This window comes from Diceros bicornis, chromosome 7, assembly GCF_020826845.1.
Source record: "Diceros bicornis minor isolate mBicDic1 chromosome 7, mDicBic1.mat.cur, whole genome shotgun sequence".
NCBI classification, from domain to species: Eukaryota; Metazoa; Chordata; class Mammalia; order Perissodactyla; family Rhinocerotidae; genus Diceros; species Diceros bicornis.
Genome location: NC_080746.1, coordinates 87,803,174 through 88,073,277, shown reverse-complemented (window position 1 = coordinate 88,073,277; position 270,104 = coordinate 87,803,174). Strand labels below are relative to the sequence as shown.

Sequence of the window (270,104 nt, the reverse complement as noted above, 5' to 3'; positions counted from 1 at the left end):
CAATATATTAAATATTAAAACTGCATTAAAGAAAATAGCACTTTCAAAACTGCAATTAAATTGTTTAAAGAGAACACAATTCCCACTGGATGAAAGATATATATATAGCAACATTATGCTGTAAACATGCTTTTGAAAATATGCAATGTGTTGTTCACATTTAATTCATATAATTATACGCCATTATATGAAGAAGAATGTTTAATTGAAACAAGCAACAAATATTTACTTAGTACAAAGTTTATTCACATGTATAAAAAGTGTCTGTAATAGGAAATCCATTAAAACCACAACATAATCAAGGCTGTAGGAAAAACATGCATTTAAAAAAATGGGTTACTTCTTCCAGATAATGAAAATACTGATATGTTGGTACTAGATTGCCTTAAACTCTTTAAACTGTTAGAGAAACACTTTAAACAACAAAACAACGTTGGAGGAAACACACAATACAGAAGTTTGAAGGCATCAATATACGTCATACATGTTCCAAAGTGCCACATAGGCAGGATCTACAAAAGAATCTAGCTTTTAAAAAAAAAAATTACAGAAATTTTAGTCATTCCTCTAATAGTAGAAATGCCATACACAACATTTCATATGAAACTAATAGCTAATAAAAATTTAATTCACATTCAATTAGAACAAAAATAATATGAATAATATGAAATTGAGCTTTTAAACAGCACTAACAAACCTTTTCTCATTAAAAAATTATTTTGTACATTTAGGAAAAGTATACACACACAAAAATTATCTGAGAAATAGAAAAAATTGATTAGAATTTTATAGGCAGAGGGGAAACCAAAGACACAGAGGACACTGTTGCTCCAGTTTTCAATTGTTCTGAGTTGTCACACTCTCTGTGAATTCACTCAGAGGCCACGTTATTAACAGATGCAAAACTTTGACACAACCAGAGCTGGTGCTCTCTTTAATTTTCTTCATTTTGAAAAGAGAATATTCTGTGTAGAATCATCTATCCTATGAAGGTATAACCTTATAAATGTTTTCATCTTTTTCTAGTCCAATTCCCTTTTTATACTCACATTCCATTCATTTCCTGATTGTAATAGAGGAGAAAACTGATCTAATTAAACATAAAACATTGTGTCAAAACAGATCTAATGGTTAACACTAATCAGTTGCCTGGGGAAGAAGCACCAAAAAAACAGATCAATCAAACAAAAAGATTCACCACCAAAAGTACAACAGGAATAGAAAAGGGTGAACGAAAGCGAAATATATGGCACTAACTTTACATTGAGATATTTTCCTTTCAATCGTTATAAGCATTTGTCAATTATGTTTCTACCCCATTTTCCTTTTTATATGTAAAATGTCATGAGCTCAACACTGGAAGCTCTACAAATACCAGTGATTTCACAATCTTGATGAATTCTAGATTCGCTCTAGTTAGAGCAACCGTTTTATACGACAAATCGACGCTGCTGCTGGGGGAGGGGTGGGGGAGGGGTGGTGGAGGCGCTGAAGGTGGCTCTGTGGTTAGACTCTGTGAGTCAACGGGGTAAACAAGGTCATGGAATATTTCAAATTATGGTTCAATAAAAGATACATCATATCTTATATTTCCATTCATCCTAAGAGATACATATGCATGTGAGAATACATACACATTTATGTATATATCACAAGTGCTCATAAATTTCTTATACAGACAGAATTAAGTAATAAGATCCTTGGATTTTGTCATTTGAGACAGTCTAAATGTATAGGTATGGGATGGGCCTAGAAAAGTGTGCTTGCTCATTTTAAACCTAGCTCTCACCAATGTGTTAGATTTTGGGCAAGTTATCCTTCTCTGCCTTAGTCTGATCGTTATGAAGTGGGCAAAGTAGAGTTTGCCTCTGACCTTTTAAAGAGGATTAAAATAAGTGCAAAGTGCAAAGTTACATGAGAAAAAGTGCTCTGTAAAGCCAAGATACGACTAATAGTAAATTTTTATAAGTAATATAGGTGGCTTCAAAAAGACCCCTTTCCTAATTATATCTAAATGTTGCTAAACGATTTCTTTGCAATAAACAACCGAAGAGACTCTGCAAATCTGAAAGGATGACGTCTTTGGCCGTCTGTAATGATTAAGGTCTTGCTTTTACAAGCCTTAAGATCATGCTGTCTTAAAGGAGAGATATGCACTCACACACACACTGTAATATGATTTATACTTTCTAAACATTTAATTTGGAAGGAATTATCAAATGCATGTAGGTTTTAGTTGCACCTCTGTAAAAATTCTAAAGCAAAATACAATTTTATAAATGGTCTTAAATAATAGGAAAATGCAATGCCTGGCAAAAACATAAAGAACAGAATTTTCTCAGGAGTATGTTATTTCTTGAGCTGCAAAGAGAAAACAAATTCACATGTACATACACACCCACCCACTTAAGCTAGCACACACATGCACACTCCAGAGGTTGATAGCTAACACGCTACTACATTCTTAAGGAGACTGGTCATACACACGATTAGAAGAGACAAGTATAGGTTAAAATGATTACCTATGGTGTTTTGTGTCTAGACATTAAGAGATACAAGGGGTTGCTGGTAACTTTAATCAGTATTATTTTAATAGCAGAAAAGTAAATTACTTTTTCTAGGTTCTCAAACTATTATTTATAAACTTCAACAAATTTTCAAGATAAATAATTATATATAGTTATATATATAGATAACTTAGCAATTAAAATGGGTGCGTCTTTTTACCAGTAACACGGGCAACTTTACCAAGTCCTAGTCACTCCTAGATCTGAGGCTTCTTTATTTGATCGTATAACAACCCTTGAAAATCCTTGCTATTGCAACACTGTACCGTCTGAAGAACTAACTCTCTAGCAAATGGTTGTTTTTTTTTTTTTAAAAAAGGAAACTACTGACCCCACTCCCCATAATGAAACATGACTAATGGCAAGAGTTAACAACCAAAAGCAGCAAAATATGATGAATGTTACTCAATAATTAAAATGTAAAACCAAGTGATTATATTAAGGACATCAATTTATATTGAAAATCAAATTCTGTGAAGTATTTCCAACCAAAAAGAAATCCTAATAAAGAATGGGTCCAATATTATGACTTGGGATAATCTAATGATTAGAAATTCTCACTTTTTTATATTCAACACAAGAAATCTACAACATTTATCTGTACAAAGGATACAGACAGTTCACCAGTTCTAGCTGTGACATCATAACACAGATTTTCTGAACCATTAAAATAAACAAAAAAAGTACTCTTTTCTTAACTGCAAGGATATGGAGTCAAAGTTTCTTATCAAGCTGATAATGATCAAGTTCAGGTTCAAGATGCCGACAGGACTTCTGCGGTGTGGTACAGGGGCTTATTCCTCCTTTACTCCCTGCAGTTTGTCATAACGGGCTGAACTGACATGGCTTTATTGGTTTAGGGAGAATGAATCATTTAAATAACATGAATCTCCTATACCACCAAGACAGCAAGGCGGCTCAGTGAGATGGGAGCGACATAGACTTTTTAAACACCCTAAATCCTTTCGTTGGCCCAGGATATGGTGGCGGTGGTGAAACATTATGTTTTCTGGTCAGTGCCATTGCCTGTTCATAAGAAGGTAACCCTGTGTCCTCCACTGAAGGTGGTGATGGACACAAGACAGCTTCCTCAGGTCTTCTGAAAATGATGGAGGGAGCGTGCCTGCCCCTTCTCATACAGGTGGCTGAAGAACTAGACAAAGAGACAGCATTTAAGTCTAGGAAACACAGCATTTTTAGGTTAAGATGTCAATATTAAAAAATCCAACTGACTATTTTGATAAAAGTTGAACCCAATTTACTAATATAACAATAGTTGTATTTAACCCACTAACTCTGAAAGAGTTAGTGATGTAGTGGAAAGATCAAGAGCTTTGAAGTCAGACATGGGTATGAAACCACATCGCATCATTTCATAGCTGTGTGACCAAAGGCAGGTTACCTAACTCAGTTCCCTTCTCTGTAAAATGGGGATAATAAATAGCTACCTCAGCAGAGGTGCTTTGTGTGGACTGAGGAAGATGTTGGATGTAAAGCATCTAAGCAGTGTCTGGCACACTATATCAAGGACTTAAAACATGCCGATTCCCCTTTTTTCCCACTCCTGAATTAAAACTTCCTCAAAGTGTGATGTGAAATCAAATCCAGGCTTTGCTGTAAGCAGCACAACTCAAGCCAAGGAAACTGAAGCCACAGAGACGATCCCAGCAGCAGATGCCTGTTTCTCTCCTCTGTCCTCCTGCAGTCCTGCTGCCTGGTCCTGCCCTCCTAACTACCTCTACCAGCTCACTCTTCTCCACAAGTCTAACCTGCTGTCTGCTTTCCACTGAATCAACTTCTAACTCCTGTGCCTCCTTTTCAAAGCCTCCCTTATTTTGGCCTTGCCTTATTTTCTATAGCTCTCTGCTCTTTCCCAGGTAGACTCTTTATACTCCTCCATATATGCAATGAATTCTCTGTCCCATCTCTGCTTTCTCTGATGTTGTTCCCTTTCTCAGATTATTGTCTTTTCCCTACTCCATTGATCTGAGCCCAACAATTTTTTTTTTAATATGGCCTAGTTCAAATCCCACATTTTCACAAAACTTTGTCAGCTACACCAGCCAATAGAAACTGAAATCAACACAAGCTTGGTGTTTTGAACCTACATTTTCCCTTCTCACTTGCAAATGAAAAATTATAATTTAAACATTAGTAAATCAATCTGTTTAGACTGTGAGGTTGACTGTCTATGAAGTACCTATGCATAAAATAACCTCTGATAGTTATGGCTAATAAGATAATTAAAATTCATAGGTAATCCCCAACCTCTAGTCATCATTTACAATATTCTTCCCAACAACAGAAAGTTTAGCAGACTCAAAATACTGTAAACTTTTCCAAACTAAATCAGTCAATTTGCCCCTTCGAACATCTTTTCCCTTGGAGGTAATAATGAAATCTGAAATTGGAGTAAAGGAGACAGGAAAATTGCAGAGAGAGAAGAAAAGAAAAAGATCTGTGTAAATCTAGGAACTAGATAATCAGCCCTTAGATAGTCGAGAGATGACGAGAGCATCCTATGTGTACTTAGTGGGCTTGATGCAATTTCTCCTCTTCAGAAATCTGGAATATATTCCCGGCAGGTGTCTTGACATGAGTACAGCCATGTTTGGCCGTTGCATGAACCTACAGCCACCAACACACAAAGAAATATAAAGCGGCTTTCTGTGTGGTGGGAACTGGACCTTCTCCCCCAGAGACAGTTGCAATTTGTAAGATGACAAGACTCTTTGGGCGTCATAGCCTGGGATGGACTGGCCATCTGTGCTGGGCTAGGACGATAACCAAGGAGCTCAATGAACATACACAACTAATAACCATTTGTGCATGAGAACACCAAATGCTTACTCTGGAGATTACTCATACTATATAAGCTGCTGGAAACTGAGGCCTAATGAGAGTTTCACCTGTTGGGGGGGACGCCTTGCCCAGGACCTCTTTCGATTGGCACTCCCACCTAGCCGTGTCAGTTCAAAGGACTCTCCTCGGTGTAATGGTGTGGATGTTGTAAGTACCCGATGCGATGTTTCTCTCTCGATCGATCTGATGTTTCTCTTTTTCGATCGATCTGATGTTGTTTCCTCTTTTTATTGACATATTTGGATGTTATAAGTACCTAGTCTGATGTTTCTTTGTATATAGCTACTTCTTGTATTCTCCATGTCTATTTGCTAACTTTCGCCTTTACCCTTCCCTATATAATAAAGTGTGCACTCAGTCCATTCGTTTGGGTTGGAAAGTTCCTTTTTACGTCTCCAATCGAATCCACTGAACCTCTTACAACAGCAGGCTAGTCACTTGCCACTTTCGCTAACTTGTGACGAAAAGTTCTATTTGTTTATAGGGAACAGGAGAGACAGATGTTTTATTTGAACAAATAAATTTTTCCATGTTGACTTTCAAAATTTAAGATATAAAAACCACATAATAATGACATCAAAAGTCATTAAATATCTACACAGTGATTTCTTACATACATCTTAAATGACTGACATCTCAACATCTCAAATAAACTGACATCACATTATGCCTATTTTCCTCCATAAAATATAGAAACTAAGAAACGAAAAGATCTTGTTTCTCATTTCTTGGCATGTTTTTACAGAGGAATGAAACAAACTTTTCTGACAATGATCTTATTTTTCACTCTTTTCTTTCTCAAATATTCCCTCCCCTCCCCCTTCTTCCAGACTTGCAAAATATAGAAAGAGAACAAACAACTCTGCTGGAAGAATTTCTTGGGACAATAGATGAAAAGTACTTTCGTAAGTATTTAAAAGTTAATCCCAACATAAAAGCATGTCTAGTAAACCTAGTTTGAAACGTCCCCTAAAACTCAGCAGGCTGCTGTGAGGATCAAAGTGAGACAACAGATGTAAAATGATCTGTGAACTGCACAGCACTTACTGTACTGACATTAACATACTAATCCTACTTTTAAAATAAGAGATATCCAGAGTTTTTAAATTTTACAATACTATACACAGAAAACATGCATAATAATGGTAACTCTTGGCTCCCCGTGTCTTTGAATTCTGCTTCTACCCTCATGCAGGGAAGAAGCTAGAAGGTTTCAGAGAAAAAGGCCATAAGGTAAGAAAATGTAGTGATGCAGAAAAGTAGAAAAATCAGAAGAAGAGAGAAGAATATGTCAAGCATGAGGACACCGAACAATGGCTGTGCTATCACAGACTTCAAGTGAAATTATTAAACACGAGGGCATACATGAACTTTTTTTGAAAAACATTATGAATGTGGTGGAAAAGAAGGAAAGATAAAAGGCAGGAAGAGTCTCCAAAGACAAATTTTGCCTATTTCTTCATTAACCTGTGAGTTTGCAGGACTCCCTCAGCTGGTGGAGAAAAACACACCAAATAAAATCTTAGTCAAAAGTCCTAGAAAATGGCAAGACCTTCCTATCTGTTAAATAAGAGAAATTAATAGAAGTGTCTCAGCTTAAAAGATAGTGGCTTAAGAAAAATTAAACAAATTCTTCCTTCTTTTCTCTCACTTCTCAAATTTTTACAGGATTTACAGAGGTCTCTGACAAACTCCTTAGTCCACGCCCATAGGCCCCGTTAATGCCTCAGGGAGCTGTCCAGGATTCCAGCTTGGGGGCAGAATTACAATTTATGTTGCCCCATCCTTTGCCCTCCCGCTGGCATGTCTTCTCTCCGCGCTCTACTGTAGGCATCCCTCACAGCTCCGTGCTTGGCCTTCCGTCCTCATCACACTCAGAGAACCTGCCTACTCTCACGGCTGCAGCTTTTATCCTCCAACAGATGAATCCTAATTCCACCTCTGTCGCCCTAAACTCTTACCTTAACAATAAAGAAAACATTTTTATTGTGGTAAAATATATACAACATAAAATTTGCCATTTTAACCACTTTAAATTGTACGATTCAGCAGTATTAATTACATTCACAATGTTGTGCAACCATTACCACCATCTATTTCCATAAACTTTTCATCACCTGGTCAACCATCATGAGCTTATTCACAGAATGTTAAACTGTGAATAGGGATATATAAGCACCCATTTCAAATAGCCTGTTTAGCACCTGGTGCTTTTTTAGAATAAGGTTATTTCTACACTTACTCATCTATACTTACTGAGAAGATAATATACATGGAAGATAATAACTTTTTATATTCATGAAGATGTTGAGGTTCTATTATGCAAACAATTCTGGCCTTTATGAATCTTTATCTTTGCTATTTTCCTCAAGTGGCAACCATTTTAGTTTATTCATTTTTACTTAAAGTATCAATAAAAATAGCTAAATTTGAAGGCTAGTTACACTGTTTCTATTTGGGTAGCCACATAGCCAGATCTGTTAATACTGTGACTCAGAGTAACTCAGGGACTTCCTGCCTCTGGAAATAATGTGGGGACATTACTATCTGCCTCTTGCTTAAGAAGGAAATATTGAAAAATCAAGCTGACATTTGTGAATCTTCTTGCTTTCTTTTGTAGGACCTTAGAAATAGCATCAATAAGTTGTTTATGTAAGTGTTAAATTAGGCAACCAAACACCTTTCAGAGACAGGGGACATTGGGGAGACATGACAACTAAACGCCACGTGGTATGGTGACTGGATCCTGCAGCAGAAAAAGGGCACTAATGGGAAAACTGATGAATCTAAATAAAGTCTGGAATTTAGTTAATAGTAACGTACCAATGTCAGTTTTTTAGTTTTACAAATGTACCAGGGTAATGTAAGATATCAGTGAGGGAAATGTGGTGAAGGATACACAGGAACTCTCTGAGCTGTCCACGCAACCGTCCTGTATATCCACGATTGTTCCAAAACAAAATGTTTTTTTAAAAAATAGGCATCCTAAAATAACAGTATAGAACGTATAATAGTGAATTAAGTATTTTTACTGGTACTTACCCTGGATGTCGTTGCCTGTTACACTTAGTGATACAAAGATAGTAACCAAGTAGTCCAAAAATAACCAAAAATACTCCAGCAGCAATTAATCCAGTCAGAAGGCCCATAACATCGATTTTCTCTCTGTTACCATCTTAAGAGACATTATTAAAATAACATCAATATAAACATCTATGAAAAGTACCATCTATGATTTCAATAAATTTAACACTGGGTCTAAGCACATTATAAAGCACCTAATAATTAATATTGATTTATTTTAGAAGTCTTTGTGCTAGAGACATGACCTGAAACATTTTTAAATAACATTTCCTAAAAGCCCTAAGTAAGGTTTCATTTATTTCAAATGGGTCGTAACAAATGGGCAATATTCAAGACTCAGTGGGGTAAACATATTCTTTGTTCAACCAGACACACTTGGTATTAACTGCGGAGACAAAGGTATGGAGGAGCTGCGTGGCGCTGCCTCCCCACAGCTGGGCCCTACCCATGGGAATGCAAGTCCACGTGACGAAAGACAGGTAGAGACGCTCACTACAGATAAAATAAAGGATCTCCACTCTCTAAAAGCTGCTTAATTCTACCTAACAATCTTAATTACCGAGTAGCATAAGTATTCCATTCCCTTGTGATGGTAAAAAAAAAATAAATAAATAGTTCACCACTTGCACAAACGGAGCCCTCCTTCTATTCTTTTTTTTTTCAATTTTGTTTTTGTGAGGAAGATCAGCCCTGAGCTAACATCCGTGCTAATCCTCCTCTTTTTGCTGAGGAAGACCGGCTCTGAGCTAACATCTATTGCCAATCCTCCTCCTTCTTTTGTTCCCCAAAGCCCCAGTAGATAGTTGTATGTCGTAGCTACACATCCTTCTAGTTGCTGTATGTGGGACGTGGCCTCAGCATGGCCGGAGAAGCGGTGCGTCGGTGCGCGCCCGGGGTCCGAACCAGGGCTGCCAGTAGCGGAGCGCGCGCACTTAACCGCTAAGCCCTGGGGCCGGCCCCCTCCTTCTATTCTGTACAAGTCTTGACTTAGCTGAACTGTTCAAAACAGCTTTAAGCCTATTATCTCATTTCCCCAGTATCTCACCAAACTTGATTTTCAGTGTGTAAATAGATGAATGTGGCCTTCTCTGTCTTAGATAGCCCAGCGTGTAATTGAGAAATCTTCCTCAGATTTACAAGGTATGTATATTGAGCAACAACGAAACACAAACAATGAAACTAAAAATGTATTATAAAAGAGAAAGAGTGGGAAAAACATTAAATTTGATCAATTCTTGCCTTACCTGATTTTGTGTTTAGTCCTTTAATCGAATATTCCTGCCAAAATGTCATCTAAGAAAAAGGTAAAATTTCCAAGTTTATTTAATTTCTTTATTATCGTTTCATTTGGTCCCAATGACCTAGACTAGGGGTGGTAAATTCTTGGCATGTGCCCTGGGTAGGGTACCAGTTCACTCAAGGTGGAGGGTGTGAGTCACTCTAATTAAAGCACTGCCACCCACCACTCTTTCTCCCACCTCTGGAACTGGTCAGAGGATTAGTGCCAGTGCCAGCTCTCTATTGTGCCCCAATGTTCTCCTTTCACCTGCCCAGAGCCCCCAGTCAGGCATCAGGGATACTCGCATTAGAGTCGGTGAAAGTACCAAAGGTGCAAGTTGAGGCAGTGGACTCATTATCGTGGTTGAAAAGGAGTCTGAAGTTTCTTGCACTGGGTGGGCCCTCAGTTTGCTAGGAGATTCTTTTTTTGTGTGTGAGGAAGATCAGCCCTGAGCTAACATCCATGCCAAGCCTCCTCTTTTTGCTGAGGAAGACAGGCCCTGGGCTAACATCCGTGCCCATCTTCCTCCACTTTATATGGGATGCTGCCACAGCATGGCCTGACAAGTGGTGCATCGGCGCATGCCTGGGATCCAAACCCCGGCCGCCAGCAGCGGAGCGCGCGCACTTAACCGCTATGCCATGGGGCTGGCCCTGCTATGGGATTCTATTGAGAGGTATTTATCAATTTGGAAAGACATCCCTGAGACTGTTTACATTCAGTGTTACTTGAGAGAATGGAAGTGGATTTTAAGGGACCTTGATAAAAGTAGAAAAAGAGTTTGTGAAACAATACATCTATAGACAGCTAATCTTCGACAAAGGAGCCAAGAACATACAACGGAGAAGGAATGTCTCTTCAGTAAATGGTGTTGGGAAAACTGTACAGCCAACGCAAAAAAAATGAAAGTAGAACATTATCTTACACCACACACAAAAATTAACTCAAAATGGATTGAAGGGGCCAGCCCGGTGGCGCAAGCGGTTGGGTGCACACGCGTTCCTGTGGGGCGGGCCGGGGTTCTCTGGTTCGGATCCTGGGCGTGCACAAACGCACCACTTGTCAAGCCATGCTGTGGCAGCGTCCCATATAAAGTGGAGGAAGATGGGCATGGATGTTAGCCCAGGGCCAGTCTTCCTCAGCAAAAAGAGGAGGATTGGCAGATGTTAGCTCAGGGCCGATCTTCCTCACCAAAAAAAAAAAAAAATGGATTGAAGACTTGAATGTAAGACATGAAACCATAAAACTCCTGGAAGAAAATGTAGGCAGTACACTCTTTGGCATTGGTCCTAGCAGCATTTTTTCGAATACCTTATCTACTCAGGCATGGGAAACAAAAGAAAAAATAAACAAATGGGACTACATCAGACTAAAGAGCATCTACAAAGCAAAGGAAACCATAAACAAAATGAAAAGACAACCCACCAACTGGGAGAAAATATTTGCAAATCATATATCCAACAAGGGGTCAATTTCCAAAATATATAAAGAACTCATACAACTCAACAACAAAAAAACAAACAACTCAATCAAAAAATGGGCAGAGGGGCCAGCCTGGCGGTGTAGTGGTTACGTTTGAGCACTCTGCTTTGGTGGCCTGGGGTTCGCAGGTTCAGATCCCGGGCGTGGACCTACACACTGTGTATCAAGCCATGTTGTGGCAGGCGTCCCACATATAAAGTAGAGGAAGATGGGCACAGATGTTAGCCCAAGGCCAATCTTCCTCAACAAAAACAGGAGGATTGGCAATGGATGTTAGCTCAGGGCTAATCTTCCTCACCAAAAAAAAAAAAAAAAAAACAGGCTATTTGGGTAGCCACATAGCCAGATCTGTTAATACTGTGACTCAGAGTAACTCAGGGACTTCCTGCCTCTGGAAATAATGTGGGGACATTACTATCTGCCTCTTGCTTAAGAAGGAAATATTGAAAAATCAAGCTGACATTTGTGAATCTTCTTGACATTGGTTTTAAAGGAATCTTTTCGGATGACATGCCTACCCAGACTAGGGAAACTAAAGAAAAAATAAACAAGTGGGACTTTATCAGACTAAAGAGCTTTTATAAGACAAATGAAACCAGAATCAAGATGAACAAACAACCAACCAGCTGGGAGAGAATATTTGCAAAACATACATCTGACAAGGGGTTGATCTCCATAATATATAAAGAACTCACACAATTGAACAACAAAAAAACAAACAACCCGATCAAAAAATGGGCAGAGGAAATGAACAGACACTTCTCCAAGGAAGATATACAGATGGCCAATGGACACATGAAAAGACCTTCAACCTCACTAATTATTAGGGAAATGCAAATCAAAACTACAATGAGATATCACTTTACACTGGTCAGAATGGCTATAATTACCAAGACAAAAAATAACAAATGTTGGAGAGGATGTGGAGAAAAGGGAACCCTCAGACATTACTGGTGGGAATGCAAATTGGTGCAGCCACTATGGAAAACAGTATGGAAATTTCTCAAAAAATTAAAAATAGAAATACCATATGATCCATACTGGGTATTTATCCAAAGAACTTGAAATCAACAATTCAAAGAGACTTATGCACCTCTATGTTCATTGCAGCATTATTCACAATAGCCAAGAAGTGGAAGTAACCCAAGTGTCCATCAACTGATGAATGGATAAAGAAGATGTGGTATATATACACAATAGAATACTACTCAGCCATAAAAAAGACAAAATCATCCCATTTGCAACAATATGGATGGACCTTGAGGGTATTATGTTAAGCAAAATAAGCCAGAGAGAGAAAGACAAACACTGCATGATTTCACTCATATGTGGAAGATAAACAAACACATGGATAAAGAGAACAGATTAGTGGTTACCTGAGGGGAAGGGGGATGGGAGTGGGCAAAAGGGGTAAAGGGGAACATAGATAGGGTGATGGATAAATATGAGACTATTGGTGGAGAGCACAGCGCAGTCTATAAAGAAACTGATAAATAATAATATACACCTGAAATTACAGAATGTTATAAAGTATTATGACCTCCATAAAATAATTGGAAAAAAAAAATGGGTTTGTGAACAACAGAATAAAATCTCAAGAGCACAACTAAAAAGTACAGATTCTGTTTTCTTCTCCAACACATGTGGCTGATATTAGCAGGGAATGGGAGGCTGGGCACAGTTTGGAAGAAAAAAGAACTAAGTTCCACTAACACCTGCATTTGAAGGACACCTAGATAGGTTCTTATCGACCAAAGAGTAAAATGGGACTGTTGAGGAAGGAATAACGAGCTGGGGGTATTTAATCTACAAAAGCAAAGAATTTGGGTCACTTAATATTCTTCAAGAATATGTCAAATTACAACAGGGACAATGCTGTCTGTTTTTTACCTTTTCAAGATGAACAGACAGGATTTAATTATATTTTAAGAGAGAACTTCTAAAAGTTTTTCTCTTAAGTTACACAGATAGACCAAACAACTCCTGAATGCAAGGACCACATATTTCGTATCCTCAGTCTCCAGCAGAGAACTTGGCACATAGCAGATTGTCAACAAATACTTGAAATATAAACCTGGAAATCAAAAAAGGTCAGGTCACTGATAGGAGATATTGCTCTGAGTCTTGAATGATTGAAGCCTGAGTCAGAGAGGTAACTCAAATAATACCCTGAAGTTTAATTCACTCTGTTCATGATTGTTCTTGAATATAATAAACATTAAACTCACAAAATCACAACATAATTGACAATTTGCTAATTACTATAAGCCCAGTTAATTAAGTACAAAGCCAAATCTAAATAGGTTAATTAGCATTTTAAGGAAGTAGAAAGAGATAACAGATATACAATCCTGATTTTTATTTAAAGCATAAATAAGTGTCATTTCCTTAAGGATAATTTAATAAATTTTCAGCCAAGTAACATCATCAACCAAATTACCGTTTTATCTTCATCCACAAAAATCTCTCTGGCTTCCTCATAATTACAAAGTTCTTCTTTGCACTCTCTCTCCAGGTCCCCGGGAGTGAAGAGTTCCAAATCAAATCTATTATACAGGAGGTGTCTACGTATGAAAAAGTTTGCTTCTTCTTTTGATGTAAAGACTAATAAAGAAATGGAAAGATTTCAAAGATCAATAAAAAATAAGGCAGAAAATTCCTGTTTTAACTGTGGAAAAAGTGAATAGTTCTCTTGATGTGGTTAAATTACATCAAAGTTTCTTGTATGATTTTAAAATCTGACAAAAAGAAATAGCACCAGTAAAAATAATTTCAGCTAAATATGAAATACAAGTATTAGCATAACTCCAAAAATACTTGAGTTGATTATTATGTCCAAAATTATTAGCATAAATGAAATTATTTAAATATTTTTCCCTCTGGACAATTATTTTTCCAACAAATGACAAGTCAGACTATTCTATTTCTAAAAGGTTGCTTCCCTATGATCCTGACTGAGAAAAATCAGTCTGGTGTAATGGACACTGTTGGACTAAGTGAGAAGACAGAGTCTTGGTTGCGATTTGGCTCAGCTATCTACTGTGAATAGGGATAAGTCACTTATATCTCTGGGGTGCCATTTCCTCATTTGTAAAACTGGGAAATAAACCAAATAATCACTAAGATCTCTTTATGTTTTAAAATTATAAATTAATGCATTCACATTAAAATTGTTATATCAAGTTTACACTAAAACATAAAATTCTAAACTTCTAAGTTAATAAAATTGTAAGTCAATTATAAGATTAATTAAAAGACATTCAGCCCCTCCCAAAGGAGTAGCTCCCTCCACCCATCCCCCAAATATGTTCCACAGTTCTTTACAAGATGCCCTCTGCATGTGCTGGGAAGGTAAACGGTAAACACAACAGAGTAAAGCACGGGTTGACACAAAAGCAAAATATCCCACTGTGGCACTATTTCCAAAACCTGCAAACTTAAAACTCCTTCTGGAGGCACACAAACAAAGCTTAAGTGATCTTGCTCCAACCAGATCACATTACCGAGACTGGAATTCAGAAACTCTCTGAGAATTACATCAAAATGCTTAAAAGAATTAAGTGTTGGTATTTCTCACTGCTAACCATTCCTAAAGGAACACTGTATTAAAGTGGGCAACTGAAAGGCAGCCCAAGGCTGACAGAGAGCAGGGCCTGGAAGACTAATCTTGATACTGTCTTGTGAGTGACAGTCATGGCTTATCCAAGATATTTTTTCTACTAATCAATCACCTTTCCAAACAGGTCTGAATCTTAGAGAGCTGTTTTGTCCAACACAGTAGCCACGAGCTACAGATGGCTATTGAGCACTTGAAATGTGGCTGGTCTGAACTGACATGTGCTGTAAGCATAAAAAATACACACAGGAATTCAAAGACTTAGTTAAAAAAAAAAAAAAGAATACGAACTATCTCAATGTTTTATATTGCTTATATTTGGAAATGATATTTTGGATATATTGGGTCAAATTAAATAATTATCAAAATTAACTTCACTTGTTTTTACTTCTTTTACTGTAGCTATTTAAAAATTTCAAATTATTTTTGTGGTTCCCATGATGTTTCTATTGGCCAGTGCTCTTCTATAAATAACATAGATGGGCTATTTGAACCACAGAATAGGATAACTGGTGATGGTTGTTTTAAGAAATATTTTAAAAGATCAGTGTGATGGAATATTTCTGTTCTTTCTTCTTCCTGTCTTCTTGTAGATTTTAGGCTACCACCAAATGGTGACAGAATGAACGTTCTTCCGAGTCTCCATCATCTCTCATGGGATTCTGGCAGTGGCTCTCTGAGGGGTCTCCTTGCTCCTCCAAGTCTGTGTTGAACATCCCGTTGTAGCTACACTGGCTTCCAGCTCGCCTGGCTCTCTCCTTCCTTTGCTCGTGCTGTTTCCTCTGAATAGAACTTTCTTCTTTCCATTGCTCTCAGCTCCTTTAGCATTTTGCTCAATGTTACCCTATACCTTCTATACTTCGTTTTTCCCCATGGCACTTGTCACCACCTGGTGTTCTATGTTTTACATACCTATTTGCTGCGACTGTTCCCCTCACTAGAAGGAAAGTTCCTTTAAAGTAGGGATCTTGGTGCCTAGCACATAAGCAGTGCTCAAAAAATTACTTACTAAAAGAATGAATGAACTCAACTTTCCTGGAGTGGGAAGAAACTCTTGGACCTAAATTCTACCAGTTGAAGCAATTCATAGGTATAGTCTGATGTTACTCAGTTTGGCATAGGTTTAAAATACTAAACCAGTGATGAAGCAACTCACAGCCTGCCTAACTTAGCTATACTTTCTAATTTCAGAATGGAGAATTAGAAATTCGCCTCTGTATTGCTACTTTTCAGATACACCCAGATCTTTATATTTTATTGCCTAAAAAAGCAGTGCCAAATTTCTCATTGTCGGTCTTCTGTTCAAGTAGGTTATCTGAGTTATGAACATACCCTCCGCCCTCCAAATGGGACTCAATACAGCTACTTTCAACTTGGAAAGAAAATGAAAAAGGGAATCATGAACATTTTTATTATGCCTGAAATGATATTTATGCCAATAAAAGTTCTCCCCCCTGTACTAAATGTGCCTCCCAGGGGCTGCTGTTTGCCACTTTCCCTGAAAGCTCCCATTCTGTGGTTGACCTTAGACTTAACCTTTAGTGCCTCATCACTCTTCCCTGCCTCCCTTATCATCTCAGGAGAAATACTCTCCTCTGTTATTTGGGTCCTAAGTAACCCTGAATTTGCTTATAATTGAAAGAAGCCAACTTCCTTGGCCCTGGAGCATCCTGAACTCCCAGCCAGAGTCCCTGTGTTCCCTCCGGCCAACGCTGGAGGATACGCTGGCCTTTCCACTTATGTTATCTGCCTCCTCGGTTTCTCTTCCCATCTCCATTTCTCCTGTCTTAGACCACTCTAAGAGGTTGTTTGTGCATTTCACTATTTCAAACCCATCCCCGCCACCCCCTGATATTCCATTCTCATCCTCTCTCCTGTTTCCCCATGTTTTCTAAATAAATTGCTTTTGGGGCATTTGAACTCCACCCCTGGGCTTTATCAGAATGTAGCTGAAGGTCCCTTATTTTCCTAGTTACTTTTCACATCTCCATTTACTGTACCTCATTTGCAGACAGAGAGCATTGGCTTCTGTGCCACACAACTTTCCCAAGATAATCACCAGAACTCACTCTTTCCTCTGCTCTCGAGCTCTGCTTCTACCTCTGTCATAGAGTTTACAGAGATCATGTTTATACCCTGCCTCCCCCACCAAATGAAGAGGTCCTCCAGGGCAGGGATCACAGGCTTTCATTTCTACATCTCCAGTACCTAGCATAGGGCCTGGCACATAGTATGTGTTAATAAAGTGGTTAATAACTGAACAAATTGGCTTTTTAAATATATAGGATCCCTTATTTACATTTCCCACACGTATCTCCAGCCTTCTGCACTCAAGTATGATCTCTAAATTCCTTCCTCCGTTTGTGATATCCTTGAGAGTGTCTTTTATGCCTGTGTCATGTGAATGAATGAATACACTCACAAGCATTCCTGGGATCAGCATCTAGTCCCACTGTGTATGGACTATCAACCTTGTATATGAGTGGACTTACATATATGGTACAACTTGAGAGGTACCAAGAAGGATCTCCTTCCAAAATCTCTCCTTATTCCACTAGTTAGCCTATGCAATTGCCTGGAATTCTGCCATCAGGGTTTGATTCTTTTGGGTTAATATATTGCCCTATCTTAAAATACACACTCTCTCCTAGAAGGTTTAACACACTAGGCTGTATTAACCATTAATAAGTCATCCAGGAGTATGAATGTAACACATCCTTCCCAATGAAAATGAGCTGAGAGTGGGATCCGATGAGAAGGAATAAGGGACAGGAACAGGTGGGAAGCAGATCCACAGTACCAGAGTGGGGTGGGTAGGGAAACACAGTGACTAGGCAGGGAGAAGGATGCTGAGAGCCAAAGCCAATTTTTTCTTTTCTTTTCAGGTTTTTCTAGGTTAGGCTTTTAATATGTGGCAGGAACCAGTCTGTTTATGACCTGGAACCCACAAGGTGTGAAATTCTAGGTTAGCAAGCTGCAAACCTAATCTTCTCACAATCTGACTTTATCCAGATAACCAGACATTTTAAACTCAAAAAGGACCTCCGAGATCATTCCACTCCTCACCCCCATCATTTTACAGATGAAGAAATTCAAGCTGAAATGGCTTAAGTACCTCCCCAGGGTCTCATAACAAGTCCAGACTAGTTCCTGGGCTCCCTGTCCAACACTCCAGGAAGAACAAGTAATTATGCTCCTTATAACTGCCACATAACCTCATCTAGAAAATCGGCAACAACTGACTTTCAGAAGTTGCAAGAGGTTTCCCATTCGGTTAACCACAAATCAGGTCTTAAATACATATTTATCAAAAGTAACTCACAGAAATAAATTTGTATAAATTGTAGGTAACATAACAAACCACAACATTACCAAATAAACCACAAGTTAAACTAAAGATTATTTTAGCGTTTCTATGACCGAGGGTGGGTTTCCTGGACCGGGCCCCCTCACCGTCCTCTCCCGAATGCCGAGGAAATGCGGCGGCCCCCGGGGGCAGCTGGCTGAGCAGAACCACGAGCGCAAACATCGTTGGGAGCCGTCAAACTAAAACAAAATAACAAAACGCGTCAAAAAAGGCCTGGCTCAGCACTTCGAGGTCCCGGGGGAGCCGGTCACCGGCGGTGGTCGTGGAGCCCCACGCGGACAGCGGCCCGCGCGCCGGCCCGACCCGACCACGGCCCAGGGCACCTGGCGAGCCCCGGCTTCGCGTTCGGGTCGGACCCGGTCCCGGGGCGGCCCTGCCGAGCGAGCCGCTCCCCACGGCCGCACCTGCAGCTCCGGCGCACATCCCAGGGCCCCGGCTCCCCCGCCCCGGCCCCGGAGCCCACGTCCCGGCCCCGGACCCGCCGTCCCGGCGCCGGACCCCTAGTCCCAGGGCTCTAGACTCCCCATCCCGGCCCCGGACCCGCCGTCCCGGCCCCGGAGCCCACGTCCCGGCCCCGGACCCGCCGTCCCGGCGCCGGACCCCTAGTCCCAGGGCCCCAGACTCCCCATCCCGGCCCCGGACCCGCCGTCCCGGCCCCGGAGCCCACGTCCCGGCCCCGGACCCGCCGTCCCGGCGCCGGACCCCTAGTCCCAGGGCTCTAGACTCCCCATCCCGGCCCCGGACCCGCCGTCCCGGCCCCGGAGCCCACGTCCCGGCCCCGGACCCGCCGTCCCGGCCCCGGACCCCTAGTCCCAGGGCCCCAGACTCCCCATCCCGGCCCCGGAGCCCCGGTCTCGGCCCCGGACCCCCCGCCCCGGCCCGGGACGCCCGGGTCCCGGCCCCGCAGCTCCCGCCCCGGACTGATCCCGGGCTCGCTGTGCGCAGGCGCCGTGGGCCGCGCCCTGCGGGGGGGCGCCGGCCTCGGCCGGGGCCACTGGGGCCGGAGGGGGCGCGGGGACGACGGCACCTGGCCGCGCTCCCCAGGCCGGCCGCCTACCTGGGCGTCTCGTCCCGTCTTCTCGCGGCCGCGCTCAGCTCTGGGCCCGGCCCCGCCTCGGCGCGCGGCGGCGGATTTGGATTCGCGTCCCGACCCGGCGTCCCTGCGAACCGGGGCGTGTCCAGGTCTCCGCGAGCACACCGCCCCCGGCGTCCGGGCGTCTGCGGGGTGCCGCGGGCCCGGGGTCTGTCTGCGGGGTGCCGCGGGCCTGCGGTCTGTCGGTGGTCACCCTGGGTAGGCGGCCCTCGAAGGGTGGTCCCAGGGCGAGAACAAAATAGTCTTCAGAGAAAATATACTTATTAGTAATTTTAAATGTGAAGTGACCTTAAAATTAATTGATTAGTTGGTTCTCCAATTGTGGTCCGCCAGGTCTGGGACGTCCCCAAGATTCTTTCAAGGGGTCTCCGAGGTCAAAACTATTTCCATTACAGTAATAAGAAACAATCTGCCTTTTTCACTTTCATTTTCTCTTGAATGTATAGTGGAACTTTCCAGAGGCCATTTGACGTGTAATGATGTCACCACTCTGCTAACTTGTAGAATGCCTACATGTCTATTCTTGCGTTTTCTAGTATTTTCTGTGGTAGTAAGTGTAGGTATCAATATGTACATTTTTATAGAGATTAATAAAATTTTTGGGGCCAGCCCAGTGGCACAAGTGGTTAAGTGCGTGCGCGCCGCTGCGGCGGCCGGTTCCCCCATTCGGATCCCCGGCTTGCACCAACGCACCGCTTGTCAAGTCATGCTTTGCTGGTGTCCCATATAAAGTGGAGGAAGATGGGCACGGATGTTAGCCCAGGGCCAGTCTTCCTCAGCAAAAAGAGGAGGATTGGCAGATGTTAGCTCAGGGCCAATCTTCCTCAAAAAAAAAAAATAATAATAATAAAATAAAATTTTTTCTCAGTACTTCTATACTTTTATTAGTTGTCTTTGGTCATATCTACCAGGATATATATAACCTCATTATTTTCAAATAAATAGTTATCTTGAAATCTTGAACTTTTCTTTGCATCTTTGTGGACAAACAAGAAAAATTATTACTTTGTTGTCTTGATTTGAAATAATATTTTGAAAATTTCTCAATTTTAAAATGTAATATGATGAATATCATTAGATATAATTCACAATAAGAAGTAAAAAACTATCTGAGGCCCTTGATAATATTATAGAATGTAAAGAGTGATCCAAGAGTGAGAATTGCTGCCTCAAGCAGTGAAGGCAGCAGGTGGACACAGCACCTGTCCTACGTGATGTTCACATCCATCCTTGTCAAAATAACGTGCTTAATAATTCTTTGGAACATTATTTAAGGTTCCATGCTTTGGCCAAAGTGGCTTGGCAGTTGCTGGAAGCCAGAGGAAACGTTTTTTCCCCCTTTCTAATCTTTGATTAATTCCATTTCTGCCAAATTCTTTTTTTCTCCCCTTAAAGGCTATTGCCTGTTTTATTCTAGTTATTTAGAATCAACTGAATTCTGAAGAATTCAATTGCAGAAATTTTGTTTTCATTGATTCCTTCCAGACAGTGCTTTTTCTTTTCCCATCTCCCAATCTCTTCCTCCTCTATTTCCATTTGTTCACCTTGTTTTCTAACCTGTTTCTGTGATAGACCCTTCTCTTTCTCTTCAATCCTTCTATTGTTCTTAAGCAGTTGGGATCAGACTGTGAAGGGACCAGAAATGATTTCTTGTGATTGACATTCTAGAACAGGAAACATCTTCATTAGAACACCCATTCTTCTATTTGTTCATTAATTTAGTCAAACAACATCACTAAACCCTGAGGATAGAGAGATAAACACCACAGTCTCTATTTTGGAGGAGAATTTAATCTAAGATCTAGATCTAAGAACGTGGCCCTATAAAGTTCTTATCGAGGGCAAGAACTGACTTATTCATCTTTACATCCTCCACAGTACCCAGCAGAGCACCTTTTGTGTTGTTCATGTTCAATACATTTTTTTGGGTGGAAGCAATTTATTTTCAGGTAGGAAAGGTGCTTCACACTATATTGGGAGAGGCAAGTGGTCAGCTGCCTCATGCTGTGGAATAAGCAGATATGAACTTTGATGACATCCACTCACATATCTGGATATTTAGACCAAAACAAATGAGGCTTTGTGCTCACATCAAATATCAGAATTTATAGTCTGAGAGGGGAGTCGATACAGAAATGGTGTTTTTCAAAGGTGAATTACATCGCCGCATGTTTCCCTGTAATATTGGATCCTGTAGAATGTTATAGTATTTGGCAGTATGCGCACAAACTTAAAGCTCTGTGGAGCTGCAAGATATATTGAGATTAGATAGTAAAGAGAGAAAAGAGAATGACCAGTAACAGCACTGTCCAAGATTGCTGATTTTTTCTGTTATTTACTTGCTACATTCATTTTCTTATTTTGCAGAGTTTGCTTTTTAAAGTCACACTATTCTTATGCCTTTCTTCCAAAGCATTTTAAGTGCTTTTATTCTAGCCGTCTGTGGAGTTGGGCCACATATTATGATTCTCATTTTACAAAGAGGGATACTGAAGCATGAAGAAGTAAAGGGTCTTAAATAGTCGTTGACCAAGTAGTAGCCCAGCTCTTGATCTTTCCACTGGTTTTCTGAGTTATGACCAAGCAACAGAGGGCAGTAGGTAAAGAATTATTTAATTTCAAAAGAAATAAGAAAAAAAAATCAAAGCAATGAGATTAATGGACTTGGATTAATGTGATAATGCATCTCTGAGTTGAGCACACACCCACCCACTTACCTGTGTGAACTCAAGAATGAAATGGAAACTCGCTCTGCTGTATAGGCGCAAGGATTGACTCAAGCACTGTGACAGAAAATGTTAAGGTTGCAACCATGAAGCTCTGCAATGTAAGGTCATATCCACATCCTTGAAGACACACTGATGACTGTGTCATTAGACTACTCGGAACAGGAGATGCAACTTTCCTGAACTTGTTTCTGTGACAGTTTAGCCTTGACATTTCAACATCAATTGTTTGCTGTTTTAATTTATCCCAGTAAAATCCTTAGGTGGAAAATGAAACACTCCTACTGTTCAAGGTTGATTATACATCTGTATGTAAGTATTTTCAGATTCAACAAATAGGCAAAGGGGATACCAAGATTTTATTGTAAACATTTGCTTAAAGCCCTCTAAAGGAACTTTTGACTAGAGCTCATATTTAATTCTATCATTTAAGAACAATGATTGTTGGGGGCCGGCCCGTGGCGTAGCGGTTAAGTGCGCGAGCCTCGATGCTGGTGGCCCGGGTTCGGATCCTGGGCGCAAACCGATGCACTGCTTGTCCAGCCATGCTGTGGCCATGTCCCACATAAAGTGGAGGAAGATGGGCACAGATGTTAGCTCAGGACCAGTCTTCCTCAGCAAAAAAAAAAAGAGGATTGGCATGGATGTTAGCTCAGGGCTGATCATCCTCATAAAAAAAAAAAACCACAAAACAATGATTGTTAATAACAACATTAAACAACATCAAGAACAGTGTGAGAGGTCATCTGGATTCATGGTCATCTGGTTTCGTAAGAACTACGTCATGCTTAAAAACAGTAATCCATAGAGACCTTATAGGACACGTAGGAACTTGAATCAGTGTGGTTCTGAGCTGCCCTCAGGGGCCTGTGACAGGGACTTGTGTCACAGTTGGTCACAAAACTCTCACTCTTTGTTCCGACCTTAGCATTTTTACAACTATAATTAATTCTGTCACTCATCAGACCGATTTTATCATTATAATCTTACTCTGATTGCCGCACAATTTTTTTTTTTGCCGCTTTTTTGGTAAACCCATTTCAGGTTATCATGATGTTCTGAGTAAACACAGATTTTTTTTCATACACAGGTTTGTTTGGCATCAATTGCAAAACGATACTTTCCATGCACAATGTGTGAAAAGAGAGTGTAAAAAAATCATGCATTTTTAGCTATACAATTGACAGCATTTAAGAGTCATTCATTTATTCTCTATCAAAGAAGGGTAATAATGTAGAGTTGATGTTGCTGGTACTGATTAAAGACACACATTATCTGGAAGAACTGATAGGAAATCTACCCAGGATCCTGTCTATCCTTCTTTGGTGAAGGATGCTCCTTTGTTATTTTATGTGCCACCTTGGCTTGAAGCTCTCAAATGAGAGTTCTCAGTAACTGAGTTTTGACATATAAAATCTGGGTTTTTAAGTATTGTTTCTTTTACTGATGTACACTAATGGCTTTAGTAAAGTTTATGGCTCTCCTCACCCACCCTCAACACTGCCTCTCTGACAGCTCCTTGAGAGCCAGGAACCAAATTCACCAATCTTTGTACTTTGCTTGGCACATAATGGGATTTCCTGACTGCTGAATGAGTGCAAGAATGAATAAATTCTAGTCCTAAGTCTACTTCTCTCTAGCTAGATAACTTTGAACAAGTCACTTCTCTAAACTCTCTCTGCTTCTTTTGAGACATTGAGGGTTTGGTCTAGAGGAACTCTAAAATCCCTTCCTGTGCTAAAATTCTATGGTTCTTTGACCATCTTTAATAATAGAAGTGTGAAGAGGGCTCTGTTTAAGTAATTTTATAATTATTCTTCCCTGTTCTGGATAGTCTTGGATTACTTGCTTTTATATAATTTATATCATTTAAAAGTAAGTCAATCATATAAAAATATAAATTTTAGAATTAGCCTGTGTATACTAATTATGTATTTTATAATTTGTTCACCTATAATTATACAAAATGGGAAAGTAATATAATTTTCTATGTGGAAGAAGAGATATTAAAACATTTTTAGATTTACTTTCATTGGCTTCTCTACTCTGATAACTTGATTTACACTTTTCATTCTTGTGTTATCATGTGACATTGCTGCAAAATCTTTTTTCTCTTATTGAGACTCCTATTTTGTTTCTTTCTGGCTTTGCTGTCTTTTCCTTGGATTTATATTGAATTTATATATATATATATTTTGTATTTCTATTACCATCTTCCGTTTCAGCTCTCCCACTGCCTCAATATTTTTTTCATTTTCTCTTTTATCTTCAGAATTTAGAATTTAAAAATATGAGGCACATTGATCTGTCTTTCCTCTTTAAGGAGAACAATGTCTTCTCTTTCTTTTGAGGCATGTATTGTGCCTACCATGAGATTATCTATACAGTGTTGGACATTCAATATATACTGGATGAATTAAATTAATTATTAAGAATTTATTAGTTTTTAAAACAAACAAAAAACCAAGCTCATAGATACAGAGTAGAGATTGGTGGGGGGTGGGGTGGGAGAAATGGGTGAAGGGGGTCAAAAGGTACAAACTTCCAGTTATAAAATAAATAAGTCATGGGGATGTAATGTACAGCATGGTGACTATAGTTAATAATACTGTATTGCATATTTGAAAGTTGCTAAGAGAGTAGATCTTAAAAATTCTCATCACAAGAAAAAAAATTTTTGGTAACTAGGTATGGTAATGGATGTTAACTAGACTTATTGTGGTGATCGTTTTGCAATATATACAAACATCAAATCATTATGTTGTACACCTGAAACTAATATAATGTTGCATGTCATTTAAACCTCAATAAAAGAATTTATTAGTTTTTACATCGTATGTTTTTTTTTCTTGGTGAGGAAGAGCCGCCCTGAGCTAACATCTGTTGCCAATCTTCCTCTTTTTGCTGAGGAAGACTAGCCGTGAGCTAACATCTGTGCCCACCTTCCTCTATTTTGTATATGGGATGCCGCCACAGCGTGGCTTGAGGAGAGGTGCGTAGGTCCGCTCCCAGGATCCGAACCTGCGAACCCTGGGCTGCCAAAGCAGAGTGCATGAACTTAACCACTATGCCACTAGGCTGGCCCCTGTCATATGTTTTTATTGTTCTGTTTTAGTTCATGTGTTCCCTTTTTCCCATTTCTAATTCTTTTTCATTTTTCTTTCATTCCATCTTATTTCTTCTCAGTTGTTATTTTGGAAAATTTTGTTTTTCTCATAATTTTCAACTCTTTCTCATTTTCTTTCCCTGTCTAAGGAATTTCTGTAATTTTCTTAGGTTGAACCATATGAAATTGCCATCACTGTAAATAAAAAATGCTTGAATATCAGCAATTGCATATAGTTCAGCCTAATAGTTTTCCTCCTGCCTAGCACAGCACTTGGCAGATGCTCAATTAATATTTGTTGAATGAATTAATACATAAATCCTCATTTTCTTTGGTTTCTCTGAGGGCCTAGGTAACATTAGGCAGAGAGCTCTTTACCAATTGTGGATTCAGAAGTCTTTAATCATCAATAATCTTACCAGATTTGCTCGTTACTTGATTTTATTAGTTCTTTTCATCAAAATGTTAAAGATAAACCTGGTTACCCTCATCAGAGTTATTATATACACATTTGCATGAATGTTAGTAAACATAAATTTATGGAGCATGCATCCTTTTTTGACCATTTGTGTACATATATGTGATCAGCATCTCAAAAAGATAAAATAAGTTAAAAGAGAAGTAAGAGAAATCGAAAGGAAGGTTAGGGTTCTTAAAATACATTATTATTTCAGTCTCATTAGCAGTAACATGAAATATCTTTATTCCCAAAACATTCACCTCTGATATTCCACTACCCTCAATGGGCCTTTGAGATTTTATGCACACTGAAGTAACAGCTGAACCTTGGAGAGGAGACTATTAATTGAGGAAACATTTTAGTTTCTTGAGTTGTTGATGATGATTAGAATTGCTGACCCTGTTCATGAAGATTGTTAGTTCAAGATGCTTTTAATACTTTAGTATGTTAACTCATAAACCTGTTTATTCCATCAACTATCTTTGTTTAATGCATTGACAAACAGGTGCAGAAATTTATCTAAGGAAATTTAGTAAATGAATCAGAGGGAGCACTAAAACTAGATTTTCTGGTTTCTACCCAATAGGATTTCTACTTCACCCCATTGGCATTAGAGTCCTACTTAATCATTCAGTAACTGCACTTTTGATTCACGCCCTGTGAATCATGAGTTTGTTTTGTTCTCTTTTAGTCATGAAAAGGTGAAGTTCAAGATCTGACACTGACGTGTAGCATCAATCTCTCGTGCAATGAAAGGTATATTTTTTCTTTCTTTTTTTAAAAATAAATTTCCAATTATTTAATAGCAAAGCAATATGTACCGTTTGTAAAATATCCAAGTAATATAAAAGTTAATTTGTAAAAAGACATCTTTTCCAAAAGAAAACTCTTAAAATAAGTTTCCATGCAGCCCAATCCTTTTTTAGTGAACTCAGAAGAAATGTTGAAATGCTTATATCATAGGAAATTTTGTTGTATTAAGTGACGATTCCTTGGACACAATTAATATTGCAAATATTTTCTTTGCAGAATCTGTTGTAATGTGTAATGTTTTAAAAATGTGTTTTTAAGAAATTGCCTCTCTCACATCTTACTCCAAAATACACTTCAGATGGTTTTGAGAATAAAATGAAAAATGATACTATAAAAGAATTAGAAGAAAATACAGGTGGATAATATCTTCTCCTAGAAAGAAGGACTCTCTAATAATATAAAAAGCAAAGGAAAAATGATAAAGGGAAAGGTTGATATATTTGACCTCAAAAAATTTAAACATTTTTAGACATTATAAGTTAAAAGTTAAAGTTAAAAGGCAAATGACAAACTGGGAAAAATATTTGAAACATATATGACAGATAAGAAGTTAAGATCTTTACCCCTTAAAGTACTGTAACAAATCAACAAGAAAAAAGATCAATTGAAAAAACAGAAAAAACACATGAACAGACAACTCAGAAAGAAGAAATACAAATAGCCAATAAATAAACCTTAGAAAACATTCAGTTTCACTAATAATCAAAGAGATGAAAAGTAAAATGAGATTCACATTTTGCTCCTTACATTCAGTCCTGAGAAGCGTGTGGTGAAAGGGCATCTCTGTTCTCCACCCGAATAACCTTTGAGAAGGCAATTTAGCAACTCAGTAAGTGTGGAGATTCTGTTCTTAAACATTAGGAGAGGTTATGGCCTCATCCATTTTCACCAGCCTAACTATTGCACTTTCGCCTTGCTGATTTGTAAAGATAGTATCTCATGAGTCATTCTCTAACTGCAGATCTGATGTCTCCTCAGTTATTTCTGTATTTTACCTATTTATCAATTTCTAGGTATACTACTAATAAGCTCAATAAAGTTCTAGTTTATTCATACAAGTTTTTAAAAATTAACAAGTTGACTTTGACAAAGTGAACTGGTCCCCTGTCCCCATGACTTTTCAAAAAGTTAAGACATACTTTTATTATTTTTTATTATGAAAGCAATACTTATGTTTATTGTAGAAAAATTTAGGGGATAAGGACAAAGGAAAAAAATGCCTAATTCCACCTCCAAGTGTACCCCTGGAGTACGTCATTCCAGGCCTTTTTCTAGACTTAAATATGTGTGTGTATTATACACGTCATCAAATTAACCTGCAGAAAGGGTTATACATGTATATGCTACCTACATATAATGAGAAATGACAAGCAAGACCATAATTTACCGTTGTCAACAATGGATGCTCATGTTTTAAAAAATGGTTTAAAATAGCTTCCTGTTTTAATTAGCTTTTTTTTTTTTTTACATACTCAATGGATATTTATGGTTCTTCCTTCTTCAGTTCCGTATTAGTATTTTTTTCTGGATTGTATTTTAGCCAAATGTAATTCCAAGATTATTGGAACTGTTTTGTTTTAGTTGGGCCTAGTCTATTCTTGTAATTTCCTCAGAGCAATAAAGTAACATTTATCTATGGTTTGTTCTGCATGAGAATTGTTATCACAATAATTTGTAGAAGTTACTGGAATCATTGCACCTTTGCATTTAAGGCCATATTAAATATTTTTCCCTTTAAAAAAATCACTTTTTAAATGATATCTCTTTAGGCACTCTAGGGGATACAAAGATGAATAGTAATACAAATAACATTTTTTTAATTGAGACGAAATTCACATAGCATAAAATTCATAATTTTAACCTTTTTAAAATGTACAATTCAGTAGGTTTTAGTATAATCATAATATTGTGCAACCATCACTACTAATTCTAGAACATTTTTATCACTCCAAAAAGAAGCCCCGTACCCCTTAATCAATCACTCCACATTCCCCTTCCCCTGCCCGCCGGGCAACCACTAATCTACTTCTATCTCTATGGATTTGCCTGTTCTGAACATTTCATATAAATGGAATCATACAATATGTGTGGTCTTTTGTGACTGACTTCTTTCACTTAGCATAATGTTTTCAAGGTTCATCCATGTTGTAGCATATGTCAACACTTCATTCCTTTTTATGGCTGAATAATATTCTATTGTGTGGATATATCACATTTTGTTTATTCATCAGCTGATAGAAGTTTGTGCTGCTTCCAATTTTTGGCTGTTATGAACAATGCTGCTATGAACATTCATGTACAAGTTTAGGTGTGAACATATGTTTCCAGTTCTCTTGGGTTTACACCTAGGAGTGGAATTAAGTCATATGGTAACTCTATGTTTACGTTTTTGAGAAACATGTAACATTTCTGAAGGCTTAATATGTATGTGGCACTTAGCTAAGCACTCGACTTACTTACATTTTCTCATTGAATCCTCGCAATTTTCTGTAGCAGGTCCATTTCACAGATGAGGGCACCGCAACTCGAAGACATTAAGCAACTTGCTCAAGCGCTCACAGCAGTTGGGACAGATCCAGGATTTGAACTAAGGCAGTCTGGCTCCAGAATCTGAACTCTTTACGACTCTTATTGCCTTCAGACACATATAGTTCAAAAAGGGCAGAAGACAGCACACAAGTAACAAAATAAGGCGAAATGAAGTAAAAAGTATAAGAGCCATGGAACGTGCTTTGAGAATTGGAGGTGGTGCTGGAATCAGGAAAGGCTTTCTGGAAGAGGGAACATTTGAAGTGAACCTTAATTTATGGGAACACATTCAAGAAGAGGAGCTGGGGTGAAGGCCAACTAGGTGAAAGGACTATTACAGGGATGGCAAGTTAGTTTCACCTCAGGCGCTGATCCAGTCCGTTGATAGTGGGTGTCTGCAGCACTGTGTTGAGATGTTGTATCCCAGCTCAGTGGGAAAGAGTGTGATGATTAATTAGCCATATCTGCTATGGGCAGGGGAGGGGAGATTGGAAGCACTCATGACAAGGATTTTCATCACTGGACTATTATGACACGGAGATGAGAAATTATGAGTCATGTTTTGGGAAACAATGACTATATGATTTTGACAGATCATAGGGTATGTGTAGGAAAGTGGAGGCTAGAAGAAGATTGGAAATATGTGATGAGGCCATGTTACAGCGTGTCTTAAATGACAGACTGAAGAGTTTGTATTAATTCAGTAGATAGTTAGGAGTCCTTCAAGACTTTTGAAGAAGGGAATAGTGTCATGGGAACCCTACTATAAGATCAATCTGGCAGTGGCATACAGAATGAATTGACCTGGAGAAAGATTAGAAACAGGGAGACCATTTAGGGGGATATTAAAAAATTTAGCAGGGGTGGGGCGGGCCCTGTGGCGTAGAGGTTAAGTGCACGCTCCGCTGCTGGCGGCCCGGGTTCGGATCCCAGGCCGGCACTGACACACCGCTTGTCAGGCCATGCTGTGGTGGCGTCCCACATAAAGTGGAGGAAGATGGGCATGGATGTTAGCTCAGGGCCAGTCTTCCTCAGCAAAAAGAGGAAGATTGGCATGGATGTTAGCTCAGGGCTGATCTTCCTCACATACACACACACAAAATTTAGTGGGTAGTGACAAATTAAATTCCATGTTAAAACATGGGAGCTACTTGGGCTGGGCCCAGTGGCATAGCGGTAAAGTGCAAGCGCTTTGCTTCAGCGGCCCAGGTTCACAGGTTCAGATCCCAGGTGTGGACCTACACATGTCTCGTCAAGCCATGCTGTGGTGGTGTCCCACATACAAAATAGAGGAAGATTGGCTCAGATATTAGCTCAGGGACAATCTTCCTCAAGCAAAAAGAGGAAGATTGGCAACAGATGTTAGCTCAGGGGCAATCTTCCTCATTAAAAAAAAAAAATTATAGTGTAGTTGTGGGGAAATGAACAGGCTAATACTCAGCTGATGATACATTAGTTCAACTTTTCTGGAGGGCAATTTGGCAACATGCATAAAAAGCCTTAAAAAATAGTCCATTCTTTTTAATCTAGTACCTAGCAACTTATGCCAAGGAAGTAATCTTGAACATATGCAAAGATGTAGTGCCAAAGATGTCATTGCGTTGACATTTTGAAAAACAAATGTAGCCCAGACACTGGCTGTGTGGTTTCTCTTCTTGTCACCAGCCCACCTGAGTCAGGACTCGGCATTTAATTCACCATGGAGAACTCACTGCATGAAAGGCATTTAGTTAGCAATGTTGAATTTACTAAAGATTATGTAGGGAAGATAAAAGAGAGGCTTTTTTAAAAAATTGAAAAACACTTAGCAAACTTGATAAATTCCCCTTAGAAATTTCTGCTCTCTCCACAGTGCTGAGCAGGGGTCCTCGTCTCTCTGACCCTTCCTCACACAGCATTTAGCCCTGTTCCCCTCCTCTTCTCTCTTTTACTGCTGTCGGGGGAAGAGGGCTAATCTCCCTCTGCCCTTTCCCTTAAGGTTCTTCTGGCTGGCCAAATAATCAACAAGACAGGTTAGCAGGAGAAAATAATACCAAGTTTAATAACATGTATACATGGGAGAAAGCAGGGACACTGCGTTTCTCAACACAATAGCAGAAACTCTCGTCTTAAATATCATTTTTAGCCAATGACAAAGGAGGATTTTGGGGGTGGGGGGAGTCAATTACAGGAGATTATCACTAAAGCACAGTAAACAAGAGTAAGGTTTATTATACAGCCCCAAGGCCTTATCTTCCACATTGATAAGTTACTAGAAATGAGCTCACCCCCCCTCTCTTCTCCAAACAGAGAGGGAGATACCTTTACAAATGGAGATTTCCCTTATAAATGTAAATGATTGTCTGGCAACTCCTGCAGGGCCATCCAAAGAATGTGGCCAGAGAGACAGGACTCCGGATAAGATGGGCTTGTTGGTGCCTTTTCTATTGTAACCTCTATCCTAAATTATCTTTTATAGCAGTCATGATAATAACCCCTTCCTAAAACAGATTTTTTTTGGTTTTAAATTCTTTAGGCAGTTTGGGAGGGGAAACAAATATTTTTCCTGAGCTCTCTGAGTCCTTATTGTCTTCAGCTCGAAATAATCCGCATACTAGAGTGGTGCTTCCTGGGGCAGCTTGCCCTGAGCACCATCACTGCTCAGAGTTGCTTTTCTTCTTGGCTTTGGGAATCAAAGTCTATTCTGAGCAGGGCTCTTTTTTGAGAAATTGGTTTCTATTAGAAAAAAAATTGTTGTAAATATTTGTGGAGGATGTAAAAATTACAAGTTACACAAAACATTGGGAACACATATATTCCAAAAATAAAAGAGGAGGGATTTGTTAAATAAACTATAGTACAATCTGTTACTACCCAACACTCATTGAGTACTCTTTGGAAACATTTCCTCCTTGGTGGTTGTGCTCATTTCTGTGGTTTTACATATTACTTATGTGCTGACAACTCCCAGATTTATACCTCTAGCATAAATCTTTTCTCTGTCTTCCAGACACATATTATCTATCTAAGTACATAAATATATCTGTATTTGATATCTCCACTTGATTTCTCAGAGATAGCTCAAACTTACCATGTTAAACCTGGTCCTCCCCAACCCTGATCTCCCCAAACTAGGAAAATGGCAGTACCATTTGAAAAGTTACTAAAGTCAGAAACTTAGTAGAATCCTTGATTCTTTCCTTCTTTCCCACCCCATATTCAATTCATTAGCAAGTCCATTTAGTACTGCCTCCAAAATATAGTCGTCAACCCCTTTTCATATCCATGCTACCCCCATTACAGAAGGAATTCCTATGCACAGAGCACCTGCTGTGTCAAGGCACAGAGACCTAAGAGGGTTATATCACCTGAGGAAACTCCAGGTGCATGACGGTAGTAGGCGCACATGGTTTTAAGGAGACAAGGCTGAAACAGAGGTCCCTGAGGAGGTGGGAGAGGATGGGATTCAGAGCAAGGGCAACAGGTTTGGGTGAGGAGCTAATCAGGGACCTGGAGGAAACACTCAGATCATCTGTTTTTAGAAATATTAGTAAAGAAAAAATCACACCAACACAAGTCACAGTCTTTTAATAAGCAAACAGTTGTTACAAAACTTTTTCCATCCCATCTGGAAAAATAGGTCTTGCTTAGTGTATGATATCAAAGGTGTTACTGTTAAAAGCAGTTATTAGAAAAGGGAAAATAATACAAACGTAAATGTTCACTTTTGGTTATGGGTGAATTTGTTTAATCTCAACGTCAGAACTAGCTCTATGTTGGCAGGTTTTTTTTTTTTTTTTTTGGATTGCTCTTTCAGCCATTTCTTTTTGTTTACAGTTTGTGTTCAGTGCACATCAACCCCACTACATGAGAGGTCACTATGAATCAAAGCACAAACACACAAACAAATATACAATCCAAAACAGATGTGCAGCATTCAGGCATGAGACAAAAGGGAATGCTCATTCACACACAGTAGCTTGAGATCTGTTGGATGTTGTTCCAGTGTAGGTTTCTAAAGATGGGAAAAAAGATGTTGGTTATCAGGACTATTGTGGCCATATTAGATACAGGAACACCTAAGCATCAGTGTGTGACCACGCAAACGAAAGACTTTAGGGAGTGTCTATTTTTAAAAATGTTTCTGTGTACCACGGCAGTTGTGAAAAGATTTACTTTCCAGAATCAAGCCCACTTTAGGCTTAGGACCAGATTCTAACTTTCTAAAAATGTTGACTGATGAAGTGTTCCAAATGTGGCTATTCTGACTCATATTTTTTTTAAAAAAGTATTTACAGAAAGAGTATAAAAATTTTTCTGAATTTAATGCTAGTTAGCTTCGTCTCAACTTCCCACATACTTGATTTACAGTTTTGGCTCCTTCATATATTTGCCTTTTTAATTTCAAGATTTGTCAATTTTACCTTCAAAACAGACCACTTTTTAAATTGTAAAAAGTATTCAACACATGCAGTAATAAAAAGTGTTTTGAGGGGCTGGCCCAGTGGTGCAGTGGTTAAGTGCTCACGCTCCGCTTCAGCGGTCCAGGGTTTGCAGGTTCGGATCCCGGGCGCGCACTGATGCACCACTTGTCAGGCCATGCTGTGGCGGCGTCCCATATAAAGTAGAGGAAGACGGGCACAGATGTTAGCCCAGAGTCAATCTTCCTCAGCAGAAAAAAGAAGAGGATTGGCATCGGATGTTAGCTCAGGGCTGATGTTCCTCAAGAAAAAAAAAAAAAGTGTTTTGAAATTAGTTGAGGTCAATGTACTTCTACTGTTTGGAATCAGTTTAGCTAAATGAATCTGGAGCTCTTATTGAATAGGAATAGGTGATAAGCATATAAGCAAAATTTACTCATTATGCTTGGATTTAGGATGGATTCCAATCCATCATTACTCTGGCACGTGCCAATTACTACATAAAAAGTCAAATGCAACGTCAAATCTGAAGCCTTAGAGTCAAGAGTTCAGTTCTCAAGAGAACAGTGATGGCTTAACAATGTAAAACTTGATCTGGAGTCCATCAGTATTAAATCAGTGCTGCTGAGGCAATGCTTTGAGGATTTACAATAACACCTGGAAGTTCCTTCTAATGTACGTATAAACAGAATCACGGAAACTGTTTATATTACCTGTTTTATGGCCTTATAGATTTTTTTTTTATAATTTTATTTATTTATTTTTTCCCCCAAAGCCCCAGTACATAGTTGTATGTCATAGCTGCACAACCTTCTAGTTGCTGTATGTGGGACACGGCCTCAGCATGGCTGGAGAAGCAGTGCGCCGGTGCGCACCCGGGATCTGAACCCGGGCCACCCGTAGCAGAGCCTGCGCACTTAACCGCTAAGCCACAGGGCCGGCCCATATGGCCTTATAGATTTAATGAACCAAATGAAAACTAAATCTCTGTTCCATATCCCGTCTTTTATCTCTAGATAAGATAAAATCTATTCTTATTTTCAAGGTGGAGTTTTATGTGTCCATATTTCTTAAGCCACATTTGAGAAAATCATCTCTTACATAATTTTGGAGGTTGTCTCTCTTCATCTTGTACATGAAAGTTCAGCAGATTTAATATTGGCATTCACCATTTAGTCAAACCCTTCACATGTTCTTTAAACCAATCCAATTTGGGATGCTCACATCTTCTGTCAATAAATTAAGGTGTGGAATTAGCAGATTCGATGAAGACCTGTTTTTTCCTTGCCACACAGACGTCTAGACGCCATTGGATTGGATTTAGAAGATAGGGAAGAATAGATGTTTCTTGGCCTGAGTCTTAACAGTAGAGACGTAGAAGGGAGAGCGAGCTCACCAAGAGACTGGCTGCTGACGGCCGAGCTCGTCGCTGGCCTTGGTGGTGGCATCAGCTGGGTTGGGGGCGGCTGAGGTGCCCTGGGAGGAGTTACTTGAAAGTGTCGCGACAGTTGTTTGAATTGAGTAATCTGCGTGTGTGGAGCGGCGCCGGAAGTTGAGCCCAGCACCGTGGCTGTGCCCAGGTCCCCGCAAGGCGCAGCGGCTCTTGCCGGATGCCGGGCGCGTGGAGAACCGCTGGTTCGGGCGGGCAGGCAAGGTCTGTGCTGGCAGATTTTAACTTTGGAGGAAGGCCCAAAACATACCTGCTCTCTTTTCTCTTTCTTTTTTTATGTTAAAAATTTTGAAATTAAGATATAATTCATGTACCATAAAATTTACCCTTTTAACATGTGCAAGTCAATGTTTTTAGTATCTTCACAAGGTTATGAAACCATTACAACTACTTAATTCCAGAACATTCACCACCCCACAAATAAGTCCCATACTCATTAGCACTTACTCCCTATTCCTCTCTCTCTAGCCCCTGAGAATCACTAATCTACTTTCTGTCTCTATGGATTTGCCCATTCTGGACACTTCATATAAATGAAATCATGTAATATGTAGCCCTCTGTGACAGTCTTCTTTCACTTAGTGTAATGTTTTCAAGGTTCATCCATGTTGTAGCATATATTGGTACCTCATCTCTTGATATGGCCAAATAATATTCCACTGTGTGGATATACCACATTTTATCTATCCATTCATCACTTGATGGGCATATCGGGTGTTTCCACTTTTTGACTATTATGAATCATTATTCATTCAATGTTATAGTGCAATGAACAGTTTACAAGTTTTGTGTGAACATATGTTTTCACTTCTCTTGGGTACAGAGACGTGGACCTGCTGGGTCATATGATAATTCTGTGTTTAACTTTTTGTGGAACTGCCAAACTGTTTTCCACAGTGGCTTCACCATTTTACATTCCCACTAGCAATGGATTCCAATTTTTTCACATCCTTGCCAATGCTTGTTATTGTCTGTGTTTTTTTATTACAGTCATCCTAGTGGGTAGCTTTCCTTTCTGCTCTCTGAAGTCCTATTTCACTTGCTGGTTGAAACCTGATATTTCACTTATCATTCTTTATTTTAAATAATCTGAGGATGATTGAAACTGACAGCCTACATGGTGTTTTAAAAATCAGGAAATTTCTAGCAACTTTGAAATATTTAGAACTTCTGGTAATATTGGGCAACAATTGGTTGGAGCTGAGGAGAGGCCCTCCAATCTTCATCACCTTCTACTGTGTTACACTTGGGCTGCTTTCTACATTGATCTTTTTTCCCTGGCTCCGTAGATAATTGAGTTTGCAGCTCCTGGTTAAAGCCACTTGGCATAAATTAGTTGTGAATATGGATTCAGAGCAAAATATGAGGTACTCCATATAGAAATAGATTTAGAAATAAATCTAAGGAGGTACATAAACTTTACGGGGAAAATTACAAAACTTTACTGAAAGAAATCAAGGAAGACCTAAATAACTGAAGAGAAATAACGTGTTCAAGGACAGAAAGAATCAATTCTTCCTAGTATAATCTAGTTCAGTGCAATACAATAAAAATTCCAACAGGCTTATTCATGGAAACTTGACAAAATAATTCTAAAATTGATTTGGAAAAGCAAAAGGCCAAGAATAACCAAGACACTCCTGAGGAAGCATATGGTGGAGGGAGAGCTGCCCCACCAGAGTATCATGACTTACAAAGCTACAGTGATTAAGATGGTGTGCTTTTAGACAAATAGATCAATGGACAGAATACAGAGGCCAGCAATAGAAATATGGAAACTTTATGACTTAATATATGAATAGACATGGCATTGCAAATCACAAGGATAAAAGGACTCTTTCATAAATAGTACTGGGACAATTTGTTATCCATATGGGAAAAAAATTCAGTCCTCATATGATATATGAAAATAAATTTTAGGCTGTTTAAAGACATATTTAAAAAGCAAAATTTTTTTTTTTTTGTGAGGAAGATCAGCCCTGAGCTAACATCCATGCTAATCCTCCTCCTTTTGCTGAGGAAGACCAGCTCTGAGCTAACATCTATTGCCAATCCTCCTCCTTTTTTTTTTTCCCCCCAAAGCCCCAGTAGATAGTTGTATGTCATAGTTGGACATCCTTCCAGTTGCTGTATGTGGGACATGGCCTCAGCATGGCTGGAGAAGCAGTGCGTCGGTGCGCGCCCGGGATCCGAACCCCGGGGCTGCCAGTAGCGGAGCGTGCGCACTTAACCGCTAAGCTATGGGGCCAGCCCCCCTAAAAAGCAAAATTTTTAAACTCAGAAACAAATATAGAAGAATATCTATACAACATCAAGGAAGGGAAAGATTACTTAAGCAAGACACAAAAACATCCTTAGAGAAGAATATTAATAAGTGAAATAAAATAATTTTTTCAGCAAAAGGCATAATGAAAAAAGTTGAAAAGATAATTTACAAATGAGAAGAAATATTTTCAAAACAGATAATTGACAAACAATTGGTATTCAGAATATATTTTTAAAAACTTCTTACAAATCAACGACAAAGACAAACAACCCAATAAAAAATGTGCAGAGGAGAAATCAGAAAGGCCAATAAATATATAACATGCTCAATATTATTATTAATCAGAGAAATGTAAAATAAAACTTCTGTTTGATTGGAAGAAATAAAGAAATCTGACACTTCCAAGTGTTAGCAAGGATATAGACCAATGGGAACTCATAATCACTGCTAGGTGGAGTGAAATTGGTAAAAATAACTCCAGAAAACAATTTGGCATTATCTCAAATTTAAAGATGGCCATACCTGACCACTCAGTGATTCCATTCCTGGAGTCCTCTTGCCCCCATGCCAAAGAGTACAGCTACAAGAATATTCCTGGCAGTATTGTTTGTAATAACCAAAAAATTGGGTTGGCTATCAACAGAAGAATGGATAAATACATTTTGGTGATTCATCTAATGGCATGCATTGCAGCCCTGAAAATAAATATGTAAAACAATATAACAATTTTTAGTTGAGTGAAAAAAGAAATTTGTAGGAATATATGTATGTTTATGCCAATTACATAAAGTTTGAAAGCATGCACAAACTAAACAATGTATTGATTAGGGGTACATTCACATGTAGCAAAACTATTAAGAAAAGCAAAGAAATGGTAGAAAATAAAGAAATGATGGGAGACTGGCTAGTCACTTTTGAGCCTGGGAGAGAAGATGCAATCAAGGAGGGATAAGAAGAGGTGGTGGGTACAGCTGGGCATGTGTGTCTGTGTGTGTATCACACGTACTGTTAATGTAGGAAATAACAAAATAAAATCTCAGAGGCATTTTCATGAAGAAGGGTGGTGGGGAGAGAAACGAGTTAATTGGGAACCTGGGTTTGTGTAAGAGTGTGAAATGGTGAAGGGGGATTGAAGAAAGACTAGACTTGACAGTTTTGTCCAAGGTTGGCCTTTTCCAAATTAGGGGGTTCTATTTCTTTTCCCCTGAACCTCACAAAAAGAAAATTGGGAAAAGGTACATATTTTCTTTTATGATTTTGCATAAGAGATTACTATCCCTTAGAGCATAGGAACCGAAAACATTACATACACTGACAATGTGGAAAGCTTAATAAAGGAATTTCCTTTTTCCCCCTTTATATGGCTGGATGAGTTTGAAGAGCACTGGATTCAGAGTCAGACCCAAGTTTCTGGTTTTGCTCTGTCCTTAATTAGTTGTGTGACCTTGGGTAACTAATTTAGTCTCACTGAATCTCAGTTTCCTTAACCAGATGATTTCTAAGGCTTAGTGTTAAGTTCAGTCATTCTATGAGTTAGAGCCTCTCAACCAAAAAGAAAGCAGTCATGTTCATTCATCATTTTAATAAAGATATATTCTATTAATTTGGAAAAGCAGAAGAGAGTATTAATTTTCCTCCCACAGTCTTAATGAAGAAATAAAGAAACTAATTTTCCATTACCATTCAAGGGGCAACCCACTCCTTTACAGATTTTGAAATTAATGTAACAGATTCAACCAACTGAACAGTCCACGTACCTTCCCTTCTCCAATCCCAGGCCCTAAAGCTGTACTTTATATAAACAAAGTTTAAAAAGTTAACTAAAAATTAATGCAGTTTTAATACTTAAGTTTGTATATAATAGTGTAATTAGAGCAAAATACATGCAGTTTCCAGTGTCTCTGAATCTCTATCATTTATTGACTGTTATCTACATCTGAGGCACAGCACAAACTATGATCTTTACCAATTACAGTTTTTCTAATTAAAATAACTTGTATCTACTGTATAATGCATTCTGTTCCTAAGGTGTTCAGTGTAGTTAGCAGATATTAAATCATTTATCTTTACAACATATTGGTGAAGCTAGTAGGAGCAAGTATTGTTCTCAGAATTTAGAGGAGACTATTAAAAGTCAAGGATTAGGTCATCAACATATAGTAATTTTTTGTCATGAACATTAAGACTAGAACTCTCTCTCTCTCTCTCTATATATATATATTCCTCCCCCATCCACTTCTTATTGAGGGGCAATTCTCTATTGTGTGCAACCCTAGTGGGATGCAGGGGCCTGCCTTCCATTACTGAAACCAAAGAGGGGTGATCTTCACCCTCCCCGGCCTGGGGCAGCCAGAGTAAGGGCACCATCTGTAGGCTCCAGGATTCAGACACTCCAGCTCAGGGCCTTGAGTCTCAAGGGAGTAGCACACAGATGCAGAAACATTAGGCATTACCTGTAATAGCAAAGGCAGCAAGAATCCACAGTAGTGTTGAGTATCTGATGCCAGTCCCGTGCTGCGGTGTGACCTCTTCCAGGCACCCTGACCAGACAGTTCCTCTGGTGTTGTCTGGGTTGTGGCTCCTGCTGTTCAGGCTTCCTTTGCTTCTGTCCGTTTTCTGGATCTCCTCCTCCAGGCTTCTCATCGATTTTGTGAGCTGCCCAATACCCTTCCAATAAATTTCATTTCTGCTTATGTTAGCCAGAGTTGATTTCAACTGCTTGCACACAAGAACACAGATTTCCTTAATCTTACTTCTGTTGAAGGCACCATATTTCAATCACTGAATTGTCCTATATGCTTATGATGGTTAAGTTTTTCATTAAATTAAAAAATTTCTCTACCACAAGGGGTTGATCTCCATAATATATAAAGAACTCACACAATTGAACAACAAAAAAACAAACAACCCGATCAAAAAATGGGCAGAGGAAATGAACAGACACTTCTCCAAGGAAGATATACAGATGGCCAATAGGCACATGAAAAGATGCTCAACATCACTAATCATCAGGGAAATGCAAATCAAAACAACACTAAGATACCACCTCACGCCCGTTAGAATGGCTATAATCACCAAGACAAAAAACAACAAATGTTGGAGAGGATGTGGAGAAACAGGAATCCTCATACACAGCTGGCGGGAAAGCAAATTGGTGCAGCCTCTATGGAAAACGGTATGGAGATTCCTCAAAGAATTAAAAATAGAGATGCCCTATGATCCAGCCATCCCACTACTGGGAATCTATCCAACGCACCTGAAATCAACAATCCAAAGAGGCTTATGCACCCCTATGTTCATTGCAGCATTATTCACCATAGCCAAGAAGTGGAAGCAACCTAAGTGTCCCTCGATTGACGATTGGATTAAGAAAATGTGGTATATATATACAATGGAATACTACTCAGCCATAAAAAAAGACAAAATTGTCCCATTTGCAACAACATGGATGGGCCTGGAGCGTATTATGTTAAGTGAAATAAGCCAGAAAGAGAAAGACAAACACTGTATGATCTCACTCATATGTGGAATATAAACCAACACATGGACAGAGAAAACTGGACTGTGGTTACCCGGGAAGTGGGGGTGGGGGGTGGGCACAAGGGGTGAAGGGAGTCATATATGGGGTGATGGACAAACAAAAATGTACAACCCAAAATTTCACAATGTTAGAAACCATTAAAATATCAATAAAAAAAAAAAATTTCTCTACCACATTATTTCAAGTCTAGCTGCAAAATCATAAGCCTGTGTGTATGGCCTTTAGGATAATGTCAAACACATATTTTTACTGGACCTAATCAATAAAGTTAAAATGGAATTACAGATTGAAAATATTTCCATTATATCAAGCAAGGAAAAACAAGATACAAAACAGTATGTATAAAATATTCTCAATTTTATAAACATATATGTAAATAAAGTACTAGAAAGAAACACAATGAAAATTTTAATAGATGTAATATCTAGCTAGTAGGATTATAGGTTAGATTTCTTCTTTGTGCTTTGACATTTAGAAAATTAATGCATATTATTTCATAACTAAGAAAAACCCATAATAACTTAAAATTCTGTTTTTCATAGAAGTTTACTGTTAAAAGAAAATTTTCCACAATTTACTGATCAAGTAGAATTTTTTAGCAATTCACAAATTGGGCAGCATCCAATATAGCAGATAGAAAGGAGCTCTGAAGAGCTGTACAAGGTAAGAGATTTATGTATATCAAAGGGATCAGGAACATGGAAGTCATTATGGGTGTTTGCTGATTGGTTAGAGCAGGGTTACTTTCCTTACTTGGAGCAAAGGGCCATCTTGGAGCCGGGGCAGGTAAACTGTGCTGAGCAGGCAAACACTGATTGATTAACCTCGGCAGGCCTACCTCTTCTGGGAAAGCCGAGCACAGAAAATTAAGTTCTGGTTTGCTGACATGGGGTTTAGCGTGGGAAACTCCATCTTGGGCCTGATATGGTGACTTTAACATTACAAAAGTAGAAAAAATAGTTCTCATTTTACAAACATAGAAAGAAAAGTAGTCATCACTTGTCTTCAAGAATTATCAATCCATGGCCTTTCTTGTTTCAAATGATATGTGCCCTACTCCCACTTATGCTAAATTATCAACTGAGAAAATTTTTTTCATTTAATTGATTATTCCTTCTTTTGCATATGTTATTGTCTCTTTTAGGAATTCTCATTCAAAATCTCTTTCTTCTGTGCATTTAAATCTTATTCTCATATTTTTCTTTTCTTTATCCTTTATCTCTTTATTTTGGTTAAATTTCTAAGGTTGCCTCCTGCTTTACTAATTCTGCTTCCAATGTACTGCCTTCGGTGCAATTTTAAATTCAATAATCATGTTTTAAACTCAATCTTTTCTATTCTCAAATTGTTTCATTTTTAGGAATGCTTATTTTGTTCTTATGAATGCGATTTATTCTTGGATCTTATTGAGAAAAAAAATCAGAAAATTTTCCAAACTTTTCTCTTGTTTTTGTAGTGAATTTATTTTAGAGAGAGCCATTCCTCTGATTATTCTAGGTCAGGGGTGGCCAAAATGCCTGTTTTTGCAAATAAAGGTTTATTGTAATACAGCCACGCCCCTTCATTTACATAGTGTTTATGGCTGCTCTTGCACTATAAAGGCTACAGTAGCTGCTTTCTTGCTTCAATGCAACTCTGTCTAGTTGCCATACACTGTATGGCCTGCAAAACCTAGGATATTTACTATCTGATCCTTTACAGGAAATTTTGTTGACCCCTTTTCTAGGTGGTTTCTTACTTTTGAATTTCAGAATGTTTTCACAGGTCCAGAGATTTTTCTTTATTTGCATATCAACAAGGATTATGAACAAGGGTTTCATACCAGAATCAAATGGGGGCTTTTTGAAATTTTCCCTATGTGGGGGCCTGCATCAGACCAAATCAGAATTCTCTGTTGTGCTAGCCTTCTTCCTCATACTACGCTGGCTCCACTGTTCATACTATCTGGATGACACCCTGACCATTCTGCCTCTATGGCCAGCTCTGTGATTTGCACCTGGGGGCCTAACTGCCTGGAAAAGTCCACTTGGAAGACGTACTTTTCCCTGTTTCTCCTCTACATTCACACAAACTGATAGGAATCGAAGTGTTATTTTCAGCTGTTTGGTTTGACATAAATAGTTACCATCAGTAACTGAAATAACTTGCATTTTTAACCTTTAACTGGTTTCCTGCTTGCAGCATAGACTACACATATTAGTAATAAATAAGTGGCAAGCAATAGGATATATTGGAGCATATGAGGAAGCCATTTGGTGTAAAACTAATTTGGCCTGACCTTATTTTTCCAAAGGGGCCTGTGGTCTTTGAACTTGCATTGTATATCTGCTTTAAGATTTTACCATGTCCCAAAGACAAGAACAAATGCCCTTAAGATAAGGATGCAACTTCCCCCACAGTGGCATTTCCTTAAGGATAAGCATTTCTCCCTAGGCTAGGCTTGGATTGCTGTGCCCATCCTGTGACCACCCAACTTGAGACAACAGACCTGCTACCTGCTGTGCCCATCCAAGACAGCAGACCTGATATCTGCTGGGCCCATCAATCACTGTGCCAGCAGCGCAATCTCATGACTATTAGAAAAGGGACATCACAATCATATGTGATATATGCTCTTTGACGGTATATAACTGCTCTGTACACCCCACTTCTTTGGTGCCCTTCCTTCTTTGGGGAAGGAAGGCCCCAGGCTATATGGTCCTCAAATTTCACTCATAATAAACTCACCCAAATATTGATTTATAGATTCATTATGGATTATTTGTGTTGACATTAGGAAGTTTATACAGGGCAATGTGAATTAAGCACACATTGGGTTATTGGGTTATTGTCTTGGGTCAGATTAGTTGACTACTTCATAACAAGAAAAGAGGACTTTCCAAACACGAGTCTTAGACCCTGACTAGGCCAGAAAATGAACCACAGACTTGGAATCAGTATTAACTTATTTGCCTTGGGAAAATATTTGAATTTTCTGGCCTTCTGATTCTTCGAGCATCAGAATTGTAGTTGGAATTGAGAATTTTCTTTCCTTCTGGCTCTAAAATTCTTTAGTGTTGTACTTGTACAGTCCTAGAACCTGTAATAGTGGTCAGCTCCAGTAAGTCTCTGCGGAGGAGCCCTTGGTGGCTTGGAGGGCTGGTCAGGAGCAGGGGAAAAGGCAGAAAGCTGTAGAAATTAACTGAAAAATAATACTGTACTTTTCCCAAGACTGGTCCAGGTCTCTCTTGCTAGGTCTTGAGAAATTATTTTTAACTGACATAGTAAAGACGTTTCAAGCCACATTTGGCCAGAACACAAATTTGTGTTAAATAAATTTGATCTGAAGAATTTTCTTTAGAAAATTACCTCAAGTTGGCCTGGTGTTTTTTATTTTTATTTACCTTAGATCCACATTTTGGATACAGTTTCTTACACTTGATTTGACTTACTGAACTCTATGAAGAAAGGGGCCCAGCAAGGATTTTAGTGTATTTTATAGCAGTATGAGTTTTAAGAGCTCTTTCGTCCTTTTCCTACTTATGTGGAACTCCTATTAACGTCAGAGGGATTTACTGTGATTGAAATGAAGGGAGTCTGTGTCCTTACAAAGTTTGTAAGTAGTCTTTAGGTATATAAATGGTATTACATATTTATGAACATCATATAAAAGTTTAAACAGCATTAACATGAACAAAATAAAATAAGATGTTGAAGATATGTCTATATTAGCAGTTGAAGAGAATTGGAGGGAAATCGAATTAATTATCTGGGTAACTGCCTCGTTTCTTCACTTTAAGGCTGGGACAGAGTCTTGGGAGAAGCGCACTACTCAGATTGAGTAATGGAAGTGCCTTCTTTCAGAAAAAAGATTATGTATGTTTGAGTTAGTATATTAAGGTTGCAAGGATAGAACTACTTTCTTTCTGATGAAAATTTTTTTTTCTGTTCTCCTAAGGTGGCTTATCTCTGCATCCATTCCTTTATCCTGTGGTTCGAGTCAGGGAAAAACAGGTAGGTGTTTTACCTATATTCTACAACTAATTTTGGAGGAATAAGGGAGTAGAGGTTGAACAGAGATGAACACTCTATTACATGCTTTAGCACTGCCTAGGGTCTCTTTTTTATCTCAATGTAAATGCTCAGTGAGGAAAATCCCTGCTTCACTCATCAAAGGCATTCAACACAGACAGGACTTAAGTAAACCTTTGTTTTGAGGTTATAGACTAAATCTTTAACCACAGTATGAAAGAAAGAAGAGGGAATAAAATGTGGAAGGCTCAGAGCAACCCATCCATACTATTTCGGTGAAAATGGCCTACTGAACAGAGGAATAATTCAGTATTTGAAGCCCTAGGCAAAAGGTAACTCCCATATGGGCAATTGGCTGTTAATGTGAAAATGGAGCTCGTCAAATTCCCTGATCCTCTCTGGAACTGTTTTAAGCAGTTCTAGTTAGTAAAGAAAACTCATGACCATGAAGAGAAGGGACACTAGAAATGATATCTTCAATTTGACAATAATACTGTATCTAGTGAATTACCCACAAAACGGTCACATGCTGGACTTTTAGGTCATACTTGAATTAAAGAGAGTCAGTCATAATTAGATGTCTAATCTTTAAATATAAAGAAAAATCTATAGCATTATGTCACATTATAATGTCTAGGATAATCAATTAATGGACAGTATTTCAGGCCTGGCAACATGACATAGCTGTAATTTGATGGCAACATACAAAGTTCAATCTCTAGTTCTTAAGTTAAAGGTGTAAAAATTCAGTTTTATCTGTTCCCTCATGAAATTTGATTTGACTAAAGAATTGAATCATATGAGCCAAATTAATAAGTGTTTCATTAATATTCAATAAGAGGTTCATGTGCTTTAGTGTACTGTTTTATTGGTGAAACAAATTAGGATCAGAAGTTTTTATGGTAAACAGAATTTCAGCAAAAAGTGATTTTCTGAGATAGCCAGGTAGAAGAGTAGTTGTTATAGCAGTAGTTATTAGTGAGTGGGTCACAAATTTTAGTGTAATAATCACTAGGAATTGCTTGTTAGAACAATCTTTATAAAGTAGAGTTTTTCTTAGGAAGAATTCTGTATATATTTAGGCCATCAACTAATTATTGATGCTTGTAACTTGCTTTTATATTTTGGTATACAACTTTCTCCTTGATCTGCTATCACTTCTTTATAGAAGTACATAATCCTAGCATAATGGTGTCATATCATACTAGCCAATATTATCACAATTGGTGATTTTTTGTTGTTGTGAAGAAGATTAGCCCTGAGCTAACATCCATTGCCAATCCTCCTCTTTTTGCTGAGGACGATTGGCCCTGGGATAACATCTGTGCCCATCTTCCTATACTTTATGTGGGATGCCGCCACAGCATGGCTTGGCAAGCAGTGCGTTGGTCCGCGCCTGGGATCCGAACCTGTGAACTCTGGACTGCCGAAGCAGAGCATGCTAACTAAACTGCTCCGCCACTGGGCCAGCCCCCACAATTGGTGATATTAATGAAGATTCTGAGAGATATCAAGCTGGTGACAAACTTTTTGAGTCATTAAACAAGATTAAATTATGGTTGATGTGTTCTGATATTAAGCACATTTTGCTGTGTTTGATAATTGGTTTTGCATTTATGGAAGTAACTCTTTATAAACAGAATATTGAATTAATTAGACATTCCATATAGCAATCATACTAGAGAAAGAGAGAGAGAAAGAACAATAAATGCTAGTATAGTAGGCAATCATCCATGAACTGTGATATTTGGGAGGCATGTCTAGTGGAAAATATCTTTCTAGTGTGATGTTACTGTGGCTCAAATTTGGCCATCAGAGATATTAGTTAACACATGATTAATAGATATTGAGTGTTTACTATGTAGCCAGTGCTTTACACTCATTATCTCAATTGATTCTCATAATGATTCCAAAAGGTAGGTAATGTTATTATCTCTGCTTGAAAGATAATCAGTTTAAGGCCCTCTTCTCTACACTCTTTCTGTGTAGATCTAATCTATTCCCAAGAATTAAACACTTTCTTTATGCTGTTGAATCCCAAATTTATATCTCCAGCTGAGACCCTTCTCTGAGCCTCTGACTCATAGTTCCAATTGCCCTCTTGACCTTTCCATGTGGATGTCTCACAGATATCTTAAACTTAATATATGCAAAAACAGAAGCATTGATTTTTGTAGCAGATGCTTTTGGTTGCCTCTTCAACTACATTTCTTCCTTCTTTCTTATTAGCAGAGTCTTGATTTTGTTCGGTCTTCCACAGCCCTCCTCACCGTGTGGCTCAGGGGAATATAACCCTGTCCCCAGCTCTAGGGGTAGATCTTGATTGATCTAAGCCAATCATGATTATCCCATTCCTTTCATCGTAATTGGCTTAAGATAGGCGTGTAACTGCGTGTGAGCCAAAGAGAGATGTCTGCTGGGAGGCTTCTGGGAAAGATTTTTCCCCTTCTAAGTAGTTACTAGACAATATTGTTTTCCATAGTGGCTGCACCAGTTTGCACTCCCACCAGCAGTGTATGAGAGTTCCCTTCTCTCCACATCCTCTCCAACACATGTTGTTTCCTGTCTTGTTAATTATAGCCATTCTGACGGGCGTGAGGTGATATGTCATTGTAGTTTTGATTTGCATTTCCCAGATAGTTAGTGATTTTGAACATCTTTTCATGTGTCTGTTGGCTATCTGTATATCTTCTTTGGAGAAATGTCTGTTCAGGTCTTTTGCCCATTTTTTAATTGGGTTGGTAGTTTTTTTGTTGTTGAGATGCATGAGTTCTTTATATATTTTGGAGATTAAGCCCTTATCAGAAGTATGGTTTGCAAATATCTTCTCCCAATTGTTAGGTTGTCTTTTCGTTTTGTTGATGGTTTCCTTTGCTGTGCAGAAGCTTTTTAGTTTGATGTAGTCCCATTTGTTTATTTTTTCTATTGTTTGTCTTGCCCGGTCGGACGTGGTGTTTGAAAAGATGTTGCTAAGAGCGATGTCGAAGAGCGTACTGCCTATGTTTTCTTCTAGAAGTTTCACAGTTTCAGGTCTTACATTCAAGTCTTTAATCCATTTGGAGTTAATTTTTGTGTATGGTGTAAGGTAAGGGTCTACTTTCATTTTTTTGCATGTGGCTATCCAGTTTTCCCAACACCATTTGTTGAAGAGACTTTCTTTTCCCCATTGTATGTTCTTGGCTCCTTTGTCAAAGATTACCTGTCCATAGATGTGTGGGTTTATTTCTGGGCTTTTGATTCTATTCCATTGATCTGTGTGTCTGTTTTTGTGCCAGTACCATGCTGTTTTGGTTACTATAGCTTTGTAGTATATTTTGAAATCAGGGAGTGTGATACCTCCAGCTTTGTTCTTTTTTCTCAGGATTCCTTTAGCTATTCGGGGTCTTTTGTTGTTCCATATAAATTTTAGGATTCTTTGTTCTATTTCTGTGAAAAATGTTGTTGGAACTTTGATAGGGATTGCATTGAATCTATAGATGGCTTTAGGAAGTATGGACATCTTAACTATGTTAATTCTTCCAATCCAAGAGCACGGAATATCTTTCCATTTCTTTGTATCTTCTTCAATTTCTTTCAGAAATGTTTTATAGTTTTCAGTGTACAGATCTTTCACCTCTTTAGTTAAGTTTATTCCTAGGTATTTTATTCCTTTTGTTGCAATTGTAAATGGGATGGTATTCTTAATTTCTCTTTCTGCTACTTCGTTGTTAGTATACAGAAATGCAACTGATTTTTGTATGTTGGTTTTGTATCCTGCAACTTTACCATATTCGTTTATTACTTCTAAAAGTTTTCTGGTGGATTCTTTAGGGTTTTCTATATATAAAATCATGTCATCTGCAAATAGTGACAGTTTCACTTCTTCCTTTCCAATTTGGATCCCTTTTATTTCTTTCTCTTGCCTGATTGCTCTGGCTAGGACTTCCAGTACTATGTTAAATAGGAGTGGTGACAGTGGGCATCCTTGTCTGGTTCCTGTTCTTAGAGAGATAGCTTTCAGTTTTTCACCATTGAGGATGATATTAGCTGTGGGTTTGTCATATATGGTCTTTATTATGTTGAGGTACTTTCCTTCTATACCCATTTTATTCAGAGTTTTTATCATAAATGGATGTTGTCTCTTGTCAAATGCTTTCTCTGCATCTATTGAGATGATCATGTGATTTTTATTCTTCATTTTATTAATGTGGTGTATTACGTTGATTGATTTGCGAATGTTAAACCATCCCTGCATACCTGGAATAAATCCCACTTGATCATGGTGTATAATCTTTTTAACATGTTGTTGTATGCGATTTGCTAGTATTTTGTTGAGGATTTTTGCATCGATGTTCATCAGTGATATTGGCCTGTAATTTTCTTTTTTTGTGTTGTCCTTGTCTGGTTTTGGTATCAGGGTAATGTCAGCTTCGTAGAATGAGTTAGGGAGCTTCCCCCCCTCCTCAATTTTTTGGAAGAGTTTGAGAAGGATAGGTATTAAGTCTTCTTTGAATGTTTGGTAGAATTCACCAGGGAAGCCGTCTGGTCCTGGACTTTTATTTTTGGGGAGTTTTGTGATTACTGTTTCGGTCTCCTTACTGGTGATTGGTCTATTCAAATTCTCTACTTCTTCTTGATCCAGTTTTTGAAGGTTGTATGATTCTAAGAATTTATCCATTTCTTCCAGATTGTCGAATTGGTTGGCATATAGCTTTTCATAGTATTCTCTTACAATCTTTTGTATTTCTGAGGTGTCTGTTGTAACCTCTCCTCTTTCATTTCTGCTTTTACTTATTTGTGCCTTCTCTCTTTTTTTCTTGGTGAGTCTAGCTAAAGGTTTGTCAATTTTGTTGATCTTTTCAAAGAACCAGCTCTTGGTTTTATTAATTTTTACTATTTTATTTTGGTCCCTATTTCATTTATTTCTGCTCTGACTTTTATTATTTCCCTTCTTCTACTGATTTTGGGCTTTGTTTGTTCTTCTTTTTCCAGTTCCTTTAGGTGCATTGCTAGATTGTTTATTTGAGATTTTTCTTGTTTGTTGAGATAGGCCTGTATTGCTATAAACTTCCCTCTTAGAACCGCTTTTGCTGTATCCCATAAATTCTGGCATGTCGTATTTTCATTTTCATTTGTCTCCAGGTATTTTTTTTTTTTTTAAAGATTTTATTTATTCATTTTTCCCCCCAAAGCCCCAGTAGATAGTTGCATGTCATAGGTTCACATCCTTCTAGTTGCTGTACGTGGGACTCGGCCTCGGGTTGGACGGAGAAGTGGTGGCTCGGGGCGCGCCCGGGATCCGAACCCGGGCTGCCAGCATCAGAGCGCGCGCACTTAACCGTCAAGCCACGGAGCCGGCCCTCCAGGTATTTTTTGATTTCTTCTTTGATTTCTTCGTTAACCCAGTCGTTGACAGTAGCATTTTGTTTAATCTCCACATATTTGTGGCTTTTCTGATTTTCTTCCTATAGTTGATTTCTAGTTTCATACCGTTGTGGTCAGAAAAAATGCTTGGCATTATTTCAATCTTCTTAAATTTATGGAGACTTGTTTTGTGGCCTAATATGTGATCAATCCTGGAGAATGTTCCATGTGCATTTGAAAAGAACGTGTATTCTTCGGTTTTTGGATGGAATGCTCTGTATATATCTACTAGGTCCATCTGTTCTAGTGTGTCGTTTAAGGCCAATGTTTCCTTATTGATCTTCTGTTTGGATGATCTATCCGTTGGTGTAAGTGGTGTGTTAAAGTCCCCTACTATTATTGTGTTACTGTCTATTTCTGTTTTTATGTCTGTTAATAATTGCTTTATATATTTAGGTGCACCTACATTGGGTGCGTAGATATTTACAAGTGTTATATCCTCTTGTTGGATTGTTCCCTTGATCATTATGTAATGCCCTTGTCTCTTTTTACAGTTTTTGTTTTAAAGTCTATTTTGTGTGATATGAGTACTGCTACCCCTGCTTTCTTTTCATTGCCATTTGCGTGGAGTATCTTTTTCCATCCCTTCACTTTCAGTTTGTGAGTGTCTTTAGGTCTGAAGTGTGTCTCTTGTATGCAGCATATATATGGGTCTTGTTTTTTTATCCAGTCAGCCACCCTATGCCTTTTAACTGGAGCATTTAGTCCATTGACATTTAAAGTAGCTATTGATAAGTATGTACTTACTGCCATTTTTTAACTTTTTTTTTTTTTTTCTCAGTGTTTTAGTAGTCCTTCTCTGTTCCTTTCTTCTTCTATACAGAAGTGATGGTCACTTTAGTTTGACCTCTGCCTGAAAGCTGTACTCTTTAACTCCCCTCCTCCCTCCTTTTATGTTTTTGATATCATATCTAATCTCTTTTTTGTGCATTTGTATCCATTATGTTCTTATCATGGAAATTGATAATTTTTCCTATTTGTGGTCTTCTCTTTTCCCCTTAAATCAGTCCCTTTAACATTTCTTGTAGCACTGGTTTCTTGGTGACAAACTCCTTAAATTTTTGCTTGTCTGGGAAATTTTTGATCTCTCCTTCCATTTTGAATGATAACCTTGCTGGGCAGAGTATTCTTGGCTGTAAGTTTTTTCCTTTTAGCACTTTAAATATATCGTGCCACTCTCTTCTAACCTGTAAGGTTTCTGCTGAGAAGTCAGCTGATAGCCTTATGGGATTTCCTTTGTATGTAACTTGACTTTCTCTTGCGGCTTTTAGGATTCTCTCTTTATCTTTAATTCTGGACATTTTGATTATGATGTGTCTTGGTGTGGGCCTCTTTGGGTTTATCTTGTTTGGGGCTCTCTGTGCTTCCTGTACTTGGATGTCTGTTTCTTTCCTTAGGTGAGGGAAGTTTTCATCTATTATTTCTTGAAATAGATTCTCTGCCCCCTTGTCTCGCTCTTCTCCTTCCGGGACACCTATAACACGGATGTTAGTGTGCTTGATGTTGTCCCAGAGGTCCCTTAGACTGTCCTCACTCTTTTTAATTTTTTTCTCTTTTACCTGTTCACCTTGGGTAATTTCTTCTAGTCTTTCGTCCAGCTCACAGATCCGTTCTTCTGTATCCTCTACTCTGCTTTTGAGTCCCTCTAATGAATTTTTCATTTCCAGTATTGTATTCTTCATTTCTGATTGGTTCTTTTTTATATCTTCCATTTCTTTGTTGACATTCTCACTGAGTTCATCTATTCTTCTCCCCAGATCAGTGAGCATCCTTAACACTCTTAGTTTGAACTCTCTGTCGGGTAGGTTGCTCATTTCTGTTTCACTTAGTTCCTTTTCTGGGGTTTTGTCCTGTTCCCTTACTTGGAATGTATTCTTTTGCCTCCTCATTTTGCCTCTTTCCTTGTGCTTGTGTCTACGTATTAGGTAGGTCAGCTACGTCTCCTGCTCTTGGATAGGTGACCTTATGTAAGTGATGCCTTAGGAGGCTTCCAGTGTGCTTCCCTCAGTTCCCAATGTTCCAGGGGTGACCCTTATGTGGGCTATGTGTGTCCTTCTGTTGTGGCCTGTTTGCTCTCCCTGTAGGCACCCAGGGAGGCCGAGTTATGCTCCTGGCCAGCTGTTGTAATGCTCAGCTGCTTGTAGTTGTTGTCGGCCCTTCAGTCTCTTTAGCAGGTGTGGGGAGCCCTAGCACAGTTGGCTGCAAGTTCTAATACCACATTTGTGTTGCAGTGTTTCTTTTAAGTGGGTAGGCCCCCAGCATGGCAGGTTGTTAGGCTCAGGGCCTTACAATTGCTGTAAGCCTCTAGCCTATTAGGTCTCTTGTCAGCTGTCTGAGATTTGCAGCTGGGTGGGGCTGGCCTCAGGCACGGGAGCACCCAATTGTTTCAGGCTTTGGAAGGTGAGGCAAACCTCCTGTGTGGGTCTTTGAGAAGCACAAGTCTTCTGCAGCTGACAAGCCCTGCCGCCCACAGGTCCACACACACAGTCAACACAGTCCTGCCCCGTGTGAGCGCCCCAACCTCCCCAAGCAGACCCAGTCTCTCCACGGCGGGAGCCCCACACACTCCGCCACCGCCCCACACTCTCCACCCGCTCCTTGTGCACACCCTGCCCCGCTCAAGTGGGCTCAGTTGCCAGGCTGCAGAGAATTCAGTCACCAATCTATGCAGGCCCACAAGTTGCCTGAGGGCTTGTTGTTGGGTGGGGCCAGTCTCTAGGGTGGGCTGCCTGCCCTGGCTGAGCTGGATTAAATTGGTGCTCTAGTGGGTGGGGCAGACCCTGGGCTAGCAGGCCCCAGGGAGAACTCCAATGGCTTCTGTGTCAGCACGTCCACACCATGCCACAACAGTGGCTGCCGCCAATGTCCCAGTCCCTGGAGAGGTCTCACCCCTCACCGAGATGCACTCAGGGCCTATTAGGTGAGTCTCTTGTCACCAAAGCACTGTGCACCTTTCTTTCTGGTGATATTAGGATGCTTTCTGAAACGGGTGAGTTTGCGCGCGGGCGCTTTAAGAGTCAGTTTTAGTTTCTTTGTGAACTGGGTTTTCTGGGGGTACTCCCCAATGTTTTAGTAGCAGGCAGAGTCAGGTATTATGCCACTCCTCTCGATTGTGCTGGGTCCACAAAATGCCCACAGCGGGGGCGCTCCCCGGCTCAGGGCCCCGCGCCTCCAGGGAGGGCTGCCTACCTGTGGGCTGCTCCCAAGCGGCTGTGAAGCTGGCGGCTTGTGAAGGTGGCGTTTTTCCTCTCCAGAAGGGAGTCTCTGCCTCTTCCACCTCAGTTAGGATTTTCTGTTGTTGCATGAGTTCCTCTTATCCAGTTTTCAGTTCTGTCTCAGCGGTAATTTTTCCACGAGTAGTTGTAAATTGGCTGTGTCCACGGGAGGAGGTGAGTTCCGAGTCTGCTTACACCGCCATCTTGACTCCGCCTCCTGCAAATTTTCTAATATGAATAACTTTTGAGTTTTTCTCCTATAGTGGTGTATATTTAAAATAAGGTTAAATAAAATCAACAAATCATAAGCTCACAATAACCTGTCCCATAGCATATGTAATACGTATAATATCTTCCAGATAATGTTTTGTAGTTGATTAATTCATCAACCTGATATTGACACCTAAAATTTAATAGCTAATTGACATGTTGCATTCTTATATATGTCAAAGTGAAAGCCAGAGTGAAAACCCAATATATCCAGCAAATTTTAGAGAGATTTCTACCACAATTTGTGGCACTACCAACTATTACATGAAATTCTTTGAGTTATATGCAACTTTGACTTTAAATTTAAGTATATATCGATAAACATTTATGTAATGTATATTATGTGCCAAGCACTGTGCTGAGGCCTCAGATACAAAGATGAATAATATGTAATCCCTTCCCATAAGCATGAAAACATATAACCGCAATGAAATGTGATAAGAGCTATAACTGTAATAAGTTATAACCACTTGTTTTCACTATAGTGTTTACTTCGTAGGCTGTAGAAATTTGTTCATTTAGTTTGTGCATATACCATTATTCTTCGATGTAGATATTATCTCCTGTTATTCTCCTAGGGAGTCATTGTCTTTACTCGTGACAAATTCTAAGTAGTTCCAGGCCTATTAATACAGGATGTGCAAACTGTGGTTACAGAGAACCCAGTCTTCGAGACATGTAAATATGCTCACTCCCTTTACTACATCAAGTAAAAATGACATACTTTTACTCTCTGACAACTACGGTTAAGGTTAGATTAAGACATTCTGAGGCCTTAATCTAGTGTAGTGTAAAAATTATTCCACATTATCATAAAGACTCACATTCTATTCATAACAAAGAACACAGACGTTGTAGTGATGAAAGCTTTTACTTTGCGTATATGCTAAGTTAGATTAATTGAGAGGGAGAAATGAGGACAGAGAGCTAAATGGGGAAAAAATGAGAATGAAGAACAAAGAGGAAGAACTTCCCATCAACTGGGGTTGGCCTTAGATAGCAGACAGCCACCTAAAGTATAGCTCACTCATTCATTAATTCATTCAATCAATTAATACTTATTGAGTTTTTAAAAATAATAGTCATGAGGGGCTGGCCTGGTGGTGTAGTGGTTAAGTTCACGTGCTCTGCTTCAGTGGCCTGGGGTTCACAGTTTCAGATCCCAGGCTTGGACCCATGCACTGCTTGGCAAGCCATGCTGTGGCGGTGTCCCATATAAAGTGGAGGAAGATGGGCACGGATGTTAGCTCAGGGCCAATCTTCCTCAGCAAAAAAAGAGGAGGATTGGCAACAGATGTTAGTTCAGGGCTAATCTTCCTCAAAATAATAATAATAATTTTAATAATCACGATAATAATAATAGTAACAGTCATCACTTACTGAATGCTTACTACCTACCAGGCACAGTACTATGCACTTCATGAACCTCATCTATCATATTTATATCTTAGAGGTAGGTACTATCATTATCCCCATTTTACTTATGTGGATTTTGAGGCATAGAGAGATTGAATGCCTTGCTCAAGGTCATCAGCTAGTAAATGGCAGAGTCAGGATTTGTATTAAGCCATTTGCTCATAACCACTATGTGGCATCTACTGTGCTAGCCTTTAAAAGATTTAAAAGTAAATATGACCTGAGTCCCTGTCCTCAAGGAGTTCACAGTCTATTAGAAGAAAGTAGAAATAATTGCAGTGCAGTGTGATAAATACTACAATAAAGATATGTGGAATACAGTGATTGTACCAAAGAGGGAATGATCAATTTTGCTGAGATGGGAATGGAGGGTTGATGTAATTTCAAAGAGGAGGCCTGTGAGCTGGAATTTAAAGAGAATGAGAAGGTGTAGACAGGCAGAGTGACTGTAAAGGTAGAGGGAGCAGCATGCACAAAAGCTATGGGAACTCGAGATTGGGGTGAGGTCCTGGGGAGGGAGAGCCCGGAAAGAAGGACTACAACGATACGCCAGGCAAGTGGAAGAAGTGTATGGAATTCTAAATTTCAATATGTTTATTAATTTTTAGATAGGGGATGTCCCTGTTAGCAACTTATCCAAAGACAAAATAGCCAATCCATTAAATAGAATTCACTATAAAATGTAACAACTTTTTTTTTTTTTTTGTGAGGAAGATCAGCCCTGTGCTAACATCTGCCAATCCTCCTCTTTTAGCTGAGGAAGACTGGCCTGGTGCTAACATCCGTGCCCACCTTCCTCCACTTTATATGGGATGCCGCCATAGCGTGGCTTGCCAAGCTGTGCGTCAGTGCGCACCCGGGGTTGCTAACCGGTGAACCCCAGGCCGCCGCAGCGGAGCACGCGCACTTAACCGCTTGTGCCACTGGGCCGGCCCCTAAAATGTAACAACTTTTAATAAAAATTTTAAAAATTAAAGGACTTACTGAACCATTATTCTCACTTTGGGAATATCACTTGTAGGCCATTGTACACGTGGATATTTTAAAAAACATAATTTCCATCTTATTGTGCTGTACTAAAATACCTTTTACCTTTTAGGTATTTTTACATAGATATCTGGACCAGGTAGTTTCTATCTGGCTACTAGAATAAAAATTCTAGTGTTCAGAAAGGAAAAAGCAAGGTAGGTAACATATCTTACAGAATGAAGTCTTAAGGCTTCTGTCTGTGGGGTACATGAGAGAAAATCTCTACTTGGGGAAGGGTGCCTAGCTTAAAATGAGTCCTCACTTAGGTCCTCGAGATTTTATAGGCCATTCCATAAGGAATCCTGGGCTAGAGGTGGGTGAATAGAGCAAAGCCCTCTTTTAGGATTTTTCCCTTTTAGTCTTGAGATGCTTCCTTTCACCTCTTCCCCACATAACTGACTAATATCCTGAATTAGATCCCTGACAGATACAGAGGGTGGGGAGCATGGTTTCTAGTATGAGCTCATTAACTAATCATATGATAATTATGTAATTAAGTAATTATGGTAGTCAAATGATAAATAAAAATTCTATACAATAACAATGTTATGATTACAATAAAAACGGGTTTGTTCTCTTACAATAATTTCCCTATTATTTTTTGTGTAATCTTCAAAATATCATTTTAGTGCACTGTAATTTACTCATTCTTTTGTCTTGATATTTAGGTTATTTCCAACTTCATTCTATTATAGATAATGCCGTGATAAGTATCTTTGCATACATATTTTTTCCTTGTGTTATTTCCTTAGTACAAATTCCCAGGACTGAGAGAAAAAAAGAACATTTTCATAGCTTTTCTTGTGTGTTACCATACTGCTTTCTGAAAAGGTTGTACCATTTATAAAGGCACCAAAAGCATGAGTGACCCATTTAATCACATATCTCACTGGCATTGGGTATTACAATTCAACAACAAAAAAAATTGGTAATACAATCGTAGCAAAATAGTAGCTCAAGTTTACTTTCACTTGCAATTCTTTGAGGAACTACAAGGATGGTCATTTCATGGGTTCTCTTATTGTGTGTAAAAGAAAATTTCAACTATGGCTTAAGGCAATACTACATAGTTATCACTTGCAAGAATAAGGCTTTAGAGTTTATCAAGTTTTGTTAAATACTTCAACAATTAAAAAAAAATTCCATGAATTTAAATGATCAATTACATCATGCTAAAGTTTTTCTCTGGTCCTTCTCAGAATTCAAAGATATACTTAAAATTTTAATCAGTGTACCCATTGCTGGGTTCTGTCTTTTTCATTTGAGATTACTTACATTTTAATGCATCGAAACAGTATACTTATTTTTTAAAGGTTACTAAGGGTTTGAATTTATTGATATATTATGTAGTTTTCTAAATACCCAATTATTTCAGAATGATTACTTCAAAATTTTCATTACTATAAATAGCACTGCTATGAATACCTTTGTATAAATTGTTATTCTCCTTCTCCTGTCTCCATTTGATTATTCCCCTTGGAATGTCACCTCAAAAGTGGGATTACTGGGTCCAAAAGGATATGCTTAGTTTTATTGCTCTTGTTAACATAATAAAGAGGTTATTTTTAAGTGATTAACTAAAGTCTTGTTTTAAAATAGGCACTTCAACTGAAACCAAGGTGTTTTCCGTTGAACTAGATGTATTTATAACAAATATTTTAGAAAAGAAGAAATGGCAAAAATATTTCTGAAAATTATTTTAAATGTCTCTTCTAGGAATGTTATACTTTATATTCACCAATCATTGGGAAACTTACATAGAATCAGAGGTCCTCAAATTCAACTCCTTAACCTCTCTACAATCTTAGTTTTCTAATGTGCGAAAAGTATGTAATAGTAGGGTTGTTGTGGAGACTAAAATAATACTTTTAAAACACTTAGTTCATCATCTGACACATAGTAAATTATCAGTAAATATTAATAATTATTAGAGTATAGCTGTTATAATTAGCACATACCAAATTGAAAGGTCCTATTCCATTGGTTCATTTATTTGGCATTTGTATGCCAGGCATTGTGCTATAAGCTGGCAGGCAAAAGTGAAGGAAACTAGTCTCTGCCTTCATGGAGCTATGTTCTAGGATACAGACAATAAACAAATATACCATGTTAGTTGGTGGTTGTGTGACAGAGAATAAAGCAAGGTGGGGGAGAGTAGAGTATGTGCATGGGTGTTACTATTTTATAAGGGTAGTCAGGGAAGGTCTCCCTAACATGGTGACATTTGGGCAAAGACCTGAAAGAAGGGAGGGAGTAAAAAAGAGAGACTTTTACTTGGAAATATGGTTAAAATTTTGAAGACAGGGACCATTTCTTTTAGATTTTGGTAGCACAGCAGGAACTATGCAGAAGCCCTGAAATATATTGTATTCTATATTAGTTAGGCGCTAGAACAGGTGTGATTTTCAGTCTGATTAGAGCTACCGTTTTTCTCTATATTATTTCACTTTAAAAAAATAATCAAGGGCCAGCCCGCTCACTTAGCTGTTAAGTACACACGCTCTGTTGCTGGCAGCACTGTTGGGATCTCGGGCGCACACCAACGCACCGCTTCTCGGGCCATGCTGACGCCGTGTCCCACATACAGCAACTAGAAGGATGTGCAGCTGTGACATACAACTATCTACTGGGGCTTTGGGGGGAAAATAAATAAATAAAATCTTTAAAAAAAAATCAACATTTAATTTTTGCATGGATAACACTTCCACATGATTCAAACATAAAAATCTATAAAAAGGCATTCAGCGAGGTCTCCCGCCCTCTCCTGTCCCCATCTGCACAGTAACACGTTAGCTTTTTCTTCATCCTTCCAAAGATTTTTGTAAACATGGATAGGTAAACCAATACATGTTTTACTTAAACTAGGAAACACATGGAACATCCAAAGCTCCCATTGTAAAAAAAAAAAAAAATCAATCCCATTTTGCCCCAGCGGCTCAAGACTCCCTGCCAGGCTCCGAGGGCCCTCAAGGCTTGGAACCCGGAAGTGCCCTTGGGCGGGAAGAGATGAACCGGAAGCGCTGCAGGGGGAGGGAGAGGCGCCGGGCTGAGGTGCCTCGTGCAGTCGTCGGCTTGCTGCTGGGCTGTGGAGAAGGCGGCCTGCTGTTTTCGTCCACGGCCCACTTAAGGGTTTGGGCTGCGTCTCTAGCTGCCTGAGCTACCTCGTCCTCCCTCTGGCTGCCCCGGGTCGCCTGGCCTGGTGTCCCGACTGCTGCGCGGGCGGCGTCTAGCACCTTCCACCCAGCCGACGAGGGCGCGGCGTCTCCTGAAGCGGGTCGAGGCCGCCGGTTAGTGCCGCGGGTCTTCCTGCGCGTCGTGGGCAAGCGCGGCCGCGTCCCGTGCAGGTGCTCTAGGTTTGTGTTTTGTTTTTAACCTCGGTTTGCGTTGTGAATAAACGGAGAAACGGTGGTCTTTCCCGTGAAGAGCTTCCAGCGAGCTCGGTGCTCAGAGTGCAGCAGCTCGAGCAGTTCCCGAGTCTCCACGAGCCGATGCCGGGGAGGCCTCTGCCGTCCTCCCCGCTCTTGTGTCATTTGTCCCCCGAGGCGCCCCGCGCGAGCAGACTGCAGTGGGTTCCCCGCGCGACGACTCCGAGTCGCATGTTTACACCGCCCTGTCGACGTCCTCGTCCTCTTTGACTGCTCTCGGGAACCTCCGGGGCCGCCCCGAGGCCTCTGTGGGACCATGGTCGGCGGCCCGCGTGGAAGGAGAATGCGAAGGTCCCGCTAGTCTTCCGCGTGGCGCACGAGATCCCTTAGCTCCTCTTGCTGCCTTGCCTCGGTTGTGAGGAACGCTGGCCGGCTTGGTTTCTGCCGCGAAGGAGACCCGTGTGAGGTGTCCCCTGACAAGCCGCAGGTGCCGCGCGCGTGGGGCTGATCCCGCGGCGCCTCGCAGTTTCCCTCCCCGGCCGTTTCTTTAGCCAGTCTGAGTGGTGATGAGAACCCTCCCTGGTTTCAGGGTTGGCTTGAAGTGGTTATCAAATTTTTAAAAATTGTATTCCCCACGAGACGAGTTACAAAGTGTGCTGCTCTACTTGAGAGAATGTCTAGACTTACGCTGCCGCGCCCCGCAGCATCGGGAAGGAAGCCGACGTCGGAGGTTGTGTCACGGTGCCACCGGGTGGCAGCATAGTGTATGCAGTGTGTTCAGCTTGGCTGTAGTTCGCAGCTGCTGGGGCTGTGGTCGTGTGGTTCTGACGTGTATCTGCGTGAATGCCCGTCACGTGCCAGGCGCTGGCCTGAGTGCTTTCCGTACATCGTCTCTCCTGACCCTAAAAAGCGAGTCCGACCCCTCGTGACGTGGGCGTTCCCACTGTTCTCCGCGCCCCCTGTGAGGGCGCTGTGGGAAAGAGCCCGTGATGCGAGGCTGCGAGCGGCGCAGCCGCGCGTGCTGGAGCCGGAGTTGAAACGCAGGTGCCTAACTGCTGCGTCGTGCGAATCCCATTCAAGTTATGGTCAATTTGACCAAATAGTGAAGAACCAGCAGTTGAGATGAGGAATCTGTGGATATTCTAAAGAAGTGAGAACTGAACATCAGTTTTATATAATGTGCCTCAAGGGAGTTGAGGGTGCATGGTTTCTAAAAGGCCGTATTTCCTAAATCGTGTTCCAAGAAACACTAGTCCTGTGAGATGCTTCCATAACAAAAGGTTCCTGTGGCCAGAAATGCTGTTGGAGATTCATTACAGGCTCTAAAAAGTCTTGCAGTAAGGGAACCTGTTTAACTCAATTTTTTGGAACTCGTAGCATTCTTAAATTTTTTTGACTACAGTCCACATTAAGAAATGCATCTTACATGCAGGCCAGTATAAACATATGTACACATGCCTGAAATAAAGTACACGTGAGGCAATACTTAGCTTTTCTATGAGCAGTGTACTGTTGTTCTGTTTTATTTTTTTCTAGTCTAGCCTTTCATTTAAAAAAAATTCTGGTCAAGATCCGTTACATTGATTTCTTGACCCACATTTCTTGATCCATTACATTGGTTTCTTGACCCAAATGGATCACAATCTAAAGTTCTACTGCACTGGACCATGGGGTCCCATTTTTTTGCAAAGTGCTTATTAATGGAACACCCTGTGGGAAACATTTGTGTGAGGGCTATAGTTGAAGGCAACGATTGACGTAATGGTAAATACCTTTGTTGAAGATACTGTTCTTCTAATCAGTCCTGGTAATAGGTGAGTGAACACAGTGTTTCTTATTGGCTGATTAGTCTTTATAATAATTTAGGCCACTAGCAAGGTGAGAACATAGAACAATTTTATAGATTAGAATTTCCCAAAATACATTCTTTGGAACACTGTTCCACAGAATATTAGTTTGCATTATGAATTATCAAAAAGAAGTGTTCCATGGTCAAGATAAACTTGGGAAATTTGGGTTAAAGTTAAACAGGTTCTAACTATGCTGATGATACTGTTACTGTCTAAGATGGGGAATTAGTATGCAGCATTTCCCAAATTTATTTGACCATGGAACCTATTTTTAGAGATATATCTTGTGGACCTTGTGTCTTTTAGAATACACTTTGGGGGCCGGCCCATGGCATAGCCGTTAAGTGTGTGTGCTCCGCTGCTGGTGGCCCAGGTTCAGATTCTGGGCGCGCACCGACACACGGCTTGTCAGGCCGTGCTGTGGCGGAGACCCATATAAAGTGCAGGAAGATGGGCACGGATGTTAGCTCAGGGCCGGTCTTCCTCAGCAAAAAGAGGACTGGCATGGATGTTAGCTCAAGGCTGATCTTCCTCACACACACACACACTAAATAAATAAATATTAAAAAAAAAAGAATACACTTTGGGAAATGATCATGCAGATAACTAGGGCAAAAATGTTTTTGTTGTACATATTTTAGGTGAAAATTTTTATTGTAAATTCACATAATTTTCATAATTCATTTATTCCGTTTGCTAGTATTGACATGACATGAAGTGTGTCAGGAAGCCATTCAGCTTTCTTAGTTTACTTATGACCCATGGAAACTTTCTGTTAATAATAAGAAAAGCCTTTATGAAATTCTCTGGCGCTGAGAGTAATTTCATATAAACCTAAAATTTTATTTTCAATTTAAGTCCAATGAGCAGTAAATTTCCAGCTATATTGGAATCAGCCTTTATTAAGACATTTTTGCAATTTATTCTTGTTTCAAATTTGGAGAATTTTGGAGTTTAGTTAAAAGTTTTAAGTGTTTTAAGAAATGTTTGAAGGATTTTCCTACATTTTATTTATTGGGTAGCCAAAATCAGTGTTCATGTACTGGATCCAAAGATCTCTGCTGTGTTGCTTTAGATTAATTGAATTTATAGTACCTTTAATAGTTGATTTCATGTTTGGTTCCATAATGATCCTTATGGAGAGAATTTCCAATTCTTGTTTCCTTCACACACCTCAGACCATCTTTAAGTTTGAGTATTTCTAAAATTCGTTTATGAAATCCCTATTTCTTTTCTTAAAACAAGGACAAGTTGGGCAAAGATTTTACAGTGAATAGAGAGTATTTTACTCATAGTGTAGTGTAAAGTATTTTCTTTCAAGAAACTCAAAATGTTTTAATAATTGTACATAATTTATAGTAATTTAATAAAATATTTATCAAGTGTTCCCAAAGTGCGTTTCCCACTAGAGGTTAATAAACCTTCTGCAAACATGAAACAGTTAATGAAAAAATAACATTATTAATGGCATAATTATAAACTGATGTAATAAAGTACAAAATTATGTGGAATAGGCAATAAGAATGGGGTGATATAAACAATAAGGTGCTAATCATATGATACAGGCAACAAGTACAGTTGAGAAAAGGTACAGTTGATATGAGCTGGATTCATAAGAAAGCTTCCTGGAGGAGATGGAATTTGATCTGATTTTTAATATGTTTAAACATAAAAGATAGAGGAAGGCATTCTATATGAGAGAACAGAATGCTGAAGGTATTAATTGGTTCAAGCTTCTTAACGTGGATGAAAAACCCCCTAAGACCTGCCTGTTCATTAAGCTTCATCTCATCTCCCAGCCTTACGTACTAGACTCTGATCTCCTTGAATGGTTTCTAGTTCCTCATGTAAAATGATGTTTTGTCCATTTGTGCCTTTGCTTAGGTTGTTTTTCCCCTCTAAAATACTCTTACCTAATTTTTCACTTTGCTGACTTGTTAACTTTTAAGATTTTTAAGTCTCAGCCCAGAAATCATCTCCCACAGGAAGTCTCTGACCTTCTTGAGCCTTTCTTGACTTTCTCTTGCTGTATTAGAAGCTCCTTCTTTCTGCTCCCATAATACTCTCTAGGGATTTCTACTACTGCACATGACCACGTTGTATTATAATTATCTTTATATATCTGTATCTCTCTACCAGAGTTCCTTGAGGACAAGGGCTCTTATGTTTTTTTTTAATCATTACATTTTGAATATAGAAGGGGCTCAACAAATGTTTGTTGAACGAATGTTTTTTTTTCTGTTTCCTTTGTTTACATTAATGTTTTCAGCCTTTAGGATTTTCCTTAGTTCTGGAATTTTGAAATTCATTTAACCAGATCCGGTTTACACTTGATTTTCTAATGTCCTGTTTCTTTCTGGAACCTCAGCAATCTTTGTATCTTGGCCCTTTCTTTTTCTTCACTCTACTTTCTGAGAAAGAAAGGAGTGTTGTTCCCCTTTTCTCCTGAGTCTAATCATTCATTGATATATTTCCCCTCTACTCAACTCCCAGACCTCACTCCTTCAATTATCCCCTCTCTTTTTGTATTTATTCAGTGATCTTTACTGGCTTTTTCCATCAAGTGTAAAATGTTCGAGTTTCTCTGCTGTCCCTTCCTGTTCTTGATTACTTATGATCTTAAACTACTGCCTTATATCTCACTTCACATCTCATTTGTGAAAACTGCTCAGTGACCTCCTACTTTCCGAATCAGTTTGTGTCAGTAAGAACTATCCTATCCTTCAGCCAAATTTGATCTCCCTTTGCTCAGGGTCTATCTCAAAATCTTCTTTGTGAACTATTTCTTTTTTTGGTGAGGAAGATTAGCCCTGTGCTAACGTCTGTTGCCAATCTTCCTATTTTTGCTGAGGACGATTGGCCCTGGTCTAACATCCATGCCCATCTTCCTCTACTTTATATGTGAGACACCTGCCACAGCGTGGCTTGATAAGCAGTGCGTAAGTCCGAGCCTGGGATCCAAATCTGTGAACCTCTGGGCCACCGAAGTGGAGCACACAAACTTAACCACTATGCCACCGGCCAGCCCCAGTGAACTATTTCTTGAATTCTTCAGTAGCCTAAAATCTCTTCTCCGTAAGTTAATTAAATCAGAATTTTACTGCTAGAAGTAACGGTAGACACCATCTATTCCAATTTGCTTTTGTACTTATAACTGGTTTGGTAATGAGACAGGATATTTACAAATTAATGATCAAATAAAAATTTAAACTTAGTTTAGTATCCTTATTTTATATGTGAAGTAAATGAGGCTCAGGCATTGTGTACTTTGAACTCTTTGAACACTTAGAGCGCCCTTTCTTCTCTGTCATGTCTTTTATGTCATGCCTAGTGTTAATCATGTCTGAGATTACACTTATTTGAATAAATGCTTTATCTACCTTTCTAGGCTTTGAAAGTAAAGACTATTAACTCAAATTTGTATTACTTGCAGTTTCTTGAACAAAGAGATGTATTGAATTCTATTACTTTTATTATTTATTGTCTCTATATAAGAAGTCTAATTTTAAAAATCTACATGTGGATACTTTTGCATTTTCCTTCATTATATAATTGTTCTTCTCTAGGTCTTTTCTAGCATTGTGATATCTTTCTTAACGTTTATCTTTCACGGTTACAGAATACACTTTGCTTGCTTGCTACCTTGTTTACCTCCTGGTTTCCAAGTATCTTCCCTTTTCCAAAGGATATGAGTAATCTATTCAATTCAGTGCAACATGCAATGCAACAAATATTGATTGAGTGCCTGACTTTTGTAAATTATTCTATTAGGCAGTGTGAGGATACAAAAGTAAGACTTTGGCCACTAGTGAAGGAACTTACAATATATGGCTAACACAACCATTGCTAATACAAGATAGAATGTGAGTGCAAATGTAATCAGTTCCGGTTTGGCAGTGAGCTATATGGAACATAAAAGACCCTTTGGTTCTTCACTTTTAGAGGGGATACACTCTAGGAAATGTAATATTTACAATACTATTATATTATAAAGGATCTTGATGGAATTAAGGAGGTTTCCCAATGAATCTTGTAGCAGTACAAGATCAGATAATTAAATAGTGTTTATATATTTTTAGATCATGTTTTGGTAATTTTTTCTCAGTCTTTTTCAATCTACACATATACCACCTTGTGTAGAATTAATGAATACAGTTTTGCACATAAGAGTTCACTTTTTGTGACAAATGTCATCCACATTTTACATTTAAATATTATGTTAATAATTACTTATGAAGGAGATGTGCTTATAACACTGATTTAGCATTCAGTTCAAGTCATAAGAGTATTCCTGACAATAAAAGGCAATATGATGAGACCAACTTATGGCCTATTTAAGAAAAAAAAAGAAACTTGAAGTTATAGCTCTTTAACAAAGAATTTTTGGGAAAAACGCTTTCAGTTTTAGCTACTGAAAAAATCAGATTGTTTTTTATATTTGAAAAGCTATTGTTGATGATTTTGTTTATACTCTTTGAATGTTTTAGCTAATGTCAAAGCCTACCAGTTGTTATTATGTGAAATGATAGTATGAAATTGATGCTGTTATAGTATAACAATAAGGACGTGACTCATGTATTTTATGTACACGTGCATTCAACTGTAGTGACAAATGGCTCCATGCTGTGTGATTAAATGCATATTAGCGTTTGCCCTAGGCATTTGATTATTACCATCTTTACTTCATTACATTACCACACTGTATGGCCATATAATTTATAAGATAATACACATCACTTTGTTGCTGATAGGAATTATTCTGTTTTATGGATGGTGTCCTTTAATTTTGCCTTTCATGGATTATAAAATTGGTTAATATCTGCTGAAGTGAATCACTGGAGAAGCAAATAAAGACGTTGGCCTCAGGTCACAGTGTCATTTGTGATACTGGCAAAATCTTACAGGCTCATTTATCCCTGCACATGATTGATAACAGCATGGGTTAAATGGAGAAAGCTTTGCTTCTATTAAAGGATCATCATGAATGAAGACCTCCCACTTAAAAGTCAGGCATGATGAGAAGACAAGAGACTATCTACAGGTCAAATTAAATAACTTAAATAATTTAAGTAGAATGACAGCTTAATTTGTCCATTTTGTGTTATTACTCTGACCCTTATCAGGATTATAGGTTAACTTACTTTCCTCTGTAGAGTATTTAAGATGTAATTTTTAATAAATACTTTCAAAGATGTAAAAACCTTTAGAGCTCTTAAATTGTGGTAAAATGTAGATTTTTATTATGTGCTTTTGAAAAAGCTCTTTTTTAAAAAAACTGCAATACTTGTAAAATATAGAATAAGTAATATGGTGAATACTGAGGTAATGCTTTAAGCATTTTATAATATTATATTGGCTTTATTTTTTAAAATGTATTTTTATAATGAAACATTTATTATAAATATATGTAAATATAATACATTTATTGTATTATAAATAATATAAATATTTGTAAATATTATAAATAATACACTTATTATAAATGACTATGAATAAATGAACTATTTACAAGAGTTTGTTAGTAACACTTTGAAGCCAAATGTTAAAAATAAAGATAGAGTCAGCATTTTTTTTTTTTTTTTTTGGTGAGGTGATCAGCCCTGTGCTAACATCTGCCAATCCTCCTCTTTTTTTTTTTGCTGAGGAAGACCGGCTCTGGGCTAACGTCCATGCCCATCTTCCTTCACTTTATATGGGACGCCGCCACAGCATGGCTTGCCAAGCGGTGCATTGGTGTGTGCCCGGGATCTGAACTGGGGAACCCCGGGGCCATCGCAGCAGAGCACGTGCACTTAACCACTTGCACCACTGGGCCAGCCCTCAAGTCAGCATTTTTTAATGACTACTTTCCTATATAGAATCGCTGTTTGAGTTTAACTGTTCGAATAGGGGAAGGCATGCATTTTTTGAGATTTCTATATTAAAAGCGGTATTGAAATGTGAGAGCATTTTGATCTCTTTAGAGTAAAATATGGATAAAACCTCAAGTTAGATATTATTTGTCTCCTTTCAGTGACCAAAAACGCATGTTTTGTAAATATAAGCATCCTTATTTCTTGTTCTCTGGTATTGATCCCTTGCCATACGCCAGGACATTTTGCATTACCTCGTTCAATCCTCACACCCTGTGAAATAAGTGTCATCACCCCTGTTATGTAGATGAGGAAATTGAAACCCAGAGAAGTCACACAGCTAGGAGCCAGAATTTGAATTCACATCTGTTTTGTATTCTTATAGGAATCTACAAAAATATATGTGCTATTTTCAAAAGCACATATTAAAAATCTATATTTTACCACAAAACTTCAAAACCTAGTGCATTTCTCAGTTTATCAAGCAGTCTATAATAACATTGTAAAAACTTTTTGGACTGTGATCCACAGTAAGAAATACATTTTCCATCATGATCCAGACACATACATGCATTTACATGTACGTATAATTAAAACAAAAGTTTTATGAAGCTTACCACATGTGAGGATTGCTAATATATTCTAATCTGTTCTGTTCTGTTCTCTTTCATGATAAGAAATGTTGCTTGCAAGTAAACTGATTTCGTGTTTCACTAAGTGTTCTCAATTGAAGTGATTCTGTAAAACATATACAATAAAGTTTTTTCCTCCATTTTAGGAGTTATATATACTCTTTATGGAAAGCAGAATGATCATACTTTGATCACTGAAAGAAAACTGCAGTTAACATTTTGATTTATTCCCTTTCAGTGTTTTTTCTGATGGTATTTATATTGATATAGCTTTAACCATGATGCTTATGTAATTTTAAATCCCAATTTTTTAAATTTAGTATTTACTTTTATCGGTTATGTGTGCACGTAATGTAAAGAATTAAATTGTTTTTACAAGATTTGTTCAGAAAAACAATAATCTCCCCTGCCATTTCCTCCTCTCCAGAGCAACTACTTTAAACTATTTTAACTGATTCTTTATTTTTATTTCTTTATTTTTTTGTGAGGAAGATTGGCCCTGGGCTAACATCTGTGCCCATCTTCCTCTACTTTATATGGGACTCCGCCACAGCATGGGATCCAAACCTGCAACCCCCAGGCGGCCGAAGCAGAGTGTGCGAACTTAACTGCTACACCACCGGGCTGGCCCCTTAACTGATTCTTGAGACATTCACTTCCACATCTCTAAATAATATGCTTATCGTTGCTATTTCTTGATTTTCCAGTTTTAGGCAGTATCTAATGACTTTCCATAATGGAAGATGAGGATTTAACTTTTTTTCATCTTTTGCACTTACCTCTCCCCATTCATATACTATCCATCCTCCTCATATAGGTATATCATAATCTTGATTATATCAGTATTTGGAGTTATATTGTTATGACTGCATAGATGCTGTTCACAGCTGAACCATTGCAGTATGTTGTGATTATTTTTCCTTTCCTGTACAACATTCCCCCGTCATTGTCTTGTTTTCCCCCACTGCTTACTTTTTAATGTATTCATTACTAATTCAACCTCAGACTTTTCTTGGTTATATAAAACTCTTATTAGTGGTTTAAAAACAGTTGGTAATCTGTTAATTTCATCCCATGGAGGAACTTTCTCCCAGACCCTACTAAACCACTCTAGTCTGGACTGGTTGCTCTCTAGGTTTGCTGTACAAGTGCAGCATTCCAGGAGTTCCTTTCTTCTCTCTCTCTTGTATAGGCTCCCTTGTTTCCTGGATCCCACACCTTCCTCTTTCTTGGAGGAATCCTTAAGGAGCTTCTTGAGAAAGGATGCATGGAAGGTAAATTGTTTTGGACACTGCATGTCTAAAAATATCTTTTTACCTTCACATTTGACATGGCTGGTGAAATTCCAGTTTGGTAGTAATTTTCCCTTAAGTTTGAAGGGTTAGCTTCTTTATTCTAGCTTTCATTCTAGGTGTTGAAAACTCTAATGTTAAATTATTCATTCTTTGTATGGAAAAAAATTTTTTTTCCTTTCTGGAATCTTTTAGGATCTTTCCATTTTTTCCAATGTTCTGTTATTTAACCATGATGTGTCTTGGTGCTGGCACTTAATGAGCTCTTTGCAAACTAATATTTTTTATTCTGGGAAAGTTGATTTTGAAATTTTTTGATGATTTATTCTCTAGTTTCTCTCTTTCCTTTTTCTAGGCTTCTAGGGTACAGTTATTGGCCCTTCTGAGTTAATCCTCTAATTGTCTAATCCTTTATTCTTCAGTTCTATATTTCTTTGTCTTTTTGCTCTTCTTTCAGTTTTGTCTTCCGATGCTTGTATTGAATTTTTCATTTCTACTATTTTAATTTTTTTAACTGTATTTATTTATTTTGTGAGAAAGATCAGCCCTGAGCTAACATCTATTGCCAATCCCCCTCTTTTTGCTGGGGAAGATCAGCCCTGGGCTAATATCTATGCCCATCTTCGGCTACTTTATATGGGACACCACCACAGCATGACACGTAGTGCGTCGGTCTGTGCTTGGGATCCGAACCTGCAAACCCTGGGCCGCCAAAGTGGAGTGTGGAGACTTAACTGCTGCGCCACCGGGCCAGCCCCTATTATCTTAATTTTTAAAAGAATTTTTCTTTCTGTGACTTTTCCTTTTTTGGTAGCATCTTTCTTTTTTTTCATACATGCAATATGTACTCTTATCTTTTAATAAGTATTAATGATGTTTCTTTTGAAAGAGTTCTCTCTGCTTAATCTTTGCTTCCTCTAAATTGCTTTTGTAATTTTTCTGTTTGTTTTTGTCCCCGTCTTTGAAATTAAATACTTTCCCTCAAAAGTCTATTTGTCTTTAGCTTTCTGCTCTGTATTTAAGAAGGGGGCACCAAAAAGTGGATTGGAAGCTCTAGATGTATGGGTAGGGCTTATTGACTATGGTCTTCATGTTAGGGTAGTCTGACTAGAACATTTTGTGAGGAAACTCCTGGTGTCACATTACTTATGTCTTTTCTCTTGGCCCAGTCAAATTCCCTCAAAAACACTGCTTCAAGCGCTATCTGGCTGTCAGCAGCTACGGGAGCCCTGTGGAGGAAGAAGGCTGGTGGGGCAGGGGTGTCTCAACATTTGGTTATAAACTTTTCAATATAGTAGCCACTCCCCCCCCATCTGTGCCTGTTATCTCCTATTCTAGAGACTTTCTGTTTTATCATCTTCAGAACAACTTCTAATCTTCTGCCCAGGGGAGGGAAGGGTAGTCATCTGGCTAACCAGAAAGAGAGTGGGAACCTGTGGGTCTAACCTCTCCTTAAATAGACTTTCAAGCAGTCATCCTGTTTGTGGCCTCACTTTTACCTTCACCTTTAGAGGTCCCTGGTATCACCAGACCCTTTGTTTGCAGGGGCTGGGAAGAGGGACCAGGGAAGGGGTGTGGGGAAGAGGAGGCCAGTGATGTAAATCAAATTGCTTCTCAGTTTTCCTTATTTTTGTTTTGTTTTCTCAGGTCTTTGTTTTCTCAGGTCTTATAAATATAACTGCTCCTCTATCTGCCTGCCAAAAACCACATTTTTGTTGTTTTTGTCTCATCTCTCATTCTCGTTGTCCAAGGCTTGTACGTTAAATCACCCACTGTCATTTTAGTGGGGCTGAACTGAATACCTGTATTCAACCCACTATCTCTAACTGGAAGACTCTTGAGTTCTGTTTTTGATGTTTGTTTTTAACAAAACATTGTAACATGAATATTTCCTGTTATTGTAAACTACACAAACACGATTTTGAGAGGCAATATAATGTCGTGATTAAGAGTGCAAGGCTGGAGCCAAATTACGAGGTTTATGTCCTGGTTCCACATTTTATTGTGTAACCTTGGGCAAGTTACTTAATCTCTTTATGCCTCAGTTTTTTCATTTCTGAAATGGAAATGCTAATAGTAAATATCTCATAAAGTTGTTTGGAGAGCTAAATAAGAGTGTTAAGAGAGTGTCTTGCATAAGTGCTCAACAAATATTAGCTTTTTTTTGTGTGTGTGAGGAGGACCAGCCCTGAGCTAACATCCAATGCCAATCCTCCTCTTTTTTGCTGAAGAAGACTGGCCCTGGGCTAACATCCATGCCCATCTTCCTCTGCTTTATACGTGGGACGCTGCCACAGCATGGGTTAATGAGCGGTGCATCGGTGCACGCCCAGGATCCAAACCGGCGAACCCCGGGCCGCGGCAGCAGAGCGCTCGCACTTAACTGTTTGTGCCACCGGGCCAGCCCCAACAAATATTAGCTATTATTAGTCTCATTTTAAGTGGCTGTATATATTTCATCAGGTGGTGATAACTTAATTGACTGTTTTCTTATTACTGGACATTTAGGTTGTTTCCAATTTTTCTTTCTTGTTTTTATTAATAAATATTTAGTAGTAAACAACTGTTAAAATGAAAATTTTTCTGCATTTAGGATTTTTTTCTTTTGAATAGATTCATAGAAGTGGATGTCTGTATAGTTTATGACTCTTAGGACATTCTAAATTGTTTTCAAAGGATTGTTTCCACTTCATTTCTGCCATAACTGTTTGAATGCCTGTTTCACCAACCCTTTACTAGTACTAAATACCAGCACTAGTACCTTTGTTAATATGATAGGTAAAAATATGTCATTTTAATATACAATTTTTAGATTACTAGTGTGGCACTCCCTTTTAATCTAAAGAAAAAAAGCAGTCAATTCTATCTTATATTTTTAGCTCATTTAGAGATGTGTGGTAAGCTATTATGGAAAGCTGTTTTTATTGACCCACATACGTTCTTCGTCTTTCTTAATAACAGTACCTGGCATTTCCCTAAATAGTCCTCCTCACCTTCTCAGGCACGTAACGTTTGTGAGATTAACCTGGATTGACTTCACCTCCAGCTCCAAAGGTTGAGCTTGTTGAACTGTGCTTGCTTCAATCCCGAGCTCAGTAATTGGCTCAGGGATGGAAAGGTAACCCAGGCAGCCCCATATTTAGGTAACCTTAGGACTTTTATTGGGACACAGACTCTCTTTTTCTTGCTGGAAGAAGGAACAAGGCAGTGTGTAGCCTTGGTAGCTTCTTGCAGCCATTTTGGCATTATAAAATTATAGCCTACTGAGAATGTAGCCAGTATCAGCGTAGCATAGGCAAAAGTTGAACGAATAGCAATCCAGGTGCTTGGCACATAGCTTGCCTGAAGCCAAACCTAGTTCTAGACTTTTAAATCAGACAAGCCAATAAATTTCCTTTTCTTTTCGCTCATAGTTTTGTCTAGTCCTTTAAATCAGCATTTGGTAAATTAAAGAAACAAAAAAACCCTTTCCTAGAGAGGATCTAAATCTAAATTTCCTAATATTTAAAAAATATTCAGTCACCAGGTAAGTATCGCATGCTCAGGTTAATTTGTGTCAGTGGTTCTCACACTTTAGTGGACTTGTTAAAACAGGGTTGTTGGACCCCACCCTTTGTTCTTGATTCAGTAGATCTGAGTTAGGCCCTAGAATTTGCATTTCTAATAAGTCTTTAGGTGTTGCTTGTTTTGTTGGTTCAGGGACCACATTTTGAGAACCACTGATTTATTTCATGCTTTTGTTGTTCGTTTAACACTTTTGATTATTAAATTTAACAGGTAAGTAATATGATTTTTTATTCTTAACGTGAAGATACTATTCCCAAATTTTGCAGATGTTTGGCTAATGATTTTGAACTTCAAGCATTTAAGTGTTATATGTAGCAAGAAACAAATGCCAGGTCACTAAATAAAAGCACTTTAAAGTGTATTTCTGATAAGTGAATAACATTTTGACATTGAATTCCCAAATAGAAGGAGCTTTCTGATGGAAATAATTTAGCTTTCTTTAGTAATAAAAATTACAAAAAAAATGTAGCAAGCTTCTTAAAGAAGTCATTACATTAAATCTCTTTTGGGATATGTTGGGATATAAGTAATAAATAAGTTGTTTCTCTGTATGGAGAAATAGAACTTTCTGATAAAATATTAATAATACTTAAAACATTACCATTATTATGTGTAATATTTTTTAAAGTCTCAATAGTATAGAAAATGAAATAAGACATAGTTGTAGATTTTTCTGTATTCTCTCCATAATTATTTATTAATTTAACTGATTGGGGTTGTTAATCCATCTGAAAATATGTTTCAGGCCTTCAGCAGTCCTGAACTTGCAAAGTATGAGCCTGTCTTTTTGGGTTAAACTTGAAATTTATTGTCAGATTAGGAAACTGAGTTTCATAAAAGTTAGTCTTTTTCCCCCACGGTTTCACACTTGACAAAACAGTCAAGTTTTTACTTAAGTCTAGGCCTCTGACTTTAAGTTCAGTGATCTTTTTTAATCATACCATGTAGGAAGTAATACTGTACAAACTTCAAGGAAGAAATTTCAGCTTTGTAGTATATTTTGAAATCAGGGAGTGTGATACCTCCAGCTTTGTTCTTTTTTCTCAGGATTCCTTTACCCATTCGGGGTCTTTTGTTGTTCCATATAAATTCTAGGATTCTTTGTTCTATTTCTGAGAAAAATGTTGTTGGAACTTTGATAGGGATTGCGTTGAATCTATAGATGGCTTTAGGAAGTATGGACATCTTAACTATGTTAATTCTTCCAATCCAAGAGCACGGAATATCTTTCCATATCTTTGTGTCTTCTTCAATTTCTTCCAGCAATGTTTTATAATTTTCCATGTACAGCTCTTTCACCTCTTTGGTTAAGTTTATTCCTAGGTATTTTATTCTTTTTGTTGCAATTGTAAATGGGATGGTATTCTTAATTTCTCTCTCTGCTACTTTGTTGTTAGTGTAAAGAAATGCAACTGATTTTTGTATGTTGATTTTGTATCCTGCAACTTTACCATATTCATTTATTATTTCTAAAAGTTTTCTGGTGGATTCTTTAGGGTTTTCTATATATAAAATCATGTCATCTGCAGATAGTGACAGTTTCACTTCTTCCTTTCCAATTTGGATCCCTTTTATTTCTTTCTCTTGCCTGATTGCTCTGGCTAGGACTTCCAGTACTATGTTAAATAGGAGTGGTGACAGTGGACATCCTTGTCTGGTTCCTGTTCTTAGAGGGATAGCTTTCAGTTTTTCACCATTGAGGATGATATTAGCTGTGGGTTTCTCATATACGGTCTTTGTTATGTTGAGATACTTTCCTTCTATACCCATTTTATTCAGAGTTTTTATCAAGGAAGAAATTTAAGGATCAAAGGAAAAATGTAGGTGAAATTGCTTTGTATTATGTAAGAAGTCATATGAAAATCAGCTACTCTAATTGCCAGTTAATTTATTGAGTGCTTACTTTGTGCCTTTTAAATGCTATGGGGGAGTAAATGAAAGAAGTATAGAACAATTCTTGCCTTTAAGATACATCCCATTTGGGGCCAGCTCCAGTGGCCTAGTGGTTAAGTTTGGCATGCTCCACTTCGGTGGCCTGGGTTTGGCTCCTGGGCGCAGACCTACACCACTCACCTGTCAGTGGCCATGCTGTGGCAGCGGCTCACATACAAAAGAAGAGGAAGATTGGCAACAAATGTTAGCTCAGGGTGAATCTTCCTCAGCAAAAAAATGCAGAAAAACAAAAAAACCAAGAAACATCCCATTTGGAGAGGCAGATTGAACACACATAGAATAACTGGTCAATTATTGTTAAACTTTGTAGTGCTGAATTTAAGTGCTCAATAGGAAGTTAGACACTGAAAGAGTCATAGTGGTTTAGAATGGTCAGCAAAAGATTAATGGAGAAAAGGGGCCTTCGATTGGGCATAAAAGATGGATAGAATTTAGATAGGGAGGGAGTAGAAAAATTATTCTAGGTACAGAGTGGGGAATGATCATGGATTAGGTAGGGAACAGTAAGGAAACTATAATAGAGGACATCTTAGTCCTCTATTGGGACCTCTATTGGGTGCAGAAGAGGATTAAAATGGAAAAGGAGAATGAAACTAGAAAGTGGGGATCCTTAAAAATCAGGCAGATAGATTTGGTCTTGATTTGTATACAAGAGGAGCCCTCTTGAATTTGGAGATTGATGAGATTTAAGTGGTGTTTTGCAAAATAATTCTGGAGGAAATATGCAGGATAGATTGAAGTGGGGGAGAAGATTAAATAAAGGGATAACAGGAAAAGGTGATTATAATTCACGTCTGAGGTAATGAGAGTCTGACTAGGTTGATAGCAGTAGGAGTAGTGATGCAGAATGAATCTGAGGGCCATTAGAAGGAAGAACAGGCAGGTCCATTTAGAGGTTAGATTTAGGGGATGAAGGGGAGTGAAAGAGAGTGAGGGGGGACAGAGAGAGGGAGAGAGAAAGAAAAAGACAGATCAAAGATTTTGTGAATGTTCATTGGAGGTTTAAATAAAATATGTGATACTGCTGATAGAAATGAAGTTTAAAAGATTTTAGGGAGAAGAAAAATGCAAATTTTGATTTGTTGAATCTGAGGTGGAAACATGCAAGTGAGTACTTTTGAGATGACTGAAGATGCATTGGGAATTGTTCACATGGCAGTCATAAGACAGAACTTTGGAGCTGGAAGTAAATTTAGAGATAAAGTAAGAAAGTAGATCCAGAAAGGTCAAGCGATTTGTCTGCAGTCGCATGACTACTGATTAACAGATTTGTTAATATCAACTGATTCCCAATCTGTTGCTCTTAGAATGATTATTTATGTGCCTATAGGAGAGGTCACTAAGTGCCTTCAAGGACTAGGAAAGGGAGGTAAGTTCATTTAATATTCAACAAATATTTATTTAATCTCTGATGTTACTCTATCAGGCCCTGTCCTAGGTGCTGAAGACAGCATGGCCAAGACAGATGAGGTTGTGCTCTCACAAAGCTTATTTTGTAAAAGAGGAGACACAGTAAACGAAGTTAATAGATAATTAACAGATAATTTTGGGTAATGGTAAGTGCTGTGAAGAAAGTAAAACAGGATGGTGTGCTGAAGAGTGATGGGATGTGGTGCATGCTGAAGAGGTAATATTTGAGCTGAGACCTGAAAAACATGGAGGAAGTTCTGTATAATATGGAGATAGAGTATTCCAAACAGAAGCAACAGCAAGTATGTAGGCATTAAAGCTGGAGTAAATTTTGTATGTTTTGAACTGAAAACTGATTTGTTCAGTCCCTATTATGTGCCAGACAGAATTCTAGGCTCTGGGGGATACCACAGTGACTAAAACAGCAGCACTAGCTCCCAAAGCTGAGTGGCAAATCATCTAGATTTGCACTATGTGGTAGACATTGCTGTTGGTAAGTTGATTTATTTTATGTAAATGATGAACAATGTTAACATTATCATTTTGCTTATGTTATTTTTTCCACATAGTCTTTGCCTGACAATATTTAAGGCCTAGCACAAATATTATCTTTACTATAACACTTTGCTTAAGCTGTATGGATAGAATTAATTGTTTTCTTTTCTGTATTTTCATAGGTACTTTGTATATGCCTCTATTTTAGTACCATCACACTGTTCGTTTCCATGTCTGTCTCTCCAACCAGGTTGTGAGCTCATATCCTGAGAAACTTGTGCAGTGCTGTGCATATGCTAGGAACGTAATTAAAGTTTCTTTAATCAACTACTCTGTGTAATTCATCATGTATCCTTTTGAGGACTAACATTGTTTAAGGTGTTGTTCTATGTTCTGCAGAGTTTATAAAATTGAATAGGAGATGGGTTTTGAAATCTTGTGTGAGGCTTCTGGTTAAACATGATGGATTGACCACATACGTTTATTTTTCTTACTCTCATTAAAATGCAGAAAAATAGTATTAACTTACAGGGACAAGACAGGAATATACCTTGGGCATAAAAAGGGCGATCCGTTGAAAATCTGTGTATAGAGTACTTGAACCTTCTCAGGTCTCCTTCCCCACAGGAGATGGGAAATTTATGCTCTGAAAAACTTGAACCATGGCAGTTCTAGTCAGGAGTATGCCAGACACAGTGGAGGACAGAGATGAGCCATGGGACTACAAATGAAAATTGAGCAAAAATCTACCCACTGAATTGTGGAACCCTTCCCTCCTATCTGTCGCATTTCTGTCAGATTGTATACTGCCAGATAAACTCCTTTACCCTCTTCTCTTGCACTCCAACACAGAGAATGGAGAGTTTTTCTCTGGAGAAAATGAAAGGCCTGAGAGAAAAGATGTCTATGAATTGATGCTGGGGAAGTGGTCCCCTAATGAGAAGACTACCTTGCCACCTGATCACCCAGTAGTGGAGCCTTTTAGTCAATAAGCCGTCCCTTCAGAGCTTCCATTCAGCTTTTTAGTATAATATTTCATTTTTTAAAATAATAGCTTTATTGAGATATAGTTCACATACCATACAATTCATTCATTCAAAGTATACAACTCAGTGGTTTTTAATATATTCATAGAATTCTGCAACCATCACCACCATCAATTTTAGAATATTTTCATCCCCTGAAAAAGAAACCCCAAGCTTATTAGCAGTCACTCCTTATTCCCCTCCAATCTCCCCAACCCCCCTCCTAAGCAACCACCAATTTGCTTTCTGTTCTCTATGGATTTGTCTATTTTGGACATTTTATATAAATGGAATCATACAATATGTGGCTCTTTGTGACCGGCTTCCTTCACTTAGTATAATGTTTTCAAGGTTCATCCATGTTGTAGCATGTATCAGTATTTCATTCCTTTTTATTGCTAACATCCATTTAATGTATATACCACATTTTATTTATCCATTCATCGCTTGATGGGGATTTGGATTGTTTCCACTTTTTAGCTATTATGAATAATGCTCCCATGAACATTCACATACAGTGTTCTCTTGAGTACCTAGGAGTGGAATTGCTGGATCATATGGTAACTCTATGTTTAACCCTTTAAGGAACTGCTAGACTGTTTTCTTGTTATTCATAATAAGCCCCTTTCAACCACACCTGAGTTTATGTTAATACAGTGACTTTTGGAAAGCCCCTAAGAAAGGGGGCTGGTTGCCAGGGGAACCAACCACATGATTAGAGGGTTGGAACTTTCAGGCCACCTCCTCCCATCAGACCTCCTGGGAGGGGAGAGGGGCTAGAGATTGACTTGATTACTAATGGCTAATGATTTAATCAATCATGACTACATAATGAAGCCTCCATAAAAATCCCTGAACTACAGGGGCTCGGAGAGCTTTTGGGTTGGTGAACAAGAATGCATGTATGTGCTGAGAGGGGCGGCACACTCTATACTCTAGAGATAAAAGTGCTTGTGCTCGGGATCCTTCTGGGTCTCTCCCTATGTATATTTTTTCATCTGGCTGTTCATTCTTATCTTTTAATATCCTTTGTAATAAATTGGTACTCTAGTAAGTAAACTGTTTTCCTGAATTCTGTGAGCTGCTCTAGCAAATTAATTGAACCTGAGGAAGGGGTCATGGAAACCACTGATTTGTAGCCAGTTGGTCGCAAGTACAAGTGACAACCTGGACTTGTAATTGGCATCTGAAGTGGTGGGTGGTGGGGGCCTTCTTGTAGGTCTGAACCCTTAACCTGTGGGATCTGATGCTATCTCCAGGTAGATAGTGTCAGAATTGAGTTAAATTGGATACCCAGCTGGTGTTATAGAAATGCTTGGTGTGGGGAAAACCCCCAGGCATTTGGTGCCAGAAGTGTCGTTAGAGTATTCTGTGTAGGGTAAAGGAAAACTATAGAGTTTTTCTTTATAGTCTCCATTCTGCTCCCTGGGAGTGTTCCTCGAGTTCACTGTTTTCCTCTTAGCTCTACGTCTGGATTCTTGGCCCAGCTCTTTGAAAAGCTCTTCATTTTCCATAAGAAATGGTCTCTGCATCTGACTAGATGTTTCAGTCTTGTTTCCTATCTGTAGAACTTGGTGGCCCAGAGGACTCTTCATTTGGAACTGTCTCAGTTCTTTTTAGTCAAGTCTGGCAGTGCTCCTCCCAGTACCACTGGGAAAAAAAAGAAACAAAACAAAAAACCTGCATAAAAACCACAAAACTTTCTGAGTTTCCTATGATTTTTTTCTGCAAAGCCACATCCATAATTCCTTTTAAGCCAGACTTCTCTCTACTTAGGACATATCAGGCTGCTTTGAGATAATGCCCTTGAGAGTCTTAAATAGTAAGATTGCTTTGCGTTTTTCTGAGGCATTACAGAGTCTTTACACCCATACCCTTGGCTTTATGTTTATTTTGAGCTATTTCTTACTGTGAGACTTCCTGTTGTTTAGAGAGACTAGAAATGTGAAATGGTTTTATTTTGCAATCCAGCACATCCTGGGCCATTCATATTTCCTGAAAATTTGACTTAATAAACCTGAACAATTTATTCTTTAATTCATCTCACTTCACATACCTTGCATATTCAGCTAAAGAAAAAAAAAAAAGCCAGTTTACACTTCCAACATTCTGCCTGGGAATCTCCTTAGATCCACATTTTAATTAGGTACATTTTTTTATCTTCCAAGGTACTGCAGACAACTCTCTGGCCAGTTATTTTGTGCCATCTTTCCAGACTAATAACAGTTTCCATAGTCTCCCTGCCACTCTTCCAGCCTCTGTTTACCATGTAGTCCCAAAGCCGGTACTACATATTTTAGATTTTTGTATGACATCATTCCATTTCCAATATTGATTTCTGTATTAGTTACCTGTTACTGAACAGCAGATCACCCAAAATTTAGTGGCTTCAAACAACAATAATTTATTATTTCTCACAATTTTGTGGATAGGCTGGAATGTTTATCTACTGGTTTCATGTAGGCTGTTTTATACAAGTTTCTTCAGTTGGTAGATTTGCTTCGGGCTGAGCTCGGCTGGAAAAACTGGAACTCCTGGGTTTCTTTCTTCACATGGTATTTCATCTCAGACTTCTTCACAGCATAGTGATCTCTGGGGAGCATTCCAAGAGTTCAAAGGCAGAAACTGCAAGACTTCTTGAAGCCTAAACTCTGGAATTCATACATTGTCAGTTCTACCCCATTCTATTGATCAAAGCAAGTTATAAAGCTAGCCTAGTTTCAGAAGGGTGAAGAAATATATTCCATTTCTGGATGGGAGGAACAAGAAAGTCATATTGCAGAGAGGCATGGATACTGAATAGGAGAAATTTGTGGCTGTTAAACAATATATAACAATATATAAATACAAGATGAGAGAGGTTCTTATGTTTATAAAACAAAAAGAGGATGTTAAGAAAAAAACACAATCATATAACATGAAAGAACCCTTGGACATTAAAAACATGAAAAATTTCAGCGGAATGATTGGAAGATAAAGGGAAGGAGATCTCTCAGAAAGTGGAACACAAGTACAGTAAGATGAAAAATAGGAGGGAAAAGAAAATTGGAAAATCAGTATACGTAATTCATTATCCTACTGAAAGGAGTTCCAGAAAGAGAAAACAGAGAAGATGTGGATGATATTATTAAAGAAATAGTATGGGAAAACTTTCCCACAACTAAGACCAAACTATCAATTGAGTATGAGGTTGGAATAATTTTCAGACATTTCTACATTTAAAAAATTTACCTCCCATTCACCTTTCTGTGGAAAGTTATTGGGGGTTACTCTTTATTAAAACGAGGAAAAATCAAAAAAGAAGAAGGCATATGAGCCAGGAAACAACAGTTCCAACACAAGAAAATGTCAGTGGAAAACTATAGCACAATGATGGTGCATCCACTAACCAGGCCATGTTGGAGCAGCAGAATGGAAAGATGTGGGTGAGTGATGACTAAAATCATTTGATGTGTTTGAAAATCTAGAAAAATTATTGTTATATGACTGACATTTTTTGGAGCATTTGGAAAAAATAAGTGGCAGGTACAAAGCAAAATAAGAAATGGAGGGGCTGGCCCGGTGGCACAAGCGGTTAAGTGCGTGCGCTTCGCTGCGGCGGCCCGGGGTTTGCCGGTTTGGATCCTGGGCACGTGCCGATGCACCGCTTGGCAAGCCATGCTGTGGCAGCGTCCCATATAAAGTGGAGGAATATGGGCACCGATGTTAGCCCAGGGCCAGTCTTCTTCAGCAAAAAAAGAGGAGGATTGGCAGATGTTAGCACAGGGCTGATCTTCCTCATTAAAAAAAAAAAAAAGAACAAAGGAAATGGAAAAAAAAATCTCAACAATTATTAAAATTTGAGGATAACCCAAAAGGACATATCATAATATTTTACTTGGCTTGGCAATAAAACTATATAAGTTTTAATAATTGAAACCAGCAGGTCTCAAAGTTTTGAGAGCTTTTTATACTTTTAAAAATTGTTAAAGACCCTTAAAGAGCTTTTGTTTATATGGGATATATCTTTTGATATTTTCTATATGAGATGAGAAATTAAAACTGAGAAAATTTAACTATATTTATGTATTCAAATAAAAATAACAAATCTATGAAATCTTAACATTAAATAACGTTTTTATAAAAAAATAACATTTTCCTAACCAAAAGACTTTAGTGATAAAATGGCATTGTTTTCTATTTCCAAATCTTCATAGCTGGCTTAAAAAGAGACAACTGGATTCTCATATCTGCTTCTGCATTCAGTCTGTTGCAATATTATATTATGTAGCTTATGGAAAACTCCCCTGTTACTAATGAGAAAATGAAAATGAAGAAGGCAAATAACACTGTAGTATTATTATGAAAATATTTTTAACCTTGCAGACCCCTTGAAAAAATCTTCCCTCACTTTGAGAACCACTGATGTAAACTGACTGTTGAGCCAATGAAAAATTGTGCTGTTAAGTATATTGGGAAGATGGAAGGAGGGAAAGTGGTGGTGATTATGGGTGATGTAAGTGACCTAAATTAATTACTATAACAGGATGTAAAAAGTACAGTAAAAATGTATATATCAAGAAATAGAATTACATTATTTAGAATATAAATGTAAATGTTAGAAGAAACAGACAAAGTAATTGAAAGTAGCTGACTCTGGCAAGTGGGAATGGGGAAACGTAAGCCAGGTAATTGTTATTTTCCATTGTGTGCTTATCAGCTCTGTTTTTTTTTTAATCAAATGCAAATATTACTTTGGTTAAAATAAAAAATTAACAAAACAAAGAAAATTAAATAAGACATGACTCTGCCCTTGGGGTCATCTACTGTAAGAGTTGTCTTGTACACCAATAACTACTGGTAAACATGTAGATATACATGGTTATAACAGACACACAAATGTATAGTAGTACATTGAATTAGTTAGAATTCTTTTGGCAGCAGATAATATAAAATCTGACTGAAACTAGCTTAAACAAGAAGGGCATTTATTTTACATTTTAGAAGTGCAGAGGTTGGGTGGAATCCTGGTAAGGTATAACTGGTGCCTGAACAGTGTTGTCAAGGACCAGGGTTCTTTCCTTATCACTATGCCATCCTCACTGCCCTCAAGCTGATTTCACTTGTGGTCAAAGATAGTTTCAGCAATTCCAGGTGTTAAAACAATATCCAGTACAAGAAAGGGCTTATTTCCTTCTGGGACTCTTTCTTAGGAGCAAGGAAAACTTTCTCAGAAGCCTCCCTTCAGAATACACTTCCCTTCAGATCTCTTTGGCCAGGATTGAGTTGCTTGCCCATTTATAAATCAATCATTGGCAAGGGTAATGGTATCACCATAATTGGTTTAGTTTAATCTTCCATGGTAAAGAAGATGTTAGGGAATTAGCTACAGTGACTCCAGACATAAGATGTATTTTAAGATAGTTTACATATTATTATGGTTGCTCGGGAAAAGGAAAGGACCAGTCTAGTTAGTGAGGCCAAAATGACTTCTTGGAGAAAGAGATATTTTAGAGGATTTTGCAAGGATGATAACATTTTGACAGTTCAAAATGGGAGTAGGGATATATACTGAAAAAAGTAATTGCCAGGTGATGGGGGTGTCTGGTAGATTGCATAAATGGACACAATTTCTGCCCTCTCTATGTTCATACCCTTTGTAATGTGGCTTTGCATCTCCCTACAATGAGAGGTGGAGTGTATTTTTCCACCTCTTGAATCTGGGCTGGCTTTGTGATATGCTTTGTCCAATAGAATGTGACAGAAGTGATGTTATACCATCTCTGAGCTTGGGCCTCAAGAAGCCTTGCGTGCTCTGCTTTTCCTCTTGGAACTTGATCCTGCCACTATGTAAACTGACTTAGGCTACCTTAATATATGAGGAGAGGTATGTGACCCAGAGGTACTGGTACCCCAGCTGACAATGTATTCCCAGAAGCAGAGTCATCTGACAGGCAGCTGATCACAAACCCATTGATAAGCTTAGCAGAGAACAGGGAAACCACCCAGCTGAGTCCAGCCCGAATTGCCAATCCTCAGAGTCCTGAACTAAATAAATGTTTTGTTTTGTTTCCTTTTTTTAATTGAAATATAATTGATGTAACATTATATATGTTAAATTAACATTTAATTGTCATATAACATATGACATATAACATTATGTACAACATGATTCAATATTTGTATGTATTGCAAAATGATCACCATACATAGTTACAATTTTTTTTTCTTGTGATGAGAACTTTTTTACTCTCTTAGCAACTTTCAAATATACAATACAGTATTATTAACTGTAGTCACCATGCTGCACGTTACGTCCCAGGACTGACTTTATAAGTGGAAGTTTGTACCTTTTGTTCAATCTTCACCTGTTTCACCCACCCCTGCCTCCCATGTCTGGCAACCACCAATCTGTTGTCTATATCTATGAGTTTGGTGGGTTTTTTTTTTTCTTCTTAGATTCTACCTGTTGGTTAGATCATGTGGTATTTGTCTTTGTCTGACTTATTTCAGTTAGTTTAATGCCCTCAAGATCCATCCACGTTGTCATAAATGGCAAAATTTCCTTCTTTTTTATGGCTGAATGATACTCCATTGTATATATATATACACACCACATTTTCTTTATCTGTTCATATATTGATGGACACTTAGGTTGCTTCCATGTCTTGGCTGTTGTATATAATGCTACAACGAGCATGGAGGTGCATATATCTTTTCAAGTTAGTGTTTTTGTTTTCTTCAGATAAATACCCAAAAGAGGAATTGCTGGATCATATGGTAGTTCTATTTTTAATTTTTTGAGGAACCTCCGTACTGTTTTTGATAATGGCTGCACCAGTTGACATTCCCACCAACAGTGCACAAGGGGTCCCTTTTCTCCACATTTGTCATTTCTTGTCTTTTTGGTTATACCCATCCTAACAGGTGTGAGGTGATATCTCATTGTGGTTTTGATTTGCATTTCCCTGATGATTAGTGATGTTGAGCACCTGTTCATGTACCTGTTGGCCACCTGTATGTCTTCTTTGGAGAAAATGTCTAATCAGAGCCTCTGTCCATTTTTTAATCAGATTGGTTTTTCACTAGTGACTTGTATGAGTTCTTTATATATTTGGGATATTAACTCATTATCCAATATATGGTTTGCAGATATTTTCTCCCATTTGGTAGGTTGCCTTTTCATTCTGTTGATGATTCCTTTTTTTTTTTTTTTTAGTTTGATGTAGTCCCACTTGTTTATTTTTGCTTTTGGTGTCAAATCCAAAAAATCATTGCCAAGACTGATGTCAAGGAGCTTACTGCCTGTTGTTTTTTTCCCTCCCCAAAGCCCCAGTACATGGTTGTATATCCTAGTTGTAAGTCATTCTAGTTCTTCTATGTGAACCACTGCCACAGCATGGCAACTGATAGGTGGTGTGGTTCTGTGATCAGGAAGTGAACCCAGGCTGCCAAAGTGGTGAGCACTGAACTTTAACCATTAGGACATCAGGGCTGGCTCTTACTGCTTTTTTCTTCTAGGAGTTTCATGGTTTCAGGTCTTACATTCAAGTCTGTAATCCATTTTGAGTTAATTTTTGTGTGTGGTGTAAGATAGTGGTCCAGTTTCCTTCTTTTGCATGTGGCTGTTTGGTTTTCCCAATAGCATTTAATGAAGAGACTGTCCTTTCCCTGTTGTATATTCTTGGTTCCTTTGTCATAAATTAATTGACCATGTACATGCGAGTTTATTTCTGGGCTTTCTGTTCTGTTCCATTGATCAGTGTCTGTTTTTATGCCACTACCATACAGTTTTGATTACTATAGCTTTGTAATATAGTTTGAAATCAGGAAGCGTGATACCTCTAGCTTTTGTTCTTCTGCCTCAAGATTGCTTTGGCTATTTTGGGTGTTTTGTGATTCTGTACAAGTTTTAGGATTGTTTGTTCTATTTCTGTGAAAAATGCCATTGGAATTTTGATAGGGATTGCATTGAATCTGTAGATTGCTTTGGATAGTATGAACATTTTATCAATATTAATTCTTCCAATCCATGAGCATGGAATATCTTTCCATTTATTTGTGTTTTCTTCAGTTTCTTTCATTAATGTCTTATAGTTTTCGGTGCATGGGTCTTTCACCTCCTTGGTTAAATTTATTCCTAGGTATTTTATTCTCTTTGATGCAGTTGAAAATGGGATTGTTTTCTTAATTTCTCTTTGTGATAGTTGGTTATTAGTGTATAGAAATGCAACAAATTTTTGTATGTTGATTTTATATCCTACAAATTTACTGAATTCGTTTATTCTAACAGTTTTTTGGTGGAGTTTTTAGGGTTTTCTATATGTAATATCATGTAATCTGCAAATAGTGACAGTTTTACTTCCTTTCTTATTTGGATGCCTTTTATTTCTTTTTCTTTCCTAAATGCTCTGGCTAGGACTTCCAAGACTATGCTAAATAAAAGTGGTGAGAGTAGGCATCTTTGTCTTGTTCCTGATCTTAGAGTAAACGCTTTCAGCTTCTCACCATTGAGTATGATGTTAGCTCTGAGCTTGTCATATATGGCCTTTATTATGTTGAGGTACTTGTGTTTTTTAATGTTGTTATTTTAAGTCATTATGTTTGAGGGGGGTTCTTACACTGATAAAAAATTTATATCTTCAACCTTATACTGCCAAACTGTTTTCCAAAGTGGTTTTACCAATTCACATACTGACAGTGTCTGGGAATTCTTATTGCTTCACTTCTTCACCAATAGCTGGTAATGTCAAACTTAAAAATTTTTGCCAGTCTGGTGAGAGTATGTTGTGGAATCTTGGAGTTTTAATTTCCGTATTCCTGACTACTAATGAGACTGATCACCTTTTCCTGTGTGTATTGGCTATTTGGATATCTTCTTTTATAAGTACCTGTTTAAATATCTTGCACACTTTTCTATTGATTTATCTGTCATTTTCTTTTTATTATATTTAAAATATATTCTGTGATATTAGTCCTTTTTTGGTTATATGTGTTCAAAATAACTTTTCCCACTTTGTGATTTATCTTTTTACTTTCTTTATGATGAACCGAAGTCCTTAATTTTAATAATCAATGTTATTAGTCTTTTGCTTCATTGTTAGTGCTTTTTGTGTCTTGTTTAAAAAGTCCTTCATTAGTCTAAGAGCAACTAATATATTCTATATTATCTTCCAACAGCATTATACTTTTGCCTTTAAAATTTGGTTTTCTAATCTACTTGGGATTATCTTTGTGTATGATGTGAAGTAGGGGTCAAATTTCATTTTTTTCCTAAAATATATACACAATCATCCCAGAACTATTTATTGAAAATGAATAGTCCTTTCCTTTCTGATATGTTATATACATATACATACATACACACACACACATTCATAGATCTGGGTTCTCTGTTTTGTTTCATAGGTCTCTTTGGCTTTCCCTGCATCATTATCATACTGTCTTAATTGCTTTAGTGTTATAAGTCTTCATAATGATGGAACAAATCTTCATACTTTGTTCTTTTTCAAGAGTATCTGGGCTATTCTTGGTCATTTGCATTTACATTTACATATTAATTTTAAGATCATCTTATTAAGTTTCACAAGAACTGTTGGGATTTTGAGTGAGATTCTGCTGTGTTGAGTTTGTCAATTTGGGGGTAATTGACTTCTTTTCAATGTCAAGGCTTCCAGTCTATGAATGTGGTATATCTCTTCTTTTATTTAGGTGTTATTTAATCAAGTTTTATATTTTTCTACCTAAAGGATCTTGCACATGTTTTATTAGATTTATTGTTAAATATTTCATTTATTTGATGTTATTGCAAATGTTATTTTAAATTTTATTTCCAAGCTTTTTTCTTAGTGTACGAGAATACAGTTGATTATTGTATATTGTTTTTGTTTACTTGTACTTCACTAAATCCTGTTATTAATTCTAATACTTTATTTGTAGTTTTTTTTTTTTTGAGGAAGATTGGCCCTGAGCTAACATCTGTTGCCAATCTTCCTCCTTTTTTCCTTTTTTCTCCCCTAAGCCCCAGTAGATCGTTGTATGTCATAGTTGTACATCCTTCTAGTTGCTCTATGTGGGATGCCGCCTCAGCATGGCTAGATGAGTGGTGAGTAGGTCTGCACCCAGGATCCAAACTGGTGAACCCCGGGCCGCCAAAGTGGAGTGTGCAAACTTAACTGCTACGCCACTGGGCCGGCCCCACTTTATCTGTATTCTCAATTATTTCGTTAGTGAATGACAGTTTTATTTCTTGCTTTTCAGTCTGTATACCTTTTATTTCTTTGCTTGCCTTATTGTGCTACCTTTAATAAAATTAGTGATAATTGAAGTTCTTATTACTGATCTCAGGGAAAATGCTTTCAGCTTTTCACTGTTAAGTATGATGTTGCTGAAGCATTTTTCTAGATTCTGCTGATCAAATTAAGGAAGTTCCCTTCTACTAATTGTTTTCTGAGAGTTTTTTAGAAATACCATGAGTAGTTGTTGTGTATTTTCAGATGCTTTTTCTTTATCTATGATCATGTAATTTTTTTCTTTTAACATCCTAATATAGAGAATTACATTAATTGATTTTATAATGTTAAACAAACCTTACATTTCTGTAATAAACCCAACTTGGTTATGATATATTATTTTTATCCATTGTTAGATTCAGTATGCTATTATTTTGTTTAGAATTTCGATCTACTTTCATGAGCTATATTGCCCTGTAATTTTTCATTCTCATATTTTCTTTGATTCCTTGTTTTGGTAATATCTATATTTTTTAAGTCTTTTGACATTTAATTGTATTCTTGTAAGGTTTTTCAGGTTTTTTTCTGTCACTTTACCGTGATATCTGTAGATATGGCTTTTTTAAATCCATTTTGGATTCACTGTGATTTTTTTTCTATATATAAAAATAGAATTTATGTGAATTAAATGTACACACACATAACACTATATATATTAAAAGGATAACTATAGATTCACGGAAGCATTAGAGGTGGTCTGTAAAGGTTGGGAGGGGGAATTGAATTAAAAAACAAGTACAAGAAAGAATAAAACAATATTCAAGTATGGAGCCTTGCATGGACCGAAGATGTTTGTAAGCCATGAACTAAGTACAATTCCACATGAGATTAAAACAAAAAAGTGACCCCTTTCTCTTCAGTTTCTCAATACAACCCAGTGCTTCTTTCTTTTCAGTCAGAATTAAATAAATGCAGCATTTTTGGATTCACTGGGATTCTTGATCTGAAGCTTGGTGTTTTCTTTAGTTCTGGAAAATCCTCAGCTATTATCTCTTCAGAATATAGTTTGTCTCTTTATTTCTCTCTTCTTCTTTTCGGAACTGTATTGTAGCCTTGCACTTTATATTCCATCTTTCTTAACCTTTCTTCTGTACTTTCCATTTTTGTATTTCCTTGCTGCATCCTTGATATTGTACCTGATCTGTTTTCTAGTACACTATTTCTCTTTTCAGCTATGTCCAATCTTCTGTCAAACATATTGATTGAGTTATCAATTGTCAATTATATATTTTTCATATATAGAGATTCTACTGGGGTCTTTAAAAAATCTGCTATTTGCAGATAGTTTCAGCCTTGACTTTATTTCTTTAGACATAGTAAGCATAGTTGTTTTAAAGTCTGTTTGTGATAATGCCAAAATCTACAGTTGTGTGTGTCTCTATTTCTATTGTCTATTTTTTCTGCTTGTTCTCATAATACAGGGTTTTCTTTCATGCCTGGTTATTGTTGTATGCTGCTTATTGTCCTTGAAAAATTATTTATGAAGATTCCTTGATTACCTATAATAAAGTTATATTCCTCTAGAAAGAATTTTCATTTGCTTCTGCCAGGTTCTTATGGGCACTACCAGTCTGGAAGCATTTTAAATCATATGAATAGGTTGAGGTTTATTTCACCATCCTATGAAGCAACTCTTGTTAACAGATTCATTTGAAATTAAGTTGTTTGGGCCGGCCCCGTGGCTTAGCGTTTAAGTGAGCGCGCTCCGCTGCTGGCGGCCCGGTTTGGATCCCAGGTGAGCACCGACGCACCACTTCTCCGGCCATCCTGAGGCCGCATCCCACATACAGCAACTAGAAGGATGTGCAACTATGACATACAACTATCTACTGGGGCTTTGGGGGAAAAATAAAAATAAATAAAATTAAAAGAAAAAAAAAAGAAATTAAGTTGTTTACAACTTTCTGGGATGAGACTTTTTAAATATATTTTATTTCCATGCCTCCCCCTCCCTTTTCTTCTCCTTTATGCTCCTGTATCTGCTCAGCACCATGGCAGCTCTCCTATTGAAGGTGGGTTATTTTTGCTTTAACCTTACCTGAGAGTTTGTGTCTTCTGAATTCTACTTAATACAGTGGGTCTCTTATTAGACTTCTTACTTTGGCAGCCCCTAGGTTTGAATTCCATATCTCTTAAACTAGAAGCCATTAAAAGCTGTTACTTGATTTTACTCAATTTGGCAAATGCATACAGGGTAAAGATGGTTTTCTGTACTCAGTTTATTTCTTGGTGCTTGGTCTTTTTTGGAATTTAGAATTTGGCTTCATAATTTTTTATTATCTTGTCAGGTCTTTGATACTTTTAAGAAGATTAAAAAATATTTTATTGTTAGTTGTTTTTAGTTGGAGGGTTGGTCAAAATAACTAAGCCCATCATTTTCAAGAATGGAAGTTTCTCTTTTACAAAGTTTCTTGCATATACACTTGTGATGGTTAATTTTATGTGTCATGTTGGCTAAGCCACAGCACTTGGTTAGATATTTGATTAAACACCTGTCTAAATATTGCTGTGAAGGTGATTTTTAGATGAGATCAACATTTAAATCAGTAGACTTTGAGTAAAGCAGATCACTCAAGTTGCAATATCAACTTTTCCCTGGGTCTCCAGCCTGCTGGCCTGCCCTGAAGATTTGAAGATTTCAGACTTGCCAGACCCCACAATCACATGAGCCAATTCCTTAAAATAAATTTCTCTCTCTCTCTATGTATATATATATATACATGCTATTGGTTCTGCTTCTCTGGAGACTGGTTAGTAATATAATACCTATCAGAATGGCTAAAATAAAAAAATAGTGACAACATCAAGTGCTGGTGGGGATTTGGGGAAACTGGATCACTCATACATTGCCAGTGGGAATGTAAAATGGTATAGCCACTCTGGAAAATAGTTTGGCTGTTTCTTTTACAACTGAAAATTGACTCAGTATTCATTCAGCCAAGCAATTACGCTCTTGGACATTTATCCCTAAGAAATGAAAACTCAGGGCCGGCCCCGTGGCTTGGCGGTTAAGTGCGCACGCTCCGCTGCTGGCGGCCCGGGTTCGGATCCCGGGCGAGCACCGACGCGCCGCTTCTCCGGCCATGCTGAGGCCGTGTCCCACATACAGCAACTAGAATGGATGTACAACTACGACATACAACTGTCTACTGGGGCTTTGGGGGAAAAATAAATAAATAAAATTAAAAAAAAAAAAAAAGACATGAAAACTCATGTTCACGTAGAAACTTTTATATGAATGTTCGTAGCAGCTTTATTTGTAAGAGCCAAAAGCTGAAAACCACTCAGTTGTCGTTCAATGAGTACATGGTTAAACAGACCATAGTACATCCACACTGTGGAATATTACTCAGAAAGAAACGAACTATTGATACACACAACTTGAATGAACCTCAAGGTAATTATTACGAGTGAAAAAAATCCAGTCTCAATGGATTACATGATGTATGAATCCATTTATATAACACTCTTGAAATAAAAAAATTATAGAGATAGAGAACAGATTAGTATAGTAGGTATGGAGACAGAGAAGCTGCATGAGGGACCATGTGTTGATGGTACAGTTCTGTATCTTGATTGTAGTGGTAGTTACAGGAAGCTATTCATATAATAAACTTGCACAGAATTATACACGCACATAGACATACACAAATGAGTGCATGTATAAGGGTAGAATCTGTATCTCTGTGGATTGTACCAATGTCAGATACAGTTTTTATATTGTACTGTTATTATACGAGATGTTAACATTGGGAGAGGCTGCGTGAATGGTGCATAGGAATCCCTGTACATTTCTTTGCAACTACTGTGAGTTGATAATGAAATGATAAGTTGACAACAAAAAATTCTTGCAGCCTGACTTACACATTTTCTGGGATGAGAAAGATACTTAAGTGCCTTGGTTTTTAATAAAAGGCGGTTACCCCAGTCCTCCCCTTCCAACTTTGTTGGGTTTAAAGATTGCGTTGCTATTAATTGGTATTCACACCGTACTTACAGAACGCTTTATATCAAGGCAAAGTTGAAGCACAGTGTCTGTCTCAGCCTTGCTGTGAAGCAATTGGTGAAAGGCCAAGCTGTGCCTGCGACATCAGGAACTCGGCCTTTAGGAGACGGATGTTTGGGGGCAGAAAATTTAGTCCCTGAGGGTACTAAGGTTAACAGAGAAAGCCTTAGCTACAGAGAAACAGAATGAGATCATTGTTGCTAAGTGTTTTGTGTATCAAGATCAGAATAGAAGTGATAAAAACCGTTATTCAGTGTTAAACCTGGAGGATTATGGGATACAGGTTGTTATATTTCTATGGTAACTGTGCTTAGATAAATGCTAAATGATAAACTTAGATAAATGATATTTTTTCAGTTAAAACCTTTTTATGTTACAGGAAATAAATGTTAATATGGAGAACGATTTTAAGACTGAGTCATCATCATCTACCTTTGCTCTCCAGAGTTCTTCAGAGACATTGTTTTCTATTCAGCTGTTAGATTTCAAAACAAGTTTACTGGAAGCATTAGAAGAATTACGTATGAGAAGGGTAAGCTCTTTTTCACAATGCTTTTTTTAAGCAGACAACTTGATTTTGTCCGGTTTTTTGTTTTAAGGAAAAAAAAAAGACCTAACAAAATTACCTCTTACTTAGAAAGAAGAAATACAGTCCAAGTAATGAAGTAAAAGAGAAAAGGACAGATTTAATCGACATCAGGGAATGGGAAAGAAGAAGAATTTATAAACTAAAGCAAAAAATAAAAGGTTTTCAGATTGTTAAATATTTGATAAGTCAGGTGGTATTTATTGAGTGTCTTGGAATGCATAGATAGCACTATAGTTACACGCTATGACTGATAAACAAGAACTGCTCTTCAGGAGATTACATTTTTGTTAAGGTTATGAGATAGGTGCCTATGAAATGATTAAATAATTAAATGCTGCAATACATGATTAAGTGACAAAATAAATGTATGTAGTAAGTATTCTGAGTTCAAAGAATGAAATATCCTTTTTTTTTTTAAGTGATAACTGAGATTTTTAAAAGGAGATATCTAATATAAAATTGTAAAAGGTGTTTGGTTTCAGCAGATCTGTATTGTGCAAAACCCTTTAAAAGCATTTCATTTCTGAGACTTTGTGGGTCTAAATTTAAAGAGTATGTTGTCAGCTTCCTAGAAGATAGATTGGAGTTGGTAAGATTCTGGAGAGAAAAAAATAAACTGTAAAACTATTATAATAATGATCTAGGGATGAGGTCACTAGGACTTATATGTAACTGTGAAGATAGAAGAGACAGAAAAGAGAATCAATAGAATTTGGTGACTTCCTGAAAATAGGCTATAAGTGAGAGAAAAAGAAATCTGAAACTACACTTTTATTATATGAACCTTGTTCTAAGATTTAAAAATATTGAAATTTGTTGTCATAGTAAGAAAATTTAATTACCACAATGTTCAACCTAGATAAAGCTACTTATTATCAGTATAACAAGTCTATTTAACAAAGAAGAAATCCTGCTAAAAAGGATATCTTGGATAAGCATTAAAAAGAACTATTTTTGTAAAATTAGTTTAAAATGGTCTTTTCTAAATAAAGCTACTTTGGGTAACTATTTACAACTTTATATTGTTTTATTATGTTTCAAACATTATATTTTGGTCTGTTTAAATTTCCAACTTGAAAAATAAGCTTCCTTTAAAAATCTTTTGGAAAATTTCAGGGTAGCAACAGGAACAGTGTTTTTAATAATTAAATGCAGGAGTATATACTACTTTTAATAACATTCTTCATTGAAAGGAGAACTTAATTCTTAAAAAGGGGAAGAAATTCCTTCCTTTTATTGGAAAAAGACATTTATTGATTTTCACGTTTATCATAATGGTGACACTTTATCCATATTGCTGGATTTTAATTTTTTTTGTATGTTTTATTAGGAAAATTTCAAAAATACATAATAGTTGAAAAAATTTCATAGTAAACACCCATATACCCACTACGGTAGGCAGAATAACAATACTCTATGATGTCCACGTCCTAATCCTCAGAACCTGTGAATATATTACATTACATGGCAAAAGGGACTTTGCAGATGTGATAAAGGTATAAATTTTGAGGTGGAGGCATTATGCTGGGTTATTCATGTGGGCCCAATGTATTCACAAGGGTTCTTGTAAGAGGGAAGCAGTATAATCAGAATCAGAGAAAAAGATATGATGACAGAAGTAGGGGACATGGTCATAGAGATTTGAAGATGTTATGCTGTTGGCTTTGAAGATGGAGGTAGGAAGCCACAGGTCAGAGAATGCAGGTGTAAGCTGGAAGAGGCAAGGAATTCTCCCTTAGAGAGTTCAGAAGGTGTACGGCCCAGCCAAGACCTTGATTTTAGCCTAGTAAGAACATTTCAGACTTCTTTTTTTTTTTTTTTTTTTTGTGAGGAAGATCAGCCCTGAGCTAACATCCATGCCAATCCTCCTCTTTTTGCTGAGGAAGACTGGCTCTGAGCTAACATCTATTGCCAATCCTCCTCCTTTTTTTCCCCCCAAAGCCCCAGTAGATAGTTGTATGTCGTAGTTGCACATCCTTCAGTTGCTGTATGTGGGACGCGGCCTCAGCATGTCCGGAGAAGCAGTGCGTCGGTGGGCGCCCGGGATCCGAACCTGGACCGCCAGTAGCGGAGTGCGCGCACTTAACCGCTAAGCCACAGGGCCGGCCCCATTTCAGACTTCTGACCTCCAAAACTATAATAGGATAAATTTGAGTTGTTTTAAGCCAATAAATTTATTACAGCAGCAATGGGAACCTAATACACCCACCACCCAGATTCTATGCTTGATCTCAATATATCCCTGTAACATATTTACTACATATCAACATATAGGTCTTACTTTTTTGATGCATTTCAGTGTAAGTTTGAAATTAATATACTTCAGTATGCATATCATTAACTAGAGTTCAATATTTCTTTATGTATTTTTCTTTTAATGTAAAATTTATATACAATAAAGTGTGTAGTTCTTAAGTGCACCGTTTCCTGAGTTTTGACAAATGCATACAACTGTGTAACCCAAACCCTTGTCAAGATGTAGAACATTACTGTCACCCTCAGAAAGTTCCTTCATGTCCTTTCTCACTTATTCCTCGTCTCTGTCCATCCAGAGGCAACCATTGGTCTAAGTTTTTTAACCATAGATTAGTTTGTCTCTTCTAGAAATTCATGTAAATGGAATCTTATATTCTTTTGTGTAAGTGTTCTTTCACTCAGCATAATATTTTTGAGGTTCATTCATGTTGTGTACATACAATAGTTTGTTCCTTTTTATCGTTGGGTGGTATTCTGTTGTATAAATGTAACACAGTTTGTTCTTCTTGTTAAACCTGTTGATGGACACCTGAGTGGTTTCCAGTTGTTGGCTATTATGAATGAACATTTTTGTACAAAATGTTGTGCAGGCATATATAACACAGCTAAGCAAGAACAGATCTTATTCGGGAACTATGAGATATTGATTACCTCACGTGCCCTCCCTGATCTCCCTAATCTTCACTGAAAATTTTTTATATTTCCCTATAGTAGAGTCTGAAGACAGATTTTTATTTAGCATTTAAAAAAGAAAAAGATCCAATCAAAACTAATAATAATTATATTTAATTTGTAAAGCTAAAAAAGGTAGAACTAAAATACTTAACTACAATTATTGATAAGTCTGGATGGGATTGATTCTTAGGTCCTTGTATTGTTCAGGAGGTAAAGATGTTGACTGACTATAGACTTTGTTTAGTTACATAGGCATATTAAAATTTCCAGGGTAATCAGTAAATGAATAGAAATAGGGTTTGTGTCTTCCCAAATGGTAAAGAGCAAATATGTAATTATGATAAATTATCTTGGATTTGATGTTGCAAATAGCCTTAAAAAAAAGAGTGATTTTAGGTCTCAGTTGTCTCCTAAGCTTTATTCTGGTAAAAAATGTTGAAGCCATCTTCTATGTATTACAGAAACTGGCCCAGCTGATCTACATTTCTCTAAATAGTTTTGATACTGAAAGGTCTGCTAATGGTAAACTCAAGGCTTGCTTGCTTGCTTGGTTTTTTGACAGAAAATGTCTTTATTTTGCCTTGGAATTGTAGATTGACATTTATGTTCTGTCAGTATTTTTTTTAAGAGATTTTATTGAATTCTTTTGTTGCTATTGAGAAGTTTGATGTTAATTTAATTGTTCCTCTGTAGGTAATCCATCATTTCTGTCTATTTGCTCTTAAGATCTTCTCTTTATCTTTAATGGTCTCCAGTTTTTTGTTGTTGTTTGTTTTTCTTTTTTTTTTGGGGTAAGATTAGCCCCTAGCTAACGTCTGTTGCCAGTCCTCCTCTTTTTGCTGAGGAAGATTGGCCCTGAGCTAACATCTGCCCATCTTCCTCTGTTTTATATGTGGGATGCCTGCTGCAGCATGGCTCAATAAGCAGTACATAGGGCCACGCCCGGGATCTGAACCTGCGAACCCTGGGCTGCCGAAGCAGAGCACGTGAACTCACCCACTATGCCACTGGGCTGGCCCCAGTGGTCTCAAGTTTTAATGAGTCTAGGTGTGAATTTATTTATATTTCTTTTTTTTTTTTAGTTTTTATTTATTTACTTTTCCCCCAAAGCCCCAGTAGATAGTTGTATGTCATAGCTGCACATCCTTCTAGTTGGTGTATGTGGGATGCGGCCTCAGCATGGCCAGACAAGCAGTGCGTTGGTGCGCGCCCGGGATCCGAACCCAGGCCGCCAGTAGCGGAGTGCGAGCACTTAACTGCTAAGCCATGGGGCCAGCCCTATTTATATTTCTTGGGACTCATTTTGCTTTTTGAATCTTAGGAAAATTATCAGCTGTGATCTTTTTGAGCATTGCCTCCCTGTTTCCTCTATTATCTTCTGGAACTCCCATTAAATAGCATCTTGGACCATGTCATTCTACCTTTTATGACTCTTAACTCTTTTATATTTTCCGTCTATTTGCCTCTCTTTATTGCGTTCTGTATAATTCATTTTGTTGTTTCCTAATTGTCTCTTCAGATGTTTTTACCTGCCATCTAACCTTGCTTTGAGTTTTTAATTTCAGTGATTACATTTTTCATTTATAGAGGTTCCTTCAAAGGATCTGCTATGGTCTGAATATTTGTGTCCCCCCCAGATTCATATGTTGAAACCTAATGTCCAAGGTGATGGTGTTAGGAGATGTGGCCTTGCAGAGGTGATGAGGTCGTGAGGGCAGAGTTCTCGTGAGTGGGATCAGTGCCCCTATAAAAGAGGCCCAGCAGAGCTCCCCAGTCCCTTCTACCATGTAATTATACACTGGGAAGCAGCTCTCACCAGACACAGAACTTGACTGTGTGGCCACCTTGATCTCAGACTTCCAGTCTCCAGAACTGTGAGAAATAGATTTCTATTGCTTATAAACCACCAGTGTGGTATTTTGTTATAGCAGCCCAAACAGACTAAGACAGGATCCAAAAATTTAATGCAATGCCGATCAAAACCCAATGGAATGTTTTTCAGAATTTGGCAGAATGATTCTAAAGTTATAAGAAAAATGTATGAATATATAAATATATCAAATCATTACGTTGTACACCTTAAACTAATACAATGTTATATGTCCATTATATCTCAATAAAACTGGAAAAATAAAAAGAAATGTATGAGTATAGACAAGAAAATTTGCAAAGAATGAAGTGCTGCTTGCTCTATCAGATATTAAAACATGCTCTAATGCTTTAATAATTAAAAATGTGACACTGTTGCAGGAATAAATAGATCAGTAAAGGAATAAATCAGTCCAATGGAGGAAAGGAAGGACAGTCAATAATTTTGGACACAAAAATAAAATTTAAAAGAAAAAACCTAAATGCAAAGAAAAAAATGTATACAAATACTAGAAAATATAAGAAATAATTCTTATAGTCTTGGGAGTAGAGATTATCTTTCCTAAAGGAAAAGATGGCAAGATACGGTGATATACAAATTACTACATTGTATGGGATAAAAGCCGCCATAAACAACGTTAAAAAACAAGTGACCGAGAGAAAATATTTGCAACATGCAAAATGGAAAATAGGATCAATAACCTTATTTACAAAATATTTCTACAAAAGACAGTCCAATAGGGGATGGCCTTGTGGTGTAGTGGTTAAGTTCGCATGCTCTGCTTCAGCAGCCCGGGGTTGGTAGGTTCGGATCCCAGGTGCGGACCTACATATGTTGCAGCGTCCCACATATTAAAAAAAAAAAAATAGAGGAAGAGTGCTCAGGGCCAATCTTCCTCAAGCAAAAAGAGGAGGATTGGCAGTGGATGTTAGCTCAGGGCCAATCTTCCTAACCAAAAAAAAAAAAAAGACAACCCAATAGAAAAATGAAAAGAAAGAATACAAATAATCATAAAATATACAAAAATATGCTTTACTTTCTTAATAATAAAATAAATGCAAATTATTGGAAAAATATTAAAAATATGAATAACTCTCAGTGTTGGCAAGATTTTTCAGGAATGAGTACTATTATATCCTTTCCTTATTGATATAAATTAGTACAGATGATAAATAGAATATGAGTTTTATCTGTCTAAATTAAAAACGTAGAATTTCCTGATCATTCAGTATGAACAGTTTACATTTTTATCTAGGATAATTTCTTGTGTGGGCTTAATTGCGCAAAGATTTTTCTATAATATTTACTATATTGTTATAATGGGAAAAACTGTAAACAATCTAAATGTCTATCAACAAGCAGTAAGTAAGTGATACTGTCAGATTAATGGCTTCCAGTAAACCATACTTCTCAGTATTCATGCCCTTAAGTAGATTACTCCCACATTAACTTAGCCTTGGTCATGGCCATGTGGCAATGGGACGTTAGCAAAAGTGTCCAAGCAGAGGCTTGATGAATACTTGCACATGAGGGCTTGTTCTCTTGGCATATACCCTCTTGGAAGCCAGCTGCCATGCCATAAAACTCAGAATAGATTATTTAATGATGAGAAGCTATGTAGGGAGAGACACTGGAGTGAGAGAACATCGTGGACATTCCAGCCCCAGCCAAGCTACCAGGTGAAAGTATCTGCATGAGCAACCTGATGCGTAGCATGTGAAGCAGAACGGCCCAGCTGAGCCCAGTCAATATACAGAATTGTGAGACCTAATAAATTGTTATTTTATATCACTAAGTTTTGGTGTGGTTTGATATGCAGCATTAGGTGACTTAATCAGGCATATGGAGTATTATGTAGCTCTTAAAAAGAATAACGTAGATACATTTGTACTAACATGGGAGATGTACATGGTACATGGTAGCATGGCACCATAATAATGGGGCCCTGCAAGCTGAAAACATGCAAGACCATCTTAATAGTCAATGGTAAAAGTTATGATTGTTCTGTGACTTAAAAATATTTGTGAAAACATTACATACTCTCTTCTGTTATAAATGTAAAGGGAAAATGAAAAAATATTTAGTACACTATAATTTAAAACATTAGACACATTGAGAATTAAAATGTTTTATTTCTTTGTAAAAAAAACTTATCAAGAGAGTTTGAACAGTGCTTGTCTTATTCTTGTGTAACTCACAATATGGAGTGAGCATCATTTCTCTGCCTTTGCAAATTATAATACAGGCATACCTCGGAGATATTGCAGGTTCAGGTCCAGACCACCACAATAGAGTTAATATCACAATAAAGCGAGTCACATCAATTTTTTGGTTTTCTGGTTCATATAAAAGTTATGTTTACGCTATACTGTAGTCTGTTAAGTGTGCATTAGTATTATGTCTAAAGAAACAATGTACGTAACTTAATTAGAAAATACTTGATTGCTGAAAAATGCTAACCATCATCTGAGCCTTCAGTGAGTCAATCTTTTTGCTGGTGGAGGGTCTTGCCTCGATATTGATGGCTGCTGACTGATCAGAGTGGTGGTTGCTGAAGGTTGAGGTGGCTATGGCAATTTCTTAAATTAAGATAAAAATGAATTCTGCCACATAGATTAACTCTTAGTTTCATGAACAATTTCTCTGTAGCAGGCAATGCTGTTTGATAGCATTTTACCTACAGTAGAACTTCTTTCAAAACTGGAGTCATGGGCCGGCCCCCTGGCTTAGCGGTTAAGTGTACGCGCTCTGCTACTGGCGGCCTAGGTTCAGATCCCGGGCGCGCACCGACGCACCGCTTCTCCGGCCATGCTGAGGCTGCGTCCCACATACAGCAACTAGAAGGATGTGCAACTATGACATACAAGTATCTACTGGGGCTTTGGGGAGAAAAAGGAGGAGGATTGGCAATAGATGTTAGCTCAGGGCCGGTCTTCCTCAGCAAAAAGAGGAGGATTAGCATGGACGTTAGCTCAGGGCTGATCTTCCTCACAAAAAAAAACAAAACAAAAAACTGGAGTCAGTCCTCTTAAGCCCTGCTGCTGCTTTATCAACTAAGTTTATGTAATGTTCTAAATCCTTTGTTGTCATTTCAACAACCTTCATAGCATTTTCATCAGGAGTAGATTCCATCTCAAAAAACCACTGTCTTTGCTCATCCATTAAGAAGCAACTCCTCATCCCTTAAAGTTTTATTAGGAAATTGCAGCAATTCAGTCATATCTTCAGGCTCCACTTCTAGTTCTAGTTCTCTTGCTATTTTCATCACATCTACAGTTGCTTCCTTCACTGAAGTCTTGAATCTCTCAAAGTTATCCCTGAGGGTTGGAATCAACTTTTTCCAAACTCCTGTTAGTGTTGATATTTTGACTTTTCACATGAATCACAAATGTTCTTTTTTTTCTTTTTAAGATTTTATTTATTTATTTATTTAAGATTTTATTTATTTGTTTGTTTGTTTATTTATTTATTTATTTAATTATTTTCCCCCCAAAGCCCCAGCATTATTCACTATAGCCAAGAAGTGGAAACAACCTTAGCGCCCCTTGATTGATGATTGGATAAAGAAGATGTGGTATATATATACAATGGAATACTACTCAGTCATGAAAAAAGACAAAATCATCCCATTTGCAACAACATGGATAGACCTGGAGGTTATTATGTTAAGTGAAATAAGCAAGACAGAGAAAGACAAACACCGTATGATTTCATGCATATGTGGAAGATTAACACACAGACAGAGAGAACAGTTTGGTGGTTACCAGGGGGAAGGGGGTTGGGGGGTGGGCACAAAGGGTGAAGGGGCACATTTATATGGTGACTGACAAATAATAATGTACAACTAAAAGTTCACAATGTTATAAACTATTATGACGTCAATTTAAAAAAAAGCATATAAAAAGTGAAATCTTCCATAATCCCATCTCTTGGAAATGAACACTGTTTAAATTTGGAGTATATTCTTCCAGATCTACTTCTGGCAGATGGCAACATATAAATTACTGCAGATTGGTGGGTGGGTCAAGTCAACAACTAGAGATTTATTTTTGCAATGTTTTACTTAAATTACATTGCAACAAGTAAAATAAATAGTATGGTATTTTGCCAAAAAAAAAAATATATATATACTTTCTCCCAGTTGGTGGGTTGTCTTTTTGTTTTGTTCCTGGTTTCCTTTGCCTTACAGAAGCTCTTTACTCTGATGAAGTCCCACTTGTTTATTTTTTCCTTTGTTTCCCTTGACCAAGTAGACATAGTATTCAAAAAGATCCTTCTAAGACCCATGTCTAAGAGTATACTGCCTATATTTTCTTCTGGGAGTTTTATGGTTTCACGACTTACCTTCAAGTCTTTGATCCGTTTTGAGTTAATTTTTGTGTATGGCAAAAGAAGATGGTCTACTTTCATCCTTTTGCCTGTGGCTGCCCAGTTTTCCCAGCACCACTTACTGAAGAGACTTTCTCCATAGTATGTTCTTAGCTTCTTTGTTGAAGATTAGCTGTCCATAGATGTGTGGTTTTATTTCTGGGCTTTCATTTCTGTGCCATGGATCTGTGTGTCTGTTTTTGTACCAGTACCATGCTGTTTTGATTACCATAGCTTTGTAGTATATTTTGAAGTCAGGGATTGTGGTGCCTCCAGCTTTGTTCTTTTTTCTCAGGACTGCTTTAGCAATTTGGGGTCTTTTGTTGCCCCATATGAATTTTAGGATTCTTTGTTCTATTTCCGTGAAGAATGTCATTGGCATTCTGATTGGGATTGCATTGAATTTGTAGGTTGCTTTAGGTAGTATGGACATTTTAACTACATTTATTCTTCCAATCCACGTGCATGGAATATCTTTCCATTTCTTTATGTCATCATTGATTTCTTTCAATAACCTCATAGTTTTCACTGTATGGGTCTTTCACCTCCTTGGTTAAAATATTCCTAGATATTTTATTCTTTTTATTGAGATTGTAAATGGGAATGTCTTCTTGAATTCTCTTTCTGTTAGTTTGTTATTAAAGTATAGAAATGCAACTTATTTTTGCAAGTTGATTTTGTACCCTGGAACTTTGCTGTGGTTGTTATTTCTAATAGTTTTCCTGTGGATTCTTTAGGGTTTTCTATATATAAAATCATATCATCTGCAAAGAGCGTGAGTTTCACTTCTTCGTTGCCTATTTGGATTCCTTCTATTCCTTTTTCTTGCCTAATTGCTGTGGCCAAAACCTCCAGGCTATGTTGAATAGCAGTGGCGAGAGTGAGCAGCCTTGTCTTGTTTCTGTTCTCAGAGGAATGGCTTCCAGTTTTTCCCTGTTGAGTATGATGTTGGCTGTGGGTTTATCATATATGGCCTTTATTAATTTGAGGTACTTTCCTTCTATACCCATTTTATTGAGAGTTTTTATCATAAATGTATGTTGTATCTTGTCAAATGCCTTCTCTGCATCTATTAAGATGGTCATGTGGTTTTATTCCTCATTTTGTTAATGTGGTGTATCACATTGATTGATTTGCGGATGTTGAAGCATCCCTGCCTCCCTGGTACAAATCCCACTTGATCATGGTTTATGATCTTTTAAATGTATTGCTGTATTCGGTTTGCCAATACTTTGTTGAGGATTTGTGCATCTGTGTTCATCAGCGATATTGGCGTGTAATTTTCCTTCGTGTTGTCCTTGTCTTGCTTTGGGACCTGGGTGATGTTGGCTTCACAGAATGTGTTAGGAAGTGCTCCGTTTTCCTCAATTTTTTGGAATAGCCTGAGAAGGACAAGTATCAAATCTTCTTTGAATGTTTGGTAGAATTCTCCAGAGAAGCCATCTGGTCCTGGACTTTTATTTTTGGTGAGGTTTTTGATTACTGTTTCAATCTCTTTACTTGTGATTGGTCTATTCAGAGTCTCTTTTTCTTCTTGATTCAGTTTTGGGAGGTTGTATGAGTCTAAGAATTTATCCATTTCTTCTAGATTGTCCAATTTGTTGGCATATAGTTTTTCATAGTATTCTCTTTATAATCCTTTGTATTTCTGTGGTATCCATTGTAATTTCTCCTCTTTCATTTCTCATTTTATTTGAGCCTTCTCTCTTTCTTTCTTAGTGAGTCTGGCTAAGGGTTTGTCAATTTTCTTTATCTTCTCAAAGAACCAGCTCTTTGTTTCATTGATCCTTTCCACTGTTTTTTTTTTTTTTGGTTTCAATTTCATTTATTTCTGCTCTAATTTTTATTATTTCTCTCCTTCTGCTGACTTTGGGCTTTGTTTGTTCTTCTTTTTCTAATTCTTTTAGGTGCAGGTTAAGGTTGGTTATTTGGGATTTTTCTTGTTTGTTAAGGTGGGCCTGTGTTGCTATGAGTTTCCCTCTCAGGACCCCTTGAGCTGCATCCCGTATGAGTTGGTATGGTGTATTTTCATTTTCATTTGTTTCCAGATATTTTTTTATTTCTCCTTTAATTTCTTTAATGATCCATTGGTTGTTCAGCAGCATGTTGTTTAGTCTCCACATCTTTGTCACTATCCCTGCTTTTTTCTTACAGTTGCTTTCTAGTTTCATAGCATTATGGTCAGAAAAGATGCCTGATATGATTTCAATCTTCCTAAATTTATTGAGGCTTGCCTTTTTTCCCAGCATATGGTCTGTCTTTGAGATTGTTCCATGTGCGCTTGAGAAGAATGTGTAATCTGCTGTGTTTTGATGGAGTGCTCTATAAGTATCTGTTAAGTCCATCCTGTCTAGTTTTTCATGTAAGTCCATTATTTTCATATTGACTTTCTGTCTGGATGGTCTATCCATTGATTTAAATGGGCTGTTAAGGTCCCCTACTATTATTGTGTTGTTGCTAATATCTCATTTTAGGTTTGTTAATAGTTGCTTTATGTACTTTGGTGCTCCTGTGTTGGGTGCATATATATTTTTAAGTGACAAGTGAGAAGACTTCTTGGTAGAGTGTCCCTTTTGTCATTATATATTGCCCCTCTTTGTCTCTCATTACCTGTTTTATCTCGATGTCTACTTTGTCTGATTTAAGTATGGCAACACCTGCTTTCTTTTGTTTGCCATTAGCTTGGAGTATTATCTTCCATCCTTGCACTCTGAGCCTGTGTTTGTCTTTAGAGCTGAGATGTGTTTCCTGGAGGGAGCATATTGTTGGATCTTGTTTTTTAATCCATACTGCCACTCTGTGTATTTTAATTGGAGAATTCAATGCATTTACATTTAGAGTGATGATTGATATATGAGGGTTTAATGTTGCTATTTTGTTACTCATTTTCCAGTTCTTTTGCATTTGCTTTGTTTCTCATCCTGTGTGTTTCGCACTACCAATTCAGTTTGGTAGTTCTGTCTGATGGTTTTCTTAGCTTTCTCTTTATTTATGTGTCTCTGTTCTGTTTGTTTAGTGGTTACCATGAGGTTTGTATAAAAAAATCTCATAGTTGAGAGAATCTACTTTCTGATGGCCTCTTATTACCTTAGACAAAGCCGATTCCATCCCTGTCCTCTTTTCATTCTACCTTGTTGTCACAATTTATTCCATCTTGTATTGTCAGTTGGTGTTTAAAGTGATGAGGTTATATTCATTTTTGGTGTTTTCCTTCCCTTAATCTTTGATGTTATAATTAAGTGTTTGCTAATGTATTATGATAGAGAGCTGCAATTTTTCTGATTTTGTCTATCTGTTTCTCTCCTTGCTCAAAGCTTTGTATTCCCTTTCTTTTTTTTTTCAGGTATGATAGCCTTCTTGAGCATTTCTTGTAGTGGGGGTCTTGTGGCAGTGAACTCCCTTAGCTTTTGTTTATCTGGGATAGTTATTATTTCTCCATCATATCTGAAAGGTATTTTCTCTGCATAGAGTATTTCTGGGTGAAAATTTTTGTCTTCCAGAATTTTAGTATATCATTCCATTCTCTCCTAGCCTGTAGAGTTTCTGCCAAGAAATAGCCTGAGAGGCTGATTGGGATTCCTTTGTACGTTATTTTTTTTGTCTAGGTGCCCTTAATGTCTTTTCTTTGTCATTGACTTTTGCCAGCTTTATTATTATATGCCTTGGAGAGGGTCTTTTTATGTTGATATATTTAGGAGTTCTGTTGACTTCATTCACTTGTATTTCCAGCTCCTTCTCCAGGTTTGGGAAGTTCTCAGCTATTATTTCTTTGAACAAGCTCTCTGTTCCTTTTTCCCTTTCTTCTCCCTCTGGAATACCTATAATCTTTATGTTGAATTTCCAGTTGAGTCAGATATTTCTTGGAGAATTTCTTCATTTCTTTTTAGTCTTAGTTCTCTCTCTTCCTCCATCTGGAGCATTTCTGCATTCCTATCCTCAATAATGCTAATTCTTTCTTCCATATTGTCAACTCTTTTCTTTAGATCGTCTAGATTTTTCTTTATCTCCTCCATTGTGTTTTTCTTCTTCAACATTTCTGATTGGTTTTCCTTTATAGTTTCAATCTTTGTGAAGAAGTTCCTGATTTCATTGAATTGTCTGTCTGTGTTTTCTTGTAATTCGTTGAGCTTTTCTATGATAGCTATTTTGAATTCTCTGTCGTTTAGGTTATAAATTTCTGTGCCTTCAGGGTTGATTTCTGGTTGCTTGTCATTTTCCTTCTGTCCTGGAGATTTAATATATTTCTGCATACTGCTTGATGGCATGGGCTTATTTTTCCTCATTCTGAAAATATCTGGTCACAGCTTCCACCTGCTGCCACTAGGTAGAGGTCAAGAGCTGTGTATTCTGAGCCCACTGTGATCAGACACTTTGGCTGACCAGTTTGCTGGGGCGCCAGGCGGTGGAGAGGGGCTCTTTCTTTCGCCTGCCCACTCCCAGGGGCTTCTCGAGCTTCCCTCACTATCTGTTCTTCTGGGGTGCTAGCTTGGTGAAGGCACCCCTGCAACACTTAAGTCTCCTCCATATAGGAATTTCCCACAGGCTTTGAGAGAGGTTGGAGAGCGATGGTTTTCCTGAGGATGGTTGCCTCTCCCCCCTCTGTCTCTGAGAGCCATGCAGTCTCGGACGGGAGGGGCTCTTTCTTTCACCTGCTCGATCCCGGGGGCTTCTTGCGCTTCCCTCACTATCTGCTCTCCTATGGTGCTAGCTTGATGCAGGCACCCCTGGAACAGTTAAGTCCCCTCTAAGTATGGGAATTTCCCACAGGCTGTGTGAGAACTTGGAGAGTGACGGTTCTCCCGCAGAGGGCTGCGCCCCCCCACCCCCCAGAGCCATGTGGACCCGGTCCCAGGGTCGCTGTCATTTGGGAAGGAGAGGAGTTCTGCTTACCTCCTTCAGTTTCCTCCAGCGGTTCCAGCACCTCCACCTTCAGACGTATGGCTGTCTGGGTCTCTCAGAGGTCTTTTCTGTTGTGTGAATGTCTTCTGTTGGTATATGAATGTTGTTTTTGTTGTATCTTAATGGGGAGTGTCTACAGGGAAAGCTCACTCCACTATGATGCTGACGTCACTCCTGGGAGAAAATATTTACAAATCATATATCTAACAAGGGGTTAATCTCCAAAATATATAAAGAACTCATACAACTCAACAACACAAAAGCAACCTAATCAAAAAATGGGCAGAGGATATGAACAGACATTTTTCCAGAGAAGATATACAGATGGCCAACAGGCACATGAAAAGATGTTCAACATCACTAATCATTACGGAAATGCAAATCAAAACTACAATGAGATATCACCTTACACCTATTAGAATGGCTATAATCACCAAGTCAAAAAACCACAAATGTTCAAGAGGGTGTGTAGAAAAGGGAACCCTCATACACTGCTGGTGGGAATGCAAACTGGTGCAGCTACTATGGAAAACAGTATGGAGATTTCTCAAAAAATTAAAAATAGAAATAGCATACGACCCAGCTATTCCACTACTTGGTATTTATCCAAATAACTTGAAATCAACAATTCAAAGAGATTTATGCACCCCTGTGTTCATTGCAGCATTATTCACAATAGCCAAGACATGGAAGCAACCCAAGTGCCCATCAACTGATGAATGGATAAAGAAGATGTGGTATGTGTGTATATATATATACACACATACATACATATATACACACACACAGTGGAATACTACTCAGCCATAAAAACAGTCAAAATCGTCCCATTTGCAACAGCATGGATGGACCTTGAGGGTATTATGTTAAGCAAAATAAGCCAGACAGAGAAAGACAAACACCATATGATCTCACTCATATGCGGAAGATAAACACATGGACAGAGAGCAGATTAGTGATTACCAGAGGGGAAGGGGATCGTAGGGTGGGCATAGTGGATGAAGGGGCATTTATATATGGTGACCGTCAAATAATACGTACAACTGAAATTTCCCAATGTTGTACGCTATTATGACCTCAATTAAAAAAAATGTTTTTATAGCCACAGAAAGCAATTCTGGATGGATATATGTGAAACCATTAATCATGGTTACTTCAGAAGAGTAAAGTTCTTTGTACAGTCATACATCCCTTAACAATGAGGATACATTCTAAGAAATATGTCATGAGGTGATTTCGTTGTGCCAACATCATAGAGTGTACTTACAAACCTAGATGGTGCAGCTTACTACACACCTAGGCTATATGGTACTAATCTTATGGGACCACCGTCGTGTATGCTGTCCACTGTTGGCCAAAACGTTACGCAGTGCATGACTATCGTGTTCTTGCACCTTTTCTATAAATTTGATGTTGTTTTACAATTAAAAATAAAGTATCAGGCATGCCAAGAAATACTATATGATCAACACCAATGTAAGAGCCATACAATAAAAATAAAACTATATGTGATTTGGATATTGGTGTTTAAACAGAAAAAGGAATTTAATATTATGATTAATACATTGAAGAAATTAGATAGAAAATTGCGAATAAGGAGGAAGAGATGGAGAATTTTACCAGAGAATTGAAATCTATAAAAAAAGAATCAAATGGAAGTTGCAATTCTGGAAGTGAAATATATACAGTATCTAAAATGAAGAATTCAGTAGAGTAAACAGCTGCTTAGACCCAGCAGAAGACAGGATTAGAGAAGTGGATGACAGTAGAAAGTATCCAAATGATAAAACACCACTCACAGATTCAGGAAGCTCTGCAAAACTGAAGTAGGATGAATACACAGAAAACTACACCCGGATACATCATAGAAGGACTACTGAAAAACCCAATGGAAAATCTTAAAAGCAGCTGGAAGTAGAAAAAGATCCATTATTTTCAAAGGAGCAGTAATACAATTGATAGTGGACTTCTCAGTAAGAATTATGTAGCCCAGAAGACAATGGAATGACACAAAGTGCTAAAAGAATAACTACCAACCTAGAATTATATTCCCCAAAAGTATTCTCAAAAACAAAGATGTGAATCTTAAATAAATTTTTCTGAATGAAAGAAGCCAGATCCAAGAGGTGCTACGTATTATACAATGCATTTATATGACATTCTGGAAGAGACAAAACTATAGGGATGGGAAAAAAATCAGTAATTGCCAGATGGAGTGCATATGAGAATTGTTGGGAATGAGGGACCTTTCTATGTGGTATAGTGGTGGTGGAAACATTACTCCATGCTTATGTCAAAACCTATAAAACTGTACACCACAAACAGTGAACTGTACTCTATGCAAACTTTATAAAAATTCAACCAGAATCTGGGGAGAATTCCAGGATGGAATGCAGGCTGTGAAAATGTATAACTGTTTCACCAATGTATGACATCACTTCAGTGAAAGGAGTGGGTGGGAAAAGAAGCTGACTTAAGTAACTTTGTACAACAGTATTTTGACTAGGTACTGTAAGGGTAAAGACAAAAAGAAAGGTACATAAGTACTGTCTCTAACTGGTAAATTTGTTTCTCATGGGAGTAGGACTGAAACTATTTTACAGGTGTGCTAGGGTTGAACAAATAAGCAAATTGTAGATAATGAGAGCTGGGTAGAATTTTTTTCTCTGTTGAAGGAAGAAGTTATAAATAAGCAAAGGTGGAAGGCTAGAATGAGCTCTGTGGTACTAATTAGAGTTGGAGATATCAGTGTGAACTCATGATTTGATTATATATAGATAGAAAAATACAGAAGTATAGACATATGTATATACATGGGTTAGTATACATACACATATTTTCTAACTCTGCTGAAAAGGCCTAGAAGTAGTGAAACCCTAGCAGCAGCAACCATATACAATGCCCAGATCTTGGTTCTAAATATCATTGTGTAATAAAAGGAATCAGGACTCTTTGGAGAAATGGCTTATTCTAGGACATCTTGTGGTGCTGGAAAGTAAGGAAGTAGTTAAAAAAACATGTCAAAAGGATGAAGAAGCCAACCTGAAAGAGCTCCCTATGGACAAAGCTGGAACAATTTGAGCAACAAAATAAATGATAGTATTCGATTATAACCCAAAGAATATTAAAATGAACATCCATTATTCCCTACTGATATAAATAAATGGTTGAATAAATAAATAATTAGGAGAGAGAGGACAGATCTTCGTTACAGAAGATTCTAATTAATAAATTTAGGAGGAAGCAGAGAAATAGGAAATCACCCTTAGAACATCACAGTAATAATTGCTGCAGGCAAGATCCACTGCTAAATGCTAGAATTAGTGGATGTAACTTTAAGGAGAAACAGAATAGTTGCATAGTCACACAGTATCTTTCTCAAATTATTTAGTAAGTTACTGTGGTGATATTATACATGTTCAGGAATTGTTTGATACTCCTCCCTCTAGGAAGTGGAGCTTAATTTCCCTCACCTTGATTGTAGGCTAAGTTCTAACGACTAGATGATATAGAAGGAAAAATAGTTACATTTACTGTGGAGAAACCTGGCAGGTACCACCTTAACTAAGTGATACAAGTTAATGTCCCCAGAAACAATTCATGTGGTATCATTGATTGATGTGAATATCAAATACTCATAATGTCATGAGAAGGGAACTTTACCTCTATGGTATTCTTTGCCCAAATGTAATCTAATCATGAGAAAATATCAGACAAACCCCATATGTGGGACATTCTACAAGATATCTCAACAATCCTTATCAAAAGTGTCAAGGTCATGAAAAACGAGAAAAGACTGAGAAACTATCACAGATTGGAGGAGTCTAAGGAGACCTGATGGCTAAATGTAACATGGTGTCCCTGGTTGGATCCTGGAACAGATATTGCTGGAAAACTAGTGAAATCTGAAAAAACTCTGTATAATTAATAGTATTGTAACAATGTTATTTTCTTGGCTTTGATAAATGTACCCTAGCTACGTAAGATTTTAACGTTAGGGAAGCTGGGTAAAGAGCATACATGAACTCGACTATCTTTGCAAGTCTTCTGTCAACCTAAAATTATTTCAAAATAAAAAGTTTGTAAAAAAAATTAGGACTTTGAAACAATGAAAACTCAAGAAATATTGTAGTACAAATTAATATTCCTTTTTTTTTTTAGGAGATATTAAGCAAGCAACACTATATTTGGTCATTCACTTAACATTTCCTGAGCACTTATTATACCAGATTTTAGAGATTATAATACCATGTTATTAAGGAGTGCACAATATACTCTGAGAGTATGGGTAAGGAAATGCCTAAGTTTACTAGGGAGAGTGAGGGAAGCTTTGTGGAAGGAATAACTTGTGCAGAGACGTTATGGATGAGTAGGAATTTTGGATCAGTCTTTCTAAGGGTTTATCAATTGTGTTCGTCTTTTTAAGGAATTAAATTTTGACTTTGCTGATTCTCTCTATTGCATATTTGTTTTTTTAATTAATGTCTGCTCTTATTTTATTTCCTTATTTTGTGTAATTTGCTCTTCTTTTTATTTTAAAATTTTGGAGATGAATATTTAGTTAATGAATTTTAACTTTTTTCTCTTCTAATCTAAAGCATTTAAAGCTATAAACTTCTCTCTCAGCATGGCTTTAGCTGGATCCCACAAATTTTTATATATTTTATCTTCATTATCATTCAATTCAAATTATTTTCTAATTTTCATTGTAATTTCTTCTTTGATCCACAGTTATTTAGAAGTGTACTACTTCTTTTACAGATATTTGGGAATTTTCTTTTACTTTTTGTTAACTTAAAAAAATTGATTTCTAGCATAATTCTATATCAGATAATATGCTCTATATAATTTCAATCACTTAATATTTGTAGAGCTTTGCCCTCTAGCCAAGCATATAATCAATTTTGGTAAGTATTCCAACATAGATGAACTTGAAAAAATGTGTTCTGTATTTCTTGGGTGCAGTGTTCTATGAATTTGGTCAACTTTGTCAATCATGTTCCTATCTTCCATATCATTATTGATTTTTTGTTTATGTTTTCCTTCTTTTTCTGTCCATGTTTCAGTCTGGTTATTTTCTTCTGTCCTATCAGTTCACTAATCTTCTCTTCAGTTTATCTAATCTGCAGATAAGGTCAATCTATTGAGTTCTTAATTTCACTTCTTGTATTTTTCAGTTCTAAAATTTCCATTTGGTTCTTCTTTTATAATTTTCAATCCTCTGCTGAAATTCATTTTGTCATATTTCTTGAGCGTATTAGTTTCATATATTTTAAAGTCTATCTGTAAACTCCAATATCTGGACCTCTTGTGATCCATTTCTATTGTCTCCTTTTCTCTCTTGTTTTTTGGTCGTTTCACCTTATCTCCTGAGATGTAGGGTGAATTTTGATTGAATGACTGACATAGTGCATGAAAAATTGCAAAGAAAATTTGAGGCTTTGGAGAATGTTATCTTCCTCTGGAGAGATTCACCTTTGCTTCTGTAAATTAGGATGGGGCAGATCATTTTACCCATCAGAGACTGAGCTGACTGGAGGCTGAGTTTCCATCTTTGTGAGGGCTAGTTTATTTTCACTCTGTACTCCAAGAGTTTAGCTCTTTGGGCTTCCAACTAAAATCCTAGGATATTTGCCAGAATCCCTCCTCCTTGGTGGGTCCTGAACACTAAGTCAGTCCACACAAGACTGCTAGTGGATCTGCCTGTTTCTCAGCCTCTAGGGAAATGGCAAATGGTGATTGTTAGGATCATCTGTCTGTACTTCCTTCTCTCTCTGACCTTGGAGATGTATTCTAAATGACCAGTCTTTTTGCAGGATGGTGAAATTGTAGAATTTTAGAGGTGGAAGTGACCTAGGATAGCTCTAGTTCAACCTAAAACCCAGAGACTTTAAGGGACTAGTACTCTGACCTCTCTATTCCTTGTCTGATGCTTTTCTATTAATATATATAATAGATTAACTGGAATGCATAATGCAGTCAACATAAAATTGGGCCATATTGCAAAGAGGTAGATAGTAAAGAAGCAAAACACAATAGACAATAAATTAAAGTCAAAGAAAGAATTTACTTTACTGAACTGTCTTTCAGTACTTAGCTATGCTGTAATTAACAGAATTACTCATTTTTTCCCTTATGGATGTAAATTGGTAATGATAATATTTGGAAAAAAAATAGAATGTTTTAAATTAATAATGATCTACAAGTAAACAGACTGAATCAACAAAAAAGTTTATATTGAATCCATAATGTGTGCTTTTTGAAGTTAGACACCATTTCTCGCTAATTGCCTTATCGGATAGATCTACAGAATGGCTGATGAGTAGGGATGAACAATAGCAGAGGGGTCACAAATTCAGCTTCCTTCAGGATTCAGGTAGTTGACATGTGATGTGAATAGAGTGGAAATTGTGTTGAACTGGAGAGCCTTTAGTTCAACCTATATCTGCCATTTAGCTCCAAAAAATTGTTGCCGTATAGAAAAATGGGCCCTATACTATCAGCTCATCCAATTATTGCAGAAAAACTAAAAATCCAGACTTTAATATGAAATCATTAGATTCTAAAAATTGGAAGTAGGTTGAAAGTTTTTAAACAAAATATATTTCTAAGTCAAATCTTCTATACAATGGGGATAAAAGACCTCCAGCACAGAACTTTCAAACTTTTAAAATATGCATTCATTTGATAACCTTTGAAAAACCACTACTCAATCTTGTCCTAAGAAAATTTAAAATTTAATAGTCAGAACATACCATGCAAATTAATTAGTATACTCTCATGTAGTATATATTATATATCATAATAGAATTATGAAGAAAGAATTATGGGAATTCAGAGAAAGGACACATTAAACTTATTAAATATCTAAACAGTAAGTCCTGGAATTTTAAATTAGCAATAAATAAAAGCCAATGGAAATTTGGGTATCCTAAAGTAGCAATGATTTGCTAAGGAAATTGTGAAGGAAAACTGGGTAATTAATGGTATAATATTTGGTAAATGACATTAAGCAACATTTCATTGCCCCATAAAATTAGTTATGCCATGAGTGGAATCATACCCCTTTGTAATTATAATGATTTATAGAATATATATTTTTATACTGCATGGAAAATTGATATAGTGGGTGTTATCTACATTGCCAAAATGTAACATCATGTAATATGCTTCTCGTATATTAGGATTTTAATTTAACTTCATGCTTTCTATTAAAAATTATTTATCTTTTTATTGTTATTTTTTATTTTTATCTTTCATTCCTTCTTCAAGAAGCTTTCACAAGTTATTAATAAAAATTCTTATTAAATTGTCAATGAAAAAAATAAATTTGGTAAGAATCCCATCTGTAACTTCAATAAAGTACCAAGAATGTAGAACCTTAAAGTGTTTATTTTTTATTAGCTGCCTTAGGACTACAAGGATTTAAGTGTTTTTACAAAAACAATAAAAGAGGAGTAATTTGATGGTTTATTTACTCTTTATAACCTTTAGAAAGTGTCATGGTTTTTTTAAAGTGCTTGCTTCAGGCTGTAGTTTTACAAGATGGGCTCTGTGATGGTCAGGCCTCTTCAATTCTTGACCCTGAATAGATTTAGGGACATAGTACATAGAGCAGGCACATGTCCAAGCAGCCAAAACTGTAACTGGGTATTTTTATTCTCCTTTTCAAACTCATAATCCACCTCCTATGAAATTTCCCCGTTCAGTTTCTCATGTTGTCTGATAAAATACTAATTACTCTTTCAGATAGTTTCTTGGTTTGATTAGCTACAAAGTATTCAAGATAAATAGCTCTAATATGCATGGGGTAGCCTAAAAGTTCATATTTTTAAAAATCTCTTTCCTAATTAGTATTTAAACTATTGTTTTCATGTAAGTCAACTTAATCTAATACATAGATTTTTGAATGGTTTTCTAACTTTTGTGGGATATAAAAATTAAATTCTGAAGTTTTTGAAGGAAAAGAGTATATCATAACAATCCATACTGTCCTACAGCACCCCCAGTCTCTTAAAGGTAATATAATGGCATGTTTAGGAGATTCTGCAGACAGATGATCTAGGTTCAAATACTGGTTCTGCTGTTTACCTGCTATGTGACTTTAGGCAAGTTACTTATCCTCTTGCTAACCCAGTGTCCTCATCTATAAAAGGGCGATAATGAGAGTCTTTACTTCATAAAATTATACCCATGATTAAATTAATCAGTACATAAAAATTCTCAGATCAATATCTAAATCAGAGTAAGATCTCAGAACCCACTCTAGCCACTAAAAGAGAAGTGTATAACCAGGCCCACGTGAAGAAAGCAGTATCTTGCACATTTTCAATCCACTTGCTTTAGGAAGATATGCATATTATATGTACCCCCCCCAACAAATGTGTATACGCTTATTTCCTTTTTCAGTTTGTTTTGACTGTAGGTATGTATTACCCAAGAGCTTCTGATCTCTCCTCACTTTATTTATCACATAGCATAACCTGTTGGTATACATTCCCTCCCTTATTCCGTGTTGGAGGAACCCTGATTGTGTCTTAGGGTCCACTTCTCACCAGTGTGAGTCAGGTGAATCCTGACTGTCTTAACCACTCATGAAGGTCCAGTGCACTCCCCTGGCCAATGACTGGTTTAGGAGTGGGCATGTGACTTAGTTATGGCCAGTGAGATATTAGAAGATGTGTGTTGGGAAGCTTCTGGGAAAAGTTTTGTTACCCTTTAATTAAGAGATTATACTTTTTCTACTGCAGGGTAATGTCCTTTCTGTCCTTAATGCCTGCAATTAAAGTAGCAGAGGGGTGAAAAGCCTAAGGAAAATCACTTGGATAATGGCAAAATGGAAAGATGAGCAAAATCATAGTCCTTGATGATACTGTTGAGCCACTGAAAATCAATCCTGGAAGCACTCTGCCTTTAGACCCATTATCATGTGAGATGATAAGTCTTATAAGCCATTGTGAGTCAGGGCTTGATGTTGCTACTTAGTGCTGAAAGCGTTTTAAATGAGACAACTTTTGTGAAAGCCTATCTTTGAACACCATAGCATAAGTGTGTGTGTGTGTGTGTAATAAAGCAAGGAATATGTAAGAGAGTCATAAGGAAAGTATTTCATAACAAACATATTTTATCTGTTAATATCTACTCTTTGATTTCTCCCAATCATTTTGTTATGAAAATTGTCAAACATACAGCAAAACTGAAAGAATTTGACAGTGAACACTCAGACACCATTAATATTTTAGTATACTTGCTTTATCACATATCTATCCATCTATTTATCCCTTCAACTTCATTTTTGTTTTTTTCAGAGTAAATTGCAGGCATCAGTGCACTTCCTCCTAAATACTTCAGAATGCATATTATTAAGCAGAGTTGAATATATCTTTACAGCTTTCATTCTTTATAGTAAAATTTACATACAATGAAAGGCAGAATCTTAACTGTACCTTTGATGAGTTTTTTTTTAATTTTTTTTTTTAATTTTATTTTTTTTGGGAGGAAGATCAGCCCTGAGCTAACATCCATGCTAATCCTCCTCTTTTTGCTGAGGAAGACCGCCTCTGAGCTAACATCTATTACCAATCTCTCCTCCTTTGGGCTTAGCGGTTGAGTGCGCGTGCTCTGCTGCTGGCGGCCCGGGTTCAGATCCCGGGCGCGCACTGATACACCGCTTCTCCGGCCATACTGGGGCCGCATCCCACATGCAGCGGCTGGAAGGATGTGCAGCTATGACATACAACTATCTACTGGGGCTTTGGGGGGGGTGGAAATAAATAAATAAATCTTTAAAAAAAAAAAAACTTGTGAGAGATATTGGTCTCAGTTTTCTTTTTTTTGTACTGCCTTTGTCTGGTTTTGGCGTCACAGTAAACAGGCCTCATAAAATGGGTTAGGATGTGCTCCTTCCTCTTCTATTTTTCTAGAAGGGACTTGTAGAAGTGATTTTTTTTTTTGTGGTGACATTGTTTTATAACATTATATAAATTTCATCAAAAACATCATTCAATTTCGATTTCTGTGTAGATTACATCACGTTCACCACCCAACCTAATTACAATCCATCACCACACACGTGCCTAATCACCCCTGGTAACCACCAATCCACTCTCTGTCTCTATGTGTTTGTTGTTGTTAGAAGTGATGTTAATTCTTCTTTAAATATTTGATAGACTTCTCTAGTGAAACCGTCTTGGCCTGGAAATTTCTTTTTGAGGAGCTTTTTAATTAATGGTCATAGAGCTATTTAGATTATACATATTACCTTGGTTAAGGTTTGGTAGTTTGTGGTTTTTTGAAGAATTGGTCCGTTTCTGTAAGTTGTCAAATTTATGAGCATACACTTGTTTGTAGCATTCCCTTATTAACATTTTAATGGCTGCAGTATCTTTGTACATGGTTTCTTTTAGCTCTTTGAGCATATTTAACGTTGTTGATGTGAAGTCTTTGGCTAGCAAGTCCATGGTCTGCGCTTGCTCAGGGAGAGTTCCTATTAGCTTTTTTCCCTGTGTATGGATCACGCTTTCCTGTTTCTTGGCATGCCTTGTAATTTTTTCGTTGAGAACTGGACATGGACATTTTGAATATGTGGCGAGTCTGGAAATCAGATTCCTCCCCCTCCCCAGGGTGGCTGCTTGTTGTCATCATTGTTTGTTTGTTTAGTGACTTTTCTGAAATCATTTTGTAAAATCTGCAGTTTTTGTTATATGTGGTCACTGAAGTCACTGTGCTTTTAGCTTAGTGATCAGCTAGTGCTTTGTTTGACAGAGATTTACTTAAATACCTGGAACGTAAAGAAAAAACAAACTCCCAGTCTTTGCAGAAGGGCTCTCTGTATGTGGTGGGGCCCACCTTCAGCACTCTTCCAGGCAGTTTTCAAGTCTGCCTGTAGAATTTTTCAACACAAGCTTCACATTTCTCTAGTGATACCTTGTGTTTATGGTGTGGGCTAATTCAGGAGTTTTACATTATTTTAAACAAAATCAGAGGGTTTTTCTAAATAACTGCTTTGTGCTTGGCCCTGGGCCTCCCCACTTGACTTAGATCTTCCCTTTATGCTGTTTCCCACAGAGAGTCTGCCTTTGCGGCTCTCTCAGCTGTATCTCCCTGTCCTTGTTACTTGACGCTTGTTGGTCAGGTGGTGGTGGCAGGTGGGGGAATAGGGACATTCTCTGGTGTTCTTATTAAAGCCTCTGTCTTAGGTGAACCTGGGTCTCAGGGTGAGGTCTTCACAAGAGTTCCCATCCCTCCTTCCTTTTTAATGCTGGGCCAGCGTGTATTCCTGCTCCTCCCCAACAACAGAGCTGTTGTTTTATTTTCCTGGCCTCTCCTCCCAGCTGCAGTGGGTTTCCACAGATGCTCTCTTGCTATGGTTTTTATTGCCCTCCCCCTGTAGACTAAGGCTTTTGTTCCTTAGGGGGATCAGAAGGACAGGTCTTTCTAGGTAGAGGTTTTCAGTGGCTGTTGGTTCCCTTTCCCAGTTGCAGAGGGTTTCTGCGAGTGTGCTTAGATAAGAGTTTTTGTTGCCCTTTCTCCTGCAGATCAAGGTTCTTGGTCTGTAGGGGAAATAGGGAAGATGGCTTGTGACTGCTCTTCTCCTCCCCAGCCAGCACCACAGGGGAAGGCTTTCTCAGATTCTTCCCATCCTTCCCTGTAAGCACCTGGTGGGTACTTGAAGGAAGAGCCTGATAGGAGGTATATTTCTGGGGCCCCCAAGGGATTCACGTTCTTACCCTAGCCCATGTGCTGCGTGTAGCAATTTATTAAGGACTTTTAGCTGAGTTTTCTTATCAGTATTCAGTGGCTTATGTCGCAGGTAAGCGAATGCTGCGGTTCTGTTCTCCCTGCAAGCACCTTTCTCTGTCCAGATTTTGCATTACTTGATTGATTTGGGACCTCAGTTCTCTAATGGGTTTGTCTGTTTAATTTGCAATTTGTCCATCTTTTTTCTTGTTGTAAGGGTGGGAGGATGCTCTTTTTATCTCTCTAGAAGGAGCTCTGAAACTGGAAGTTTTAAGGGTGGGAGGATGCTCTTTTTATCTCTCTAGAAGGAGCTCTGAAACTGAAAGTTTTAAAGTCCTAATTTTCCTACCATTTTTCTTCTTTTTATTGATTTAGGAAGCAGAAACTCAATATGAAGAGCAGATTGGTAAAATTATTGTGGAGACACAAGAGCTTAAATGGCAAAATGTGAGTATCTTTTCCCTCAGATTAGCATTTTTAGCATCTATTTAAAAATGTATTCTAATTCTTAATTGCAGAGTTAATTTTTAAATTTCTTAAACATATTCTGGGGGATTGTGCATCATTTTAAATGAAGTCTCAAGAAAATTCCAACTAAAACTGTTAATAACATTTGGGCTTTCAGAAAACAGAATTTTTTTTTCAGGCTTTCTGGTAAGAAAATAGCTAAGGGTGACACTGAGAATAACTCTGAAAACTACTATGAACTATTTCATATCTGAGAAACATATTGTGTGTTATAGAGGAACCAAAATATTTTTTAAGAAGTGAAACCTCAGAATAGTACCATATTTTCCCAGGCTGTTGTTACATGCTGTAACCAAATATTAAAAAATAGGATCAGATCTGATTCTCTCTCTAGCCTCATCTATATACAAGCATTTTTGGTGGTGCTTTTTTCATGCCTTTCCACTAAAATAATCTTAACAGCTAAAAATTGAAAGCTTAATTACGTTGGCCCCTCTTCTCACTACTTGGCAATATTGAAACAGGAACTTGGAGATAACATATCAGAATCAGAACTAAAGTGACAGAGGAAAGACCAAACTAGAAACAATGGGAATTTTGAGGCCAGAAAGACCCACAAGGTCATGTAGAATATGGAAGTAAAACTAGAGTTGGATTGTCTGAGGCACAGGTCTGAAACAGAGACCTGTCTCTGGAGAGAAAAAACAGATAAACACCAAGTACAAATTGAAACTCCAAGCACATTTCCAAATGTAAAGTCATATCTTGTTTTTGGATAGAGAGAGTCAACAGTATAAAGTTATCAGAATCCTCGAGTTAATCAGTAAGTTTAATACAGTCCAATTTAAAATACCAAGAGCATGTTTGCCATACTTAAGCTGGTTTCTAAGGTTTATGTGGAAATAAACATACAGGAGTGGCTGGGAAATTTTTGAAAAAGAAATTTGGTGTAGTGTACGTGAATAGATAGGTATTCCTTAGAACATAATATTATGAGTCCAGAAGTAGATCCAAATACATAACATAATTTAGTGAATGATAAAGGTGGCATTTAAAATCAATAGGGAAAAATAGATTATTCAAGAAATGGTATTAGAACTGAGTTCCAGCTGAAGCAAAATAAAGCCAGATTCCTACCTTTACAAACTTGTAGAAAAATAGGATCTTTCATGTATTCTTGTTGGCAGTGTAAATTAGAAGTGTCTTGTTGAATTCCCCAAAATATCACCATACAACTTGTTAATAAAACAAATCTATGTTTATTAGAACTCATTGCAAGAAGTGAGAACACTACCTTGACAGGGTCTTAGTGTCTCAAAAGGGACAAGTCAGAATTGGAATATATAGAAGGTTATGGGGTCTAGGCTCAAGTGGCTTCAGGAAGATGTTTTTTTCCCATTTTTTTTATTGTGGTAAAATACACATAACATAAAATTTACCATCTTAACCATTTTTAGGTGTACAGTTCAGTGGTGTTAAATATGTTCATAATGTTCTTCTGCCATCACCACTATCCAGATGACTCTCTTTATCTTGTATAACTGAAACTCTATACCCATTCATTAAACAGTAACCCCCCATTACCTGCCTTCTCTCCAGCCCCTGGCAAACACCATTCTATTCTCTGTATGATTTTGACTACTCTGTGTTCCACATATAAGTAAAATCATACAGTCTTTGTCCTTTTGTGACTGGCTTATTTCACTCAGCATAATATCCTCAAGGTTTATCCATTTTGTAGCATATGTCAGAATTTCCTTCCTTTTAAAGGTTGAGTAATAATCGTTTGTATGCTTATACCACATTTTGCTTATCCATTCATTCATAGATTAACACTTGAGTTGCTTCCATGTTTTAGCTATTGTGAATAATGCTGCTGTGAACATGGGTATACACATATTTGTTTGAGCCCCTGCTTTAATTTCTTTTCAGTATATATCCTGAAGTAGAATTGCTGGATCATATGGTAATTCTATTTTGAATGTTTTGAGGAACCTCCATACTGTTTTCCACAGTGGCTGTATCATTTTACATTTTCACCAAAAGTGCACAAGAATTCTCATTCCTACACATCCTCACCAACACTTATTTTCTGTTTTTTTTTGATAGTAGCCATCCCGATGGTTGTGAGGTGTTATCTCATTATAGTTTTGATTTGCATTTCCTTAATGATTAGTGATGTTGAGCATATTTTCATGTGCTTATTGACCATTTGTATATAGTCTTTGGAGAAATATCTGTTCAAGTCTTTTGCCCATTTTGAATCGAGTTGTTTGGTTTTTTTGTTGTTAAGTTTTAGGAGTTCTCTGTATATTCTGAATATTAATATCTTATTAGATATACGATTTGCAAATCCTTTCTCCTGTGAGTTGCCTTTTTACTTTGTTGATAGTGTCTTTTGATGCATAAAATTCTTAATTTTAATGAAGTCCAATTTGTCTATTTTTTCTTTTGTTGCTTGTACCTTTGGTGTCATATCCAAGAAATCATTGCCAAATTCAATGTTGTGAAGATTTAACCCTGTGTTTTCTTCTAGGAGTTTTATAGTTTTAGGTCTTACATTTAGGTGTTTGATCCATTTTGAGTTAATTTTTGTAGATGATGAGGGTAAGGGTCCAGTTTGATTCTTTTGCATGCGTATATTCAGTTTTCCCAGCGCCACTAGTTGAAAAGACTGTCCTTTCCGGATTGAATGATCTTGGTACCCTTGTCAAAAATAATTTGACCATGTATGTGAAAGTTTCTTTCTGGGCTCTCTATTCTATTCCATTGGTCCATGTGTCTGTCTTTATGCCAGTACAACACTGTTTTGATTATTAGAGCTTTCTAGAAAGTTTTGAAATTAGGAAGTGTGAGTCTCCCAGCTTTGTTTTTCTTTTTTGAGATTGTTTGGCTATTTGGAGTTCCTTGAGATTCCATATGAATTTTAGGATGAATTTTTCCATTTCTGCAAAAATGTTACTGGGATTTTGATAGGGTCTGCACTGAATCTGTAGCTAACTTTGAGTAGTATTGACATCTTAGTATAAAGTTTTCTAATCTATGAGCATAGGATGTGTTTCTACTTATTTATGTCTTTTTAAATTTCTTTCAGCAGCATTTTCTAGTTTTCATTGTACAAGTCTTTCATTTCCTTGGTTAAGTTAGTTACTAAGTATTTTATTCTTTTTGGTGCTGTTGTAAATGTAATTGTTTACTTAATTTTGTTTTCAGATTGTTCCTTTTTAATGTATAGAAATGCAAGTTATTTTTGTGTGACTTTGTATACTGCTACTTTGCTGAACTCATTAGTTCTAACAACTTTTTTGTGGAATCTTTAAGGTTTTCTACATATAAGATCATATCATCTGCAAACAGAGATAATTTTATTTCTTTCTTTCCAATTTGGACATCTTTTATTTCTTTTTCTTGCCTAATTGCTCTGGCTAGGACTTCCAGTACTATATTGAATAGAAGTTGTGAAAGTGGGCATCCTTGCCTTGTTCCTGATCTTAGAGGAAAAGCTTTCAATCTTTCGCTATTGAATATGATGTTTGCTGTGGGTTTTTCATATATGGCTTTTATTATGTTGAGGTAGTTTCCTTCTGTTCCTAGTTTGTTGAGTCTTTTTATCATGAAAGAGTTTTGAGTTTTGTCAGATGCTTTTTTTGTAGCAATTGAGATGATCATATTTTTTTTCCCTTCATTCTGTTAATATAGTGTAATCACATTGATAATTTTTGTAGTTGAACCATCTTTTTATCTCAGCGATAAATCCCACTTGGTCATGGTGCATGATCCTTTTAATATGCTGCTGAATTTGATTGCTAGTATTTTGATGAGGATTTTTGCATCAGTATTCATCAGGGGTATTGGTGTGTAGTATTCTTCTCTTGACATGTCTTTGTCTGGCTTTGGTATCAAGGTAATACTGGCTTCCAAGCATGAGTTAGGGAATGTTCCCTCCTATTCAAATTTTTGGAAAAGTTTGAGAAGGTTTGCTGTTAGTTCTTCTTTAAACATTTGGTAGAATTCATCAGTGAAGACTTCGGGTCTGGGGATTTTCTTTGTTGGGAGATTTTTGCTTACTGATTCAAACTCCTTACTAGTTATAGGTCTAGTCAGATTTTCTATTTCTTCGTAATTTGGTCTTGGTAGGTTTTGAGTTTCTAGGAATTATCCATCTCATTTAGGTTATCCAATTTGTTGGTGTACAATTGTTGTCATAGTACTCTCATAATCCTTATTAATTCTGCTGAATCAGTAGTTATGTCCCCACTTTCATTTCAGATTTTAGTAATTTGAGTCTTCTTTTTTTTCTTAGTCCATCTAGCTAAAGGCTTGTCAATTTTGTTGATCTTTTCAAAGAATCAACTTTAGTTTCACTGATTTTCTCTATTATTTTCCTATTTTCTATTTCATTTATTTCTGTTCTCATCTTTATTATTTCCTTCCTTCTGCTAGTTTTGGGTTTAGTTTGTTCTTCTCTTTTTAATTCCTTAAGATGTAAAGTTTGGTTGTTGATTTGAGATCTTTCTTGTTTTTTTAATGTAAACATTATAGCTATAAATTTCCCCCTTAGCACTGCTTTTGCTGTATCCCATAAGTTTTTGTATGTTGTATTTTTGTTTTCATTCATCTCTAAGTATTTTCTAATTTCCCTGGTGATTTATTCTTTGATCCATTGGTTGTTTAAGAGTTTGTTGTTTAATTTCCACAAATTAACTGTTTTTTCTTCTGTTATTAATTTCTAACTTCATCCCATTGTGGTTAGAGAAGATAGTTTGCATGATAGCTATCTTTTGAAGTCAACTGAGACTCAATTTTTGTGCCCTAACATATGATCTATGCTGGAAAGTGTCCCGTGTACACTTAAGAAAAATGTGTGTTCTGTTGTTTGGGGTTGGAATGTTCTGTATGTGTCTGTTAGATCGAGTTGGTTTACGGTGTTGTTCAAGTCCTCTATTTCCTTATCTTCTGTCTGGTTGTTCTGTCCGTTATTGAGAGTGGGCTACTGAAGCCTCTAACTGTTATTGTAGAGTCATGTATTTCTCCTTTCAGTTCTGTCCATTTTTGTAGTCCAGTTTTGTCATATATTTTGATGGTCTTTCATTAGCTGTGTAGATGTTTATAATTGTTCTATTTTCTTGCTGTACTGAACCTTTTTGAATATATAATGTCCTTCTTTGTCTCTTGTAAACTTTTTTTGATTTAAAGTCCATTTTCCATTTTGTCTTTTTTCTGTTTTTGGGTGTTATTTGCATGGAATATCTTTTTCCATCCTTTCACTTTTTTTTTTTTTGTGTGAGGAAGATTGGCCCTGAGCTAACATCTGTTGCCAATCTTCCTCTTTTTGATTGAGGAAGATTGTTGCTGAGCTATCATCTGTGCCAGTCTTCTTCTGTTTTTTATATGTGGGATGCTGCCACAGCATGGCTTGATGAGTGGTGTGTAAGTCCACGCCTGGAATTTGAACCCACAAACCCTGGGCCACGGAAGTGGAGTGCACAAACTTAACTACTACGCCACTGGGCCGGCCCCACCATCCTTTCACTTTTAACCTGTCTGTTTCTTTGGATCTAAAGTGCATTTCTTGTGGACAGCATATAGTTGGATAATGTTTTTTATCCACTCTGCCATTCTTTGTCTTTTGATTAGAGAATTTAATCTATTTACATTTAAATTCCCGATAAGGAGGGACTAACTTCTGTTATTGTGTTGTTTTTCATATGTCTTATGGCTTTTTTGTTTCTCATTTCCTGCATTACTGTTAGCTTTCGTGTTTGTTGGTTTTTTGTAGTGTAACATTTAAATTCTGTTCTCATTTCCTTTTATGTATATTGTATAGCTATTTTTTTTTACTAAGGGGATTCAAGTTACCAAGGGGATTGCAGTTAGCATCTATCCTAACGCCCTAATTTGAATTTATACCAGCTTAACATTAATAACATAAAAGAACTCTGTTACTTTATAGCTCCATCCACACCCTTTCACTTACTGATATTACAAAATTACATCTTTATATATTGTATGCCCAAAAGCATAAACTAATAATTTTAAAAAATGTGTTAGTCTCTTAAATTATGTAAAAAAACAAAATGTGAAGTTACAAACCAAAGTTTTCATAATACTAGCTTTTAGTTTAATAATTGTTTTTTTTTTAATTTATTAGTTTCTTAAACCATGTAGAAAACAAAGAGTGGGGTTACAAACCATTGTTAGAATAATATTGGCTGTTATAGTTGCCTGTGTAGTTACCTTTACTGAAATCTATTTCTTCATACAGCTTTGAGTTACTATCTCGTGTCCTTTCATTTCAACCTGCAGGACTCCTTTTGTCATTTCTTGGAGGGTAGGCCTAATGGTAACGAACTCTCTCACTTTTGTTTATCTGGATTTTAGATCGTCTAGAGGAAAGGCAATTTATATCAGTTGGAGATAAGACTATGAAGCATATTTTATGAGTTTCCTGGAATACTTTGCCAGGTTTGTCTGACATAAGGAAATGTCCAAAATCATGGGGAGGAGTAGCCAGCTTCAAGTGGCAACCTCTAGCAAGTGTATATGATGGAAGTCAATGAGTGTAGGAGTGTGGACTTCATGGTCTTGAGAGTTAGAGGTAAACTGCTTGGTCATGAAAGTTCAAGTGTCAGATTTAGTATGCCATTATCTCTCTCTATTTTTCCTCAAGATTGAGGATGATTAGGGCAATGAAGTTTCTAAATAAATGACAAGGCTCTGCACAGTTCTCTAATAACAGTCACAGTAAAATGAGTGCCTGTCACTGGAGATGCTCAGACTGGGAACACAAAATCAAGTTATTTTCTCTACTCTCATAATTGTAGCTCTCTGGCAAGAAAAAGTTTCAGTCCATCCAGAGAAGTAGCAAGCAATTATCAGAACAAATTCAGAACCCAGTGCATGGGTTAATTTTAGGAAATCCATTTGGACATGTTCAGTGGGATCCTGAAGCTTGGGTTTACAAGGGTAACAGTTTTTACCAGGATTGTGCTGGAAACAGATGAGGTGTGTGCCAGAGACATTCTTAGCAATCCTTGTAAAATTTTCTCACCAATGCTAATTGAGTATAGCTTTCAGCATGTCCTTGCTCTGATGGGTATTTTCTTGTAAAAATTTTTGCAAAGTTCCATTGAGGTTCTCTGGTGCCACCAGGGGTCTGTCCTGAAAGTACCAGAGATTATTTTATAATTTGCAACCATGTATATTTTTCAAACTCTGGAGCCAGTTGTGGGTATTCCAAAATAGCATTTTGGAATCTCTACAAACATTTGGCTTTTTGGAGTATCCTGGGGGCCAGGACCTGACTGAGGGCTGCCTGTGTGTCATAAAGATAAACAAGGACATTTCCTTTAGCCTTCGTGTTATCCCTTTTAATAGGGCTATATGATAGCTACCTCCTTAGGAAGCACTAGAACACTTAAAACTGTGGCCATTTTACATTGGGATTTCTACTGAGGTCAGAAACTTTCATTGTTTCTACAGTATTCCAGAATCATGGACTACTCCAAAAGGCATATCCTGATATTAGTGTTGTGTTAACTCTCTTATCTCTTGAAAATTGGCAGGCTCTGCTAAGTGGGATAAGTTCTGTCATCTGGGCCGATTTTACCTCTGTCGAGGAGTCATATTTTAGGAGTCAGTTGAGACTGTTGCAATGTATTCTGCCTGATGTTTTCCCATTTCAGTTTCAAAAAATGATCCATCAACAAATAAGATTAAACCTAGGTTTTCTAGGAGGAGTTTCTAACAGATCTTGTTTGAGGCATAGTCAGTGCTTGGCAGAGGCTAGATCTCATAGAATTCCCTTTCTTTGGGTAATGGGAAAAGAGTAGCAGGCTTTAAAGTATAGCACTGAGTGGGAATACATGAGAGAGAAAGTAATAAAAGTTCATAGGAGGTAAGCCTGTTTGCTGAGAAATGTGTTTTCAGTAAGCAAAAGGATTGTACATTATACAGAACCATCAAGTTTAAACAGGATCTTGAAACCAAATCAATAGAGGCCTCTACTAGTTTGGCTACTGCTAATATTGTCCTTAGATAAGGAGTAGGCTTTTGCCATTGGGTCTAGGGGAAGATTGTGGTAGTATTCCGTTAGAGTATTAAGGGCTTGTCTACATTGCTCAGGTACAAATAGGTAGAAAGCTTTATGACAATTAGGAAGGCTCCAGGAGCGGGGTGGGGCATGACTGTTGAAGAGTTATTTATTTATTTATTTATTTATTTTGTGAGGAAGATCAGCCCTGAGCTAACATCCATGCTAATCCTCCTCTTTTTTTGCTGAGGAAGACCGGCTCTGAGCTAACATCTATTGCCAATCCTCCTCCTTTTTTTTTCCCCAAAGCCCCAGTAGATAGTTGTATGTCATAGTTGCACATCCTTCTAGTTGCTGTATGTGGGACGTGGCCTCAGCATGGCCGGAGAAGCGGTACATCAGTGCGCGCCCAGGATCTGAACCTGGGCCGCCAGTAGCGGAGTGTGCGCACTTAACCGCTAAGCCATGGGCTGGCCCCTGTTTGTTTTTTAAATTGTTTTTTGGTGAGAGGAAGTTGGCTCTGAGCTAACATCTGTTGCCAATCTTCCTCTTTTTGCTGAGGAAGATTGCCCCTGGGCTAATGTCCATACCCATCTTCTTCTGCTTTGTATGGGGGACGCCTGCCACAATGTGACTTGATGAGTGGTGTGTAGGTCTGCGCCCAGGATCCGAACCCTCGAACCCCGGGCTGCTGAAGCAGAGCGCAAGAACTTAACCATTACACCACCAGGCCGGGCCAGAAGAGTTATTTTTAAATCAAAGAATTCTTGTTCATGTTTAAGTTCCTAAGGGAGAGGTTCCATTATTGAGGACTTAAATTATATAGAGACGTGTCAATTTCAGAGATTTGCAACCCAATGTCTGCAGTAGCCAGTGCAATCCAGAAAATTTCTTAATTGTCTCTTAGAAACCACCCTTGGAAAGTATTGAATGGCTTATTATTTATCAGGAATGATAGATTTACCTCTTTGGGATACATCATACCCTAAATAACGTACTTTATTATGACAAAATTCTAAACTTTCTTTGGAATTTTCATGTCTTTTCGGAGCTAAAACAGTACATAGATAACTGGAGTCAGTCTTAGAGCCCACCTCATCTGTAGAACATAGCAAAAACTTGCCCACATATTGTGTAAGTGTAGAGTTACAGGGAAATTTAAGGTCCTTAAGGTTCCTCATTAAACCCCTGAGGGATAGGTAAATTGTCAACTTTCCCGGGACAAAACAGACAGGTGAAACTAACTTGATCTAAAGAGACAGTATAGAAAGCAGAGCACATATTTATAGTGGTAAAATATGTAGAGTCAAGTGGCACTGAAGATAAAATAGTATTTGGGCTAAGTATTACAAAGAATTGGGGCAATGGTTATTTTATTTATGGCCTTAACGACTCGAACAAATCTTTATTTTCAACCAGTTTCTTGACTAGGGAAGAACAGTGTTTAAAGACTGATAAAGGGTGACTCATCCTTTTTATATTAGGCTTTTGGACTACAGTCATGTGTTGCTTAACGACAGGGATACATTCTGAGAAATGCATTGTTAGGCAATTTTGTCATTGTGCGAACACCATAGAGTGCACTTACACAAACCTAAATGGTACAGCCTACTATGCACCTGGGCTATATGGTACTAATCTTATGGGACCACTGTTGTATATGCAGTTTGTTGTTGACCAAAATATTGTTATGTGGCCCATGACCGTATTGGCTTTAGTTCTTCTTAGCTTCTGGTTTTAGAGGTATTGTGTAAAGTTAGGTAGAGGTTTAGATGGGTCAATCTGAACCTTGCTTCCAATATTAGTAAGACACTTTGTCCAGAAAGAGTGCCACTTCATGGAGATCTTCAATTTGGTTTGATCCCATACAAAGGTACAAGTAAGTCAATATCCAAATTAGCTATGATCTGATTATGAATAGAAAAATCCTCAGAGATCTCAAAAAAAAATTAGGAAAGAATTTAATTTTGCAATTCTGTTTATATAGTAGATCCCTATCTCTTAAGTTAATGGGTATGGTGTCATAAAGGAGAAAATACTGTTCCTCACTTGAGGATCCAAGGATAACACTTACAGGCTGAAACAGGGGGATGTATCTCTGGATTTTTAGATACCTGCTATCTGGATAGCTCATTGACTCTGAGAGTTACGTGATGATGTCAGGGTTTATGGTATGAATAGAAAATTTTCATGGTTTATTTTAATATTTAGAGAAATTTCTCTTTGCAAGTTTGAGGATAAAATGCGAAGTTCGGTGCATGATTTCCCCTCAGGGCAGTGTCATTGATCTACTGCTTGATTTTTTTCCCTTCATTTTCTTAGCTAGTTTAGGACAGGCTTTTTTCAGTGTCCTTTCTGCTTATAATAAGTATCTCCAAGTGTCTTGTACCAAGAGACTCACTCCTCCAGTGAGTGTAAGGCCGTCATCTGTAAGACCCCAGTTTATTCTGCTTTTGTTCTAAGGCTTTTTGAAGGTCTGGATTTGGAGACCTAGTAATGGGTCTATTTCCCATGCCAGTTTATTAAATATTCTATTTCTGGATTAAAGGCTGTTCACAGAAAGTGAGGAGAGAGCTGGAAGTCACATGTGCTTCAGAATTCAGTCCTTAAAGAACCTATCCCTGAGGTATCTAATAAACTCTTCCTTGCTTACAGGAGTGGATTAGGTCTAATTTATTTTCACAGGAAAAACTTTGGGCAATCACCTCTGAAAGCTTTTGTCCAACATCTACAGCTTTTCTAAATCTGTCTAACTTCCTGTGCAGTTTGGGATTTCCTAAGTTATTCTTGGGATCTTCTCACCTTGCCTTTTCCATTCAATTTTTTTTTTTGCATCTGAGAATATGAACCAGTTGATACAGATCTGGGAACTGGCAGTATTATTTTTTAAAATTAGCTGTAGGAATTGAAGTATTTTAAAGTAATTGCTAACCAGGAAAAATAAGACTTTGTATGAGAATAGAAATGTAATCATGGTATACTGTATGGCTCAGCATTAAATAAAAATTGCATAGTCGTAATAGTATAAATACTGACTATTGATTTAAGCCACAATTTTTATATAATTTTGTTGGAAAAATAGAGGGAGGAGTTGTAGGGTAATGGTTGTAGAAGAAAGCTAAATTCCCAACTGTCATATTAGGAGGTCAGTAAATAAATTTTTTAAATTGACAAATCAATGTATATTTAGAAACATGGAGTTAAAAACAGACATTTGAAAGTGTTTGCCACTTTTAGATCTATTTTTTAAAATTATAAAATTATTTGATAAAAATAGAAGAAAAATTTTAAAGTTGTCTTGAATCTAAAGGACAGAACATACAACCTCTACCAAAAAAGGGGGAAGAAATGGAATCATGTTTTTTTTAAAAAATGCCCTATGGTAGTTTTGGTTTTGTAAAAAAAATTATTTCAATGAATTTAAAGAATCATGTGTTGCCGTGTGAACATTTGTGCTTAGATAATAAAATGGGTTTCTTTGGAAACTCTAAGACTATAATTTGCTTGTGTACTACTCTGTTAATTTTAATAACTTTTGATGAAAGATATTTTCTTGAAGAAAGCTTTGGAACAATCCATGTTCAGAGTTTAAAAATTTAAAAAGCAGTGTATTTTATCATGAAGAAGCAACTGGAAGCAATTTTATTGTATGCTGATTCCATGACAGTTAAAAAATCATAAAATTGGTTTAGAAGTTGCATTTCAAGAGCATAAAAGAATGTATACAAATATATTTAATTTTTATTTAAATTGTTAATTAAAATTTAAAACTGAAAGTTGCTGGAATTTGTTTTAACTTTTCATAATTTTTAAAATAGGAAACTCTTCAGAATCAAAAGGAAACATTAGCAAAGCAACACAAAGAAGCGATGGCAGTTTTTAAAAAGCAGGTAATTTCATAAGGATAGACAAACACTACAGTTTTAATTATTGCACTTTTCTCCCCTCTTATATGAATATTTTCACGAGTTTTTCTCCGTATTCACTGAAGATGAAAAGGATATTATTGGTAGCAGAAAATGAATAAAGTTATTTTGAATCACAACTCATAAAAAATGTGCAATATAGTAGAATGAGTTAGTTAAGGAGAGAAATTGCTAAAACTATGTTCTTCAAGATGTGTTTTCATCTGTCCTAAATAAATCAGGTTAGTGATATGTGTGTTCTTGTTCTTTCTCTGCCTTCTCCCTTTTCTCTCTTTGATGAGAGTATCCTAAGATCTTAACCTTTTCCACATTACTGCTTTACCCAAGCCGGAATTATAACACTGATGAAAAGCTGAGGCAAGTAGGGAGATGTAAAGGATGAGGAGATGTGAATTATCATCCCCATAAATATTAACTGAAGCCTCCTTAAATATTAACTGTCAGCAACTAAGAAAGAGTAGTAGAAAAATAGAAAAAAAGAAAAGAAAAATATTTTAAAGAAATGGATAGCAACTCGTTCAATTATTTTAAATTCTATAGCTCTTCTTTACTACCTCAAATTTCTCTTCAGTCCCTAGTTAGAAAATGTATGAAATGTGCTCATGGAAAACATCCTCTGGAAGTGTTTCCTCTTATAGTCATCTCAACGTCACCATTTTTTCTTCCTTTTTCCTTCCCTCTTTTTTGTCTTCATCTCCATACAAGTGTGTGTGTTTAGAAAGAGAAATGTATAGAAGGAAATAAACCTATATAACGTAAATCACTAGTAGGTTAAAGTTATTGGCAATTTATACTGTAGTGTGGATTTGTTTAAACAGACGATAAACTTGGTTTCTTTTAGTCTGAGATTTGTCTCATCAAAGTTATGGAGTTTTAATTGAAGAGTAAGGAAGCAGAATCCAAATATACAGCCTAGTATTCTCTAGGAGAGACCAAGTCTATGTTTCTGTTATCACAAGGGACTTTGGGCAAGATAAGAATATTTAGGTATTTGAAGGGTAGAGGAGAAAGTGTGCTTGGGTCCTTTTTTTTCCTTGTTTTTTTTTTGTTTGTTTTTTTTCTTTTTTTTAAAGAAAGGATTCTTGAATCTAAGTGAGGAATATGGAAAATGAAATGGAGAAGTTCCAAAGAAAAACTTTGTTTCTTGACAACTTTGCCTAGTATCCTTGTGTTGCTTGGAATATTTAATTAGTTTTCTTTGACATGTTCATTTTTGTTTTTCTGTTTTAAAATGCCATTATTTATTTACTAGATTGCCACATGCATTTTTAAAAAAATTTCAGAGTATACTGTCAATGCAAATACCAATGATATCGTTTTTATGTGTGCCTTCAGAAAATGTTATATGTTATTATTTGTGAGTAGATGGCAAAATATTGAAACATTTAAAAAAAAAACCTTTTGGAGAGAAAAACTGAACTTTCAGGGATGATTGGTGTCTCTAATCAGTGTGATTAAATTGTTCATTTCCTTTGGTGACTGGCTTTTACCCCCTTTTATATCTTTTATTATTTTCTCAGTGTAAAAGTAGCATATTCACATTATATTAAGTTCAAACAATATAGAATGTAAAATATTTCTATAGTCTTACTGACCAGTGTAAATCGCTGTTAACAGTTTATTTACCTGTATTTTAATTTTTAAAATTGTTTATCAGTTGCAAATGAAGATGTGTACCTTGGAAGAAGAAAAGGTATTTGTTAATTTTTTATTAATTTAAAGCATACTTAAATGCATTTAATTATCAGTCCACTATAATGGAAGGAGCATTATTAGTAAGCTAATGGAGATTGTTAATTGCTTAAAATCTTAGAAGCAGAAAGGACCTAAGGGAATTATGTTACTTAACCACTATTGTTTTACACATGAGAGTACTGAGGCCCAGTAAGATTAAATGACTTGCTGAAGCTCCCATTTTGAAGTGGCACAGTTGGGACTAGAACCCAGATCTTTTCAGCCCCCAAATTAATGCTCTTTCCACTCTACTGCAATGTTTCTATCAAGTATAAAATATTTTTAGTATTTTTTCAATGTAATTACCTTCTTTAAAAAACATTAAAATGATTTGCATCTGGGTGCAGACAAACTGGAAAAGGACACAACTCCGAACAATCCTAGAAATTCATCTGCATTAAATATTTTTTCTAGCTATTTAATAGTTAATACATGGTTTTATCATATTAAAGGACATATTGTTTATATTAATAATTTATAGTTTTTTAATTTTAGCAAAAGACTTTCTTTTAAAAGTTCTCCCATATCTTTATATTTATAAGACAAATGTACTTGTATCTTACTAATTAGAGTATATTTATTCTAATAATTTTATTTTATTTATTTTTCCCCCAAAGCCCCAGTAGATAGTTGTATGTCATAGCTGCACATCCTTCTAGCTGCTGTATGTGGGACGCGGCCTCAGCATGGCCGGAGAAGCAGTGCATTAGTGTGCGCCTGGGATCCGAACCCAGACCGCCAGCAGCGGAGTGCGAGCACTTAACCGCTAAGCCACGGGGCCGGCCCATAGAGTATATTGATTCTAGCTATATGAATTAAATATTTAATTATATAGTGTCCATAAGTTATCAGAAATGCTCTACTGATAAAATGATTTGTTGTTATAATAAGATTTTCCATTTCATGATATTTGTGATCTTATATGGCCTGGTTGTAGTTTTATGATAGTTTGAAGTCATTAGAAATGTAAGTTGTAGTGCAGATACAAGTTTAAAGCCTGCGAAGTATTAGGTTTAAAGTAGAGAGTTTGGTCCTTGAGCTCTTCTATTTTCCCCATAAATAATGTCATTTACATGGGAAAGTACTGAAATAATTTTTTACTTAAAGGGAAAATATCAACTTGCTACAGAAATAAAAGAAAAAGAAATAGAAGGATTGAAGGAAACATTAAAAGCGCTACAGGTAAAGTAACTTAGTATTGCTTAAAAAGTAACGTGGTATTTTAGTGTTGTATCAGTAAAACACCATTAAACACGTAAGCTAGCAAAGCAGACAAAAATTCATATATCATATGGTATACAATTTAGTACGTTTTTCCTGAAAGCCTTGACTTTCAAATTAGGATTTTTGCTTCATCTTTTATTTAAAAAAGAAATATTAAAATAACTTTCATTATTCTTACAGTAATGTAATTAGATATATATTATTTTTAACATTTTATAGATGAGGAAAACAAATCAGGCCTGTATATTATAACTGATTTACCATGTCTGTAGAAATTAAAATAGCATTAATTGAGTCATTATTATTTGCTAAGTACTGTGCTTATTTTCTGCAAATACGAAAATGAAGGAAATATCACTTTTGCCTTTAAGTTGTTCTCGGTGTGGTAGAGAATGCAAAGGTATACAACTAAGGATGATTCATTCAATGTATATTTATTGAAGGTCTGTGTGCCAAGCACTGTTCTAAGCGCTGGGGATACAGCAATGAATAAAAAGGACAAAAATCTCTGCCCTTGTGGAGCTTACTTTCTAGTGAGGAAGACGGACAATAAAATGAGATAAAGAGTAAAATAAAGATTGTTGGGGGAGAAGATATTCCATGATTTCAAAGTATTACCCTATAGATGACATTAATTACAAAGAGCAAAATATATTTTTACAATAGAAGGATCCTGACGGTCACTCCGTTGACCAGGAGTTTCACACCGTAGTGTGAATTTGTTTAAGCAGATGATAAACTTTCCTCCTTTAGTCTGATTAAGATAGTATAAGGGTTCCCCTTTCTCCACATCCTCACCAACTCTTGTTGTCTCTTCTGTTTTTGATCATAACCATTCTAATAGATGTGAGGAGATACCTCCTTTGGGGTTTGGTTTGCGTTTCTCTGATGATTAGTGATGGTGAGCACATTTTTATATACCTATTGGCCGTTAGTATGTCTTTTGAGAAATGGCTGTTCAGGTCCTCAGCCCATTTTTTTAGTTGGATTATTTGTTTTTTACTGTTGAGTGTATGAGTTTCTCATATATTTTGGATATTAACCATTAATCAGATAGATGGTTTGTGAATCTTTCTCCCATTCTGTAGGTTGCCTTTTCACTCTGTTGAGTATTTCCTTTGCTGTGCAGAAGCTTTTTAGTTTTATGTAATCCCATTTGTCTATTTTTGGTTTTGTTGCCTGTGCTTTTGGTGTTATATTCAAAAAAATCATTGCTTAGACTAATGTCAAGATGCTCTTTCCCTGTGTTTTTCTTTTAGTAGTTTTATGGTTTCAGGTCTTTTTATTTAAGTCTTTAATCCATTTTGAGTTGATTTTTGTATGTGGTATGAGATTTTGTATGTGGTGTGAGATAAGGGTCCAGTTTCATTCTTCTGCATGTGGCTATCCAGTTTTTCCAACACTATTTATTGTAGATTATCCTTTCTGCATTATTTATTCTTGGCACCCTTGTCGAAGATCAGTTGGCCATAGATGCACGGATTTATTTCTGGGCTGTCTATTCTGTTCCATTGGCCAATATGTCTGTTTTTATGCTGGTACCATACTGTTTTGATTACTGTAGCTTTGAAATATATTTTGAAATCGGGAAGCATGATATCTCCAGCTTGGTTCATCTTCCTCAAGATTGCTTTGGCTATTCAGGGTCTTTTTTGGTTCCACATGAATTTTAGGATTACTTTTTCTATTTCTGTAGAGATTGACATTGTGATTTTGATAGGGATTGCACTGAATCTATAGATTACTTTGGGTAATATGGACATTTAAACAACATTAATTCTTCCATCCATGAACAGAGGATGTCTTTCCATTTATCTGTGTCTTTTTAAATTTTCTTCATCAATGTTTTATAATATTCACTGTACAAATCTTTTACCACTTTGGTTACATTTGTTCCTAAATGTTTTATTCTTTTCATTGCTATCATTAATGGGATTGTTTTCTTAATTTCCTTTTTGGATAGTTTGTGTATAGAAATGTGGCTGATTTTTATATGTTGATTTTGTATCCTGCAACTTTACTGAGTTCATTTATTAGTTCTAATAGTTTTTTTGTTGAATCTTTAGAGTTTTCTGCATATCTGATCATGTCATCTTCAAACAAAGATAATTTTACTTTTTTCTTTCTGATTTGGATGGCTTTTATTTCTTTTTCTTGTCTAATTGCTCTGGCTAGGACTTCCAGTACTGTGTTGAATAGAAGTGGTGAGAATGGGCACCCTTGCGTTATACTGGATTGATTATGATATTCGTTGTGAGCTTTTTGTATATGGCCTGTATTGTGTTGAGGTAAGTTCCTTGTATACCTATTTTGTTGAGAGTTTTTATCATGAATGGATGTTGAATTTTGTCAAATGCTTTTTCCATTGAGAAGAACATATGGTTTTTTTCTTTCATTCTTTTAATGTGGTGTATCACATTGATTGATTTGCACCATCCTTGGACCAAGGATTCTTGGACCATCCTTGCAGCCCGGGGATAAATCCCACTTGGTTATGGTGTATGATCCTTTTAATGTGCTGTTAAATTCGATTTGCTAGAATTTTATTGATGATTTTTGCATTTATGTTCATCAGGGATATTGGCCTGTAGTTTTTTTCTTGTGGTGTCTTTGTCTGGCTTTGGTATCAGACTGCTGCTGGCCTCATAAAATGAGTTTGGAAGTGTTCCCTCTTCTGTATTTTGGAAGAATTTAAGAAGGATTGATATTAATTCTTCTTTGAATGTTTGGTAAAATTCATCCATGAAGCCATCTGGTCCTGGGCTTTTCTTTGTTGGGAAGTTTTAGATTACTGATTCAATCTCCTTATTTATTATTGGTATGATCAGGCTTTCTATTTCATCTTTTTTCGGTTTTGGTAGGTTGTATGTTTCTAGGAATTTATCCATTTCCTTTAGGTTATCCAATTTGTTGGCATATAATTGTTCATAATAGTCTCATATGATCCTTTTTATTTCTGAATTTGTTGGTGTATAATTGTTCGTAATAGTCTCTTATGGTCCTTTTTATTCCTGATACATCCATTGTAATGTCTCCTTTTCATTTCTGATTTTATTTATTTGGATCTTCTCTCTTTTTCTTAGTCTAGCTAAGGGTTTGTTGATTTTGTTTATCCTTCCAAAAAACCCACTTGTAATTTTGTTGATTTTTTTCCCATTGTTTTTCTATTCACTATTTGATTTTTTTTCTATTCTAATCATTATTATTTCCTTCCTTCTGCTGATTTTGGACTTAGTTTTTTTTTTTTTTTTTGGTGAGGAAGATTAGCCCTGGGCTAACATCTGTTGCCAATCTTCCTCTTTTTGCTGAGGAAGATTGGCCCTGGGCTAACATCCATGCCCATCTTCCTCTACTTTATACATGGGATGCCTGCCACAGCATGGCTTGATAAGCGGTGCATAGGTCCGTGCCCAGGATCTGAACCTGTGAACCCTGGGCCATCAGAGCAGGGTGCACGAACTTAACCACTACGCTACTGGGCTGGCCTGGATTTTGGACTTAGTTTGTTCCTCTTTTTCTAGTTCTTTGAGATATAAAGTTAGGTTGTTTATTTGAGATATTTCTTTTTTTCAACGTAGGCACTTATCACTATAAAATTCCCTGTTAGTACTGCTTTTGGTACATCCCATTAGTTTTGGTCTGTTGTGTTATCATTTTCATTTGTCTTGAGAGACTTTTTTTTTTAATTAATTTCCCAGTTCTTTTTTCCTTTTTTTAAAAGGATTTTATTTATTTATTTTGAGGAAGATTGGCCCTGAGCTAACATCTGTTGCCAGTCTTCCTCCTTTTTTCCTTTTTTTCCCCAAAGCCCCAGTAGATAGTTGTATGTCATAGTTGTACATCCTTCTAGTTGCTATATGTGGGACGCCACCTCAGCATGGCTTGATAAGCACTGCGTAGGTCCATGCCCAGGATCTGAACCGGTGAACCCTGGGCTGCTGAAGTGGAGTGCGCAAACTTAACCACTACGCCACCGGGCTGGCCCCTTGAGATACTTTTTAAATTCTCTTCTTTTTGACACAATAATTGTTCAAGTGTGTGTTGTTGTTTAGTTTCCACATATTTGTTAATTTTCCTGTTTTTGTTTTTTTACTCTTATTGACTTCTAGTTTCACTCCACCATGGTCAGAAAAGGTACTTGGAATGATTTCTGTCTTAAGTTTGGTAAGACTTTTTTTGTGACCTAACATATGATTTATCCTGGAGAATGTTCCATGTTTGCTTGAGAACAATGCGTATTCTTCTGTTGGTTGAGAAGTTCTGTATGTGTCTTTTAGGTTCCTTTGATCTATAGTGATGTTCAAGTCAGCTCTTTGTTTATTGATTTTCTTTCTGGATGTTCTGTCTCTTATTGAGAGTACAGTATTGAAGTCTCCTACTATTATTGTATTTCTGTCAATTTTTCCCTTCAGATCTGTGGATATTTGCTTTAGATATTTAGGTGTTCAGATGTTGGGTGCATATATATTTATAATTGTTATATCTTCCTGTTTAATTGACTCTTTAACATTATATAACAACCTTCTTTGTCTCTGGAGATAGTTTTGATTTAAAGTCTATTTTGTCTGATATAAGTATAACCACCCCTGCTTTCTTTTGGTTACTGTTTGGTATATCTTTCCATCCCTTTACTTTCAGCCTATGTATGTCCTTAAATCTAAAGTCAGTTTCTCGTAAATAGTATATCACAGTATTTTGTTTTTTTATCCATTTAGCCACTCTGTGCCTTTTGATTGGAGAGTTTAATCCATTTACAGTTAAAGTAATTATTGATAGGTGTGGAATTACTATTGTCATTTTGTTAATTGTTTTCTGTCTCTTTTACAGTTGTTTTGTACATCTCTTCCTCTCTTGTTGTCTTCCTTTGTTATTTGATGTTTTTTGTAGTGATTTTCTTTGATTCTTTTCTCTTTATCTTTTGTGTATCTCTTATAGGTTTTTATCTTTATGGTTATCTCAAGTCTTGCATAAAGTATCTTGTAGTTATGTCTATTTTAAGTTGATAACTTCAGTTGCATACAAAAGCAGTACACTTTTACTACCCCCTACCTTGTGATAATTATCCATTAATAAATTTTTGTCTTTTAACTTATTTTATATTAGGGTTAAAAGTAATTTATGCACTACCATTATAGTCTTACATTATTCTCTATTTATCCATATGTTTACCTTCGCCAGTGAGAATTGCTTTCATATGCTTTTGCATTGCTGTCTGGCATATTTTTGTTTCAATTTGAAGAACTTCCTTAAGTATTTCTTTTTTTTTTTTTTATAATTTTATTTATTTATTTTTCCCCCAAAGCCCCAGTAGATAGTTGTATGTCGTAGTTGCACATCCTTCTAGTTGCTGTATGTGGGACGCGGCCTCAGCATGGCCGGAGAAGCGGTGCGTCGGTGCGTACCCGGGATCCGAACCCGGGCCGCCAGCAGCAGAGTGCGCACACTTAACCACTAAGCCACGGGGCTGGCCCCCTTAAGTATTTCTTATAGGGCAATTCAAGTGGTGACTGACTCCCTCAGCTTTTGTTTGTCTGGGAAAGACTTTATCTCTCCTTCATTTTTTAAATGATAGTTTTCTGGGTATAGTATTCTTCATTGGCAGTTGTTTTTCTTTTAGTACTTTGAATGTATCATCCCCCTCTCTCCTGGCCTGCAAGGTTTCTGCTGAGAAATCTGCAAATAACCTTGTAGGGGTTCCCTTATATGTGACAAGTTGCTTTTCTCTTGCTACTGTCCAGATTCTCTCTTTGTCCTTTTATCCTGTTTGGGGTCCTTTGAGCCTTGTGAATGTGGATGTCCATTTCCAACCCAAGATTTGTGATGTTTTCAGCCATTATTTCTTTAAGTCTGCCCTTTTCTCTTGACTCCTCTGGGACTCCCATAATGCTTATATTGATTCTTGTGATGGTGTTCTATAAATCTTGTAGGATTTTTTCACCCTCTTTTGTTCTTTCTTCCTTTTTCTTCTCTGATTGGATTATTTCCAATGATCTGTCTTTGAGTTTACTGGTTCTTTGTTCTATTTGATTGAATGTGCTGTTCAGGCTCTGTGTTGCATTTTTTAATTTCATTCATTGTATTCTTCAGCTCTAGAATTTCTTTTTGGTTCTTTTCTTGTGATTTCTACCTCTTTATTGAGATTCTCGTTTTATTCATGTATTGCTTTCCTGATTTCATTGAGTTTTGTATCTGTGTTCTCTTGTAGTTTGCTGAGCTTCTTTAAAGCAATTATTTTGAATTGTGTGTCAGGTAGTTCATAGATCTCCATTTCTTTGGGCTCAATTACTGGAAATTATAATGTTCCTTTGTGGTGTCATGTTTCCTTGATTTTTCTTGTTCCTTGTAGACTTGTGTTGGTGTTTGCACATTTGAAGGAACAGTGACTTCTTCACCTACTGGCGGGTGCGAGAATGCCAGCTATGGGGGCAATGTGTGGTGGCACCAGGTGTGGCACTGGGTCTAGCAGCTCTGGGTCAGTGGGGGGAGCGGTGGCACCTCTGGCTTCAAGGAGGGGCACAGCAGCATGGACTCCAGGCAGCTCTGTCAGCTGGGGTCAATGTAGGCATTAGCAAAGACTATGAGGGTCCTTGGCAGTTAGGGCTGCTGGTGTCCACAGTAGTGGTGAGGGCTGCTGGGATCCTTGGTGGCAAAGGCTGCTGGTGTCTTCCTGCTCTCCTTTTCTCTCATTTGGGGAGAGTTGTGGCTGAAGGCATCCTTTCTGGTGCCGAGCTATGTGAGCATAGAGGATGGGATGACACAGGTAAAATGCTTCCTACACTTTTTTATTTGGTCATTCTTGTTTTATGTGCTCTCCTGGGTTGCTGCAGCTTCTTAATTGTACTCCAAGGCTCTTCCAGAGCTATTTTCATTCCTAGGTCGTGGTTAAATAGTGTGTGTGTGTGAGGGGAGAAGGGCTGAGACCTCCTACTCTGCTATCTTTCTGATCACTCCCATGAATTCTTTATATTTCTTGGAAATAAGCCCTATTTATTTGTGTTCTGAGCTTCAAGTAGTTTTTTCAGTTTGTCATTTGTACTTTGATTCTGTTTGTTTTAGTTTTTTTGCTTAATTTTTTTTGCTATGAATTATTTATTTTTCTTTTATAGCTTTTGGAGTTTGTCATGGTTAGAAAGCCATTCACCAATCCAAAGTTATAAAAGGATTTGCCCTTGTTTTCTTTTATTACTTCTGTGTACTCAAATTTTACGTTAGATCTTTGATCATTTGAAGTTTATCTTTGTAACACAGTATGAGATAGGAATCTAAGTCTATATTTTTCCAGATTGTTATCCAATTCTTAACACTATTTAGATTCTTCTCACTTGAGATATTAAGCACTTTTTATTTTGGATTTCTTTTGTTACTTTGATGTAACAAAGTAAATAAAAATTAAGTACAACAAAATGTCAATGAGCAGCAAGAAGAATGTTTTCAATAAAAAGAAGGGAATGGATTCCATGCCTCAGACTGAATGAATATGGGGCTGGAAGATATTAGTGATATAGTAAAGAATCCTTGTATCTTGTTTCAACAAAAAAAGTAGAAAGTGATTAGAAACTCCAGGGAAAATAGATGACTGTATAACTAAGGCATAAAGCAAATTCAATTGGGGATGGTTTTGAGCAATTGATGGAGTATAAGAAGAGAGATATTTAGGTCTTGACCCTAATAAAATCATCCTTCATGTAGCACATTGAACCTATAGAGAAGGAAATGTATTGTTAGCATACTGTTAGGCTCTGCATTAAACAATATCTATATTGATTGTAATAACGTAAACACCATTGTCTTCCATTTTTTAGAATTAACCTATAGACAAAGCATGGAATACTTAATTATGGTTACAGAACAAAACTTAAATATTACTAACTTTGTTGATGAAAAAGTGAAGGTGTGGTAAGATCAAGTTGATGCTGATATCCAGAAATATTCTCTGAAGTTGATAGAACAAGAAATAGAGGTTCAAGTCTATTATTTCAAGTTTATATAGCTGTATAGTTTAGTGATTCTTATCATACCTCAGATATCCAGTTTGGTATACTTTTGATGATCCTAGTTAGGTATACTTTTTTCTTTTTATTTAGAGAAATTAAGACATTTGTTCTTGCAATTGAGTAAACAGAAATTACCATTGTAGCTATTGTAGAAGACATTAATTGTTTTTCTCACAGTGTCTTGAACTAGGCATAACGTATCTCTCATTTTGCCTAATTTATTATTTCTTGATAAATCTTGAAAAAGTATTACTTTTTTTCTACTAAAATGTCAGTAAAGAAATATTTCAATTTTGTTATGTGCTTTTTTTTTTTAGCATTCCTTCTTAAATTGTTTCATTTGATATCATTCATGCATGTTTAATTATCTGGATAATATAGTGAGTGTTGTCAAAGCAAAGGAAGTTCCTTCATCTAGCTGACCCTCTGTGCAAGGTCTGTACAGATTTGTTTTATCTCATTCAACCTGTGACGTGGTACAAGTGATGTATGGGTTACCTCATGGTGTACTTATGGTACAGGTACAGTGTAGAGCAATGAAGATACTTATGATGTTTTCCCCTCAAGTTAAAGAAGCTTAAATAAGTTCCTGTTCAATTATGGATCTGATATAAATCCACTAGGCACAGGAAGTTCGCAGCCTTGTAACTATCATGTAACAACCTCCCTCCCTCCTTTATTTAGAAAGTTACTTCTCTTTCTTCTTTTTCCTTTTGTAAGGTTACACCTACTATGTGCCAGGAATAAGAAATCAGATAATGCCTTTTCTTAAAGAGCATCTGGACAAGGGACTCTACTTATTGAGTTCCAAAACAAACAGAAACAAAACCACCATACACCGAAAACTCAATTATTTTTGCTTTAATCGATTCTTTGAATGTGTTTCATTTCTATTTAAACATGGTACCTTGTTACTTGATTTCAAAGGGATTGGTTTAGAGCAGGGCAACCTGCCTATATCTAAGTTATCTGAAAAATTAAACTTTGTTTATGTAAACAGTATGCCTAGAGAGCTAAATAAAGAAACTTTGCTGATTGTCCTGTAGATTTTAAGTAAATTGTTTCTGTCTATAAATGACATAATAACATGATTACATGGTAAGACACTTTGTCTTCTGGAGTCTCAGTTTTCCTTAAGGTAAAATGAGGAAATTGAAATACATCAGCATTTCCCAAACAAGACCATTTTGTGAGGTCATAGCATATCTACATTCCCTACTCTGGGTATTAGGAGTAAGGAAATTTGGAAGAGGTCTTCATTCACCCTCCCAGAAGAGGCATGAATAAGAGAGCATAGATAGAAGTTGCTAAAAACTGGATTGGGGGTAACGGGAAAATTTTCAGCTCTAAAGCTCTATGATGTCATGTTATTTCACTAAATTTTAGACTTACTGAATTTATCAACTAAGATATTAATTTCTCAACAGAACTGAAGACATATTTAATACATAATGTGTTATTTCTACTGTTAAAACCTAATTTTGTTAGGCCTTACCACAGTGACAAAAGGGAACTAAATTCCTGGAGCTTTGAGAGTGAACATTTATCCATCAGGAATTCCTAGACATTTGGGTAATTTTGTAGTTTGGAGAATCGTAAACTTATAGAGATGTTGGAAATACAATACAAAGAACTTATTTTTCCTGAATGATCTAAGAGTAATATACCAGTCTAGTGCCCTGTCACCCCAAATACTGTAGTGTATCTTTGCTATAATCAGGGACATTGTCCTACAAAACCATCAAAATCAGTAAGTTAACACTGATACATAACTATAATCTAATCCTCATACCTGATTTGGGTTTCAACACTTTCCCTAATCAATTCTTTTATACTGGAAGAATCCAGCTTACAATCTTATGTTGCTTTTAGTTGTCATATCTCTTTAATCTCTTTCAATCTTGAAAAGTTCCCCAGTCTTTTTCGTGATTTTATGATTTTGAAACTCTTGAAGATTACAGACCAGTTATTTTGTAAATATCCCTCAATTTCTGTTTGTGTGATGTTTCCTTGTGATTAAAGTTAGTTTATGTATCTTTGGCAGGAATACTACAGAGATAGTACCTTGTTCCCCTATAATTGGATCCTATCAGATAGTTCATGATTTGAGTTTGTCTCATTATTGGTGATGTTCACTTTGATCATTTGATTAAGGGAGTATCTGACAAGTTTCTTCATTAGAAAGTTACTCTTGGGGGCCGGCCCCATGGCTTAGCGGTTAAGTGCGCATGCTCCGCCACTGGCGGCCTGGGTTCGGATCCTGGGTACGCACTGATGCACTGCTTGTTGGGCCATGCTGAGGCGGCGTCCCACATACAGCAACTAGCAGGATATGCAACTATAACATACAACTATCTACTAGGGCTTTGGGGAGAAAAGGGAAAAAAAAAAAAGGAGGAGGATTGGCAATAGATGTTAGCTCAGAGCTGGTCTTCCTCAGCAAAAAGAGGAGGATTGGCATGGATGTTAGCTCAGGGCTGATCTTGCTCACAAAAAAAAAAAAAAAAAGTTACTCTTTTCTCCTATTTTGTAGGGAGGTGCTTTGAAATTATGTAAATATTCTGTTTCTCACCAAACTTTTAGTGTATTCATTTATTTATTTATATCAATATAGACTCATAGTTTCTTATTCATTGGATTAAAATGTGACTATCATTATTTATTTTGATGCTTTACTTATCCTTTGTTTGATCAGTGGGAGTACATTCAAGCTGAATTTTGAGTCTTTTGGACATATCTTCATCATTCTGTCAGCATTTTCCTGCTTTCAGATAAAAACAAAATGTGCCAGGATCACCTAGTAGTTTACCTGACTTTGCTTGCCCTGAAACAAACCATTTCTCCATGTTGCCCCGGGACCTTTTAGTGGAAAATGGTGTGTAGAAGCCAAGATCTGGGCACTGTTACACTCATTACTGTTGAGGTGTCATTGCTCTCAGACCCTCTCAGTTGACAGAGCTAGGGAATATATGTATGTATTTATATACACACAAATATATATATATACACACATTTATAATTATGTTTATTTCTCTATGTATATCAAAACCATGAATTTACATTACCTCCAGTTCCGGTCCAAAACCACAAAATTAATTTTAGTTTATTTCCGTCTGTATTTCTACATTTCTTTCCTCTTAACAGTGAGAAATATGACCCTCTTTATCCTTAATATACTTACTTATTTGATAAATTACCCCGTATATATTCAGTCCGCTATTCTGCTGCACCTTCCTTCCCAGTAGGTGTGCCCTCTTTTCCCAGCTTGGACTCTGACACCTTGAGCTGGGTTGCCCCTTTCTCAGGGTTGCCCCCCTCACCCTACTCAGCTTCTAACTCCTGCAGTAGATTGCAGGAGATCCTCTCTTCCACATTTGGGCCTGATACCCTGATTTGGAGTGCTGCTGCCGTGACCCCTTTACCCCTTCCCCAAGGACACCTGGGGACTTAGGACTGAATTGTTCAGGAAAGGGTAGGGGTTAAATGTTTTCAACATAGTATTTTGAGGGACTTGATTCCCTAGTAACAAAAATACAATTAATGGAAAATAAGGTTTGCTCTAAAGAAATGTGCTTTACAGTCAATTTTTCATATAATTTTCCATAAAGTGAAGAATAACTATAATAGGAAAACATCTGTACTTTATCCTTGAAATTGCCCTCTGTAGTTAATACATTAATCAGTGTCAGTATAGTTTTGTTCCTGTATTAGATGCCTATATCTGATATTATAAACCAATTTTGTTATTTTAGAATTAAAAAAAATCATTATATATAGCATCCATAAAAAGATTCCACGTCAATCTAGTTATATTGCTTTCAAATTCAACTTACGTGTCATAGGAATGCAGCTACATGGTAGTTTTTTAAGTTGGATAGGGCACTAGAGGTGTTGATAAAATATAGCTGTGAATCATGATTCAGAAAGAATAAAATGCAGAGGTGTTAATGTCTGAAGAACAGTGACCTGAAAGGATTTGGTAAATTTGCTCAGATGTTTTGTTCTATTCAGGCCCTAACAGGTTGGACGAGGCCCATCCACACTGGGGAGGGCAATCTTCTGTACTGTGTCCAGTGCTTCAAATGCTGATCTTATCCAGAAGCACCCTCACAGACACACCCAGAAATAGTTTAATCTGGGCACCCCTTGGCCCAGTCAAGTTGACACATAAAATTAACCATCACAGTAGCAGGTAATAATAAATTCAGGATTAGAGTGCAAGTCTTCTGAATTGTGTCTTTTTTTCCTCTTATTTTTCTAGATGACCTCTACCCTTGTACTTCTCTTTTGTCTCTATGCCTTAAAAAATACTCTGATCTCATCCAGTTACATGTCTTTAAAATGGGATCTATGTGCAGAGGACTTCCAAATGTATATTTCCAACCCCATATCCAGCCTAGATTGACTCTTGGATGTCTAAAAGACATCTCAAACTTGACATGTTCAAAACCAGGTTCCCAAAATCTTCCCCTCCTGAAAACTAACTTCTTTTCCTTTTTTTCCCCTCATTAATTACAACTCCCCTTTTTCTGTTGCAAATTTTTTCAGCTTTCCCCTCAGATAGGTCCAGAATCTGACCACCTCTCACTACATCCATTATTAACACCCCTCTTTCATCATCCTCTTTAATCAGGATTATTGTGGTAGTTTATTAAGGGGTTTTCAGGCTTCCACCTCTGTTCCTCTTAACAGTGTTAACATAGCAGTCAGCCTATGTCACATTTGTCCTTGGAACTCTTCAGTGGCTTCCTGTCTCATTCACTGTAAAAACCGAATCTACATCATGCATTGCAAGACCTATGATGATATGGCCCTCCGCCCTCCTTCTTCTCCTACTCTTCTCTGAACTTATCTTTTGCAGTTCTTCCCCTTGCTCACTCCCTTCTAACCACATTGGCTTCTATGCTGTCCTGTGAAACACATCGTTTTTCTCCCTTAGGGCCTTTGCACTTGCTGGAAGACTCTTCCTCACTTCTGTCAAGTCTTTGCTCAGAAATTGCTCTCTCAGAAAGAACTTTCCTAGCCATCCTATGTAATCCCCTTCCCTGATTTATTTATTTTTTTTACTGCTTATCAATATCTAATAGACCACATATTTTAAGTTACTTATTTGCCTATTATCTACATTCCCCAGAATTTAAGATGGGCTGGATTTTTTTGGGCCAATATTGTACCGCCAGTGTCTATATCAGTGCTTTAGTTATAGTAAGCATTCAATATTTGTTGAAGAAATGAATCACACATAACCCAATCTACCAAAATGAAATACAATTATCTGTATGCTATTCAAGGCAGTGTGCTAAAAAATTTATTTCTTAAGAAATGTGAAGTAATTATTATATTTTTGCTTAAAATTTAACAAGTATAAGGAGAGTTTAAGAAGATGAGCACTCATACATGGCTGATTGGAGTTTAACTTGGTCGAACGCTCTGATTATGTAATAATTGTTAAAAGTCTATAAAAATGAACAAATCTGGGGCCAGCCCAGTGGCGCAAGTGGTTAAGTGTGCACGCTCCGCTGTGGCGGCCTGGGGTTTGCTGGTTCGGATCCCGGGCGTGTACCGACGCACTGCTTGTCAAGCCATGCTGTGGCAGTGTCCCATATAAAGTAGAGGAAGATGGGCGTAGATGTTAGCCCAGAGCCAGTCTTCCTCAGCAAAAAAAAAAAAAGAGGAGGATTGGCTGATGTTAGCTCAGGGCCGATCTTCCTCACAAAAAAAAAAAATAAACAAATCTTAGGGTTTCTACTTGGGAGTTTATCCTGCTAAAATGAATAACTACGGAGTTCTTGGTACAAGCATGTTTATTTCAGAATAGTTTAATAAAACTGAAAAATGGGTAAATCTACAAAAATGAGAGTGATTTGGTAAACTATGGTATAAAGTTAAGCAGTGGAATACTATATAGCCATTAAAAAGTTATGTTGTAAATTAATTTGTCATAGAAAGGTGTTTGTTATTTATTAAGTAAAAATAGTTTACGAAATAGTGCATATATTATTATTCCACTCCCCATTGGCTCTCTTTTAAAGTGTAAATGTATAGAAAAATATCTGACAGTACCCAAGTATTAATGATTGTTATTTCTGGGTTGTGAGATGATTTGTTTAAAATGACTTTTTTCCCTGATACTTACTTGTCTTATCAGATTTTCTTCATAAGTAGTTAAGTGCAAGCTCTCCTAGACTGCTCTTGCTGTCCCTCTTATTTATTTTTCTTCAGTGTCACTCTCTGACTTCTGTCCTGGTTGCTTATGTTTTGTTGTCTGTCTGCCACCACCCCCAGTGGACAGGCAGCTTCTTAAGGTCAGGGACTTTTTCTTCACTGCTGTATCCCAGGATCCTAGGAAAGGCTGGTGTATAGTAGGTGCTTCATAAATATGTGTTGAATAAATGAATGAGTGTGTTGTTCTTGTTACAGGGAAGACAGTTATGGTAAATAACATTTTGGAAAAATGTCACTAGAAAAGAATAGTGCATAGAAGATAAATGTCACATTTTATAGCACACAATTTTAGTATCAAGAGGAATTTATAACAGATAATTAAAGAATTTTAAGGAGATTTTTCTCCTTGTTTTTTCAAGGTTTCTGAATATTCTTTACAGAAGAAAGTGAGTGAAATGGTAAGGAAATTACAAAATATACAGCCACCCCCCAGATTAGTATATAACATGCATAGTATTTTTGTCAATACAAATGTGACGTCTATAGTGAAAAAAAAAAAAGTTGAAACTGGATGTTAATATCCTCTTTAAAGGACTGAATTACAATTTCAAATATAGCTTAAATGAGTTTATTTCACAAATTTGTTTCCAGATTACATAGTATTTACGTATTATAGAATAAATTGAACACAGTTCCTGAATTATTGGTAGAGGTCTTATATTAAAATGAAACAACAAAGAAATAAGAACAAAAAAACGCTAAAATCTCTTATTTTAATGATATCTTTTCTAGGTGTTTATGCAAACATATAGGTATTAATTATAGCCTGAAAAACTGAAATAATATGAAGTAGCATTTTAATACTACATTTGGGATATGGTACTCATCCTTTATCATTCAACAAGTGTTTGTTGTGCATTTCTCTTCTATAGTATATTAAAAATTAATATTTGCATTTTTACTGCATAACATTTTATGGAATATTTACTTTTGATATTCTCTCTATTCCTATTTAATGCAGAAGGATTTTTTTTTTTTTCTGTATATTTGATTGAGCAAGTTTCTCCCATATCCACTTAAATCTTCAGAGGGTTTCTTAGGTAGGTTTATGCTATTTCAATCTTCCTTCTTTGGAGCAGACTGTAAGGCAAGTAAAATTAATTTTCTAGTAAAGTTTATATATTATATATATGAGAAGTAAGAAATGAAAGATCACTCCTTGTAACATTAAATACAAGAACATTAAAATTGTTTTGGTATGTTAGAAAATAAAAGAGCCTTAGAAAGATTGCTAAGCTTGATTGAATAAAAGAAGTGAAAATTCTGTTGCTATTCAACTGGAAAGAATAAAGATAATATTGTCAGACTATTTTAAACTACAATTTTAATTAAGAAGCTGAAAAACTAGATCCCGGTTTAGCTTTAAGTACCGTGACATTTGTACTGAAAGTCATCTTCAACGCTACAGTGGTTTTACACAAAATATAGTGAAATTGCATAATGTGCCCACTGACCTGGGAGATAAGGCTACAAGTTAAAGGTCAAAGGCAACGTAAAATGTGTTTTGTTTTATTCCACTTTAAAATCGCATCAGCTACTTGTAATCTTAAAAAGAACCATGGAAACATGCAGTATACTTTTGGTAGTTTTTGGTCATTTCTGAGTATTTTGTTATTGTGAACTACAGCCTGTTAAGAACCTACTAAAATGATATTTGAGTTATAGTTACAATTTTTTCTGACAGTCCAAAGGATTAAATCAGTTTGAACTAAAATAATTTTATGTATTGATATGTACATTTAATATTTTGTGCCCATTTTGGCAGAATATTATACGCATTTTAGATAAAAGTTAAAAATAATCTTTTTTTATAAACATGCTTACCTTATTCTTTTTATGTTATTCTTATGTAGTTCAGATGACCTTTTCTTTATTCAAAGTGCTATACAGTATTCAGTAATTCAGTTAATCTTATTTTATTCAACTCAGTACATTATTCTTTTATTTGACTCTGTGGGCAAGACAGGAAATAATGATGGTCACATGTCAAGGTAGGCCTCTGGGGAACAACTGATAAAGCTAGATGTCCTAAAAAATAATTTTAAAAAGTAGTATTAAGAATCTTTTAAAGAAGTTCATGATCTCCTAAAGGTGAGCCCTTAACTACTAGTAAATTTCTGTCTTTTGGGAATTCAGTAAGCTGATTTTCATTTAGAGGAGGTGATATGTCTCTAGATAAATTAATACAGTTATGAATTGAAAGATTCATCTATCTCTAAAAGTACCCAAACCTTCACTTGAGCAAATGATCACATTGATCATTACCAATAAAAAGAATGCAACAAAACATGTTAAACTATACAATGTCAGATTAACTGTTATTTTGATTTGGTCATTGGTGAAAGTCTTTTCTGTTACTGGATAAGTGGTTACTGGATAGGTGACTGTGTTGTGTAACTGAGTAACTAATAGAGCTTAATGAATGAAGTAAAAACTTATCCAGCCATCTCTTAGTTATATTTTATTTCTTTTTTTGTATATCACTTTCCTCTAAAGAAGAGACTTATAAGAAAGATTTATTTTTCTGTATTAAATTAAAATAAATTTTCAATATTGAAGATTTTGATACAATTTGGAATTACCGCATATTTTCTTTCAGAGTAGAATGTTTTTAAGACTGAAGACTTGTCTGGAAATAATCTTCATGACTATAAATATTAGGTATATAGGTACACACAAAGTATGTGTAGCTTTACTTTTTTTAAGTAGTGTATGCCTTATATTTGCAACTAAAAAGGTAAAAATATCTTCAAGATGCTGTAGGTTTTAAAAAAGTGACTTTTATAATCCCATTGATTTATTTTGGGTTCATATTGAAGAAATTGAAAGGTACGTTGCAAAAATAGAAATGAAGACTATATGAAATTTATTTTGGGGTTTTTATCTTTTCCTCTAAAGTTTACTTATAATGAACTAATTGTTTTAAGGGAAATTACTTGTATCTCCAAAAGTTTTCAAATTAATCTCTGTAAGGAAATAAGGAAGAAGTGAGCAGCTATGCCTTTTATTAGTAAATGTAGTTCTAAAAAGTTATGTGCAAACATTATTTTTAAATTATTCCTATTTTAAATGCCTCAAGAGGATTTTAAGTAAACTTTTAGATGACACACACACAATTATGCTTGTGCTTTCTTTTCTTTCTCTAATCTTTGATTTTCATAGATTAAACTTGTTTAAAATGACTTACACATGTATTTGGAAAGCAGTGAATCCTGCCATTGTTTTCTTGTGGACAGTTTTTGCATTTAGTAGTAAAATGGTGTAAAAGAAAAAATAAAACTTGAATCAATTCCCACAGGGAAAAAAGAACAAAACAGTATGTACTTAGCTATTTCTTAGTCATTTCAATGAAATAAACTTTATTTATTATGGTATAGTATGTAACATTACAGTTTTAATAATAACACCATCAATTTATTTGTATTTATTTGTATTATTCTTAGGTTTCACTCACGCAGGTGTTACCAATCTACTTTTTGTTGTTGCTTCCCAAAGAATTTAAACTATTTGCTGACAGTCATGCAGTTAGTGGCAAACTTGACAACTGGCCTCTTCATCTCATTATCAAAACTAAATCAGGGCATCCAACTAGGTTCCTGTATGAACAGTCCCATTTGGACCTGTAGGGGCTAATAAGTTATATAGGTGCCTATGTGATTTGAAACTCTTTATAGTATTTATCATGGCCATTGAATAGGCTAATGCATTTGAAAATCAGAATTATGTCATGCAAACAAATGAAACTTCATTTCAATTGAATTCAACTTTAGCCTCAAGCAAAGGATGTTGAACTAGAGTATATCACAGATTACTCTAATGTGTGTAGAGCTCTGTATATGTAGAAAATGCCTCTGAAATCACTTTGATCTTTGCTGCATTTTTAGGTATCAGGATCGTTAACCTTTGCAAGCATTGACAGCCTATTTTATTCACAACTTTTTAACTGAAAGGTTAAGGAAGCCTTAAGGAAATATTAATATGTAGTAGACAATATTCTCATAAAGGATACATAAAAATTGATTTGAAGTAAAAAATTGAAAAATACTTTGAATTGAAAAAATGCCTTTAGACCAATTTTCAGTGAACTTGTATTAGGGTTCTACACGTCTGCTGAAAACGAATATAATTCTCTAGAGAATTAAGTGGTATTTTAGAGGAATAAAATATGATTCATTATTGTTCATTGTTTAGTTATTGATAATAGCAACTACCCAGGTAGGCATAAGATCTCAGGAGTAAGTAAACTTGTCAACTTGTTTGCATTTATAGTTGCTACATAATTAACTCCAGTGACTTAAGTAGTGAATTTGAAAAGCCCATAGAAGTGCATGAGAAACTTTGAATTGATATATCATAATCATTACCAATGATATTCTCACTTTGCTTAAAATCATTAAAAAGTGTCTTTTAAAAAGTTATCATCAGATTTGTCTAGATAGTATAGTTAGGTACAACTTAAATTATAGTATGTGTTCTTTATTCATATTAGAGAGGGCTGTTCTTATTCCAAATAAAAATTAATTGTAATTATTGAAGACACTTTTTTCAGGGAATAATAATAACAAAACATTATATTGTACCTATTACATATGAGAGGCTCTGTTCTTAGTGCTTTATATGTGTTAATTCATTTTATCCTCACAACAACCTATGAGAGAGATACTATTATAATCTCCACTTTAAAGACAGGGTAGATAATTTCTCCAAGGTCATACAGCAGAATTGAACATAGGCAGACGACCTTTTGACCACTCTACTATACTGCCTGTACTTTGGTTTTAATCAGTAGAGAATGGCTCTGGTTAACTTATGCAAAAGGAAATTTAGTGGAGGCACTCACAATCCATCAGAGAGTGAAGAATAGGTTTGAGAATGAACAGGGACCAGGGTAATTCCAGAGTTTCTGAAGCAGGATGTAGGAACCCAGGACAGAGGTCTCATACCAGTCTGGATAGGATCACCGCTAAACTTCTTTAGTTTTATAGTCTTTTTTGCTCAAGATTCAAATTCCAAGAAGGTAGAAATCAGTTGGTTTATTTTGGGTACGATTGCTCTTCACTTCACTAGGGAAGAATAGGACCCCTGAATTTTAGTTCTACTAGATTGTAATGAGGAAGAAATATTGCAAGTAAATAGTTGGAATTGTGGTACTGTTGGGTGAGGGAAATAGATGCTGGCCAGGCAAATCTAACAAATTTCCACTGTTGGAACTCTATGGGACAACATTTCATTCAGAAAACAGTTACTGAGTGCTAGTCGATGGGCCCACACTGTTCTTTGTTTGTCATTGCTCATAGAAGCTGAAGCACGTGGCAAAAATGAATGAAGTTGTGAAACCAATCAATGATTCTGCTAATGCCACGTCGAGATCAAAACGTTTAAAAAATAGTGTTGATTCTATTAACGTAATATTTCTTTTTAAAATTTAAAATCATATCTCTTAGTAAACAAGCTCCTTTAGCTGAAAGCAGTGAAGGCCCATATTATATTACACATAGAGTGCAGTTTTTACCCACTATGTTTCCCAGCTTAAGTAGACTTTCTACTATACTACATTGCCTCCCTGCCACTGATACATATTGTCCTCATCATTCCATTTTTTGATGCAGTGAGAAGGTGCTATATTCATTAAAATTAATCTAAGAAAAATTACCTGAGTTTTGATATGCACATCATAATTATGCCAGCAAATTTAGAGAAAAAAATTTCCTTCCTAAATTATCAAGAGTATTGCTTTAATAGTCCCCCCACTTTGCTTAATCTTGGACTGGACTAATTGACTTTTCTATAAATAAAACAACCAGTTGATTTTGAAAAAGAAATTGTAAACAAGGGAAATATAACCTTAAGTGACTATTTTTTTACAAGAAAAAAATGTGCCTCTATTTTACATGGACTTAGAAATATCTCCTAACATTTATTCCCTATGGTGTACTCAGAGAGTACTTTTTCATGACATACTTATGTTAATAGTAACAATTATTAAAAACAGTAAAATTTTATATATCTTTAATATATATAAATGTATGTATGTGTTATGTATGTATGTGTTATGTATGTATAACACTTAAAATAACTGTTCAAAATAGGAACAAAAAGTCCAGTTACATCTTCTGGCTAAAGAAGATCATCAGAAGCAACTGAATGAAATTGAGAAATACTATGCCACAATAACAGGTCAATTTGGATTGGTAAAGGAAAATCATGAAAAGTTAGAACAAAATGGTAGGTGCTATCTTATTTAAACTTACATATTTAATGGAGAATGTTTAAATGGACTTATTTATAATGAATAAATTGAACTTATCTGATACTAGTAAATAGCAGGTTGTGAATATTATTTAAATTCATTAATAATTATATACATTGCCTTGAGGCTTTTTTCTTTGTCCATGTTAGTGATACTTTCTTTAAAGTGTACGTTGAATATGTTTTCCAAAGTGTCCTTTATATTGCAGTTTGGGAAGCAGTACAGTTAAACAAAAGTCTTTCAGCCTTAAATAAAAACCAAGAATCTGAAATATGCAGTTTAAAGAAGGTATGCTTGATACAATTTTGTAGTATTATATAAAAATTATAGTCTAAAATAATTAGTTTTATGAAATATTACTAGAAAAAGTTGGGTAGTTTTTTTCGGCATAAAGATAAAATGTTTTAAATACAGATTCGTAAACTTTGAGTTATGATTCCACTAAATGCAATGAATGAATTTTTTCTAGTCCATTCAAAATATTGTTTCATTGACTTGTGACCAGTGGCATACATTCTTATGATGATATGCATAGCCAGTAAGCATTTGCTATATGTCAATCTCATTAGCACCATTGATTCATTCATTCACTCATTCATCTGGTATTTGAGTGACACTATGTGCCAGGTACTATGTAGATACATGTATGAAGAAAATAAAATATATTCCTGCTTTTTTGAAGTTTATACTCCCGTGGAGGAGTTAGACATAAAACAAAAAGTCACACAGATAAATAATTTAAAACTGTTATAAGTAATATGAAGAAAAAGTAAAGGATGTGATGATGTTGTAATAGGTGACTTTATTACATTGGAGGTAAAGGGGTGGGGGATGGAAGAGAATAATGTTTCAAGTAAGGGGAACAGCACGTGCAAAAAGCCTTGAGGCAGGAAAGAGTTTAGTATATTTGAGGAACTAAGTCTGGTATGGCTGGAGCATCTTGAGCGAAGGAGTACATTGGACATTTATTGGTTGCTTCCAGCATCAGTATTTTCTCTTCTCCTTCCTAAACTCATCCAGATTTTTGTTTTGATGCCTTCAGCTTTAGAGATGAGCCCTAAATTGGCAGAAGGTCATAAACATATTTCATTCCTCTGGCTACAGTCATTGGTTCAGGAATGGACAAATGACCTTAGCTAGTGGTTATAAACCAGGAAGAAGGTATAAACCAGGAACGACTCCCACTGTGCCTGGCAGTCGTCCTACAACCATGAGAAGCCAAAAAGGAGGAATCTGACAATGTGGATACCAGATTGGTGTGATATAAAGAAACCTGTTCTTTGATGACATCTTTGAGTCCCTGGATTGACCAATCCTACATTTGCCCTACCTCTAGACTTTTCAGTTCTATGAAATAAATCCCCATTATTATTTAAATCAGGTTAGGGTCAGTTTAGTTTTCCATTATTTGCAACTGAAAATATCCCCACTGTTACAAGGGGAGAGTGGTATGAGAGGAAGGAGAAGTAGGCAAGGCCTTGTTCTTTCTACAGAGAATGACCTCTTGTTTCCTTTCCCTACTCCCTTCAAAGCCCCGTCTAAAATAATATCACTTCAGACCACCTCCCTGTCCCTGAGAAAATTAAGTACCTATCCTTACTCACATTCAGTAAATGCCTTGAAACAACATTTACTGAGGGCCCTTTAAATATTTGTTAATAAATTACACTGTAGTGTAATTTTGTAGTTATTTAATTCAGCAGTGTGCAAAATACCGTCCCTTTGTCCCTCCAGATCCAGAGTTATCCATCCTTCTCTCTTTGTAAGGCTTACCTATACGGAATGCATCCATGCTCTCATATCTTCTGGCTTCCTGTTTAGTTGGGCCAGTGGAAAGCAGCCTGAGCAGGAGCTGGGAGGAAGGAAAGAGAGTGAATCAGTACATTTATTCCCCATTCCCTCCCCATGGGATCACTTCAGGGTGGCCTTGTCCCTCAACACATCACTACTTTTCTTAAATTGACCTACTCTACGTGACGCTCTCTTTCTGGGTTCCAGTAACCTCTCTTCTTGTCCTTTTGGTATTAGGGATGGTGACAGCTCCATTGCTGCTAGCCCCTAGAACTTGCACCATTTTTATGGTTCTTTTATATTGTGTCCACACTTTTGCAAGTAAACCATCTTTAAATTATCCTAATTTATGTGTGCCATCTGTTTCTTGTTGGGATTCTGCCTATACACTTGGTTAGAGTATAACACTAGTGAGGCCAAGGTTGTAAATCCAGTTTCTGTATAAGCTAGTTGATTTAGTACAGAGAAACTTCTTTTTCATTGTCAAAGCTAACATCCAAACCTCAACTAGCCATCTTTCAAATACATATTTTGGACTCAAAAGATGAATGAATATAAATGGTGTTGTTCAGATAGATCATTAATTTTGAGGAAAATTTAAATTTTGGGTCAGTGTTTTCATCTTGATTCTAAAGGATTCTCCTTTTAAAAGGGGGAAAAAAACACCCCAAGCATTTATAGCTTTATGTATACATCAAATTTCACTATTTTTATTTATTTACATTAATAAACTTTATTTTTTAGAGTAGTTGTAGCTTCACAGCTAAATTGAATGGAAATTATAGACAGTTCCCAAATACTCCCTCTCCCACTATCAACATCCTGCACCAGAGCGGTGCATTTGTTACAGTAGATGATCCAACACTGACACATCATTATCATCCAAACTCCATAGTACTAGGAGTTCACCCTTTACTAGGGTTCACCCTTGGTGTTGTACATTCTCTGTATTTGGACAAATGTATAATGCTATATATCCATCATTATAGTATCATACAGAATAGTTTCACTGCCCTGAAAATCCTCTTTGATTTGCCTTTTCATTCCTCTCTCCCCCTAGATCTTGGCAACCACTAATCTTTTTATATCTTTATAGTTTTGCATTTTCCTGAGCGTCTTATTGTTGGAATCATACAGTATGTAGCCTTTTCAGACTGACTTCTTTCACTTAATATTCGCTTAAGGTTCCTTTACGTCTTTTCATGGCTTATAACTTATTTCTTTTTAGTACTGAGTAATATTCCATTGTCTGGACGTACAACAGTTTATTTATCCATTCACCTACTGAAGGACGTTTTGGTTCCTTGCAAGTTTTGGCAATTATGAGTAAAGCTGCTATAAATACCTGTGTGCAGGGTTTTTTTGTGGACATAAGTTTTCAACTCCTTTGGATAAATACCAGGGAGTGTGATTGCTTGGATTGTATGGCAAGAGTATGTTTTGTTTTCTAGAAACTGCCAAACTGTCTTCCAAAGTGGTTGTACCAGTTTGCATTCCCACCAGCAATGAATGAGAGTTCCTGTTGCTCCACATCCTCACTAGCATTTGGCGATGTCAGTGTTTTGGATTTTGCCCATTCCAGTAGGTGTGTAATAGTATCTCTTTGTTGTTTTGTTTGCAATTCCCTAATGACATATGATGTTGAATAGCTTTTCAAATGGTTACTTGCCATCTGTATATCTTCTTTGGTGAGACGTCTATTCAGATCTTTTATTTTTTAATTGGGTTGTTCATTTTCGTATTGTTGAGTTTAAGAGTTTTGTGTATAATTTGGATAACAGTCCTTTATCATATTTGTCTTTTATAAATATTTTCTCCCAGTCTGTGGCTTGTCTTCTCATTTTCAACATTGTCTTTCTCAGAGAAGAAGTTTTTAATTTCGGTGAAGTCTAGCTTTCAATTATTTCTCTAGTGGATCATGCCTTTGGCATTGTATCTAAGAAGTCATTGCTATACACAGGGTCGTCTAGATTTTCTTCTATGTTATGTTCTAGGAATTTTATATTTTCACATTCAGGTCTATGATCCATTTGAGTTAATTTTTGTGAAGGGTATAAGGTCTCAGTCTAGGTTCTTTTTTTTTTTTTTTTTTTTGGTGAGGAAGATCAGCTGTGAGCTAACATCCAATGCCAGTCCTCCTCTTTTTACCAAGGAAGATTGGCCCTGAGCCACCATCTGTGCCCATCTTCCTCTACTTTATATGGACGCCGCCTCAGCATGGCTTGACAAGCAGTGTGTCGGTGTGCTCCCGGGATCCAAACCTGCGAACCCTCGGGCCGCTGAAGCAGAGCACACTCACTTTAACCGCTGTGCCACCCGGCCGGCCCCTAGATTCATTTTTTTGCATGTCAGTGTCCACTTGTTCCATCAACATATGTTGAAAAGATTATCTTTGCTCCATTGAATTGTCTTTGCTCCTTTGTCATGTATCAGTTGACTATATTTATGTGGGTCTATTTCTGGGTTCTCATTTCTGTTCCATTAATCTAATTGTCCATTCTTTCATCAACACTACCTGTCTTGATTACTGTAGCTTTATAGTAAGTCTTGAAGTTGGGTAGTGGCAGTCTTCTGACTTTGTTCTTCTCCTTCAATATTGAATTGGCGACTATGGGTCTTTTGCCTCTCCATAAAAACTTTAGAATCAGTTTGCTGATATCTACAAAATAACTTGCTGGGATTTTGATTGGGATTGTATTGAATCTAGAGATCAAGTTGGGAAGAACTGACATCTTGAAAATATTGGGTCTCTCTATCCATGAATATGGAATATCTCTCCATTTATTTAGTTCTTTTTGATGTCTTTCATCAGAGTTTTGTAGTTTTTCTCATATAGATCTTATACATATTTTGTTAGATTTATATCTCAGTATTTCATTTTGGGGATGCTTTCATTTTTGGGGTGTTTTTAGCACCCCAAAAAAACAAAAGGTAGTGTGTTTTTATTTTCAAATTCCACTTGTTCATTGCTGGTGAATAGGAAAATGTGAAATAATAGAAAATATATATGTTGGTCTCTGCCCTCAGTTCCTGGCACAGAGCTCCTAAAACCCTCATAATTTCCCAAGTGATAAGAGCACAAGGAGCATCTCTTGTTCTGATATTTGGTCTTTTGACTCTCGCCCTGTCACAGGACTCCTAAAGGCCTTGTACATTCCTAAATGATAAGAGTACTAGGAGCATCTTTTGTTCTAATGAGGTGACTCTGGGTGAGCTCCTCGTTGGCTCCTGGATGGGGGCTGGTCAACAGAAAGACCAAGCCATGATTAGAAGCTTGAAATTTTCAGCCCCATCTCTCTCTTCCCCCACTTCTCTGGAGACGGAAGAGGGGCTGGAAATGGAGTTAGTAATAGGTCATGCCTATGTGAGGAAGCCTCCATAAAATCCCAATAGTATGGGGTTTAGAGAGCTTCCAGGTTGGCAAACACATCCACATATGAGGAAGGTGACACACCCCAACTCCATGGGGACAGAAGCTCCTGCACTCAGGACTCTCCCAGACTTCACCCTATGTATCTCGTCATTTGGCTGTTTATCTGTATCCTTTGCCATATCCTTTAATGAACTAGTAAATGTAAGTAAGCTTTCCCTGAGTTCTGTGAGCTGTTCTAACAAATTAATCAAACCTGAGGAGTGGGTCATGGGAACCTCTCATATAGCCAATAGGTCAGAAGCACAGGTGACAACCTGGACTTGTAATCAGCATCTGGAGTGGGATGGGAGCAATCTCTTGGGACTGAGCCCTTAACCTGTGGGATCTGATGCTATCTCCAGGTAGAGACTGTCAAAATTGAATTTAATTGTAGAACACCCAGCTTGTGTCATGGAGAATTGCTTGATGGAGGTAAAACCCCCACACATTTGGTGACAAGAAGTAACAGAAGTGAAGTGTTCTGTGTGAGTAGTAAAAGGGATGCACAGCAGAAAAACGAAGAAGGATTGGGTTTTTCCCTATAAAGGAGGGAAGAACTGTAGGTTTTTCCAATACAGAAAGTGATTGACTTTTGTATATTAACCTTGTATCTTGCAACCTTGCCATAATTGCTTATTAGTTCCAAGAGTTTTTTGTTGATTCTTTCAGATTTTCTACATAATCAATCATGTCATCTGTGAACAAAGACAGTTTTATTTTTTTCCTTCCCAGTCTGAATATCTTTTATTTCCTTGTCTTGTTGCGTTAGCTAGGGCTTCTAGTACAGTGTTGGAAAGTAGTGGTGAGAGGAGACGTCCTTGCCTTGTTCCTGATCTTAGTGGGAAAGCATCAAGTCTCTCACCATTAAGTGTGATGTTAGCTGTAGGGTTTTTTTTTTACACTTTTTTTAATCAAGTTGAGGAAGATCCCCTCTGTTCCTAGTTTGCTATGAGTTTTTATCATAAATAGGTATTGGATTTTGTCAAATGCTTTTTCTGAATCTATTGATATGATCATGTGATTTTTTTCTTTTGTCTGTTGATATAATGGATTACATTAATTGATTTTTGAATGTTCAACCAACCTTACGTAACTGGGATAAATCCTATTTGGTCATGGTGTATAATTATTTTTTTATATCGTTGGATTCAATGTGCTATTATTTTGTTGAGGATTTTTACATCTGTGCTCATGAAAGATACTGGTCTGTAGTTTTGTTTTCTTGTAATGTCTCTGGTTTTGGTATTAGGGTAATGCTGGCCTTACAGAGTGAGTTCAAAGTATTCCCTTTGCTTCTGTCTTCTGAAAGAGATTGTAGAGAATTGGCATAATTTCTTCCTTAAATGTTTGGTAGAATTCATGAGTGAACCCATCTGGGCATGGTGCTTTCTGTTGTAAGGTTATTAATTATTGATTTAATTTCTTTAGTGGATATAGGACTATTTAGATTGTCTGTTTCTCCTTATGTAAGTTTTGGCAGATTGTGTCTTTCAAGAAATCGGTCCATTTCATCTAGGTTATCAAATCTGTGGGCATTGGGTTATTCCTAATATTCCTTTATTGTCCTTTTAATGTCCGTGGGATCCATAGTTATATCTCCTCTTTCAATTCTGATATTAGTAATTTGTATCCCCTCTCTTTTTTTCTTAGTCTGGCTAGCCTTGTTGATTTTATTGATTGTTTTAAAGAACCAGCTTTTGGTATTTTTGACTTTCTCTATTGATTTATTGTTTTCATTTTCATTGATTTGTGCTCTAATTTTTATTATTTATTTTCTTTTGCTTACTTTGGATTTAATTTGCTCTTCTTTTTCTAGTTTCCTAAGTGGAAGCTTAGATGTTTATTTTAGATCATTATTCTTTTCTAATATAGGCATTCAATGCTATAAATTCCCTTCTAAGCATTGCTTTCACTGCATCACACAAATTTTGATGTTATATTTTAATTTTAATTTAGCTCAAAATATTTTAAAATTTCTCTTGAGATTTCTTTTTTGACCCATGTTTTATTTAGAAATGTGTTATTTAATCTCCAAGTATTTTTGAATTTTCAAGCTATCTTTCTATTACTGATTTCTAGCTTAATTCCATTGTGGTCTGACTGTAGACATTGTATGATTTCTGTTCTTTTAAATTTGTTAAGGTGTGTTTTATGGCCCAGAACATGGTCTGTCTTGGTGAATGTTCCATCTGAGTTTGAGAAGAACTTTTAATCTGCTGTTTTTGGATGAATTAGTCTATACATGTCAATTATATCCATTTGATTGATGGTGCTGTTAAATTCAACTGTGTCCTTTATGATTTTTTTGCCTGCTGGATCTGTCTATTTCAGATAGAGAGATATTAAAGTCTCCAAATATAATAGTGGATTCTCTGTTTTTGCTTGCCATTCTGTTAGTTTTTGCTTCTATTTTGATGCTCTGTTGTTAGGCATATACACATGAAGACATTGTTATGTGTTCTTGGAGTATTCACTCCTTTAGCTTATGTAATGCTTCTCTGTGTCCCTCATAGCTTTCCTTGCTCTGAAATCTACTGTGGTTGAAATTAATATAGCTGTTTGTGCTTTCTTTTGATTAGTGTCAGCATGGTATATTTTTATCCATCCCTTTACTTTTAAGCTATACGTGTTTTTATATTTGAAGTGGGTTTCTTGTAGTCACATATAGTTGGGTCGTGTTTTTGGATCCACTCTGATAACCTCTGTCTTTTAATTGGTATCTTTAGACCATTGATATTTGAGGTGATTATTGATATAGTAGGATTAATATCTGCCATATTTGTTCCTGTTTTCTGTTTGTTGTCCTTGTGTTTTGTTCCTGTTGTTGTCTTCCACTCTTTTTCTGCCTTTTGTGGTTTTACTTGAGCATTTTATATGATTCCATGTTTTCTCCTTTGTTAGCATATCAGTCATACTTCTTTTTTAACTTTTTTTAGTGCTTGCCCTAGAGTTTGCAGTATCTTTACAATAAATCAAGTCCACTTTCAAATAACACTATACCACTTCATGGGTAATGCAAGTATTTTAGAATAACAAAATAGTCGTAATTCCTCCCTCCCATCCCTTGTATCACTGCTGTCATTCATTTCACTAGTACATAAACACACATGAACATATATATACACACATAAGAATACATAATCAAATGCATTGTTGCTGTTATTATTTTGAACAAATGGTTATCTGATCAATTAAGAATAATAAAAATAAAAAATTTAATTTTACCTTCACTTATTCCTTCTCCAATGCTCTTTCTTTCTTTAGGTATATTAGAGTTTCTGACCTATATAATTTTTCTTCTTTCTGAAGAGCTTCTTTTAACATTTCTTACAAGGCAAGTCTACTGGCAACAGATTCTCTCAATTTTTGTTTGTCTGAAAAAGTATTTCTTTTTCACTTTTTTTTTTTTTGGTGAGGAAGATCAGCCCTGAGCTAACATCCAATGCCAATCCTCCTCTTTTTTGCTGAGGAAGACTGGCCCTGGTCTAACATCTGTGCCCATCTTCCTCCACTTTATATGGGATGCTGCCACAGCATGGCCTGACAAGCAGTGCATCAGTCTGCGCCCGAGATCCGAACCTAGGCCGCCAGCAGCGGGGCACGCGCATTTAACTGCTACACCACGGGGCCGGCCCTCTCTTTTTCACTTTTGAAGGATAATTTTGGAGGGTCCAGAATTCTAGGTTGGTGTTTTTTTTCTCTGAACACCACTCTCTTCTTGCCTGTATGGTTTTTGAGGAGAAGTCAGATATAATTCTTATCTTTGCTACTCTATAGATAAGGTGTTTTTTTTTTTTCTTCTGGCTTCTTTCAAAATTTTTTCTTTATCTTTAATTTTCTGAAGTTTAAATATGGTATACCTTGGTATAATTTTGGGGGTCACTTTATCCTTCCTGGTGTTCTCTGAGCTTCATGGATCTGTGGTTTGGTGCCTGACATTAATTTGGAGGAAATTCTCAGTTATTACGGCTTCTTCAAGTCTTGCTTCTTTTCCTTTCTCTCTTTCTTCTCCTTCTGGTATTCTCATTATGCATATGTACACTTTGTGTAGCTGTCCCACAGTTGACAGATATTCTGTTATTCTTTTTTCAGTTTTGGAATTTCTGTTGTCATATTCTCAAGCTCAGAGATTATTTCCTCAGCCTTGTCCAGTGTATTTTTGAGCCCATCAAAGGCATCCTTTATTTCTGTTGCAGTTTTTTTGATATGTAGCATTTCTTTTTGATTCTTTTTTAGAATTTCCATCTCTCCACTTAACATTATCCATCTGTTCTCCCATGTTTTGTCTACTGTTTCCATTAAAGCCTTTAGCATATTAATCATAGTTTTTTAAAATTCTTGGTCTGATAATTCTAATATTCCTATTGTATTTGTCTCTGGTTCTGATGCTTGTTCAGTCTCTTCAAATGTTTTTTTCCTTTTAGTATGCCTGGTAATTTTTGGTTGAAAGGTGGACATGATGTGCTGGGTGAAAGTAACTGCAGTAAACAGGCCTTTAGTATTGCAGTGATGAGGTGCGTAGGTGCATAGGTGAGTCCTATGATTAGGTCTCAGTCTTTTGGTGAGCTGTACCCCTGGATTGTGAACTTCACCGGTGCTTCTCATCTCCCCTGCCCCAGGTGGTACAGTATGGTTGGAGGGGCTGGAGTTGGGTATTTGCTGTCCCCCATGTAGTTTAGGCTGAGGCCAAATAGTTTCTCCTGAGGCGAGGCCTTCTTAAGAAGAACAGAATGCTCTGGCTATTTCAAAATGATTCCTTTTCCCTTCTTCCTGCTGGAAGCAGAAGGGAATTTTTCTCTGATATTCACTGTGAGAGGACCTGGAGGTGAAATTCACAAAAGTGTGGGGGTCCCCCCTATGACTGTGTCCCCTGAATTTTTTTAACTCTCAGGGTTGTCCACACTGAGCCTCTGGCATTTCATCAGTTACAGTTCAGGTTTTCTTGCCCCAGCGCTGCTTCCTGCTGAGGTTTCTGTTCTGGTAATTTGTGAGTCTCTGTATTCACCTGCCCATCTATCCAGTTGTTGAGGCAGCAGTTTGCCTGGTGACCTCATTTCTCTGACAGATCTAAGAAGAGTTGCTGATTTTCAGTTTGTTCAACTTTTTACTTGTTATTTGGACAAAGTGGCAGCTTCTAAGCTCCTGACATGCTGAAGCAGAAACGAGAAGTCCCTCTGTTTTTATATTTAAACGTAATTTTACTGAAATTAAAAATTTAGTAAGCGTCTAGAGACACAGGCTTAAATTTTGAAGAGGAGTGTTTAGTGCGACCAGAAGACTGACATATACTTTAATGCATAATTCAAGAAATCAGGAAATTTTACTGCTTTCTCTTCTAGCATCATTCAAGGAAAGCAGGATCACTTGGCATAAAGATTGAAGTGGCTTCTAAATCCTAAGCCAAAGTTCAAAGACTATTAATATTTGTAACACTGTTACATCTGGGTCTTTGGTCTTATAACTGCCAATTAATTGGTTTTATATTCCCTGGACTCTATTTTTTTTTTTTTTTTGTGAGGAGATCAGCCCTGAGCTAACATCCGCCAGTCCTCCTCTTTTTTTGCTGAGGAAGACGGCCCTGGGCTAACATCTGTGCCCATCTTCCTGCACTTTATATGGGACGCCGCCACAGCATGGCTTGCCAAGCAGTGCGTCGGTGCGTGCCCTGGATCCGAACCAGCGAACCCCGGGCCGCCGCAGCGGAGCGCGCGCACCCAACCGCTTGCGCCACCGGGCCGGCCCCTCCCTGGACTCTATTTTTATACCCGAGGGATCACAAAGTAAGAGCATAGGTGTGGCTCAGTACAGAACGTTAGAATGAGTAGTAATAAGCAAGTGTTCCTAGGCCTTAAAAGTCTTATGTCTATCTAGCAACCTCCTTAAGAGAATAATTTGTATGTAGAGAACATTTCTTTTCAGTCACATCCTAGAATATTAAAGATGACTCTTTTTAATATAAAAAGAAAAAGGAATAATTTGCAAAAATTTGTCTCTAGTCACAAATCAGAGAATTGTTAAAAGGACCATTCATGGGGGCCGGCCCGGTGGCGCAGGCGGTTAGGTGCGCGCGCTCCGCTGCGGCGGCCCGGGGTTCGCTGGTTCGGATCCAGGGCACGCACCGACGCACTGCTTGGCAAGCCATGCTGTGGCGGCGTCCCATATAAAGTGCAGGAAGATGGGCACAGATGTTAGCCCAGGGCCGTCTTCCTCAGCAAAAAAAGAGGAGGATTGGCGGATGTTAGCACAGGGCTGATCTCCTCACAAAAAAAAAAAAAAAGGACCATTCATTTTTACCAAAAACCTCAAATGTGAGTATAAATAACTATATACTGAGTATTTGTGAATAAGCATATTTTCAGTGATGTCTCTTTGGTTCATTTATTTTTTTATTTAATATTTTTATCAATGACTTAAGTGATTAATCATATCAATTTGGTGATTATATTAAAATATTCATATGCCTTTTCAATTAGTTGTTGCATTATTATGAAAATATTATACCTCATACATTTCTGTACTAAATTATGCATTTTTTCCATTAAATAAAGACAATTTTTATTGTAACATAATAGACTGTTGTATTTCTAATGTGTAGTTTAAGACTGACCTGTAGATGGAGATGAGGTTCATGTAAATCCATGGAGAGACACCCTGGGTGGATTTATGTGAAAGGGTGAAGAATATCTCTTTCTATGCTTGAGTGAAATAGTGTTGCTCATGAGCATACTTGCCCCTTTTTCCTAGGTCTTGGAACCTAGGTCAGGGCTACCTAAATATACTGATGTGTCATGCAGTGGTGGCCTCTGTCACTGTGACCATGCTGCCATTCTTGGGAGAGGGATTATATGGAAGGGTAAAGTGAGAGAATTTTATTACCTTTGAGAGTTCCAGGGCTGAGTAGCTGAAAGGATAAGAACTTGAAAATATATTTTAACAGCCAGTTTTTAATATTTCAGATGTTCTAGATACAATAGTTTTGAATTGTGCATGTTTTCATGTAGTCTTGATTTTTAACTTAAAAAAAATTTTTTTTATTTTCTTTTTTAGAAGCTAATCATCTAGTAACCTTGGTTATATCATTCATTTAAAACTTTTAATCATTAATTTTCCCAAAGATAATTTTTATTTTTCTTTTATACTGTTGTATGATTTTGTCCAGAACAGTTAGGTTATTGGTTTGTGATAAGATGGAATTCTTTTGTTTGTGGAGCAAAGTTAAACAGACCAAACTTAATTGTTAGATTAAACCAGGTATTATAGTTTTGAATGCTGAGTTCACCATTATGGCAATCATGAAGAATTCCTGATACTATCTGTGAGCAGCATTCATAACCTCTGCTATTTGTCTGAGTGAACGTCAGAGCGCTCAAGGAGATAGTGATATTTAACAGACTACCCCATACCAGAAAAGGAGGGGTAAAGGAGAAAAGGGCACAATATTTATGACTCTAGGAACTATAAGTTGTAATTTAATGAGATCAAAGCATGTGCTGTTTATTTGCTGCACTAACAACTTTGAATAAAATGGTTAGAAAACAGACAATGTACTAAAAGTTCAGGATATTTAAAAGCTATAAGGGCTGTAAAATCAAAAACATATTTTCAGTGGAAAATCATTTCATGGAGGTCTCTGATTTTAATTTATTATGCTCTCAAAATTAAGTAATTAACATGTAAGAGAAAAAGAAAGACATAAGAAATGATTAGTTTTTACTTTTGTCAGCCATATACTGAGTTTTCACCCCTACCCCCTCTTCCCACTTCCTTGTTGTTTCATAACAATTATTGTAATACCAATTCATGCATTTTGGAGTATCTCCTACAAAACTTAGCTGATTACAACAGCTCCAGGTTTTCAGTTGTTGAAAATTGTGGAAAGACGTAGAAGTCTTTGCACTTTGTAATCTTGACTGAAGAAAAAACTTAAGAAAAAACAATCCTCCTTTATTAATTCAAAGAATTGTAAGCCACTTTATGTGAATAGAAGTTTTAGCCATATACCTCACTTTAACTGTACTTTTATCAATAGGACAGTGTGTCTTATGAGTAAACCTAGAACAGATCACTAGTATGAAACAAGCCATCTAATAATTTACTAAGTTGTTTGACTGTTTATTTGCTTCATACAGGTATATCTTGCTTTAGGAAAGTTTAATATAAAAAAAGTAAAAATTCAAAAAATTGTTGCAAGTTTTCTTTTAAAAATTATCATTTTAGTCTACAAAAAAAGCAGCTTGAGAGCAAGTTTTTAGAAACACCATTGTGTAAAGAAAGATGTACGTTATTTTAAACCCAATATCATTGGTGTCTTTTTTAAAAAATAGAATCAGTTGAGCATAAAAGATTTATTTTTATTACTCAGATGGTGTTTGACTAAATACTGAGTAACAGTATAAATATCAGTCAAACATCCTATAAATCTGAGTTGAGGTAAAACTTTGAGGTCCTCTAACAGATATTTTTCCTTTGAATTAATCTCCTATGTTTTTAAGAAGTTAAATTAATCGCTGGAATGACTACATTTATTTTTATATCCTTCAATATTCTTGGTCAATTTAACTATCATCCAATGTTTTTGAATATTTATCCAAGGTGGAAATAATGAGATCAATAAATTCTTTTGTTCAATAAATTTGTTAAATCAGAGACCATCTGTCTTATGAACTAGAGTAATGTTTTATTATACTGTCTTATTTCTGTAACTGTTTTCTACTGTATTCCTCGATCTGCACTTATAATGCAGAATTAACCTATTTTTAAGCTCACAAGTTTAGGGCTGTTGATTACAACAGTCAAGATTATTTTCTAGCCCAAAAATATGGTATTCTTTTAAATGCTAGTGACTCACCATATACTAAGCTTTATTTTTCCGTTATCAGTAAGAAAATTGTAATGGTCTGTTCACATTTGAGCGTCTGTCTATAACATGGTACTTTTACAGGAGTGTGATTGTTACCTCGAAGCCAGCTGGTTCAGTCAGTGATTAAACCCTCAGTACTATACTTATACCTATCACTTTCTATGCAGTCTTGCAAGCTGAGTATGAACTATTGTGTTGTTAACAATAGTTTGTTTGGCTGACATTGACTTCTCTCACCAAGTATTTTTGTTGCTATCTAATTTATCCTGAATAAATCAACCTTTGATTTCAGCAGATCTTATTTTAGGTAAAGATGAGTCACATTTTTTTTCATATTATGTTCATCACTCTTTTCTTCTTATATTTTCATTATAATTTTTAGTTCCTCTTAGATCCTTGAATGTATTAAGGTGCTATGGGATAAGTATGAAACATAGTGCCTTTCCTTGAGGAGCTCATAGTCCACAGGAAAACTCTTATTGTTATCAGCTATGGAAGAATTAATCTTGAATTCTTTAAATAAATAAAAGAACACTTAATTATTCATAGCACTATTAAGAATTCAGACTACTTTATTTTAAAAGTAGAGAAAATAATTGTAGAATTCCTTTGGATTCACTGTAGTAGCAATAATAGGTAACAGTGCCTAGCACATAGTAGAGGGTCAACAATACTTACTGCATGGAGTACTACATACCAGGCACTGTGTTAATTTTTTAAAAATTATTTCTCCATTTTACAGATGAGGAACTTGAGGCAAGTCAAGTTACCTAAAGTTACACGACAAGGAGAATAGAGCCAGGATTGAAACCTGGAGAAATTTGGCTACAGAACCTGTAGTCTTAACCATTCTGCTGATATAGTAGCAGCATAAGCAGTTTATGCACATAAGTTTCTTCTCTTCTTCATCTTCATTAGAAAGCATATATTAAAAGGGAAGATTGTTAAATATTCCTACTCCGCCATTACCAGCTTCTTATATGCCTTGAGTCCGCACATCTCTAGTCTAGCGTGTCTCTCCCTTGGAACTCATCACTGAACACTGCATCCTTAGGGCTCTTCCATTCAGCTCTCCTCTTTCTCCAGTCAGAGCATCCTTTTCTATCATCTGTACCATTACACACCCAGACCTGTTCTCTTTACTACTAGTCCTTCAGTCCCCACTACTTCACCTAGTCCATTGGCCTTTTCCTGTCTACACATAATTCCCTGCGTAGTATTTCTCAGTTATTCTGTTCATCTTAACTCATCACTTTACCGTTTTCTTTAAAACTAAACCTTTCAACTATAGTCATCCCAAGGAGGTGCATGACTCGGACCATACTGGTGTGGCTTTTCTCCTTTTCCCTGTTTGTAGTCTCATTTGCAAAATAAATATAATGATATCTGTCTTTCCTGTTTTACATATATGTAATAAATATAAAATAATAAACATATAGAAAAGCACTTCAGAAAGTTTAGCATGCTATGGAAATTTATTGGATTATTGTTACTTACAAGTGAAATTAAGATAAAGACAGTTTTGATGGATTCAGCTTTTCTGCACCATAACTATAGGTGGGTTATTTATTTGTATAGGCTGTCAAGACGATTGAAACACAGCCTCATTTGCCTTTAAATTCATTATCAGATAGGAAAGTCTGAAATTCCTTGTGACTCATCAGTTTCTCTTTCTGGCTTCATGCTTGAACTACATTCTAGTTCTACAATGACCACCTCTCTCTAAACTATTTATCTTCCTCAAATCGTCTATAAATTTCATGGAATCATAGAGATTATCTGATCTGGTTTTCATGTTTCTTTGAGTTGCAGAACTCTCTGTTCAAGATGTGGAAGTTCAATGTTAAAACAAATACGGTAGAGCTGCTTGTGCTTGAGGGGAGGTTTGGAGGAACACTAGAGCTGTACCTGCTGGCTCTTTCTCTTAGCAGCTGTGAAGGGACTCCATGGAGCCTCTAGGACTTCTCGAGAGCACAATTTAAAAACCATTAACTGGATCCCACATCCTTCTTTTTTTAGAAAGGGAACTGAAACCCAAGGAGCGTAGGTGAATTACTCAATATCAAGCAGCTTGTAAAAAAGATTCTCCTTTTATCGTTTGTACTGTATAATATTTGTAGTGATATTCTAAACAACCTGTAAATTTTATGGTGTTAGCTGAAATTCTTCTTATAGTAGACATAGTGATAATTCCCCAATATCCATTCCATCTCATAAGATCAGTCTGTTTCTAAGCCAAGTAGTATCATCTCCATTCCTCATGCCAGTGTTTGCTTCAGGAATGAGCATGTGATCCAATTTTGACCAGCAGGAGGTGGTTCAAAGAAAAATTTTGTTACTCTTTAGCAGGAGCTCTAGGAAGAGACAGTAGCTGTGTAATACCTAAATTGGCATCTTGCTCCAGTCCCAAGAATGGGAAGTGGAGAAATGAAAATATCCTAGTTTGTGATGGTACCCTAGTCTTTGAATAAATATCTTAGTCATTGAGTGCCTGAATCAACCAACACAAGAACCTGCCCAACTTTGGACTCCCTGTTATGTGGAAGAATAAATTTCCTTATTATTTGATGGTTTAAGTGTGGTTTTCTGATACTTGTAACCAAAGTGTCCTAACTGATACTGACACTTTGTGTTTTTCATTTCAAAATATTTTTTTGTACAAAATGATAGATGTTTAAAACATAAAATGCATTAGTTTTATAACACCTATGTGATAGTCCACTTTGTAAGGATCTTTTGGTACAAATAAATTCCTCTGGCTCCCTGATTATCTTCCTTTTTCTCCCATTCCTCCAAAGCTCTATCCTGAGGTCTCTGTTTTTCTTTTTTCATATTCTTTCTTTCAGTTGGCTTATACTCCTTAATTCACTCAGTCACTTCATGTCATATCTCTATTTCCAGCCTCACATTTCTCTCTTTCTCCAGTTCTGTATTTTCAACTGCCTGTAGGTCATCTCCTTTAATGACTTATTGTACCTTCAGGGTCAGCAGGGCACAAATTGGATTGATTCTTCATTCTCCCTATCCCTCCTTCCAAAAAAAAAAAATTCATACAACTCTCCTTTCAAAGGAAACAGTGTTGCTGCCTGTGAAGGTGAACCATCCCTGGTACATTGAAACTTCATTTGGGGGAATTCATCATGTGTAACCTTCTATAATTTGAAAAAATATGAATGAAGAACTTTTTTTTTTTGAGCCTATTTTTTGAGCCTAAGCCTATGGCTCAGGCTTAATGATTTGTGCTTTTTAGCTTTCTTAAGAATCGGTATCAGAATATTGTCTATCATAGAAAATATGTTATGTCATTCTACTGAAAATCCTTCAATGGTTAATTCTTCATTGCCTATAAGGATACAATTAAAACTCTTTAGTTTGACCTACAAATATCTTTCAATATAGAATTCTGCCAAATTTCTAACCAAAACTACCAATACTCTACTCCTCCTCCTTATCCATATCATATTAGCTCCAGCCATATCATGTTAGTTCTGTTTCCCTGAAAAATACCATGCTCTTTCATGTTGCTGTACCTTTTTACCTGGAATGTCTACTTTTTTTGTCTTCTTTGAAAATTTATCTTTAAAGACTCAGTTCAAATACCACTTTTCCGTGTAATGCCTTTTTTTTTTTTTTTTTTTTGTGGGGAGGATCAGCCCTGAGCTAACATCCAATGCCAATCCTCCTCTTTTTTGCTGAGGAAGACTGGCCCTGGGCTAACATCTGTGCCCATCTTCCTCTACTTTATATGGGACGCCGCCACAGTGTGGCTTAACAAGCGGTGCGTTAGTGCGTGCCCAGGATCTGAACCAGCAAACCCCGGGCTGCCGCAGTGGAGCACACGCACTTAACCGCTTGTGCCACCGGACCAGCCCCCCATGTAATGCCTTCTTAATGCCCTTAACCAAACTGTCTCCTTAGTTATGCTTCTATACATTTCTGTAATATAGCACTCTACATTATATTGCAATTATTTCTTACATAAATTTTTCTTATTAGATGTTAATGAACTTAGGAGTTGATAATCTTTTATCATCTTTTTATCTGGGAAGATTTTTGTTGACTAAGTAACAAATGAAAACACCCTGCTTCTGGTTGTTTAGTTCATTTAGTTAGTGCACTCTTTTTAAGAGCAAAGATCATGCATTTTATCCCTATATCGTTGTGTTTGCTATTCCATAGCCACAAATAGCATTCTCACCTTGGCTAATTATCTTGCAAGGGAACTGGGGGAAATAGACTTGATGGACCAGTAGTATTATCTTGATATATGAAATATAGTAAATTATAATCATAGGTTTAAAAATGGACTTTAAAACTGTCAGAAAAGTTGGGGCCAGCCCAATGGTGTAGTGGTTGAGTTCGTGTGCTCTGCTTTGGCAGCCCAGGGTTTGCAGGTTTGGATCCTGGACGTGGACCTACACAACGCTTGTCAAGCCATGCTGTCACAGGTGTCCCACATAAAATAGAGGAAGATGGGCACAGATGTTAGCTCAGGGCCAATCTTCCTCAGCAAAAAAGAGGAGGATTGGCATTGGATGTTAGCTCAGGGCTGATCTTCCTCACCATAAAAAAAGAAAAAACTGTCAGAAAAGTACCTTGCTTTGATGAAATATATATGCTGAATTTTCTGTTTGATGTTTCCTATGTTAAGGAGCTAAAAAAAGTAACCTCAGACTTGGTAAAGTCCAAGGTCACATGTGAACATAAGATGGGAGAAGAAAACATCAATTTAACAATTAAAGAACAGAAATTTCAAGAACTTCAAGGAAGATTCAACATGGTATTTAATTAAATGTATTCATGTTTATAAAATTAATATTTTCTAAAACTTATGAGAATTTCCAGATTATAATACAAAAATGTTCCTTCTTTGTAAAGTTAATATACGTAGTAAAAAATATTATGAATCTTTTTTTTAATTGTTAGATAATTTTTGCCATTATCAATAAGACTTTAAGACAATAAAATTTGGCTATAACCATTTTATTTTCACTTTAATATGGTATCATGTAATCTTTTGGTACAGTGATGTCTCCAGAAGAGTGTTTGGAGAAGAGAGATTCTGTGGTTTTTAACATTAACATTTATAAATTTGTACCAGCCTGTATTGGGTATCTAATACATCTTCAGTTCACTAGAATCACTGCTTCAACAGCAAACAGTGTTGGTATTCCGGAGTAATAATAGGTCATGACACTCCCAAATTTGTTGAGCACTGAATTGAATGTAGAATTTGTCAAATTTTATATCATAACTTTAAAATTATTCAAATTTTTTAAGGAATTGGAATTAAATAAGAAGATTAATGAAGAGATTACCCATATTCAAGAAGAAAAACAGGCAAGCAATCATAAGATATTTTGGAAGCTAGTAAATATTTTAAAAACCAGATACCATGTCAGAAATAAACAAATTAAGTAACAAATGGAATCATGCCTAGGTCAGTTCCTAGCACATAGTAAGCACTCAGCTGGTGTGTATTGAATGAATACATGTGTACCTTTTTAACTAGGTCTCACGTATACTCCCATTAAAAAATCAATCAGGGGGCCAGCCCAGTGGAGTAGGGGTTAAGTGCACACACTCTGCTTTGGTGGCCTGGAGTTTGCAGTTTTGGATCCCAGGTGTGGACCTATGTACCACCTATCAAGCCATGCTGTGGCAGGCGCCCCACGTATAAAGTAGAGGAAGATGGGCGCAGATGTTAGCCCAGGGCCAATCTTCCTCAGCAAGAAGAGGAGGATTGGCAATGGATGTTAGCTCTGGGCTAATCTTCCTCAGCAAAAAACTAATAAATAAATAAATCGGAGGAGAAATGGGGAGATGTTCGTCAAAGGGTACAAACTTTCAGTTATAAGATGAGTAAGTTCTGTGGATTTAATGTACAGCATGGTGACTTTAGTTAACAATACTGTATTGTATACTTAAAAGTTATGGGGCCAGCCCAGTGGCACAAGCCGTTAAGTACATGTGCTCCGCCTCAGTGGCCCGAGGGTCGCAGGTTCGGACCCTGGTGCGCACCGACACACCGCTTGTCAAAGCCATGCTGTGGCGGCGTCCCATATAAAGTGGAGGAGGATGGGCGCGGATGTTAGCTCAGGGCCAACCTTCCTCAGCAAAAAAAAAAAAGCGGAGGATTGGCATCGGATGTTAGCTCAGGGCTGATCTTCCTCACAAAAATAAAATAAACATACATATAAAAAAAAACTTGCTAAGAAAGTAGATCTTAAATGTTCTCAGCACACAAAAAAATTGGTGTGTGAGGTGATAGAGATGTTAACCTTATTGTGATCATTTTGCAGTATATACACGTATCAAATCATCACATTGTACACCTTAAGCTTACACAATGGTATATGTCAATTATATCTCAAAAGCTGGAAAAAATGTTACATTAAAATATTTTATAAATAAATAAAGTGAGTAAAAATAAAGCAGCCTTTTCCTTGATGGCTTAGACCAGTGATACCCTAGCAGATAATTATTGAAATGTATGTATGCTTAGAGCATGTGTTTACGGGACGCTACACTCTCATTTGAGTCTATTTGATATTTATAATTCTTCTATTTAAAAAAAAAAGTATGAGAAAGAAAACGTCTGTTTCTTTTTTTCTCTTCTGCTTTTTCTCCATTTGATTCTGATTGCATGCCATGACATCCTAGCCCATTAGCAATATGACATTTTAGTAGTGATATATTTACTATTTGGAGAGCAAGCCAACAAAAGTTTTAGTTTTGAATTCTTCACCTTTTTCAGTAGTGTCTCAGAATTTATGGTCCATTTAAAAAAACGTTGTTTGAGGAACTTTTAAAAATAGTACTTTGTAAGAAATCATGTAATATAAATTATTCTAGATATTAAATTAGTAAAATGTGCCATTAGTTTATTTCAGTATATTGTTTATTATGGTGTTGAAATTAAACTATAAAGATAAGTTAAGAAACTAGAAAATGTATTTTAAGATTGAGTTTAGAAACATACCTACTATCTTAAAACTTTTTCAATTGATATATATATTTATATTTTTTTAAAGGATATCATCATTTCTTTCCAACATATGCAGCAATTACTTCAGCAGCAGACCCAAGCTAATACTGAAATGGAAGCAGAACTGAAGGTGCTAAAGGAAAATACTCAGGTTTTATATATATATATATTTTAGTATATTTCCATCTAATGAGCTTCACCTGTTTAGCTGCATTCATCTGTCCAACTTTATCTGAGATCATTTTGGATTTTAGGGCTATAATGGCCTCCTTCATCAACTTGGTATCGGTGTTTAAAGTAATGAGCATATTTTTTTAAACATGTAAGTCACTAGTTAAATGTCCAATTTTATAAAGTATTTGATTTAACTTGGTAACAGATTGAATGGGATTTTTTTTCTTTGTCTTAGAATTGTGGCCAAGATCCAAAACTGAAAATAAGAGGTGACAAGTGTCACCACATTCTAAGAGAGCAGTCAGTGAGTCCCAGAAATTAGGGGCAGATTCCTTTTCACAGGAACATGATAGAACTGGCCCTGTTACCGCAAAAATTGCCCCATCATCTTCTTTCCAGTATATGTAAGAAAATGACTGGGCAGGGGAAGAAGTTATGGTCACTGATGTTTTGGAAGTTGAGGGTTCAATAAGAGGCTTTTCTCTTACATGTGTAGTGGAGGGGGTGCATTTCCTCTCATGAAGCTAAGTGAAGGGGTCTACAGGACAATCACTTGGAAAGATGGGGGTACAACAAGGGGAGACTGCCATCTCGTTCCTCAGATGGATGCTTGAAATGCCATGGAAACCTGAAGTCCACTCTGGAGTTGCCAGTAGAGTAGAATGTAATAAGTTCATGTAGAACTTGGCATGTGTTCCTTGAAGTTTGAAAGTGTACCAAGAACATATAAACTGGTGCCCAGTTCTGGTCTAGAAATTTCGTGGAGGAAAGTTTTTGGAGTAATCTGTGCCAATGGAGCTTGAAGTGTATTATGCTTCTTCCAATACAATATAGCCCTGGAAGGGTGCACAAGAGAGAACCTTGGTGGTTCCTTGGCTCCACCTGAACAAACGTGGATGATAGTGGAAGGGCAGGAACTGCCCTGTGTGTCACTGGGCCAAGTGATGGGATGTCCAGCTCAGGAGAAGGAGCTGGGGACATGTTCTACTGGGGTGGCTGATGGAAGATATTTGTGCCCCTCTGAAGGGATTCTTAGTAATAAAGGGTGAAGCTGAACATTTCTCAAGAAAACTACAATCACCTCTCATGTAAAAACCACCATCAGCAGAGGCCAGGGCCAGCTTCATGGGTATGTAACCAGTGCAGTTGCCTAGGGACCCATACTCAGAAGGGCCTCGTACTTCAGGTTTAATGTTCTGTGGTCACTGTCTTGAAATTTTTATTAATTTTTATCTTTGAATTTATGTTTTGTAAATTAATTCTGATGGGAAAATGGAGCATGTGCTGGGGGCTTGGAGCCTCAGCTCAGACATTCACCTGTCTCCCACTGCCTCCCAGGACCAGTTCTTGGCTGCTAGCTCTTGCACCTTTTGGTGCCCTGGGTCCTGCCTGGCCTCATCCTCCCTGCTCCTGTCTCATCACTGCTGTAGGTTGACTGGGTCACACTGGTAGGGAAAGGCCTATGTTCTGCTCTTGCCCTTTACCTCTGGTGGAGGCCTAGACGCAGCAGGGAGGGTCTTGGTTGAGTGCATGTGCCTGGCAGCATCCTCTGTCCAGGTTGGCAATGCCTCAGCACGTTAGGTAGGTGATTTGGCAGGGAGCGAGTCCCCAGTCCAGGTACTGAGGGTATATCCCTGTCCAGCAGTTGCAGTCCCTTGGGGGTCACTCATTTGCCATGGGTAGGGGTAGAAGGCCTGTGGGACAGGGAGATTAACTTCCCGACTCTCAGCCAGGACATAGTACATGGGCCCAGCAGCTTGCAGGAGGTAGAAACCAGTAGCTAGTGGATCTTTCTTGTGCTGAGTCATGTGATTAGGCCCTTAGGCATCTGTGAGGATCTGCATTTGCCCTGTGAGTATCCCCCTGCCCAAGGGACCATGACATTAAATAGAAAATAAAAAGCATCATGATAGGTTGACAGGGAGAGAGAGAAAAAGAGAGGGAAGGAGGGACCATGAAGAAAGCAAAAAGTTTGGGCCGGCCTGGTGGCATAGTGGTTAAGTTTGTGCACTCCGCTTTGGCCGCACGGAGTTCACAGGTTCGGATCCTGGCATGGACCTACTCAACGTTCATCAAGCCAGGCTGTGGCGGCGTCCCGTGTACAAAATAGAGGAAGATGGGCAAGGATGTTAGCTCAGGGCCAATCTGCCTCACCAAAAGAAAAATTAAGTTAAAAAAAAGAAAGGAAAAAGTTTTGTATTTTAGTATCTTTAATAGCACTTTTTTTCCTGCTTTTTTCCATTTTGCATCAGTCCCCACAAATTACGCTGAGTTTATCATCCTTGAATGGAACCAGACTTAACCCAAACAATGCAATTTTATCTCCTCACCATTGATGTTCTGTGACTAGTCATGTAAAGAGAGTTTTGCCTTTCTTATTTTTCTTGCTGGCCCCCAATACTGTAGGTGTTAGACCTAGATAGAGGCAGATGGAAGAGATGTGCTAGAGTCAAACCTCTCCTTCTTCTTTTTTTTTTTTTTTGTGAGGAGGACTAGCCCTGCGCTAACATCCGACACCAATCCTCCCCCACTTTTTGTTCTTCAGGAATATTGGCCCTGAGCTAACATCCGTGCCCATCTTCCTCTACTTTATATGGGACGCCGCCACAGCATGGCTTGACAAGCAGTGCGTCGGTGCATGGCCGGAATCTGAACCTGCAAACCCTGGGCCGCCGAAGCAGAGCGCGCGCACTTAACCGTCTGCGCCGCTGGGCCAGCCCCACCTCTCCTTCTTCTTAACCACTTCTTAACTCCAATAAAAGACCAGTAAAAAAAATTTCTCTGAAAGTCCAGTTATAAGCAAGTATCTCTCCCATCTCCTCTACCCACTTTATAGATGGATAACTGGGACTGTTTCTCTAATATGGTATGTTGAACCTTCTCCCAAGAAACATAATTTACCCAAGTTCTCGATGAGTTGCAGTTATCAGGACTGTCTCCTAATCCATTTAAAGGAGTTGAAACATAGATTTTTAGGATGAACAAAATATTAGAGATTAGCCAATCCAACCATTTAATTTCGTGATGAAATAGATATCCAGAAAGTGTGAGCGATGTAGTTAAGGCTTCATAATTAGTGGGAAAACCAGGACCAAATCTTTGTCCTGATTCTGTTCCAGCACTATTTCTATAACATTACATTGTTAATATATTTTTCCTAGATCTATGAGAGCTCCTACTTTTGTTAGATCAGTTATAAGAATGCCACAACTTTTAAATTGCCTTTCGTGAGGTCTAAATCCAGTATTGATGTATCATTGAATTCTACAGGGCCTACAGGAGTCAATAGATGTATATAGTCATGTGTTTCTATGAGTTAATGATGACTGTAACTGTGGTTCCAGGATCTTTTAACTATAACTGCCAGTATCTTAGATAATCCAAATGCCTGTCTCTTTAACTAGCACCATTATTACCTTGATAGTTCATAAAGAAACTAGATTTCATGTAGTAAAATTTCAAACAAAGCATTAACAAGAACAGGATAGAATTGTCAGATTTTTATTTTGATAAGTAAGGACATGAAAAAATAAACATTACCATCTATCATCACTTTAACTTTATAAAAGAGAACATTTTAACACCAAAAGTATGTTAAGGATATAATCTCAGGATAAAGGACAGTCCTTTACAAGTAAAGACATTTGATGACCTTATATTGACATTTTTTGCCATGGACTAGTGAAATTTTGTCATGGATCAGTACTTGCTTACAGACTGGTGTTGGAGAACCACTGATATATAGTATAACAAAATATTAACGTTGACCTGTTGCTGAGGATTATGCTTCATGGGTATCTCAGGTGTCTTCTTGAGGAGCATTGTAATTCCACCTGTACTAAAAGGGATCATTACTCTTCCTAATGGTCTACTGTTTTTCAGTGCTCTGCAGTTATACTGTTATCTATCTTATTCTTTTAATAGTACAATTTGGAGCATAGAGACCTAAACTTTCATGATAGAGAATATTTTCTACTATGATTTAATTATAGTTTAGTCCAGATATAAGCATAGTTATGTAGCTATAGTCATAGTGTTAACAAGGATAATTTACTTAGTTTTTGGTATATTAAAGCATTAACAGATAGTTTTATTTTGATTTTCCACAATATCCATTTTTCAGAGATGGATTTCAGATTTGTTAATCCAGATGCAAATAATACTAAATAATTTCCTGATAGAGAATAAATTCCATGAGAACAATAACATTTTTACTGATGTAGCATAAGAGCCTAAAAGAGTACCTGGCACATAGCAGGAGCTCATTAAATTTTATTAAATTAATGAATGATTGATTAACAATGAATAAATTCAGACTCTGCAAGTTCAGATGTTGCCAGGTCAGGGCTTCTGGTTGAATATGTTGAGTTGAACCCACACATTCACTTATTTTTTTTTTTAATTTTTTGTTTATTGCAGTAACATTGGTTTATAACATTGTATAAATTTCAGTTGTACATTATTATACTTCTATTTCTCCATAGATTACATCATGTTCACCACCCAAATACTAATTACAACCCATCACCACACACATGTGCCGAATTATCCCTTTCGCCCTCCTCCCTCCCCGCTTCCCCTCTGGTAACCACCAATCCAATCTCTGTCTCTATGTGTTTGTTTATTGTTGTTGTTATCTACTACTTAATGAAGGAAATCATACAGTATTTGACCTTCTCCCTCTGACTTATTTCACTTTGCATAATACCCTCAATGTTCATCCATGTTGTCACAAATGCCTGTATGTCATCGTTTCTTATGGCTGAGTAGTATTCCCTTGTGTATATATACCACATCTTCTTTATCCATTCATTCCTTGATGGGCACTTAGGTTGCTTCCAAGTCTTGGCTATTGTGAACAACGCTGCAGTGAACACAGGGGTGCATGTATCTTTATGCATTGGTGTTTTCAAGTTCTTTGGATAAATACCCAGCGGTGGAATAGCTGGATCATATGGTAGTTCTATCGTTGATTTTTTGAGGAATCTCCATACTGTTTTCCATAGTGGCTGCACCAGTTTGCACTCCCACCAGCAGTGTATGAGAGTTCCCTTCTCTCCACATCCTCTCCAACACATGTTGTTTCCTGTCTTGTTAATTATAGCCATTCTGACGGGCGTGAGGTGATATCTCATTGTAGTTTTGATTTGCATTTCCCTGATAGTTAATGATTTTGAACATCTTTTCATGTGTCTGTTGGCTATCTGTATATCTTCTTTGGAGAAATGTCTGTTCAGGTCTTTTGCCCATTTTTTAATTGGGTTGGTAGTTTTTTTGTTGTTGAGATGCATGAGTTCTTTATATATTTTGGAGATTAAGCCCTTATCAGATGTATGGTTTGCAAATATCTTCTCCCAATTGTTAGGTTGTCTTTTCGTTTTGTTGATGGTTTCCTTTGCTGTGCAGAAGCTTTTTAGTTTGATGTAGTCCCATTTGTTTATTTTTTCTATTGTTTCTCTTGCCCGGTCAGATATGGTGCTTGAAAATATGTTGCTAAGACCGATGTCAAAGAGCGTACTGCCTATGTTTTCTTCTAGAAGTTTCATAGTTTCAGGTCTTACATTCAAGTCTTTAATCCATTTGGAGTTAATTTTTGTGTGTGGTGTAAGGTAAGGGTCTACTTTCATTTTTTTGCATGTGGCTATCCAGTTTTCCCAACACCATTTGTTGAAGAGACTTTCTTTTCCCCATTGTATGTTCTTGGCTCCTTTGTCAAAGATTACCTGTCCATAGATGTGTGGGTTTATTTCTGAGCTTTCGATTCTATTCCATTGATCTGTGTGTCTGTTTTTGTGCCAGTACCATGCTGTTTTGGTTACTATAGCTTTGTAGTATATTTTGAAATCAGGGAGTGTGATACCTCCAGCTTTGTTCTTTTTTCTCAGGATTCCTTTAGCTATTCGGGGTCTTTTGTTGTTCCATATAAATTTTAGGATTCTTTGTTCTATTTCTGTGAAAAATGTTGTTGGAACTTTGATAGGGATTGCATTGAATCTATAGATTGCTTTAGGAAGTATGGACGTCTTAACTATGTTAATTCTTCCAATCCAAGAGCACGGAATAGCTTTCCATTTCTTTGTATCTTTTTCAATTTCTTTCAGCAATGTTTTATAGTTTTCCATGTACAGCTCTTTCACCTCTTTGGTTAAGTTTATTGCTAGGTATTTTATTCTTTTTGTTGCAGTTGTAAATGGGATGGTATTCTTAATTTCTCTTTCTGCTACTTCGTTGTTAGTGTACAGAAATGCAACTGATTTTTGTATGTTGATTTTGTATCCTGCAACTTTACCATATTCGTTTATTACTTCTAAAAGTTTTCTGGTGGATTCTTTAGGGTTTTCTATATATAAAATCATGTCATCTGCAAATAGTGACAGTTTCACTTCTTCCTTTCCAATTTGGATCCCTTTTATTTCTTTCTCTTGCCTGATTGCTCTGGCTAGGACTTCCAGTACTGTGTTAAATAGGAGTGGTGACAGTGGGCATCCTTGTCTGGTTCCTGTTCTTAGAGGGATAGCTTTCAGTTTTTCACCATTGAGGATGATATTAGCTGTGGGTTTCTCATATATGGCCTTTATTATGTTGAGATACTTTCCTTCTATACCCATTTTATTCAGAGTTTTTATCATAAAGGGATGTTGTCTCTTGTCAAATGCTTTCTCTGCATCTATTGAGATGATCATGTGATTTTTATTCTTCATTTTATTAATGTGGTGTATTACGTTGATTGATTTGCGAATGTTAAACCATCCCTGCATACCTGGAATAAATCCCACTTGATCATGGTGTATAATCTTTTTAACATATTGTTGTATGTGATTTGCTAGTATTTTGTTGAGGATTTTTGCATCGATGTTCATCAGTGATATTGGCCTGTAATTTTCTTTCTTTGTGTTGTCCTTGTCTGGTTTTGGTATCAGGGTAATGTCGGCTTCGTAGAATGAGTTAGGGAGCTTCCCCACCTCCTCAATTTTTTGGAAGAGTTTGAGAAGGATAGGTATTAAGTCTTCTTTGAATGTTTGGTAGAATTCACCAGGGAAGCCGTCTGGTCCTGGACTTTTATTTTTGGGGAAGTTTATGATTACTGTTTCAATCTCCTTACTGGTGATTGGTCTATTCAAATTCTCTACTTCTTCTTGATTCAGTTTTGGAAGGTTGTATGGATTCTAAGAATTTATCCATTTCTTCCAGATTGTCGAATTGGTTGGCATATAGCTTTTCATAGTATTCTCTTATAATCTTTTGTATTTCTGAGGTGTCTGTTGTAACCTCTCCTCTTTCATTTCTGCTTTTACTTATTTGTGCCTTCTCTCTTTTTTTCTTGGTGAGTCTAGCTAAAGGTTTGTCAATTTTGTTGATCTTTTCAAAGAACCAGCTCTTGGTTTTATTAATTTTTTTTATTGTTTTTTTGGTCTCTATTTCATTTATTTCTGCTCTGATTTTTATTATTTCCCTTCTTCTACTGATTTTGGGCTTTGTTTGCTCTTCTTTTTCCAGTTCCTTTAGGTGCGTTGTTAGATTGTTTATTTGAGATTTTTCTTGTTTGTTGAGGTAGGCTTGTATTTCTATAAACTTTCCTCTTAGAACCGCTTTTGCTGTATCTCATAAATTTTGGCATGCTGTATTTTCATTTTCATTTGTCTCCAGGTATTTTTTGATTTCTCCTTTGATTTCTTCGTTGACCCAATTGTTGTTCAGTAGCATTTTGTTTACTCTCCACATACTTGTGGCTTTTCTGATTTTCTTCCTGTAGTTGATTTCTAGTTTCATAACGTTGTGGTCAGGAAAGACGCTTGGTATTATTTCAATCTTAAATTTATTGAGACTTGTTTTGTGGTTTAATATGTGATATATCATGGAGAGTGTTCCATGTGCATTCAAAAAGAATGTGTATTCTGCAGTTTTTGGATGGAACGTTCTGTATATATCTACTAAGTCTATCTTGTCTAATGTGTCGTTTAAGGTCAATGTTTCCTTATTGATCTTCTATTTGGATGATCTATCTATTGGTGTAAGTGGAGTGTTAAAGTCTCCTACTATTATTGTGTTGCTGTCTATTTCTCCTTTTATGTCTGTTAATAATTGCTTTATATATTTAGGTGCTCCTATGTTGGGCGCATAGATAATTATAAGTGCTATATCCTCTTGTTGGATTGTTCCCTTTATCACTATGTAGTGCCCTTGTCTCGTTACAGTTTTTGTTTTAAAGCCTATTTTGTCTGAGATAAGTACTGCTACTCCTGCTTTCTTTTCATTGCCATTTGCGTGGAGTATCTTTTTCCATCCCTTCACTTTCAGTTTGTGAGTGTCTTTAGGTCTGAAGTGTGTCTCTTGTATGCAGCATATATATGGGTCTTGTTTTTTTATCCAATCAGCTGCCTTATGCCTTTTAAATTGGAGCATTTAGTCCATTGACGTTTAAAGTAGCTATTGATAAGTATGTACTTACTGCCATTTTTTAACTTTTTTTTTTCTCAGTGTTTTAGTAGTCCTTCTCTGTTCCTTTCTTCTTCTATACAGAATTGATGGTCTCTTTAGTTTGACCTCTATCTGAAAGCTCTACTCTTTAACTCCCCTCCTCCCTCCTTTTATGTTTTTGATATCATATCTAACCTCTTTTTTGTGCATTTGTATCCATTACCCTCTTATCATGGAAATAGATAATTTTTCCCATTTGTGATCTTCTCTTTTCCCCTTAAATCAGTCCCTTTAACATTTCTTGTAGCACTGGTTTCTTGGTGACAAACTCCTTAAATTTTTGCTTGTCTGGGAAATTTTTGATCTCTCCTTCCATTTTGAATGATAACCTTGCTGGGCAGAGTATTCTTGGCTGTAAGTTTTTTCCTTTTAGCACTTTAAATATATCGTGCCACTCTCTTCTAACCTGTAAGGTTTCTGCTGAGAAGTCAGCTGATAGCCTTATGGGATTTCCTTTGTATGTAACTTGACTTTCTCTTGCGGCTTTTAGGATTCTCTCTTTATCTTTAATTCTGGACATTTTGATTATGATGTGTCTTGGTGTGGGCCTCTTTGGGTTTATCTTGTTTGGGGCTCTCTGTGCTTCCTGTACCTGGATGTCTGTTTCCTTCCTTAGGTTAGGGAAGTTTTCATCTATTATTTGTTGAAATAGATTCTCTGCCCCTTTGTCTCGCTCTTCTCCTTCCGGGACACCTATAACACAGATGTTAGTGTGCTTGATGTTGTCCCAGAGGTCCCTTAGACTGTCCTCACTCTTTTTAATTCTTTTCTCTTTTACCTATTCAGCTTGGGTAATTTCTTCTAGTCTTTCGTCCAGCTCACAGATCCGTTCTTCTGTATCCTCTACTCTGCTTTTGAGTCCTTCTAGTGAATTTTTCATTTCCAGTGTTGTATTCTTCATTTTTGATTGGTTCTTTTATATCTTCCATTTCTTTGTTGACATTCTCACTGAGTTCATCTATTCTTCTCCCCAGATCAGTGAGCATCCTTAACGCTCTTTGAACTCTCTGTTGGGTAGGTTGTTCATTTTCGTTTCACTTAGTTCTTTTTCTGGGGTTTTGTCCTGTTCCCTTACTTGGAATGTATTCCTTTGCCTCCTCATTTTGCCTCTTTCCCTGTGCTTGTGTCTATGTATTTGGTAGGTCAGCTAAGTCTCCTGCTCTTGGATAGGTGATGTTATGTAAGTGATGCCTTAGGAGGCCTGCTGTATGCTTCCCTCAGTTCTCAATGTTCCAGGGGTGACCCCTATGTGGGCTACGTGTGTCCTTCTGTTGTGGCCTGTTTGCTCTCCCTGTAGGCGCCCAGGGAGGCCGAGTTATGCTCCTGGCCAGCTGTTGTAATGCTCAGCTGCTTGTAGTTGTTGTCGGCCCTTCAGTCTCTTTATCAGGTGTGGGGAGCCCCAGCACAGTTGGCTGCAAGTTCTAATACCACATTTGTGTTGCAGTATTTCTTTTAAGTGAGTAGGCCCCCAGCATGGCAGGTTGTTAGGCTCAGGGCCTTGCAATTGCTATAAGCCTCCAGCCTTTAGGTCTCTTGTCAGCTCTCTGAGGATTGCAGCTGGGTGGGGCTGGCCTCAGGCACGGGAGCACCCAATTGTTTCAGGCTTTGGAAGGTGGGGCAAACCCCCTATGTGGGTCTTTGAGAAGCACAAGTCTTCTGCAGCTGACAAGCCCTGCCGCCCACAGGTCCACACATACAGTCAACACAGTCCTGCCCTGTGTGCGTGCCCCGACCTCCCGAAGTGGACCCAGTCTCTCCACGGCAGGAGCCCCACACACTCCACCACTGCACCACACTCTCCACCCGCTCCTTGTGCAAGCCCTGCCCCACTGAAGTCGGCTCAGTTGCTAGGCTGCAGAGAATCCAGTCACCAATCTATGCAGGCCCACAAGTTGCCTGAGGGCTTGTTATTGGGTGGGGCCAGTCTCTAGGGTGGGCTGCCTGCCTTGGCTGAGCTGGATTAAATCGGTGCTCTCGCAGGTGGGGCAGACCCTTTTGTAGCAGGCCTCAGGGAGAACTCCAATGGCGTCTGTGTCAGCACGCCCACACCAGGCCACAACAATGGCTGCCGCCAATGTCTCAGTCCCTGGAGAGGTCTCACCTCTCACCGAGATGCACTCAGGGCCTATTAGGTGAGTCTCTTTTCGCCAAAGCACTGTGCACCTTTCTTTCTGGTGATTTTAGGTTGCTTTCTGAAACGGGTGAGTTTGCGCGTGGGTCCTTTAAGAGCCGGTTTTAATTTCTTTGTGAACCAGCTTTTCTGGGGGTACTCCCCAATGTTTTAGTAGCAGGCAAAGTCAGATGTTATGCCACTCGTCTCGATTGTGCTGGGTCCACAAAATGCCCACCGCGGGGGTGCTCCCCGGCTGAGGGCCCCACTCCTCCAGGGAGGGCTGCATACCTTTGGGCTGCTCCCAGGCGGCCGTGAGGTGCTGCGGCTTGTGAAGGCGGGGTTCTTCCTCTCCAGAAGGGAGTCTCTGCCTCTTCTACCTCAATTAGGATTGTCCGTTGTTGCAGGAGTTCCTCTTATCCAGTTTTCAGTTCTGTCTCAGGGGTAATTTTTCCATGAGTAGTTGTAAATTGGCTGTGTCCACGGGAGGAGGTGAGTTCAGAGTCTGCCTACGCTGCCATCTTGACTTCCTCCCACACATTCACTTCTATTTCATTCTGAAACTGCAATAAAAAAACATTAATAAATCTATAAGGATAAGGAAATAGGCAGAGGAAATAATAAAAATAAAGTTTTAAAGGTGAGAATCAGATGCAAAATTAATAATTTACTTAGCAAATGAGAGAAAGTAAAAACACAAGTCAATGATGCAGAAACAGTCAGGAATTACAGGCATCATGTGCCTCTAGGACTAGGGTGCACAACCGAAGCCAAAAACTATAAGGTCTATATAAGAACCTATTGCACCTCTGGATTCTCTTCCCTACCCTGCATGAATAGGCGCTGCCTGTCTCCTGTCCTGCAGGAGATTGCAGGTTTACATTCGAGAATTTGAGTGACAGCTGAGATTGGGGCGATTCAGTGGTGTGTTGGAGACGGCTTGTACCAGGGAGAGCTGGTTGTTAGAGCTGTTGTCATTTTGTGAGCTGGTTGTTAAACCAGTGGTAGCTTGAAATTGACCATAGTGGGAATATTTAACACTAATGAAGTTGGCAAATGCTGTAAATTAGGCTTTTTTTTTTTTTTTTTTTTGCCGGCATACTAGTGAGAATATTATATTGAGAACAGGTGGAAAGTCTACTGAATTCTGAGACCTCCTGGCCCAATTTCCCCATTTAGAGGGCAGCCAGTTTTATAACTTCCAGGCAGGATAATGGAAGATTCCTTTCTGGGGGAACCAACCTGCTCAAGCGAAAAGACTATAGCTGCTGCAGTTAAACTCGTCCAGTGAAAAAGCTCACCCAGGTCAACCAACCTACAGCGAAGCTCACCCTCTAACAGAACTTTCAACCTTATTCTTAAATATGAACAGGCGTTTAAGGATCACTGGACTTTTGAAAAAGTCTCCAACATGAAAAACAGACAAAACAAACTGGGTAATGAAAAAAACTTGGAGAAACTAAGAAAATGTACTCAGTTAAGAGAAGTATATTTATTAATCCACAAAACAAGAATTAGGGATCCGTAAAAAAAAGAAACATTCATAGACTAAAAGACAACCCTTAAAATAAGTATGTTAACAGACATAAAAAGTACAATGGAAAGGTTGGAAGATAATATTGAGATAGTCTTCTAGGAAGTAGAACCAAAAGACGAGAAGCTGGAAAACAGGAGAGAGAGAAAATGAGGAGTCAGTCCAAGAGATCTGGTGAGTTTCAGAGTAAACAGAGAAAATGGAAGGAGGGGAAATGACCAAAGAAATAACAGAAGATGGTCACCTAGAACTGAAGGATTTGAGTTTGTCTTGCCCAACACCAATGCATGTCATTATGAAGTTCATACTACACTCGAAGAGAATTCTAAAACTCTGTGGGGAAGGAAAAAAATTAGGTGACATACAAAGAATTAAGAATGAATAGAAGAATTAAGAATGGCAACATAATGGCTCATACTTCTCATTGGTGACACTGGAAGGTAGAAGATAATAGAACTATGCTTTTAGAGATTGGAGAGAAATTGATTTCCAGAGCAGACTTGTACTGCATTCAGCCAAACAAATTATTAAGTATTGGTAAAATAAAGATATTTTCAGACACACGGGGTCTCAAAAAATGTACTATCTATGCCTCCTTTATCAAGAAGTAATACAAAGTTTGCTTTACCAAGACAAGGAGATACACCAGGAAAGAGGGAACCATAATGTCTAGGAAACAAGAGACCTATCCAGAAGAGAGAAGGAAGTCCTCAGAGAGAACCTGAGCCGTGTAGCAGATGGAAAGAGCAATAGGTCCAAATTGTAATGGAAGGATGGAATATCTCCAAAAAACAGAAACTGAGAGAATGCCCGATGTAGGAAGTTTCTTTTACATGGGGGTATGGGTAGGGACAGGAAATGACTGACATATCTAATACACTGTTTTAAGAACATAATGCTCTTGGTCATTTATTGTTACCAGGATAGAGACTGTGGCACATTCTCCCGTGTCTCCTCTAAGCTTTTGTTTATCTCCCAAAATATAGTGTTATCAATATAAATAGACACTGTAAAATATTTGTCAGAATGTTAAAGTACTAAGCATCTATTAAATATACACCATTGTAAATATTCAGAAATTGCCCTATTATTATATGTACCTATAAATTAAGAAGAAAACACGACTTCTGTAAAAATATTTACATTATTCTGAAATAGAGGCAATCAAAATAGGTATTCATTTAGTACTCTTAAAGTGCATAGCTCTTTATGAGCTAGAGGAGAATCTTCATGTTAAAATCGTAAAATGTTTTTTTAGATTTTTTTATTAGCTGTTTTTTTATTAGATGCTTCCATAATTTTGCATAATTATGTCTTTGCATATTGATATTCTAGATATAATTGAGAACTCTAAATAGATGGAATACTATGGATCCTTTAAAATGAGATAGATCTATATTTAATGATATGAACAGTGAACAAGACATGTTATTCGTTTCTTAAAAACAGATTGCAGAATAACATGGTATGTATGATATGGTCTCATCTGTATTTAAAAAGACATGTTCTATGTACTTGTATGCTTAGAGACAGTTTCTGGAAGGCCAAGAAACTGCTAAGTGATTACTCCTGGGGAGAACTGGAGAACTGATGAGAGGAAAACTTTACGTTTTCTTCTTATATCCTTTGTGTGGCTTGAAGTGTTTACCCTGAATGGACATAGGTTTGATAGTAATAAACAAATGAACTTGAAAATTCCAGAGGTATCAGACATGTAGGTAGAGTTCTTACTATTTACCTTTTTACAGAAGTTTACTTGGATTATCAGCAGACATTGAAGAAATCTAATAATATTGGTGACACTGATTTAATAGCTTTAAAACCCTTGTCTTAGAAAACACTTAGTAGTATTTTTACTCTTTAAAGGTTTTTTTTGGGGGGAGAGGGTAGTGTGCTAGTGACTGTATTATGTTAATTTATGAAGTAATAAGTTAATATGGTAAATATTGAAGCTCTACTAAAAAGTATTAATTTGAAATTAAAAATTAAGATTGTATTTAAGGGTTTTCTAGCCAGTTAATTTCTAAAGTAAACACATACAGAAAAAATGTTCTGTGGTAGTTAAAATTTTTTCATAGGGTTAGGCTGGATTATGCTACATTTCATATTTTTCAGTGCTGTACTTTATATTACTTTTTCAGTACATTAAAACTTATGCAGTGAAACTGAATAATGGCAATGTTTTTATACCCTTTTATAGCCATTTCTTTTTCCTAACCTCCCCCTATTTCCTGTTAACTAAACTATAAGCACCTTTCTGTTAATTTATGAAAGTGATTGTTGAGATAGCACGTTATCACTGATCTGTGTGGCACTTTCAGCGTGTTAGAAGCAAAGGTCCAAGCAACATAAAACACATCAAAATTCATTAATGTGGTATTGATTATTTTTTGGATAATTAATTTTATTGCAGACCCTTGAAAGAGATAATGAGCTGCAAAGGGAGAAGGTAAAAGAAAATGAAGAAAAGTTCCTCAATCTTCAAAATGAGCATGAGAAAGCACTAGGAACTTGGAAAAAGCATGTAGGTTTATTAAATAATAAAATATTAAAATATTTTAAATAGTTGTAGATGTTTAAAATAACTATTAAATGCTAAGAAAATATTGCAAAAATAATATAGGAGTAAAGTCAGAGACATTTTCTTTTTGCACTTATATTTCCAAGAAGTGAATGCTTTTTAAAAGCTAAATTTAATAAAATTTTCTGTAGTGCTTTCATGTGTGAAAAACCATACACGTACATGTGTGTATTTATATATATATATATAAAATTTGATTTCCCATATGTGACAAAGAAAAATTAATTTACCTTTTCATAAAGCTATTGCATAGTATTTTAGTAAATGATGAGAATAAAGAATTACATAGGTACTATTGTTAGCCGATTTATTTAGCTTCCTCAGCAGTTTTGTTGAGATGTATTAAAGCCATGTTTGGAACATGTATACAGTAGTTGAGTTCTATAGTGTTAACATTTTATCATAAAAGTTGATATGTTATAAACATGGCTATTTCCTTAAACCACCTTGGTTTATTTTATACTAAATTTTAATTTCAGTGAAGTAGATAATAAAAGTGTAAAATGATGTAAATTAAAGTTGTGAAATATAAAGGTTCACTTTAAAGATGGTGGATCCCAAAATTGATTCTTCTATTTTAATATCTATTTTTATTGCTTTTCAATTCTTTAAAAGAATTAACACAATAGAGAGTTGCTATTTATGAGTTTATGAAAGCTATATTTTGGGAAAGTGAGATTATATTTTAGACTATTAGACTAATTATACTGTATTATTCTAATACTTTATTAATATGATATATATCTAAATACCAGCTTGATAACATTTTCTGTAGATGATTTTGTTTGATAAAATTGTTATATAAGTAACTCTTGATTTTTCAATTCATTTGCAGCTAACGTGTTCTCTTAATTTGTATTTTGGAGAGATCAAGTCTTTACTGATGCATTTGATAAGCTTTACCCAAATCTCAAAAAATATTTTGTAATTAATTGTATCAGAATACTAAAAAATTCCTAATTATCTCTATACAGATAAAGTTCTTCTGTAAGCAACAAGCATAGTAATATGCTTAGTTTAGCTTTAGCTAATTCACATTGCACCCCAATACTTCCTTCTCATTCCTGATGTTTAAAAGACCATGGAAATGGTAGTCAGGATACGGAAAACTATCAAGTGAAAAGGGAATATAAATTTAAATATGCCAACCATGCCGAAAAAAAGATTAGTTGAGCTAAGAAGATTTAAACGTTCATTTTTCCTGTTGAGACCACAACCATGCCCCTCCCCCAGGAAAAAAATGAATTGAATTAAGAAAAATAAGCATTCAGTTTCACTGGTAAGGCCTCAATCTATAAATTTGAATAAAATTGGTTTTGTCCTAGGAGTTTTAGCTTCTATAATCATTTCACTTCCATGTGCTTTAGTACTAAACAGAACATAGTTAAATAAGAAAAAGCTGCTTTGGTTCTATTAGAGTTTTCTTGCATGGGAGGTCAGATGTGCTCTTTAATTGTATTTCTCTTTGTAAGTTTTTCACCATTCTTCAATGAAGGACAATTATAGTATTGCTACTGAGATTGCATCAAGATGGCTTAAAAAAAGATACAAAAATAAGATGGAATCATATAAATGCTGGTTTTCAAAAAAAAAAAAACAGTGAAAGAAAATACTGTACAAATAGAACTTAGTGAATATTATTAGACAATATATTTAAAATTCATTGAAATATTATAAAGAACAGTGTTATGTATATCTGTTTTCATTTGGCTAGTTATATAGCCAGTGGATATGTATAGACAAAAAGACAATAAATGAGGATGTTCAGGAATTATTCAGGGAAGGGGGGGGATCACAAAACAAACTCGATTCACAACATTTGTTGAGCATCTTTCATGTGTTAGGCACTGTTCTAAATATTGGATTTTCAAAGATGCCTTGAATACAAAGATTAATAAAGAACTTACACTCGCAAAGGGACAGATAACTAGGAAATTAACCACAATAGCATGGAGTGCTTTTAGTAGCATTAACAAATTCCTATGAAAGCAAAAAATAAGCCACGTCGTTTATCTAGGTTGGAGAAAGTTTTAGAGAAAAGATGACACTAGAATTTGGCCTTGAAAGATGAATAGGGTTTCAGCAGGCAGTAGGTGCCCATTTCCTACATTTCCCATTCCATCCTGTTGGCATTCCATTTAAGAAAGAATGGGAAAAATCATGGGGCTATGAAACTTCATTTTCAAGGGTGGTAAAATAGTCTGATTTGAATAAGCATAGGATATGTGGGATGTGACATTCGAAGATAGATTGAGATCACCTTCTGAAGCGTTCCTTAATAAAGAAGTTGAATTTTATAAGTAATGGGAAGCCATTGAGAATTTTAAAGCAGAGAAATAACATAGTCGGATCTGTATTTTAGAAAAATAGCTCTTATGGGGCCGGCCCGGTGGCGCAGCAGTTAAGTGTGCACGCTCTGCTTCAGTGGCCTGAGGGTTCACAGGTTCGGATCCTGGGCGTGCACTGGTGCACCCCTTGTCAAGCCATGCTGTGGCAGCGTCCCATATAAAGTAGAGGAAAATGGGCATGGATGTTAGCCCAGGGCCGATCTTCCTCAGCAGGAAAAAAAAAAAAAAAGAAAAGAAAAGAGGATTGGCATCGGATGTTAGCTCAGGGCTGGTCTTCCTCACAGCAACAAAAAAAGAGAAATAAAAATAACTCTGGCAGCTGTATAGAGGGTGGCTTTATGGAAAAAGACCAGTAAGAAGAATATTGCAAATAATCTAACCGTGAGCCTATGAGGGTGTGAATTAGGGCAATAGTAGTGAGAGCAGAGAAAAGAGATAGATGCAGGAAGCATTTTGGAGGTAGAATTGGTGGGATTAGTGGCATTTTCTACATACTGAGTATTAGAAGGGGAAAAAGTCCAGTATGAGAGTCTGAGAATAGTATAACTAGTAGAATAATAATGTCATTAACTGACATAAGGAATGTGAAAGGAGAAGCAGATTTGGTGGATGAAAATAATGAGTTTAATTTTGGAACTGTTGAATTTATGGTGCCTGCAGGACATTTAGCTTGAAATGCACACCATACATTTGGAAATGTGAATCTAATCTTAGGAGAAAGGTTGGGAGACGAGACATAGATTTCAGATTTATTGGCATAAAGATGAAATTTGAAGGTATAGCTATAATAAGATTGTCTATGGAAGGGATGGAGGACTTGAAGAGAAGAAGGTTAAAGAAGAGCCTTGGAGAATCTCAGCATTTTGTGAGTGGTTAGTGTGTGTGTGTGTGTTGGGGCAGGAGGGGAGGGAGGACCTGGTAAGAATGTGAGAAAGGTAGGAGGACAGAGAGTAGTACCATGAAAGCAGAGAAAAGAGGTTCTTTCAAGCACAGGTAGTCAACATAGTCGTGCTACAGAGCTGTTAAATGGTATTATACTTGGAAAAAATCCTTTTGCTAATTGGCAGGTGACATCTGAGAAAAAAAATCAGTAGAACAAGGAGGGCAGAAGTCAGGTTGTTAAGGGCTGATAGGAGGTTAGACTTTTAAAGCAGCAAGTGTGGGACTTTAAGAAGTGAGAGAGACCGAGTAATTGGGTCAAGGAGAAAAAAAATGAGGAATGTGAGAAGAGCATATTTGTGGGCTGAGGAGAACATGCTGGTACAGTGGGAAAGATGTGAACAGGCAGGAGAGAGATCACTACTGGAGCCAGGCTCTCAGGGAAACCAGGGGATAAGAACACAGGGAGAGTTGAGCCTTGGAAAAGAAGCACCTTGCAGAGATGGACTGAAAGATGCTTAAAAATAGAAGAGATGGAGGGAAAGTAATAGGTGAGCTCATGTCTGTTAGCCTCTATAAGGAATAGTACATGCATTTGTGGCGTTTTTAGTAGTTTTAAGATTATCCAAGAGAAACTTTATAATCTTTCATGACAAAAGAGTATTTTTCTCCTCAGTGGAACTTACTCTTTGTCTCATATGTGAGGTTCCCATGAAAGAGTACTCCCTCAAGAACAAGATTATGCAATTTTATTGTCAGTGAAAGCCCAGTGTATAGATGTAAATATTAGGCTGACCTATCAGCTTCTATTGTACTGCTTGGTGCTCAGTACTACACTTCATCCAGTCGAGTTAAAATCCATATATCTAATTTGCAACAAGAAAATAAAACTTCAAGAAAGCAATGAAGGTGTAACCTTTATAGAATTTTTATGCTTAAAAATAAATTTCTCATTTGTAACAAGAGGTGGTTTAATTGTAGTAATTAAGAACACAACCCCTAGATTTTGCTTTGGAGTTGAGTCCTGACTACTACTTTTATGGACCTGATCTTAGTCAAGTTACTTAATGTCTTCAAGTCTGACATTTCTCACCTATAAATTGGGGATTAAAAATACTTCATAGGGGGCCAGCCCAGTGGTGTGCTGTGCTTCGGCGGCCTGGGGTTCGTGGGTTTGGATCCTGGGCACAGACCTACGCATCATTTATTAGGTCACGCGGTGGCAGGCATCCCACATATAAAGTAGAGGAAGATGGGGACAGATGTTAGCCCAGGACCAATATTCCTCAGCAAAAAAAGGAGGATTGGCAACAGATCTTAGCTCAGGGCTAATCTTCCTCACCAAAAAAAAAAAAAAAGAAAAGAAAAAGAAGAAAAAATACTTCATAGGACCTTTATGAGTATGAAATTATGTTTATTAAGTACTCAGCACAATTCAGTATATGGCAGCTCTTGATATTGGTAGTTACTTTGGGGTTTTCATTTTTTACTTTTTCCTAAAACTTGTGTTAATGAAGTATTTTCATACAAAACACGTTTATTTACCTACTCATTTTGGTTAAATTTTTTATTAGGTTGAAGAACTTAATGATGAAATTAATAAAATTAAAAATGAGTTATCATCACTTAAAGAAACTCATATTAAGTTAGAAGAACATTACAACGAATTATGCGATCAGAAAAAGTTTGAGGAAGACAAGAAATTTCAGGTAAAATTCAAGTATGTTGGGGGTACAAACTGTTAAAGAAATTAGAACTGTCACTGATGATTTTCTCCCTGCTTTATATTTTCAGTTTCTCAACTTTTGAAAAATGAGTTTAAGCAGGTACTCTATTATAGATTTTTAGTTAATTTTTGTGTACAGTATGACATAAGGATTGGGGGTCATTTTTTGGACGTGGCTTTCCAGTTGTTTCAGCACACGCATTTATTGAAGAGACTATTTTTTCTCCCATTGTACCTTGGTACTTTCTTTGAAACTTTCTTTGAAAATCAATTGACCAAATATTTTTGTTAGTGCCCTCAAGTGGATTCCAACCCCTAGCACCCCTGTACAGCAGAGGGAACCCTGCCTGGGTCTTTTGGCGCCATCCTCTCACCTCTGGCACTACATCAGACAATGCTCCCCTGCTATTCATAGGGTTTTCATGGCCAGTTTTTCCAGAAGTTGGATGGCCAGGTCCTTCTTCCTAGTCTGTCTGGTCTGGAAGCTCCGCTGAAACCTGTCCACCATGGGTGACCCTGCTGGTATGTGAAATAGCGGTGGCAGAGCTTTCAGCATCACAGCAACACATAGCTGCCACAGTGTGACAATCGACAGACGGGTGGTGTGGTTCCCTGACCAGAAATGAGCCTGGGTCGCAGTGGTGAGAGCGCCAAATCTTGACCACTAGACCACCAGGGCTGACCAAATATATATGGGTCTATTTCTAGACTCTTTATTATGTTCCATTGATTATGTGTCTGTCTTTAAGCCCATATAACCTGTCTTTATTAACATAGCTTTATAAGAAGTCTTAAAATGTGGTAGTATAATTTCTTTAATTTTGCTGTTTTTTTCCAAAACTGTTTTGGTTTTTCTAAGTCCTTTGCATTTCCATATAACTTTTAGAATCAGTTTGTCAATTTCTCAAAAAAAAAAAAAGTCTGTGGGATTTTGATTTGGATTGTGTTGAATCTATAGATTAATTTGCAAAGAATTAACATTTTAACAATATCAAGTCCTCCAATTCATGAACATGGCATATCATTACATTTATTTAGATATTCTTTAATATCTCTCAGAAATGTTTTGTAGTTTTCATTGTATAAATCTTGCAAATATTTTGTTAAATCTGTCCCTGAATATTTCGTGCTTTGGGATCCTACTGTAACAGTATTTTAAAAATCAATTTTTATGATTGTTCCTTGCTAAGATATAGAAGTAAAATTTATTTTTGTACATTGACCTCGTATCCTATTACCTTTTAAATTAACTTTTGTTTCAGTAGTTTTTTGGTCAAACTTTGGGGTTTTCTATGTACATAATCATGTCATCTGCAAATTTAAGGCAGTTTTACTTTCTTCTATTTGCTTTGTATGCATTTTATTTTTTTCTCAACTTACGGTGCTAGCTAGGATCCTCTGGTACAATGTTGAATAAAAGTTGAGAGTGGACATGCTTTCGTTGCTCCTCATCTCAGAGGATATTTAGTCTTTCACCATTTCATATCATGTTAGCTGTAGGTTTTTTGTATATGCTCTTTATCAGTTTGAGGAAGTTTCCTTCTATTCCTAGTTTGCTGAGTTTTTATCATGAATGAGTGTTAAATTTTGTCAAATGGTTTTTCTGTATCTATTGAGATCATATTTTTTTCCTTCTGTTAGTATGTTAATATTAACCAATTAATTGATTTCCAAATTTAAAATAACCTTGCGTTCCTGGGATATGTATTATCCTTTTTATATATGGCTGGATTTGATTTGCTAATACTATGTTAAGGATTTTGCATTGATGAGGAATACTGATCTGTAGGTTTTGTTTGTTTTTTTCTTTGTACTCTTTTCGTCTGGTTTTTGTATCAGAGTAATACTAGCCTCATAAACTGAGTTAGAATGTGTTCCCTCCTCCTGAAAGAGGATTGCGTAGAAGTCGTATTATTTCTTTACTAAATATTAGAGTTCACCAGTGACCCTATCTGGGCTTTTTCTTTGTGGGAATTTTTTTTTTTTATTTTGTGAGGAAGATCAGCCCTGAGCTAACATCTGTGCTAATCCTCCTCTTTTTGCTGAGGAAGACTGGCTCTGAGCTAACATCTATTGCCAATCCTCCTCCTTTTTTTTCCCCAAAGCCCCAGTAGATAGTTGTACATCATAGTTGCACATCCTTCTAGTTGCTATATGTGGGACGCCGCCTCAGCATGGCCAGAGAAGTGGTGCGTCAGTGCGCGCCCGGGATCTGAACCTGGGCTGCCAGTAGCGGAGCGCACGCACTTAACCGCTACGCCACGGGGCCGGCCCCTGTGGGAATATTTTTAATAACAAATTCAGTATTTACGTTATTTATAGGGCTATTCAGATTCTCAGTTTCTCCTTGTGTTGGTGTGCAGAGAATAGTTAACATGGCAGGCCTATGAATGCTATCCTTCGAAAGGCCTGCTGATAAAGTCAGCCCCTGACTGATAGCTGGAAACTTGGGTTTGGAGAGGGTCACCACCATTTCCTGACTGACAGGAGTGGCTCATTGCGCCTAAACTGTTAGTCAAACAGTGTAGTTTATTCTGAACATCTGATTTCTTTCTGAGAGTCTGGAGTTTTGGTGCGTGCTAGGCAGAGGGTCCTTGTGTGACCAGCACCCAAAAACACCTTGAGCACTGAGTCTCTCTTGAGCTTCCGTGATAGACAGTAATTCACATGTGTTGTCACAGTTCATTGCTGCAGGAGTGAAGCATGTCCTCTGTGACTCCACTGGGAGAGGACTCGAGGAAGCTTGTGCCTGGTTCCCCTAGACTTCACCTTATGTGCCTTTTCCCTCTACTGATTTTGCTTTCATGAGTACGACTATATATTGAGTCTTGTGAGTCTTCCTAACAAATCACCAAACCTGGGGGTCGTCTTGGAGACCCCCATACAGTTTTGGTAATTTTTGTCTTTCAAGGAACTCATCTTTTTCGTCTAAGTAGTCAAATTTATTGGCAAAGAGTTGCTCATAATATTCCCTATTATTATATTTCTCTGTAGGACCTATATTGATGTCCCCTCTTTCATAATATTGGTAATTTGTGTCTTCTTTATTTTTCCTTTCTCTCCCTCCCTTCCTCCCTCCCTCCCTCTCTCTCTCTTTTTTCTTGATCAGTTTAGCTAGAGATTTTCAATTTTATTGGTCTTTTCGAAGAACCAGGTTTTGGCTTCATTGATTTCCCTCTCGTGTTTGTTCATTTACTATTTCACTGGCTTTTGCTATTAACTTTATTATTCCCTTCATTCTACTTAATTTGGATTAAATTTGCTATTCTTTTTCTAGCTACTTGAGATGGAAACTTAGATCATTGATTACTGGCATTTCTTCTTTTCTAATATAAGCATTTAAAGCTGTAAATTTTCCTCTAAGCTCTGCTTTAGCTTCATCCCACAAATTCTGATATGTAGTGTTTTCATTATTATTCAGTTGAACATATTTTAAAATTTTTCTTGTGAGGTCTTCCTTGACCCATGGGTATGGGTGTGACCTATAACTATGTTGTTTAATTTCCAGATATTTGAGAATTTTCCAGATATCTTTCAGTTAATGATTTCAAATTTAATTTGGCTGTGGTCCGAGGACATTCTCTGTAAGACTTTTATCCTTTTAAATATATTAAATTTGCTTTTTGGCCAAACATATTGTCTGTCTTGGTGAATATTTCGTGTGTGCTTGAAAAGGATGTGTATTCTGCTGTTGGTATGTTCAATGTTTTATAAATGTCAGTTAGGTCAGGTTGGTTGATGATGATGTTCAAGTCTTCTCTGTCCTTACTGATTTTTTTGTTGCACTTGTTCTTGTTCTTTTCTGTACTTATTCTATCAATTAGTGGGAGAAGACTATTGAAATCTTTCATTATAACTGTGAATTTTTCTTCCTCTTTTCAGTTCTGTTTTTGCTTCTTGTGTTTTTAAGCCCTGTTATTAGGTATATATAAATTTATGATTGTTATGACTTCCTGATTAATTGATCTTTTTATCATTATGAAATGTTCATTCTTATCTTAGTAATACTTCTTGTCACAAAGGCTGTTTTGTCTGATATTAACACAGCTACTCCATCTCTTATGATTAGTATTTGTATTATGTATCTTTTTCATCCTGTAACTTTTTTATGGGACTATTCATATTTTCTTTTCTTTATGTTGAGTAATAGTATGAGGAAGCCTTTTTCTCTCTTTGAGAACTATTTTTTTGTATTTATTGTGGTAAAATATACATAACATAAAATTTACTACTTGAACCATTTTTATGTTTATAGTTCAGGGGCGTTAAGTTCATTCACAGATGGGTGTGATTGTATACCAATAAAATTATATTTCTAAAAACAGGCAGTAGGCCAATTGGGCCCACTGGCCGTAGTTTGCCAACCATTTTCCACAGTTTAATTTGTCATAGTCTGCTTTCAAATAATATACCAAATTCTCTGATTAGGTAAGAAACTTACAATACTGTGTTCTCATTAGCTCCTTCTCATCCTTCGTGTTATTTTTGTCATACATTTTACTTCTGCATATGTTATAAGCTCCCCCATATATTGTTATTTATTTTACTTTAAACTGTAAATTACCTGGTAAGAAAATTAAGAATTAGATAAAATGTCTTTTATATTCACTCATATTTGCTGTTTCTGGCACTCTTCATTCCTTTGTGTAGATCCAGTTTTCCACCTAGTATCATATTCCTTCAGCTTGAAGAACTTCCCTTAATATTTCCTTTTGTACACATCTACTGGTAAGAAATTCTCTCAGCTTTTTTGTGTCCGAAAAGTGTTTATTTCTCCTTAATTTTTTAAGGCTAGTTTCACTGAATATAAAATTCTAGATGGACAGTTTTTTTTTTTTTTTCATTAATTTGAAGATGCCATTCCATTGTCTTCTTGCTTACATTGCTTCTGGCAAGAAGTCTTTACATATTATATTTATATCCCTTTTTATAAGTATCTGTTTATCTCTAGTTGCTTTCACGACTTCCTTTTGTGACTCAGCAGTTGATTCTGATGTACCGTGGTGTGGTTTTCTTTGTGCATATCTTGCTTGGGATTTATTGAGTTTCTTGAATCTGTGGATTCATAGTTTTCATCAGATTTGGAGAACTTTTGGTCATTGTTTCTTCAAACATTTTCTTCTATCCCCTTTCTTTTCTCTTGTGGAACTTCAGTTATACATGTTAGACTGCTTGATGGTGTCCCATGTCCCGCATGTTACTTTTTTCTCTCTCTACTTCCATTGGGATTGTTTCTGTTGTCATATCCTGAAGTTCATTTATCTTTTGTTCTAAAAGTGTCTAATCTGCCATTAAGCCTATCCAGTGAATTTTTATTTCAGATACTATGTATTTCATCTCTGGAATTTCCACCTGGTTCTTTTTTTTTTTTTTTTGGTATATTTAATTTTTTTCTTTATTATATTCATGTTGTCCTTTAAATCCTTGAACATTTATAACAGCTGTTTTAAAATTTCTTTGCTGATTCCATCATCTCTTGTCATTTCTGTGTTTGTTTCTAGTGACTAATTTTTCTCCTGTCTATAAAAGGTGACACTGTCTTGCTTCTCTACCTGTGGGGTAATTTTTTATTGAATTAGAACATTTTGAATTTTTAAATATTACTCACTGCTACATTTCCTTGTTTTCCTTTCAAGAGTGTTGAAGTTTGGGGCTGGCCCGGTGGCGTAAGTGGTTAAGTGTGCGTGCTCCGCTGTGGCAGCCTGGGGTTCGCCAGTTCGGATCCCGGGCGTGCACCAATGCACTGCTTGTCAAGCAATGCTGTGGTGGCGTCCCATATAAAGTGGAGGAAGATGGGCATGGGTGTTAGCCCAGGGCCGGTCTTCCTCAGCAAAAAGAGAAGGATTGGCAGATGTTAGTTCAGGGCCGATCTTCCTCACAAAAAAAAGGGTTGAAGTTTGACAGGCAGTTAAAAATTACTTGCAGATAAGCTTCATCCTTTTAAAGCTTAATTTTAAATTTAAGGGTGAATCTAGAATAGCCTTTACTCTAGGGCTAGTTCATACCTACTAGAAGGTGTGATCCTTCAGGGGTATTTATAGAATGTCCAGGTGTTCAACAAAGTCTTTCCACACTGGCTGGTTGGAACTCAGACATTCCCCCTGCCTGTGGGAGCTCTGGGAATTGTTCAGTTTACAGCTCCCCTGTAAGTCCTTGTGGACTTTTGCTCCACATGTGTTCAGCTTAAAATTCAGCAACAGACTGAATATGCAGATTTCTGGGGCTCTTTTTCTGCATAGCTCTCTTATCTTCAGTACTTTGCCTCACAAATTGCTGCCACCTCAGCCTCCCCAAACTCTGATCTTTGTCTTTCCAACTCAGTGAGACCTTCTTGCTTTGTGAGATTACTCCTGGTAATCTCGCTCGCAAAACAAGATGGTGCAGTTTGTGGTGCAGAAAGTGTCTCCAGGCAAAAGGCAGAGTAATTATAGGGTTCGTCTCATTTTTTCCCGTTTCTCTCAGAGAATGGTTTTTCATTATATGTAGTCCGTTGTCTGAAAACTGTTGTTTCATATATATCAGTTTTCTAGTTATTTATAGTGGGAAAGCAAGTCCAGTGCCAGTTACTCTGGCATGGCTAGAAGTAGAAGTCTAAATTTAAAAAAATCTTATGTTAAATGTTCTAGGGAAGTATAACATCTTAAAGAGCTCTGTGATTAGCCCTTCTTGAAGCAAGTATTTTTATTTTTGCATGTACATGTCTTTTTCGTAGAGTGGGTATTCTTTTTTTTTTTTTTGTGAGGAAGATCCGCCCTGAGCTAACATCCATTCTAATCCTCCTCTTTTTGCTGAGGAAGACCAGCTCTGAGCTAACATCTATTGCCAATCCTCCTCCTTTTTTTCCCCAAAGCCCCAGTAAATAGTTGTATGTCATAGTTGCACATCCTTCTAGTTGCTGTATGTGGGACGCGGCCTCAGCATGGCCGGAGAAGCGGTGCGTCGGTGCACGCCCGGGATCCGAACCCGGGCCGCCAGTAGCGGAGCACGCGCACTTAACCGCTAAGCCACGGGGCCGGCCCTGGGTATTCTTAATACATGTGCTTGTTAACTCATTCATTTACTTCATTCTCTTATCTATGCACTTATTCAACAAACATTTACTGAGTATTGTCTATATGCCACACACTTGGGAGATTATGAGAATATGACAATGAAAAAGACACACATGGTTTTTCAAGGAATTTCCAATCTAGTAGAAGAGACAGGTTGAAGAGCAATTGCAGTGTAGTGTGACAAGTGTTTCAGCAGTGGCAGATCCTGGGTGTGCTGCTCGTGGCGCAAAGGAAGAGAGATCAGCTCTATTTAGGTGAGGAGGGCTGCTCTAGGCAGACCTCACACAGAGACACTTTTGAGCTTTGTTAAAAGTTAAGTAAGAATTTTCCAGACAGAGATAGTATTTCAATTAGATGGAATAGAATGGGCAAAGAATCATAAAAGTGAAATATCATTATTCATTGTGGAAACTAGAAGTAGTTAGCATGGCTGCAGTGTAGGAGGCTAGCTATGCAGTGAGTAGCAGAAGAGGTTGAAAAGACAGGCAGAAGACAGCCTATAGAGGGCTGTATAGTCCCTTTGTAGAAATTTGTTCTTGACTCTACCGTTTGAGGTTTTTAAGCAGGAAAGTCAAGTGATCAGATTTACTTTTTTGAAAGATCATTTGGGTGATGATATGGGTAGACAAGTGGGACAAAACTAAAGGCAGAAATGCCAGCTTGGAGAATACTGCAGCAGTCTAGGCAGGAGATAGTTATTGTCATTTTAATATTCATAACTATAACATAGCTTGAGAATGATAAATGGCAAGTAAGTCCTACAGCATCTGATTGCTTACAGAAATGAATATAGACTTGCATATGAAAATAAATTGTTTAGCACTCATTTACTTTTAAATTGAAAATAGCTTTTATTTAATCAGATTGTCATATGTTTTCATTTTAAGAAGGGTAGACAATACAGAAACATTTAAAAGAAGAAATATCATCCATAATCCCACCACCCAGAAATAGTGATTGCTAAAATTTTTGTTTAAGACTTTCTAGAGTTTTTCTATACATGTGTTTGTATAGAGACAAACACACGTAGCCATTCATTCACATGCACTTTTTAGAAACTAAAATAGAATCATACTTTCTCTGGTATTTTCTAGCTTGTTTTATTTAGAAATTTCTTTTATTGTGGTAAGATATATGTAACAAAAAACTTACCATTTTAAAGTGGTTATATTTAAAATTACAATTCAAGTGCATTAATTACAATTCAGTGGCATTAATTACAAGTACAATGTTGGGCAGTCATCACCACTATTTCCAAAGCTTTTTCATCATCCCAAATAGAAACTGTGTAACCAGTAACCAGTAACTCCCCATTTCCTCCTCTCCCCGTCTCCTAGTGACCTCTAACCTACTTTCTGACTCTATGAATTTGCCTATTCTATGTATTTTATGTAAGTGAAATTGTACAATATTTGTCCTTTTTGTCTGACTTATTTCACTTAGCATAATGTTTTCAAGGTTCCCTCATGCTTTAGCATGTGTTAGAACTTAATTCTTTTTATAGCAGATTAATATTCCATTGTATGGATAGACCATGTTTTGTTTATCCATTCATCTGTTGGTGGACCCTTGGGTTTTCACCTTTTGACTATTGTGAATAATGCTGCTACGAACATTGGTGTACAACTCTCTGTTTGAGTCTCTTTTTTCTGTCTTTTAGGGGCATATACCTAGGAGTTGATTTGCTGGGTCATATAGTAATTCTACATTAAACTTTTTGAGGAACTTTTTTTTTTAAACTTAAATAGTGGATATCTAAGTCAGTAAAAATTGATCTATATCACAATTTCCATTGTGTGAATGAGATATGTCATAATTAATTTATCCACCCCTCTATCATAGGGCATCGTTGTACAAATGTCTTTGTGTACTTTTGTGATTATTTCTTTAGGATAAATTTCCAGAGTAGGTATTGCTGGGTCAAAGAGCTTGCTCATTTATAATTTTGTTACATATTGCCAGATTGCCTTCCAGAAAGGTTCACCAATTTATACTCCCACCAACCACATATAACAATGCCTGTATACTCAGACTGTCTTTATTATTTTATCAGTTTTAAGTTTGCAGTTTTTTAATTGATGTCATAATAGTTTATAACATTGTGAGATTTCAGTTGTACATTATTATTTGTCAGTCACCATATAAATGCACCCCTTCACTCCTTGTGCCCACCCCCCAACCCCCTTCCCCCTGGTAACCACCAAACTGTTCTCTCTGTCCGTGTGTTAGTTTATCTTCCACACATGAGTGAAATTATGCAGTTTTTGTCTTTCTCTGTCTGGCTTATTTCACTTAACATAGTACCCTCCAGGTCTATCCATGTTGTTACAAATGGGATGATTTTGTCTTTTGTTATGGCTGAGTAGTAGTCTATTGTGTATATATATACCACATCTTCTTTATCCAATCATCAGTCTATGGGCACTTGGGTTGCTTCCATTTCTTGGCTATAGTGAATAATGCTGCAATGAACATAGGGGTGCATAAGCTTCTTTGGATTGTTGATTTCAAGTTCTTTGGATAAATACCCAGAAGTGGGGTAGCTGGATTATAAAGTATTTCTCTTTTTAATTTTTTGAGGTATCTCCACGCTGTTTTCCATACTGGCTGCACCAGTTTGCATTCCCACCAGCAGTGTATGAGGGTTCCCTTTTCTCCACATCCTCTCCAACCTTTGTTATTTTTTATCTTGGTGATTATAGCCATTCTAATGGGTGTAAGGTGATATCTTAGTGTAGTTTTGATTTGCATTTCCCTGATGATTGACCATCTTTTCATGTGCCTATTGGCCATCTGTATATCTTCTTTAGAAAAATTTTCATACCCTCTGCCCATTTTTGATGGGGTTGTTTTTTTGTTGTTCAGTTGTGTGAGTTCTTTATATATTATGGGGATTATCCCCTTGTCAGATATACGATTTGCAAATATTTTCTCCCAGCTGGTGGATTTTCTTTTTGTTTTGATCCTGGTTTCCTTTGCCTTGCAGAAGCTCTTTAGTCTGATGAAGTCCTACTTGTTTATTTTTTCTTTTGTTTCCCTTGTCCGAGTAGACATGGAATTCGAAAAGATCCCTCTAAGACCAATGTCAAAGAGTGTTCTGCCTATATTTTCTTCTAGGAGTTTTAGTTTCAGGTCCCACCTTCAGGTTTTTGATCCATTTTGAGTTAATTTTTGTGTATGGTGAAAGAAGATGTTCTACGTTCATTCTTTTGCATGTGGCTGTACAGTTTTCCCAGCACCATTTATTGAAGAGACTTTCCTTTCTCCATTGTATGTTCTTAGCTCCTTTATCGAAGATTAGCTGTCCGTAGATGTGTGGTTTTAAGTTTGCATTTTTATTATGTTAAACATATTTTCATATGTTTGTCATTTATATTTCTTCTTTTTGGAATTTGTTAGTTTATATATTCCCATTTACAATTAAACATGCTCAAGTCTCTCCCATTTTACAAATTAAACAGCAAAAAATCTTTTTTGATCCCCTGTCCATCTCTAAATACAAGTCTGTTCTCCCCCTGTAGAGCCAAGTTTCTTGAAAAAGTGGTCTATATTCATATTCTTTACTTCCTTACTTCCCATTCATCCTTCAACATAGGGCGGTCTAGCTTCACCCTTCTACTCCATCCAGTGAACATTTTTCAGTCCCTCTGTCACATTTGAGACTGTCTCCTTCTTGAATGCCTGTTCCCCTTGTCCCTATTATGTTTCACTCATCTGCTATTTTCCCTACATCTCAGGCTTCTCCTTAAGGTGGTAATAATAATAGCTATTATTATTATTACCATGGATTGAGCAACCATGAGCTTATTTGCCTTATATACATAATTGGATTTAATCTTCACATAGAACTTCATGAGAGACTTGAGCCAGAACCATCAAGCCAAGCCATTCCTGAATTCCTGATCCATTGAAACTGTGGGAAAATAAATGTTTGCTGTTTTAAACCACAGAGTTTTGGGGTAATTTGTTACACAGCAATAGATAACTAATATAAGTATCCTTCTAGGATTTCACAGTTAATAAGTACTAAATCCAGTATTTGAACCCATATTTATCCAACTCCAAAGCTCCTGGTAACTACCATACTATTTTTCTCAATCTCCTTTGCAAGTGTCTCTTCTTTTGCCTCTCCCTTGGGGATTTACATTAGCATTTTATCCTTTCTCCTCTTTTCTTCTCAAAATACACTCTTCTTAATCAGTCTCATCAGCTTATACATCTTCAGTTGCCATCTATCTCCCAGTACTTTTCAAATCCACATCTTCAGGTTAGGCTTCTCTGATAAGCTCAACATTCCTCCATCCAGATGTTCATTAGACTTCGTGACCTGATGTCTTACTGACTCTTCAAACTCAACAGGTTCAAACTGAACTCATGATATTTTCCTGCCAACCTGCTACTCCTTCAGTTTTCTAGCTCAATAAATGAGTCACCTCGGTACCTAGTCTGAACTCTGTGAATCAGTCTTCTTTTTTTTTTTAATTGAGGTCACATTGGTTTATAACATTGTGTAAATCTCAGGTGTACATCATTATATTTCAATTTCTATATAGATGCATGGTGTTCACCACCAACAGTCTAGTTTTCATCCATCACTGTACACATGTGCCCCTTTAGCCATTTTGTCCTCCCCCACCCCCTTTCCCTCTGGTAACCATCAGTCTGTTCTCCCTATCTGTGTTTATCTTCCACATATGAATGAAGTCATATGGTAATTGTCTTTCTTCATCTGACTTACTTCATTTAGCATAGTACCCTCAAGGTTCATCCATGTTGTTGCAAATGGCACGATTTTGTCTTTTTTTATGGCTGAGTAGTATTCCATTGTATATATATACTACATCTTCTTTATCCATTCATCTGTTGATGGGCACTTAGGATGCTTCCAAGTCTTGGCTATCGTGAATAATGCTGCAATGAACATACAGGATCATGTATCTTTTCGAATTAGTGTTTTCATATTCTTTGGATAAATACCCAGAAGTAGAATAGCTGGGCCATATGGTATTTCTATTTTAAATTATTTGAGAAATCGCCATACTGTTTTCCATAGTGGCTGCACCAATTTATATTCCACTAGCAGTATATGAGGGTTTCTTTTTTGCCACATCCTCTTCAACACTTGTTATTTCTTGTCTTTTTAATAATTGCCATTCTGACGGGCATGAGGTATATCTCATTGTGGTTTTGATTTGCATTTCCCTAATAATTCTATGAATATCAATCTGAACTCTCCCGTCTCAGCCTTCCTATCTAATTATTCACCAAGTCCTATTGATATTAATTCATAATTCATGAATCTGTTCATGACTCTTCACCATTACTGAAGTCAACTGGACTGCTGTGGCTCTCTTCTGTTGTGTCTTTCTGTCTCATGTGTCATCTCCCTTTAATTCACTGTTTTTCAGACTTCTAGGTGCAACCTATTCGTGGTTCATGGAAATTAGTTTAGTGGTTTGTGACCAGCATTCTCTTAAAAATGAAATAAAATAAGTAGCATAGAAAACATTAGAACATATCTCATTAAGAGTAGGTATTTTTTGGTGTGCTCATAGTGTTGTGAAATATATTTATTTCTCCTTGCAGGGTTTAATCAGTGAAGTTTGGAAAACATTACTCTAATCCGTTCTTTGTACTGCAGCCAGAATGGTTTTCCAGTCAGATCACATTAATCACCTTGTCTAAAACCCTTCAGTGACTCCTCACTGTCTTCCTGGTGGAGTTGGAACTCCTTGGCATTCTGTGTTAGGCCCTTAATGACCCAGGCCTAGCTTACCTCAAGCCGCATTTCTCTCCATTCTTGTCGCAGCATCTGAGCTCTTGCTGAAGGAATCACAAGTAGTTTCATGAAAAGACTACAATCTTGCTTGCTTTTAAGCATTTGTTCTCCCTAGAGTGCCTCCTTATCCCCATGTATGTTAGAGTTGCCTGTTATTTCTTTTCACATCTTTCCCAGTGGACTGTAAGTTTTTTGAGGATAGGGACTGTGTTTTGTTCATCATTGTATCCAAAACCTAGTGTAGTGCTTTTACATTATCTGTGCTCAACATATAAGGTGAATAAATGGATGCTGAATTCACTATTTTAAAGATACATAAAAATACCAAACACTCAAAACAGTTTTCTGCCATGACTACCTTGCTTTGAATAAAGGAGTGGCTCTTTTATTACGTATAATGTGTGGTATTACATAATAATGTGGAACGCGGGGCCGGGCCTGTGGCGTAGTGGTTAAGTGCACACGTTCCGCTTCAGTGGCCCAGGGTTCACAGGTTCGGATCCCTGGCGCACACCCACACACTGCTTGTCAAGCCATGCTATGGCGGCATCCCATATGAAGTGGAGGAAGATGGGCACGGGTGTTAGCCCAGGGCCAATCTTCCTCAGCAAAAAGAGGAGGATTGGCAACATGTTAGCTCAGAGCTAATCTTCCTCAAAAAAAAAAAATAATAATAATAATAATGTGGAATGCAACGCATGTTTGAAAACATCTAAGGGTCTCCATTTTGTTTAAATATGACAGACTATACAAAAGGAACTTAAAAGTGATCTTGTTACAAAGACAAAGATATTAAATTTAGTAAAAAATCATTTGGCTTTCAAATAGAAATTGCTGGTGGAATTGAAACACAGATTCTACTTTTACCAGCAACGTTTTTTCAGATGTTTTATACTTGTTAATAATCTGCTTTTATATTAAAGGAATCTTTTCCATTTTACACTAGAATCTTCCACAAGTAAATACTGAAAACAGTGAAATGTCAATGGAAAAATCAGAAAACACCATCATACAGAAATATAATTCTGGGCAAGAAACAAGGGAAGAAAATACCAGGAGTTTTTGTTCAGATACTGAATACAGAGAAGAGGACAAGAAAGAAGACCCACTTACAGAAGAAATCATTGAAGGTAACCTAAGATTATGTTGATACTTTCAAATTTGTATATTGAGTTTTTTTTTCCTCTCAAATAAAGGACCTGCCAAAGCGTTGTGGAGGCCCTCTGTGGCATTTCAGGGTATCAAGTAGTCTTTGCTTTGAGAACCTTGTGCTGTAGTTGGAGAAACACTCACTTTTTCATTTGTATGTGTCTTAACAAAACAGTCTTCCTTTGAGCTATTGTTTACAGTAAATATTTTTGGGGAAAAAAATACATTTCTGCTTCCCCTTCTCATCACTCCTTGGCTTTTTGCATTTTGGTTTTACCTTCACTGCTTTGCTGAGAATGTTCTCTGGGCTACTAATAACCTTCTGATGACCAGACCTAAAACACACTTTTCTTAGTTCAAATGACCTTTTTGTAACCACTGAAATAATTTACTAATTCGTCCATCTTCAAAAAGAGTTGTTTTAAAGACGGTTTTGAAGGTGTTCACACCTGGGCTGAACAACCACTTGGTGGAGATGTTGTAGAGAGAATGATTGGACTAAAAAACCCTTCAAGCCCTGGAATTTGTATTCTAGGTTATTGTGACTGTACTGAAATTTTTAAATCTATGGTGTTAGAACCTAGATGCATAAAATTAATGTCTTGATTAAGTAGATAGTCTATACACATGCCCAGAAGTATTTCAAAATTTAAAAATATTTACAAGGTAGTAAATAAAAAAGTGATGATTGTTAGTTTTGAAGAAACCAGCTAGCAATTTCTGGATCTAGGTAGTAATAGAAATTAGAGTGTAACCGTTAGGATAAATTAATTTTTATCTAATCAGCTATGTGTTTATATGGAATTGTACTGTGTACCCAAAAAGAAGCAACAGACTAGAGATATAAAAACCATTTGGTAATACCCTCAACTTACTCCTCCTTTTTAAACCAAAAATACTTTTGCTGTTATGAAATAAAAATATAGGTAGAGCCAAATATTTTAGCATGCTAAATATATGCTTATTACGATAAAGAGAATCAACAGGTAAAATTGGTGTCATTTTGTTTGTGTAATAATTGGCCAATGAAATGTTTAAAATATTTTTTTATAAAAATAGATAATACATATGTCTTATAAAAGCAGGCTTTAGTGTATAATATAAATATTGTGTTCTCATCATGACAGATCTACAGCTTTTTGAAAAAAGCTCCAATGAAACTGATACTGTACCTAGGGATGAAAATCACAAGGACACCTCCCTGAGCAGAGCCCTCTGCACAGAAAAAGAATTAATAAGTCAAGGACAAAGCTTGGACATTACTGGCTTGAGAAAAGCAATTGCTAGAGAAATAAAAGATAAGGTGGGCTTGGGAAAAGACAATGGATGTACACAATTTAAATCACTGAATAATTCTTTTTTAGTGGCAGATATATCAATAAAAACAGAAAATATACACCTAGAAAGAACTGAAAGATTAGATCGTCACCAGGCAGATGTCCATCTGGAAGCTGGAATTAACAGAACATCATTTAACAGTATCTTCAATGAGATGGCTCCCCATACAGATCATAAAGAAGATGCTTCTGAAGATGAACAAAATGCCACAGAGAGGGACATTACAGATAATGACCCAACCAAAGCAGATCTGGATTCATCTCTAGATGTAAAAAAGAATCCTGTTCAGTGTCAGAAATATAGTTTAGAGGATTCACGTAATGTTATGTTAGATGATAAACGATGTAAAATGAAACAAACACAACTGTTAAATAAAACCAGTGACGGTATATTGCCATTTAAACAAACTTCCAATTGTCAGCGAGTCTATGATGAGACTTCAGAGAAGCCTGAACTGATGACTCCCTGTGACACAGCTCTCCATCGCCCTACTTCATCAGCCACTTGCAGTGATAATCTGGAAGGACTTAAGAACTCAGATAAAAATGGTAATGTTATGTCTATGTTGGTGAAACCCAACTCAAGCCCTGGGAAGGGAACTATATGGAAAAATATGAATGATATGCAGAACAGTCCATTGAAGAACCATTTGGGATATTTGGAAAACAACGCGAGCACTTCCCATCTTCAGGTTAACAATGAAAATACACATGCTTCACAAGCCAAAGACATGCAAACTGCTGTTCACACGAAAACTTCCACAGAAATACAGTTTTCCAAGAAAGAGAGTCAGATTGATGACAATCAGATAGCTGAAGCCACAAAAAATGACCTCTTCCTTTTTGTGACTGTTAACGAAAGACAGCATACATTGTTAAATAATACAGAGAAAAGAGAGTCATTAAATGACATTGTTTCAGGAAAAATGTACAATGAAGGCCAGCTGCAAGAATCATGTTCATTTCACATAGAAGCATCTGGAGATTTAGTAAACAGACGTGGAAGGTCAGTCTTTGATCTTTCAACTTCAGATAAAAAACCTGAGAAAACTCCAGTATACATGAATTTTTTAGACCCCAGTCCTTGGTCAAAAGTAAATCAAATTGCAAGTCAGACAGTGAGCACTTCAAATTCCAGCACTCCTTTGTTGCTGAAGGAGAGACCAGCAGGCCCATCAGAAAACAAGATTGTTTCAATGACACTTGACAAAAACGTTGGTGTGGATAATGTCAGGAGGGATATTGGAACAGGTAAGAAATCAAGGTTTATTTTAATTCTTTTAAAATTTGTATTTCTACTCATTATTCTTGGTAAAAATTCTCCAAAAACATTGTGTTTAAAATGAAAACATTTATATGAGTATTTTTTTTGCCTAAACCTAAAATACTCCATATATGTATATCTGTAAAAGGTTTTATTTAAATGGAAGTGGATTTCTCTTCACCTAAATCTGAGTTAGTATTATCAACATGTGTTGAGGTACAATTGCATTTTGGAAAGTTAAAATTTCTTTTCATCATCAAGGAACTGAAAATAGCAAAAACAACCACAGGTCTGGGTCATTAATTTTAAATTAGGAGCGACTACCTGATCTCTTTTTTTTGCTTTCTAGAGCAAATGCAGTGAAGTTGTTAAGGCTTCTGCCAGTGTGAATGTTTATTTTTTAAGAAAAAAACTTCCTTCCCTCAGACCTACATTTTAGTTTCTCTGTGTTGTCACTTTCTTCCCCCAATTTTCTCCCTTTCCTTAATTTTTCTATTTCATCTGTCCCTTCACCAGCACCACAAATCCAGCTTTTTGTTTTACAAGTAATATTGAGGTGTAACATTAATACATTTCATATCATGGATATTTGTCACTGTTTGCAACACTTTAAATTGAATCCCTTAATATACGTACCTGTATTAATACATTCAAATGTTAACTTTCAGAGAATAGAGACTGTTCTATTCTTTAAAACCACCACATGAAATAACAATGTCCAAGTATTGCTTTAAAAATACTCCAGAATAAAAAAAAAATAGGAGAGGTAAATGGATGAAATATATGACTTAATACTGACGGGTACTGAAGCTGAGTGATGGGTACATTGAGGTTCCTACTCTCTACTTTGATATTTGAAATTTTTCATATTAAAAATATTTAAAAATATACTCCATATCATGTATAGGTGCTATATAAATGTAACTTGAAGATAATGAGCAATAGTTTCAGAAGTATGATCATGAGGACGGCAATCTCAGAGTCACAGCTGTTCAGGTTGTTAAAGGCATTCTTAGATTTTAAGAGAACTCTGCCTGTTGAACAATATGCATTTAGATCCATTAAAGAAATGCAGATTGGGCTGGCCCCGTGGCTTAGCGGTTAAGTGCGCGCGCTCCGCTACTGGTGGCCCGGGTTCGGATCCCGGGTGCACACCGACGCACTGCTTCTCTGGCCATGCTGAGGCCTCGTCCGTCCCACATACAGCAACTAGAAGGATGTGCAGCTATGACATACAACTATCTACTGGGGCTTTGGGGGAAAAAAAAAAGGAGGAGGATTGGCAATAGATGTTAGCTCAGAGCCGGTCTTCCTCAGCAAAAAGAGGAGGATTAGCATGGATGTTAGCTCAGGGCTGATCTTCCTCACAAAAAAAAAAAAAAAGAAATGCAGATTACAAGGAAAGCTTTGCATAGCCCTCAGACTTAACATGCTTGTCTTAGAAAGGAAATTAAGAAAAAAGTTTTTTTATAAAAATTGGCAATTAAAAGCAAAATCAGTGTATTTGTTTATTAGCACGAATGGAAAAGTAATGTAGAGAAAAATAGAAAACACTGTAAAACCTCATTTCACAAACTATAATTTTCCTAATAAAATGTATTAACTTCAGATTCTATTACTTTTGTCTGTCAAATGCTGTGGTCAGTCAAGGGCTGGTCTAATGTTTACCATTTTCCACAGGTCTTTTCTTTTAAATTAAATCTCAATGATACAAAATGTAAGGATGGAAGGGGAGATGTCTAAAATTCTGTAGAAATTCAACTTGTAAAATACTCAAACTCATAAGTATGTTTTAACTTTCAAATTAGACCTGTTTCTCTAAATCATTTTTATCTATTTATTAAAGCCCAATGATCCCCTTACTAGACAGCCCTTTGTTGGCCTTCTTACCATGGTGAGTTTCTTTAAACATATTTTATGAATCTGACTTTTACTTGGTTCAGACTTTTCCCATTAATCTGAATTGGTAAGATGTTCCCTATATATGTGTTTACATGTGTGGGCAATGTAGTAACCAGGGGAATAAGGATAACATTTTATGTGACTTCTGTTTTATGATATTTATATTATTCACTCATTTTAATGTGAAATCAGGTTTTAGAAAGTAGCAATCATAAAATTTTGTTTTCTGAAATGAAATGCCTAATATAAGAGCAAAGTATATGAAAACTATAAAATGTTCAAAGTAAAAAGAAAATAGAAATTGTTACTTTTTAAATACAAAAGCATAGGATCGGGGAAAAACAGGTTCAGTCACTAAAATGAGTGCCTGGAGAATAAAATTCAGTTGTTGCCATTTCCTCTTTGTCAACCAGATACTACCAGCATCGACAGAGCTGCTGACACTTTGAATAACTCGAGTATCCATCCAGATCCCAAGGGAGAGCCCAGTGAAGAGAGGAATGCGACTGCAAAGACTTTTTATGATTCTTCTTTTCCCACAGAACGTGTAAGTCAGTTAAAAATACTGCCGAGCAGACCTCAGTGAGCTAATTCTGCAGATATGTGTAGAACTGTATGCATCTGGATGCTTTAAGACCAACTGATCTCCAAAATAATATCAAGAGGGCAACATGGCACCATTTTTCACAATTAAGGTTGATGGAAAACAGCAGGAAAAAGTCACAGTGTATAAATCAAATAGATATAATCCAGCCTGTTTTGGGAAGGATAAAGTGTGAGGTAGTGTACTATGTACTTCTATATTTTAGTCACCTAAATTTAGGAATAGTGGCCTTTGACCATTTATTTATTTAAACTAAAAAACAAAAACAGTTCACCCATAAGACACCTTAAATAACGTAATCAAGTCCAGTTTTTACTAGTGCTTAAGGTAATTTACATTATTTAGGGAAACTGACTATTGCAAAGGAAGAATTTTATCTGTTTTAAATTACTTCAATTAATTTAAAAGTATGTGAAAGGATCAAGTATCCATAAATATGATATCAAGTATGAATACAAATATTTAGCAAAATATTATAGATTTTATGGCTCCAGGAGTCCATTTGTCATATGAAAAGCTACTAACTACAGCTGACAAGTTTTTTGGTAAAATTTGTAAGTTTTTTCTTCATGTGCAAAACTGTAGCACAAAAAAGGCTATATTGTTCAAAGTCTAAAAAGCAGACAACTAATAGGTATAACTGCTAAAAAGTAACCTAAAAAGGTTAGGAAAGATTACCTATAAAAAAACTGCATAGTGACAGACTGATTTTAAAGCCACTGTATATTAAATGAAAATTGTATTACTAACCATCTTAACAATAACAGCTTTTAACAATATATTTTACTTTCCTTTATAAATAGGAGAAACTTCAAGTAAGGTAGTGTTAACTCTCCCTCTGGGAGAGCTGAAACGGACATCAGCATTTACCTTTTTCATCTTCTCATAACTGAGCTTAGCAGCAGTTTTGGCTTGATGTCTTACAAGTGTGTAACCTTTAAAATATGGTACCTAATGCATAGTGAACCTGGCACTGGGAAATCAAAGTTCTGGCCAGTTGGACAAGTCACAGAATAAAAGCAAAAAGGAAGCTTGAGAGTATGAAGCTAGACACCCATTTCTAATTAGGTGAATATTTAACACTTAACAAGATAAATGCCCTATTTTCAAACAGTTTAAGGGTATGATGGAACTTTCACACCTCCCTTTAAAGCCTATTTTTATAATTAACCCATTAGGGAAGTTCTTTTTGTCTAATTCCTAATGCTATTCCTGCAATTAATGTTGTTTTTAAGAATTTATAGAATTTAAAACTTTTTCAAAGAAATATTCCTGCAACAGTCCTGTATCTATTTTACAGATGAGGAAGCAGTGACACAATGTGAAATAATTTTCCCAGGTCATTAAGACACAATCTGCGATGGACTTAAGACTAGATATCTTGGCTCTTAATCAAATGCTGTTCTCAACTTTCATAATAAAAAAAAAGTGTTTCTTCTCAAAATACTGGTACATGTAAAACAAACCCAGCTCACTGGCTAAACAGACATCTTCTAAGTGCTTATTATTGTGTCAAACACTATGCTAAGTAAGCATCATCATCCCAGCTTGAAACTTGATTACCGATTAACCACCAACGTGGGACAAATTTAAAAGCTTTTGCCTAGTCTACTGAAAATGCTATTAAATTAAACTGGATTCGTCTCTTTGGAAGCTCGTTTATACTTGCTTAATATTTTACACTTTTCTACACGAGGGACCATCAAACGACAAATGCACTGCCTTTAGTTAGTTTGTTAGAGCACAGCTGCACCCATTTCTCTACCCATTGTCTGTGGCTGCTTTTGTGTTGCATGGCAGAATTAAGCAGTTGGGAGGGAGGCCACTTGGCCCACAAAGCCAAAAATATTTACTTCTGGCTCTTTACAGAGAAAGTTTGCCAACCCTTGTTCTAAATGAAGACAAATGAATTTTATGAAGACTTTACCCAGAAAGTGAATATAAGTTCTATTTTTACGTGTACATCAATCCTGTTAAATTCTGGGTAGATATTATGAGTGAATTCACTTTTTCCGTATAGATTCAGAGCAACTTGAAAGGGGTGTTTTGTTCTTGGAGGGGGTTATGTTGGTGGCCTGCTGCCATCTTTTTTTTTTTTTTAATAATTTTATTTATTTTTTCCCCCAAAGCCCCAGTAGATAGTTGTATGTCATAGTTGCACGTCCTTCTAATTGCTGTACGTGGGACGTGGCCTCAGCATGGCCAGAGAAGCGGTGCGTCGGTTCGCGCCCGGGATCCGAACCCGGGCTGCCAGTAGCGGAGCGCGCACTTAACCGCTAAGCCACCGGGCCAGCCCTGCTGCTATCTTGATTATACCCAGGAATGAGGATGAGAGAGAGACCAGAGTAGCCAAAGAAAGCCATGTAATTTTACACAGCCAATGAGTTACATTCACTTAAGTTAAATTTTAAAATGTATGGCCTGAAACCCCAGGCTGAAATAAAGAGGGCTAGACCAGGCGGGGGAATTGTAGGCTGAAGAGTAGATCTCTTGAGTCACAGAAAGAGGAGGTTAGGAGGTAAGCAGTTTTTAGAACAGGACAGGAAAGGAAGGAGCAGAATGTGACCACATGTCTGGAACTAGAGTTGCTGCTGGAGGCTGCAAACCTCAGTGAAGCTAAATAGGACACATGTTTAAGTGTCAACTTTAATCTATCTTGTATCTTGTTTCTCTCTACAGCCAGTCCCTGCTCCTGCCCCTCCCGCCAAGTGGGTAGTTAAGAGGAAAGAAACTAAAGCAGCTATGTGTAAATGTCTCTTTCCTTTCCATCATCTTTAAAATGTCTCTTTCCTTTCCATCATCTTTAAAAAGTCAAAAAATCAGGATTTTGGAAAATTTGGGTAATTTGTAGTTGATGTCAAATGCACGAAAATGCATCAATCAAGCATTTTGATGGCAAAACAGGACCATTAAATCACACAGATCATCAATCATTTTACTTCAGTATCTGTAGCAACCTAGATTTAGATTTGACATATTTCTCAGATGGGATAGACGATTTACATTCACTTTGGCCTTGTGAGCTAAATGAGGCACGTTGAACACACTTCTATGCCAAGCAATATCAGAAATATACAATTATACATATTTTTATCCATTACCAGTTATTCTCTACAGTAATAACATTTTGTAACTAAAAGGAGCTGACGAGAAAACTGAGGCCCACGAAAGGGAAGTGACTTGCCTGAGGTCTCTGTGGTCCTGTGCTGACACTTGTTTTCATCTGTCATTTCATAAGCACACAGGCAATCAGACAGACATAAGCACATCATCACCCCAAGGATCGAGGCTAAGACTTGAAGGGGACTGGTGGCTGACTATAGAGTTCTCAAGAGCCAAACAGAGCAGTCCCAGAGGAGCAATTCTTAGGGAACTGAGATTAAATGTAAACACTTAAGCTCATTAAAAAAATTATTACTAGATAATCTCACTTTGAAAATGACAATCTTATGAATATGCAACTCTTACCAGTCAAACTGGAAAAGCTTTTAATGTACGACAGTACTCAAAGATCTTCACCAAGATTTATGAACAAATGACATTCATTATAGTCTAATTTATAACAGTATATGTTTTCCAACAACTTAAATGTCCAACGATACATTCAATTATGGAACATGTTCTTAACAGAATTTTAAGAATAGAGGGAAATACTAAAAATGTTTTTAACACAGCATAGAAAATGATATAAATATGCTCCAAAATTTTTAAGTGTATATATACAGAAGAGATGAGAATATTTACATCAAAATGTTTAATGGTGGTTGGACTCTTGGGTAAGTTTAATGTAATTCTTATCCTGTTGCATATTTCTAAAACGTAATATTCCCTTTTAAGAGAAGATTTTATCTGGGACTCTATCTCAGAAGACCATCAAAGACTGTTTTCAAGAAATTAACTCAAATTTATTTTTGATAGGGATAAATTAGAAACAGATGTTTGCGGGCCTGCCCGGTGGCTTAGCGGTTAAGTGCGTGCGCTCCACTACTGGCAGCCTGGGGTTCGGATCCCGGGCGCGCACCGACGCACTGCTTCTCCAGCCATGCTGAGGCCGCGTCCCACATACAGCAGCTAGAAGAATGTGCAACTATGACATACAACTATCTACTGGGGCATTGGGGGGGGCGGGGGGGAAGGAGGAGGATTGGCAATAGATGTTAGCTCAGAGCCAGTCTTCCTCACACGCACACACACACACAAAAAAAAACACATGTTCAATAATAGTAAATTATCACATCCATAAAAGGAAGTATTTTGCAGCACTGACAATTGCTTATAAGAAATTTTAATGATCTAGTAAACAACTCACAGAAGGAAAAACCAAGATATGAAATTCTATAGAATGAGTACATATGCTAAAAATAGAAAACAAGACTAGCACCAAACAATATCAAAATGTTGACAGGTCTCTCTGGATAGTGGATTACTAGTGATTTTTAGTTTCTTTATACTTTTCTCTATTTCTAAATTTGCAATATTTTATCATCAGAAAAAAACCTTAAAATGAAACACATTTTCTAACACAGTATTCTAAGTATGACCCAGTGCAGCGCCTTGGGAACAGGCCGACTTCCAAATGCCTCGTTGCCCTTCCTGTCTCTCTGACAATGGTACTCAGAAGCGTGAGCAGAGACATGAAGGAAAAGGTGGTTTTTATGTGGCAGTTTACTTCTGTTAGCATTTTTCATTTTCCCCTGGCTTTGATAGAAGATACAAAATAGAGACATGTTTGGGAAGGGAGGGGAGTAGAAGACAAAACAGATTTTTATCTGCACTGTTTTAAGTATCTTTTCTTTCAATGTAAGCTCGAGACCTTTTATAAAAACGTCTGTGGTATCCCTGGAATCTATTAGGGATCTTGAAGAGCTACTACATAAGCCTACAAATTCAATGCACATTTTAGTTTTTGGTGCCATAATTAAGTACTAAGATAGTTGTTGGAAATTAGCCAAGAAAATGGTGGCTTTATCACATACTCATAATTGCAGAGGCTTAAGCATTTCCTTTAAACTATTTTGTTGATGACTATTTAGAAAGGTGAGTAATAATTTCAATGGTAAAAGTTTGGTCCTTCCTAGGTGAAAATAAAGCCTCTGAAATCAACTCTGCTACGAAGCCATTTCCAGGGAATCAAGATTAAAGATACCGATTCTACTGGTGAAGATGACTGGCAGAGCCTGATAACAAATCAAATAAATGAAATTGAAAAGTTCCTAAGCTTAGAAAACAACCACCAACCTAAAAAAAGAAAAGCAGAAGAGATGTTGGAAAAAACACCAGATGAAAATAATGCTTCGATAAATGTTTTCAGGGGTGAACTGATTTAACTGAAGTATCAATGTGGTTTTGACTAGAACAAAATGACTGTTACATCCTAAGCTTCACATTTGTACTTCTCCAACTTTTTCTGATGTAATAAATTATATTACTATTATGTTTTCACTCAGCAAATGCTTCATTTAAGATAGCTAAGATGGCAAAGTCTGCAGTTAGCATCTAGTTCACCTTAATTAAATTTGTCTTTCCTCCATAGATCCTTTCATCAGAGCTCTTGTTGCAACTTCAAAACCCTTTCTTACAGAACACAACTTACCTGTTAGACACAGTGACCCTCTGTAACATATTAGTTTGTATCCTCTGAAGATTGTGATTTCTTTTAAATTTGAGACAATAAATGTCAAGGCTATAGTCAAATTTCAATTTATAATGTTTTACTATGATTTAGATTTTTTTCCAAAATGAACAAAATTATATAGCATAAAAATTCAGGTATCAGAAAGACTCAAAAGGCTGTTTTTCACTTTGTTCAGGTTTTGTTTCCAGGCATTAAGTGTGTCGTACAGTTGTTGCCACTGCTGTTTTCCAAATGTCCGATGTGTGCTATGACTAAAAATTGAAAATAAACAAAGTTACTAGTCAACCTTTTATTCTCTGGTATTCTTTACAATACTACACACTTGCATCTAGTAAAAGCAAGATTAAATATACATAAAAGACATAATTTAGAATCGTAAGAGAATTAGAAGCTTATTTTTTAAAAATCTTTACCATATTGATCTTAAACCTTCTGTTTTCCTGAACTACATAAACCAGACACAAAAGTCATTAGTATTCTAGCCAGTGCTAAGCCATTAAATGAAATGTGCTGGAAAATAGGACTCTTTCATTAAATAAGCTAATCACATTCAGTCTGAACTTTAATAAAATTATGATAAATAGCAACTATTTAACTACTGTCAACTGATAAGAAAACCACCTTGGTTCTCTAAACATTTAGTGAAATAATCAGAACAAACTAAATTTGTCTACAACACGCTGCAAAGTATTAAAGTGTCTTACCTGACAACAACTTTTCTCTGGGTCTGATCAATTTTGCAATAGACCATCTTAGTTCTTACCGCTGAAAAAAAATGTTTCACATGATGTGTTACATGGAAAATTCCCAAGAAAAACAGTCTAAGGTATACGTATTTCTAAAGAAACTGACCAAGTCACAGTTTTCCAACATTATTTTACAGACTAACTCTTTCAATCTACTAACGAGCACAGCACTATGATGTGACCAAGAGGAAGGCCACACGTTGTCCCTTGGTTGCTGGGCCAGTCTGTCTAAACATCACACCGTTTTCATCAAGAATTCGAGGTGTTCTCCCCTACACTCACATATGGGGGGAAAAACTAATTTCCTAATAAGATATTACTTCTTTATAGGATTGTCTGAGACTTAGAGCATTAGAAAGAAACCATGTCAACAGTTCTGCACATTTTATTAATCTTAATTAAATCTATCCAACTTTCAAACTTAAAAAGCTCAGAAAAAATTCCGGATTAACAGTTAAATCACTTTATAACACAACTGTTGGGGAAGAAGTTCCTGTTTCTAGGCCAACCATAAAAACTGATAATGGTTAACATTTGCAGATCATTTACTATGTGCAGACACTGGGCTAAGTACTTCACCTGCATTAATTCATTTAATTCTCACAACCACAAATTAACTCCCACATTCCTGTTTCATAGGGGAAGACCTGGTCTGAAACCCAGGTATGACACTAAAATCTAGGTTCTTAACTACTAAGGTATACTGCGCCTAAAGGCCTTTGTTCTATATGATTTCAAGGGATAGAACAAACACCAAAAACCACACAGCAATTTCTATTTCCACTGAATTTTCACTCTATTACAAATATAATCTGCAAAACTACTAATACACGTTTGCTACAAAAGAATCCAGCTTTGTTAGCATAAGGCTCAGTTTCAAGATTAAAAATCTGTTCCATGGGGTAGAAGAAACTCAAGAAAAAAAATGAAAACCTTCTAATCGTCTCACCATCAATAACAAATGCTTCAACATCATCAGCTCCAATCTGAAGTTCTTGTTGCATTGTGTCAAAAGAAATTTCTTTATTTTCCACTGCCATTCCCATAAAAGTGAGTAGTCTCATTTTTGCCATATTCTGTTCATGTAATAGGCCTGAATAACACAGTAGTGAAGCCTGATGAGTATCCATGCTAATTAAAGACCTGCACAATTACAACTCTCGTGTTCAACTGTGGAAATCGTGTTTGAGCACTGTTTATAATTTTGATAAAGCTTCTTATATTCGCAAACCATAAACTGACCCCTAATTAAATTATGGAGTATTTAAAATCATTTCTCTAGAACTACATTTTTTTATTACTATAGTGCCACAGATGATAGGTTCAAAGTTAAGAGTGGGCTATAAAACAGTATTTTTAGGCCCTAAACGTTTTGTACATTTTAAATTTTTTGTATTTATACATTTTAGGAGATAAAATATACAAAGTATATTTCATAAGAACATTTTTATTTAATTGAATTACTTGAGCTTATTTTTACTAATAGCTCTCCATGAAACACAGGATTCCCTACCTACCTACAATTTGTTCTGTGTCAGTATTACCGGTAAAGTTTTAAAATATTTTCATATACATTCAGTTATGAAAGCATTCCACTTCCCTTCAGGTAACTTTGGATTAAAATGATTAGTACTAGATAAATAGTACCATTAACAGTGGTACTCGTTCTTTGTAAGGAAAAAGTAGAAAACTGTACAAATAATGCAAATTTTGCCTTATGATTTCTAACGAAACATGCTATTAAAATTATTCAGATCACAACTGTTAGACCTAAAAGGAAACTTAACAAGTTACCTAATCATGATACTTTCACTTTAAAAAACAATGCAACTGAAGAGCAAAGAAGACTTATAGTCAGTCACAGAGTGGCAGTACTAGGCCTAGAAAATAGGTTCATTTATAAAATAAACTAGAAATACAAATAAATATTTACAAATCCTGAATATCCAAATTATTACCCATTCCTAAGTAGAAGCTGAATTATAACACATCATATATACTTGATTTGATGCTAACTTACTAATTATAAAAACAAGTTTCTAATAATCTAGCATTACAATGTTCCTTTTCTCTGAACTTTCAAATTATGTAAACTCAGCAAATGCTCGATCATGTGCCTTAAAGCTTAAGTTTGTATTATTAAAAAAGTTCTAAGCATTCCATAAATAAATTTGAAATTTATAACATATATTAGCAGAAGACTAGGAAAGCCCATTAATATAGGACATAATAATCTGCTAATTAGCTATAATTATGATTGCAGGCTATTTGGCACAGATTCAACAAAAACATGATCATCATAACTCAAATGAATGAGGTACACAAGTAAGTATTGCTACCCGGATTTAATGGAAATCTACAAGCATCAAAAAATCAATTAGTGCACATTAACCCTAATTAACAAATGCAAATTAGATGCTGATTAACTTTCTGAAGCAAGAAGGTAGCAACTGGCTAATACCAGATTACATGTGGACATGTTAGGGCAATTCAGTTGACACAAGATAATGCTACTATTGGCCCAAGTTGTCAGTGTTAATAAAACAAAGTGTTTTGACAAACTGATGACACCTGTGGAATCTAGACATTTGTAACCATATTTCCAGCTGTAATAAATACATCTAAAGCCAAAAATATACACATTAAACACGTTGTCCCCAAAGCATCTTTTACAAACAAATTTCTAACGAAGGATTGCTAATTTGCATAGATGTTCAAGAAACAAAAGACAAAAGAGGGAATTTGATTTCCAGTTGGCACAATAAATTAAATACTATGTTTTTCCTATCACAGAGAACAAATACTAAAGATTTTTTCTCAATATTTGCAAATACAAGAAAATTTCTTAATATTTCCACTTCTATGGGCATATACAGTTCTTTTTCAATATGATAAAATGATGTAAACTCCTAAAATTTCTAAGATATAATTAAAAATTCTCTTGAAATTAAATTTATTTTACTGCTACTCTTTGAGCAGTTACAAGCTTACCATAAATCAAGACACTTATCAGAGAAATGAAGATTATTTCTAGAATGAATTATGTAAAACCATTATCTATCTTACATGTGGAAACCTGCATTAAAAATATTTCAATTTGATGTTTCAAGTCACTACTTAAAAACAAAGCAAACGTCAATTGAGCCTTTAGGACTCTTGTTCTCAAAATCAAACTATTAAGCCAGTGAGGTAGGAGTTCAAGACTTGTAGGAAGCTGTGCTTTGTTTTATGAAACGGGAATAATACCTTCAAAGAGGGAGTCACAGTGTTTTGTGTCATATTTCAATTTTAAAGTTATAAAAAAATCTAATTTTATGGAAACATTTATTCATTACTAATATGTCAAAACCTTAATGCAGTAATAAAAAAATGTGCATCACTGAGCAATTTCTGCATTGTCACTGACCTGTCTTGAAGTGCTGCAATATAGAAAACGTAATTTTAATGCAGTAGCTTATGAACCAGTGCTCCTTTGAAACAGTCAATTACACATCAACGGGGGAGTGTCCAAGTGTTAATTACTACTCCTTTTCCCTGGTGCGCAAATGAAGAGGTTGCTGACATTCACATTCCATCACACAGCTTCACGCCACAAAACAATTAACTGGGACAGAATGTGGTTTTCTGGGTCTAGTGCACCTGGCAAAGCATTCTACACAAACACACTTGCATCTACTTTATCTCAGTGTATTTCAAATGCCTTATCATATTCAGAATAATTCAATCTTCCCCAATTCCAATGGCTGCACAAAATTTACAGGTGACAGAAATTAATGATTACCAAACTCAGGACTAACAGTATAATCACAGTAGATAGATAAATGTATTCTTTATCTACATCTGAAACAACCAGGAAGACTAACAATTCAATTTTAATATGGAAAATACAACCAACCTCTAATGTACTTTGATTACTGCCTAGTAGGAAAACAAAGCACCTTAGTTTCATATTTGATTTCACTCCCAAAAAACTTTTTTGTTTTTAGAACAATTTAAACCTGTTCAACTAAAGATTTTCTAAGCTAAAAATGTGCTCCAGAAGGAAAATACTGAATATATATGGAGTTTGTTCAATGAGGATGAGTAAGATTCAGTTCAATTTGGCAAACATTTACTGAGCTCTGCTGCTCTAGAAAGAAAAGCTCAAAGACAAAAATCATAAAGCTAAGACTTACTGTGCTGTCTTCAACAAACTATTTCTCCTATTGTGTAAAGTCACTACAACTCCATTTCAAATTCCATCTACAGGTTCACTTACATCTTCTTAGCAATACTGTATATTTCTGTAATTTGTTAATGGGGGGAGGGAGGATGCACCAAGCAGAAAATACTGTATTAGAGGGGAAAAAAACTATTTCTGTTACAATTATGTGACTATGGCTTAAAAAAAAAAAACACAAATATAAATCACCATGAATCTAAGGAATAAGGTCTTTTACAAAGAAACAATTTTACTTTAAACAATAAGGTTTAAAGTACCTTTAATCATCAAATTTTGTCAGCTCTTAAAATGAGTACAGTTGTGCACCATATAACAATATTCTGGTCAATGAGGGACCGCATATACGACAGTGGTCCCATAAGATTAGTACCATACAGCCTAGGTGTGTAGTAGGCTGTACTGTCTAGGTGTGTGTAAGTCACTCTATGATGTTCACACAACGATGAAATCACCTAACGATGCAGTTCTCAGAACACATCCCCATCATGACTGTACTTCTAAAAATCTCCATTATGATCAAAGTAATGGTGATCCTTTAAAGTTGCTTTTCTACTCCATCTCCCATTCCAAAATTTTAAAAACACATAAATCAATGGAATTATTTCTATCTGAATCTCTCTCAGCACCTGCTTCTTGCTAGAACTTGACCTCAGAGAATCACGTAGAATAGAGCTGGAAGGGCCCAAAGTCCAAGCAGCTCTTACAGAGAGAAGAAAAGGCCCAGGTTTTCTGACTCCTAGTTTCATGCTTTCCATCACAAATGCTACCCCCGATACCTTCCTGGTTTCTGACTCCCAACTCATTCTGAGTCATCTTTTCAACTGTCCACCTGTGTTTGTTGCTGTTCCATCGTACACCCATCAGGGTAATCTACACACAAGGCCACGATCGTGTCTGCTGGACCCCACAGGACACAAGAGGTCTAAGAGAGCATGATCCCACCTCTCTCTACCCCTCCAAAGAATAAACCCCAAAACTTACCAAGTGAATCAATGAAGTCTTTATTATTCTGATAAAACTTGACATATGATGCCAATTTAGCACTCACAAAAATGGTTAAAAGCTATACAGAAAGAGACAAAAAAATAAAGAGAATATTCAATACAGAATCACGATTTATACTCAAGATATTTTTAAGACACTGACTCCCAGCAATAAAACTAACTCTCTACATTTCTTTCAGTGCAAAAATTTCCATCTGTTTGCTTAAATCACCGTCTAAACTATTTGCTTTCTTAAGACTCACCAGTGAATATAGTGAGCTCTAAATGATCTACCCCAAAAGATGGTGGTAATAGCACAGTACAAATGGAAAATAATCCAAAATGCATTTAGACTTGCAGTTGAGAAGTGCATTCATGTGTTTTTAAATATCAGATTTAGCTTCCTCATGGGGCTAGCTGACACTATATACTAAAAAGAAATTTGTATCATCTAAGTTCATAATGGCTGGGCAAGTGAGCAGATGAAGGAAAGGGAGACAGAACAAGAGTGTGTCCGGTGGCTGGAGAAAAACTGCTCCCAAATTTCAGTCTACTCCTGATATAAGAAGAATAAATAGTTCTCTTTTCAGATCTCTCTAACAGGCATGTTCATTAATACAAAGAAAAAGAGTTCTGCTTTAGTATGTTAGATTTAGGAAAAGAGAACATTTTTCATAGTAAGGATAAACTACTTACATCATGAATAAGCTCGCCTTCCAAAAACTTGACTGGTTTTAAAGTAAGAAGATGGTCAAAAAGAAATGCGTTTGGATCTTTCAATGCTCGTACAATACACCTTAATCAGAAAACAAAAATCCAAGCTCAGTCTTGACATTCAGGTACTTTTCAGACTGCAAATATATTTAATTCAGTAAAATATCTAAGAGTTCAATATACATGGCATAAAAAAAGGTACAGATTGGGGTTAAAACAAGCCAATAAATCTATTTATCAGGTATATCTGCTTTAATAAAATAATAAAATAGCTGTAGACAAAAACACAGCTGGAGAGAAAGCACCACCCAAGTAATCAAAGAATGAAGACAGCAGCAGCAGCATCCACCACACGCCAGACACTGAGGTGGGTGCTTGCCTGCATCGCCTCATTTAACTCTCATGCCACCCTGAGACATACAGTACTACCACACCCTCACGTTATCTATCAGTGATGAAGCAGGCTCAGAAAGAACTTGCCCAACCAGTGCTAAGTAAGTGGTGGAGTATTTGAATGCAGGCAATCTGACCTCAGAGTCAAAGATCTTCCCCCTAACCACCCTTTCTACCAACACCTACCACATCCAGATCCTCCGGAAGCCATAAACCTGAAGAAGTTATCACAATTTCCATTTCAGAGATTTAAAAAACTGATTCTATTCTTATTGCTACTAAGTAGACTTAGGACTGTGCAAAGTCATTACTCTCATTAGCGATGGGCTAATTTTTAGCAAGCCCCCAACTTTTCCTCATCTATATACCTTAAGGTAAAACTGACCCAAGATTAGGTTCTACTTCTCAGGAATTATCACTCCCATACCAGCAACACCCCAAACAGCAAACACCCTGTGGCTATTTCACATGCAATCTATGGTTCTTCCAATGTCAAATCTTGAATTTTAATATCTACATTAGAAACACCACAGAGCCCACAGTATCAAGTGGATTTGGATCACTGGTGGATGGGAACATGATTCCAGCTACACGAGTGAATACTGCAGCAGTCATTCGCACAATGTGTTGACTGTTACCTGTGGGCGTCAACTCGAGCCTGGGAAGCGTTGTCCTCCGTGTAACTTCCTAGCAACTCCACCATGACCTTCGAGGCAGCATCGCTAAAGAGAAATACTGCTTTAGGAATTTCAGAATATCACTACTGCCATTCATTCATTCAAAAATATTTACTAAGTGCCAAGTACTGTGCTGATGATACGTCCAATGGTGACCAAGCGAGACACGGTCCCAACTCTACAGGAAAAGTCATTGAACCTTCCTTCTAGTAGGAAAGACAGATAATTAACGAAAAATAACAACCAACAGTAAGTGCCATGAAGGATAGTGATGTAACGGAGTAACAAGTGCAGAGACAGGAAAGAGAAGGCTGCTTCACAGAGAACTAACAGGGAAAAGTCTCTCTGAAGAAATGAAGGATGTAAAACAACTGGTCATGAAAAGCACGGGAGGTGGAAGGAGGGGATTAGACGCTGCTGTCCAGGCAGACAGAAGACCAAGTACACAGGCCTGAGGTGGGAGAAAAGCTTTGTGTCCTAGAGACTGCACAGTACGGCTGAAGTTGAGCAAACACCAAATATTTAAATAACTTCACTAAAGCTATCCTTCCAATTAAATTATCTTTAAAATTATGTAATCAATTTTAACTGTAGTAAAAGGCACAAATAACTAAACACATTCATTCAATTTGAACTCTTAGAAAATGTTTATTTTCACTCTTCATTTCTTCCTTTAAACTGATGAATCTTCAGTCAGTTACAAAAAGCTTTACTAAGCAGGGGGTGTTTTTCTTTTTTCATTTTCTACAAACTTTTTTCCCCCACATCTGGATTCAACCCAGGTAAAATCAGTAAGAGCTCTATCATTTATTTTAAAAACTTAAATAGTATTCTAAAACTTCCTACAAAACTAAGGTTTATTAAAATATATAAATATAATTACAGGAGTGGTAATACAGTGATAACTAACAATTCAAAGAAAAGTTTTACGAAAAACTACGTTTTACTCATGTTAATCAACTTGTTCCACGTGGCAAGCATAGGCACAGGACACTCACTCAAGATCCTCGTACCAGCTAAAGAAACCTGAATTCACAAAGATCAGAGAACATGATCCATTTAAACTGCACCGTATCTGACATATAATGAGGGCTCAAGAAAATGTTTCACAATCTGCTCTCATCAACCACCAATACAAACAAAGTCATGAAGAGGCACCAATAAATGTAAGAATTTTTACTAAAAGGGCAAGGCCAATCTCAGAATTCTATTTAGAAGTGGGAAAAAAACCAGAGATTTTCTGTGTAGTAGGCAAAAAAACAAATCTTAACATTTATCAGCAGCATGACAGAAATTAAGTGTTTAATTAACCATCCTCTTCCGGTTCCCTAAATGAGGGTAGCGTTCATCCATTCATGTGCCCAACACCTTGGGAATACAATGGCTGACAGACAAGGTTCCTAGTCTTCACTGAGACTACGACTCACAAAGTCCTTAACAAAGGGTGTTAAGTGCCATGATAAAGGTAGAGGGTGCTGTAGAAGGCAGGCACCAACCTAAACACGGGAGGAATGTTTCAGGCAGAGAAACAAAGCTGGGTGTAGGTCTAGACCAATGGGAGGCAAACTTTCTGTAAAGGGCCAGACAGTAAGTATTTTAGGCTTTGCAGGCCCTATGGCTCTGCTGCAACCACTCAAGTCTGGGCAAAGGGAGCCACAGACAATGCGTGAATGAGGAAGTATGGCTGTGTTCCAATAAAATTTTATGGTCACTGAAATGTGAATTTCATACAATGTTCACATGTCATGAAATATTCCTTTGATTTTTTCCTCAGCCATTTAAAAATGTAAAAACCATTCTTAGCTTGTGGGCCATAAAAAAAAACAGGAGCCAGCACCTGGGAGGGGTCCAGACTGGGAAAGAGCATGGTGTTTCTGTAATGACACAGGTTCACTGTCCAGAATGTGATAACCAAGAGGAAGGGTGTGGTGTGGTATGTGCGAACAAGTGAGAGAAACGGAGGGAAAGAATATCCATATAAACAAAGCTAAGTTTTTGTAGTTTGTCACCGTACCCTATGGAAGTGGCAAGATGATGATAATCACATTCACAAGCCATGCTACGGCAAGAATCCATGTTGCAAAGGACTTAATGCCATACTTAGAAGTTTGTACTTTATGCTAAAGAAAATGAAAACCCAGAGAATGATATGCTCAAATTTTTGTTTCACAAAATCACTGTGATGGCAGACTGGAAAAAATAAACAGATCACTTCAAGATGTCTTGCTTAGAAACAGAGAGACTAATTTAGAGGGAGAAAATGATAAATTCATCTTGGTCACACTGAGTCTGAGGCATGTATGGGCCACATTCAAGGAGAACAGGTAGAAAGCAGCTGGACATCAAGACCTGAAGCTCAGGAGAGAAGCCTGAGTTAGAGACAGGGATTCTCCTTCAGAAGATGACAGAAGCCACGGGAAGAGGTAAGATGACCCCAGAGAGGGAACAGAGGGAGACAAAGGTCCTTGGCCCAATTCTTGAGTGGTACCAGCATTTAAGGGAGCAGAGGGAGCATTTACAAAGGTGTCTGAGAATGAACTGCCCAAGAGGTTGGAGAAAAACAAGGAGTGGTGTCACCTAAGTCGAGGGAAGTTTCTGTGAGGGAAGGGGTACCAGTCACATGCTGTTGAGAGGTCAAGGAAGACAGCAACTATAGAGTGACCACTGGACTGCATCTGTTCTTAAAAATGAAGGAACCAACACTCAAATACTGGAAACTAATTTTCACAGCATCAGAACACTGGGACAAAGCCAGGGATTTTATACTTGCCAAGTGTTTTAAAATATTTTAATCTAAATGCTATGGGAAGGGCATACTCTCTAGTTCCATAAACCACCACTTCATATTGTCTTACATCTCTGCTTCTTGTAGCCACTGTTTTTGCAACATGTTTATACTTCAGAAATAGTCATTCATCCAACAAATATATACTGAGTGCCTACCAGTGTCAGACACTGTTCTAGTAACGAACCAAAGTCCCTACCCTTGTGAAACTTACACTCTAGTGGGGACAGACAGACAGTGAACATCAGAATATAGCCTGTTAGTAGTAAGTGCAATGGGGAAATAATGAAATGAGGATGAGGGAAAAAAGCAATTTGGGGGTGGGGGGATATGCTATATACACAGACAGCCAGAGAAGGCCTTTCTGATGAGGTGACAACTGAGCAGATTTGAAGGAGGGAAGGAGCCACGTGGGTGCCTGGGAGGAGAGTGTTGCAGGAAGAAATGCAAGTACCAAGACTCTGGAGCCGGCTTTGCCCTTCACTCTGAATGAAGCCACTGGAGGGTTCTGAGTAGAGGGGAACCATAACCTGACCCTCCATATTAAACACAACTTTCTGGCAGCTATATTAAGAACAGACTGTAAGGGAACAAGGCTCAAAATGGACTGGTTAAGAGTAAGAAAGATGTAAGAAATTAACAGTAGCTTAGACATGGTCGCAACGGAAGCAGTGAGAAGTTGGACTTTCGATTTATCATAGCTGACAGGATTGGCCATTGATTAGACGTGGGGTAGGAGACAAGAGAGGAATCAAGGATGAATCCCAAGTCTTGTTTTTGAGCAACGGGAAGCACAGAAATGGCATTTCATGAATTGGAGAAAACAGAAAGAGCAGATGTAGAAGGAAAAATCAGTGATTCACTTTTGCAGATGTCAAGCTTGAAATGCCTTTTAAATATCTGGAGACGTAAACAGGAATGGATATTAGGAGTCCAAGGGAGCAACACAGGAGAGCATCGGCACATAGCTAGTATTTAAAGGCAGAGACTAGGGCCAGCCCGGTGGCACAAGCGGTTAAGTACGCGCGCTCCGCTTCGGTGGCCCAGGGTTTGCCGGTTCGGATCCCAGGCGTGCACCGACGCACTGCTTGTCAAGCCATGCTGTGGCGGTGTCCCATATAAAGTAGAGGAAGATGGGCACGGATGTTAGCTCAGGGCCCATCTTCCTCAGCAAAAAGAAGAGGATTGGCATGGATGTTAGCTCAGGGCCGATATTCCTCACACAAAAAAAAATAAACAAAGGCAGAGACTGACATAGCGCTCAGGCAGTAGTGGGCTCACCGGGTGCCCTGGGGGCATCTGGACCGCGGGAGCTGCTGTCATTGTTCCAATGATGGGAAGGCACCATGGGCATTTTATCAGGGATGATGAGTGTCCCGCAGGGAACCTAACAATCTAGCAACACAAAGAATCGTCCCACCCAGAATGCATTTGGCACTCAGCCTCCCTCACAATCACAGCAAAAAACACAAATGACGTGGACAGGGAATGAAGGTAACAGAGCAGAAATGTCCCAGGATTGAGTTATTCCAATGTTTAGAGAAGATGAGAAGGAACCCACCAAAGGGAGCTATATGAATGAAGTCAGAAAAGAAATCAAGAGAAAGGAGCCCCTAAAGCCAGCTGAAGAGGAAAGAGCAGTCATCTGTGCAAAGGCAGCAGACATTTCCTAATCGTTACCATGGGACATGCCTAGTGCGGCTCAGACGGGTCCTGACGTCCCCTCTCAACATCTGAGGATCAGCCTTGGAATCCTTTAGAATGTTACTTCAGTTACTCCATCTCTGCACATAGCAGACTGAGAACCTACTGATCAGGCACTAGAGAAATCACCACCTCTGATAAGCACTAGACATTCAGAGGGAAACCATAACACTCATTTCAAGATACCGTACCACAAAAAAGACTAACTTCTTAAAACTGAACTCGGAAAAACGAAAAGGATAGTGATAGAAATAATAATAGCCAACATTTACTGAGTGCTTTCTCAATAAGGGAGACACTATTTTAAGAACTTTATGTGTATATCATCTTGTTTCATCTTTTGGACAACCTTATGAGGTTAAGTACTACTACTCTTTCCACTCTGAAGTTGGAAACTGAAGTACAGAGATGGTAAGTAATTATTTACATACAACAAGTAAGAAAGCCAAGATTCGAACCCCAGTGGTCTGACTCCACAACCTGCACATCTAAAGTGTGGATTAAAATATGGATTATTTCTCCAATACTGTTTATGCCCTCCCCATTCGAAATGGTTTTTGTTATAAACTACTTAATCAACACTTCACTGACAACTGGCTGGAATGCTGCCACAAGTGTGCCAGCATGTAACAGACAGTAGCCACCGCTTCAGAATGAAACAGGCTATTAATTCAAGATCCCATCTTATCCTCTTTTATAATAAAACGTTCCAACTTTCACAACAAAAATACAATTTCTTCTTATATTGTTACATTTAAACGGTCTGCAAAAAATTTACATCATTTTATTTAACTTATTAATCTGGTTGATCCGCTGTGATATATTAAACACCCTAGCACTGAAAGCCAGTATAAAAATTGTGCAATAAAACTAAACTGAAGACTGATTACTTTTTCTAAAAGTTTTTAACCACTATGTGAAAAGAGAAATTGAAAAGCTAGGTCAAACAGGCAGGATTACCCTTCAATGCTAATTCTAAAAATGGGGCCAAACTTGTCGTTCAGTGGGCATCCTGAACTGGGTATACAGAGGAACAGATACTTTGGGATGAAGTCTGCTGGGCTGAATACAAGCCTTAGAAACCCAAGGCCCTGTAGAAGCCCCACAGGCACTCATTTAGCACAGTCTATTCCAAAGGTCCATCTCTGGGGCGTTATCATATAAGAAACTTCGATTGCTACACTCTCACCAGCATTAACAAAAACAACAGCACTACCCTGTACTAAGACATCAGAGCACCACTGAATAACTCAGTCTAATGTTACAAGCAGCTTTGGGATTAACAGTTTTACCATTTTTAGAACAAAATCAAGTTTTGCTCTTTATAAAGTTTAAAGACAGAGAAAAACTATTTTAAACTTTGCAGTTATCTTAACTTAGCAGGTAGAATTTACAGAAACAGATTTATAGCAGCTCCGTGGAGAACTAAGTAGGGAATCAGTCACCCTGCTTGTCTTTAAACAGCCCTCACCACTCACGATGCCTGTTAAGTTTTAAGTTGGCTCATTAATTCTGAATACCTTTTCTTACAATCCACAAGTGCCTCATAAAGTAGCCTTAAAAGGGTGTGTTTTTTTTCAGTGGTGAGGTTCCAGTCAGAAATCCATTTTCTAACCTACGATGAGATTGACAAAAGGAAGAAATTTAGTGACAGAGCTAAACATATTTTCACAATTTAAAAGACAACGTTTAAAACACATATGAGCTACTTATTTTAGCTATAATATAAAACTATACTTTTTAGAAGCAGAGTATTACAAATCGTAACTCACTTGATCCAGCTCAGTTGGAATATACTGGATGGCCCCACAAGACGCTGCCACTTTAATGAGGCTGCAATATACTGTATATCTGACAGGAGTATTCTTATCCATCCCATGGAAAAGGTTACTGAGCCTGGTTAACAAACAATAAAACAATGTTTGAGATCAGTAACTATGGTGATTAATTTGAGGATATCTGCTCTCACAACAAACCTGAGACACATACTATTAAATAACTTTACATTACAAGGAGGGAACTGGGGCACAGAAAGGTTAAGTGACTTGTCTAAGGTCACACAGCTAATAAGAGCCACAGCAGACAGCCAAGTTCCAGAATTCTTGCTTTTAATCATTAAATGACAATGATATGAAAAGGACCCCTTGAAAACTGAGCCTCTTTCAAGTCGTAACTTACAATTGCAGTCTCAGAGACGGGCGTTCACCTTCCCGAAATTTGACCAGCTTTTCACACAGGCTTTCAATCAGAGCTTCTTGCTTATCTGGTTCCAGGATCAACAGGAGGGATACCACGCTGTTCATCACACTTTCAACATCTACACGTGAACGGATAACACAACAGTGATACTATCACACTTAATGTATCTAATTAAATATGTATTTCCAGTTTTAATACACCAAAGACCAGTAAACATGAACACTTCAAAAAGATATAATTTGGCTACTGTGAACCAGTTCTAGAGGACACTTTTTCTTCAATGGTGTGCATTATAGTAAAAATATAGCATACATGAATTCAAACTAAACCAGGTCTGTTGTACAGTTAACGTTCAGAAAGCAATTTGTACACTTTATTAAAGAAGAAGGAAATTATTACCTGAGACTTGGTTTTCAACTAGTAAAACTAGTTGAAGGATGATTTACATGTCTATATATACAGTTTCAATTTTTACTAGCAAGATATTCAATCATTTGGAAGTTATTGGTTAGGTCTTAGGCTAGGATGCTTTCCCAACTGAAAAAAACTTTGTACAAATAGAAAATTATTTAGATATAAAAGCTATCAACTTTCTGGTTGGGTCACTAACTTTCGAGTCTAAAATATTAATCATATGCCGAATTTAGTCTCAAATCTTAACTAGAGATTTCAGCACTCCAAATTTTCAAAACGTTTCATTTTATCTCAATAAATAGAGAATCAGCCAAATAAACAGCTTTTAGATTATATCCCATTTGATACTAATCTAAACCTTCTAAAAAGGAAAGAAAAGCTTCATTTTTTCCCTTTAGTTCATTCTGAAATTAACAGTATTTAGTGTGTGCAACAACACACAAACATACCTGATGTAAAAAAGATGTTTTCTCAAAATAGGCTTACTTCACAGGTATAACAGATTAGAATAAACTGAAAGTATGTGCAAAAATAAGATTAAAAACAACAGTGCTTATAAGTTCTAAGGTATAAAACAAATATAATTCACAAGAAAGTTTAAAAAGTAGGTCCTTTATGATCAGTAAGAAATATTACAAAAAATTAAAAACAAACCTTTATCATCTTCCTTCAGACACACATCACAGGCTTCGATAATCTGAGCTAAATCTACATGAAGTCCACCTTCAGAGTTCTCTTCCGAAACTTCAGCTCCTTTAGATTTCAGATAGGCTCGAAGCTCCGCAGCCTGTTGACTCAAATAAGGTTACTATGTATCTACAAAACCACCAACGGCAAAACACACGATCAAGTCGTTCTGCTCTACTTCTGAAGAAACAGATGTAAATACCGTGTTTAACAATGACTTGAAACTACGCGGAAGTGCCTCTCCCCCACCACATGCATCATCACAGCCCCACAGGTTTTCCTCTACAAGACCCAGAAGCTACAAAGACCCACTATGACCCACACGGATCACCTATACCCTGCTGGGCTTCCGGTACACAGCAAAAACCTTTCTAATATAACCCAAAGCCTTTGGGGGTGGGGTGGGGAGCAGAGTTGATCTGACTTGGTAAATTCGATCTGGGTTACTGCTCTCGAGTGTACATAACACAGCTACTTAAAAAAGTTGGAGGCGTTCCCTTGGCAAGAGGGTGTTCATTTGTCAATTACATGTTAGAGAACCTACCTGAGACAAGCATTCTGGATGACACAAAGATAAAACAGATGATGCCTTTGAATGTTGCCTTGAAGAAAATATTTATATCAAATTGGACCTACCATGTAATTAATCTTTTAAAATGCAAAATGCATGTCTGGACCAGAAAGCATCTTTGGACCTATAAAAACAACTACAGCACCGCGTCCAGGTATTTAGGCAGTTTCTACTGTAATGCACATACAATGTTTAATACCTTGTTCTCTTTAGAGCTAGGTATGGCAGCCAAACATGAATGCAAATGGTATTTAAGATGATAAAATGAAGAAGTGAAACAGGGAGAGCTAAGGATACCATTAGAAAATGCATAGGAATCACATTTCCTAAACCCACAAATGTTTGGCCACCTAAGAAAAGTATATGAAGTCTGCAGATAAGACGGTGCTACCTTTTCAGATAACAACACTAACTTCACGTATGAGCTAGTATTACAAACAAGATATATCAGAGGCCACAAAAACACCAACGGAAAGCACGCTTCTTTATGAAGGAAACATACCATGGTCCAAAATCAAGACATTTCTTCAGTCTCTGCTCTGCGGACACAAAGCAAACTTCTAAGACTACTCAGTCAAGTTTACTGTTCCTGGCTGTCATCCTCTCCGGCCACAGCGGCGGCGGCGGGGCACAAGCGAAGGAAAAGAAACAGGGAGCCTCCACCCCATTCCGTAACCCTCGTCACAGAGCACCCGGCCCAAGCTCAGCCGCGCGACTACCGCCTGCGTCCCGAAAGGGACGGCGAGTGGCAGGCGGCAGCACAGCCACCCGGAACGACACGCCGACACCGCAGCCGGGCAGGAGCTCGCGCGTCCACACCCGCGCGCCCGCGCCCGACGCCCGCCGCGCCTCCTTCCCCTCTCCCCTTTTCCCCGCCCCGCCACGGAGCGAACCACACCCGCGGCCCGAACAGCGGTCCTCTCGGAAGCCCCCCGAGACCCCACGTCGGCGGGGCAGCAGGGGCAGCAAGGGCGCGGCGCCGGGAGCCACGTGACAGCGTCCTGCTCCCGACATCACCGGAGCGCGCACCTCGCGCCCAGTCTCGGCCGCCGCAGCCGGACCCCCGTGGGCGACGCGCAGGGCGCCGCCCCGCCCCGCCCCGCCCCAGACGGAGCCCTTAACCGCGAGCCGGGCCGGCCGCCTCCAGCCGCCGGCGCCCGCGACCGGCAAAACCGGCCCTCCGACCCTCTCCGCCGCCCGCCCGCGGCCGCAGGGCCGGGAGCAGACCCCGCGCCCCCGAGCCGCCGGGGACCCGGGCAGGAAGGGCCCGGCGCCGACCGGACCGGCCGCGGGCCTCGGATCAGCGCTGGGCCGCCGGGCGGACACAACTGCGGCCCGAGCGCGCGCCCTGCCCTGGAGCCGCCCTCCCCCCAGGCCCAGCCCGCCCGGGGCCCCGCGGCCGGGCGCACACCTGGTCCTCCTCACTGATGTCGATGAAGGCCGGGACGCTCATGGCGAAGGCCGGCCCGACGACGGTCCACTAGCACACCACGCCGACCGGAAAAGGGAGCTGGGCGGTGCCTCACAACCGCTTCCGGGTCACGCCGCGCAGCTCCTGAGGGGCGGGGTCACTGGGACGGCGGGCCACCCGGGCCAATCGCAGCGCGCTCTGGCCGCGACTGGGGGCGGGGCTGGGGCACGGGGCCAATCCCAGGGCGCGCTCTGGCCCCCTCTCTCGCCCTCCCGCGCCGCCGCCCGCGACCTCTGACCGCTGCAACGGCGCGGCTGACTGTCGTCAGCGTTACCGCCCGCCCGCGGCTCGCTCCCCCGTGACGTTTTAGGCCCGTTTGGTCAACGAGACTCGCTGGTGCTCGGAACAGGTGTTCTCTCTGGCCACGCCCCTCTACCTGCGGGCTCAGGCCGCCCTCGAGCGCCTCGGGCGTGGCTCCCGCCGGGCCGCCTCCCCGTCCCCGCCGCAGGCAGTGTCCCGCGCGGGGACCGTGGTTTTCAGGAGAATCCGCGGCCTCGTCCGGGGTGCGGAGCGCGGCGTCCCCGGGGGCGCGGAGGGCAGCGCGGACGACGGTGTCCGCGGCGGGGCGGGCTCGGTTCCTCCCCGAGGGTGAGGCCCGCGGAGGTTAACGTGTAGCGGGCGGGACGCGGCGAGCGCCGACTGCACCCCGGGAGGGGTGTGTGTGAGCGCGCACGCCCGGTCCTGGAGCGGGCAGAGACGGCTCCGGTGATGCGGGGAGCGGAGCGGGCGCGGGCGGTGCTAGCGAAGAGGCCTGCAGGAGAGCTTCGTGCGGGAGAGGCGAGGAAGGGGCGTGAGGAGGAGGGGCCGGGGCGGACTCGGCCGAGGGGAGGGCAGGACGGAGGGGAGAGAGCCGTGGTCGGAGTTGGGGCTTTGGCTGGTGAGTTGGCGAGCCCGTGACAGGTCTGGAGCGGAAGGAGGAGGACATGGAACTGTTTCTGTGCAGGGTCACTCTGGCAGCTGTGTTGCAAATTGGTGTGAGTTGGGCAAGGGCCAAAGCAGGGAGACTCTTTAGAAAGCGATTGCAGAGGCCGAGCAAGAGAAGACAGTGAGGGGTGGTGAGAAGCTGGTTGGTAAACTGATAAGATTTACTGACAGATCATATACGGGGTATGAGGGAAAAAGGAACTCAAGGTGACTCCAAAGGTTTGGCCTGAATTCCAGCCAACGTCTTCCAATTTTCTGGGGCAGACTATCACCTGCAGCAGTTGCAAGCTTGCCTCTTATTTAAAGGCGGGAGAAAACAGACAAGCAGGCCTTGATACACCCTGAGATGATTATTGTTTAGGAAATTAGGGCAAAGTAAGTTTTAAAAAAAAATGATGGGAAATTCAATAGTAGGAAAAAGAACAACCCAATTTTAATGCAAATTACAAACATAGTGAGATACTGCTACACAGTTACTATGAAAGCTAATTTTTAAAAACCTGACAATACAATAATAAGGATGTAGAGCAACTGGAACTCTAATAAATTGCTGGTAGGGGGCCAGCCCAGTGGCGTAGTGGTTAAGTTCACATGCTCCGCTTTGGGTTTGCAGGTTCGGATCCCGGCACAGACCGATGCACTGCTTGTCAAGCCATGCTGTGGTGGTGTCCCACATAAAGTGGAGGAAGATGGGCACGGATGTTAGCCCAGGGCCAATCTTCCTCAGCAAAAGGAGGAGGATCGGCGTGCAAAATGGTAATGGTAATCAAGACAGTGTGGGATTGACATCAAGATAGACAAATCAATCAAAGGAAGAGAATGGAGAGCTCAGAAGTAGACTCGCACATGTCAATTGATTTTTGACTAAGATGCAAAGGCAATTTAGTCTTCTCAACAAATGGTGCTGGAACAATTCTATATCCATATTTGAGAAAAATGAAATTGAATCCATACCTTATACTAAATGGAAAAATGCACTTAAAATGGATCTTAGACCTAAATGTAAAATATAAAACTATTAAACTTCTAGGAGAAAACATGGAAGAAAGTTTTTGTGACCTTAGGTTAGGCAAAGATATTTTTAGATACATCTCTGAAGGCATGATCCCTGAATGAAAAAAAGTGGTAAACTGGACTACATCAAAATTAAGAACTTCGGCTCTCTGAAAGACACTGCTACGAGAATGAAAAGACAAGCCACAGACTGGGAGGAAATATTGGCAAACAACACGTCTGATAATGACTTGTATCGAGAGTGTATGAATGTATAAAACTCAATAACAACCAATCCAATTAAAAAGTGGGCAAAAAATTTGAACAGGTGGCATCAAACAATACATACAGATATCTGATAAGCACAAGTAAAAATACCAACAGTATTAGTCATTAGGGAGATGAGAATTAAAACTACAATGAGATACCACTATGTACTTACTAGAATATCTAAAATTAAAGGACTGACCATACCAAGTGTTGGCAGGCATGTGTGGGATCCAGAATGCTCGTATACTGCTGCTACAAATGTGAAATGGCACAACCACTTTGCAAAAGAGGGGCAGTTTCTTAAAAAGTCGAACATCCACCTACCCTATGACCCAGATATTCTACCCCTAAATCTTTACCCAAGAGAAATGAGAGGGTGTGTCCATACAAAGACTTGTACATGAATGTTCATTGCAACTTTTGAAATTTGCTAAGAGAGTAGTACTTAAATGTTCTCACCAAAAAGAAAAAAAAAAGTAAATAGGTGATGGGTGTGTTAATTAACGTTGGGAGAATCCTTTCACAATGTATACGTATGTCAAATCATCACATTGTACGCTTTAAATAACTTACAATTTTGTTGGTCAGTTATACCTCAATAAAGGTGAAAAAATAACAGCTTTATTGAAATATAATTCCAATATCATAAAATTCACACTTTTAAATTATACAATTCAGTAGTTTTTAGTATAGTTACAGAATTGTGCAACCATCACCCCTATGTAATTTTAGAATATTTTCATCACCCTAAAAGAAACTGTACTCATTAGCAAGCACTCTCCATTCCTCACTCCCTCAATCCTTAGCAACCACTACTTTCTGTCTATGAATTTGTCTATTTTGGACAGTTCATATAAATGCAATCATACAATACGTGGCCTTCGGTGCCTGGCTTCTATATTTAGCATAATATTTTCAAGGTTGTGGCATGTATCAGTCCTTCATTTTTATTGCTTAATAATATTCCATTGTTATGAATATACCACCTTTTGTTTGCCCATTCATCAGTGGATGCACGTTTGGCTTGTTTCCATTTTTTGGCTATTATGACTAATGCTTCTATGAACATTCACACACAAGATTTTGTATGGATGTATATTTATAATTCTCTTGGGTATATAATTAGGGGTGGAATTGCTAGGTTATGTGGTAACTTTATGTTTAGCTTTTTGAGGAGCTATTTTCCAAAAAGACAGCAGCTTTATTTTTAATAGCCAAAAACAGGAAACAACCCAAATGTTCCTCAACAGGTGAATGGATAAACAAATTGTTACATATCTATGTAATGGAATACTACTCTGCAATAAAAAAAGATGAACTACTGATACATGCAACAGTATGGATGAACGTCAAAATAATTTTGCTGCGTGAAAGAAGCCAAACATACTGTATGATTCCATTTATATGGAACTCTAGAAAATACAAACTAAAGTGGCAGCACTGTAGATTGTTGTTGCCTGTGTGAGAGGGACTAGGCAAGGAGGAGGGAGAGATGAGTTACAAAGGGGCATGAGGAAGCTTTGGGGGTTATGGATATGTTCATTATCTTGGTTGTGATTGTGTCATGGTAGTGTACATATATAAGATTTAGCAAGTTGTGCACTTGAAAATGTGCAGTTTATTGATATCATGATTATGCCTCAAGATAAACAAATGGGAGGCAAAGAAAAAAAAAAAGTGGGCAGGATAGAAAACATCTGAATAGACTAAACTTGAAAGGATTCATTCCTGCATGGATACCCTTGATGATGTAGAGACTGAGCCTGCAGGCAGGGAACTTGTGTGTCAGGTCTCACTGTGTTCCCTCCACCCACCTCAGTGTGCAGCACCCCTGCAGGCACTCAGTAGGTGTCTGTGGATGTCTGCTGGTTCTAAAGGAGTAATCTCTGAGCTCCTCCCAGAGTTCTAGGAATACAAACTAAAAGATACACGTACTCTTTCATCAAACATTCCCAAGTCTTATACTTTTTGCTATTTTTCTTCATTCTGTGGTCTTTGTGAAGTAAAAAAACATCCTTTCAAGGGAAGTTCTTGAAAAGGAGATAGTGAAAGGATATGGGCAAAATTATTTGAAACTTTAAACTTTCGTTTATTCTTACATATATATTCATCTTTATTATGTGTCAGATACTGTTCAGGCACTTGGATACCAGAAAGAACAAAATTAAAGGATACATCTTGAATGGGGATAGGAATGCTTATGTGTCCCAGCTTGAAATCCCTTTTTTTTAACTTTTCTCCTGATTTTCTAAACACAGGACATTGGTTTCCATTCCTAATAGCTACTGGATAGGAGAACCACTCCCAAGTGAGCTATAGGGACCAACTTCATGGGAAAAGGTGAATATTCTATATTCCTATGCTTTATATTCATTTAAAATGATATCTGAGACCAAACTGATTTTTAAATGAATTTAAAAAATCTTAGTTTTATTTTTGTTAAAGAAAAAAGTGTTCTGTGGGCTTTTTTTTTTTTTCTTTTTCATTTAAGTCTCCTTTAACTCAGACAAGTGATACAAGAAATATTATCTATTATTCTGTATAGGGCATATCCCATATGTTCCAGATAAATAAATTTGGAGCCAGTTGAAGAAATTTGGAGTCAGTTGAAATGGAGCTGGCCAATTTCAGCTTGATCCTGTGCCTAAAATAAAGTACAGGTCCCTGCTGTGTTAAAGGTGATAAGAGTTGTCATTTACACCATCACAATAGCAACTTATTATTGTATCATATTCTTTAAAGTTTCTTGAAAACATACGTAGGAACTATCAAAAAATGAATTACCAAGAAGTTGAACAAGGCCACAATCTTCTGCAAGACAATATTCTCTTAGCTGATTTTTTACCTGAAAAATACAAATATTTATAGTTTTTCTTTATTGTTTAGTTTATCTGGTTTCCCTCTAGTGCTATCTCCTTGTTCTTTCTGATTAAAAATTCTGGAAAACCTGGATTTAGCTATGTTTTTCATCTGTTTGCAAAGGCCATATTAATATATTCACTTGAAATTTTATTCTTGGACCAAAACTACAATTTTTTGTAAGGAGAATGCTTTGCATGATATTGATATCTAAGATTTGTCTTCAAGTCTGTATCAGGGATCTCAAAACTATGGAATTATTCATCTGATAATGCAAAGTATATTTTAGCGTTAAAATAGTATATGTAGTTGAGACGGTGTCAAGATGGTGGTATAGGCTCCCCTCCTCCCACAGACACAACAAATTTACAACTACCCTTGGAACAATTACCCCCAAGAGAGAACTGAAAACTGGATAAAAAGAACCCCCATGACAAGGGACAGTGCTGAGGTGACAGAGGCAGAAATTCCTTTCTGAAGAGAAAAAAGCCACCTTCTAGCTGTGGTGCCTCATGCCTCCCTGAGAGCAACCGTAAAGTACACAGCCTTCCCTGGAGGAGTGGAGGATCTGAGCAGGGGAGCGTTACCACAATACGCAGATTTTGGACTCAGGACAACAGAGATGAGTGTCATCATACCTGGCTTTGCTGGCTACTGACAACAATGGGGAATACCCCCAGAAAAGCTATTGGACATAAGGGAAAGAAAAACCTGCTCTTAAAGGGCCCACACACAAATTCACCCATTTTGGAAAGCAACCTAAAATCTCCAGAAAGAATGGTGCAAAGTCCTTTAGTGAAAAGAGCCTCCCTTGATAGGCTCTGGGTGCATCTCAGTGAGAGGTGAGACCTCCCTAGGGACTGAGACATTGGCAGCAGCCATTATTTTGACCTTTATTGTACCATCCCAGACACTGGCAGATGCCTTTGAAGTTCTTCCTATGCCTATTAGCAGAGGGTCTGCCCCACCCACTATAGCACTGATTAAATCCAGCTCAGCCAGGGCAGGCAGCTCACCCTATGGACTGACCTTACACAACAGTAAGCCCTCAGGCAGCTTGTGGGCCCACATAGGCAGGGTGCCTGGAACCTCTGCAGCTGGACGAGTGGGTCCACCTCTGTGGGGCAGGGCATGCACGAAGGGTGGGCCTGTGTTGGTGGAGTCTGTGGGGCCTCTGCAGTGAGGCGACTGGGTCCGCTTCAGTGGGTCGGGGCACGTGCACAGGGCAGGATTGTCTTGACTGTGTGTGTGGCCCTGTGGGTGGCGAGTCTTGTCAATTGTAGAAGATTTGTGCTTCTCATCTCAAATAGCCACATAGGGGATCAGCCCCACCTTCCAAAGCGTGAAACAATTGGGTGCTCCCAGGACTGGGGCCGTCCCCACTCAGCTGCAATCCTGAGAAAGCTGATGACAGCCCTGCAGGCTGGAGGCCTACAACAATTGTAAGCTCCTGAGCCTAGCAACCAGCTGTGCTGGGGGCCTACTCACTTAACAGAAAAACTGCAGCAGGTATGTGCTATTAGACTTTGCAGCCAACTGTGCTGGGGCTCCCCACACCCAATAAAATGACTGAAGGGCCCATAGCCACACGCAGCTGAGCATTATGAGCAGCCAGCCAGGGGGACAGCCTAGCATCCCTGGGCAGCTGCAGCAAGAGCAACCCTTCCACAACAGAAGGACACAAGTAGCCCACACAGGGGACACTCCTGGGACATTTGAAACTGGTGGTGAAAGGGAAGCACACTGCTGGACCTCATAAGGCATCTCTTACATAAGCAGATGTGAGATCTCCTTTCTAAGATCAGGAGACATAGCTGACGTACCTAATACATGGATATAAGTGCGGGGAAAGAAGCAAAATGAGGAGACAAAGGGAACAGGACAAAACCCCAGAAAAAGAACTAAGCGAAGCAGAGATAAACAATCCACCTGACAAAGAGTACAAACTAATAGTCATAAGGATGCTCATTGATCTTGGGAGAAGAATGGATGAACTCAGTGAGAACTTCAACAAAGAATTGGAAAATATAAAAAAGAACTAATCAGAAATAAAGAATACACTACTGGAAATGAAAAATTCACTAATGGGACTCAATGGCAGAGTAGATGATACAGAAGAATGGATCAGCGAGCTGGACAAAAGACTAGAGGAAATCACCCAAGCTGAACAGATAAAAGGAAAAATAATTAAGAGAACAAGGACAGTCTAAGAGATCTCTGGGACAAAATCAAGAGCACTAACATCTGTATTATAGGTGTTGCAGAATGAGAAGAGAGACAAAGGGGAAGAGAATCTACTCAAATAATAGCTGAAAACCTTCCTAACCTAAGGCAGGAAACAGATATCCAGGTATAGGAAGCACAGAGAGCACCAAACAAGATAAACCCAACGAGGCCCAAGCCCAGATGCATTATAATTAAAATGTCAGGAATTAAAGATAGAGAACCCTAAAAGCTACAAGAGAAAGGCAACAAGTTATATACAAAAGAAACCCCATAAGGCTATCAGCTGACTTCTCAGCAGAAACCTTACAGGCTAGAAGGGAGTGGCACGATATATTTAAATTGCTAAAAGGAAAAAACCTACAGCCAAGAATACTCTACCTGGCCAGGTTATCATTCAGAATGGAATGAGAGAGAAAGAGTTTCCCAGACAAGCAAAAACCAAGGGAGTTTATGACCAAGAAACGCTAAAGGGACTTATTTGAAAAGAGAAGACCACAAATAGGAATAAGAAAATTATCAAAAAAAAAAAAAACAATAAAATCACTGGTAAAGGCAAATATACAGGGAAGGTAGCAGATCAACCACCTATGAAGCTAATATGAAGGTCAAAAGACAAAAGTACTAAAATTGTCTATTTCCATGGTAAGAGGGTAACAGATATGCACAAAAAAAGTGATTACATATGATATCAAAAACATAAAACGTGGCACGAGGGGAGTAGAAGAGTAGAGCTCTTAGCAAGAGGTCGAACTAAAGAGACCATCAACTTCATATAGATTGTTATATACATAGGTTATTATATATATGAACCTCATGGTAATCACAAACCAAAAACCTATAATAAACACACAAAAAATTAAGAGAAAGGAACCCAAACATAATACTAAAGAAAGCCATCAAACCACAAGGGAAGAGAGCAAGAGAAGAAGAAAGGAACAGAGAAGAACTACTAAAACACTCAGAAAAAAAGTAACAAAATGGCAATAAGTACATTCTTATCAATAGCTACTTTAAATGTCAACGGACTAAATGCTCCAATAAAAGGCATAGGGTGGCCGATTGGACAAAAAACAAGACCCATATATATGCTGCATACAAGAGACACACTTCAGACCTAAAGACACTCACAAACTGAAAGTGAAGGGATGGAAAAAGATACTCCATGCAAATGGCAATGAAAAGAAAGCAGGAGTAGCAGTACTTATCTCAGACAAAATAGGCTTTAAAACAAAAACTGTAACGAGACAAGGGCACTACATAGTGATAAAGGGAACAATCCAACAAGAGGATATAGCACTTATAATTATCTATGCGCCCAACATAGGAGCACCTAAATATATAAAGCAATTATTAACAGACATAAAAGGAGAAATAGACAGCAACACAATAATAGTAGGAGACTTTAACACTCCACTTACACCAATAGATAGATCATCCAAATAGAAGATCAATAAGGAAACATTGACCTTAAACGACACATTAGACAAGATAGACTTAGTAGATATATACAGAACGTTCCATCCAAAAACTGCAGAATACACATTCTTTTTGAATGCACATGGAACACTCTCCATGATATATCACATATTAAACCACAAAACAAGTCTCAATAAATTTAAGATTGAAATAATACCAAGCGTCTTTCCTGACCACAACGTTATGAAACTAGAAATCAACTACAGGAAGAAAATCAGAAAAGCCACAAGTATGTGGAGAGTAAACAAAATGCTACTGAACAACAATTGGGTCAACGAAGAAATCAAAGGAGAAATCAAAAAATACCTGGAGACAAATGAAAATGAAAATACAGCATGCCAAAATTTATGAGATACAGCAAAAGCGGTTCTAAGAGGAAAGTTTATAGAAATACAAGCCTACCTCAACAAACAAGAAAAATCTCAATCTAATAGTACACCTAATGGAACTGGAAAAAGAACAAACAAAGCCTAAAATCAGTAGAAGGAAGGAAATAGAATCAGAGCAGAAATAAATGAAATAGACTAAAAAAAATAGAAAAAAGTCAATGAAACCAAGAGCTGGTTCTTTGAAAAGATAAACAAAATTGACAAACTTTTAGCTAGACTCACCAAGAAGAAAAGAGAAGGCTCAAATAAATAAAATCAGAAATGAAAGAGGAGAAATTACAATGGACACCTCAGAAATACAAAAGATTATAAGAGAATACTACAAAAAGGTATAAGCCAACAAATTGGATAACTAGCAGAAATGGATAAATTATTAGAATCATATAACCTTCCAAAACTGAATCAAGAAAAAATAGAGAATTTGAATAGACCAATCACCAGTAAGGAGATCAAAACAGTAATCAAAAACCTCCCCAAAAATAAAAGTCCAGGACCAGACAGCTTCCCTGGTGAATTCTACCAAACATTCAAAGAAGACTTAATACCTATCCTTCTCAAACTCTTCCAAAAAATTGAAGAGGAGAGGAAGCTTCCTCACTCATTCTATGAAGCCAACATTACCCTGATACCAAAACCAGACAAGGACAACACAAAAAAACAAAATTACAGGCCAATATCACTGATGAACATTGATGCAAAAATCCTCAACAAAATACTAGCAAATCAAATACAACAATACATTAGAAAGATCATACACCATGATCAAGTGGGACTTATTCCAGGGATGCGGGGATGGTTCAACACCCGCAAATCAATCAATGTGATACACCACATTAACAAAATGAAGAATAAAAACCACATTCATCTCAATAGATGCAGTGAAAGCATTTGACAAGATACAGCATCCATTTATGATAAAAACTCTGAATAAAATGGGTATAGAAGGAAAGTACCTGAACATAATAAAGGCCATACATGACAAACCCACAGCTAATATCATTCTCAATGGAGAAAAACTGAAAGCTATCCCTCTAAGGACAGGAACCAGACAAGGATGCCCACTCTCACCACTCCTATTTAACATAGTATTGGAAGTCCTAGCCAGAGCAATCAGGCAAGAAAAAGAAAGAAAAGGGATCCAAATTGGAAAGGAAGAAGTGAAACTGTCACTATTTGCAGATGACATGATTTTATATATAGAAAACCCTAAAGAATCCACAAAAAACTTTTAGAATTAATAAATGAATACGGTAAAATTGCAGGATACATAATCAACATACAAAAATCAGTTGCGTCTCTATACACTAACAACGAAGTAGCAGAAAGAGAAATTAAGAATATAATCCCATTTACAATGGCAACAAAAAGAATAAAATACCTAGGAATAAATGTAACCAAAGAGGTGAAAGACCTGTAAACTGAAAAATATAGAACATTGCTGAAAGAAATTGAAGAAGACACAAAGAAATGGAAAGATATTCTGTGCTCTTGGATTGGAAGAATTAACGTAGTTAAAATATCCATAATTCCTAAAGCAATCTACATATTCAGTGCAATCCCTATCAAGGTTCCAATGACATTTTTCACAGAAATAGAACAAAGAATCCTAAAATTTATATGGAACAACAAAAGATCCCAAATAGCCAAAGGAATCCTGAGGAAAAATGAACAAAGCTGGACGTATCACACTCCCTGATTTCATAATAGACTACAAAGCTATAATAATCAAAACAGCATGGTACTGGCACAAAAACAGACACACAGATCAATGGAACAGAATCGAGAGCCCAGAAATAAACCCACACATCTGTGGACAGCTAATTTTCAACAAGGGAGCCACGAACATGCAATGGAGAAAGGAAAGTCTCTTCAATAAATGGTGTTGGGGAAACTGGACAGCCACGTGCAAAAGAATGAAAGTAGACCATTATCTGATACCATACACAAAAGTAAACTCAAAATATATTAAAGACTTAAATGTAAGACCTGAAACTATGAAACTTCTAGAAGAAAACGTAGGTAATATGCTCTTTGACATCAGTCTTAGCAGCATATTTTCAAGCACCATGTCTGACCAGTCAAGCGAAACAATAGAAAAAATAAGCAAATGGGACTACATCAAACTAAAAAGCTTCTGCACAGCAAAGGAAACCATCAACAAAAGGAAAAGACAACCTAACAATTGGGAGAAGATATTTGCAAATCATATATCTGATAAGTGGTTAAGCTCCAAAATATATAAAGAACTCATGCATCTCAACAACAAAAAGCTAACAACCCAGTTAAAAAATGGGCAAAGGATCTGAACAGATATTTCTCCAAAGAAGATATGCAGATGGCCCACAGGCACATGAAAAGATGTTCAACATCACTAATTATCAGGGAAATGCAAATCAAAACTATAATGAGATATCACCTCATGCCTGTCAGAAAGGGGATAATTAACAAGACAGGAAACAACAAGTGTTGGAGAGGAGGTGGAGAAAAGAGAACTCTCGTACACTGCTAGTGGGAATGAAAACTGCTGCAGCCACTAAGGAAAACAGTATGGAGATTCCTAAAAAAATTAAGGATAGAACTACCATACGATCCAGCTATTCCACTGCTGGGTATTTACCCAAAGTACATGAAAACACGAATGCATAAAGATACGTGCACCACTATGTTCACTGCAGCATTATTCACAACAGCCAAGACTTGGAAGCAACCTATGTGCCCATCAAGGGATGAATGGATAAAGAAGATGTGGTATATATACACAATGGAATACTACTCAGCCATAAAAAAGGATGAAATCTGGCTATTTGTGACAATATGGACGGACCTTGAGGGTATTATGCTAAGCGAAATAAGTCAGAGAAAGAAAGTCAAATACTATATGATCTCATTCATAAATAGAAGATAAGAACAACAAACAAACACACAGAGACAGAGATTGGATTGGTGGTTACCAGAGGGGAAGGGGGAAGGGAGTAGGGCGAAAGGGATGATTAGTCACGTGTGTATGATGATGGATTATAATTAGTCTTTGGGTGGTAAACATGATATAATCTACACAGAAATCAAAATATAATGATGTACACCTGAAATTTATATAATGTTATAAACCAATATTACTGCAATTTAAAAAAATAGTACACGTAGTTGATTACCTAAATAGTAGTGCTATATTTTAGAGGGTAACCCATTCCAAGTGGGCATCATTTATAATGATTAATCATCATCCTTTTACTGAATCAATGTACTGTGAGCTCTGAGAAGGTGAGGATGTGTTTATTATTGCATCCCGTCACTTATCAAAGTCCCTGATACAAAGATGGTACAATATTTGTTGTATTAGTGAATACTACTGTAAAAGTTAACTAAATTGATTTGTAATAAATCTCAGATAATTGCTTTAAATTTTAATTTTGAACAAAAAATAGATGAATGATTACAACATTTTAGAAAGACATGGAAATGGAAAAGAGTAAAAAAAAAAAAGTGTGGCAAAGACTACAACTTGTCAACCTGCTGTCCATTCTCTTATTTCTTAGTAGCAAAACCCTCCCTGTAGTGTAGATGTGGCAATGAACCCTTCTATGCCACTAAATTTATCAACCTTATTATGGCTAGGGCTAGCCAATGAGTTGTAAATGGAACTTTGGGAAGAGCTTCTGGGAAAACCCTAGAAAAGGAGCAGACTTGCCTGGAAGCTGACTCTTTTGCCCCTTTCTCCTTCTTGCTGCCTAAAACATAAACTTGATGTGGGAGCTGCAGCAAACAAACTAAACCCAAGACGTGGCCTTAAAGGGGAAGCATGTTGATGGAGAGGGAAGGTGGATGGAGCCTACACCTGATGGCCTCAGGGAGCCAAGGCACTGGCCCACAACTGCCTGCCTCTGGACTCGTTCCACATAAGGGGAGAATAAACCTCCGTCTTGCGTAATCCACCATTACATTGAGTTTCTCTTATACACAGCTGAACCTAATCCTGACTGACACAGAGAGAAAAGTTTGAAGCCTAAAGTCATAATTTTGTAAATAAAAGGATTACGTAATTGGAAGTTAACAAGTTTTTATAATGCATATCTATGGTGGGAATCTTGGAATCTCTTTTAGTGCTGTTGTGATGTAACACTGAATTTACAAAGCAACTATCATCTTAGAATCTCAGAGATTTATAGCTAATGATTAAATTTTAGAGGAGTGCAACGTATGATTAGAGCAACTTTATGAGTGAAACAACTAATGTTTAAACCAGCTGATTGGTGGCTTACTCAACTATATTGCACCTGTGTTATACATTCAGCAGTAGAACTAATACAGTGTCTTAAATGTCCAACACTTTGACCATTAGAAAACACAAATCTTCCCGTTAGTCTTTGTAGTAAGAGAAAATTCATAAAGTTAGCTTCTTCACTTCACATGACATAGCCGATTATCGAAACATTCAGAAATATGTTGAATTCAAGGAAGACACATTCATCATTTATGTTTTTAAGATGACTTCAGGAAGGATCGTCTATACCAGAGTAAAAAACTTAATGCACTAGTCGAGAGGCTTATCGGCTGCAAGCACTGCAAACGCAAGAGTAGTTTTAGGAGCTAATAATTTTTATGTTTTTGGGAAAAAACTTACTATTTTGAGCTCCTATGTGAGCCACACTAACCAAAACCCTGTGAATTATTATTGTTGTGATTATTATTATATAAAGATGAAACAACAGAGGCTCCGAGGAGTTAGGCAGCTTTGCCGCCAGGAGACATCAGCGTGGATTCCTATCTAGGTCTGTCTCACTTAAAAGCTGCTGCTCTTGTCTCTTCTTTTTTGTTGGTTGGTGACAATTTCATTTTGAAAGTAGAATTTAAGAATTCTTGACCTGGAGTATAATATTTACTTTTAAAATAAACTTTTGTACTAAAGTATAAATTACGTTCAGAAAAATCATAAGCATACACTTTGATGAGTTATCACAGTGAACATACACATGTGACCACCATCCGGGTCAAAAAAAGAGCATTCATTAGCCGTCAGAGAAATGCAAATCAAAACCACAATGAGATACCCCTTCACACCCACTAGAACGGGTATGATAAAAAAGGCAGACAATAACAAGTGTGGCTGAGGATATGGAGGATTTGAAACCCTCATTCCTGATGGTGAGAATGTAAAGTGGTGCAGCCACTTTGGAAAACAATCTGGCAGTTTCTCAAAAGGCTAAACATAGAGTTATTATATGACCTAGGAATTCCACTCCTAGGTATATATCGAAGAGGACTGGAAATATATGCCCATGCAAAAACATGTACACAAATGTTCCTAGCAGCATTATTTATAATAGTCAAAAACATTCATAATAGCCAAATGTCCATCAACTGATGAATGGATAAACAAAACGTGGTATATTTATGCAATGGAATATTATTTGGCAATAAAGAGGAAGGGAGAACTGATACATGCTACAACATGAATGAACTTTGAAAATATTAAGCCAAATGAAAGAAGCCAGAACATACATATGATGTGATTCCCTTTGGGGGGTGGGTGGGGGTGGTGACTAACGGGTAAGAGTTTCTTTATGGGGTGACGAAAATGCTCCCAAATTGACTGTGGGGATGGTCACACAACTCTGTGAACATACTCAAAACCGTTCAATAGTATATTTTAAATGGGTGAATTGTATGGTGAATTATATCAACAGAGCTGTTTTTAAAAAGAAATAAATAATGTGCAGGAGAGGCAGATGGGGGACAAAATAGCATCTTCATTACTGACAGAGAAAGTCATGTGGTATGGCTTTTGATGTATTAACTAAATATGCTGGGTAAATGCAACCCCAGAATCAGGCAGATTTATTCACCTAGCCACAGGCAAGCCTAGTCAGGGAGAATCTGATATGGTAAGACTTACACCAGGGAGGAGCACAGAACTCAGGCTCTCTGTGGCCAACTTGCCAAGAGGAGAAGAGGCCTGATGGGCTGGTTCCTACTACATGAGGCCCAAGGCTGCACTCCATGTGAGGCCCCTAGCCGGTGGAAAATGGTGGACCTGAAATGAGCCTAGTTATTCTTCCCACACGTACCCATCAGAGAAATCACTTGACTTCCTGTTGGGCAGAGGGAGATAAGGATATGGGGAGACCAGAAATGTCAGAGTGGACACTTTAGCGAGCTCTCTTCGCTTGGAGGGAACCATCAGGAGCAGGGAGGGACCATTTGCCCCAGCTCTGAACGGCTCTTCTACCCTTAGACTTAGGTGCTGTTCAGACGCTCCTCATTTCTTCTCTGGACTCCCGAAGTCGTCTCCTATCCCCTCACCCTACCTCCATTCTCGCTGTCTTGCCACTCATTCTCAGAGGTTGTGCTGAGAGGACCTTCAGAGCAGATACAGCTTAAAGATATATTTTATTGTCCTATATGGCATTTAGAATTTTTAAATTAGTTTCTGTGGGCGACACTGCTGGTAACTTACCTGATACATGTTCCCTCCTGTTACTTTACTGCTTTTGTCCAGGGTGGCATCATGCCACCTGGAGAATTGTGTTCCCAGCCTCTTTCACAACTGGGGATGGGGATGTGATGCCTTTTGGCTGATAAGATGAAAGGAAAGTTGCCATGTGGGGCTTTCTCGAGAGTTCTTTAAAACAGGGGCATATAACTGGCAGACGCCGTTGTCTCTCTGCTTTTCCCGTTCTTGCTTCCTTGGTGTAACTTGAAGCTGGAGGTGGGGCAGCTGGAGGAGAGGAAGTTGGCGCGCCCTGCCCACCTCACCTACCTCTCCCGTGGGCCCTTCTTTTTCTGCAACCCCAAGGTAACAAACCGAGGATGAATGCTGCATGCTACAGGGATGGAGCAGGAAGCCAAAAGGAACTTTTTCAGCCCTGGGAAGCTTACCCCTAGATTTCTAGTTTTGTGAGGAAAATTCACCCCTTATTTGTCTAAACCAGTATACATCAGTTTTATTTTGTTACTTGGAGCCAACCTAAATGAACAGATTTAGTACCAGAAGTAAAGTGCTTCGAGTAATAGAACCTAAAATACGGTATTGGCTTACTGAAAGTAAGGCTTTAACATAGAGTTTGCAGGGCAGAAAGAGCATGAACCTTGTATGATGTCAAAACATTCTCCATGGAAAACTGTCTCTTTTCACTCCTGGGGAGATAACCCTGGTGTCTTAGGTTGTTGTAGGGGAAAGAGTAGAGGTAATTCATGTTGACACAGCCTGGTTACTTCTTGCCGCTTTCAGCAAAGTCCCAAAGGATTGGGGTGAATTCAGACTGTGTGGATGGACCCAGCTGTGTGTCAGACATGTGTATTACAGGCAGGGAACCCTGAGCTTAGGGAACCTGGACATTTTACAATGAACTGTAAGCATGCTTGCCCTTTGTTCTGGAGGGAAACACTAGCTCCATCTTCCAACGCTGTCTTCTGATTTCAACAGGCTTGAAAAGATAGTCTGAAACAAAGGGTGACCAGTGCCTCTGTGTACAAGATATGTAGAGATACAAGAAACCCCAGGAAAATGGTCTCAACACAGTGTATTATCAAAGAAACTCCAGACTGGTCTGGCAACAGCCTATGATTGTTCAACCCCTAAGGCTACCCGAGTCCCTAGACTCACACCTACTAGAAGTGGGCTGTGAGAGTTCCGCGAGGCCCCCAGAAAAGGCCTCCTTTCCAAAGCCCTTCTCGTCTGAGGCCATGGATGATAACGCACTAGGAGGACTCCTGCAGAACCCGAGGCTATCAGACATGCTAACCAAGATCTTCCCCCACCAAGGTGAGGAGTCCTCTCTCTCTCTGGAGAATACAGAGCTTGGTGTTTCCCACTCTCCTCCTCCCTGAACTGGCGTTGTCACTGCTCTCCGCTCCTTCTCTGTTGTACACTCAATGCACAGGAGGCAGGGGGCAGTTGCCTTGTCTTTGTTGTTAAGGTCACTGCATCTACACCTGCACGTCACCCAGAGAGCTAAGATTCTAAGCTGGATGCAGTACTGGGATGGGATTTTTTTTTTAGATGGTCTCTCTTTTGAGAGGGAGTGTTTATTTGCGTGAGGAATGTTTGCATTATGTTCAACAGGAGAATTTTATCGTGATTGTTAGTGTGTTGTTGTTGAGTTTAAGCATAGAATAAGGACATATTGATTTGAACAGCAAAGTATGGTAGACTTTCTCATATTTTTTGACTAATCATCGCTTTTTGGACATCTTTGTGATTTCTAGCCTTCTGATTCCCATCTCCCCTGAGGAGGAATCCAGAAAAAAATTTGACCTTAGGCTTCATCAGTTAGATAGACCCACTTGAAACTAATATTTAGAAATGAACAATTTGAAAAAAGAAAGCTCTATGCATGATCTATTTGCTGGGCAAAGCTGGGGCAGAGGCCTCTGGCTTCCAGGGCAGCCACGTCAGTGGTGATGTCCCCTTAGGTTCCCCAGGGCAGCAGCAGCAGTAATGGTTTTATTAGGCCAGGTGGCTCATGTGGTGTTGGGTGTTGTTTCAAGAACCGCCTCAAGCCTGTTTGTCCAGCTCACTCCACAATTCTGTGAGCGACCCCAGATATTCTTTCTTCTTCTTTTTACCTTTTTATTGAAACATAATATGCATACATATCTGGTGGCATACCAAGGGCAGGGTGGTGGGAGGGGTCTACCCTGGGTACACACATAGGAGGTGTGTGTCTGTAGATCATCTAAAAACAATGATAAAGCTGATTAATCTGCTTTTTATTACCACCATGCACAGTAACTTCTAAACAGGTCAGTGATAAAAGAATCCTCTCGGAAATAATCTTTTGATGCTTAAGTTTTAAACAATTGGTGCAGTTGCTATTGAATTAAAAAATATATATATGTATATACTATATATATATACACACACATAAATATATGCAAGGCAAATCAGTACACTTTATTTCTGATCCTTTAATAAGCATTGTATTCTATAATAAAATTAACTTGGAGGACACCCAGTTATACAGTTGGGCCCTGACACACATGGGCTCAGCTACATGTGAACATTTCAAGAGTAAGTCTCAAAGGCCTGAAATCTTCTGAGCTGGCTTTCGTCACAGATTGAGGTCCTACGTATTTCTGCATTTACATAGAGGGTTCAAAATACACAACTGTACGGTGGTGGTAAAGACAAAGAAACAGAACTTGAGTAGATTTAATTCTGTCAATCTACGTGACTACGTGACTACGTGAAGTTTTTATTTGTATTCAAAATTTAAAACAGTGAGACAGAGGGAACTGCAAGATGTAATATTTTTGTTCGGTAAGTGCAAATTTTACTTCATACATCATATATTTTCCTGAATTTGAATAATATCTTTAAAACGGAAATTTCTTCTTTTTAACTGTTAATTATTTAAGCACTTATATATAATATGTGTGTGTATACACCCATATACATACACAGACAGACACATATATATAAAATTTAACTAAAGAAAGATTTCACTGTCTACATTTCCTTTATGGCCATTATTATTTTAGTTTTATTTCATGACTATTATTGAAAATTATTTTGTCATGTAGAGGAGGAAGGTGTTTAAAAATAAATATGCTAGGGACCCCCCTGCACATGTTGGAGATGTACGATAAATACAGTGAATCTTCACAAACACACATACCAGTGTATCCCGAACCAGAGCAAGAGACACTATTATGAGAACCTCAACACGCTGCTGTGCTCCCCTCCAAACACAGAGCCCCTTCCCAGCGGCCAACACTGTTCTGATTTCAAACAGCATGGATTGGTTTTGCCTGTGTCTGTGTTAGATATAAATGGAATCACACAACATGCACGCTTTGGTTTCTGGCCTCTGTTGCTCGACATTACGTTTGTAAGGTTTATCCATGCTGTTGCATGTAGTTGTAGATCCTTTGTTCTTATTGTATGGACATTCCGATGTGTAATTGCCTTACCCTATATTGTCTTTCTAGTGTTAATGGGCATTTGGGTAGTTTCCATCTTTTGTAAGATTCATGGCACTCCTATGAATATTCTAGGACATGTCCTTTGGGGGACATACATTTGAGTTAGGTATAGATCTAGAGGTGAGGTTGTTGGAACACAAGGTATACATATGTTTGCCAAACAATTTTCCAAAGTGGCTTTACTACGTTAAGTGTCTTTTTTTTTTTTTTTTTGTGAGGAGATCAGCCCTGAGCTAACATCCGCCAACCCTCCTCTTTTTTTGCTGAGGAAGACGGCCCTGGGCTAACATCGGTGCCTATCTTCCTCCACTTTATATGGGACGCCGCCACAGCATGGCTTACCAAGCAGTACTTCGGTGCGCGCCCGGGATCCGAACCAGCGAACTCCGGGCCGCCGCAGCGGAGCGCGCGCACCCAACCGCTTGCGCCACCGGGCCGGCCCCTAAGTGTCTTTTTAATAAATGTATTTTCTGCATTATCGTCCAGAATCAGTTTCTGCTCCTTGGGGCTAAGAACCTTATGACATAGTTGCCATTAAATAATGGGAGATTTTACATTAAAATATAGATGATCAGTTTATTTTGAAAAATTGAACAGTCTGGCAGCACTGGGTTAAAATTCCTCTTATCAATCATTGACTGAAGCTGCACGGTGTCTGCTCCCTTAGCCAAGTCTTGTGCTCTTTGGTTTGCCACGGTCCCCACCACTCCCTGTCGTCCCCACCACGGTCCCCACCACGGTCCCTACCACTCCCTGTCGTCCCCACCACGGTCCCCACCACTCCACCTCTCCCACATGCAGCCTACTTGATCATTTATTTTACATACCTAGCCCGTGTAAACACCTGAGTTTAGGATCTTGCACAATACTACTACCAAAGAGAAACTTTGTAAGAGCAGATCTGATTGTTGGTCCCCTTTATGAGACTTTGAGCCACTCCCGATTGCCCCTGACAGCAGGCCTCAACCTTAGGAATCACCTAAGAGCTTTGCAGATCCTTGGTCTTTCCAATCTCACCCGTCGTTCTTCTTGAGATTCTGAATCATTAGAGCCCAGAGATCTGCATCTTAATGAGGAAGCTCTAAAAAAAGTCTGAGGTGTTCCTTGGATCATGATTTGAGAAACACTGGCCTATTGAATGAAATCCAAACTCCTTACCATGGCATATAAGGGCCGTGTGCCTCTGCCCAAAGACACGCATACACACAAGGGCATGCACACGCACGCATGCATGCACACGCACGTACACCCCAGGTCCAGTCCTATTGAACTGTGTGTGCTTCCTGACCTCACCACTGTCTCATATCCGCGGGCCTGTGCTTGTGCCCCTCCCTTTACCCTGAACGTCCACTGTCCTGTGTCCACTGATAAGCCACACTAACTCGCAAGACTCCGGGAAACCTCGTAGGCACACTCCCTCACTCCCTCCCTTCTCTGTCTGCCTCTGTGTCCCGTGCACACTTCCATATGTGATCACTACAACGTTATGTTATACTCATCCTCTGCCTGCCCCTCCTGGTCTGTGAGCCCCTCAGCAGCTGTGACTGTGCCATTGGTCTCTGTAGCAAGGAGCCTAGCATAGCGTTTGATGCTCACTAGATGGCTTAAACCACTGAGCCACGCAAAGAATAAAAATACTACTCTCTTGAAATTAAGCCAAGCACCACAATTCACCTCTAACTAGATAGATATACCTCTAGCTATGGAAATTCTTTTCCAACTATAGAAGTGCAAAAAAAGGCCTTAATAAAGGAAAGCATATCAAATTTCTGCTGATCCAGAAGCTCCATGAGTGAGCAGGACTAATATTTCAAGATGTGCACTCTAGGGTTTTCTTTTAAAGTCTCAGGAGATGGAGGTGACGTGCCCCAACTCCAGGCTGTTTTCCTCTCTAAACTATTAACATCAGAATTCATACTTTCTGGCAGTTTTTCATTGCAGAATAATGGTGTTCTGAAGCATAGCTGTTTTGGAGGTAGAAACAACCCCATTACATTTGAATCTGAGCCAAAGACATGGTCCTTTATGCTCAGGAGCTCTCCCCCTTCTACACAGATATAAACAGATGTTACTTCTTGGGCCTTGTATCCTATCCCCATACGCACCCTAATGTCAAGCTACAAAATTTTCCTTGTCATTTCTCAGATGCAAAGGTTCTCCCCTCCTTCTGAACTTGGTGGCTTGTGCTTGGCTCTCTACGTACGGCCTCTCGATGAAGTCCGTCGCGTCTGCTGCTCTTGTCGACATGCTGCCCTGCCCCGCCTCACTGGCTGCTCCTCATCCGTGTTCTCATCTCGCCAGGGCGCACCACTACCACTCTGCCTGTTGCAATGCTGTAGTTCACTTCCCTTTCTCCTAGACCAAAGGGACTGTTTCATCTCTGTAGCCTCAGTGCCAGAACAGCAGTTGCTTACTCAATGCTTTCTGAATTTCCTGTGCACCTATAGTGTGTCAGACACTGTTCTGGGCACGTGGGATACACCAGTGAGCAAACCCGGCAAAGGTCCACCTGTGGGGCTTACATTCTAGCAGGGGGACACAGACAAGAAGAATAAATAAGCAAATCCATAGCAAGTTAGAAGGTAATGAGTTCTGTGGGGAAAATAAAGAAAAAATAGAGCAGGGTAGAGAAGCAACGAGTTTGGGCTGGTGGTCTAATGGGTGGCCAACTTACTCAGCAACGGGGAAGCCAGAGCAAGACTGTCAAGGAGGCTTCATTTGACCTCCATGTACAGGACTGAGCAGGAATTTCTCAGGTTGGAAGGTGGTTGTGAGAGGTTTAAACCCCAAAGGGCATTCCAGGCAGCAGAAGCCTGGTGTCCACAGGCACGCACTCCTGAGAGCTGATGATGTGGGGGCGGGAGCTCTGTGCGCGGTGTGGGGAGCAGAGTGCGGGTCCAAGAGTGGAAGATGAAGCTGGTGAGGAGCGTGGGTCCAGGATGCGGAGGGACTTGTCTGCCCTGCTAAGGAGTTTGCACTTTACCCTGCAGACAGCGGAGTCCCGTTGATGATTTTATGCAGGGGAATGTCATGTTTATATTTATTTTTAGGAAGATAATTCTGGCAGATGTACTGGAGTGGTGAGAGACTGGGCAAGTCACTTAACCTCTCTCTTCCTCTGTTTTACCATCTATCAAATGAGACGAGCCATATCTGCTCTACTTACCTCGTAGAACTGGGGTGAGAAATAAACGAGATAAGAGACGTGAAAACACTGAAGAGTACATGGTGCTGTAAGAACATGAGAGGTGCCCTTGTTTCAGCTGTGCTGTGTTTGGGATGTGGTTTTAGAGAAGCTCAAGGAGTCAAGGAGCAGAGGACAACTCCTGTTCTGTCTCCCTAAAACAATAAAACGCAATAATACTTTAATTTATTGAATGCCCATTTCGGCACTCCACTGTACAAAGAGCTAAGGAGTTTTTACAGAAAATAGAGAAAACCAACCCTGGAGAGCTGATGCTCTAACTGGAAACACAGGATACCTCTAAGAAATGAAAACAAGTACATGTAAATACAATCCAATCCAACAGGAAAATGCTGGAGGGGGTGGAGACTGAAGGAGTGAGAAAGACTCTGACAGGAAGAGTCATGTAGTTGCCCTAATGAAGAAGATGATTTGCTAAATAACATCGCCCCTCTGTCATTCCACTCCCCATGATGAGGCCAGAGGAAAACATTTCACCAGGTGGAAAATTTTATTTCATAATTGATTGCATTATGCAATCCATTCTTCCAAAAGCAATGCTTATAAACAGATTACCACATTTTGACATTTTCAAAATTGTGAGTACCTTGGTGACAAATATGACTAAGCCTCATGACGGAAACATCCTGGGTTAGTCTACCAAGTGCTTCTCCATCCTCAGGTATTTGCTGGGTAAAAACAGGTCCTGGGCATATTAAATGATTTCTCTAGGTTCCTTCTTGAATGCAAGTTCGAGTTGGCTCCACCTCCTTCGTATCATATCTTTGTGTCTCCTGCTGGCCTGTGTAGTGCCATAAATATATTACATTTTAAACTTTAGATGCCTCTGTGTTTTCTTTTGTAGATTATGATGACAGGGTGTGTATCTGTGTAAGAGTGGCAGAACCCTCTGTGTTTGGGAAATATTGATAGAGGACAACGCAATAAAAAGTTTTATAAGGGATATGTTAGCTTCTTCCCGGCCTTTGTAAAAACATTATTTCATTTATTAAACATTCTCTGAGTTGGTAAATTATCTTTTTACTCAAGGTTTTTAGTTAGGAATCATATAACCTTTAAGATATTATTTTTTAAAGCAACCATTCAACTGAAAGGAAGTTCTTAGTGTGTGAGTCTTCAGTATGTGCTTAGCACGTGATTATCACCTCAGTAAACCAATAATCTGATTAAGGAGACAAGATTTATACATACGAAACAGTTAGCAAAAAAACACTGTAGTATAAAATGTACTAAATTATGAGATGTAAGCTAAAAGAGCTATAGGAGTGAACTAGCTTCATTAGAAACGATTTTTACTTTCAAAGCCGATGTATCAATGTGTGCTACTGATAGTTAGCGTAAATATGACCAGTTCTCCTTGCCAAGGGTGTGGTGTAATGGAAAGAGGACGGCTTTGGTATTCAGCAACCTGGGTCCTAATCCAGGCTCTGAAACCTTTCTGTTGTATGACCTTGGGCAAATTACTTAACCTCAACTATGAAATGCACCTATTAATAGTAGCAAGCATGACTCTTGTAAATAAATAATGGCAATTCCTAGAAAGAAGATAAACATGTCAGCGTGTTTGTATTTAGTTCTGCCTCTTACCACCTACCCAAGAAAGGATTTTTTGCCACTGTGGGGTATTTCCCCGAGGGCCCTCAGAAACGGGGAAAAGGCAGTCATTTTCTCGTTGAAATTTAGAATAATATCCTTGGATGATGAGAGTGTGCAATGGGAAATACAACTGGATAGGTAGGGTAGGACTAATTACGCAGCAGCTTGAGAGTCAGGCAGAGTGATCAGGGAGGCCACCGTCAGGTCCTAAGCAGGGGAGGGTCGAGATAAAGTGATGGGACGTGGAGACGGTGGACAATGGGAAGGGAAAGGAAAAATCAGATAAGAGACATTTAAAAATGTCATTTTGTCCTCTGACACTAAATGTAATAGGTACATTATAGCAGGTTGGGAAGTACGAAAAATATAAAGCAGAAAATAATTACCAAAAGTCCTTCACCCTGACATCCTCATTGCTTATGTTTTGCCATATTTCTTCTGAGTCCTTCCACTTTCATTACTCCTAATAGACATTTGGGGAGAATACTGAAATAAAGACAATTCAAAGCTTATGTCCCCTCTTCTGGGAAGAATTCTTGGATTTCCATGCAGGATTCATCCTCTGTGCTTACAATATTTTATACCTATCTAACAGGGACCAAAAATAATTTTAAACCAAATGAAATAAATGTGATTAATGTCAGTTATTCTAGGAGTGGCTATAGAATTCTTCTTTAAGGGAAGATTGCTCTTTTATTTGTAAGAAAAGCAACTTATTAATGTGACTTCTGAGTTATGCAAAGGTAAAAGCAAATCCTGCTTTGGGACAGAGCAGTTCAGGAATTGCTAAATTGCTTTGCATAACAATGTAAAAGACAGTCTTGCTGTGAGCAGGGAGCGTGTCTGTAGAAATTATTATTTAAACAGGACTTTTACTTGCTGGGGCTAAAGGAGAGATTTTGGGATGCTTGACTTGGGTGAGGGCTGAGGACAGGCTATGGAGGACTTCTGTCTCGAGGTTTAAGAGCTGGCTCCTGCAACCCAGCAGCAGGCAAAGGGCTGAGCAGGGAGACGTCCTACAAGTGACATCCTGGATAGGGGCGCAGCCAGTGGACCCCAGGTTCTAGTAACATTTCCATAAACACGAGAGTATTTGTGGCCAGTGCTTTTCAGGATTAAAGGAAGCACTTATGATCGCTAGACGTGCTGTAGCCCGCTGGGAGACAGCAGCCTGAGGAAGTGGATCAGACCCTTAAGTGGATAAGGTCCTTGTTACATCAGGGGCTATTCTGAGACCTCTAGCAGATATTAGCTCCTTTAATCCTGGCAACAACCTTCTTATCCCCAGTTTGCAGATGAAACAGGCACAGCAGAGTGAAATCCCTCCAGGGGCCCAGGAAGCGGTGGAGCCGGGCCTCCAGTCTTGCTGGTAAACACTGACCGTCTCTTGGACAGGACGGTGCCTTGCCATCTGCAGTCACCTGGGACTGCGGTTCAGTGTCCGTGGAGAACCGGAGGGAAAGAGGAATGCAAAACTGGAGACCCTGGGGACGTCTGTCAGAGCATTTGCCAGATATTTTCATGCATGCCTCTTTCCCACCCAGCAGGCTGATTTCTTCGTGGGCAGGAATGTGTTGTGTTCTCTCTGTATCCTCAGTGCTAAGCACAGTGCCTGGCGCATAGTAACCACTCAAAAAATATTTACGCAGAAGAGCACACGGGACACATCAATGATGACTCCAAGGTGCTGAGTCTGGTTTTGAGAGAGTGATGGGGCTATTTGGAGACAGCTAACTCTTTAGGTAGAGGGTCCTTGCAGCCTAATAAGCATGCTATTATTTTGAACAAGTTTTATATTTTTCAGCCTTTCGTCCTAGAAAAATCTCCATTCGGAAACGGGCTGAATTTTGCTTGTAATTTTCTCTCCAATGCCAAATTACAATAGGGCAGGAGCCAATCTGAGATTTACAGCCTTGAATATTACCATGATATCTGAGCACCGGTAATAAGAGCCATCTATGAACTTGGTAGGATTTACAGCATGTTTCAATCTTGTGTCCAGCCCTAATATATAACAAAACACAGTGGGACAGTCAAGTAAAATTCATGTAGCATGCAAGGTGCAAGGAGTAGTGAGTGAGTGCGCCAGTGCCTGATCGTGGGACTTGGGTTCCCTCCTAACAAGTCCACGGGGGATTTTGGATGACTGATGCACTGCAGCTAAAGACATTTGATGTTAACTTAAGATAAAGTGCCCTGGATAGTCTGTGTTTAGTATTATTGCTGTTATTGTTGTTGTTAGGATTAAGCCAAGAGCAAAAGCAAGATTTTACCTTAAAACCAAAAGGCAAATATGAAAAAATTCAAAAACGTACAAGAGTGGAGAGAATAGTATAATAATTCTTACATTGCTAGCATCCAGTTTCAACAGTTATTAATTTGTGGCCAGTCTTCTTTCATCCATTGGTCCTCATTCCACCCCAGATTATTTTGAAACCAATCCCACACACTGTATCATGTGTCTATAAATATTTCTGTATGTAGTTCTAAATGAAAAGAAGTCCTTTTTAAACTTACCACACCTAAAAATTAATCATACTTCTTTAACATCATCAAATATAGAGTCAGAGTTCAAGTTTCCCTGATGATTGCCTGGTTAGATGTTTGTAGTTTGCTTGAATAAGGATGCAACTAGATTCTATACCTTGTGGTGGATTGACACGTCAGTTGAGTCTCTTAATTTACAGGTTCCCCTTCCATCTCTCTTTTTCTTGTGATTTTGGTTCTGTGGAGTACCTCACATGTGGATTTTACAATTGCATCTAACCTGGATTATTTAGCATGTTCCTTTCTCCTTAGTATTTCCTGTGAATTGGTTATTACATCTAGAGTTTTCATTAAATTCATTTGGGCAGGATGTTTTATCAGTAGTGGTTTATAGGTGTGTATTTCTATCAGCAGGCATGTGTTCAGGATCAGAACTGGCCACTCCAAAATGTGTCTCTTTGGCATGAGGATTATTTTGGGGCTGGTTACTTTTGCAAAACTGCAGGCAGGGGAGAAGCTCTGAAAACGAAGTAGAAGTTACTCTCTGTAGGAGACATTTACATTTGTAAGGGGACTCTCCATTTGTAAAGATGTCTCCCTCTCTGTACTAGGAAGATAGGATGACCTTACCTCTAGAAACTCTTATCAGTGCAGAAGGCAAGGACTTAAATCTGCATAATAACCTTACTCTTGTTTACTGTGCTTTTCTGGTAATCTCCCATAGCTGACTCCCCCTACCTCGAACATCCTCCTTTGTCTTTAGCTGAAGGTGATATTTAAGGTGGCAACCTCAGCCATTCTGGCGAGTAGATCAGTTTTCCTGGGTTTCTCCCATGTATACATGCCATAAAGCTTTGTTTGATTTTCTCCTCTTATTCTGTCTCATATCAATTTACTTTGTAGGCCATCCAGAAAGGCCTAGAGGGTAGAGGAATTGTCCTCCTCCCCTACACACGGTTATTTTAGTTTTTGTGATGTTAGCAGCCAGGGATCATCATTACCTGTATCCAGCAATTCATTAGAGGTTGCACAATTCACTGGTTCATTAGAGGTTACCTTAATTTTTCTAATTCTAGAATTCTTTCATTATTTATCAGTGGGAATAATTCTGTAAAGAGAAACTTGTCATCAACTATTTGATTACTTTAGGATGTAGTTCATATAAGAAAAGCAGGACAAATGCTTGATTCTTTCCCTTTATTCAGCAGATTTTAAAATAAATTGGTTCCCTAGCATCCTCCAAAGATGACAAGGGAGATGCGTTTTAAGTATCAGTTTAAACACATGGATTTACAAAAACTTGATATATTTCAATCCATTGTGATTACTGGCCAGTTGATGCTTTTGCGAGTTGAATCTTGACTCTTTGTAAGAGACCTCAAGCATCTTTGAAGGCATTCAGACTTCCACAGAGATGTTTCAGATTCATCTTGTAGATTTCCTACCCTGGACTGAGAATCAGCTGTTTATCCAGGGAACTCTGGGTCATTTTAGAGGGAAATGGTATTTAGAAACCACAATCTGGGGGCTGGCCCCATGGCGTAGTGGTTAAGTGTGCGCACTCCACTGCTGGCGGCTCGGGTTTGGATCCCGGGTGCGCACCGATGCACAGCTTGTCCAGCCATGCTGTGGCGGCATCCCATATAAAGTGGAGGAAGATGGGCACGGATGTTAGCCCAAGGCCAGTCTTCCTCAGCAAAAAGAGGAGGATTGGCATAGTTGTTAGCTCAGGGCTGATCTTCCTCACCAAAAAAAAAAAAAAGAAAAAAAGGAAGAAATCACAATCTGAGAACTAGTGGGAATAGGACTTCTTTTTTTTTTTTTTTTGGTGAAGGAGATCGACCCTGAGCTAACACCTGTGCCAATCTTCCTCTACTTTATATGGGATGCCACCACGGCATGGCTTGATGAGTGATGTGTAGGTCCGCACCCAGGATCTGAACCTGCAACCCCCAGGCCGCTGAAGCAGAGCACACAAACTTAACCACTATTCCACCGGGCTGGCCCTGGAATAGGACTTCTTTGAATTAAAAAAAATTTCTAGATCCAAATATCAAAACCTTAGAATATTTAGAGCACCACCCATTTAGAGTGGCTCACAAGATTCCTAGAGATTTTTCCCTTAGAGAGTTACTACTTTGATAAAGCACTGTGTTCTTTGAACATCCATGTTTAAAAAAACACTACCTAGAAGGAAATAATAACAATATCATTATTGCACTTGGGGCCTGTGGTAGGCTGAATGTGTGTGACCCCCAAAGATGTCTACGTCCAAATCCCGGGAACCTGAGCATGTTACCTCACATGACAAAAGAAACTTCGTAGGTCTGATTGAATGAAAAGTCCTGAGATGGGGAGGTTACCTGGGTTGATGGGGTAGGCCCTAAACGTAATCCCAAGTGTCCCTGTAAGAGGAGATAGATGGAGATTTGACCATAGAAGAGGAGAAGGTGACATGACAACAGAAGTGGAGATGGAAGTGATGTGGCCACAAGCCAAAGAATGCCGGCAGCACCCAAAGCTGCAGGAGGCCAGTAAGAGATTCTCTGGAGCCTCCTGAAAAGCCCGGCCCAGCCCACCCTGATTTTAGCCCCATAAGACTTATTTTGGACTTTTGTCCTCCAGAACCGTAAGAGAATAAATTTCTGTGTTTTAAGCCATTAAATGTGTGGTGATTCGTTATAGCAACAGTAGGAAACTCATACAGAGCCTCATCGTACAATGAGAGACAGGAAGTAGGGCGATGTATTTTGGAGAAACAGGAAATCAGAAAAGTTGTGAGCCTTAGCAGGCTGCTAGGATCTGGTGAAGGGCTTGTGTTTAGAGGAGAGAAAGTAAAGGACAAGTTCTCAGGGCAATTGTTACACTTCCCCTTCCGCATCTGTTTTATCGACTTGAACTTATGCAAGCAGCTTTGGAGAGACCCTGCTTGCACGCTCCAGTGCAGAAGGTCTGTCTGCAGATGGCCACACCAGGCTTGAAGGGACGTGTGAAACTCTCAGGAACAATTAGGTGCTGATGGGATGGGATTTGGCAAACCCACGGTGTCACGTGGGGCTGGCAGCAGGACGGGAGGGGAGAGCAAAGGCTTTCAGACCACTGTTCTTGGTAATAACAATGACTGTTAGCAAGTAATAAAAGAGCTTTTCATCAACCGTTGACAGTGGAATAATTCAAAACACATTTTTGTGAGGAAAGAAGACGTAATAGGATTGTGTGGTAGTTGGAACTAAGGAGCTGAAACTGTTGCTTTTTTAATGGGGCTGAAGGCTGGTGCTGCAACCTCATGTTCTGTGTGGTTTCCACGAGAAAGTGGGAATCACCCTGCTGATCAAACGCTTCGTAAACTCTTCCCTCTGACTTATGGTTTCTGAGACAGACATGGTACACACTGGCTGCATTTTGCTTCATGCTTCAAAAGTTTAAATAAATAATCCTTCACTTCAATTCAAAAGCTATCAGGAAAATGATATTGTTTTTACTCATCCTAGTGAGGGGAGGCACTTCTGAAATGCCCACGCTTTTGAGCAGAAAGAGAGTATTTCCGCCAGCGAAGCGTGTAGTGAGTTCCCAAGCCATCAGCCGAACTTTTTATCACAAAGGAAAGATGAATGCCCACTCTAAACTTCGGCTGCCTCTGTTTTTCCTATATATGGTCAGTGGTTTCCGTAGACTCAGGTATGACCTGCTGTTTTTCCCATATATGGTCAGTGGTTTCCATAGACTCAAGTATGAGAAAGGCTTTGGATAATAAGGTTTTATTCTCTTGGCTAATGGAAAGTTTTTGATATTTAGGTGAAAAAGTCAGAATACTTTGTTGGATGAGTTGTGCAATTCACAAGAGGACAGAAATTCACCCTCGTGTTGAGTAGCCCCAAGGGGCCACAGCAAGGTTACTGTACTTGGGAAGAAAGGAAACGGATGTCCTTTTAAAATTCCCCAAAGTCCCTTTCATAAAAGTGTATCAATCCCCATTAAAGAACACCACTTGATCACTTTGACTTCCTTTGGCAAAATAACCATGAGAGTTTGCCATGAATTGGACATCAAAGAACCAATAAATTTAAAGAGCAGTTTTCAACATTAAAGGCTCACTAGCTGGTATGTTTCATTATTACTACATCCATGTTAAGAAAAAAAGAATCTCAGTTCTAACTAAGGACACGCCTCTCAAGCTTTGACAGAGAGAATGTGCCCAAGACCTACCTTATGAAGGAAGAACAGTGATGTAAATGCTGTGACCAAGAATCTGCTTCATGGCGCCTAGAACGTTGTCATTAAAGATTCACGGCTTTCAGTTGAAAACAGTCTTTCCTAGACTCTCTTCTCTGTGGATGCAAAGGATACTACATTAAGTCACACATCTTCAGATTACTTTTATCTAGTAAAAACAGGGAGCAAGTTAGGAAGCCTTGGGAAATCGGGGTACAGTGAGGCTGAAGTGGGGAAGGACGCTGAAGGGGCGATGACGGTGCCTGGCAGCACAGCTCACCCTCCTCGCAGTCTCTCCTCGGGCGGCCCTGAGTCCTCCCGTTATCTCAGGGGTGGCAGACTCGGCTATCTAGGGCACCTGAAGTTACACAGGCACTTACGTGCGTGTGAAGAGCACGGAAACTGGACAGCAGGCCGTGTCTAAGAGACCAGCGTCTTCTTAGCTCCTCCCACTGTGGCCATGCTTCTGATTCCTCAAAAAAGCTGGAAATCAGCATTTCTATATGGAATCCCCTGATTTTAAAATATAAACAACTAATTCCAGTGTTCTTAGCACCTTGTGCAGACTAAACAAAGTGTGTCTGTAGCTGAGTTGGGGCCTTCGGCTACCATTTTACATTAGCTTAGGAACAAATTTTGCATTTTTGAGACTTTGTAGGTAATTTATGAGAAAAGACCAAGATTCTCTTATATCTTCTATGTAGAATGTCCCCGGTAAGAATAAAGAAGGAAAATAATCACTTAAAAGCGAATTTAAAATGATACTTAAAAAGTTTTTTTTGCCTTTAATCTTGCAGACTACACATTTCCACAGTTACTCAGGTTGGCATCTTCCCCATCACTCCTTCAGCGAGGCTGTTTTGTGCATTTGTGAAAGAGCTGATAGTCTCGTCACTTTCTTCAGGAGGACCCCCAACCTTCTAAACACGTTTTTTAAGATTTGCATTCATGAAGGTTTGCTTTTTGTGCTGTGAAGTTCAGTGGGGCACTTATCCACCATTACTGTGTCATACAGAATAGTTTCACTGCCCTAAAAACACACCCTGTGCTTCACCGTTCAAATGCTTTTTTGGTCTAGTCCCCATGAACCAGACATGAGAGAGAGTGTGGAGTGCTGTCTAGAACGATACTATTGTGAATACAAAATATTTATTTTCAGCTGCAAAAAAGGAATGTATTGGCAGGGTTTAGTTGCAAGAAACAGAACTAACTTGCTATTTTAAGCAGAAAGTGATTTAATATAGGGTTCTAGGTTGGACCTCCAGAATCACTCCCAGAACAGCACCAAAGAACTAACCCTCTACCTCCGCCCTAATGAGGAAGGTGGGAATCAGGAGGCCCTGTTGACCTCAAGAACAAGAGACTGGAGCTGCACTCTAGAGGTCAGGAGGCCACTGCACAGCCCTGCAACTGCCCTTGACCTTCACAAATTCAAAGGCTGTCCCCTGCTAACATGCTACAGTAAATTCCAAGATCTTCATAAGCGTGATTCCCAACAGCTTCAGCCACCATAGTAGAAAGAGGGCCCCCTCCTCCCTTCTGCCTTCCAGCTCCAACACAGTGCCTCTAATGGACAGAGCCGGCTGACACCCAGAAACCCTAGCGCAGTGGGTTGACTGATGTCTCCCCCAAATGTATGTCCACTCAGAACCTGAGGATGTATTTGGAAAAAGGGTCTTTGCAGAAGTAATTATGTTAAGAATCTTGAGATGAGATCATCCTGGATTATCTGGGTAGGCCCTAAATCCAATGACAAGTGTCCTTAGAAGAGACAGAGAGGAAATGACAGAGAGGAAACGACAGAGAGAAGGAAGGCCACGTGAAGATGGAGGCAGAGATGGGAGTGATGCAGCCACAAACCAAGAGTGCCTGGAGCCATCAGAAGCTCCAAGAGGGGTTCCTGGAGCCTCTAGAGGGAGCACAGCCCTGCCAACCCCTCAATTTTGGACTTCTAGCCTCTAGAACTGTGAGAGAATACATTTCTGGGTTTTTTTTTTTTTCCTCCTTTTTTGATGAGGAAGATTGTCTCTGAGCTAACATCTGTGCCCATCTTCCTCTATTTTGTATGTGGGACGTCTCCACAGCATGGCTTGATGAGCAGTGTGTAGGTCCACACCCGGGATCCGAACCCTTGCACCCTGGGCCGCTGAAGCGCAGCACACGAACTTAACCACTACACCACTGAGCCGGCCCCCCATTTCTGTTGTTTTAAGCCACCCAATTTGTGGTAATTTCTTATGGCAACCCTAGGAAATAAGACATCTAGCTTTAAGTGACTCTAGGAAATGTCCTCCACGTCAGCTTTCCAGCCTCTGCCATATAAAAACACTACTAGAAGGAGGCTGTGGGGATGCCGTGTGCTAATCGACCAGGTCTACCACTTGGAAACAGAAGTTATGGATCACGACAGAAAAAAGATTTC

At 37.7% G+C, this 270,104-nt stretch overlaps 3 protein-coding genes across 4 annotated transcripts; 1 reads left to right on the top strand and 2 right to left on the bottom strand.

Annotated features, from left to right (window-relative positions):
• Positions 1 to 2,174: 2,174 nt before the first annotated feature.
• PRRG4 (proline rich and Gla domain 4) lies at positions 2,175 to 19,372 on the bottom strand. Of its 2 annotated transcripts, none has more exons than XM_058546201.1 (6): positions 19,315 to 19,372; positions 18,344 to 18,436; positions 13,715 to 13,878; positions 9,758 to 9,806; positions 8,472 to 8,604; positions 2,175 to 3,720 (listed from the first exon to the last, which is right to left on the bottom strand). In XM_058546201.1, exons 2-6 carry the CDS (start codon positions 18,417 to 18,419, stop codon positions 3,486 to 3,488), a joined length of 657 nt encoding a protein of 218 aa, XP_058402184.1. In that variant the 5' UTR covers positions 18,420 to 18,436; positions 19,315 to 19,372; the 3' UTR covers positions 2,175 to 3,485. The 2 variants fall into 2 exon arrangements, with proteins under 2 accessions (XP_058402184.1, XP_058402183.1); XM_058546200.1 differs by lacking the exon at positions 19,315 to 19,372 and adding an exon at positions 18,581 to 18,650.
• A 72,716-nt stretch (positions 19,373 to 92,088) lies between these two features.
• CCDC73 (coiled-coil domain containing 73) lies at positions 92,089 to 214,036 on the top strand. The gene is made up of 16 exons (XM_058546199.1): positions 92,089 to 92,235; positions 118,475 to 118,546; positions 130,418 to 130,489; positions 132,183 to 132,218; positions 133,367 to 133,441; positions 148,062 to 148,100; positions 153,792 to 153,927; positions 154,161 to 154,240; positions 172,667 to 172,795; positions 173,296 to 173,355; positions 175,050 to 175,154; positions 189,713 to 189,823; positions 194,682 to 194,816; positions 208,611 to 208,794; positions 209,941 to 211,401; positions 213,730 to 214,036. The coding sequence occupies exons 1-16, from the start codon at positions 92,098 to 92,100 to the stop codon at positions 213,900 to 213,902; spliced, it is 3,006 nt and encodes a 1,001-aa protein (XP_058402182.1). The 5' UTR covers positions 92,089 to 92,097; the 3' UTR covers positions 213,903 to 214,036.
• Positions 214,037 to 219,609: 5,573 nt separating this feature from the next.
• Positions 219,610 to 237,163, bottom strand: EIF3M (eukaryotic translation initiation factor 3 subunit M). The gene is made up of 11 exons (XM_058546198.1): positions 237,062 to 237,163; positions 235,047 to 235,179; positions 233,958 to 234,096; positions 233,552 to 233,675; positions 233,300 to 233,394; positions 227,252 to 227,335; positions 226,203 to 226,302; positions 225,505 to 225,586; positions 221,251 to 221,394; positions 220,260 to 220,320; positions 219,610 to 219,806 (listed from the first exon to the last, which is right to left on the bottom strand). The coding sequence occupies exons 1-11, from the start codon at positions 237,101 to 237,103 to the stop codon at positions 219,686 to 219,688; spliced, it is 1,125 nt and encodes a 374-aa protein (XP_058402181.1). The 5' UTR covers positions 237,104 to 237,163; the 3' UTR covers positions 219,610 to 219,685.
• Positions 237,164 to 270,104: the final 32,941 nt, after the last annotated feature.

Excerpts from the sequence above, each read along its gene's own strand:
- PRRG4 (XM_058546201.1), bottom strand. The coding sequence starts at position 18,419 with ATGTTTGCGCTCGTGGTTCTGCTCAGCCAGCTGCCCCCGGGGGCCGCC. Across the intron at positions 9,807-13,714 it reads TTGTGGATGAAGATAAAACG|ATGACATTTTGGCAGGAATA; the intron begins GTAATTTGGTTG and ends CCTTTTTCTTAG. Across the intron at positions 3,721-8,471 it reads AACAGGCAACGACATCCAGG|TTCTTCAGCCACCTGTATGA; the intron begins GTAAGTACCAGT and ends CTCTTTGTCTAG.
- CCDC73 (XM_058546199.1), top strand. The coding sequence starts at position 92,098 with ATGGAGAACGATTTTAAGACTGAGTCATCATCATCTACCTTTGCTCTC. Across the intron at positions 118,547-130,417 it reads AAGAGCTTAAATGGCAAAAT|GAAACTCTTCAGAATCAAAA; the intron begins GTGAGTATCTTT and ends TTTTTAAAATAG. Across the intron at positions 189,824-194,681 it reads TAGGAACTTGGAAAAAGCAT|GTTGAAGAACTTAATGATGA; the intron begins GTAGGTTTATTA and ends ATTTTTTATTAG.
- EIF3M (XM_058546198.1), bottom strand. The coding sequence starts at position 237,103 with ATGAGCGTCCCGGCCTTCATCGACATCAGTGAGGAGGACCAG. Across the intron at positions 235,180-237,061 it reads ACATCAGTGAGGAGGACCAG|GCTGCGGAGCTTCGAGCCTA; the intron begins GTGTGCGCCCGG and ends TTGAGTCAACAG. Across the intron at positions 234,097-235,046 it reads TCTGAAGGAAGATGATAAAG|ATGTTGAAAGTGTGATGAAC; the intron begins GTTTGTTTTTAA and ends GTTCACGTGTAG.